Genomic DNA, 245003 nt, shown 5'->3' on the forward strand with positions numbered 1-245003 from the left:
ACTTAAGGACAGCTTCAGTCCTCATTTGAAATAAAAGCAATACAATATACAGGTATTGCGCAACAGATACTGAAAGCATCAGAGGCTCAAGGTAGTTTTTTGCTAAAAAATCACGATACGCAATACAATTGTTTAAAGCATCTTATTGATTGCTCATATAAAACTGCACTATTTCATTTTCAAGTAAAGGTATAATAAATATAACCATGTGCTGTTGTATACATATTAAAGTATCTTGACTAGAGCATAAAACACTCTTTGCTGGAAAACTTCAATGGCATTCCATTTGGATGTTATTTAAAAATGTAGCTTTCAGATAATATTGTAGCAAATATCAAATAAAATTATCAAACACAATGACTCAATTCTGGTCCTAAATTTTACAACACTTGTGTCAATAATTGTCACCAATTGTTACTGGTAAATTAGTAATCAGGACGAAAAGGGTGAAACGAAAATAAACAGAAACACAGGTGTGAGTAATTTTAATTGCCATCTCAAACAGCAATGGGAGAAGTCTCGACAACCTCATGTTTCCATCTCCACAGGTGTATGCAGTTTCTGTTCACCATCCTCTACACGCCTAGTTGTTAGAGCAGCATTTTCGAGAAGACGTCACCTTACAAACTGTGCGGCATCAGACTCGCATTGACCCCGAGCTGCTGTTATAGCACTCGCGAGGATAATGGAATTGAAGGGGACCCCGTCGGACGAGAGCCTGGACAAGGTGCGCCCCTCCAGTGTGGCCGTGTTCGTGGACAGCTGCACACTGCACGGGATCCGGCACATCTTCTCGCCGGGAGGGCTGTCCGTACGGCGCCTGCTGTGGCTGCTGGCGTTCCTAGGCTCGCTCTCCATCCTTGTGCTGCAGTCCCTCGACCGGGTGCAGTACTACCTGCGGTACCCATACGTCACAAAGCTGGACGAGGTGTCCACGCCGCTCATGGTCTTCCCCGCCGTCACCGTCTGCAACCTCAACGAGTTCCGCTTCTCGCGCATGACGCGCAATGACCTGTACCACGCCGGCGAGCTGCTGGCACTGCTCGACGAGCGCATGGAGATCGTGGAGCCTCGCTTCGTCGACGCTCAGGTCATGGTGCAGCTGAGGAAGCGCGCCGACTTTCGCGTCTACAAGCCGCGGCCATTCAGCATGCGGGAGTTTTACGAGCGGGCGGGCCACGAGCTCAGGGAGATGCTGCTCCACTGCAAGTTCCACGGCATAAACTGCACACCGCAGGACTTCCAAACAGTGAGTCTCCTACTTGGCATTGCGCCGGCAAAAGGCATGCTGAAACCTTGGAGATGTCGCTGTTCCCGAGCGCTCGTTCACTTACCACGTTCCTCCACTTCCCCCGGGTCTCGTACCTCAATCTGTGTGTAGTAGGTTCCAGGAGACTTGGACGACGTAGTTGGAGGCACACTTATTTATTAAGCACAAAATACATAACAGGCCGAGATGTACAACACTCGAAGGGGTATCGGCCCCTTCACCCGTCTAACAGGGAGATCAACAATCTATGTCACAGCTAGCCTACTCTGAGGTCCTCCACTACCGGGCTAGGGGAGGCTAGCTAACCCAGCCCTGGTTAAGCTGGGATTACGGCACCCTGAGTCCCCAGACCGGCTCTTACAAGAGCATCGGCTCTGGGCTCTTGGGGCCACCACACTGGCGTGCCCTGGTCGGTCCTGAGAAGGACAGCGATCCAGGGGAGTCCCAGGGCCTATCTAGCAGGTCTTCTTGCTTCACTGGTTAAGGCTGAACACTGAACCCCAAGCCCTCCGGCTCACCGCCTTATATAGCAACTCCGCCACTGAGGGGTGGGGCCGCGGGGGATCCCAGCGCCGTGTTAGCCCCCCAGGCTAAACGGTGCGGACGTGGATGTAAGCACCTCTCGGCGTACGGGCATAACCACGCCCAGTGTGTTTGTTTGCCCTCCGTAACACCTCTACATGTGCAACATCGATCACATACACAACGATTTCCTTATCCCAGTTGCTGCTGAGACCCTCATCCATGCCTTCCTCACATCTAGACTCGACTATATATGAAGCTCTCCTCAATTACCTCCACAAATTCCTCGTCTCCAAACCCTCACGTGATCCAAATGTATCTGTGTTGAACTTATTTCGCACCGTCCATAGCCAACCGTGCTAATCGGAAGTGCGGGGGAAAGGACAACAACCTAAACACAAGGAAACTAAACGTGAAATACTGCTGCCACATTTCTCACTCTCACTAGGAAACTTAACCACATCACTCAAATACTCTGATCCAAGCACTGGCTCCAAATACAATCCCAACTCAATTTCAACATGACACTGCCCCTATTTTTGCCCTATCATCTACTCCCCTCCATACACTCTCCTACCTTTCCCCTTTCACCTCACTCTACATCGCTCGACGCATTCTATTACCTTCCTTCCATCCACTCTCTGCTCCATCAACAAAATATTTACGTCAGCCACCAGTTAACCATCATTCCGTGGGAGGTAACTCGTTCTCCTCAGCTGCCTTAAAAGTTGGGAATTTCCTTGCTCTTGACGCCCTGCTTTTCTTGAATTCCAAGATCAAGATCTTCCTTTTTTCCTCTGCTTGTGACTAACCGCCTCTGCCTATAAATAAATATACGCTCATTGTTCTCTGTATTCTCTTGAGATGCATTTGTTAGAGATCGTATCAACAAAAATGTTATTGTCTATTGCATTTATCTATTCATTGTTATGCTTTATTACACTGTGCTAGAGGGAAAAGTCGCCTATTTTCCATATAGAAACATCTATTTTTTGAAAGTGTGACTGATGAATATATTTATGGTGTAACATAACTTTTATATTAATATTTTGCGTCGAGTGTATAGTTTGCTGTAAATGAGAGTAAAACATAATTTAGCCAGTAAAGCCTGAGTGCGTCTGAAGACTAATTTTCTGGAGGTTCTTACATGAGTATTTTTTTACTTTTTTAAATGCGTTTTTTGTTGTTGTTTTGTATAAGAGAACTTGCTTGCACAGATTAATGCTATGGGTAAGAGAGGATAACGCTCAAAGGCCGACAAATGGGCCATGAATATACAGCACTTTCTGTACTGCCATCTGTTGGTCACCTTACATATCAATGGATGTGGGTGTTTAACAATTCTATGTGATCGATCAATCCTTGCCTGCAAAGTTCTGCATAATAGGTGCGTGCCACCACCCACTGGGCCACGTGCATATGTATTTCAGTTATTTGAGCATACATTATATGATATGGAATATTTACTCTTGCTGTAGCTCAAGTTTTACTTTTACATAAGTCGAGGATAAGTTGTGGTCCCTGGTAACAATTTGCATTCTCTCACTATCATTCAATTATTAACCACATTGCAAAGGGATCTTTTTGAGAGATTCAGTTGCTGTAAAGGTCATGAGCTACATTTTGTTTGGACATTATTAAATGCATGTGTCTTGAAATGTCAAGGCAAAGTTGGAACTGTAATTGGAATTAACCCCTGTGTCTACCTGCTCCAATTTCTGTGTGGCTCAACTGCCAAGGCCTACATCTGTTGATAAGACCCTTTCCACCACGCGACACAGCCAAACAAATGAATTTTGATGTATCCACACGTTTACGCGATAATTATTTTAGTTTCAGCTCTCTAGTAATTTGCAGATCAATCCTCACAATTAAATATAACAATGAGATGTATCATAGCTCAATTTAGTTGTGAGCAATTAGATACATCTAAATACAAAATTTGGTTGTTAGGATTGCTCTTAGACCTACAAGGTGAACTGAAACAATAATAATTTGTACATTAAAGGCTTGTACACGTGACAATAACCATTTGTTTGGCTATGTTGGATGGTGGAGGTGCTTAATGACAGAGATTCGGCCAGATCATTAATTCCGTGACATTAAGACTCAACTTAGGTTACCCTCGGCTTAGACTACTATAGAATAAGCAAACAAGCTCGAAACCCATATTGGGACTAAAAATAATTGTGAACATACACATGTGTACAAGTATAATGGCTGTAAATGATTGGAGTACCATATATTTAAATAGTTTTTTACAAAGCAAATGCATTATTAGGCCTGTGTTAAAGACTCGTATATTTGTTATGCAAAAACATATGTTCATCCTTGTTAGGGGTTTACAATCTTTTAGAGCAAAGATCGGTGAGCGTATTTTTAAAAGCCCTTTTTGCATAGAGTATACTTTGAAAGTATTACTGGAGTATGAAGACAATTTCTCAGTAGACAGTACAAATATTAATTATAGTCGGCAGTGAGAAGCCATGGTTTTTTTTGCTTAATAAAAATGAGCTTTGTAAACACAACATTCCCCAGTACGAAAACATGATATCCAGGTTTGCTGCGCATTTGTTCCTGTGTATACCTCTCGAAGGACTGTAAGGTTGGGTTCTTGGGAATAAAAAAAAGTGATTTGTTCAAGGCATTTCATAATTACAAAACAATGCACGCATGAATAAATAATCGCACGGGCCTGCATTGACTGAACACGGGCTAATTTCTATGCACCCCTGGCTGCATCAGTACGCGAGTACTGGGCACTTACACACACAATCTCTCCTCACTATTGCACTCGTACACACAGGCCCTATCTTATTCTAACACCGTCGTGAATAACCTAGGCCGATGGCTCCACATTACATTTCATAATCATCTGTTTTGCCATAATTTATCTCAAACTTTTCTCCAGTTCTTTCAATTATAATAAATGCAATTTAAAATAATGATTTCTCATTTTATGTGTTGAATTGCATTGTCATTACATTTTATAACGGAATGCGAACACTGCAATAAATGCACCTCAACGTTGACCCACGTTTAATTTTGTAATGATGAACTTTGAAAGGGTGTTGAGGTGTTGGAAAATATATAATTTTAAAAAGTGTGGGTGGCTTCACAATTTTCAGTAGACTCATTATTTTAAACAATTTGGCTGTAATAGAAAAAGTTGAAAGTACAACATACACTTGAAAAACAAATTTTGAGAAGGCACTTTGGGCCCAATTCATGTAGCATTATTGGAAATCATTTCACACCTTTTATGCGGAATGACAGCTGCTTTCGCATAAAATTGGATATAGTCTGCATTTTGGAATTCATGTGCATCTAATTCCATTTAACAACAAACATTTTCGGCAAGTGTGGGTGGTGATGGCAGAGCCAATGATGGAAAACAAAATGTATGCAAATGTGCAGAATGGGAGGGAGGTGCTCGTGCCGGGAGCATGGGGAGGGTGGCCCATTCCACTCCATTCCCACGAGTGTTTGTCACCTTATTTTCTAACTTTTGAATGGAAATTTTTAACCAAAGCTTTCAAGCACATTTTTTAAACTCTGATATCACTTTCCACGTATGGTAGGCGTGACCGGGAATCAAACTCAATTTGTTGGGTTTGTCGATGATTTCTCAAATGTTCTGTACACATCACATTACATACAAATACAAAGATCCCTCGTCATAGCTTTTAACAGACTGCATGGGCAAGTGCTGTTTGCGAGCAGCTATGAAGGCCAGGCACAGCACACGAAGGGGTGATGTGGCCAGCACCACGCCCAACTACAGTTGCCTCTCCAGTGCAAATGTGTAACACACCGCATACAGATACTGTACTCGTTTAAGGCTGAGTCGACCAAGTGGAGGCCCAGAACATGTTTAAATGTTTGGAAACATTACACGCATCTACACACACACAAGCATGCACATAAATGTACATGTATATACCTCTCTAACCGCTAGCTGGCCACCCAACAGGCCGCTGTTATTAATCTGGGTCACTACCAGTGGCCACGATCACCCCCTAAACTAGGAACTCTTTCCTGGGGCCAATAGCACCCAGTTCCGATCGATTCCAGTCAATATGTTGAAAATTACAATCAATTCTATCGATTCCAGATTAATTCATACAGTGAGGGAAAAAAGTATTTGATCCCCTGCTGATTTTGTACGTTTGCCCACTGACAAAGAAATGATCAGTCTATAATTTAAATGGTAGGTTTATTTGACCAGTCAGAGACAGAATAACAACAACAAAATCCAGAAAAACGCATGTCAAAAATGTTATAAATTGATTTGCATTTTAATGAGGGAAATAAGTATTTGACCCCCTCTCAATCAGAAAGATTTCTGGCTCCCAGGTGTCTTTTATACAGGTAACGAGCTGAGATTAGGAGCACACTCTTAAAGGGAGTGCTTCTAATCTCAGCTTGTTACCTCTATAAAAGACACCTGTTCACATAAGAAATCAATCAATCAGATTCCAACCTCTCCACCATGGCTAAGATCAAAGAGCTCTCCAAGGATGTCAGGGACAAGATTGTAGACCTACACAAGGCTGGAATGGGCTACAAGACCATCGCCAAGCAGCTTGGTGAGAAGGTGACAACAGTTGGTGCGATTATTCGCAAATGGAAGAAACACAAACGAACTGTCAATCTCCCTCGGCCTGGGGCTCCATGCAAGATCTCACCTCGTGGAGTTGCAATGATCATGAGAACGGTGAGGAATCAGCCCAGAACTACACGGGAGGATCTTGTCAATGATCTCAAGGCAGCTGGGACCATAGTCACCAAGAAAACAGTTGGTAACACACTACGCCGTGAAGGACTGAAATCCTGCAGCGCCCGCAAGGTCCCCCTGCTCAAGAAAGCACATATACATGCCCGTCTGACGTTTGCCAATGAACATTTGAATGATTCAGAGGAAAACTGGGTGAAAGTGTTGTGGTCAGATGAGACCAAAATGGAGCTCTTTGGCATCAACTCAACTCGCCGTGTTTGGAGGAGGAGGAATGCTGCCTATGACCCCAAGAACACCATCCCCACCATCAAACATGGAGGTGGAAACGTGCTTCGGGGGTGTTTTTCTGCTAAGGCGACAGGACAACTTCACCGCATCAAAGGGACGATGGACGGGGCCATGTACCGTCAAATCTTGGGTGAGAACCTCCTTCCCTCAGCCAGGGCATTGAAAATGGGTCGTGGATGGGTATTCCAGCATGACAATGACCCAAAGCACACGGCCAAGGCAACAAAGGAGTGGCTCAAGAAGAAGTACATTAAGGTCCTGGAGTAGCCTAGCCAGTCTCCAGACCTTAATCCCATAGAAAATTTGTGGAAGGAGCTGAAGGTTCGAGTTGCCAAACGTCAGCCTCGAAACCTTAATGACTTGGAGAAGATCTGCAAAGAGGAGTGAGACAAAATCCCTCCTGAGATGTGTGCAAACCTGGTGGCCAACCACAAGAAACGTCTGACCTCTGTGATTGCCAACAAGGGTTTTGCCACCAAATACTAAGTCATGTTTTGCAGAGGGGTCAAATACTTATTTCCCTCATTAAAATGCAAATCAATTTATAATATTTTTGACATGCGTTTTTCTGGATTTTGTTGTTGTTATTCTGTCTCTCACTGTTCAAATTAACCTACCATTAAAATTATAGACTGATCATTTCTCTGTCAGTGGGCAAACGTACAAAATCAGCAGGGGATCAAATACTTTTTTCCCTCACTGTAAAAGATAACGATGTTTCTCAATGCAATTTCATGGGGTGCCTCTGGAAATCTAATCTAATTCTAATCTAATCTATATTTGTCGAGCGCCTTCACTCAAGGCACTTGACATAGCTTACAAAATCGAGAAGAGGGGAGCTTTAAGAGAGGAATGGAAGGAGGTTAAGGAAGGGGACCGGTTAATGTACAGTGGAGGGGTGCAAGGAGGGAGAAGGACAAGAAACGGGATTTTACACAGGGAGAAGGAGAGAGAGAGACAGAGAAGATTGGGAATGAAGAGGACGAGAGGGGACATGGAAGAAGATGAAAAAGGCACGACATGTTTGTTTTATGCCATATGGCGTCAAAGCTCTGCTGCAATCCTTTAAAAAAACTAATTATTCTGACTGCAAGAGCCTGCATCAGTTTGCTAGCACAGCAAGGACTGTGTTGATTTTATACAAATATTAAATTCAGATTTAATATTTGCAGTTTAATATAACTTTAATACTCGGGAATAAAATAACCACATTTCGCATTAACTTTGAAAAGCCATTCTTCAAAACCACGTGCGAAATACACAGGAGTAATTTTATTTTCACATAAAATACATCTTTCATGGTATCTACATTGTGTCGGCTTCCTGTGTTTAAAATTATTACAATACGTATGTATTACAGTCCCTTTAAGAGTGTGCTCCTAATCTCAGCTCGTTACCTGTATAAAAGACACCTGGGAGCCAGAAATATTTCTGATTGAGAGGGGGTCAAATACTTATTTCCCTCATTAAAATGCAAATCAATGTATAACATTTTTGACATGCATTTTTCTGGATTTTTGTTGTTGTTATTCTGTCTCTCACTGTTCAAATAAACCTACCATTAAAATTATAGACTGATCATTTCTTTGTCAGTGGGCAAATGTACAAAATCAGCAGGGGATCAAATACTTCTTTCCTTCACTGTATTTATCTTTCAAACCCTCAAATATACATTTCTATCAGAATTATGATTCATTTCACATATCTTATTTTATTGTGCCCGATTACGTTCATACTGGGGTTTTTTTTTTAATTGGGACCAAACAAAGTACTTGTTTGCTTGCAAATGTGATACAAGATATTTGAAGCGAGCTTTCCCACAGATAAGCATTTTTATATTTTCGCTTTTTTTCAACGAATAATATGATTTGGAAAGTATGCCTTTGCATCAAGGCCACAATTGACATCTCACATGATATGCACCCTTTCCGTGGGGTCAGCCGCATAAATAAAGAGCAAGTACAAACACAATCTTAACAAGTAGCCTAGGTTCACCTCACCGACAGGGTTAGGGAATGCAATTTTCACTTGCACAGATGATCAGAGCAGTGGAAATAAAGTGTGCGACATCTCAACTGCCTTTTCGGTCAAAACTAGCTCATATGTAAGATGCGATTAGGAAGCATGCCCTTTATGAGGGCATGCAGCAGGGATTTTATATTATGCGCATCTTTGGACTTCACTTGGAGATGCTGCCTTTAAACATGACCCATAATGAATTAAGTAGCTCCAACTTTAAGGTGTACTATGCGGCAGTCTCCTGCAAAGGTTAGCATGTGGCATACAGGGTGTACTGTCCTGCGCGTAAATGTATAATTTTGTCTCCGAATATGTTTTAACCAAATGTCATTTTTTTTAACAATGTGAGATTATGGCCGGTTTACGACTTTGAGGAGGCATTATTGCGCCTTGTCAATGCACGTAAAAATATAAGAGACTTTTAAATATTGTATAAAAAAGATATTTGCCATAAATCTGAACAAGCAATTAAGATTAATTAAATATATATAAGTTTAATAATGTAATGGTAATAGATCACAGCCCTGAGCACAGCTTAAATGTCTACCACTGAACATGTTTTTAAAAAACAAGAAAAAAACACTTCGACAATGTGCAAAAATATCCTGTGGGGCTTCGTTATCTCACTTAAAAGCAGTTATACGTTATATGCATTTCTTTTTATTTTTTTTGCTATATTTTACATTAAATAACCTATTTGTAGGCTAACTTTAAATGAACTTAACTTTATATTAAAAAAAAGCATTCTGTTAATCACTGTGAGCCCTTAGCACCATGATGAGTATGTATTCTTAGACTACTTTCCTGTATACACTTGTCTCTACTGCACACGCATGCATTTATACATTTGTTCAGAAAGCGTTAGAATTGGAAGCATTCAAGCGCTGTGGGGGTGTTGAGGACCTGCGACATCAGTCATGGTGCCAGCATCAGGAAGACATTAATTGAACTCGGGTTCCTATTCCTAATGTGGTGACATACGACGTCACTACTGTGTCTGGACTATACGAGCGTAGGGACATATGACGTCACTACTGTGTTGGCTCGGTATGGGTGCTGTAGGCGGGTGTCTCGGGGGTCGTGTCAGGCCGTGACACTGCGTGAACCCAACAGGACATGTGACCCGATAAAGGAGTGGTAGGGGCCCCAGGGGAAAGCTTGGGGGTCACGTGGTTGGGGGCCCGGACCTTCTCGAAGGATCGAGAAGGTGGGCGTGGCCTGGGGCGGAGCCAGCCACGCCGCAGCGGTTATAAGCTGGGCGTGAACAGAGAGCGGGGTTGTTCGACCCTGGGATGACGATGCCATCAGCGGTCCTCGAGTCACCGATCGTCGTTTGTGACCAGGCAACCCGTCACCTGCCCTATATACAGAGTGGTCACCACCCTGTATATAATGTTCACGTTGGTTGTTATGCGTTAATAAATAGTGTTGCCTCCAAGTGGAGTGTGCGCCTCAATTGAACCCACTACACTAATATAACGTGAAAAATACGAGAAGAGTCTGAACAGCATTATGACAGACGTTTTCTTGTTGTGAACCAGACACACTGAAGAGTGTGTTTGCAAATTTAAAGAACTAATAGCAAGTAATTATTGCACACCATGTGAATCAATAAGCTATGATTAAATCTGCTGTAAGTCACAAAAGCATAACATTCCGAGCCCTTTTTTAAAATACTAAATGACTGTCATTGAGGCAAGTTTTGTCAAGGACTATAAGGGAAGTATTAAAAAATAATAGGTTTTACCATTTCTGGCAATAAAATAGGTGACTTAAAGCTTTCGTGACTGCAGGAATTCATATCCTTGGGTCTTTCGGTAAGACACGTAGATAGGTTGTTATTTTTGTTATTTTCTTTGAACCTATCTACGTGACTTTACCAAAAGACCCAAGAATAATAAAATAGGTATTAAGATGTTCAAACACCAAATAGAATCATTTTGCAAGAAATCAAGTCTGCATTAACCACACGTTCTTGTTGTGAGCATGCAAACAAAACATGCTCTGATAATATGTAAGAAAATATTGGGTAGACATTCAGGGAATGCGTGCTCCTGCATAGCACATGCGCTGATCGATGCTGAGCCTCTTTCTATTAAAGCCTTGTCACAAGTTGCAATGAGTCTGTAATGATAAGTTAGGTAAAACATATCTCAATAACAAGCTGATATGCTGATGGTTTGTGCTATGTTGCAAACTAACATAGGGAGAACATATTTGGATCTTTTGAAATGTTCGTGGTTTTAAAATCATATGTGATCCTGCCCTGCCCATGCTCTTCATTGGTAAAGTCAAATCATATTAGCCATATAAGACGAATCAAGATCAAGGTCTGGAGTGCTGAATAAAGAGTATTTTAGTTTCAAAGCACAGCTGGAGCTCTTGAGAAAACATTTTATTAAATCTGGATAGAACAGGCAATACCAGAGAAAAATGTGTTTAATGAGCACTTTGTACTTTAAGCAGATCAAAAACTGCAGAATGTGCAAGTCACCTTTGAATATTAAATATCTGTACGTATATACATATATACATACATTAGATAGCATACTGCATCTTAAAGATAATAGAATAATTTCTGAACTTAATTGGATGTATACATATTTAACGTGATGCTTCATTATTTATACTACTTAGTATGCTAATTCCTAAAAGCATGATTGTAATTCATCCATACAGTAATTGACTATGAAGTTTCATGAATTGACTTTTACTGGAAATAATTCCTCATCGTTTATTATAGATATGTTGCTTTGGCACTGCATCGAATTAGTCCCAGAGTTCACATCCAATTGGTACGGCCACCTCAAGTGGTAAACAAAGAGAGACACAAATGAAAGGCTCAGTTGCTGATATGAGGATACATGAATTACCCTAACATGATATAACTTGGGTATTGATGACTTAACACGTAGGTTTCCAAAGGCAATATTATGTATTCTTAGGTTTTTTCGGTAAAGTCACGTAGGTAAAACATCAAAATTAATGAAAATAAAATAAAAACAAAAATCACGACGTTTCGGATGCAACACAAGTCTCCGTCATCAGGTGGGACCGTCACAGCCGAATTAGCTGCAGCTAATTCGGCTAAGAATATGATTCCTTGCAGTCACGAAAGCTTCAAATCTAGGCAATATTATGATTCACAATAGATTTGTGTCGAAACAGCTTCCACTACCTGATACAGCCAAACAAACTATAATGTGTACAGACGTTTAACGTGCCAATTATTTTTGTTTCAGCTCACCAGGAAGTTGAATAATAATTCCCAAAGGCAATTTTAACAATTAGATTTGACGTTTCACTTGAAACTGCATCGGGAATCTTCAGTAAAATCCAGGATAAAATCTGACTCCATGGTATTTATTCTGACTTCCTGGATGTTGTCCTAAAGATGTTTGGCTAAGTTTTAAGTGAAACGTTGGATTTACGTGGCCTTACTAAAAAATCAATTATGACTCGTGAATCACCTTGCTGATTGGATGCCAAGTACAAAATCCAGCATAGTGGCTCAGTAGTCTTGAGAGCAGTTCATCATCACAAGTTAGGAGTTCAAATCCTGGTTTTGAGTTGTCTCTGCCCATCATCCCACTGGAGTCGATAAAATTAATACTACTTGGTGGTGACGTGAACATTGGTTGTCCTGCCCTGTCATAGGAATGTGGAATTTCCACGACTGGCTCAGAGATGTAAGCAGGAAATGAGCACCACCTCAATGCTCATTTGAGAAGGAATTCACATAGATTTTATTTTAGCCACAGCCTTTTGCAAACCATTAAAACACACGCCGGCCCTAGAGGGGCACGGCGTGCGATGTACTCACATCACGGACATCACGTATGTAGCGACATCGTTGATGTCACTGTGTAATGCCGGCTCTAGCGAGGCACGGCATGCGATGCATTGTTATCGCGGAAACCCCGTAGGTGCGTGTAATACCAGCCTTAAAGGGGACTTGGTAAGCGCTGGGATAGCGCAGTGGCACCACGCGTGGTGTGCAGTGCTGACTCCTACAGGAGGGAGCGTGAGAGTGTCAGCCATGGGATGAGGTTACCCTAGACCAGGGGTCTGCAACCTTTAAGACATAAAGAGCCACTTGGACCCGTTTCCGAAGGAAAAAATAAACTGGGAGCCGCAAAACCATTGCAACATTTAAAACAAATATAACACTGCATATATTGTTTCTTACCTTATTGCTATATACAGGATCGTGCAGTCAGCTGTCAATCTGAATAAAAAAAGGACTTTTTCACTTAACAATGTAAAATATATTTTTGCAAATTAATAGCTAAATTACCTGGTTAATGGGATTTTTGCTCCTGAACCTCAGTGCACAGTGTCTGCACATCAGGGCTGTAAGACGTCACCTTCATTTTCACACAGGCTTGCAAGCTGTCATCTGTGAGGCGTGATCGATGTTTGTTTTTAATATAGTTCATGTTGGAGAAGACCTGCTCACATACATATGTGGAGCCGAAGATCGACAGGACTCCAAATGCATACTTTTTCATATTTATATAAGTGTTGGGGATGGCATTCCATGTTTCGAATACAAGTTTGTCCTGTTTGGGAAGGTTTTCAATATCACTCCATTTATGATTCTGAGCCAGAATGGCCTTCTGACGGGCAACATCCTCAAGAGTAGCGGTCAAGCATTTGAACTTGGACACCCATATATCTTTGTCGGCTATATCGGCCAGTTCCATCTCAAGATCAGGTTGACTTACACCTGCAAATGCAGTCATATTCAATAGGGATGGATCGATCGCCAGGGGAGTGACAGGGAAGGATAATGTCGTTTTTTCCTCTCTGAACTCACAGAATCGTTTCCCAAACGAACTTTGCATTGTGGTGATTGCAGACTTGAAATATTCCAAATTTATCGTATCATGACTTTGTTTGAACTCTCTCAAAGAGGGAAAGTGAGACAGTGTACCTCTCTGTAAATCTTTGACAAACACTGTCAACTTGCGCTCGAATGCCAAAACCTCCTCCAGCATGTGCAGGGATGTGCCTCCTTTCCCCTGAAGGGTTGTATTTAGCGTGTTTAGATGTGCTGTCATGTCTACCATAAAATGTAATTTTTCCAGCCACTCTGGCTGTTCCAGCTCAGCAAAGGTGAGCTCTTTGCTGCCCAGGAAGGTTTTTACTTCTTCCAAACATGTGACAAAGCAACGGCAACGTTATTGCCTGTCACCGGGCGGGCAGTGTGGAGCGGAGCGGCGACCTGTCAGCAGCGGCAACGCCAGAGCAGGTGTCACAGTGCGCCTCCTCCCCTCGCTAGCATCCGCCCCGGAGCCGCGGTCAAGGTTCAAAAGAGCCGCATGCGGCTCCGGAGCCGCAGGTTGCCGACCCCTGCCCTAGACCATGGCACTCTGGTTAACCCTGGAAGGCACGTAACCAGTAAGATCTACACAAGGGCCCCGGTGTGGGCTTGGGGGTGGTCACGTGTCAGAGTGAGATCCTACGGGAAGTGTCGAGAAACGACAAGAGGTTTCTCGAAGGTGGTCGTTGGTCAAGAGCGGGGCCAACCACGACCCGGGAGCATATAAACCAGGTCCGCACAGGGACCGGGGTTCAGTGTTGCTGTCGACATCTGAAGATCTACGATCTACGTTCTACATCCAAGAAGAAGTCACCAACACGTGGACGAGGACCCAAGCCAGGGTCCTGTCCATTGTAGCTACTCCCAGTAACTAGCGTAGTTAGCCTGGTAGTCCACCACCATAGGTTATCTGGTAAAGGGGCAGTAACCCATTTGTGTTAATGTGTTGGTGTTAATAAACGTGTTACCTCCAAGAAGTGAATCCACTACATGTGTATAAATGAATGTCCATTCGATAACGGCATTATAAAGATAATTTTGTACAAAGACCTGCTCTCTGAGAACTAGGGAAAAGTGTGCAACTGTTGGGTCCGCTGGTCCCCGAAGTCCCTCCCTGCTCCCTGCCTATGGCAGGGGCTCCGCCGTTCGCCGACCCCTCGCTACTCTGCGAGCAGCTGCTGCCGTCGCTGGGCTCATCGCCCGACGGCTCCCCTCCCAGGTCCGTCCCTCCGCGAGCTCGTGTGAGAGGCATAGCTCGTCGCACGCTCTCGTTCACCTGCAAACGCTGCGTTGCATCTCCACGAATCACGCGCTATTAAACGGGGGTCAGGGGTCGGAGGGCGAATGACGCTGCCCTCACACTGCGCGAGTCCCTGCGGCGATAGACGGAGTGGGGACCTGCGGACGCACCGACCCCTTCCCCCACACTCCGAGCGCACACACCTGCACACACGCGACACCCACTCGTGCGCCGCTCTACGCAGCGCTCCCACGTGATGAGCCGCTGTGCACACAGCACCACACGCGTTCCCACTTCTCCGCGAGATCACACGGAGACACGGTCAGCTATTAATAATTTATTGTCTGCTACCTGCGAATTGATGTTAAATCAGTGAGTCGACGAGGCTGGCCTATTCAACTACCCCTGTACCTATTTCCTATTTATCGGCTATGATCCTACTTCCCCTCTTTACTTACTGTTAGGTGCCCACGGCGGTTCGTTGAGCCCGTACTCGCAGCGTACCTCGATGCGTCTCACGGACGTTCGGGTCGCTGGGCTGGAGCTGCGTCTTGTCGCCTGGCGCTGGAGGAAGAGAGCGATTTCCCCTTTGCGCCCCCTATTTATCCTCCCTACATCAAAGGGATGCGGCTCTGAGTTTTTCCTTAACAATTGGCTCGCGCCCCCTAGCACGCGCACGGCGGTTCCGGGCGCTTTTGATATGCTAATCAATGTGCGGCGTGCGCGGCGTAAATCCTAATTAATCCCTTACCCTCCCTAACAATGGTGCCTGCGCGCTCAAGCGTAATTATCCCAACCCTCCGTGACTATGCGCAAGAGCCCCTGCGGTCCCGCTATTCATGCTGTCCCGTCCCTCCCCAGCGCCGCAGTGCAAAGTAGTGTCGGGGGAGGTCGTCCAATTCCCTGATCGCCGGAAACCGTGAGAGTTAATCCCGATAAGGGTTTCTCGGATAAAACCCGGTCGATCAGGTGACCTTCCCTTCCAGCTCTATGGGGGGGGGGGGGAATGCGTGCGGGTGTGTTCATGTGAGGTGAGGTGAGGGGGACGAGGGGTTGGCTCCGTTGCTTGGTGGTGGCGAGGTCGGGGGTGGGGCGCCTGCCGAACGGCTTCGTGCCGGCGGCATCACACAACAATGGTGATGGCCAACGACCACACAGTTCATCACGGAGCACCATGTTCCTAACAGTTGCCTGAAAGGAACAGATCTGTAACATCTACATAACTCTGGACTGTGGTAAAACCATGCTTAAAACGTGTAATATCTAACTTCATAAGATATGCGTAAAACAAAGTTTAAACTGTTTTGTTTGTACAAGAAAACATTAAACACAGGAGCCACCCTTTTGTCATCTGGCAGGCTGAATACCTATATCCAAAACATTCTTGCTAAACAGAAGAACACTGAAAACAGAATGAACAGTAATCCTCAAAGGGTAGAATAATCAAACCCTTACATAACATAACGTTGACTCAATAACTACAAATACAAATAGTTGCACAATTGCTGCTAATCTTTTCAAAAACCTGTGCCACCTACAGCATATAAATTATAACATGTGCAGACATATTACACAGTGGAATATTGGACAGTCACGGGGCTGGCGTTGTCAGAATACAAAGTACATCTGTGCTTCTGTCCTAATGGAGAAGGAAAACCCTGCGATTGATGGGGAATGTAATAACGTGAGACAGCATAAAATCACTGCGTGGTGCTCTGACCTGGACCATACTTTTTTGGTACTTTTAACCCTTTCCCCCCAAACCAGTGCTGCCCATTATGAATGTGTCTTTGAAGGCAGAGTAAGGAACCAATCAATGGCTCTCAAACTGAATATGTAAATGTGTTAAAAGACTCCTCTCTGCTGCCATACAAAGTTGTGTCATGGCAACTGAGAAAATTAAAATATTGTAAGTATGACAGGTAGTAAATGTACCTGTCAACAACAATGGTGTGTTCATTATAACCAAACGCACAGGGTTTCTAAGATGTAATCTTATACACAATGTATTTTCACTAATGCCCTGTTACATGATGTAAGAGAAGCCTGAGGCCAACGGGTCACATGAAAAGCCTCTTGCTGTGATGTGTTTCTCTGTTTTGAGTTTCTCATTCATGTGTGTTGTGTTCAAATAAGCTGTTGGTAAAAAAAAGAATATTATTTTAATTGTTTTACAGTGCCGAGAAAAAGTTTGTGAGCCCCTTAGGATGTTCACATATTTTCCAAATTTAAAACCTAAAATTTTATTAGATCTTAATCTAAGTCATAATACTCCATAAAGATAACCTTATAATTTAAAAAAAAGAAACATGATACTCTTTCAACATTTCTTCATCCTCAAAATATTCTACATTCAATGCCCATGTGTGAAAGAGTATGTGAACTTTTATATTCAATAACTGGTGACACCCGCTTGAGCTGCAATGATTGCACCTAAGCATTTCCTGTAACTGTTGGTCAGTCTCTCACATCGGATTTGAGAAATTTTGGCCCAATCCTCCTTACAGAATTCATTCAACTCAGGGACAGTTGAGGGTTGCCTTGCATGGACAGCTCACTTCAGGTCCTGCCACAACATTTAGATGGGGTTTAGGGCCGGACTGTGACGAGGCTATTGTAAAATTTGGAATTTCTTCTTCTGCAGTCATTTTTTTGTAGATCTGCTTGTATGTTTAGGATCATTATATTGCTGCAAGACCCACTTTCGGTTCAGCTCATGGATGGTTGGCCTGACATTCTCCTCTATAATCTTCTGATATAAATGCAGACGTCATGGTTGTGTCAATGATGACAAGCCGTCCAGTTCCTGAGGCAGCAAAGCAGTCCCAAATCATCACATTCCTACCACCATGCTTGACGGTTGTGATGAGGTTCTTCTGTTTGAAAGCAGTGTTTGGTTTTTGCCAAACGTAACGTTTCTCATTGCGGCCAAAAAGTTCTACCTTAGACTCGTCTGTCCAGAGAACATTGTTCCAGAAGTTTTGTGGATCATATAATGTGCTCTTTGACGAACTTTGACGGGCAGCAATGTTTTGTAGTTTTCTCCTTGGTATCCTTCCATGATCACCATTTTTGTTTAGTCTTCTCCTGATAGTTGAGTCATGTATACTCACATTATCCAAGGCGAGAGTGACCTGCAGATCCTTGGATGTTTTTCTGGGGTTCTTTGTGACTTCCTTGATGATTTTCCAGTTTGTTCTTGGAGAGATTTTTGTAGGACGACCAATCCTGAGTAGTGTGACTGTGTTCTTGAACTTTCTCGATTTGCAGACTATCTGTCTGACAGTAGATTGGTGTAGCCCTAAATCCTTGGAAATGTATTCTTTGGGTATTTCGGTAAAGCCATGTAGATAATTAATTAATAAATATTGCTTTCTTAATAATTATTTTTTTATAATATTCCTTAGAAATGGTTTTGTAACCCTTTCCGGACTGATGAGCATCAATAACTCTTTTTATGAGATCCTCAGATTTATTTTGATCGTGGCATGACTTGTTTCCATACACCCGTAAGGTGAAGACCAAACTCACATAGTTTCAGATCTTTATGTAGGACGGGGCCTCCCAAACTCACCCCTGAAGTTCGACCTAATTATTTAAACACCTAATTATCCCCTTGAGCTAATGAAACCAGCGGTTTTCTTACTTTTTCACATACCCTGAAGCTTAATTACTTATTATGTTTTTTATTCATACGTCAATTTAGTTCAAAATACGTGGAATTGGTTAATATAAACCTTATTGGGTATTTATGAAAATACCGGTTTTGATTCAAGAAGGATATCATGGTAAAACTATGGAATTTCCATAATTATCATTGGGGTTCACACACTTTTTTCGGAACTGTACTTGGCAGCAAATACAAGTCATGAAATCTAAGACATTTTCTTGGCCAAGCACGTATTTACTCTTGCTAAATGTCGTATATAAAAATGTGTTTATCTCAAGATTATAAAACAATCTTCATATCAATCCACTTACTAATGCTCTCTGAAATTAACTGTAGCTACCATTACCATACAATTTTATGACTAAAACAGTTACATACCAGTTCTCATGACTATAACAATGCTGTAATAATGTAAATTACAAGGAACAAAACAAATAATACCGATAAAAAATAAACTGCCAAATATTATTGTTCATGGGTAGACCAGCATCCCACACATCCTTTGGGGCTGTTCATCCATCTGTCCGTGCCTGCCTTCCTGCCAACCAGCCAACAAAACTTAAAAAATATATACATGTATGTGTTTGCATGTGTGATACTCGTATGTGTTTTGCTTGTAATACTGTGTATATACGGCATATATTGTATATAATTAGAAGACATTTCAAAATAGGATTTGGAGTACAATTTGGTAAATACATTTAAAATTAAACTCACTAATATATTTCGCAGGCTGACTTGTCAACCGTTGTAGAACATTCACATTTCTGTTGTGCTGCCGACGAATCATACACAGTGGCACGTATTTTGTACTTAGCAGAGCAACCTCGGTATCTAAAGTAAGAGTCGTTAGTGAATGGGACATCGTCACTGCGTGTGCTACGAATTTCACATTGCCACAATGCGGCACGTTTGATGTTGTTTTTAAAATGTCTGCATTGCTCACAATCAACTACAGTAATGTGCTACAAAAGCTGACCCAATATGGGAGCTGTAATTTTAAAGCAAGACAAATTAAAAGACGGTTGATGTAAAAGAACTATCCACATTCTGTTCCCTTTGATTTGGAAAGCCTGATATGGTTTACTTAACTGTTTAATCATATCTTTTCCCCAAATCAATATCTGCCATTGCTTTAATCTTTCAATGTTTTTTTTATTTCTCTCTTTTTCGAACAAACATATTCCAAATGTTTTAGCTGCAAAGCTTGAGGTTATACACATATATTGTGCTAGTTCTGATTGCCTCCCCAAATCTGTTTTTGAGAGGTAATACTGATATGATTATTTTTATTCATAAATTATGCTCAAGATGCCTTCAAACTTTAGTGAGATATGCACTGTGCTCCTCTCGATTGGCATGTCTGAGCTTGTGGTCCACGTTCCACCTCGTGCCAGGATTCAGGCTCAGCATTGGGCGGCCACCACTTACTGGCCAATACTGCAGTGATACTCATTTTATCTACCCAACGGGCAAGGTGGGCTGATTAAACCTCTCAAGTGGGATTTAACTCCAAACTTGATATTGAATCACATCCTCTGCCCTGGCTTGGTCATGTCTTCATCCAGCAATGAATTGATCGTGGCTGGCGATGATGGCTGTACCCCAGCACCACATGTGCAGATCGTTGTTCACGTGTGCACGTGCAGTGTAATAGATCTGGCTGGTGGACAGCAACAGCAACTGTGGTGGACAGACGGTACACACGCCGGTGAGGGCATGCACGGTGTGTTGGCAGAGCGGAGGAACTAGAGCGAGGCTCACGGAGCACACCATCTGGAGGCCCCTGGAACCTGCTAGTGGGTTCGAGAAGGGAGGCGCGGTCAGGGCGGAGCCAGGCCGCGCTGGTAGTGTAGTAAGTATTCAGGAGGCTTGACGACGGGATCGGAGGCACACTTATTTATTAACACCAACTTGTGTACAGTAGCGGGTACACACAGTACTTAAGGGGTTAACGTCCCCTTTACTCAACTAACAGGGAGACACAACATCTAACCCCGCTAACCTAAGCCCAAGTCCTCCACTATGGAGCTAAGAGAGGCTACCTATCCCAGCCCTGGTCAAGCTGGGATCCTGGCACCCTGAGTCTGGGCTCTCGGGGCCACGCCACCGGCTTGCCCTGGTCGGCCCTGACAAGGACAGCGAGCCAGGGGAGCTCCGGGGCCTATGCTAGCTGGTCTTCAGTCTTCGCTGGTTAAAGCTGATACTCCGACCTCGAGCACTCCGGCTCACCACCTTTTATAGTACTCGGCCCCCGGGAGGGGCCCGTGGGGGATGCAGGTGCGGACGTCGGTGTGAGCACCTCCTCTGTGTACGGCCCTAACCACGCCCCTTGTGTTTGTTAGCCATCCGCGCCCATACACAATTACACCTCTACATCACCCCCCCCTGTACAGCTCGCAGCCGTCCCCGGCTGCAACAAAATCAGAATAAAGGTGCATCCCTCCCCAAAACCGTGTGTGCCTCGCGTAATTTTAACAAGAACAATGACAACCATAACAACAACAACAACAGGAAACAGGTAGAAGAAGAAAGAGAAAGAAAAAAAAATAACCCGGCGCACCCCCCCGAATAAATACCCCATTCCGCAAAACCAACATATATACACGCTCTCCGGACGCCTCCCCCCCTCGTCCGCAAAGGCCCCCCAACGGCCGACCTCACAATAGTCTGCGCGTTTTGGCGCGCGTTCTCGCGGCGGGCCCGTCACAAGGGCCCGTCCCGGCATGCTCAGTGGCGGTTGTTGACGGTCCGGGTGCGAGAGAGTCTGGTTTCGCTGCCGAGTGACCCCTGACCCCCCCGGGGGGGGTTGGCGGTCGTGGACCCGTCACTCCAGTTGCACCTGGAGATGGAACAGTTGATGTCAGGTTAGGCGAGAGCAGCGACGTCGGGGAGTCGGCGGACCCCTCACACGTTTGGCCATGCGTGTGTGTGTGCGAACCACGGGGCGGCGCAATGAACGGTTTCAACCTTGAGGGGTGCACGTACCACCGACGCCTCCCCCATTTGACGCGTACACATTGCGGCCGCAAGACCTGTACGACCTCCACGGGCCCCCGCCACGGCCGTACCAACTTTGACGAGGTCGCCAGCGGCACCTGGGGACAGTGCAACCATGCCCTGTCCCCTGGTTTCCATTTGAACACATGTACCCACCCCAGCCGAAGCCTCTCGTTCGCCTTCTGGCGGAGTTCAGAATTTTGCACGGCCGCTTCCCGCGCCTCAGTTGCCGATGTTAAATTTAACGTGTTCGGACAATGTAGACTTCGCCTGAGGCGCCGAGAGCTTCAGCTGGGTCGTCACAGGGGGGTTAGCCTCGCGGCCATGCATTAAAAAAAAAGGGGAAAATCCGGTGGCTGCATGGGGAGCCATCCTGTAGGCTTGCAACACACCGGCAATGCGAAGGTCCCAATCTGTCTGGGATTCCGATACCTGCTGGGACAGCATGGACGTGATGGTCCGATGCAGCCGTTCCACCATCCCGTCAGTTTGTGGGTGATACGGGGAGGTCCGAATTTTCTCCGTACCCAAGAAGTCGAACACCTCGCGGAGGAGTTTCCCCCGAAAAATTCTTACCCTGGTCAGTCAGCAGCCGTTCCGGAGCACCTTTGTCGAGGACATAGCCCTGGACAAAGGCCTCCGCGATGGCTGCTGCCGACTGGTTGGCCAGGGGCCAGGCCATAGGCCATCTCGTGAAGTATTCGACCCCTGTCAACAAATACCTATTTCCCCTGGGTGTAGCGGGAAATGGACCGAGAATATCTAGAGCAACGAGCTCGTTAACCCGGGAAACCTTTATGGACTGCAGCGGAGGGTTGGACCCCCTTGCTGGTGGCTTCCGCTGCGCGCATTGCGTGCACGACCCCAGGAGATCTCCCACGTCCTTTGCCATGCCCGGCCAGACGAAATCGAGCTGGAGCGTGGCAAAGGTCTTGTGAACACCCAAGTGCAGGAGCCGCTCATGAGCAGCCCATACTACCTTACCCCTTAATGCTGCAGGCACCACGAGCCGTTGGCGGCGGGATTTTCCGTCCCAGTGCATTAAAAGACCCTGGAACAACCCCCACGAGTCAACGTTCGCCACCCCCTGACCAACCCCCCCGGTGCGACGGCGCAGAGCGAGGAGGGAGGTGTCCTCCATTTGGAGGCGTCCCCACTCCGCGACCGACAACCCCAGCAACGAATCCCTCCCTTCTTGCTCGATAGGACCCGAAGCCGAAGGCGCATCGGCGGCGGCCACGAGGACCGAATCGGTGGTGACGTTCGGGGGCCTACAACGCCCCGAACCCAAGAGGCAAGCGCACTCCGAAGTGGGTAGCAACCACGACAGGGCGTCAGCGTTCGTGTGGCGGACGCCCTTACGATATGTGGTGACAAAGTCGTAGTCCTGGAGAATCTCCAACCATTGAGACAACTGGCCCGATGGTTGTTGAACCCGCAGGGCGTACTGTAGAGCCGCATGGTCTGTACGGACAGTGAAACGCCGACCGTACAGATACGGGCGGTACTGCTGAATGAAATAAACAATTGCCAATAATTCCCGACGGGTAACGCAGTACCGTTGTTCCGCTGGAGACAGTACCCGACTACCGTAAGCCACCACATGCTCTACGCCCCCAATGAGCTGGGACAGCACGCCCCCAATGCCCGTGTTACTTGCGTCTGTATCGAGCAAGAAGGGTTGTGAGAAATCGGGGTAATTCAACGGCGGTGCCCTGTTGTATGTGTCGGGTTATGAAATTTTGATGAAAATAATAAAAATTAATAATTTTCCGAAAAATGCGCAAATCGCATTATGTTAATGTGTGTATTAACATGCATAAATTATGATAATGTGTGTAATTATATGCATAAATTATGATAATCGCGGAGATAAGCGTAGTAATTTATGCGGATGCTTGCGATTATGTTACTGTGAGCAGTTATGATAATTAGGCTTAGCTTCGTTTATCCATTGTTATATCAATCAGGATAATACGATTATCATCGATTAAACGTTTACCGATTATCTTAGTGTGTGTTATGATATTTTAGGTCTCCATTTTCATATCTCATCGCAGGATACAGTTATCAAGAATAAGATAGTTTTGCATGGACTTGGAAAGAAGCACTCGAACAGTTGGTGTTAAGCAATTTTATTCTAAACAAGCACATGACACTCTCTTATCCGAAAGCAAGTATACGTCAATAAATTCATGGACAAGATTATGCAGTAACGAAAATGAATGACTAAAAATACTTCTTCATTGGCGTGATTATGCAGTTAACGAAAATGAATGACTAAAACATTTCTTATTCATGTAACTCGACGACAGCAACTGCTTTGCACGATCCGTTGATATTGAACGCACCACCTCGAAATGGCAACCCTTTTTGAAACGCAATGACAATTTTTTCTTATTCGTGTGCGTGCTGTGTGTGCGTTGTCCCCTTGTAATATTAATTAATTCTTAGAGCCGGGAGTTGTGTCGTTAGCTTGTGTGGTGTGGGAGGATACGAACAGCGGCCAGAATTTTTCTCTGGGTTGGGCGTGGCCGCCGCTCTGCTCCTGCTGCTCCCTCGCTCGGCGTGTCTCGGCTTGTGCGCTCTCTCTCTCTCCACTGCTGGACGACGAGTTGGCATGACGCTCGGTGACGCCCGGTGACGTCCGAGTCGTGCTGCTCTTGCGCTCTCTCTCCCTCTACTGCTAGATGACGAGTTGGCACGACGCTCGGTGACGCCCGGTGACGTCCGAGTCGTGCTGCTCTTGCGCTCTCTCTCCCTCTACTGCTAGATGACGAGTTGGCACGATGCTGTCCTTGAAGATGCTCGGTCGCTCGTGGCGCTCGGTGGCGCTCGGTGGCGCTCGGTGGCGCTCGGTGGCGCTCGGTGGCGCCCGGTGGCACTCGGTGGCGCCCGGTGGCGCCCGATGGCGCTCGGTGGCGCTCGGTGGCGCCCGGTGGCGCCCGGTGGCGCTCGGTGGCGCTCGGTGGCGCTCGGTGGCGCCCGGTGGCGCTCGGTGGCGCTCGGTGGCGCTCGGTGGCGCTCGGTGGCGCTCGGTGGCGCTCGTTCGGAAGACTTTGACTCTCTTTCTCCACTGCGGGATGACGAGTCGGTTTTGGTTGATGCTGGTTGATCTGGGTGTGTATTAGACACACGGCGCATTCGATGGCGCTGTCCTCTTCCTCACAGCCGTTTGACCAGGCTTTCTCCACTGCTTCGCGCTCTCTGCTTTGCTCGCTTGGTCGACGCTTGGCGATCTCCGCCCTTTTACAGGTTGATTGCTTGTCGTCGCTCGTCACTCTCTCTGCTCCGTGTTTCCCTTGTTCGTGCAGCTGCCAGCTTTACTCGCACTTAACTTCGTTCTGCGAGAAGCGACACCTGCTATCGGCATCGGTGTTTCGTTTCCTCACGACGCTCCGCAAGCCGGAGCACGGCTGAAACCCAGCCCCGACCCAGGTTGAACTCAGACTTCTGCGACTCGAACGACCCCTCCTCGTTCCATCACTTCTCGAGGCACGATCTGCCCCCGCTCTCTTGCGAGCCCTGTCGCAACGCTGCGTCGCAAGCCGAGTTGCGAGACCGAGCACGACTCGACCCAGACTGACTGTTCGCTGTCTGCGCCCGTGCCTAACTCAAAACCTGACTCCCCTCTACGCATTCCTTGCGAGCGGGCAACAAAAAACACAAACAGAGCGAGAAGAAGCAGACACCCCCGCGACTCCTCCTCGCGACCTTTCCTAACCCTCCAAGCATTCATGGGCCATCTGTTTGTGCTGCGGGGAGACAAAGACGGCCGTGTTTAACTCAAAACGTGAGCACCCTCTCCTCTCTCCGCGTCTCTTGCGAGAGAAAACAAACAATGTCAGCACAAACCCCCCCCCCCTTGTGACCTTTTTGCTCCCTCCTTGCTTGCCAGACCCCGCTGGAAGACAAAGGTGGCTGAGGAGATGTTTGTAATATATTTATGTGGTCCTGTCTGTTACATTTATTCTTGAATTATATTTTATGAGTTCCTTCGGTCTTAGTATCGTGGTTATCATTCGTCTATGTTTAATGAATATTCGTAATGATCCTCATCACATTATTATTTTGGGGCTTCGCCAAGTTTAGTTCTCCAGAGATTGGTGTTTTATTCTGAGTTATATTTTAATGTCCTGAGGTTAAGTGTAACTATTTTTCCACTTAAGATTTCTGGAATTCGTACTCTTTAGTTTTTAGGAAGGTCGTGTAGGTAGGAAACATATACTAATAATAAAAATATTATTGTTTGTTGGTTAACCATCTTTGTCAAGTTTCTACTTTTCGGTAAGGAAAACGTTAAGAAAACGCGAAGTCTCAACCGCTATTTACTCTGCACCTTATCTGTACATCTCCAGATGTCTTGGGAGGCCAGTCCATACATCTTTTTGTCCATCTGGATGTCTATGACCTTTCTGTGACCGACCTCCCAACATTTTAACCGCCCTCCATGTTTCATGGATTCCTGGTGTGCTTGTGAGGAGAAGTGAGTTGTTTTCATTGTTTAATAAAAAAAAAATATATATATAGATATAATAAAAAATAAAAAAATTCTTAATTATTCTTAATATTAATAACGGAAAACAGGGCATAGATACAACAATCCGCCCTTTTAAAAATTATCAGTGGTTGATTCGGCCACTGGCGAATTTTTAAACAAAGTAAATGCCCTGTTTTTTTTCGTTATAAATCCATCAGCCGCCCTCACTCTCGGCGGTTATTTCTCACAACGCGCGCGTATGTATCACAATCTTAACATGGTTACATTTGAAATAAGCAAAGAAATAAAACACAACGTTAAACATCGGTACTAATCCATAACGCATTCCTTCCAAAGCGCGCGCATATGTATCACAATCTTAACATGGTTACATTTGAAATAAGCAAGGAAAATACAACAAAACTTTAAACATCGATATTGCGTTACATCGGTTCTCATACATCATAACTCCGACGAATATTCATTTTTGTTTTTGCTTAACATGGTTACATTTGAATTAAGCAAAGAAAATAACAACACGTTAAACATCGATATCCCCAATTACATAGGTTCTCATATATCATAACTCCGACGAATATTCATTTTTGTTTTTGTTAAATCCTGGGAAACGCTAGGTAGCGGTTTCGAACGCATTTATGCGTTACCTTCCTCATGTTGCCTGGTTTACCACTTATCACTTTGATCATTCGATCATGGTTTTAGGGTTCGTTTTTGTAGTTTCCTCTCTCACTCTCTCGCGTCGTGGGAGTGTGTGGTGAAAAATTGTGCTGCACATAATCAGAATTCGCGCACACAACCCACTTTGACACTTGGTTCATGGCATTCGCTCTCTCTGCGATTACATGCACATTTGCCGAGTCAGTGTGTCGATTTAATTCTGTGCCTCGTAATGTTGTCCTCTTTGTTTTTACGAGTGTGTTAGATTTCAACACCATTCCCGATACGTCATGGACATTCGTCTCCATTTCAGCACTCCGATCCACATTAATTTTTGTTTCATTTGGATATTTTCCATTCAGAGGCTCACGCCTGTACTTCCCAGGGTGGGTCTCTGTGTTCCCTCTCCCTGCACTATTATCGCTCTCTTTTGCGACGCGTGGCACTGTTTTCCCTGTGCGCTCTGGTTTTCCTCTCTGTCTCTGCTGTCTGTTATCTACTGTCCGATCACACTTCAATTTAGCCCTGTCCTTGCATTCGATTTGCGCGTCATTTACGGGAACACTGTCCGCGTTTCTTACCGCATCGTATGCATTTGATGTTTCCCGGTTGTGGTGGTATTTGCCCACCCTTTCACTTGCAGCCTGCTTGTATTTCCCATTGAGCTCAGGGTTTAACAAAACTTCAGCGTGCGTGGCGCGTATGGGCTGCTCGCTCTCAATCACTGTGGGTGGTTCATCACGTATTTGGACCGCATTCTGTGTTATTCCTCTATTCCCTCCTGGTATAGCCGGTGGAGGAATTGGTCGGAATTGGACCGATTGTGTTTGACCTCCCATCCTGCGATTCTCGTACATTTTTGGCCCAGTGTTACTCCCATTTGGGTGCCAAATTTTTCCTGGATCGTTACTTTGCCATTTTTGTGGGTAATTTTGACCTTGCGTATGTCGGGGCATGGGGTGTTGATATGATTCTGCCCTTGGTCTCCACATTCTGCGATTCTCCTGAATGTTCGCCTCCGTACATCCGTAGTCTGTGTACCACCTTCTCGCTAGATGGTTATCTCGCCATCCTTGTGTGTAATTTCGACCTTGCGTGTGTCGTGGCATGGGGTGTTGATATGGTTCTGCTCTGAACCTCTCCCTCCTGCGATTCTCGTACATTTTTGGCCCAGTGTTTCTCCCATTTGGGTGCCAAATTTTTTCTGGATCGTTACTTTGCCATTTTTGTGGGTAATTTTGACCTTGCGTATGTCGGGGCATGGGGTGTTGATATGATTCTGCCCTTGGCCTCCACATTCTGCGATTCTCCTGAATATTCGGCTTTGTGCCGCTCTCATTCTCGTGCCAACCTCTCTCTGGTTTATTTTGCCCCAGGTGCGTGCGTGTTTGCTCCTCCCTGCATTGTGGGACTGCTCGTTGAATTTTATTTCTCTCTGAGAGGCTGGGTTCCTTATCCCTCTCCCTGTGTTCTGGATCCGAATTATGATTCTTAGCTCTGTATAACCATGTCATGTACGCCTTGCTCTCTATGCGGCGTAAGGATGCGGTTTCTGGATTCAAAACCATTCTCACCCTTTCTGTAATCTCTGGGCTCAAGGATTCAAAAAACATAATTTTGAACATTTTATCTCCTTCGTGGTATTGATTCACATCGCCTGCGTAATACGCTCTTTTAAATTGTACGAGGTAGTCACGTGGATCTTGGTCCAGGCCCTGGGTCATCGATTTTACAGCATAAAACCCTTCAGTGAGTGTCGAATATTCTCCAAACTTCCGAATCACTGCCAGGCTCAGTTGTTTAAAATCATTTCTAACCTTGTGTGGTAGTGAATTTACCCATGGTATAGATTCTTTATGTAAGCTTCGTTTCAACAAACTCGCTTTTTCATCCCGTCTCATCAGCCCTCTAATCATTGCCTCTTCTACTGTTGTGATATGTGTGTGTATATCCATAGTCTGATTGTGTGGGTCAAAATCGGGAATTCTGACTAGAGCCTTGTCTATCAATTTAAGGGTTTTACTGTTGAATAAGTATTCCGAAAGTTGATCGCCGTCAGCGTCATCATAAAACAAGTTATCATCAGGCAATCTGTCACTTTAGTCTGTGCTGTGTCGCTCTTGTTGCCATTTCCCTTCAGTTTTTGCCTCCGCCCTTAGTGAAGCATGTCCAGTCGACTTTACATTTTGCCTCCCTCTATCTGTGAAGTTGTCAGTCTCACATGTTTTTGTTTGCATATGTATCTCTCCCTCCCTTCTCTCGAATTGTGAGGGTTTCCCTTTGTCAAGGATTTTTTGTTCGATATCCATAATTTTTTTTCGATCAGTCCCTGGACTCTGTCCACGTACCCAAGAGTGTGATTTACTGTTACTTCCATATTTATTCTGTGGATCAACGTCTGTGAGTTTCGCTGGTGTCGCGAGCACTGATTTCTCCTCCCTTACGATGGTGTGAGGACATTTTTCCTCGTTTATTAGAGACGATTTCTCTCCTGTTTCCTTTCCGAATTTTTCTTCATTCCACAATCCCTGTCTGTATGCCTGTGTGAAAAGGAATGAGTCCTGTCCTGCCTTCTCTGCAGCTTTTGCATCGTGTTCGCCTTCGTTACATTTTATCCAGTCAATTAGTTTCCCTCGAGGTGTGTTCGTGTTATCGATACAGCTCCCTTCCCATATGTCTCTCTGACTGTACTGCTTTGTAACAGATCGGTTGGTACGTTTTAATACGAGCTCCCAGTATTCCGTAATCCCTTCAAAAATTATTCTTAATCCTATCATCTCAAGTGGCAGGAGTTACTTTGACCTTTCCTTTCAGAGTGCATATAAAACAATTATCTCACAGAGTGTGGTCAGTTTGACTCGAGCTATTCTGTAATTTTCCGATTCAGTGTGCGTACCTCTAACACCATTTATCACAGGATGCAATTGGTTCGATACGATATTATCTTAATTCCACTCTTTGTTTCAACCTGCTATTCTGGGTTTTAACCTCAGAGGGCGTTTTTTTTTGTTTTACGCCCGTTTACAATCACAATGCAATGTTTGGTCACGATATTCTGGTTAACACGAAGTGATTAATTCCTTCATCCATGCAAAACACTGTCTGCGAGAGATCCCGGACGAGCCACCCATTATGTTGTATGTGTCGGGTTATGAAATTTTGATGAAAATAATAAAAATTAATAATTTTCCGAAAAATGCGCAAATCGCATTAATTATGTTAATGTGTGTATTAACATGCATAAATTATGATAATGTGTGTAATTATATGCATAAATGATGATAATCGCGGAGATAAACGTAGTAATTTATGCGGATGCTTGCGATTATGTTACTGTGAGCAGTTATGATAATTAGGCTTAGCTTCGTTTATCCATTGTTATATCAATCAGGATAATACGATTATCATCGATTAAACGTTTACCGATTATCTTAGTGTGTGTTATGATATTTTAGGTCTCCATTTTCATATCTCATCGCAGGATACAGTTATCAATAATAAGATAGTTTTGCATGGACTTGGAAAGAAGCACTCGAACAGTTGGTGTTAAGCAATTTTATTCTAAACAAGCACATGACACTCTCTTATCCGAAAGCAAGTATACGTCAATAAATTCATGGACAAGATTATGCAGTAACGAAAATGAATGACTAAAAATACTTCTTCATTGGCGTGATTATGCAGTTAACGAAAATGAATGACTAAAACATTTCTTATTCATGTAACTCGACGACAGCAACTGCTTTGCACGAACCGTTGATATTGAACGCACCACCTCGAAATGGCAACCCTTTTTGAAACGCAATGACAATTTTTTCTTATTCGTGTGCGTGCTGTGTGTGCGTTGTCCCCTTGTAATATTAATTAATTCTTAGAGCCGGGAGTTGTGTCGTTAGCTTGTGTGGTGTGGGAGGATACGAACAGCGGCCAGAAGTTTTCTCTGGGTTGGGCGTGGCCGCCGCTCTGCTCCTGCTGCTCCCTCGCTCGGCGTGTCTCGGCTTGTGCGCTCTCTCTCTCTCCACTGCTGGACGACGAGTTGGCACGACGCTCGGTGACGCCCGGTGACGTCCGAGTCGTGCTGCTCTTGCGCTCTCTCTCCCTCTACTGCTAGATGACGAGTTGGCACGACGCTCGGTGACGCCCGGTGACATCCGAGTCGTGCTGCTCTTGCGCTCTCTCTCCCTCTACTGCTAGATGACGAGTTGGCACGATGCTGTCCTTGAAGATGCTCAGTCGCTCGTGGCGCTCGGTGGCGCTCGGTAGCGCCCGGTGGCGCCCGGTGGCGCTCGGTGGCGCTCGGTGGCGCTCGGTGGCGCCCGGTGGCGCTCGGTGGCGCTCGGTGGCGCTCGGTGGCGCTCGGTGGCGCTCGTTCGGAAGACTTTGACTCTCTTTCTCCACTGCGGGATGACGAGTCGGTTTTGGTTGATGCTGGTTGATCTGGGTGTGTATTAGACACACGGCGCATTCGATGGCGCTGTCCTCTTCCTCACAGCCGTTTGACCAGGCTTTCTCCACTGCTTCAGGCTCTCTGCTTTGCTCGCTTGGTCGACGCTTGGCGATCTCCGCCCTTTTACAGGTTGATTGCTTGTCGTCGCTCGTCACTCTCTCTGCTCCGTGCTTCCCTTGTTCGTGCAGCTGCCAGCTTCACTCGCACTTAGCTTCGTTCTGCGAGAAGCGACACCTGCTATCGGCATCGGTGTTTCGTTTCCTCATGACGCTCCGCCAGCCGGAGCACGGCTGAAACCCAGCCCCGACCCAGGTTGAACTCAGACTTCTGCGACTCGAACGACCCCTCCTCGTTCCATCACTTCTCGAGGCACGATCTGCCCCCGCTCTCTTGCGAGCCCTGTCGCAACGCTGCGTCGCAAGCCGAGTTGCGAGACCGAGCACGACTCGACCCAGACTGACTGTTCGCTGTCTGCGCCCGTGCCTAACTCAAAACCTGACTCCCCTCTACGCATTCCTTGCGAGCGGGCAACAAAAAACACAAACAGAGCGAGAAAAAGCAGACACCCCCGCGACTCCTCCTCGCGACCTTTCCTAACCCTCCAAGCATTCATGGGCCATCTGTTTGTGCTGCGGGGAGACAAAGACGGCCGTGTTTAACTCAAAACGTGAGCACCCTCTCCTCTCTCCGCGTCTCTTGCGAGAGAAAACAAACAATGTCAGCACAAACCCACCCCCCCCTTGTGACCTTTTTGCTCCCTCCTTGCTTGCCAGACCCCGCTGGAAGACAAAGGTGGCTGAGGAGATGTTTGTAATACATTTATGTGGTCCTGTGTGTTACATTTATTCTTGAATTATATTTTATGAGTTCCTTCGGTCTTAGTATCGTGGTTATCATTCGTCTATGTTTAATGAATATTCGTAATGATCCTCATCACATTATTATTTTGGGGCTTCGCCAAGTTTAGTTCTCCAGAGATTGGTGTTTTATTCTGAGTTATATTTTAATGTCCTGAGGTTAAGTGTAACTATTTTTCCACTTAAGATTTCTGGAATTCGTACTCTTTAGTTTTTAGGAAGGTCGTGTAGGTAGGAAACATATACTAATAATAAAAATATTATTGTTTGTTGGTTAACCATCTTTGTCAAGTTTCTACTTTTCGGTAAGGAAAACGTTAAGAAAACGCGAAGTCTCAACCGCTATTTACTCTGCACCTTATCTGTACATCTCCAGATGTCTTGGGAGGCCAGTCCATACATCTTTTTGTCCATCTGGATGTCTATGACCTTTCTGTGACCGACCTCCCAACATTTTAACCGCCCTCCATGTTTCATGGATTCCTGGTGTGCTTGTGAGGAGAAGTGAGTTGCTTTCATTGTTTAATAAAAAAAAAAAATATATATATAGATATAATAAAAAAATAAAAAAAATTCTTAATTATTCTTAATATTAATAACGGAAAACAGGGCATAGATACAACAGCCCCCACCAGGGCATTCCGGAGGGCGCGAAAAGCAGCCTCCTCCTCCGGCCCCCAATGAAACCTGACTCCTTTGGACGTCAACGCATGCAATGGTTTCGCGATCGTAGCGAAGTCAGCCACAAACCGTCGGTAGTACGACGCGAACCCAATGAAACTCCTGACCTCTCCCACCGAGGTGGGAGTCGGCCAGGAGCTGACGCATTCCATTTTGGCGGGATCAGTGGATATCCCCGAGCGCCCAACAATGTGACCCAAATACCGCACCGATTCGCGGAGCAAATGGCACTTCTGCGGTTTAAATTTCAAACTGGCAGCCCGCATTTTGAGAAAAACAGCACGCAACCGCTGGAGGTGTTCCTCGAAGGATTTGCTAAAGACGATGACATCGTCCAAGTAAATTAAACACGAATCCCATTGCAAGCCTGCCAAGACCAGTTCCATTAACCGCTTAAAAGTTGCCGGCGCAGAATGTAAGCCCATCGGCAAGCGGTTAAATTGGAAGAGACCTTGCGGTGTACGAAAAGCAGTCTTAGATTTTGATTCGTCATCCAGAGGAAGCTGCCAGAATCCAGAAAGTAAATCGAGGGTGGAAAAGAATCGCGCCCCCGCCAAGGCATTGAGCGACTCATCCATTCGAGGAAGCGGGTACGCATCTGCCACAGAAATTTTGTTCAATCGCCGAAAGTCGACACAAAACCGCAGTGAGCCGTCGTGTTTTTTCACCAAAACGATCGGCGCGCCCCACGGGCTGAAGGGGAAATGATATCGGCGGCTAGCATGTCATCAACGGCCGATTTGACATGATCCTTGTCGGCGGGACTCAGCCGAAAGGGATTTTGGCGGATTGGCGCGCTGTCACCCGTGTCAATATGGTGTCGCAGCAATTTAGTACAACCAATATCAAATTTGTGTTGACTAAAAACGTCGGCAAATTCTTTCAGGAGAACTCGCAGCTGCGCACGCTGCGAGTCGGACAGGTCCACTGATCCCGCGCAAAGTGCATCCAGCCATCCGTCATCACAGTCCGAATGCGGTCGCGACGGAGGATCGGTGGTTACCTGACCCACGAGTGGTTCCTCATAGGGTGCCGGCGTTGCGTGTGCAAGCACGGTCCCTTGAGGAACCACGGCCGTTCGCGATCCTACATTAAGGACTGCAATGAAGGGGTCCCCATCCCCTTTCACCATGGTCTGAGCCGCTAGCAAATCGGGGCCATTGACCCCGGCCCGAGATGGTCCCAACAAGACCCCCCGATCCGCAACCCCCTCAGCAAATGGCTGACGCAACCTAAGAGGGACGAGTATCTGAGCCCCCGGGGGTACGCGCACAGTTTTTGCCACGAGCGCCTGCACGGTTGCAAACGCCCGACGCCCCGTGGCGGGGGAAGACAAAACGTTACGCGCCGACCCGACGGGAGCTCGATGCACCCCTGGTCAATCAAGATACGAATGGGCATTTTGGCCAAGAAATCCGTCCCCAACAGGCACGGAACCGCCAGTGAGGAGGAAACCAAAACAGGGCCGGATAATTTAATGTCTCCAATGCAAATTTTGGCGCGGATTTGGCCAATGATGCCTAGCGAGCCCCCGTTAGCAGCATAGCATGGCACGTCAACGGGGAGCAAGGGACGACTTTGAACGGGAAGAATGTTATAGATCAAATCAGATATAATGGTCGCCGACGCTCCTGTGTCAATAAAATCCGCACCTCTACCCCATCAATATGACCGACCACAACCGACGATCCCGCCGACGCTGCAACGACACGATGGGCGAGCTCCGACCACTGACCCGGTTGGAGTGCTCGCCGCATTTCAGAACAATCGGGCGCAACGGCCGTCGATTTGCGAGCCCTGTTCGGTTGAGCGCGTGAGTGTGTGTCGGATGTGTGCATGGACCAAACGTGTGAGGTGCCACGACTCGCCGTATTTCTCTGCTGGAGCTTGGGTGGAGACGGCGCGGCGTCCTGACGAGGTGTCGCCCCGCGCTGGCGGGGAGCCCGGCACCCTGAAGCAACGTGGCCTTGAAGGCCACAGTTGTAGCAGCGTGTGAGCGCCCGAGATGGCCTGGGCTGCTCCTGGCGGCTCGGTCCATTCCGAGCCTGTGGTGCCGCCGATCTCCATTCCCCCCGCCGCTCCACCCCGCAGACCTCCTCCGATGTGAGGGTGGTGGCCACCATGGCATGGCCGGCCACCCCCTTGGCGGCCTTGCGACGCAGGGACCGCAAGCCCCCGTGGATGTGGCGCGCGACCAGCAAGGACGACATCTCTGCGTCGTCTTGAGCCAAGACGGCGACGTCCAGCTCATCCGCGAGTAGCAGCAGCTTTTCAGCCACCATAGCGTCCACTCCCTCCTCGTCCATCCGCGGGAAAGCTGCCTTCGCCAGGGCCAGGAGAGCCGTCCGGAAGGCCAGGGGCGATTCGTTGGCGCCCTGATGCCGATCGTGGAACAGCTGCCTGCAGTCCGAAGGCGGGCCATAGACAGCTGACAACAGCTGCAGCGCCAAGTGCAGCGTGGCGCGCTTTTCCTTAGGCGCCGAGGTGAGAGTAGCCAGGGCGTCGTTGTCCAGCATCGCCGGCAGCGCGCGTAGTGCTTCGGCGTCCGTCCAGTTCGCCATCTCTTGATGAGCGATGAACCGCCTTTTGAAGCCGCCCCAGTCTCCGTCCGCGCCCACGAATTCTTTGAGAGGCGGCAGTCGCTGCTGTAACGCGACGTCCATGGCTGCGGATCGCGCTCCGTCGTTCCCAGCAGACGTTACAGTGTGGGCGGGCTGCGAGCATGGCATCGCCGGTCGCTCTGTTGTTGACGCGCTGGCCGGTGTTGATGATGTCACGGCTCGTGCTTGGCCCTCAGCAGTCACCTGACGCGGGCCGGCCCCGCCCTCTGCTCGCACTGTAGTGACGGCGGGAAATTTAACCGCGAGCCGCGTCGGGGTGGCGGGAACTGTCGCCGCGCGTCGGCTGCTGTCGTCGTCCCGCGCAGCCCCTCCAGCCCCCAGCCGCGTGATCTCTTCCAACGTGGCGGCCGCAGCGTAGAGCAGCTCCGCCAGGCGGGAGTGAGCCAGCCGAAGTCCCACGGCCGACGCATCCCCCCCTTCCTGTCGTAGCAGCGCGGGTGTACTCGGCCCCGGCTGCTCCGATCCGACCTCGGCCATCTCTGGTGGCGATTCGGCCGCGGTGTCCTCCATCTCCGACTCCCTGGTACGTGTCGTCCCTCGTGTGTCCATCGTTGAACGTTTTACTTCTGACACCAGATGTAGTAAGTATTCAGGAGGCTTGACGACGGGATCGGAGGCACACTTATTTATTAACACCAACTTGTGTACAGTAGCGGGTACACACAGTACTTAAGGGGTTAACGTCCCCTTTACTCAACTAACAGGGAGACACAACATCTAACCCCGCTAACCTAAGCCCAAGTCCTCCACTACGGAGCTAAGGGAGGCTACCTATCCCAGCCCTGGTCAAGCTGGGATCCCGGCACCCTGAGTCTGGGCTCTCGGGGCCACGCCACCGGCTTGCCCTGGTCGGCCCTGACAAGGACAGCGAGCCAGGGGAGCTCTGGGGCCTATGCTAGCTGGTCTTCAGTCTTCGCTGGTTAAAGCTGATACTCCGACCTCGAGCACTCCGGCTCACCACCTTTTATAGTACTCGGCCCCCGGGAGGGGCCCGTGGGGGATGCAGATGCGGACGTCGGTGTGAGCACCTCCTCTGTGTAAGGCCCTAACCACGCCCCTTGTGTTTGTTAGCCATCCGCGCCCATACACAATTACACCTCTACAGTAGCATAAAATAAGCCGAGAGCGGGAGCTCGAAGCTGCCGGTTCTGGGAGTGGACTCGTCTCGTCGTTGCTGTTGTCTCGTCGCCGTCGTCACTGCCGTCTCCGCTAGATATTGCACTACAAGCTAGTAGTTGGCTATCTCAGTCAGCGCTGTCAGTGTTAGACGGCTAGTGTTGTGTACAGGCTAGGCTAAGCTACTGTGGAGAGTTTGTGGTCGAGACCGTGAACATTGTTTAATAAAGAAGGTGCCTCATTAAAACCTTGTCTCCGAATCACTGACACTACACACGCATGGGGAGCGGCGGCATCGCGCTTGGTGCATGGTGGTGTCATCTAAGCAGCTTGAGTTGTAGTCAGACCCACACAGACCAGGGGATATCAGATCTGAATCAGGGCTTGGGCCTTCCACCACTCAGGAGTGTGGGCAACCATGCAAAAGTACACAGGTTTGTAACCCTTTCCGGACTGATGAGCATCAACAACTATTTTCCTGAGATCCTCCGAGATTTCGTTTGATCGTGACTTGACTTGTTTCCACACATTTGGATGGTAATGACAAAACTCACAGATTTTATGATCGTTATAGGGTGGGGCCTCAAAAACACACCCCTGAAAATCTACCTAATTATTTAAACACCTGATTCTAATTATTCCTTTAATTGAGCTTATGAAACCAGGGGTTCACTTATCTTTTCACATACCCTGAACCTTAATAACTTCTTGTTTAATTCATACATCATTTTGTTTCTAAAAACATGGAATTGGGTAATACTGTATAAACCCAATTGGATATTTTTAAAAAGAGCGATTTTGATTGAAGAAGGCTATCATGGTAAAACTATGGTATTTTCATAATTATCATTGAGGTTCACAAACTTTGTCTCAGAACTGTATGTGACCTCAGTTTGTTAATGTGTTTGATAAGGATTTGATAACTGTCTTTATAATGCTATTCCCACGTGATACAATACATTTTACATTTGGCATTAGAATGGCACGAACAAATCCCCATTTATGGAAGAAGTTAATTACATAATTTCCTAATATTACGTGTTTCACTATTCTGAATTAATTGCATCTTAAAGAGGTAAGGTCATCACAAATATTGGTTCTATTAAAGGGATATAAGAGATTTTCTCCAGCTGCCTTCGGGCTGCGGATTTAATAATAATCGCCCTTTCAGCCTGTAACGATACATAGCACATGTGACACAAAGTATTAGTGGAGTTGGTGACACGGTACTTAGTGCACTACTCAATAAACGCAGCAAGTTGAGGTTGATTCCCAGCCAAAGATAATCTGATTCTTAAGTGATATTTGTACCGGTTGTGGATCCCCCCTTCACCAAACCCGACTAATGACCAGGGTGGTGAAGGATAGTTCAAAATCCCACATGACTGACAAGGCATAGGGTGGGCTTCATCCAGCAGTGAATTGGCAAATGACTGCAGATAAAAGCCAAAAGAGAGATATTTTAAGGTTATTACAGATAAAATGTAATTGTAATCAAGGTGCATGTCAGACACCTTGAGCATTTCTGCTGTGAGAATGTTCTCACGTGCTTTAGAAACATGTGGCAACTTAAGTGATAAGGATAGATGCTGGCATATTTGTGGTACTATCATAATTGAATGTGACAAGAAATACACTCATGCAGTAATTACAAATTTTATTTGAATTTTTCATTTATATCAGAATTAGAGACCAAATGAGCAGCACTGCTCAATTGACATTTATCAAACTCTTGCCAACTTAATAATTAATTTAATTCCCAACATCATGTTGCATACATGTTGTCTGGATATTCTATCGTTCATATGTGATTTTTATTTTAAAAGATTTATGTACATATTTTCAATTTTCAAAGTGCATATATGCCAGCGGGGGGCTGGGATGAGAGGCGTAGCGGGGGACGCCACCTGATTAATTAGAGATTAATTGGCTTGGGGATAAAGAGAGGGGGTTTTGAAGGAGACGGGAGTTCGCGCCTGGGAGAAGAAGAATGTTGGAGCCGAAGCAGCGGAGCCAGAAGCAGTGGAGAATTATAGGGTAGCAGTGGAGAAGTATAGGGTAGCAGTGGAGAAGTATAAGGCAGCAGTGGAGAAGCCAGCAGAAAGCGGCTGGAGTGTGACGGTGAAGCCCGCAGAGAGCGGCTGGAGTGTGGCGATGAAGCCAATAGAGACACGGCTGAGTGTGATGGAGAAACCGATAAAGAGCGGCTGAACTGTGAGGGAGAGAGTGGAGAGGAGAGTCGACTGAGTGAGAAACGTGGAGCGAGTGAGGCCGGCGGAACGTGGCGAGCGAGCGGAGAGCGCGCTGGAGGAATGTTGATTGGTGTTAGCAGAAGGAATGTTGATGGCTATTAGCGAAATAAAGTGAGAGAGAAAAGCAAGAAGCTGTCGTGTCAAGTTCAGCAATACAAATGTGAAAAATACAAGTGTTGTTATGCAACCGATGAGCCTCCTCCAAATCGTCTCAGAGCACAATAATAGCATGAAGTTTTGGATGTCAGACGTTATATAGAATCTCCCAACTGTATTCCACCAGACAGTGGGGTCTGTAAAGACAAGAGCCATCAAAATGGATTTGGATAGCTCACAATCCCACACAGGCATGAAATTATATTTTAATTGGACAACACACACATGGAATGAGGAAATTTCATGTTATTTTCAATACATAACCGGTACCTACTGTAATCACCCAAGAATGTCTATCCTTAACGCTCGTGACGTCACTCCACATCGACCAGCCCCCCTCATTAATATTCATGAGCAGGTGACGTCCTCCAAATGGACACCCCCCCACCCCTCATTAATAATCATGAGCATGATGACGTCACTCCACATCGGACAGCCCCCCTCATTAATAATCATGAGCAGGTGACGTCCTCCAAATGGACACCCTTCCTGCCCCATTATTATTATTACCTACTATAATAAGCCAAGAATGTCTGTGTGCAACGCTCGTGACATCACTCCAGAGTCGACCAGCCCCCCTCATTAATAATCATGAATAGGTTACGTCCTCCACATGGACCCCCCTCATTAACAATCATGAGCAGGTGACGTCACTCCACATAGAGCACTCTCCCCCCTCATTAATAATCATGAGCAGGTAACGTCACTCCACATCGAACAGCCCCCCTCATTAACAATCATTATAAGGTGACGTCCTCCAAATGGACATCCCTCCCCCCATTCATAATCATTTGCGGCTGACGTCACTCCACATGGGGGGCCGAGGCGCCTCTTCCCCCCCTCCCCGGCGCCAACTTACAACCCTCACTACAAAGGCAGAACCCTCACGACACGCCATCTCCGTAACGCTATTCAGACATCAAAGTAAAAAAGGACGTCATGATGAACAAGGGATTATAACCTGAAAATCAAATAGGTCTGTATCACCGCGCCCTTACAAATTGCACACGCATTAATGCAATGAATATCACGTCGTGGTCTGCGTTTCGCTTGCAAGTTTCAGATTTACTGCAATACACCCTTCCTTGGCTAGTATCAAATATATAGGTAATGAAATCACCGTGATCTAATTTATGTGATTTGGCTAGTATAGCTACAGTGAGGGAAAAAAGTATTTGATCCCCTGCTGATTTTGTACGTTTGCCCACTGACAAAGAAATGATCAGTCTATAATTTTAATGGTAGGTTTATTTGGACAGTGAGAGACAGAATAACAACAACAAAATCCAGAAAAACGCATGTCAAAAATGTTATAAATTGATTTGCATTTTAATGAGGGAAATAAATATTTGACCCCCTCTTAATCAGAAAGATTTCTGGCTCCCAGGTGTCTTTTATGCAGGTAACGAGCTGAGATTAGGAGCACACTCTTAATGGGAGTGCTCCAAATCTCAGCTTTGTTACCTGTATAAAAGACACCTGTTCACAGAAGCAATCAATCAGATTCAAAACTTTCCACCATGGCCAAGACCAAAGAGCTCTCCAAGGTTGTCAGGGACAAGATTGTAGACCTGCACAAGGCTGGAATTGGCTACAAGACCATCGCCAAGCACCTTGGTGAGAAGGTGACAACAGTTGGTGCGATTATTCGCAAATGGAAGAAACACAAAATAACTGTCAATCTCCCTCGGCCTGGGGCTCCATGCAAGGTCTCACCTCGTGGAGTTGCAATGATCATGAGAACGGTGAGGAATCAGCCCAGAACTACACGGGAGGATCTTGTCAATGATCTCAAGGCAGCTGGGACCATAGTCACCAAGAAAACAGTTGGTAACACACTACGCCGTAAAGAACTGAAATCCTGCAGCGCCCGCAAGGTCCCCCTGCTCAAGAAAGCACATATACATGCCCGTCTGAAGTTTGCCAATGAACATCTAAATGATTCAGAGGACAACTGGGTGAAAGTGTTGTGGTCAAATGAGACCAAAATGGAGCTCTTTGGCATCAACTCAACTCGCCGTGTTTGGAGGAGGAGGAATGCTGCCTATGACCCTAAGAACACCATCCCCACCGTCAAACATGGAGGTGGAAACATTATGCTTTGGGGGTGTTTGTTTGCTAAGGGGACAGGACAACTTCACCACATCAAAGGGATAATGGACGGGGCCATGTAACGTCAAATCTTGGGTGAGAACCTCCTTCCCTCAGCCAGGGCATTGAGAATGGGTCGTGGATGGGTATTCCAGCATAACAAACGTCAGCCTCGAAACCTTAATGACATGGAGAAGATCTGCAAAGAGGAGTGGGACAAAATCCCTCCTGAGATGTGTGCAAACCTGGTGGCCAACTACAAGAAACGTCTGACCTCTGTGATTGCCAACAAGGGTTTTGCCACCAAGTACTAAGTCATGTTTTGCAGGGGGGTCAAATACTTATTTCCCTCGTTAAAATGCAAATAAACCTACCATTAAAATTAACCTACCATTACAATTATAGACTGAGAATTTCTTTGTCAGTGGGCAAACGTACAAAATCAGCAGGGGATCAAATACTTTTTTCCCTAACTGTACAAATTTTGAAGCGGTTAACTAATATTTAACGAGAGGTGACAGTGAGTTTAACCATAATTGTCTTTCAACATTTTCACATAGAGCTCCTCCTTGACCTTTTCAATCGGGGGCCTGACACGTCTAACTGCTTTGATGTCATTTGCATGTTAGATGTCCGCAGTGCAGACCAGTTGCAGAGTTTTAGTGCAAGTTCTATTTTTAAAGTCAGGATTTACTGTATGCCCATAACAGTTAATTTGACACTTTGCGGTTGTTGATGTGAGAGTTTCCTCATTTAAATATATATAGTATATGCAATGCACTGTCATACTGATAGTCCGTACAAGCCTTGATTTTTTCAAAGCACCATTATCACTGTTTTTACAGGTGTAGACGAAAGCAAATATTTAAAGATTATTTTTAGTTCAACCTGAATCCTGAGGTGTTTCTGTGTGAGCATTATCCATTTATTTTTACACGTTTGATTTCTTAAAATTATAATCAGAGGAATTTTCTAAACACATTGGTATTTTTCATAATAAATGGCAGCAGTTGCTTTATCTTGAAGCTGACAGGTTGTACTCATTTTACAAATATTAACTGAAATGTAGCAGCAGAAAATATATAAATTACATATCTGTGAACAAAATTATTTTGTGTCACATAAACAAACCATGGTGTGAACAGATATATTTTTCACAGCTTGAGGCTTTAAAGGATCCTTATTTTTTACAGACTTTTACAGAATTCAGGTGTTGCCAACATTGATTTTTATTTTCCGCATTTGTCTTCTCTTATTCTGTGTTAAGGAAAAAGTTGGAGTATTATTGTTTTGTTCTTGTATAAAGTTGCATCATAAATCCAGAGACTACATTAAATTACAGGTGAATGTGTTTTGATATTTGAAAGTTAGATTTGTAATTAAAGGAAGGACTTCAGTGTTTTATATTTCCATAACAGCATATCCCATTATTAAAGAGCACATTTATAACACTATGTAACACAATTTTTGTTCCTGGGTAATAAGTGTTATTTCGTAATTGCTTATGCTTAAAAAGTATAGAAAATGGCTATTATTCCCCACAAACGTTGCTTTCGTGACCAGGACAGTGATATTTAGAAATTCACATATTATAATTAGAAAACGGGGAAATTTTTATTTTCCTTCACATAAAGTCAGAAAAAAACCATATGAATCAAAATTAACATGTATTAATACTAAAGTAATACAAAAATGACGACAAAAGATTTAGAAGTGAATCGTTTTTCGAGATTGTTTCTCCCCACAGAGAACTCGGTCCGCTGCGGCCTGTCCCGCCTGTGGTAGTGCACCTTGGTGTCTAAATATTTTATAGTAATTTTTGTATTACTTTAGTATAAATACATGGTAATTTTGAGTCATATGTTGTTTTTTCTGACTTCATGTGAACGAAGAGACAAATTTGCCCGTTTTCTCATTGAAAATTGGTAAATTTCAAAATATCACTGTCCTGGTCACGAAAGGAGAGTTTGTGGGGATTAATAGCCCTTTTCTGTACGTTTGAGGCATAAGCTATTAGGAAATAACACTTACTACCCAGGAAGAAATGTTTTTGTTACACAGTGTAATCTGCCTATGCAACGTGTCCTGCTAGCTCAGCTAGATTTCCGTGCCAATTGGCTCTGTGGCAGGTGATGTAAAATTTAAGAGTGAGCAACAGTGAAGCTTGCTACCCACTGGGCCTACAAGACTTCCGTCTGGTTTACAGTTTAACCAACAGTGTCTTTCCAGCTGCTGTCGTCTCATTCTCATGTTGTTTACAAGCCAAGTGACAGGCCCTTCAGGAGCACGTGCAATTAGGGAAGATGAATCATTTTTCAAAAGAGGAAAATCCTTTCAGCAGTCAATTTATATAATGAGATGTGCTTTCACTGACGTGCTCAAAAAATCACTAGATAGATGTATAATTGAACAGCTAAGTGAATAGACAATGTAGGGCACAAACACCTAATTTATTCCAAAGTGAGAAACCTTAGCAGAACATACGTGGAGACCCGTGTTTTGAATTATATAAAACAAGTAAATATTGTGATGATGTGTGTGCATATATTAATAAATATTTACCATCGAAAGCTGCCTTCCTTCATTAAGATAAGACAGTCAGAAAGTCTGGAATAGCATTGCAGTGTTTTACTTTGATCCTCCAATAATTACTGGTCCTTCTGTCTCCCCACCACCTGCCCTTGACTTTCTTCAACTTGTCATCGTAAACAATGTCACTGAATTCATCTCCAACAAAAAAGAGTCTTCTTCCATCCTTGATCTACTGCTCACCAAACTCATCCCTCACTGCCTGCCCAGCCTGGCCCCGATACATTACCAGCTTTTTCAGTGCCACCATTTAATGCGGCACGATACCTTTATCTCAAGACTGATGCTATAATTACCATTCTGAAAGAATAAAACCCCATATTTAAGCCGAACATCACTGCGATACTTCCATTAAATATAAAAACCTCTCTTTCCTTGGAAAAGTCCTTTATAGGGATATCCTCCCTCACATCTCCAAACACCTCTCCCCAGAGTTTCCATTACCCAGTACAAACTGGATTCCACCAAGGCCATTCTATTGAAACAGCTCTCCTACATGTGGAAAAGTATATTCTTCTCTCCTCAGACCAGGAGTTACTCTCACTCCAAGTTCCCATAAACCTCTCGTCTGCTTTTGACACCAAATACCTCGAGTCTCCATGACTATGTGGGTGTCTTCGGCACACCTCTCTCCTTGCTCCACTCTTACCTCTCAAAACTGCTCCTTCTGTCTTTTCAAATCAGGACTCCTTCCTCTATGAATTCATTGTACTATGGTGTCCCACTCAGCTCAATCCTTGATCTCCTGCTCTTTTCAATAAATATCTATCCACTTGGCAAAATTATTTACATTTTCAATGTCGACCATCAACTTCGACGCTTTTGACACCTGCACGACATCACCACTGACACTACGAAACCGAACCTCACTATTCACTGTCACATCCTGCCCCTGATGCAGTCTCATCTTGGGTCGGTTCTAACTTCCTCCAACTAAATTTGTCCAAAGCTGATATATTCTTCATTACCACGAAAGGCCACACTCTATAAATACCCCAGTTTGAGCATGACACTGTCCTCCATCAAAGAACACAGGCTGATCAATGGCCCAATGATCATAGCACTTGGGCATTCTTGTCGAGACTCTGCGCACGCCACTGGGACATGCCTGAGCATGACTGCGGTTTTGTGGAAATAACTTTAATACAAAGGTGCACAGGTCCTGTCTGTTGGAAAACAAGGCGTATTGGTATTAATGTACAAGCAAACGCAAACCATATTGCAATTGGCAAAACAAAATAAGTAAATGTTCCACATCATCTTCATGACTATCATCGGCATCACCATTGCCATCACCGTCGTCATTGTTTATAATTAGCGCAAAGCCCTGTATGGCTTCAGGCTACAATTCCGCTTCTCGGTGGAGGAACTTTGAGATGCACCGTCCTCAGTGTGTGTTCATATTCTTTTGTTCTTTCGGTAAAGTCACGTAGGGAGAAATAAAATCAAACAAATCACAACGTTTCAATCGCAACACAAACAATCTTCATCAGGTGGGACAACCATAGCAAGAAAATGCTGAAGTCGGCGGGAGAGCTGCCGTAGAAAGAGGTTATATAGGTAAGAGAGGGGGGGAGGAGGCAAGGGGGGTGAGAGAGAGAGGGGGGTGGGTTAGGGGGAGGGGGGGCTGCGTGAGCGCTAGGGGAACAGGACGGGAGGCTTGGGGGGGAATGTGGGCGGGGCTAGAAGTGGGAAGGTGGTGGAAGAACAGATAGATGACGTGAAGCTGGGGAGAGGGAGGACGTGGGCGGGGCTAGCAGTAAACCGGCAGGTAATGATGAAAACAACAAAAACAAGTTAAGGCATTACCTGGTTCATAACATCCTTCCAATGATTGCTTAATTTGTATCCATCTTCTCGGTTGAAGTTATGTCTATGTTTATATATCTGGATGGTTTCATGAACAAACCTTTGATAGTAGCCCGAAGGTTTGCAGAGCACCTTGGTCTTGGAAAAAAACACAAAATCATGAGTTTAGCATGTAGGCTTTCGTGACCAATATTATTCATAATCAACGTTTTTGGGTTAGATCGCGTTGTTTATAAATGTGGGCTAAAGTAGTGAACTATTTGTATTTTGTCAACGTGACATTTTTTTTCTGATTGGCCATGTCGGGTGGTGGAGGGTTACGACACATTTATAAATAACGCGATCTAACCCAAACACGTTGATTATGAATATCATGAGAGCCCACCGTGTTATAGCAATGGTCAGCCACGGCGGAGGTATTCGTTCTGCCGTGTTTCAGATCTGCCTTGTGCTCGCGAACACGGTCCGAGACATGAAGTTTCGTTTTTCTAATGTAACAATCACCACAGGTGCAACGTAGTTTGTAGACTCCCGGATGTTGCATGTCAGGAATGACATCCTTCACAGATGGGATTAGATCACAGATGTTGTGTACTTTACTGAATCGGTCCTGGATCTTGTGTTTGTTTAAGATTTTGGCAATCTTTTTGGTAACGCCTATGTATGGTAACGTGATAGTTTTGATCGGCGTCTCAGCAGGTTGTTTCTCCATGGTTGGAGTAACCGCTTTGCGGATAATGCGGTCCGAATATCCATTCATCCTAAGGGCCTGGTGTATGTGTTCCAGTTTACTGGCTAGGTGGTGTTGGTCAGAAATGCAGTGGGCCCTATGGTGTAGTGTTTTGATGAGGGAATTCTTCTGTGCCAGATGGTAGTGGGAATCAGGTTTCAGATAGGAATATGTGTGGGTGGCTTTCCTGTAGAAAGAGTGTCCCAAAGAGCCATCAGGTTTCTTCTCAAACAAAACATCCAGTAATGGTAGCTTACCATCCTTCTCCACTTCCATGGTGAATTTGATGGATGGGTGTATGGAATTAATGTGGTTGAGAAATTGGTTCAATGCTGGCAGGCCATGTGGCCAAATGACGAAAGTGTCATCCACATATCTCTTCCACAAGGAAGGACGTAGGGTGGATGTCTGGATGGCATCTGTTGCAAATTTCTCCATGAAAACATTCGCTATCACTGGTGATAAGGGGGGACCCATGGGGGTACCTTCATTTTGTTTGTAGAAAGTACCATTCCATGTGAAATAAGTGTTGGTAAGGCAGTGCCTAACCAGAGTAGGAACATCAGGGTGCAGTCCATGTTGGACTAAATCTTAAATTATTGCTAAGGTGTCAGGCACTGGAACCTTGGTGAACAGAGAAACCACATCAACGCTGACGAGAAGATCATCTGGGGACAGTGAAATGCCCTTGATTAGAGAGACCAAGTGAGCTGAATTATGTACTGCTGAGGTAGTCTTGCCAGTGAATGGAAGCAAGGTATCAGACAAAAAACGGGCCAGCTTGTAGGTAGGTGAGTTGATAGTGGAAACGATATGGATCTTAGGAAGACCAAATAATCTGGTTAGTCTAGAAGCAGAAGGTTTTAGGGAGAGCTGTTTGACTGGTTCGATAAGAATGAACTGTATAATGCCAAATGGACAGAAGGTTTATAGACAGTGGCTACTTACCCTCAACAGGTTGTGTGTATTGTTTTGCATGCAAACTGTTCTCCAGTAAACTCGGTAGCTTAAGTCAGGGGTTTAGTGACTGGAAGCACTCTGAAAGAATAGGGGAACACGAAAAGAACGCAGAACACAGATCATGCATGCTTGCCTTGCACTAGCGGACAAAGGGCAGTGCTATAGATGCAGATCCGATGCAGCAACTTGATGGGAAACGTAAATATTGGAGGGACATTTTGAAAAGAGTTGTAGCAGTGATCAAGTTCTTGGGTGAAAGAGGACTTGCGTTTAGGGGAGATAATGAACGGTTTGGGTCAACCCATAACGGTAATTTCCTTGGCATCCTAGAATTGCTATCACAATTTGACCCATTCTTAGCTGAACATATTAAAAAGTTTGGCGGAAAAGGAAGAGGCACAGTGTCCTATTTGTCATCGACAATATGTGAAGATCTAGATTTAATATGTGAAGAACTCATTGAGCTAATGGGTCAGAAAACTCGCCAAACAATAGCAAACAAGATTCGGGATGCCAAATATTTTTCAATAATTGTTGACTCGACCCCAGACCTGTCACATGTGGACCAATTCACGTTTATATTCTGGTTTGTTAACAGGAGTGGAAATGTGGTGGAGCGATTCCTGGGCTTTGAGCGATTTGAGAGCCACACTGGTAAAAGTTTATCAGACTGTGTGACTTTGATGGTGGAGGGCCTTGGGTTGGACCTCTCAAACTGTAGAGGTCAGTCATATAACAATGCAAGCAACATGTCAGGAAATACAATGGGCTACAGGCCCACGTGAAAGAAAAATAAACTCTCATAGTGTATGTGCCTTGCGCAGCGCATTCACTTAATTTTGTTGGTGATAACAACTTAGACGGCAGTCGCCCAGAGGCTAACGAGTTGAGGGATTTTGTGGCGGGATAGCGAGACCAATTTGAGGCTTTTGAAAGGGAAGCCTTAAATTTGACAGGTGCCTCTCAGTCATATAAGTACGATCTTCAGCGAAAGAGCAAACGCAAAAAATGTGCAGATGAGAGCTCAGAGCCAGGTGTGACACTTGAGGGGAGGGAGAAGTTCAAAATATAAACATTTTATGTGGTCATTGATAAGCTAGTGGCATGCCTTGAACATTGCTTGGATGCTTACAAGCGTTGGACCAGTCTCTTTGGAGTTCTGTTTATGTCAGATCAGGTGTCTAAGAGTAATGGCATAGTAGAAAATGTAAATGCACTCTCTGCTGCATATCCATCAGAACTGGACATGAACTTTGCCAAAGAACTCATCCAATTCAAGTCTTTCATGTCTGACTCTGAAGGTGAGAAGTGCCCAACTAAATTGCTTGAGACTTTGCAGGCACCTAATCTGCAGTCAGTGTTCTCCAATGTTTTCGTGGCACTTCGGATTTTTCTAACTTAGCCAGTGACAAATTGCCAGGGTGAGCGGGCATTTTCCCTTTTAGGCAGAATAAAAAAATGAGCTGCGGAGTAGCATGTGCCAAACACGTCTCAGCTCATTGTCACGTATGTCAATAGAGTCAGACCTTGTGGATGATTTTGCGAGGAGGAAGGCAAGAAATACACCAATATAGGAAAGCGGTGGGGGGAGGAGCCTCCAAAAGACATGTGCGCAGGGGCCTCACGGGACCATGATCCGGCCCTGTCTGGTTCACACTATTTTACGTCAATATGGAATTAATATATGCTCAATAACAACCTAACATTTTTAAACTTCTATTTTTGCATATACTGTAAAGTATAGACATGGTATGCAATTGAGTCACGATGACATACAGTATATTATAAATTTAAAATAGGAATTCAATACATTACCTCAATTGCTCAAGAAGTCAATTGACATGTTCTGAATGTTTACATGCCACTTTTGTCTCATCTATGGAGTTTCAAACAAAGGTTATTTCATGATGTTCGTTGTTAAAATATGGATGAAATAACACTGTGTAACACATTTTTATATTTGTTTTGTTCCTGGGTAGTAAGTGTTATTTCCTAATTGCTTATGCCTCAAAAGTACAGAAAATGGTTATTATTCCCCACAAACATTGCTTTGTGACCAGGACAGTGATATTTAAAAATTAACCTATTTTTCAGAACATCCAGATAGATTCAGTGCTGAGTAAACTTGGAGTAACTTCTAGAACATTCTATAACTTTCCAATAATATAAATAGGAGTATAAATACAGGGGCCTTAAGCCCAACAGTTCAGTTTAGTTCCAGCTGCCTAAGTAGATACTGTACATATCTGCACTTTTCTGAGATGGCATCAAGAGACTGCAAGCATCTGGCAGACGCATTTTGCTATGTCTGTGGCAAATTTATCAAGACACAAGCGAAAAAGCACTCTGTGGAAGCATCTGCTAAGATGTATGAGGCCTACAAGGCATATTTCAGCATGCCTGTCAGGGATCAAGACAAACCCTGGGCAACTCATTTCACCTGCGAGCAATGCAAAAAAACTCTGGAAGGTAAGATGGACAATTGTTGCTCGGAATTTTACGTCATGAAATTTGTTAAAATGTTTTAAATTTAATGTTTTACAATTTTAAATGTTATTGAAAAAATATATCATATATGAAAAATGTTACGAGAATTTCTTACACGTGAGTCATGGGTGAAATAAATGTATTTTTGGATGGTACAGAGGGGAAAAGAGAGCCATGACGTTCGCTATCCCAAGAATGTGGCGGGAATCCACTGACCACTCAAGCAACTGCTACTTCTGCATGTTTGATCCTTTCAAACGTCGGACTGGCAAGAATGCACCTGCTATCACGTATCCGGACCTTCCTTCATCCATCGCCCCGGTGCCACACTGCCATGAGCTCCCCGTACCCACTCCTCCAGAAAGAGAGCAGCCGTCTTTAGAAGAAAGCAGCAAGTCAGAGAGTGAGGAAGACGTTGTAGATCCAGATGACAATTCAGAGGCGGAGTTGAGAGAAACCCATACTACCCCAACCAAAAATACCTCAACGACTTCATCAGAGATCCTGGTCTCACCAAGTCCAATGCCGAGCTTTTGATGTCTTGGCTCAAGCAATGGAACTTCTTCACCCGTCAAGATGGGCTTTGCTTCTGCCACAACAACAATAATACCTTGCTGGATGCCTTGAAGTATGATGAGTACGGCTGGGAGGTCATCGGAGACTAAAACATGGTGGCATTCCTGATGAGTCTCCAAGGTGGTTTTACCAAGTTTCCCTGCTATCTTTGCCTTTGGGACAGCAGGGACACCAAGGTGCACTACCATAGGCGGGACTGGCCACAGCGGACCAAGTTCTCTGTGGGGAGGAACAACATCGAATTGGGCCTTATGAAACAATTTGTCAGAGCTGTAGATAAGGAGTCAGCAGCATTCAAGTACCTTTAAGACTTCTTCCCTAAGCTGTCTGAGGCAAAGGTCAAAGCCGGTGTCTTCATCGGACCACAGATAAACAAGATCCTGGAGTGCAATGAGTTCTCCAAGAAGCTCACTAGTAAGGAGAAAGCGGCTTGGAACAGCTTTGTCGCAGTGGTTCGTGGCTTACTGGGCAATCACAAGGTCTAAAACTATGTAGAGCTGGTTGAGACTCTGGTGAAGAACTATGGCATAATGGGCTTGTAGGATGTCCCTCAAAGTCCATATCCTTGATGCTCATCTTGATAAATTCAAGGAGAACATGGGAGCATACTCAGATGAGCAAGGCGAGCGCTTCCACCAGGATATACTGGACTTTGAACGCCACTACCAAGGACAGTATAACGAGAACATGATGGGAGACCTCATTTGCGGGCTGATTCGTGAAAGTGATTTACAGTATAATCGGAAATCTCGAAAAACTACTCACTTCTAAATACTTTGTAGTCATTTTTGTATTACTTTAGTATAAATACATGTTAATTTTTATTCATATTTGTTTTTTTCTGACTTTATGTGAACGAAAAGACACAAATTCGGCCGTTTTCTCATTGAAAATAGGAAAATTTCAAAATATCACTGTCCTGGTCACAAAAGCAAAGTTTGTGGGGAATAATAGCCATTTTCTATACGTTTTAGGGAAAAGCAATGTGGAAATAACACTTACTACCCAGGAATAAAATTTGTGTTACATAGTGTAATCAATCGCTCTTCTACTTTTGGCATCACTACAGTAAGTATTTATATATTATAGGAATTAGATGGTAAGAAAAAATCAGAGGCCAACAGATATTTGAAACACCAGCATTGGAATATAGGACTCTTTTCCAGTTATAAAAAACAGCGACACCCATCAGTGTGAGCATGAAAATGAAAGACCCTTGTGTTTTAGCAAGGCACTGCATTTGCTATAAATTGGCCAAATACAGGGACTGGCACCTGGCTGTAAAATATCACGGAGCATGGCTGGCAATGAGATCACGAGAGGTGGTATCCATTGATTTAAAATGGAAGATCAAAATATCCAAGCGACTTCGTGCTCGCCTGCACCATGCCCTGTGGCAGATACACCTCCACTCTGTGGTGTCCCGTGCCCCCCTGCCTCTGATGTACAAACAGCGAATCGTGCGCTAACAACCTCTTATATGCAGATCATGTCCCTTATTCTAGTTGCCATCAACCAATTTTCTGCCGTGCTAGTGTTATGCATATTGACTCTAAACGCAGCACGCATGTCCTATTAAGCAGAATATTCACTGCATTGCCTGGTTTTTCAAACATTTTATAACAAGCGTAAAACATGAACCACAAACAAAAATTAAAATGCAGTGGTGTGCAACATTACAATGCAGATTAAATATCGGTTTAATTTGCACACACATCAGTAACGATCATGCATTTTCTCCAGCACATTCTTTGCTCCTACATAAATGCATAACACGTCCACATACAACACCCAGAGGGAACATTTTACTCAGTATTCAAGATTAAAAATATATATAGGATATTAATTTTATTAACTATGTGGAAGACATTCACAAATAAATCAAACATGTTTCCATTTCATTCTGGCTGTTTTTCATTTTAAAAAATCCCTTAAAGTGCAGATTCTTTTTTATTTCGTCTTCCCACGGAAGTCTTAGAGATGTATTGAAAAAGGAAAGTAGATACACGCTCACACCACAGCCTCTGTGGGAACAGATTTGCAGGTGTGCATTGACCCACACGCACGCACATTCCTTATCAGCTACAAGCAGCTGCCTGATTTGAAAAACGCCATTTTGTTTTTGAAACAATCACTGATTTCAAGATGTATCTCTACAGAGCTCCCTCACTTGGAATGATCAGACTGCCACTGCTCACCTCACACAATAAAATAAATTGATTAACTGTGGGCGGAAAATTAATTAACGAGTAAACCAATAGACAATGTTGGTTAATGTCCATTAAATACATTGTAGATAGATTACCACACCTTAGTAATTAGCTGGGTTTTTTACCTGATCCTCACAAAACTGTCACTTTTCCAAATGTGTTGAATACTGAGGTTTTTTTTTATTGCAAAGCTGTGCTTGTTTCTCAGAATTTCCCGACATGTAACTATTGTATACATCTTTGTGTCGAGTTTTAGATCTACGGTGAATGTGATTGTGACGTATTTATGCTGCTGAAATGTAAACTCATTGTTGTGGGTTAACAAAAAAAATAATTCTGCTGCATGAAAATGTACATGTGCTACTTCACACATGGGTCTCGTTAAATACACGAGTTATGTGATGGTGTAGGGCACTTCGGAAGCCTCTGCTGGAGCTATGCTTTCCAGCACTGTCAGGCTCCATCGTCAATCATTGTTATAAGTGTTGGCTGCCAGGTCATGATCCATACACGTGGGCTGCAGTGTTCTCCCTCGGTTTGGGCCAAATGAGAACCCAGTCCCGCCGCTTAGTATGCAGCTCTATTGACTGATTCAGTGCGTCTGCTGCTTTTAGACATGGCCTGGAGCAGCCTGCGAGCTGCAGCTTAGATTATGGCGGTGTCCATCCACCTCCGTTGACGAGCGGGAGCTTACTCAGGGCAGTGCAGTGGCCTGTGCCTGATGGTGTGGGCTGGGCATGCATCACACGCAAGCCTGAGCAATAAGGAAGCTGAAAATATGTGCTGGCACAGATTCGAATATTTTAATAGCATGCCCTTTAGTTTAGTGCCCGTTTGAAAAATATTGTAATTTTAATAATATGCCCATTCGTCACCCATACACTGCTGGTTGTGGATTTGAATCAATTTTGGGAAGACATCTTTGGGTGTGTTGCACTATTGTAGCATGGCATCATTGAGCTGTATATTTAAAAGCTTTTCAATTATATCACGTTTCCTCTCCGGTCTTGTTTTTTTCCTAACGGTGCTCATCTTCGCATTGACTGTAGAATTTTATAAACTGTTAATGACACTGCGGCTCTTGTGGATTCACTTGCATGTCCTTGCAAATGTGTCAATAACTACAAGTGTTTCCCTGTGCCAATGCACTAACCTGAGTTTCTACATTGTAAATAAATTATCAGCATTTTTCTACGATACTGGAGTGGTGTAAATGTATTCAGGTAGTGGTGCTGGTAAAGATGGGACGTTGATTAGTCCTATTATTGAGACACACTGCCCATTTGAGTAAAATGATGAAACCTAGCGTTTTCACAAAAACAAGCATTACTAACCTTACCTAACATCAATGCCACTGCAGGGCTCGTAAGCAAAGACTGTTATGATCTAGTTAGAATAGCTTTTTATGTTCTGCAAAAACAGCAAAGAAAAATATGAAATATAAATCTGATGTTTGAAGCGAGTGTATTATGTGTGCCCTTATGAAAAAAAACACAGAGGCCCTTTTTTATCGACAAGACTCTATCAGAAATAATGTTTTATTGGTAGATTAAACAAATCTTGAAAATAGTTCTTGCAGTCAGCACAATAAAAGTCTGGAAACAATAAAACTCCACAAATCAGTACTGTCAGACCCAATGGTCTGAGTCTGTATATGAACAAACACTTGTTTATTTGACCACACGAGCTGATAGTGCAATAAAAAATGTTTTTATAATGTCTGTTTCACATTCAGCACAATGCTTTTGCATGCACACTTGAAAGTGTTGTTACACCAACACGAGTATACTTGGAAAAAGGTGGGGAGGGGGGGGGAAGATGCCTCCTTTTTTGTGCATTGTTTAATTAAAATGGTTGAGTTATCCTTACACATGACACACTCTCGTTGAGTTTCATAATTAGAATAGTTTGTCCAATTGTAAGCATTCGTTCAACATTTAACATGTCTGCTCATTATTTCCATGCGGTTCCTAATATCATTTGAAATGCCCACTTCGGGGTTGTCATTTTGATAAAATGGCTCCCACAATAAGGTTATTGTAAAACCTCCACTCGCCCCTCGCGGGTGACAATTAGAGATAAACACCAGTCCATGCTCACATACGCAGGCACGCAGGTTGACTTGGCTATGAATATTGAGCCACATGAGCATTGCGTGCCATCTCCGTGGCGGTCATCCTCTCAGTCGTGTTTTCTCTGTTTGGCTGCCATTCTACACCCAATCTCATCCAAAATCCATGAGGCACGGATCAACTACTACATGCATTCCGAGGGATTGTGTGGAGAGGTCATTGCGTCTTCCCAAAATTTTTTTTTTATCATATCCAGAACTCACGTGGCAGGATACTACAGTGCTGACACTATAGCCACACTGTGTCGTAAACACAATTATTCCTGCTGTGCCCCACAACCTCATGTCTGTGGTTTACAAGCAGCGAAGTCTGTTCCAGAGACCGTTTACATGCAACGTACGCCCCCTGCTGTGTGTGAGTGTCATGAGCTCACCTTGTGCGATGCTGATATATTTCACTGGAAAAATCAGTTCATTGTACGTAGCTACTAAAAAAAAATGTTCCTTGAAAAAAAAACACAGGATTGGTATGTGTCGATGTGTGCATATTAAGCCAATGTTGTTCCTTCCCCTATGAGTCTATTCGTTAAATAGTATCACTCTAACACGGCTCTTACAAAGTAACACCTATCCAAATCAGACAACTGCCTGAACATCATGCAGAGCCTGGCACGCGTATATTGCGAGTTTGCACGCGTTGTAAGAGATAGATTCGTGCAGCGCTTCTCAACCCGTGGGCAGGGGGGGGCATGGATACCGTGTATGAGAAATGTTGAATGGACACGGCGAGCTTGGGAAACGTCAGTAAAAGCCGTACAAATAACCACGCGATCTGTGTGGCGGTAATAATCGTGGACTGGCATGCTCCCGGCTTCAAAGCGCCGCTTTATTTCTTGACAACAACAGCAAGCGGTGTTTTTGCTCTTTCCCACAAATATGTAAGGGATGTCAGGGGAAGGATCCCACCAAAAGGAGAGGGAGTGGGACCGTGACAGGGGAAGGGGGAGGACCGGAGGAGCAAGCGAGGAGATATAAGAGAGAGAACGGACGGGAAGAAGGGGGATCTTGGCGGGAACGAGATTTAGAAGAAAAGAATAAAAGACGAACCCCATGCCACTTTGTGTCGGCTCTCCTTTACAAAGACATGCGGGTTTCAATGTCGTTCCACCGCTTTGCCACAAGAGGTCACCAGGTTATTGCTTTGTGTTGCCTGTTTTAACAAGCGCCGTGATGTTCGTTATCTTCATTCAGCTATGGCCTCTCCGCTGTTGGATGAAAGCCTCCAGCCATTATCACTGTCCCCCGCGGTCCTGTGATAATGGCATAATCCATCTTGTTCCTGCGCAGAATGTGGTTCCATCACTTGTCTTCAGGTGAGGTTCGTTCACAAGGGGCGTTGAGGCCCCGCCCCACCAAGCAGCTGGAGAGAAATTGTTTTTTTTAATAAAAAAATACTCTTCATTAAATAGTTTTGTTGTGTTAAAATTTTTTAAATATAATGATTATTTCAACGTGAATTGTCGAATGAAGATAACATTTTAAGTTGTTCATATTAGAAACCACTGCAACACGACAGTCTGATTTGTGCCTCAGGGAGGTCTTGGGGCGATTGTGAAGACGTGCGAGTGAGATATGTCCCCCTTCATTCATTGCGATCAGCTTCGCATTTTAGCCACACCGTTGAGACCCATTGAGGGCGGTGAAAAAGGCGCCCATGGCTGTAATGAGACGATGTCACAACGCGAGGTTGCGCTGTGCCGATATAGCAGGTCACGGTCTACATGCTCTAGGAGGAAACAGCAATAGCGATGGCAGCAGGTGCAGCAAACGAAGAATTAACACTGTGGAGTCACTCCTAAATATTCAATTTTAAAGGATTTGTTGAGTTGTGTCAGCTGATTTTAATTGTTATTTAGGCTTTTGGCAGTGTCAAAGGGGTGGTGTAGTGTGGACTTGAGGGTCATGGGGAAGTATTTGAGTGCTTTGTTGTTTTGTTTCGTATTGTTTATGGATGCCTATTGTTGGGAGATAAGACAATTGTGGTGATGAACCATGTCGTGTCATGGGATGATCTTAAACTTCAATTTTTGCATAGATTTGCTGGCCCTGATTTCCAAAAAGCCCAAAGACGACTATAGCAAGCACTTTTACAAGAAGCAGGCGAACCTATAGACCGATTCTATGAAAGGTTGAGCACCCTGCGTCGGCGCTCGGAAATAAATGTCTGAAATAGATATTATTGATGCATTGGAGGAAAATATGTTACCACACTTGCCGCTTGCTATGGGAGTTCCATGGCCTAATACTTTACAAGAAACGCTATAAAAACTCCGTTAAACAGAACAAAATTTGTGGTTAGTGCGGTCTAGTCATGAAACTCCTGGCCCAGAAACTCAGTGGACAAGTTCTCCATCGAGATCTACGCTCTCCAATTCAATAGGCCCATCGGTCTCACAATTAAGCCTGACTTCCTAGGTTTCTGCAGGAGGGAGCGTCCGCCCAAGACGAGATTTCAATGTTTCCGTTGCGGAGAGAAGGGCCATATTGCATCGCACTGTTCGTCAGCATTGCAAACGAAGCCTGTCAGATCTGCTTCGGGGAGTGAGAGGCTGACTGCTGACAGGCCTGCTTTGACGAGTGGTACTGGTTCTGGTTCTCAAGGCCCACTCGGATTGGGTCCAGGCAATTCTGCTCGTTTGTGTGGGATCAGAGTGACAGAGGCGCCTGATGATGATTTGCCTTACTTTCTTGTACGGTGGGTAGCCTGCTGGTGTCAGCACTATTGGACTTGGGCTGTTCAAGATGCATGATCAGTCCTGCATTGATAACTCAATTGGGTTTGCGTGAACACATTTCTGTGGAAGGGACTTTGACAGTCACGTTGGCAGATGATTCAGTATTGCAAGTTCAAGGGCAAGTCCCTCTCCGTATAAGTGCGGGGGGCAAAAATGTTGTGTGTGACTTTCTGGTGTCTCAGGTTTATCATTGGACATGGTTCTTGGAGTAGACTTTTTCCATACTACGCGCCATGTTGTTGATGTGGCAAGATGATTGTTGGTTTCGCCGTTGGGCGTTACTTTTCTATTGCTGAAATATGGAGACACCCCATTGTTGGTTGCTCCTCCTTAAAATCTTGACCAGGTCTGGATTGAAATTGCGTGTGAAGAAAACAAATATGCCTTTTTGGGATTGCTAGGGCGTTTCCCAGATGTATTTTGTGAGCGGACAGGGAAGACAGCAACCCTGTGTCACACAATTGAACAGACAGATAAAACCCCTATAAGGTCCCGCCCATACCCATATTCTGCGCAAAAGAGATAATTCATGAGAGGAAATATCAAAGATGATAATAGAAGGGTTTATTGAGCCAAGTTGTTCCCCATGGGCTTCTCCTGTCGTTTTGACACCGAATAAAGATGGGTCTTGGCGCTTTAGTGTGGATTATAGGAAAGTAAATGCAGTCACTGTGCCAGATTCCTATCTGGATTCCTATCTGGCACAGTGACTTGGGAGGGGCTACAGGGTTCTCGATGCTCGACTTGCGTCAAGGTTTTTGGCAGATCCCTTTAGATTCAAAGAGCCAAGCCCACTCCGCTTTTATCACTCAAGAAGGTTTGTAACAATTCAAGGTCATGTCTTTTGGATTACGAAATGCTCCTACGACGTTCCAAAGACTGATGAACGAGGTACTTCGGGGTCTGATTGTATTGTGTTGCTATGTGTACATCGATGATATAATATTCTCAAAGTCTTTTGGTCAACACTTGGAACACCTGCAATTAGTTTTTGACAGGTTAAGTCAATATGGATTAACTTGTAAGCTAGAAAAATGCTCCTTCTTGACGAAAGAAGTTGAATACGTGGACCATATCTTGACCCCACAAGGAATCCATACCGATCCTGCGAAGGTTCAGGGGGTGCAAGACTTCCAAAGGCCTACGAATCCAGAAGAATTGCAGAGATTTGAAGAGTTGTGCCAATGGTATGCCCGTTTTGTGCTGCACTTTGCCCATATCTGTGCCCGGATGAATGTGTTTGCACAAGAAAGGCGCCAAATGGATTTGGACGGAGGAGTGCGAGCATGCATTTGTCCAGGCTAAGCAGGAGATGTGGGAGCACACAGACCTGCACTGCCCTCGGCCAGGAATTCAACTAGTTGTGCAAACGGATGCTAGTCATATTGGTCTGGGTGCCATGCTCTATCAGGAGGAAGGGCCCGACCCAGGAGTGATAACGTTTGCCAGTTGCTCTGTCAATTATACAGAGCGACAGTATCATATGAACGAGTTGGAATGTCTCTGAAAAATATGGGCCCTACGCAAGTTTAGGGGTTATTTGGAGGGCCAACCCTTCAAATTGCGAATAGACAGCAGGGCTTTGCAATGGCTGCACACAATGAAAAAACGTGCTGCAAAACTGCTATGCTGGTCGTTGGAGTTGAAAAGTTTAACTTTTTACATGGAACATATATCAGGGAAACAAAATGATTTTGTAGATTGCCTGTCAAGGGCAACATCGAACTCACCCGTTGAGATCCTGAGCGATCGGGAGGAAGTACTGTTGCACGGCCCTGTGAGCTCACGAGAAATTGTTGTAGTCCATGAAAATAACTCACTTGTGCCTTCACCGGTGCTACAGATTAGTGACATGGGCCCTGAACATGACCACTCAGAGTTGCAGGTTGTGACTGCTCACGCTAATCAGGCACGTGGGTGTTTGCCTTGAAATAATGCTGAGGAGTTGGGCAAACTTCAGTCGGCTGCCACATTGTCTAGCTTTGGGAGATGAGACAGTTCAGAAAAATAGTGGTGTGGTGGAGTTGCTGGTGGTGAGGTCGGGGCAACGACAATGGTGCGCTTGGGTGCCCACAAATCTGAGGGATCAGGTAATGGATTATTACCATGACCAACCACACAGTAGACATTTTGGAGTCCGAAAAACATGGGCTAGAACTAAACAAAGATTTACATGGAAGGGGATGAATGCGGATGTGAAGAAATACATAAAAGCTTGTGAATGTTGTCAACGAATGAAATCCAGTAATTTAGCACCGACTGGGAAAATTAAGTCCATCCCGGTGTCCAGAACTTGGCACCGAATCTATTTGGATTTAAAGGGCCCTTTGCCAAGGAGCGCGCAAGGATTTGAATATTTGTTGGTCATTGTTGACTAAGTGGTGTTGAATTTTTCCGACGCGCCAAATTTTCTCTCGCGCTATTCAAGCAGTTCTGGAAAAAGAAATCCTCTGGTGGTGGGGCACTGCCACCTTCCTCCATACAGATAATGGCAGAGGTGGGACAAAGTCATTGTTATGCAAGTCCAAGTCGAGTCGCAAGTCATCAAATTCATGACTCGAGTCTGACTCGAGTCCAAGTCACATGACTCGAGTCCACATCTCATAGGTGGGACAAAGTCATTGTTATGCAAGTCCAAGTCGAGTCGCAAGTCATCAAATTCATGACTCGAGTCTGACTCGAGTCCAAGTCACATGACTCGAGTCCACACCTCTGGATAATGGGCCTCAATTCACCAGTGCTAGTTGGTCCGAATGGTGTGGATACCATGGCATTCAACATGTCAGGATGCAACCGTACCATCAGCAAGCAAATTGTACATGAAAAAATAAATCCGGACATTAGTGGCTTTTTGAAGATGTATTGCCATGAGCATCGGAAGAGATGGGAGAAATGTATCCCTAAACTTGCATGGTCCTTTGCGGACAGCCGTTAAGGAAACTACTAACTATTCTGTGTACCAAATTGTCATTGGCCAGGACCCAATCCCTGGTGAACATGGGAAGCATCAGGCCATTTGTAAAAAGGTTAAATTGAAGGTGACCGAACAACAAAAATCTAGATATGATGACAAACACAGATAATTTTCCTACAAAGTGAGGGCTAGAGTTATTTTGAGGATGGCTCCAGGGAAAGGAAAAGTGGGTGGACATCTATTTTCTGGGCCTTTAGAAGTAACTGAAACTCGCACACAAGAAAGCTGCAGGTTGGTTGAAATAGGCTCGGGCCGTAATATAGGAGTCCAACACACTCCCTCTTCCTCCCGAGAGGAAGAGATAGTATGGCCTCAAGGCATGCTATGGGAAAATGATGAGGGTTATCTGTTCAATTTGGGGGTAGGGGAAACGTTTTTCAGCCACCTTTGGAACAAAGGCCTCAACATACCAAAGTGAATTGTGATTCGCAGGGCAATGAGGAATCAAGCACTCTGGTGGAAGAGGAAAACATTGCCTGAGATTGCGAGGAAAGCTATTGTAGTAAGGGTAGAGATAGCCCCATCAGAACGAACACCTAATAGGTGTGGGGAAAAGCTGCCAGTGCACATGACCTGTGCTAATGACGATGAGGCACAAATAAAATATCTGGAAGGAATCAGGAAAGTCATTATGAATGAGGGAACAATATAATATTTTACCCAAGAAAATGGGCCTAGCATTTCACTGATAGGGCCTGTGAATGTTGTCTCGTGTACCAAATATCCCGTTCAAAGGACTGGAGAGTCGGATGGTGTTCAGAGTGGGGTGGTGCTATTGCCAAATAAAGCTGATGCGATAACACCGCCTGTCGACGTAATGAAGCAATCTGCCACTTGCAAGAAAAGGAAAGGGGTTTTGATTGACAGGGGTTTTGATTGACAGGAGTGGGTCGTGCTTGGGTAAGCGGAACCAGGTGACAGGGGAGGAACGAGAGGGAGGAGGAGCGAGGGACGCGCGGGGCGGCCATGCAACGTCGTGAGTACGAGTTAAAACATTTGGTTTGCTGTAGTGAGGGCCATTGGGGCCTGCAATAAGTTAGTAGTGACAGATGAACATTTCGGGAGTGGAGCATAGTGTCAGGTGGAAAAAAAACATAGCGTAGGGTGTCAGATATTCAAACCGCATCGTGGCCGTGGTGTGCCGAGTGTATTGGTGAGGTGGCCATTTTGTCTTGAAGGTGAATTTTCACTGTCATTTTTTGGACGAGGCGGCCATCTTCAAGAGGACAGTCTGACGTTGGAGCCAGGAGTGGTGGTGACAACAACGTTCTGGCCTGTGAGCACGATCGACTGGGGTTCTGCTGTTGACTGCTAGTCTGCTCACCAGTGTGTCATCCCAGCAACCATAATCTTGGAGCCAGGAGTGTTGGTGATGGTAGATTGCTGCCTTGCGAGCGCAACCACCTGGAGTCTCACTGTGGATAGTGGAATCTGTTCACCTGTCCACCACCCAGGAGTGGATTGTCACAGGAAACCACCCGCCACTGCCGTGAAAGTACCCCTCCCGAATGCTGAAGACTGTGGGGCTTCGGCAGCTGGGACACTCGCGGGGAAGAAGGGAGGTGACCACCTGAGGGCTGTGAAGTTGTCATTGGAACGTTTTATTTAATCTGTTCAAGAACTGGGGAAACACTTATTACATACCCTGGATGGTTGCTCCGCAGTTGTCACCTGTCAGCGTTCATATTTGAAGAAATTCGTGAAACCGGTATTGTCGGGTTGTATGATTGTGTTGTTGCTGTTATTATGGTGATTTGGGTTGCTATAATTGTTGGTGATATTTTCACTCCCCGGAGAAGTAGCAAACATGTTACCACTAATCAATTGAATAACTATAAAAAAAATTAATTCAAAATAAACGCCATTATTTTGCAGTATACTGGCAGTGATCCTTGTTATACTCCACATACAGTCATTGGGTGCGTCGCGTGAAACAGGGGTCCCACCATAAACTAAAGCACAGCGGTGCGAGTCCTGAGAGCTAGGGTTTCGGTTATGTACCGAAACCTCCAAAAGCTCATGTCGCAAAAGGACGCACCATTACAGTGTTCACCTCATCTTTATGTAAAGGTTGTGACCACGTAATTCATGAAACAATGTGTTTTCAAGTGCATTGTCTTGCTTGGGAAATATACATGCGATATAATGGAAATAGTTAATACTTCTGGTCGCCACATTTAGCAGCCCTGTCTGGTATCATTATGAGTTATACCCGCGTTAATTATTCATGCTGGAGCCGAAATTGGTTTACGACCGTTTGTGATGAAGGGTAATTCAGAACATTAACTTTTTTCTTCTATCTTATTAACATGCGCTGAACCTGGAGGAACCTGTACCTAATTGCCTTGCAGGAAAAAAAAACTCTCACAAAGCAATTAATGGAAATCATTAATGGAATGACATTACCATCACTTGCTGTGGCATTATATTAAAGCATTGTGCTCAGAGCAAGAGCAGGTGAATTGAACATCTGGACTCTTTTGCCTTTGGCAGTAATGCATTGCGATCGTTAAAATTCACCATCATTCGAGTTGCTTTAATGAAACAGTGCTGCCTGTGACAATTTAATCATCATTATGTCCAATTGCCACGAGCACAATTGATAAAAGAGGTGGATTTTGCTGCAGCAGTGTTCTGCCTGCGGGAAACGTTTGGCTACAGTGAATGTTTTGTGTTCGAGCCATGTGTGAGTCGTGCACTGCAATCAGCACCGTATAGTCGAACACTTTCACAGAATCCTCCATATCCAGATCTCTATATGTCTGTGTGCGTGTCTGTACGTCTGTGGGAGAGCGGTGGCGCAGTGGTTAGTGCACTATGCTACGAACCCAGCGACCAAAGTTAGATTTGCATTCACGGCTAACATCAGTGGCGAATGTCTGAAATGGTCAGCAACCTTCGCCATAGGTCAACACAACCTAAAATTAATTCCTGGTACAGTGGTGTAAGCACTCCTGTTTGTGATTTTCATGGACAAGGATATCAAGGCGTAACCAAGGTATGGCGAGTATCCAGTTCATGGGGCATGCAGGTGGCGTCGCTGCTTTTTGCAGATGACGTTGTCCTCTTGGCCTCGTCAGTCTGTGACCTCCAGCATGCACTTGAATCGTTTGATGCCGAGTGTGAAGCAGCTGGGATGAGGATCAGCATCTCCAAATCTGAGGTCATGGTTCACTCCTGGGAGACGGTGGATTGTTCTCTCCAGGTAAGGGGGGACCAGCTGCCCTTAGTGGAGGAGTTTAAGTACCTCGGAGTCTCTTTCGCGAGTGATGGTAAGTGGGAGCGGGAGGTACGGCGTCCGCAGTATTGCGGGCACTGTACCGTTCCGAGGTAGTGAAGCGGGATCTGAGTTCTTGAACAAAGCTCTCGGTTTACAGGTCTTCATTCCCACCGAAAGCTATGGCCATGAGCTTTGGGTAATGACCAAAAAGATGAGATCGCGGCTACAAATGGCCGAAATGAGGTTTCTCCGCAGGGTTGCTGGGCTCACTCTCCTTAATAGGGTGAGGAGCTCGGTAATCCGGGAGAGCCTCGGAGTCGAGCCGCTGCTCCTTCGGATCGAGAGGAGCCAGTTGGGATAGTTTGGGCACCTGGTAAGGATGCCTCCGGGTAGACTCCCCCAGGAATTCTACCGGGCACGTCCGACTGGGCGAAAACCCCGGGGTCGGCCCAGGACACGTTGGCAGTACTATGTCGCTCGGCAGGCCTGGGGAACGCCTGGGAATTCCCCAGGAAGAGCTAGAGTCTGTCGCTAAGGAAAGGGAGGTCTGGACCGCCCTACTCAACATGCTACTGCCGTGACCCTCAACAGGACAAGCGGGCTGAGAAACGAATGAACAAAACGAATGCGTGAGCTAGCGTTTGGCAGAATGACGGTCAGAGCTCCTACGCAAATAGCGCCCCAGGTGAGATTCAACGAGTCTTCGTGAAGCGATCATTATGTCAACTGCAGTCTTCATTTACGTCAATTATACCCGCCCCTAGTATGGTGAATAAATTAAACACGGGGTTTACTGCCACTCCCTGTCTAAGAGAACAAGAACCTCATCTCTGCGTGATGTCCTGGTTTTCAACACATCATTGAGGTGAAACCATACAGATGTAATGTTGTACATTTTAAAAACAGGATTTACCGACATACATTGAAGCTTTAACTAAAGCAGCCCATCGTCCGTATCACTACCGATAGAACATGGAAACACTTGAAAGTTATACTGTATTTTATACCTACGTGACTTTACCGAAAGAACTAAAGAGTATATGTATATATATGTTTTTTAAGCTTAAATTCTTATCTAAAGAGCATATTTTAAAAATACCTTATCACCATTAATAACCATCATATATCCACTGCTGGATGAAGGCTTCCCCAAGCCATCACCATCTTGCACGGTCTTGTGATGCAACAGACCATCTAGCACCTGCACACGTGATTTGATCGCTCCATCTCCTGTGCCCCCATCGGCCATCATCCCTTTTAGTGGCATGTCCTGCCCAAACCCAGTAAATATGTCTCACGTAGGATCTTATCTAATTCACATAATAGCTTATCTAATTCACTTATTTCCCTTCCAGTCTCTCAGTGTAATTCCAGGAATCCATCTCTCCATGCTTCTTTGGCGATTTTTCAGCTTTATTGCAATTTCTTTGTCAATGTCTTTTTTGTAATCCATACCATAGCAGGAAATTTACACGAATTCATCATTTAATTTGGAGGCACATTGGTATAATGCATAGTTTTTTTATATATACAATGCAAATGTATTTTTTAAATAAATACATTGAAATAACATCAGGTAAATTAAGACAAAGTAAAATCTAAGTCAAGTGTAGACTGTGGTGTATTCAAAACCGGCCCTAGACCTTTGGGGGCCCTAAGCAAAATTTGGTTGGAGGCCCCTTTGATGTATGATTTTTTTCACCCACTAGCTAGCAGTGACTCTAGGGGGCCCTCTGCTGGCCACGGGGCCCTTTGCAATTGCAAGGGTCGCTTAGTCGCTGGGCCGGCTCTGGGTGTATTCATTCCTTAATATTTTAGTGCATGCACCCATCTTCCCCGCACCTCCGATTAGCACGATTGACTACGTATGGTGCGAAATAGGCTCAACAACATAAATTTGCGTACTTCCTTCCATGGCACTGATCTCCATCAGCAGCCCATAGGAAAGTGGCAATCCACATTCCTGTGATTAGAGCCAGGCTGTCCAATAGTACATCCACACAGTGATAGTCATTATATCGACCATAGAAATTGCAGAGAGGCGATGGGCTGAGTAACCATCAACCAGGATTTAAAGTTTCAGCCTTGCAATTTTGAGTCAAGTGTAAGTCTGCACAACCAGATGGTTGTGTCACAGCGTGGTTATTTTTTATCCTTGGCCGTTACTGAGCAATCTCTTGTTTTTTATTCACACAATTTAGTCGCATACCAGGCACCTTGCATAACATTTAGAACGTTTGTAAAGGACAGCAGATGGTTGACATTTTAATAAGACCAGGTGGACCACAGCTCTTGTCTGACGAGAGGCATAAGATGTTCTTGTATTGCTCATGACATACCACCCATTAGTATGGTGTTCTACAGTGTGTACGGCAATTGACAATGTTCATCAGTAGAATGAGTGTGGTGTTGTTGGGTATGAAGCAGATGGTGCTGATGTTGCACATCTTCTTTACTTACTGTCACACACAACCATCCATATGTCAGATTTTCTGTCCTGTTTGTCGGCATGCAAGTGTAGGGCTTGAGTATAGCGCGCCACGCATCCCCCGCCTCTGTTGCTATGCAAGCAGGCACAGTACAGTGGGGTGATGTGAGGTAATGGTTGTTGTTGTGACTTTAGGCGAAGTGGGTCGTTAAGGGTTGAAACAGGTGTCAGGGTAGCCGGGAGGACACAGGCTAGTGATTGGCTGGAAAGGTAATTGGGCATTAGCTGGCGTCGCTCCGGCGGCGAAAACAAGGCCACGTGACACGGGGGCCAAGGGGCGAGCGATAAGCGGGGGGTAGAGATAATTAGGGAGATTAATTGGTGTGGGGATATAAGCCAGAGCGCAACGGAGAGAAGGTAGTTCTGTACGAGTCGGCGTCGTGGATGGAGCTGCAGTAACGGTGCCCGGAGAGTCGCAGAGCAAGTGATATTAGAGTAAAGCGTAGAGAGACAGTGTTAGTAGAGTAAAGCACGGAGAGACAGTGGTAGCGAGAACGCAGTGAGGAACCAGGGTAGCCATGCATCGGAAGGATGCAGAGTAGGAGAAACCGTAGAGACGACAAGCATAGCGATTGAGGTAGAGAGACGCGGAGCGATGCGGAGCGGAGTGAGGGCATGGAGAGACGCGGAGCGGTGACGCAGCAGAGAGACGCGGAGCGGAGCGAGGCCGCGCCGAGACGCGGAGCGGTGGCGCGGCGAAGGTGGACTCTTAAGGGGAAAATAAAGAGGAGAGAAAGACAACCCTTGTACGAGTCCTACACAAGTATGTCTGCTAAACGAGTTTGCATTACATCCACTTTTGGGCCATGGATAATTTCATATGGATATAAAATGTATGGACATTCTGTATTAGGTTTATGGCATAAATAAGGATGATTCTTTGGTTCTTTTCGGTTAAGTCACGTCTAAAAATAAAATAATAAATTAAAATAACATATTACGACGTTTCGATTGCAATACAAGCAATCATCATCAGGTATAAAAGAAATAGCAACAACAATCTAACTAGAAAACTATAGACAGACATACAAGCAGACAGACATCACAACGGCACACAGAGAGAGGACACACATCGGCACAAAGAGAGGGGTTGTCTCTATGACGGTCCCTTAAATATAGAGAGGGGGGGCGAGAACGGAGAGAGGGAGGGGGCAGAGAGAATTAGCATATCAATGAGTGTACGCCAACGTACTGCTGCTGCTGCAAGTAAGATGACAATGTGGAACGCGCACGCAAAATTGAAAACTAGGAGACAGGCACACGAAAATTAAATAACCCAGCAAAATATCGAAATGTGATGTAATACAACACAGAGTCGTGTGCCTGTCTCCTAGTTTTCAATTTTGCAAGTAACATTGTCATCTTACTTGCAGCAGCAGCAGTACGTTGGCGTACACTCATTGATATGCTAATTCTCTCTGCCCCCTCCCTCTCTCCGTTCTCGCCCCCCCTCTCTATATTTAAGGGACCGTCATAGAGACAACCCCTCTCTTTGTGCCGATGTGTGTCCTCTCTCTGTGTGCCGTTGTGATGTCTGTCTGCTTGTATGTCTGTCTATAGTTTTCTAGTTAGATTGTTGTTGCTATTTATTTTATACCTGATGATGATTGCTTGTGTTGCAATCGAAACGTCGTAATATGTTATTTTAATTTATTATTTTATTTTTAGACGTGACTTAACCGAAAAGAACCAAAGAATAATTCCTGCAGTCACGAAAGCTCCTAAATTAAGATTGAACCACTTCTACGGGGAAGTTTTAAGCTTATCCTTTTTCTTTCTGGCTATTTGTTCTCTCTGCCTGTGTCCTCTCTTTGGAATTTTCACACTTAAAATTCTAACTTAGCAAATTTTGAAACACGTAATCAACCAGGCTATGCGTTAATTGTGTGTTAACCGACTCTCTGTGTTGTATTACATCACATTTCGATATTTTGCTGGGTTATTTAATTTTCGTGTGCTTGTCTCCTAGTTTTCAATTTTGCGTGCGCGTTCCACATTGTCATCTTACTTGCAGCAGCAGCAGTACGTTGGCGTACACTCATTGATATGCTAATTCTCTCTGCCCCCTCCCTCTCTCCGTTCTCGCCCCCCCTCTCTATATTTAAGGGACCGTCATAGAGACAACCCCTCTCTTTGTGCCGATGTGTGTCCTCTCTCTGTGTGCCGTTGTGATGTCTGTCTGCTTGTATGTCTGTCTATAGTTTTCTAGTTAGATTGTTGTTGCTATTTCTTTTATACCTGATGATGATTGCTTGTGTTGCAATCGAAACGTCGTAATATGTTATTTTAATTTATTATTTTATTTTTAGACGTGACTTAACCGAAAAGAACCAAAGAATAATTCCTGCAGTCACGAAAGCTCCTAAATTAATAAGGATGATGATAATTACAAAGCTGCTGCTGCTGTTGATGACCATGTTTGAGGATGATGATAAGTAGGCTCCTGTCAGCCATCCTGTAACTAGCCATGCAGAAAAATCTAATCTTGTGCTGTTAAGTGGGTAAATAACACTGGTCTCCAATTTTTTAGACATCGTCTGCTACAGAGATGAAATGTGCTGTTTATTATGGATTTTGATGTGCTGAATTCACATGACAATTAAAACAACTGATTGGCTACTGTTCTCAAGATATTTAAGTTTTTACATTTTACGTCTATGTATATTGTGTAGCTATTAGAGTTTTACTCATAAATTGTAAACCTAGGTCTTTTCATGTGTTTATGGTTGCTTTACATGATATGTCATCTGTCCTGTTCATGTCACACTTTAAAAATCAGCAAAAGGGTTATAGAAATAAAATGTATTATGAAACAAAAGACAAAGAAATATTATAAATGATAACATAGTTTACTCCTTATTCAGTGTCTACTCGGCACTTCTTGGCTAGTCTCTTGTATTCATTAAATGGAGCATCTCTTGTCACTGTCCAGCAATAGTCTGCAAGCATTGATGGGCTCCATTTGTCCTGATAGCGTTTCTCCATTGTTGCAATGTCCTGGTAAAATCGCTCGCGATGCTCGTCACTCACTGCTCCGCAGTTCGGTGGGAAAAAAATCTAAACGAGAGTGCAAAAAATGTATCTTTAGTGACATGTTGCAACCAAAGCTTTTGTATGCCTTGAGGTTTCCACCAACTCACTGTAGTTGTCTGCCTTGTTGTTTCCGAGAAAATGTGTTGCCACTAACTGGAAGGTTTTCCATGCCGTCTTTTCCTTGCCACGCAGTGGACTGTCAAATGCATAATCTCGAAGAAGTTCACTAATCTGAGGACCAACAAAGACACGTTCTTTTATCTTAGCTTCACTTAACCTTGGACATTTTCCACGGAGGTACTTTGAAAGCTGCTTGTGTTTGGTCCATGACAAAGTTCTTCATCAGACCCAGCTTGATGTGTAAGGGTGGTAACAAAATCTTCCTTGATTCAACAAGTGGTGGATGCTGAACACGTTTCCTCCCAGGCTCCAATGACTGTCAGAGTGGCCACTCTATCTTGATGTAGTGGGAATCTCTCGCATGACTATCCTATTCACAGAGAAACAGCAGTACTCTATTTGTGTCATTGATATGCAGCCTCATTGAATCGGCTCACCTGCTGCTTTCTGTATTTAACCAGCTTCTTGTTAGTGCTATACAGATGGCTCTGTCTCCCATGTGTTTAGCAGTCCCACTGCAGAAAGTGGTTCATGCTCTGTAGCTTGTGTCCAGTGGACAGGGCTCTAGGAATGTGTGGGGCTCGGCATGTTATGGACCCCACTGATTGGTCTCCTGAGTGCCGTGGCCGTAGCATCTGCCCGTAGCATTCTCTGCCAGAATAATGCACCCAGGCTACGGCAAATTCCTAGGTTTGTGAGCAGGTGATGATGCAAATATGTGCGTGATGTTTCAACAACTCGTGAAAAGGGTTGTTTTAATCCCAATCGGTGTATTATCCATTGTAAGCACCTAATCATTAATGCAATGCCAGTCAATGCTTTGGATAATAATGTGTCGTGTCATTTGGTGTGAATACTGGTAAGCCCAAAAGTGACCGTTTTTATATACTGTAGGTGCACATTACGTGAATGTATCATTCTGTTACTAAATGATGACGATAATGATAGGCGAATGATAACGATAGGCGAATGCTTATCACAATTGATATATTTGAGAATGGGTTCGTTTGTCCTGTGTATTGGAATTAAATTCATCACATCACCACTATATCTGGTTGGGAAAATGCTGTCCCTTGCTCACAGTTACGCTTTACACTCCAGAGAAATTCGGATCACTGTACAGTAATAATATTAACTGCATCGGCAAGTGTGAGTCATTATTTAAGAGCGAGCTAACGGTTTGCTATGCACAGGCACACATTACACATGGCAGCTGGCGGCATCTCATACTCTTTTCTGGCACTTCGTCATTACTTTATCTAAGCCTTGGGCTTGCTCATTATTAAGATTGTTTTATGAGCTATTGGTTCCACTATTATCTGTTAAAGGCGGTGCAGATCTTTCAGACTAGAACTCAACATCCATTGCTTATGTGTTTGTGTTTTTAATGATCTCATTAACCTGCAGTCTCTTCATGTGTCTCTCTCTTCGTTTATATCCGTGCTACACTTAATTGTGGATAATTATATGAAGCTGTGTGACAGGAGACGTCATTTTTACAGTAAAATAAATTGTCCATAGTCAGAGCTAACAAAGGTTTCCTTGTATACTCTAAAAATGCATTTGTAAGTAGACATTTTTGTAGTTTAACGTAAACAATAATAACAACTATTGTTGGTGTGAAATATATTGCAAATATAATTGTTTTCAAAAGGCAAATGAAAGGCAAAAAGGGTGTAAAATAAATGCATCCAGTTGATTCAAAAATATACAATTGCGTACGCCTCCTGTTTTATAAAAAAAAAATGAATAACAATATCCATGGATTACAGCCAGGCTAGACTTGTTTGGTGGAGGATATGTAGGCGTGGACAAAGTTTGGTGTCAACGGGCAACAGAAGTCTAAGGTGACTAACAAAGCAAACTCACGATGGAGAAACTTATCTCTGTTCCCTTTAGCTATGTGGACCTCTGAAGCATTCTGAGATTGTTGAATGTCCGTATATGCAAGGTTGGGGTGAATTGTTTGCAGACACTGAGAAATATAGCATACTGTAGTTTTGTTATGGATTATTTGTTTAGGTTTTTATCTGACTTGCACAAAGCAAACTTATTGCTTATAAAATGTGTTTTGAGGAGGGTAGGATGAGTTTTGAACTAATCTCTTTTAATCGGGCACTATCTTTTCTATAAGTTATCTCGTTTGTATGTGTACATTATTTATATTAAATATTACGATAATTTGAAAACGTGTTGTTTGTAAATATAACCACTGAAGCTATGGTTATATAATTGTATAATGTTCATGGGTGCGTGTGGTTGTGTTATATATTTGTAATTCATAACATAATTAATCAACATTTTTAGTCACTCCCAAATAATATCCGATAACATTTTGTTATTACAACGAAACAGCTATTATATCATAATTTTACAGGCATGCACGTATGTATGTGTGTATGCTGTTTATTTCACTGTGGCGCAATAGCCATCTTTTTACAAACTGGTTGTTTGTAATGCAATAAATTACAGGCTCTAATTTTATGTGAAAATGTATGTAACAAATCACTTTGTGAGCAACCTTAGTTAATTGCTTGTGTCGCAATCGAAACGTCGTATGCTATTATTTAATTTATTATTTTATCTTTATACGTGACTTTGCCGAAAGAACCAAAGAGTAATTCCTGTAGTCACGAAAGCTCCAAATTAAGATTGAACCACTTCTACGGGGAAGTTTCAAGTTTATCTTTTTCTCTCTGGGTTTTTTGTTTTCTCTCTCTGCCTGTGTATTTAGTGTACTTTTTCTGTCTCCACTCGTTTTTTGTCGTTCTTATGTTTTGCTCTGTCTGTGTGTCTCCGTTCCTCTTGTTTTATGTTTTGTCTCTCTTTGGAATTTTCACACTTAAATTCTAACTTAGCATTCTTAGAAATACGTAATCGACCAGGCTATGCGTTAATTGTGTGTTGACCGACTCTCTGTGTTGTATTACATAACATTTCGATATTTTGCTAGGTTATTTAATTTAGTGTGTTCTTTCTCCCTCTCCTAATGTTGAAGCTTGCGTAATTTACCACGCGTCGCCGTACTCATTGACATGTTATTTTTTTCTCTAACCCCTCCCTCTCTCCGCCCCCGCCCTCCTCTGTCTATTTAAGGCCTCACCACAGAGACGATCTCCCTCTCTGTGCGTATGTGTTACTCTCTCTATGTATCTTGGTGATATCTGTCTGCTTATATGTCTGTCTATAGTTTTCTGGTTAGATTTTTGTTGCTATTTCATTTATACCTGATGATGATTGCTTGTGTTGCAATCGAAACGTCGCATGCTATTATTTAATTTATTATTTTATATTTATACGTGACTTTACCGAAAGAACCATAGAGTAATTCCTGCAGTCACGAAAGCTCCAAATTAACACTGTGGCTTTCTTCAGTCTTTAGCCTCGACAATCTGTGATGAAGTATCACTCCACGCTAGTGAATCACTTTGTTCGTGAAGATTAATAGAGACAAAATCCCACTTGCGGTCAGATGAAATGCAATGTATGATCATTTGGGATATATTTTGCTGTTTGGCTAAAGTTGCAAAAACGACACTTGCAAAAAAATGTGTTTAATTTAATCTATATATATGAAAATGGGAAATTTGTGAATGTGTGTCTGTTCAAAATGTTTAGCATACTTCCCAACATGCAACAAACTTGAAATTTGGCATGTGGGTAGCTTCTAGACTGTACACAATGCAAAATGTATAAAAATAGACTTTAGTTTTTTTGGGGAGGGGGGGGGGCGCAATAATGCATATATTTTGCAGTGAGCGGTGACATCTGTGATGTCACCCGCATGTCACGCAGTGTGCCTGCTGACGTCACGCATCCCCCACCCTCCGCGTAGGCCGTGAATTAATGCAAGACAAGAATCCAAGTCTCAGGCGAAGCCAGGTAGTAATGCTAGTCATCAATATAACGTGACAACCCACATGTTTTAATGCATTCTCACTGACCAGTTTACGAAAGGTAGTTCTCAAACAACACAAATTGCGGGAGGAATGTGCAATCCATTTCAAAGCGTTTATAATTGTGCAATGTTCGTTGATGTCAGATCCAGTGTTGTGTAGGCGTTTACGTTGGCTCTCATGTGGCTGCCCTTTAAAACATGTGCACACGTTTACTTTTGATTACGCTGCAAGCCGCCCATGACTGAGATAAGAGGCTCCTAGGATAATGACCTAACCGTGTCTGATTGCATGCCGAGCTTGCTCGCCACACCAACCAATAAAACTGCAGGCGTGCAGTTGAGATCCTGGGAGGAAGGTTTGAAAAGTTCTTTAGCGAGGTGAGGAGAGGGGGAAGATGGCTTAGGTGGGTGTTGGGAGGTGGTAATTGAGAGCTGGAGGGGGAACAGCCCGAAGGGGGGTGGATGGAGGGGTGTACGCTAAGTTGATATTCAGCCTTCCACACACCAAATTCAATTTAATCCTCAATATATTGCACACCCACCGCTTCTGTACAGCGTGTGTACGCTCTGCTTCGTGCGAGTCCATCGCCCCCATGTAATTCCCACATGTCTCTCCCCCATCCCCTACTGAGTTGGCCTCTGCACAGAAAATGAGATTATCTGACCAATACAACATAAATGCGATTGCCCAAACCCTTTGCTGTAATGTTTTGTTTACTGACAACACCGTGATTATATTGGATATTGTGCCTTAAAATGGTCGCTTCATTTTATACATGCACTTTTTCGAATATTTGTATTTACTTAAACAACGGGACAGATTAATGTCATTGTTAATACAGCAAGACAGCAAATCACTGCACAGCAACAATATTTTGCGTTGAATTGCACACCTCGGTGCAGCCTACAATAATGAGTGCTGATGGCTCGTATCGCAAGGGGTTAATATGAGTAACCTTTCAGACGGACGGCCGATGTGCGTTTAGGTGTTAACATGTTTAAGCCCCCAATGTGTGCTCTGTTTGAGTGAGAACCACGCGCCGAGCCGGAGAGCAGCGGTGTTGGTCGCAGTCACAGCGGAGCGGCAAATGAGCCGAACGTGCAGAGAACGTTAAATTTGGCAGTGAAGCAGTCGGCTTCCAGCGTTCCTCGTGCTATGCGTGGAAATTCCTTGCTCTTGCATGTGACATCCTTGATCCCTCGCTCAGCCGGAGTGACAGCGAAGACTGCCCTGGGCTGCCTACAACTCTGCTCTACTCCACAGCGTAAATTTCTGGAGGATTCTTTCTCGTACATAGATATGTTTAACAAGTCGCGTCTGTTGAATTTGCTGTATACGTGTAAAGCCACCGATGGAATGCAGAATTTCAACCGCTAGCCTGGGGCTGCCAACATAGATCAGCGAAAGTTGATGTTCGTTTTATTGCGCAGAGCACTCTTTGCTGTGAGTGTTAATGCCGTACAAGACGTTTTAAAATAGCGCGCTTATTATCTGCCTGGAGTAAAATGCATTCGGACAAAGTAACGTTGCCAAAGCTGTAACCTGGACACGTCGATTAGCAATTTTTGGCAATGCTCTGTTGAAACTGGATGTTACTTAGGATTTGTCAATAATCCTTGCTCCCAGGATCGTGTTGTGTTTCTTGCCAATTGCGTGACCAAAAACTGTTACATAACTTCAGCGTGCATTTATGATGCACCACGCGACTCTGTGCTATATTTTTCTTCGATCTATGTGTAGAGCTGCCCATTATTAAATCTATATTTTGTTAGGTATAAATGTTATGCATTTGTTTTATGTAGCTATTTATTTTCTCAGTTTTTTACCATCAGCTGGTGATGCAGTTGATGCATGGTGCACTAGTAAATGTAGCCTTTGTGCTGTGGTTGTTGGTTACAGGAAAGATCACGTAAAAAAAAGAGTTTGTAAATAATTACACTTTACATTGCGCATCTTATGAGATGCAGCACCTTGAGAAACCACTGCATTTCCACACGAAATAAATCCTAAATGTTTTGCATAATGTGTTTTGACATTAGTGTAGCCAAAGTTGCTGCAGTGTGATCTGTGGATATGACGAGGAAGTGTAACGTTTCAAAATACAACTGTGCATGTCTTAATTGCTGTGAAGAAAACGTGAAAAGAGCCAGGACAACATTCCAAGGAATGTGCTCACCCAAGAGTATCCTTGTCTTTTTCAAAAGCAGATCTCTTTTTGTGCCCTCATTCACACGGGGTGGTGGAGCTAGCTAATTGGACGGTCCTGTGATAGATTTGCGGCTGTGGCTAGCCATGCTCGACCGTTTATCCTGGTTTGGCTGCAGCGCCGCTGCTCCAGTGAGGCAAACTGTGGGCTGCTCCCTCGTGCTGGGAGAGCGTGGGGCAATGGAGTGAGGTTAACAACTGCTGATGTACGTGCTCGGAATAAACCGCTTTATAGGAATCGGGAGTTTTGCGCAGCTAATAAAAATGGATGATTTTAAGAAGACCTGCCACTTCAGGTAGCGTTAGGAGTGGGAAGGAAGCCTTTTTGGAAGGCAGTGGAACATTGTTGGTGACTTCAAAATATTTTTATGAGAAAGTACTTTTTTATTGTTATAATTGTACATCATGTTGGGCGATGTGTTCAGTTTTCTTTTGTATACATTTATTTGTTTGTTGTTCGTGAGAAAGAACGGTGAATTCAACAATGGGAGTTAAAAGATGTTGCCTTGAACATTATTGACAGGTTAAAGCATTTGGTTTAGATCACAGAAAATGAAGTCAAAATACACAGAGGAAGGGAACTTCATCCTCCGAGCGCTGTAAGGGGTTCGTGCTGTCTCTGAGCTTCCTTTGGGTTTCATCTGAAAGAAAACCATACTGGTGTTAAAAAGAGCACGAATTTGAAAGAGCAATAGATAATGGGGGAAAAATCTCCAACATGGAATGAGGAAACGCCAGGTGGTAAATGAGGATGACAAATAGAAATTGTTGGCATCTTTCGTTTAGATGCATGTGCAGATATTTCTGGCTTATCTGGCTGCTACTGCTGCTGCTTATTTCTCACTGAGAGCTTCGTACGGGCAGAGAGCATGGCCACCAGCTGTGCAGCTGAGGATTGCGGAGAGAGCACAGAGCCACTCATGGAGAGGCCCACGGAGCCAGAGCCCGAAAACGAAGTTGGAGAGATATCCAGCTGCGAAGGCCAAGAGGGCCGCTCGCCCTCACTGCTGCTCCGCCTGGCAGTGAAGGTCGCCGCGGCACCGTTTGCAAGCCGCACGGGACTGCACGGCGTGCGGCACGTCCTGGCCGCGCGACACACACTGGCATATCGCCTCCTCTGGCTGCTGGCCTGTGTGGGGGCCCTGGCCCTCCTGCTGGCCTCATCGGCCGACCGTGTTCACCACCTGCTGTCGCGGCCCTCAAACAGCAAAGTGAGCACGGTGTGGCCGCGTGGACTCACCTTCCCGGCCATCACGCTCTGCAACAACAACCTCGTGCGCTTCTCGCGCCTCACCCGCACCGACTTACACGCCCTGGGCATCTGGCTCGGCCTTCTCACGCGCTTGGCTAACGGGCCGGCGACTATTGTTAACCTCACGGCCGACCCCGACGTGTTGGCCTCGCTTGCTGAATCGCAGCGACAATGGTTTCTGCGACTCTCTAACTTCTCGACATTCCTGCCTCCCCGTGACCCTGCTGGACTGAGTCGCACCCTCCTGGAGCGGCTGGGCCACCCGCTCGGCGAGATGATGCTCACGTGCCGCTTTGGGGGTCAACAATGCGGTCCCGACGACTTCGCCGTTGTAAGTCTGGCACCTCTGCTCTCTTTCGATATTGTTGTTTCAATTCAAGTGACTCTGCCGCCTATTAAACACTCGATCCAATTCGTTTGTGAACCCGGCATTTATGTGCACACGCACGAGCTTGTGTTTTTCAAGTAAAAAAAAGTCACCAACTGGAGGGGACTAACGATACAAACAGCACTTGCTCTGATACTTTGTGGAGCATAGGGCAATCCTTGTTTTTATTTTAAGTGAAAAGTAAAAAAAAAGAAACACCGAAGCTTACATTTGTCATAACACTCTTGATTCATTATGCTGAAATTACCATGCATGTTTGTAAGCCTAATTTAGGGGTGATGTTTTCTCACTTCCACTTTCGTTTATGAATTGCGTTCACTTTCAGCACGATAAGCAGTTAAAGGGCTATTCAATGGATAATGTTTTTTCAGTGGTTGCATGAAGTGTGCACAGCATTTCTCTGCGTATGTTTGGTTGCATTACAGTATTGCTGCTCCGTAATTCATACAGTGGCTTAACCTCATGTATAATGCATAAATGAGAAGCCACATCTGCGCCGGAGTTTTGCTGATATAAAAATATACATTACAGCTCACATTGTGAGATTGCGAGTCAGAAATGTAAAGCTGTTCAAATATGTATGTTTTGGGGTAGACTGGCTACATCATGTACTGCAGAAATAATTGCTTATTTTGCACTACATCTTGAACATAATTAAAATATATATATATATATACGAACAGCTATATATGATTACCTTTTACCCAGTGTATGAACGTAGGTTGTACGTTCTGCATGCAGGTAAATTGTGTTATGTGTTATTACTGAGAACGCAGGGCACAATCCATCATTTGAATTCAGCATCGTTGGTTCGCTGGTATGTCAGGGACCTATTGTGCAGCCAAAGAATTGACCAAATCCCCGAAGCAGTGATTACATTGCACCTAAAAATAATAGACCAATTATATGTTGAAAAATAAAACGAGTCCTTGAGTCATCTTTTCTATCCCCGAAATGGGCAGTTACATGTACTATTGGCGTTAAGTGATATTTGATTAATTCCAAGATAAGAGTCACAATCATCTCTGAAATGTAAATACCCCCACGTGGTATTACATGTGCATTTTTAGTACAATCTTGCATTAGGACTATACTGTACATGTGCTGGATCTTAATAAGGATACCGATTGAATGTGAAAAGTGTGCTTCATCTGCAATCCCCAGGGTAAATGTAATGTTTTATTGTGTCTGAGCACAATGTCACACTTCTCAACCTGCCCGCAGTTGTCTGTTGAGCTCAAAATGTGATTTTGAAAAGTATGATTTTTTTTTTATTGCCAGTGTTTTAAATTTCTTGTACAAATTCCCTTCACTGCATCTTCTTAGGTTTTTTCGGTAAAGTCACGTAGAAAGTAAAATAAAAACAAAAATCACGACGTTTCGGAGGCAACACAAGTCTCCGTCATCAGGTGGGACCGTCACAGCCAGATTAGCTGTATCAAGTGAGGCAATGATTCAAGATGTAATCCCTTAAAAGCGAGTTGAGGGGGGGAGGGAGAGGGAGTGGGGAGCTCATCAGACTATGGTAGCCAATGAAAGGAACGTATCGGGAGGGAGGGGGGGCGAGGCCAAAAGGGTGGGCGATGGACGTGGAAGCGCTTGTGCGCAAGCGGCCAATTACTGCACACGCCAACACAATGGAACGATTGTGCGCAAGCGACCAGCCACTGCACCCGCCAACACAATGGGCAGAGAGGAGGAGGGGAGGTCTAATACACATGATAGACAAAAGAACGAAAATGATGATGGGTACAAACTTAGGGGGAGCTCATCAGACTATGGTAGCCAATGAATGGAACGTATCGGGAGGGAGGGGGGGGCCGGGGGGGGGGCGAGGCCAAAAGGGTGGGCGACGGACGTGGAAGCGCTTGTGCGCAAGCGGCCAATTACTGCACACGCCAACACAATGGAGAGAGAGGGGGAGGTGGGGGTCTGATACACATGATAGACAAAAGAACGAAAATGCCCATGTTTATACCAATGCTGGCTGAACAATGAAGAGAGTACTGTTAAAATAACTGGGGATGTTAACACTCGGTAAAGTACAGTAAAATAGTGCCTGTCAGATAAGATGGTCCAAAAAATTTGTGATTAAGTCTTTTTTGCGTGGTTGATAACATCTTTCCAATGATTACTAAGTTTGTACCCATCATCACGGTTGAAATTATGTCTGTGTTTTGTATATTTGTATGGCTTCGTGTACAAACCTTTGATGGTAGCCGGGAGGTTTGCAGAGAACCTTGGTCTCGGAAAAGACAATTTCATGAGAGCCCACCGAGTTGTAGCAATGATCGGCCACGGCAGAAGAATCAGTTCTGCCGTGTTTCAGATCTGACTTGTGCTCGCGGACACGATCAGAAACATGACGTTTCGTTTCTCCAATGTAGCAATCACCACAAATGCAACTCAATTTGTAGACTCCAGGATACTGTAAGTCAGGAACGACATCCTTCACAGATGGAATCAGATCACGGATTTTATGCACTGTACTGAATCGGACTTGGATCTTATGTTTGTTTAGAATTTTGGAGATCTTTTTGGTCACGCCAGCTATGTATGGTAACGTAATGGTTTTGGTCGGAGTTTCATGTGGCTGTTTCTGTGTGGTGGGAGAGACAGCTTGGCGGATAGTACGGTCAGAGTATCCGTTCATCCTGAGGGCCTGATGTACATGTCTTAATTCACCGGTCAGGTGGTGTTTGTCAGAAATGCCATGTGCTCTGTGGTATAGCGTTTTGATGAGAGAGTTCTTTTGAGATGGGTGGTGGTGGGAATCCGGTTTCAAGTAGGAGTCTGTGTGGGTGGCTTTTCTGTAGACAGAATGTCCCAAGGAACCGTCAGGACTCCTCTCAAACAGAATATCCAAGAATGGTAGTTTACCGTCTTTCTCCACTTCCATGGTGAATCTGATGGATGGGTGTCTAGAATTGATGTGGTCCAAGAAGTGGTTCAATGCTGGGAGGCCATGTGGCCAGATGACGAAAGTGTCATCCACATATCTCTTCCACAGGGAAGGACGCAGGGTGGATGTCTGGATGGCGTCTGATTCAAACTTTTCCATGAATATGTTGGCTATAACTGGTGACAAAGGGGAGCCCATAGGGGTACCCTCATTCTGTTTGTAGAAGGTGCCATTCCAGGTAAAATAGGTGTTGGTGAGGCAATGCCTAACCAGCGCAGGTGCATCAGAATTCAATCCATGTTGGACTAAGTCCTCAATTATTGTTAGGGTGTCCGGTACTGGGACTTTGGTAAACAAAGATACTACATCAAAGCTGACGAGGATGTCATCAGGAGATAGTACCATGTCCTTAACCATAGAGACTAATTGGGTTGAGTTGAGTACTGCTGAAGAGGTCTTGCCTGTGAAAGGGAGCAGAGTATCTGATAGAAAACGGGCTAGTTTGTACGTAGGAGAGTTGATCGTCGACACAATGGGTCGTAGCGGGGTGCCTTCCTTATGGATTTTGGGAAGACCATAGAGTCTGGGAGGTCTTGCCGCCGATGGTTTTAGAGAGGGACGTTTGCTTGGTTCGATTAGGGAAGTCGAACTCGTGATGATACTGTTGGTTTTCGTCGTTAGCCTTTTAGTGGGATCGTTTTTAATGTTGGAGTAACTCCCATCATTAAGAAGGTCCAGGATTTTGTTGTTGTATGAATCTTTATCCATGATGACCGTGGCATTGCCCTTGTCTGCCGAGAGGATGACTATATCATCTCTCTTTTTTAGGTCCGCGAGTTCAGAGCGTTCGTTTTTGCTGATGTTACTAGTGGGTTTCTTAGCATTCTTAAGAATAGTAGCTATTTCAGCTCTTGCTACATCCGCATGGATGTGTCCTATGCCTCTGAGGGCTACATCAATCTGGGAAATCATATCCTCTACTGGTATATATTTAGGGGTGACGGCGAAATTTAGTCCTTTGGCCAGTACCGTTTTTAGAGTGTCAGAAATTGGGATGTTACTCTGATTAATCACGGTCTTGTTAACATCCAGCTTTGCGATGTGTGGCTCTGGTTTCTTCTTAGATAGGTTGAATTTAGGAATCAGGTTAGCTTTGCATTTGGCTGACAGTGAGTCAGCAGAAGCAGAAGTCATGTTATCAACGTGGTTCCAATCAGAAGGTGACATTTTTTGTGTTAACATTAAATGTTTTTGTAAGAGAGTCTTGTCTAAATTATCGAGTTCAGATCGGAGTAACCTTATTCTCTCCGAGATTAGTGATAGGCTGGCTTTAAATAAGATCTGTTTGGAGTTCGGTGAGGACACAGCAGCGGATGTGAGTGTGAAAGCGATGGGTATTACCTTGTTATCTCGGCATCTCTTGAGGAAGGCCAGCGGCTCGAGAAGCTGTGACTTCTTGTCTCTTTGTCTGTTAAAAACTCTAACAGATAGGTGGAATTCCTCCCCGTAGAGGGCATTAATTCTAGATTTGAAGCTTTTGTGACTGCAAGGAATCATCTTCTTAGGTTTTTTCGGTAAAGTCACGTAGAAAGTAAAATAAAATAAAAACAAAAATCACGACGTTTCGGAGACAACACAAGTCTCCGTCATCAGGTGGGACCTGATGTCTATCATGTGTATCAGACCCCCCCCTCCCCCTCTCTCTCCATTGTGTTGGCGTGTGCAGTAATTGGCCGCTTGCGCACAAGCGCTTCCACGTCCGTCGCCCACCCTTTTGGCCTCGCCCCCCCCCGGCCCCCCCCCTCCCTCCCGATACGTTCCATTCATTGGCTACCATAGTCTGATGAGCTCCCCCTAAGTTTGTACCCATCATCATTTTCGTTCTTTTGTCTATCATGTGTATTAGACCTCCCCTCCTCCTCTCTGCCCATTGTGTTGGCGGGTGCAGTGGCTGGCCGCTTGCGCACAATCGCTCCATTGTGTTGGCGTGTGCAGTAATTGGCCGCTTGCGCACAAGCGCTTCCACGTCCATCGCCCACCCTTTTGGCCTCGCCCCCCCTCCCTCCCGATACGTTCCTTTCATTGGCTACCATAGTCTGATGAGCTCCCCACTCACTCTCCCTCCCCCCTCAACTCGCTTTTAAGGGATTACATCTTGAATCATTGCCTCACTTGATACAGCTAATCTGGCTGTGACGGTCCCACCTGATGACGGAGACTTGTGTTGCCTCCGAAACGTCGTGATTTTTGTTTTTATTTTACTTTCTACGTGACTTTACCGAAAAAACCTAAGAAGATGATTCCTTGCAGTCACGAAAGCTTCAAATCTAGAATCCCTTCACTGCATCTTATCTCCTGTGGAAACCTTTTTCTATCACAACAGCTTTACATTTCCTCTTAGGGCTCTGCAGGACTTGAGTATGTTAGCCTTGTCACTTTGCATATTTTTAAGTGTTGAGGTGGAATGGGTATGGAAAAGTGTTGTGCAATGGCTGCACTGAATATATATTCAGAGCAACCCTGTAGCACTGTGAAATTGTCAGAGACCAGTCTAATGTGCATTTTAAACAAATGTAAAAAGGAAATGTGAAAACATTTTATTTGTAAGATGTGAATTTTGTTAAGGTGGTAATGAGTTTGTCAAGTATTTATTTTTGAAATTCTCATTTCCCCAAATTGTGTTTCCTGTTCACATTGTTAACACATAGCTTCAGTTTAAGGAGACAGCTTTCATATAGAGTTCTGTTGGGTTAGCTCATGCATGCATTAGATACACTTATGTATTGCAAAGGATGACATCAATGAAAACCATGCAGCTTTCCAGGTCAAATAGTCTGAGAGTCTGGGACTGGTGTGTAATTACACATTTTCTTCTGCAATTGAGCTTTAGAATGTCTCTTGTGCACGTAACGTCCAAGTGAAATTCACGAGATGGCATTGCGCCTTCCTAAATCTGTAATTACGAGACTCCACTCATTCAGTATTCCTGATTACAACTCTTTCGACTCACATTTCTGAATCTAACCTAGTGGCTAAATCAGAGTTATGAAGATAATATCTATAACTTTTAGGAATTAATTTAAGTTGAAAGAAGTTCAATATACATACCATACCAGGGTCAAATAGGGTTTACAGGTGTGCCTGCCAAACCTTTCCACATTAGTTTTAAATGCTGGAATTACCTTATCGAGAATGCTGTAGTAACCTTCGAGGTTTTGAAAACTCTTACTTCTAAGTATTTTTTTATTTAGAGAAATGTTGTTTGGAATGATAATCACGTGTTATTTTCATTGATGATGTACAAACAGCCAAAATGATTAATGCATTCAACCAATCAACAAGTTAGATGCACTCACACTGCTGTATTTTGCTCACAGTACTGGTGATGTGCTTACATCAAGAGAAAGGAGTATGGGGACATCTTGTCAGGCATTAGTGCTAATTATGATTCAATTAAGCTATTTATTTATTTGAACCTAGTTGATTGGGATTCCAGACAAGATGTTATTTCATTTGAGGGATGGGGGGGGTATCCCTGACTCGGCTTTTTGATATCCCCAGGACTGCACTTTCAGTTGTCATCCCTTTTGGGGATGAATTTATCCCTCCAGATGAAATATTTGTTACATTCAAAATACCAGAGTTGAGATTGGTTAGTTTTTGAATTGGAGATTGCTTGTAAATATATGGTGCTGTAGGTTTTGGGCTTGCTGCGAGATGGTCAGAAGAGAGAAGCATGGCGATGGATTCTTGAACCTCTCTATATGGAGCTTTGAGTGTCACCCCTTCCGATGTGTCGTGGGGTTTCTCCGGGTATGCCAGTTTCCTTGGGTTGTACCCATCTAAAACCTTTATAACCTATGGCTGCAGTAGCTCTCTCGCTATATTCTTCCTGCCTACTGTATTTTTTAACCTGAAGACGATTTCTTGTGTTGCGATCGAAACGTCGTGATTTTGTATTACTTTATTATTTTTCTATCTACGTGACTTTACCAAAAGACCAAAAGAGTATGAATTCCTGCAGTCACGAAAGCTTTAAGTCAAGATTTATGGCAGTTTCCTTCCACAAATAGCCAAACTCTCATTATTGTAATTGGCCAAACATCCAAATGTATCCGAAACCCCGATTAAAGAGTCTTGTAATGCCGTGAGGCTTCCCTGTGGTATTCATGATTATTTCAAAGTGCATAAAACAAATTCAGCCAATATATCCTGTTATCCTATTATGTGTTAAACTATTATTTTTATTTTCAGGTAACTGTGAACCTAATATACGGAAACGTCTTCACACTGTGCCGGTAATGGAGGCTATTTAACCATACTCAATTCATAAGAATAGGTTTTACCCTTTCTGGCAATAAAACAGGTGTAAACACATACAAACACCAAACAGAACCCTTTTGCAAGGAATCATGTCTGCATTAAACACACGTACTTGTGGTGAACATGCAAACAAAAACATGCTCGGGTAAGAAATGCATTGTCTTTGAAACTGATTGGTCTACACCAGAGGCAGCCTTCTTTAGGGCCGAGTCTCAACCAGTGTTAGACCAGAGAATGCCAAAAGGCATTTTATTCCCACTCCCTGCACCCCCCGCCCCACGGACATATGACAAACATCCTGTTTAAAGATTATTCGTTTCGGCTCTGTCTAAAATCACAGAGATGGAGACACATTGGTAAGCCATTGTCTACACGTAGTCTTGAGCATGCATATGGAAACATTAAATTGATGCATTTATATGCTTCCAGTAGGATACAAAGTAAGGTATAGAGTTGTGGAAGAGCGCAGATGGGATCAATCATCAGACTTCCTGCTGTAAGCGTCACGCACTCTTCAGTGAGTGGAAGGTTTCGAGGCATGTGTGCAAGAAGGGAGTTATGCACAGGCTACAAGGCATGGCATAGGGAGACCCAAGAGTGGATCGGCAAAAAATGGCCGTCCCTGGTCCATGCCTGCTGGTTGCTTTTCATTATTCCTTTTTTTTACATGTATTTTAACGTAAAATATATGAATGAATACTGCTTCTATCTAGGTATAAGATAACTCTGGGCACATAATGACACTTTTATATAATGCAGCAGGGCCTGTGATTTTAATCGGACAACAAATGACCCCAAATGGTGTCTATATATTTTCTCAATCAAACATCTGCTTTACTGATTTATGCATTTCCACCAGTCAATTCCATTTCTGTACTCTGATAAAAATCAAAGGTGACCTTTAGTTTCGAGCATATATTTGTTTTATGTCCATACATTCAGTGGTTACTCGGCGATGATCTGTGATTTACACTCTTGGAATTCATTCGGATATGAAAAGCCTAGGAAAATGCACGGATATTCCACCATGCTGTCTAAAATCACACTAAGGTCACTATTTGCATGATCCAGCCAGTCACCTCCAGTTTTTTCTTTCCATAAAATAAATATTTTCATTATTCAAAAGTCACATTTTAAAATCAGTTGTGTGTGGATGGCATTCGATTTTCTAAAAAATGTTGATTTGAAATGTAAGCATTGGTCTTTTGGAATATACAAATCCTGTTTATAACCCATGCGATATATATATCAGTCCTTGATGCACAAATAATTATTTCGCACTGTTTTACAACAAGTTTGACAGCATTGAAATAACGCATGGGTTTATTTTGTGTGCATGATTTAAATCAACTTGAAAGTCAAGGTTGAAACATTTTCAAATTGCCATATCTAATTTTTTACAGCATTGCTTTTTTTTTATTGTCAAGCGGTGACCAAAACCTAATAGAACACTGAATAACAGCGGTTTCGTCTAAGGTAGAATTTTTATTTCAAAAAGAGCCAGCGATGGTCTTCTCACGTATACTTTGTGGGTAGTAAACATTTTAACTTAATTTTTTCCGTGATATTTGGAAAATAAACCTGATTCACTCAGTCATAATGGTTATTTTGACATTCATAGCCTCGTTCAAAATATGACACTTTATAGAGAAGAACATTCAAAAGATGCTCTAGGAATATGCTATTTGTACTTACTGAATTAACAATGTAACAGTATTCATTTACCACTTTCCAGTATGTATTTGTATGTTTATGGGAAACCGCATGCCTTCAGTTTACCATAGTAGGCAATGTGTCGTGAACACACCGTTTGTCTGCCTGCCTCATGTCAATTATGAGCCTGGGTGGTCCATTCGGCCAACTCATTTCACAGTTACCATCCATTCGCATCATGCGGTGTGTGCTATTTACAGTTACACGAATGGTGTGCACTGTAATAACATGCTCCAATATTCTGATTGTACTCCTGATAGGTGGACAATATTCCGTCTCTGACATTCAGAATGTTTATACTCTTTGGTTCTTTTGGTAAAGTCACGTAGGTATAAAATAAAATAGTTCACGACGTTTCCATCGCAACACAAGCAGTCGTCATCAGACAGAAAAAATATAATCCAGCAGTGGGACTGCTGAACTAGCGAGAGAGCAGTTACAACAAGGTTATATATGTATGCGATCGGTATTACCTTGTTATCGTGGCATCTCTTGAGAAAAGTTTAGCGACTCAATCAGGTGAGCCTTCTTGTATCGCAGTCTGTTAAAAGCTCTAACAGATGTGTGAAAACCCTCCCCATATACCTACGTGACTTTACTGAAAGAACCAAAGAGTATGGATTCCTGCAGTCACGAAAGCTTCAAATTAAGATTGAACCGCCTCTAAGGGAAGGGTTTTCATACATTTGATACGAAACCAAAATTGGTTCAACATTACAGAAGACAAAACTGTCCATAAATGAAGAATGCTGTCATTGAACAAAATTTCATGGAATTTCCAAAGCTTATCCCATTGTACTATACATGTCAAATTCTTAAATGAAATATCTACATCGTTTCGTGGCTGAAATAGATTGTGGTCTTTGTCACAAACGTGTCAACTAAAACACAGTCGATGAGATGTGCGTGCCAGTGGTTGGTCTTGTAAGCCTGGCAAGCGCTCTGCCAGTGTTGTTGCCTCGTTATCTCTGCTAAGACGGAGGAAACCATTACATGGCCCTCCACCAACATGTGAATCACACCCTTACTTTCGTCTCCTTAATAGATTTAAAAGTAATTATTTGTTAATTGGTAATAACCAAAGAGGTATTTCGTGCTACTCTCGATAGTGAAATATCTTTTGTATTCTGATATAGATGGTCTTTTTTCCATAATTCAATTAAAATGCTTTGTGGTTTGTATTGTAAATATCCTCCTGTGGCATATCTATCTTCTACATATATCTACATCTACATATATATAAAAGTCAAAAGTTGTGTGTGGGTTTGTGGCAGGGTTTGTGTGTGGCGGGGTTTGTCTGTAGTCGTGCACTTGGCTCTCCAACGGTGGGTTTTACGTAAAAAAAATAGCCAGGTACCATGCTGTAAGCCCCGCCGTGAGCCAGCGCTATTCCTTTTTCACATCCGTCAACTTTAAATTAGTTTAATTAGCGATTTAGTGCGATTTCTGCACGCTTTCGTCATATTTATTTATTTATTTATGACGCATGCACGACCATACCAACTCACGTGCCTTTGGTGGGTAGGACGGCCCATGCCAAGTCGCACGCCTTTGGTGGGAGTGGGGGGGACATTTTCTTTCGCGTTAAAAATTCTATAAAATACACTTAACGCTCGGGTAAATTCTTCACTGTGTGATGCCCCCCCCCACCCCGATGCGTGCAGTTATTACTACTATACAGTCGGTAGATGCTACCACTATAGGACGTATATATTACTGCAGAGTGGCCGGGGACATCGTGCCTGGGGGGGGGGGGGGGCTGAGGGTTAGGTGTAGGAGCCTAGCCCCAGCCGGCCAAGGTGCCACCTCGGCCGGCTGGACAATCTAGGCGAGGCCGGAGACTCTGCACGGGACTAGGCCTCACCACGCCACTCTGTCAGGTGATAACTTTGTGCTATAGAGTCGATAAATACTGCTATAGAGTCAGCATGTCCTACTGTATTGATAGCAGGTACCACCACAGTTGGTATGCACTGCTGTAATCATACCAGGTACCACCACAGTCAGTATGCACTGCTGTAATCATAGCACGTACCACCACAGTCAGTACGCACTACTGTTAGATTTTAAGAGTAGTTTTGAAATATTTTTAAGACCCGGGCAATGCCGGGTACTTCCCGCTAGTATAGGATAAATGTATAGCTTCCATTATTCTAGACAGAAGAATACAAAACGTGGTGTATTATGCAATCTGCATAGTTGACAAAAGTTTCAAAATTGTACTGGGTACCAATTTGTGTCAGTCGTGGTTGTCCTGTGAAGTAATGTGGCCCCTGGCATTTTTTTTCATTTTACCAGGTAAGCCTCACTGAGCTATATAGCTCTTTTTCAGAAGTCACCTGACCACAAATGAAAATTCAACAAAGTGGTTTTTCATTTGGAAATGTATAGCAGCCAAATACTCCAAATTAATGTTTCTAAATGCATATGGGAAAACCGTAGGACCCGGAAAAAAATCCACATGACCCCGGGGAAAACATGCAAACTCCAAATATACAGGAATCAGGGTGGAGATCGAACACACGACCTATATACCAGGCGAGGTAGTTAACATTTTGCCATCGAGGCATAGAGGAAAGTGAAATGTTTACCCCTGTCAACCCCACCCCATGCTCATTTGAGACGTAGACTTAGATGTATTTTGAACTTTTTTTCGCACGGCATGTAGTCAACTGTGCTAATCAGAGTCGCGGGAAACGACAACAAACTAAACACTAAATATTCAGGCTTCAGGGTGTTTTAGTTGAAACGCTTATAACAATACACACCTAAAAATCCAGCACAAAATACATCTTCCTTCTCGGAGTTATTCGAAAAAAGTTTTGAGAATAGTTTGAATCAATAACACACCAGCTGTATCAACAAACCATTATCACTTTCAGGAGTGAGGATATATTCTTAATTTTAGATGAGTTCTATATATTTAAGTCAATAGACTTGATTTGATATTTAGTTTAAAGCGTCACATCTGTTGCACAGCTTAGGGTCGAGCTCAAATTAATATTCGGTTACAAAATTCCTTTTCAAATGTAACTTAAGCATCAATACAATTTTAAGTTTTATTACACGCAATTATTTGCAATGAGCAGTGCAGAACGACATTATTTATGTGAACTGATGAGGTAGCTGTGTTATTCCAGCAAAGTCCGCCTATATTTTCATGACAATCACAGCAATTTAGCAGATGTGCTGTGTGCATGCCATCTGTTCAGTGTTCTGCTTATCCCTTGCAGAAAAAATGTACATCGCCAAGAATTGAAGATTTCACACTTTCCATAGTTGGTGTCATGGTTATTCCTTCTGCACGTCTAATAATTATCCAAATGCACAAGGTCAATGTGGGGAATTGCTTCAAGTATGCCACATAACTGTATACAAATCATGTTCATAATTGGCAAATTTTATGTAAAATTTAATTGCCATGTAGGAATGCAAAAAAATATTACGCTTAACTTGTGCTTTGTACTGGATGTCAAACATAAAGTGATGTTTGCCCATTGCTTTGAGAAAAGCACTTGAATTGATTTTCTGTTTATCCATGGTGCAAAGATGCATTATCATTCCTCATGATGGCCAGGATGATCACAGTCAGTTTGTCGTACGTGCATATAAAAGGGAGCAATGGCCTCTGTGCTAAAGAAGCAATTCAATGTGAACTCTGCTTTAGCGCACACATTTGATCAGTTCCTTACCTCAAAATTAAACACCCCTCTTAACCTCAATATCTTAAGCACGCATTGCATTGGCAAACGTTGCGAAGTTATATTTCATTTTGTATTTTGCGAGCGATTAAGTAACAGTTGGGATGTTGAGAGTACACAATAACATGCATGATAATAAATCTCGTTTTGTGATAAACCTTACCAACAAGAAAGCAAGCGGATGGCCTGAGAGGCCTTGCCTGCTGACAGCAAGGCTCGTAATCTGTGACCGCAATGATGAATGGAAAAGCAATTGTAGAGAGCGCTGGACGTCAACAGAGAACGTGAATCTCAGCAGATTCTCACATTGGTGAATACATGGCATTACATGTTATCAAATACATCGCAGTGGATTCTGCCATAGCTTGACAAAAGTAACTGAAATTTACTGTAGATAATGAGTGTCAATTGGCATTCAACATATAGTTGTCGTGCTATGGGTTCTAGCCTACTTCTCAAGGCTCAACTTTATGCCTGTCAATAGTGTGGGTCGAGTCTAGTGAGTGTAATGGATACCAAAACTGAGGCGATTTAAGAGTGTTGGTTTATCATTAATTTGTAGAAAAGCTCCCCCTGCCTGCTCTTACACCATAGTGTATATCTGGACAACACGGTGTGTTTACAGTATACCCCAGGATAACCCCTTTTGTCCCCACACTCACACCTGAGGCTACGCGTTCCCAAACACACACACCCTTAAGGCACGTTTAGCCTTGGATAGCATTTACCACCCACTTTTGTTCTACATTCGAAAGAGCCGACTTCGAGGTAATGCTCGATGTCGCTTGCCGTGGGCCACGGTCGGCCTGCCACCGTCGTCTGAGGAGGAAGAGAGCCGGTGCCTGCTGGCTCCTCTCCACAATAGGGGAGCGTCAGAGGCAGCCTCCATGTTAGTCCATGGGCCCAGACCAAGAAAAATACTTATTGGTACCACCTGAGGTGACAAAGTCTAGTAATGATTTTTGTAATCTTCCATGTGTGTGAGACATGTTCTGACATGATAACTTTGCGGAGTGGCAGCTTAGTTGTAGTTACCATGACTTTTATACAACAACAACCGCCATTCGCCACTCAGTGGTGGTGACGTGACCATGACGCTTTTGCCAGGCTATGTACACCTTGAGGCCACATGAAGTGTCGAACGCCCGCTGGCAGAAGGTCATGGGGCAGACCCAGATGCCACAGGTCGACTGACTGAGATGACTGGCTGATGCACCACCTGTGCCCCCCACTGTGCCAACTTGCTGTGCTTTAGCCACCCGGCGCTCCGCTTGTTGTTGTGAGCGTCACTGCTCCGCCCTCCGTTGTTGCTGCCTCCAACTGCCCAGTAGCATCCTTCATGAGCCTCCTCCACAGATGCCGATCTTGACACCGCTGGTACCAGTCATCGGCAAGTCTACTCAGCTCTACATCCTCCTGTACCACATCACTTCATCTCTTTAGCCCGTGCCGCGCCTGGTTAGCCCCCTTCTCTCTGGCCGAACAAAAGCTGTTTAGGTATGCGGTGGCTGGGCATGCGGGCTACATGGCCCAGCCAACGCAGCCTTGCCTGCCGGAGGAGCTCACCAATGGGACTTTGATCTTTCAATAGATTTGTGAGATCCTCACAATCCAGCCTGGTTAACCCAGGATGGATCGTAGGCAGGCCAGCCTAAATGTTTCTAACCGGCGAAGATGTTCCATTAGGGGGGTCCACGTTTCGCAAGCGTAGAGAAGGGAGGGAATGACTATGGCCAAAAAGACCTTAAGCTTTGTGCGGAGCAACAGAAAAGGTAGCTTCCACACAGCGTTACACAACCGATGAAAAGATAATGCCGCTCGACTGATTCGGAGTGAGACCTCTGCTGTTAAACCGGAGTCGGTCATGAGCACACTGCCCAAGTATGGGATACTCTCCACTCTCTCCGCAACTGCCCTATTGGGAGTTGTGGGGGTGGAGTGTCCGATGGTACAAAATACCCAGGCAGGTGCTTAGTTTTGATGGGGCTGATGGTAAGGCCCCACCTCTTAGTGGCAAGCTCCCGGTTCAGCAGCTGCGCCTCCAACTCCTCTTTTGAGTGAGCAGCACTTACCGGATCATCGGCATACATAACATGGTTGAGCAATAGGGAGCCATCCCTTGACCGCACCTGAGCATCGATCAGCTTCCCATTGTATCTTTACCAGATGGAAATTCCTCCGGTACAGTTATTGAAGGCTTCACGAACTACGTGGGAGAAATAGATGTTTATGAATGTTGGAGCCAGAGGACATCCCTGTCGCACCCCAAGGTGTATAGGTAATGGCTCTGACTCCCGGCCACGTAGTTTTACCCGGGCCCGCTCACCATCATGAAGATCCTTAATGATCATGAGCAGAGGGTCAGGGACTCCGAAAGCGCGAAGAACAAGCCAGAGCCCAGGCCTACTGATGGTATCATAGGCCTTGACCAGGTCAATAAAGCAGAGATGTAGGTCTTGTTGGAATTCCCTACACCTCTGCTGTAGCAGACAGACAGAAAATATGGCATCTGTGCAGGACCGCCTTTTCCTGAAACTGCATTGGGGCTCCGCAAGCCACTCCTCAGCGTGCATAGCAAGGCGGTGTTGAATAATCATTGCCAGGACCTTTCCCGGCATACTGAGGTGTGAGATGCCGCTGTACTTGTTACAGTTTGTGTGGTCCCCCTTCTTAAAGAGGGGGACCACCAGGGCATCCTTCCAATCCTGCAGAGCCCGTCCAGTGGTCCAGACTGTTGTTATCATGTCATGTAGGGCAGTCTGTGCACAAACGCCACCCTCCCTCAGCATTTCGCTTGGGAGATCACCTCTGCCCGGTGCCTTTCCTCGTCTAAGACTCTGGATCGCCTTCAGTACTTCCTCAACAGATGGCACCTCAGCCAGCCACTCACAGGGGGTTACTACTTCTTCCAATTTTTGAGGCACCATAACCCCGGCAGGGTCATCCCCACTTTGTCTCACGTTGTTTTCAAGGCGGAGGGATTTCCCCTCCCCCAGGACCTCACAGAAATGCTCAGGAAATCTGCAAACCTGTTGCTGGGGGTTGGAGATTGGATCACCGTTTTTTCCCCTAATGATGGTAATAGGTGTGGCGCTGCAGGTTACTTTTTCGATGGCATTATAGAGCGGTTTGTGATCGCGGGCCATTGAGGAAGACTCCATCTCCCCAGCAACCCGCGACCACCGCCCATCCTTGCAGTGCCTCACGGCTCTCTGAACCTCCGAGCAAAGGCTGCGGTAAGCCTCCTCATTCTCTGACGTGGGATGCTGTAGCCGATGAGAGTGGGCCTGTCGCTTTTTCTCAGCTAGCTTGAACACCTCCTCTGTCAGTCAGGGTCTCTGGGGAGGTCTGGACCGTGTACACAAAGCAGCCATTGCAGCTGCATGAGCCACATTCCTAAATCTTGCCCATTTCCTCTCGACATCAGGAGGAGGGGGGGACGATGCCAACCCCAGCCGCAAGCCATGATGAAATTCTCACTTGCAACTTTCATCAGCTAGTTGAGACCATGGCACTAAGGGTTTGAATGGGGTCCTGGGTATACACCCACCACTGGAGTGGACTAATGGCAGGCACATCTTACAGATAACCGTTATACACGGGATTATATCACCTAACTCACTTCAGACGGGGCTATATACACGTATCCTCTCCCTGCTGGATAACTATCTCTGGTCAGAGCAGCCCTCATGCTGTTGACCCACGATGTCGAGAGCACGGCCCCAGGCGATGAGCAGGATTCTTCTATCCACCTAACAGCCTCGAACCTCGCTCAAGGCTTTCCTTATATCTTCTATCCCCCGCTGCCCCCCCCGATCCTCCCACGGCCGCCCCTCCCCTCGGCCCGTCCGGCCAATTCCAGTTCCATTGCACCTGTTCGCCCATCCTGTCACGTGCTTAACCCGAGCTGGGGTGACTTGTCCTCATGTGCCCCTATACCTCACCCCGGCCTGTCACGTGCATGGTACTGTACCCTGCTAGTTATCTCCACAACACACAGCGCAAAGCACCGTAGTGATCCGTTTGACGTCACTAACACATGTAATCTCATATATATCGTTAGTGATGGGTATATGTGAAGAAGGTTACTGTCTCGGCCTCGCTGTGCGCTGCGTTGCACCACTATCCGAGTAGTCAACCTCGCATTCAATAAATCTTCAGAGCCTGGGTGAACATCCAACTCCAAACGTATTTAATGAATTGAACGAGGTAAAACTGATGGAAAAACACAGCACGTCTGTTAATACTTGGAATATCAATACAATTGTAGTGACTGTGATTGTCACTGTGTGGTGCCGGGCTTACGAAGCCACGGCGGATAGTGTGCTGACATGTGTAGCCCGCGAATGGGGCGTAGTACCAGCCCTAGCGGGGCTTCGGTGAGCGCTGGTCAGCACGGAGGCACCACGAGCAGTGTGCGGTGCGGGCTCCCGGTGAGGGAGCGAGAGGGAGCGTCAGCCAGCCAGGGTGACGTTGGGGCATGATACGCTGGTTGACCTGCTAACACGTGATATTGGAGGGGGGCCACCGGTGGACGGGGGCCGCTGGGCAGTCACGTGGTCTAAAAGAGCTCTTGGGAGCCTTCGGGAAAGAGCTCGAGAGATCTGGAAGATGGGCGGGGCAAAGGGCAGAGCCAGCCCAGGGGGATATAACCGGGGCCCCGTGAGGCGCTCGGGGTTCTTCGTGTGCTGGTGTGAAGAAGATCCACGTCGGGGAGAAGAAGCCTCTAGCCACGCGGTCCGGGACCAAGCTTGTGGTCCAGGCCGGGATAGCGAACCGTGTCTAGTTCTGCCGTATCGTGGTTAGATGGGCATTCAAGACCCGAGTGTATATTGTGTGATGTTGTGTTAAAGTTGCGTAATAAATAGTGTTGCTCCCAAGATAACGTCTGCGACTCCGTTGAACTCACTACACAATGAACACTGCAGCATCATAACATTGTCTTAAATTACATGAAACTCCACAATAGGTCCTGGATGGACCAGGCACCTAAATTAGCACTGAATAACTAAACAAGAGAATAAGCTACTGCGTTGAATAAGGTCACTTCGTTCAATCACCATACTGCAGCCTAAATGTACGGCGCTGCATATAACACTGAACTGTGGATGAGATACTTCTTAATCCTTGCTCTCAAGATCGCATTAAAGTTACATGGATAAAGTCTGACTCGACTTATTAAATTACAAGTAACATTCACAATAATGCAGGTGGCAGGCTTCGTTGTTAACTATGCCTCATTTTACAATAACAATTTAACAGCATTATAATGGAATTTACAGCATTATAACGACAAACTTAACATTATAACAGCATTCCCAGTTTTGATTTAAAGCTTTCGTGACTGCAGGGATTCATCTTCTTGGTTCTTTCGGTAAAGTCACGTAGAAGGGAAGTAATAAAATAATAAAAATAAAACATAAAATAAAATAATTCTCACGACATTTCGGCTACAACGCAAGCAGCCGTCTTCAGGTGAAGAATGAGACACTGCCAAGCTAGGAGCTTATATATAAGCTGGGTTGGAGGTGGAAGAAGAGCGCCTTAACAAAAAGAATGTGCATATCAAGAGGAATTTAGCATATTCATGGGAAATGCGAAGGAGGTGGGCGGGGGGGATTCTTTGCTCCGCTGCAAATTTTCCCACCACGACTCACCCATTGACACGACGGTCAATGGTACAGTGTATAATAACAAATAGTATAACATTTATATGCTTAATACAATGTACAAAGTAATATATAGTATCGTAATTGTATAGTAAACATATAGCAGTGTGATACACATTAGGGTGGGTAGAATAATACATAGTGTTATAGCAATACAGTATATAATTTAATGTTGGGTTTGTCTATGGCAGTATATAGTACGGTGTATTCTCGTGTGATGTAAGAGAATAAAGTTTAGATGGAAGCATATTATATAATTTTTACGACGTAGAATTGTAATGTATTACTTGCTGTTAGTAACTCAGCTTATTGTAGAGTATAGTAAGTATACTGATGATGCTATGCAGTTTATACTTTAGTTTTTTATGTAGTTTATACTTTAGTTTTCTACGTGGTTGTTTAGTAACTGCAGCTACATACTATTAACATTCCTTTCCTTTGTTAATGCTACTCCCTGCACCCTCCCTTGGTGCTGCTGATCCTGCATAATGCATGGGCATAATATGACTTTGAAACCCCCCCGCCCACCTCCTACGCATTTCCCATGAATATGCTAAATTCCTCTTGATATGCACATTCTTTTTGTTAAGGCGCTCTTCTTCCACCTCCAACCCAGCTTATATATAAGCTCCTAGCTTGGCAGTGTCTCATTCTTCACCTGAAGACGGCTGCTTGCGTTGTAGCCGAAACGTCGTGAGAATTATTTTATTTTATTATGTTTTATTTTTATTATTTTATTACTTCCCTTCTACGTGACTTTACCGAAAGAACCAACAAGAGCATTCCCAGTATTATAAGAACATACGAACTTACAGACAATGCTTCTTAAAGTCCCACAATGAACAGATGCACCTGTCTTCACTGATATGCTATTTGTGCCTCCATTTTGTACTCTGTGTAATTGCTGATACCCTGCATCATGGCTTAGAGAATGTCAAATCGTAACTTCCTGGTCACGTGACCAAACTCAACATCATATCAGAAAATTCCTGTGTACGCACACCCCCACACCTGCCGTGAGGCAGAACAGTTACATTATTATTATCAAGCTCTGTGTGGACTTAGATGGTGTTAACAAGGGTAACCAAGTCCAGAATCACCACACTGTGCATCAATGTATACTACTATTACCACAGTAATACCATCAGAATCACCACCCTGTGTCACTGATCAAACTGTTCGTCTATCTTGTCATCTGACTCTTCGAGTTCTGGATCATCCTGCAGTTTTTGGTTACTGCAGGTCTGTAACCTGCACATGTCTGTGCATGTCAGTCCATTTGACAGGCACGTGCAGCTTGGCATTTTGCATGAACGCACACACTTGCATGCTAGCAGTTCCAAGACCACATCTGGTGTGGGTGGGGAGCGCATCCAGTAAATGGCCAGCTTGCCATCATCGCCTGTCCATCCATACTCAGTAGGGCTTGGCACCACAGGGTTAGCCTGCAGACAGCACTTCCAAATTGCTGCCTGATAGTTGGCTCGTTGAACATGCATGAAGAGACAGTCTCTACATGGTGGCAGCTGGCTAACCAGTGCTGCTATCTTATACATAAACGTCTCGCTTTATCTGTGAATAACGCTGCACTTCCCGTCGTTTTCATGCAGGGGGCGCGTAGGTTTGAACGACGGAGGCGCATGGACAGACGTTCGATTATATTTGAATTGATCTGCATAACGAAGCGATTCTGTGTTGATTCCCAGAATCGACTTTTCCCCCACCGACACGATTTTTCCAGATATGAAGCTTTCGTGACTACAAGGATTCATACTCTTAGGTTTTTTTCGGTAAATTCACGAAGGTAAAAAATTATAATGAATGAAAATAACTCAATTAAATCACGACGTTTCAGAGGCAATACAAGTCTCTGTCTTCAGGTGGGACCATCACAGCCAAATTTACTGTATCAAGTGAAGATAAATCCAGGAGACAGGATCTTAAATACTGCTTAATAATTGAAGACTTGGTCCAACATGGACTGAACTCGGATGTACCTGCGCTGGTTAGGCATTGCCTCACCAACACTTACTTTACCTGGAATGGCACCTTCTACAAACATAATGAGGGTACCCCTATGGGCTCAGAGGCGTAGCTAGGGGGGGGCACGGGGGTACATATGTCCCTGGGCGCCAAGGTAAAGGGGCGCCAAAATGAGGCTTACAACGTTACATTATAACTTATTGCGGCGGGCGCGGCAGCCTGAAACTACTGCACAAATCTACACCTCAACCTAAAAGTTTATGTATCCCGCCACACACAGCCTACATGTCATGGAATTACATTTTGGTACGCGCGCCTATTAAGAACTTACATGGAAGAACGTCCCAAACAACAGACAGGCGCAGTCTTTCAGCCTTAGTCACTGGCCTGTTTTTTGGTAGCGGAAACTACAACGCGTTATGAAGAGCGTATTTTATCGACTTCAACAGGAGATGTCAACACGGTTTTTACGACTAAAAGACTTGAACACAATTTGGATTTCTGCTGGACGTCAAAACTCTTCTATCCGACACAGATGTCGATGCAATTCGTCGAAATTGCATAGATTTTGGAAATTTCTATGACACCGACATCAATGCCCACGAACTTTTCACAGAAATTGGAGATTGCAAAATGCTGCTCAGTAACCGGAATGAAGTTCTACCAGAAACTCCTTTGGATCTTCTTGGTTTTATTGTGTTTTATGGAGACGACATATTTCCGAATTTGCGAATTTCACTGCAAATTTTATTAACAATAGCAGTTTCAATTGCAAGCTGGGAGCGGTCGTTCAGAAAATTTTAACTTATTTTGTCGTATTTGCGTGCTGAAAGAGAAACATTGGAAAAAACTGATTTTGATTACGTGATTGACCAGTTTGCGACAGTGAAATCAAGAAAAATTAATCTTTTGTAGACTGTCAACCAGTCTACGACAGTGACTGAGTGAGCCATGTAATATAATTTCTATAAATTTGCTTCTTTAAATACAATGTTTCATTAAAATGTTAATTGTTATTCCTTATTCGATGTAATAGTAAAATGTGATTAAACGGGGGGGAGGGGGGCTCCAATTTTATAGTTCGTCTCCGAGTGCAAAATATCCAAGCTACGCCTCTGTATGGGCTCCCCCTTGTCACCAGTGATAGCCAATGTTTTCATGGAAAAGTTTGAGTCAGACGCCATCCAGACGTCCACCCTGCGTCCTTCCCTGTGGAAGAGATATGTGGATGACACTTTCGTCATTTGGCCACATGGCCTCCCAGCATTGAACCATTTCCTGGACCACATCAATTCCAGACACCCATCCATCAGATTCACCATGGAAGTGGAGAAAGATGGTAAACTACCATTCTTGGATGTTCTGTTTGAAAGGAGACCTGATGGCTCCTTGGGATATTCTGTTTACAGGAAGGCACCCACACAGATTCCTACTTGAAACCTGATTCCCACCACCACCCGGCTTAAAATAATTATCTCATCAAAACACTATACCACAGAGCTCATTGCATCTCTGACCAACACCACCTGGCCAGTGAATTAAAACATGTACATCTGGCCCTCAAGAGGAACGGATACTCTGACCGTACTATCCGCCAAGCTGTTTCTCCCACCATACAGAATCAACCACCTGAAACTCGGATCAAAACCATCACGTTGCCATACATAGCAGGCGTGACCAAAAAGATCTCCAAAATTCTAAACAAACATGAGATCCAAGTCCGATTCTGTACAGTACATAAAATCCGTGATGTAATCCCATCTGTGAAATATGTCATTCCTGACGTGCAATACCCTGGAGTCTATAAACTGAGTTGCATCTGTGGTGATTGTTACATTGGGGAAACGAAACGTCATGTCTTTGATCGTGTCCGCGAGCACAAGTCAGATCTGAAACACGGCAAAACTGATTCTTCCGCCGTTGCTGATCATTGTTACAACGCTATGGGCTCTCATGATATTGTCTTTTCCGAGACCAAGGTGCTCTGCAAACCTTCTGGCTACCATCAAAGGTTGTTCACGAAGCCATCCAGATATACAAACAGACATAACTTCAATCGTGATGATGGGTACAAATTGAGCAATAATTGGAAAGATGTTATTAGCCATGTAAAACAGATTTAACTATGCATATTTATACCATCTTATTTGACAGGCACTAGTATATTTTACCGAGTTGTTGACATCCCCAGCGTTTAACAGTGCTGCTATTTTGGTTTTGGCAGCCAACATCGGCCGTCATTCTTGCCGAGGTGTATCAGCTGTACCTTCCCTTCTAGCCCCGCCCACTCCCCCCACCCTCCGTCCCTAGCTGCCATATTGAGATAAGCTCCTCCCCCCTCCCCTTAACCAGTATTTAAGATCTTGTCTCCTGGATTTCTCTTCACTTGATACAGTAAATTTGTCTGTGACGGTCCCACCTGAAGACGGAGACTTGTGTTGCCTCCGAAACGTCGTGATTTAATTGAGTTATTTTCATTTATTATTTTACCTACGTGACTTTACCGAAAAAACCTAAGAGTACGATTTTTCCATTTGTTTGGCGACAATTTCCCATTCTCCCCGCATACGCTAACACAATCAACAGGTCGCAGGAACAGACGTTTGATAACGTTGGTAAGCACACACCTTTATCTGTCTATGATGAACATGATGAACGCTTGAGAGAAACCGAGGCGATTCGGTCTTGATTCCCAGAATTGATTCCCAGATTCGACTTGGCCCCCACCGACACGACTTTGCCATTCGTTTTGCCACCACGACAATTTCCCATTCTCCCCGCATACGCTATCAGAATCAACAAGTCGCAGGGACATACGTTCGATTACGCTGGTAAGCGCACTACTTTATCTATTTGTGTATGATGCATATGATGAACGCTTTCGCGCGAGAGAGTGAGGAGAGGCCAAGGAGAGGCAACCCACTCTTCTCTATTTGCCTTCATAATGTTCCTTAAAGATTTGTTCACTTCCAGTAACAAATTATGGACGAGGACGAATATCCCCTCGCAAAAAAAGTGTCGAAAGGCTAACGAACGAAAGCAAAGATGGTTGGCCAAGCAAAGTCAGGAGTCGCTCGAGATAATTCGTGCAGCACATTGTCAATCTCAACAATGTTACATCAATCGACAAACTGCTGAGCAATCCCAGTCGCGGCGTGAAGCAGATGCCACAGCCCATCGACTTCGAATCGCGGCTGAAACTCATGAACAATAGCAGTCGCGGCGTGCAGCGGTCGTTCAGAGTCAGCGCTTAGTTACAGAGCGTCAGAGACAAGCGTTCCGCAATGAAGCCATACATTTCGACGACACTCGAGTAGAGGCGCACAATTTCAGGCCAATGAACATCATCTGCCAGTCCTGCGGCTCGAGGAACTTCATCTCAGAACTCCCTGTTGATCGAAAATTCACTTTGTGCTGCCGTAAGGGCAAATTAAAGTGGCCAAAGCAAAAGGACATCAATGGAGTTGAGCTGGAATATCCTGAGTTTCTCTACACATTGCTGACTGACCCAACTCATCCGAATCACGCTCACTTCCGCGATCACATACGATCCTACAACAGCGCGGTCTCTTTCGCGTCGATGGGAGCGAAGATCGTCCATTTGCCAGGACGAGGCCCATATGTCTTTATGGTCCACGGCCAGACATATCACCGCACATCTCACATGCATCCGCTTGACAATCAAGCACCGCAGTAGGTGCAGCTGTACGTGCTTGACAGCACACAAGCAACGGAGATCCGTCAACAGCACACCGCGAATGCTCAGTGTCGTCAACCTATCCTGGACGACATTGATCGCCGGCACAACAGATTCGCCAACAACTACCAGTTTGTGAGGGGGTGCCATAGGCGCCCCTGAACAACTAGTTAGCAATATACATGCGACAGATGAACTGCTCAATTTTTAGGAACAGCTCATCACTCACATTCCATGACTGCCCCAGTCGACTAAAAGTCTCTTGGCAGGAAGTGTCCTTTCTCACCATCTTCAGGGCATTCAACTTCCCTCGACCGGCGAATGCACTGACAGTGTCGCAGCTTGTGAAGGCGTGTATGCCAATTAGGCTGTCACATGCTGTCTCCGAGTGACCTTTCCAGTTTGCTGATATCGACAAACCGTAAGCTGTTCTGTGTCCCACACTTCTGGTAGATGGGACAGGTGATGTCCTTCTGGAAGCCAAGACAAAGCACCATGACATCAGTGTCCTCAGCTGTGATGATAACTGCCTTTCAGCCCACATTTGCTGCATGCAATGCATGCAGGAGCAGACGGGTGTCAGCTTCTTCATGTGTATAGTGCAACTTTGCTACTTCCTCACACTCATCTTGTCAACTTGTAGCAGGTTTCCTCACAGGTCATGTACAACATCTTGCCATGCAGCATCTCTCTGTATCGTGGGAGTTTCCACTTTTCCAACAGAAACTTGATGAGACTGGTCTTGTTGGAGGGACTGCATAGGAATGTTTCCAACTGCTGGTCGTGGTGTCCCCCTGAAAGGTTCTTGTACTGGAGAGTGGTGTCTGCACCCCGGTTCAGTCGTTCGGCATATTTGATCGAAGTCTGTCGGTAGACATCAAAAACAACATCAATCCTCTCACTCTGTGCCCCCTCATGGAGGACTTGGGTCAAGGCTGACTCTGCCACCTGTGCAAAGGTTTTGTTGTTGCCATTTTTTGGACCAGGCTTATCCCATCAATGATGGAAGTAGATGGGGTTGGGATGTATTCTGCAGGAGACACATTATTTTCAAGTTCTCTGGCAAGTGCAGCCTTGTTTGTTTTTCGTAGGGACCCAACAGCATTTGCCAGTGCACATGGCAGTGGGCCCAGTGGGTGGGCAAGGACATCCTTCATATTCACCTTCCTGCTTTCAGCCACCAGGATCATGTGGCTGAACAGGTTTCTATCTGCCTTCGGAACCACATCCTGTGCTTTCTTTTCATGTGCTGTTTTTGTGCTGATATTGGAGAATGTCTTCAGACTTTGCTTGGTCTCTTGTGGTAGAATTTCACAGATGGTAGGTCCTCAGCTAACCTTGTTTGCTTGAATACCTGGTAGGCCTCTTCTCCTATCTCAAGAGCTCTCAAGAGATCCCTGGTCACATCAAGTGGATCCATGGTGCCAGTGGAGAGGCTAACCAGATCTGTCTCATCAGGAGACATAGGATTGATCCAATTATTCTCCATAAGGTCAATGAAAGACTGGATATCTGCTTCATCTCCCTTAATCTTTCGACCCTGTAGATCTGGATGGGACAGTTTGGACCTGGCTTGACCTATCAGGTCTCTCAGCTGTTTGAGGTACATGCTTCTGTACTCAGCTGTTAGGTAATATTTTGTCACGGCTCCTGGCTTCAAGCTGAATCCCTTTGTCCCTCCAGCTGTCTGGGTGTCTTTGTTCACTGTTTCTTCTATAGATTGGTCAACAGGGATTCGGCCAAAGGGATTGGTGGAGCCCAGTTGAACTGAGAAACCTCCTTCAATTATCTTCTTGGTTCTTTCGGTAAAGTCACGTAGAAGGGAAGTAATAAAATAATAAAAATAAAACATAATAAAACAATTCTCACGACGTTTCGGCCACAACGCAAGTAGCCGTCCTCAGGCGAAGAATGAAACACCACCAAGCTTGGAGCGTATATTTAAGCTGGGTTAGAGGGGGGGAGGTGGGAAGAAGAGCGCCTAGACAAAATAATTTGCATATCAAGAGGAATTCAGCATATGGAAAATGCGTAGGAGGTGGGCGGGGGGGGGTTCCAAATCAATACTATGCCCGTGCATTATGCAGGATTAGCAGCATCAAAGGGGGGGGGAGGGGGTAGCATTAACAAAGGAAAGGAATGTTAATAGTATGTAGCTGCAGTTACTAAACAACCACGTAAAAAACTAAAGTAAAAACTGCATAACAAACTAAAGTATAAACTACATAGCATCATCAGTGTACTTACTATACTCTACAATAAGCTGAGTTACTAACAGTAAGTAATACATAAACAATTCTACGTTGTAAAAAATTATATAATATGCTTCCATCTAAACTTTATTCTCTTACATCACACGCGTCTATACCGTACTATATACTGCCATAGACAAACCCAACATTAAATTACATACTGTATTGCTATAAACCACCTGTTGAGGAGCCTTTCAAGACCATCACCTTACCCTACATTGCTGGGGTCACAAAAAAGATCTCCAAAATCCTGATTAAACACAAGATCCAGGTCCGATTCAACACAGTACATAAAATCCGCGATCTGGTACCGTCTGTAAAAGATGTGGTTCCAGACATACAGTACCCTGGTGTCTACAAACTAAGTTGCCTCTGTGGTAGCAGTTACATTGGGGAAACCAAACGACATGTCTCGGACCGCATCCGTGAACATAAAGCTGACCTGAAACACGGTAGGACAAACACCTCAGCCGTGGCAGATCACTGTTACAACTCAGTGGGCTCACATGACATTGACTTCTCCAAGACAGAGGTTCTCTGCAAGCCATCTGGCTATCATGATAGATTCGTTCATGAGGCGATCCACATATACAAACACAGAGACAATTTTAACCGAGAAGATGGATTCTGGCTTAGCAATCACTGGAAGGACGTAATAAACCATTTCGATACACATTAGGGTGGGTAGAATAATACAAAGTGTTACATTAAAATGTATAAGGTATAGGGTGGTTTATAGCAATACAGTATGTAATTTAATGTTGGGTTTGTCTATGGCAGTATATAGTACGGTATAGACGCGTGTGATGTAAGAGAATAAAGTTTAGATGGAAGCATATTATATAATTTTTTACAACGTAGAATTTTTTATGTATTACTTACTGTTAGTAACTCAGCTTATTGTAGAGTATAGTAAGTACACTGATGATGCTATGTAGTTTATACTTTAGTTTGTTATGCAGTTTTTACTTTAGTTTTTTACGTGGTTGTTTAGTAACTGCAGCTACATACTATTAACATTCCTTTCCTTTGTTAATGCTACCCCCCTCCCCCCCCCCTTTGATGCTGCTAATCCTGCATAATGCACGGGCATAGTATTGATTTGGAACTCCCCCCCGCCCACCTCCTACGCATTTTCCATATGCTGAATTCCTCTTGATATGCAAATTATGTTGTCTAGGCGCTCTTCTTCCCACCTCCCCCCCTCTAACCCAGCTTAAATATACGCTCCAAGCTTGGTGGTGTTTCATTCTTCGCCTGAGGACGGCTACTTGCGTTGTGGCCGAAACGTCGTGAGAATTGTTTTATTATGTTTTATTTTTATTATTTTATTACTTCCCTTCTACGTGACTTTACCGAAAGAACCAAGAAGATGAATCCCTGCAGTCACGAAAGCTTTAAATCGAAACTCCTTCAATTAATTCCGTGTACACATCTGGGTGTGCGATGGGCAGCTGAGACATCTGGGTGTAGTAGTAGCAAGTCCTCGACGCCAGTCCATCCATGGGGGCAATCTTAGCATTCTTCACAGGGGATGTGGGCTCGAACAGAAGACCCGGAGAAGTTAGTTCCATCCTCGGCTTCATAGGTGACATTGGCCGGGTCGCAGCCGGCGGCCCCTCGCATTTGGTGAGACCTCGTGATCCGCCAACCTTCAGGGGCTCGGAAACTGTGGGTGGCAGAACACAATCCTTCTGATTCACGCTCTCCGTGGCCGCTTAGCCTGGCTCGTCGGACACATCAGACATCGGCCGTACAAAACTTGGAGATGAAGTGTCAGTTTGGGGAGGAACATAAGGCTTCAACCGCGACGTATGGACAAACCAACGGCGACGGCCCATCCGTATATGCATGCACTGTGGCCGTTTTACCTCCACCACTTCCACGGGACCTTGCCACGGCCGATGCAATTTAGGGGACGTTCCCAACGGCACCTGCGGGCAGTGCAACCATGCTCGGTCCTCTATGGCCCATGGCAGTACATGGTCATGCCACCCTGCATTCCTTTCATTAGCCGCCTGCGCTTTGGCGGTGTTTGCTTTGGCCGCTTCGCGTGCTGCCGAAACGCACTTTAGCGTAATATGCAGGGGCGTAGGCAAGATCGTTTTACCCTTGTTTTTTGACAGACCCAATTGAACCTCCATGGAAGGTTCATTTTCTCTTTCATACATGAGAAAAAATGTCGAAAATACGGTGGAAGCATGGGGAGCCATCCTGTATGCTGCCAGGACTCCCTAAACATGCAGATCCCAATCAGTTTGAGCCGCACTAACTGCCTGACAGAGCATGGATGTCAGGCTTCTTTGCAGGCGTTCCACCATCCGGTCCGTCTGGGGATGGTACGGCAACGTTCTAATCTTCCTAATGCCCAGCGCATCACAAACTTGGCGCAGCAGCTTTGATGAAAAATTCCCCCCTGATCTATGAGAAGCTGCTCGGGGGGCCCCTTTATCCATTATTTATCCATGCAAAAACACCTCGGCAATAGAAGCTGCCGACTGGTCGGGCAACGGCCAGGCCATCGGCCACTGCAAAAAATATTCAACACCAACCAGGAGAAACTTATTCCTCCTCGCGTGGCCAGAAAGGGTCCTAGAATGTCGAGCGCGACCAACTCGTTAATCCGCGATACTGAGATTAACTGTAGCGGAGGCTGGGACTTCCTTAGTGGCAGTTTTCTGCGCACGCAGTTTGTACAACCCTTAATCAACTGGTGCACGTTGATCGACATTCCCGGCCAATAAAAGTCGTGCTGCAAAGTTAACAACGTCTTCCGCACCCTGAAATGCAACAATTTGTCCAGAAGGGCAGTGTGAACCACAAAATGCGAAGACGGTGCAGCCCTTAATCCCCCAACATCAAACGGCCGTCCCGAAGAACTGGTCATGGGGCATCAGAGGGAGTAGCCTCTTTGTGCCCAAATTCAGCACGATGCCACAACACCATAAGGGTCACATCCTCCATCTGCAACTGCCCCCACTCAGCACACATAAGGTGCAAAATGCTGTCACCCGGCACGACCCCCTCGGCGGGCTCCCCTTCATCAAGCGCTGCTACGATGGCCACAGGTCCCACCGCCGGGGGTTTACAATGACCCGTGCCAGACGAACACGCACAGCCCGCCCCTTGGGGCAGGCGGGATAATGCGTCAGCGTTGCAATGCCGCACCTCTTTACGATATATCACCCGGAACAAATACTCCTGGAGAATTTCCAGCCAGCATGAGAGCTGGTTGGAAGGTTGGTTCACTTGCAGGGAGCACTGAAGGGGTTTACAATGACCCGTGCCAGACGAACACGCACAGCCCGCCCCTTGGGGCAGGCGGGATAATGCGTCAGCGTTGCAATGCCGCACCTCTTTACGATATATCACCCGGAACAAATACTCCTGGAGAATTTCCAGCCAGCATGAGAGCTGGTTGGAAGGTTGGTTCACTTGCAGGGAGCACTGAAGGGCCGCGTGATCCGTGCGAACAATAAATTATCTGCCGTAGAGATAAGGCCTATACTGTTATACAAAGTACACCATGGCCAACAGTTCCCTGCAGGTAACACAGTAGCGCTGTTCCACAGTGGACAAGACGCGGCTGCCATACGTGACTCTCTACTCTGTTTTTAACCTGGAACAGGACAGCTCCTATACCCGTGTCACTAGCGTCCGTGTCGAGAACAAACGGCAGGAAGAAATCAGGATAGACGAGCGGGGGCACTTTGGATAGGTGCTCACGACGGGCTACAAATGCAGCCTGCTTCTCCACCCCCCACTTGAATCTCTGGTTCTTCGCAGTCAGAGCATGTAGAGGCTTAGCCACCATGGCAAACTGTGGCATGAATCTGTGATAGTATAACGCAAACCCAACGAAGCTGTGCATCTCACCCACGGACTTGGGGTCGGCCAATCTTGCACGCACGCCATTTTCTAAGGGTCCGTGCCTATTTCATTGGAACTAACGATGTGACCCAAGTAACACACGGAGGTTTGCAGCAAATGACATTTAGCGGGCTTCAATTTCAGATTAGCCAATCACATTCTAATGAACACGGATCGCAACCACTGGAGGTGTTCTTAAAAAGTGCGGCTGACCACGATAATATAATCTTAAGTAGATGAGGCAGGATTCCCACTGCAGGCCAGCCAAAACGAGTTCCATAAGCCGCTGAAAGGTGGCCGGGGCCGAATGCGATCCCATCGGGAGACAATTAAACTGGTAGAGTTCCTGGGGCATGTGGAACGCAGTTTTAGGCTTCGACTCCCCAAGGGGAAGTTGCTAAACCTCTGATAACAAGTCAATCGTAGAAAACAATGTACACAGTACAATGCGTCCAGGGGAGTCATCCATGCGTGGGAGCAGATACGCGTTGGCCACCGAGACCTTATTTAATTCACGAAAATCTACACAGAATCTAAGACTGCTATGTTTCTTAACCAGCACCATGGGCACTCCCCAAGGGCTGGTAGAAGGAGAAATGATATTGGCGGCTGACATCTCATCCACCGCCTGTTGCACATGCTCTCTCTCCAGTGGACTCAACCGATACGAGTTCTGACTAATCGGGCCGGCCACCCCGATATCAATGCAGTGTTGCAACAAGGAGGTACGGCCGATATCAAACTTAATTTTACTAAATACATCCAAAAACTCGCGCATCAGCAACCGTAATTCTCCTCGCTGCACCTAGGACAACTGCGGATTTTCCTGACACAACGCCTCTGCCCACGTCTCGTCCGATCCTACACCCTGTTCCACCGCACCAACAATCCCGTTGTGCGCAATCCCGGCACCCTCGCAACATGCGGCCGTTGCATGGGCCAGCATTGAGTACCTGTAAGAATGGCTCCTGGTTCAGGCAAAGGATCGTCTGTGCGCCGACCAGCGCTAGGCCACGGGTCATTGTATTGAAAGGAGTCATAAGGACGCCCGCCTCCGGGTCAGTACTTCGCAATCGCTTGTGGTAGCGCAATGGTATCAACATCTGCGAGCCTGGCAGGATTTCCATCGAGTCCCTGTTAAGGGCCTGGACCGTGACACACGCCACCACACATTTGCGTGGAGACTGCAAGAAAAACAGTCTATGGCCCGACGGCATCTCCACACATCCCTGATTAATCAGGATTATGAGGGGCATCTTGCTCAAAAAATATGTTTCCAAAAGGCAGGGCACCCGCCAGCGTCCTTGTAATCAACACAGGTCCAACCACCGCAATCTCGCCAATTTCGACGCGGGCCTCTATCTGCCCTATGATACCCATACTCCCTCCGTTCGCTGCGACGCATGCTTAACATGCTGGTTCCTCAGCGGCAACAAATTAAAAGTCACGTCCAATATAATGGTGGCGGAAGCACCTGTGTCCACCAGTACACGTACCTCGATCCCCTGGATGGAGCCCGACACCGCCGAGGAACCCGATGCGGCCGCGATCACCCGGTGCGCCAACTTCCTCCACTGTGTACCTGAGCTAGGCCACCCTTGTGCAGCTAGCCCCTGCCACCCGGTGGCACTATCAGTGCAATGCGGGGTGGAGATGACCCGTGGAACCCCAGATGCCTGAGATGGTAAAATGGGCCGGGTGTCTGGTGTGTCGCGACTCGCCTGTCAGAGTTAAGATGCGGCCGTCGGCAGAGCTGAGGGCGCCAGAGCCGTCGTCGGGGGCCAAGGTTGGTTTTGACACCCCTGTGCGACATGCCACGGCTGGCCGCAACGGAAGCAGGTAACAACGAACGGGCCTCCGCAGCAGGCGATCCCCCTCCTCGCGTAGTCTCCAGCTCCTCGGACGTCGCGTGGCCTCCTCTCGACTCCGACTCCACACTAGGACCGCGGCCGCAACATCTCCGTCCGGCAGCAGGTCCACGGCTGGCTGTCCCCCGACACATCGCGGCGACCAGCCATCCGACTCGCCATCTCGGACGGGTTCCCCCGTCCACGCCACCATCTGGCACCACAGGTGCAAGTTCTCATGGGTCTGCAGACATCTGGCGGCCCAACGGGATATCTGCTCATTTTCATCAACCACCGGCAGGACGACTCCAATCTCCCGCGCCAGCACCAACATGCTCTCCATAACGAGCGAGTTGAGGGTCTTCGGGTCCACTGCGAAGTACGCCACCTCTCCCAGCACCAACAACGCACTGCAGTAGGCGAGAGGCGTCTCGCCCTCCCCTCACCTCCGCTGCACAAACTTCTTGCATGTGTCGGAAAGTGGCTCATACACCTCTGACATCTTGGCATATGCCCCTTGAAGAGTAGCCTTCTTCTCCGCGGGGATGGCCCGGAACGCCATGAGGGCTTCGTCATCTAACGCTGTTGGCAGAGTCCTCAGTGCCTCCTCCTCGGTCCAGTTCACCGACCGGAAAGCCGCTTCAAAACGCCAGGTGAAGGCACTCCAATCACCCCCTGTGGCGGCGAATTCCCTGACAGGAGGTAATCGGCGGGTCCAATCGGTCCCTTTTTCACATTTTTCTGAAGCGGGCGTCACTTCTGGCGATTCACGCCCATGTCGAAAATGGCGGCCTCCGGCCATGTTTTTCCCGTGCGTTGCGTAATGGCGGCCACAGACCGCTTGTTCCCTGCGCCACGTGTAATGGCGGCCGCCGGACCCATGGACGTTCCCGCCGGAATGCCGATCAACAGCGCCTATTCCCTTCTCTCCGGCGTGGTCGGTGCAGCCCGACCCGCCGTTGCAGTCACCGTCATGAGCGTTACAAGCTGCGAGACCGTCAGCCGCAGGAGCTCAAGCTGCGCCATCATCATGCGCCATCCGTCTTTGGGCTGCGGCTGCGGGGAGAGTTGACGGAAAATACAGCGACGACAGCCAGGACCTGGACCCCACGACAGCCCCTAACCTTCGGTCACGTACCCCTTATATACCCCCCGGCGTGGCCAGGCCCAGCCTCCAACCACGCCTCCTAGAACCTTTGAGCAGGAGCTTCCTTTGCTGACCCTGCCTTTTACCTTTACCCCAGTTACGCCCCCCTTCTAGTATATAACACACCCATACTCATGATTATCCCTCCTGGTCAACAGATGGCACCCTGTCATTACATATGTATGTATGTTGAGCTTCTTTCACACCATACGTAGCCAACCCTGCTAATCGGAGGGCTGTGCTTATCTCTCACGCTCTGGCCCTCCCTTTGGGTTGAGGCAGCCGTCCGCTGATAATCTCACCTGTGCCCAACCCAACCTCTCCCTGGTCCTCCCAACTGCTTCCCTCACACTCAATTTTATTTTTGTCTATGACCTCATTTTATTTGCATTCCCCTCACCCCCATGTTTCTCTCCCTGTTCCCACTGCCCCCTCATTTCACCTCTTGCCCTAATGTTTAGGATGTAAATTGAAGTTGTGATATGAGCTACAATTTGTTTATTTCCAATAATCAACCTGTTTACTGATTTGATGCTCCCATTGTTCTCTGTGGCATTTCCTTATTCTATTCCTAATAATGTTTCAGAGTTCTGTATATACAATATTTGTTTTAGCATCTCGCCTCTTTTTCACTTGTTTGTAGTTTTAGTTAATTTTTTCTGTGACAGCAGAAATTCAATCATCCATTCTGATATGGGAGATGTCACAGATCCTGTAATCCACCACAAAGGTTAGACTTATAATCTGGAAAAAATTGCGCCGATGCGGTGTGTTGTGGATTACAGGAGGAATTAGCATCACATCTGCATCAGATACGTTTATTTCCATTTAATGTTTAATTTTTGGATAAGCCCGATGTATATTTGTTCTACGTATGAACAACAATTTCTATTTCCGGTTTTGTATATAACTACTGTATACAATCACATCATTCCCACATATACAAAATAAAAATAACACTGCCTTAAATATATAAGTATATATCGCTCTGTTGTAAATGTTCCTCCTGAGGCAGCGTTATTGAATGTCGAGTTTCCTTGTTAATTGTGCACCACTGCCAACTAAGCATCACCACATAATTTGTTCACATAATCGTGCACATCGCATAGTCACTGAAGAATGCAACTGTGGTTTCTTTTTATGTACCCAGTGTTTATTCGTGCAGGGTTGATGCTCAGTTTCTGGCTTTGCAGAAATAACACATAAAGACCCAATAACTGTTTCACCGTTCCTTTGTTCTCTACGTTTGTATTTGATCCAGTGCAAAGCGAGCTTTCGTTGGTCTCTGTGGGTTTTCTTGGTAGGGGGCTCTTGTAATTTATTTAATGGGGTTAACCAATGTAAAACAAGTTAATATTTTACTGTCAACAAACAACCAAACACCAATTTTTCGTGGAATATGAAACGACAAAAAAATTGAGCTTCTGCATTTTCCAGTCGTACCATATTTTCTTCTCACATCCGTTTGTTTAACCCTTTCGTGTGCTTCAATGTGGGTTTTTTAACGGCTACCATTAGTGTTTGATATCTGTCACTGCAGCATGTGGCTCTTCGGATAGCTGCGTGATGATAAGGATCACGTGTTTTCATTTTCTATGCTTGGCATGTAATTTGTCAGCCCGGGGTGCTTCAAGCATCCTTTATGCACACTCTAGGTACAGGTGACATGTGCCGAGTGGATTCGGTGCATTCCATAGCCGTGTTCCATAGTTCATTACCATCAACTGGCTTCCCAAAGCCAAGGCACGAGACCCAATCGCCTTCTGCCAGTTATTTTTTTCAAGGTCACCTGTAAGAGAAATCGGAATATATACATAAAAAATACACTCCTTCCATCTCTTCATATTGTCTGAAATACCTAATTTGTCCTTTTGTTTTGCTTTTTAACATGGACCATAAACCCTTATGCAAAAGAAAAGTCATAACGCTGCCCATCATTAGCAAGGTTTTGAATACCATATTTTGTTCACATCAGTGCTCCAGATGGAAATGTTGAAGACCCCAGTAAGAAACTGATTCGTCCTGCAGCCGACATTAACTGCCGTTTGCCCTCTGCGGAAACACCGGAGTGTATGAATAGGATCCGTTCTGAAAAGTAACAAGACAGTATATGTTCTTAGTGTTGAGTGCCGGTATGGAGTACCGTTTAATTTTGACCAATTTCGACCACTGGTTAATGTGAAAACCATACTGTATTTGTTATTTTCTGTGCGTGTGTGCATGAGCAAGGTATACACCCGCTACGGAAAGTGCTACACTTTTAATTCGGGCAAGGATGGGCGTCCACTCCTCACCAGCATGAAGGGTGGCATGGGCAACGGGCTGGAGATGATGCTGGACATTCAGCAGGACGAGTACCTGCCCGTGTGGGGCGAGACCGGTGAGTGGGCATGCACACTTGCCAATGCATCGACTCTGTGGCTGCTGCGGTTATGTGAGCGCCATGTATTCCCGTGCCCTGATCCCCCATTTGCTTTCAGACGAGACATCGTTCGAGGCCGGGATTAAGGTGCAGATCCACAGTCAGGATGAGCCACCTTTCATCGACCAACTGGGCTTTGGCGTGGCCCCGGGTTTCCAAACCTTCGTGTCCTGCCAAGAGCAGCGGGTGAGTGTTAACTTTGTGCAGGCTGCTTCAAGTCAGTTTAAGAGAAATAATTTCTTGGTTATGTCCAAATACAAATATTAGGTAAAATATGAAGTCTGTCGTGAAAACATGAGTTCAAGAATATCAATATTACAAATATACAGAGGCTGAATGTCATTCACTCATGAGGACTTGGAGTGCAATGGTGAATCCGATGTATTATTTTGTGCCCCTTGCACTCCACTTGGTTATTTTGTACACGTTGCAAACTGCCCACTTGCCGAGTCGAATTCAATTTATAAAATTCAAAGGCGGCCAGGTGAAGTGCTGGCCACCCACCCCCGTGCCAGTCCTCATAGGTGCTCGTTAACAACACTTGCCCCACAAGTCTGTTACGGCTATATGGGGAATCTTTGCCTTTGTCATGCTATATTAAACCTTCAGTTCGATCTGATGTGCCAATTTTCATTAAATTACAATTCATAAATTTATGTTTTGATAATATTCGCGAGACGATGTAAGTATTTGAAATTGTGCTGACATGCGTTCAAATGGTGTTCCCGTTACTTGCTCATAAATATACGGATAATTCGGTGCACTTTTCACACCTTTTAAAGGTAATTGACATGTATCTAAAATCAAGTAAAAGAAACTGACCTTGCAAATAAATGTGCATGTAATTAATTGCTTTTGCAATACCTGTAAAATATGTAGCACTTGCACAAAGTTGCAAAGCAATAATTACTATTGTAGTTCTTTTCGTTATGATAACATGACAAACATTTAATTCCTTGAAACACTAAAAGAATGTAAAAAAGTATTGTCCAACTCCCGCCCAGCCTTTTTTGCATGGCACACTAGTTGACAAACATAACATCTAAATGTTTGCAACCAAATATAGGCACAAATGAAAGAATACAAAGAAATATATTTCACTCACGATAAATCTCATGAGGTAGGCAAATATATAAACAAGGCATTTTTTAAAATGTACAATATGCATTGCCATGAATACAGACTAAAGTTTCGTGTGTCCTAATATGAGCTTATTTGTGCCAGAACACACTCTAATCTCCATTCTGCATTCAAGAGTTTTGTTATCAAAAGATTATTGTCCTCACTGTTCATCGCATTATCATGTTTAGAGCATATTCACGTAGTGTTGATGGTTTAAACTGTTCCAAAGGGAAACCTCTCCACCTTCAATCATGGCAATAATCCACATAGCCTTTCATAAAAAGGAACATTTGCATATAAATCGAAATTGTAATTTGTGGCCGACCCCATGCAGTGTCACATCTAGAGTTTGCTAATATTAGCATTCCGCCGTGGCCCACAGGCAGAGAGGGGGCAGCAGGCATAGAGACATCCTTAAGACACTCGATTAAGACTACTGTCAGCATTACTACATCGCTGACTAATATTTATTCTGATGAGCCATAGGTTTTAAGTATATATTTTATCGAGTGCTGCACATAAGCTGAACCTAAGCTGTTTGAGGGTAGTCGTTTTCAGCAGATATTGGCAATGATGGAGCTGCTGCTGATGGTGCTGCTGCTGATGTTGATGATGACCATGTGGGTGATGGTGATGACACCTTCTGTCGACTTGCCCAGCTCATCTACCTGCCTTACCCATGGGGGGACTGCAAGGACACGCCACCCGAGTCAGAATTCTTCGACACGTACAGCATCGCGGCATGCCAGATCGACTGCGAGACTCGCTACTTGGTGGAGAACTGCAACTGCCGCATGGTGCACATGCCTGGTGGGTATTATGTATGTTGAACTTCTTTCACACTCTACGTAACCAACCGTCTTGGAAGGACAACACAATTAACACTAAAAGCAGTTTTACACAGTTCTCCGTACAGCCATACAGACTCTCAGGGAAAATGTTGTCGGCGAGCAACTATTAAGGGCGGCACAATGATCAAGAAGGTGGCATTACCAACACAACGCTCAGTCACCTTTGTCTCCCCAGTACTGATATTTATTCACTGCACCAGCCACTCACTTAAGGCTGAGTCGACCTAGGGGAGGCCCATAATTGGTTCAAATATACATCACCGATATTGGCCGTGCAGTGTACCAGCCACTACACTACCAGGGTGTGGGGGGGGGCAAGTGCTGTTTGCGAGCGCCCATGAAGGCCGGACGGCACATGAGGGAGTGGGTGGCCAGAACTACTCCCGGCCGCCTTTGTCTCACTAGTGACAATATTTACACACCGCACCAGGTCCTCATTTGAGGCTGAGTCGACCTAGAGGAGGCTCATGACTGGTCACTCGTGTTGGCCGTGAGCGGGAATCGAACTTGGGTTGCCAGGTTCATCGAAGAACATGCTAACCGCTGTACTACTGCTCCCCAAAGTTGTTACACCCACATACTTGCACGCACAGTCCCACAACACAACAATTCCAATCACCCAAATTCAAGTCTGGCCATATACACTCTTGCTAATTGGTATCTGAGGATATCCTGAACCTCTCCTAGATCAACACAGCCTATATGACTTATTGCATTTTCATATTCTTTGGGTCTTTCGGTAAAGTCACATAGATAGGTTCAAAGAAAATAACAAAAACTATAACGTTTCGATTGCAACACAAGTGGTCGTCATCAGGAAAAAAGAAAAATATAAAAATGCTGGGGAGACAAAGACGGCCAGGTGTGATTCTGGTGACACCACCCACTGGTATCTTACGCTGGCTCAAGTTAGTTCTCCGTAAGTTGAATTTTCATCAGCCGCCGAAAAGGGTTACATGTGTAGTGAGTCCAACTAAGTCGCGGACGTTATCTTGGGAGCAACACTTTATTCCGCATTAACACGCAACACAACACGATCTAGACTCGGGTCTCGAATGCCCATCCAATCACGCTACGGCAGAACTAGATGCGGTTCGCTATCCCGGTCCGGACCACAAACGGGGCCCTGGACCGCGTGGCTAGAGGCTTCTTCTCCCTGACGTGGATCTTCGTAACACCAGCACACGAAGAACCCCGAGCTCCTCACGGGGCGCTCGTTATATGCCCCCGGGCTGGGGCTGGCTCCGCCCTTCACCTCGCCCACCTTCCAGGTTTCTTGAGCTCCTTCTCGAAGGTTCCCGAGAGCTCCTTTGGACCACGTGACCGCCCCACGGCCCCCATCCACCGGTGGCCCCCTTCCAATATCATCCGGTCACGTGACAGCAGGTCAACCAGCGTATCATGCCCCAAGGTAACCCTGGCTGGCTGACGCTCCCTCTCGCTCCCTCACCGGGAGCCCGAACCGCACACTGCTCGTGGTGCCTCCGCGCTAACCAGCACTCACCCAAGCCCTGCTAGGACTGGTACTACATCCCGTAACCCGGGCTGCCCGTAATGACAACACATTACCGTCCATGGCTTCGCAAGCCCCGGTACCATACAGTGACAAGCACAGTCACTACATCACCCCTCCCCCTTCATAGCTTCCAGTTGTCCTGGCTGTCAACTCCCCCCAAAGTAAGAAACCGACATATAGTTAAAAGAACAAAACAAGAAGTGTGCTCCAACAACATAACAAAGCAATAAATAACCCAACCCAACTGGACAATATATACACAAAGACAAATAAAACGACCGGTCGAACCGACATTCGCGGCGCACGAGATCCCCACAAATAACATCTCCCACCCACAATGTGTAACAACACCCGTGAGCTCGATGGCGAGCAGGATCAGCCAAATACTCGCCACGACTCCGCGAGCGCGACAGCCCATGACGGTGTGGGAGTGTGCAATGCGCGGGGATCACGCAAATCGAGTCTTTGAACGAGTCCGTGATGCCGGTCCTCCAGACGGATTGGGCTCGACCCAACTTGGGAGGGCCGTGGGGGGCATTAAATCGACCCGACAAAGCCGGTTCCTCACGAACAGCAGTAGGCTGGGTTGTCGGGTCCTCAGCATTCCGAGCATGTGAGGCCGACACGAGCGGCCGTGAGCGAGGCATCAGTCGCGCGGCACCTGGGGGCAGAACAGAAACACTCCTGAGGACCCGCGTCAGCAGACGCACGCCCCAGCTCGTTGGCCACACCCGACACTCGGCCCCTTCGATATGGAAATGAAAAAAACTCACACAGCATGATGAACAGTTTCAGTCGAGAGGGGTGCAAAAACCAGCTCCGCTTACCAAACCGAACCTGGACACACTGTGGCCGCACGACCTGAACCACATCAACCGGCCCTCTCCAAGGTTGCAGCAATTTAGGTGATGTGCCCACTGGCACCTGCGGTCAATGCAACCAGGCCCTGTCCCCCGACAACCAATCGCACAGGGAAACATGGGCACCTTTGAGCCGCTCGTTGGCCAGCTGCCTGGCCCGAGATTTAACACTGGCGGCCTCCCATGCCTCAGAAAGTTTCCCCATCATGAACGGAATCGTATCAGAAATTTTGGACACCTTCGGTGCGGGCGCATCCTGCAACTGGACATCGATGGGAGGATCATACTGTCTCCCATACATCATAAAGAAGGGAGAGTAGCCGGTGGACATGTGAGGGGTCATCCAATAAGCGGCAAGAACCGCGGGGATATGCAAATCCCAATCGACCTTTGACTTGCTGACCAAGTGACTCAACATAGAGGTCAGAGGCCGGTGTAGGCATTCGACCATGCCATCCGTTTGCGGGTGGTACGGTGACGTGCGTACATTTTTTTGTTCCCAGAAGTTCACAAACCTCATGCAGCAGCTTGGAGTAAAAGATTTTGGCCCGATCTATCGAGAGGCACTCAGGAGTCCCCTTATCCAGAACATAGCCATTAAGGAACGCCTCGGTGATGGCCACAACCGATTTGATTAGGGAGCGGCCAAGCCATAGGCCAGCGTGAGAAATACTCAACGCCCACGAGTAAGTATTTGTTGCCACGTGCCGAAGCGGGAAACGGCCCGAGAATATCGAGGGCAACAATTTCATTTACTCGTGACATCTGGATGGATTGCAGCAGAGGACAACAGGATCTCGCCAGCGGCTTCCGCCGGGCACATTGCCCGCAGCCTTTCAGCAGATTCTCAACGTCGGAGGCCATGGCCGGCCAATAAAAATCCAATTTAAGCGCGGCCAGCATCTTCTGCACTCCGAGGTGCAACAGCCATTTATGCACAGCCCACACAACCTCGCCCCGCAGGGTGGTAGGGACAATAGCATAATGGCGCAATCCTCCATCCCAATAGATGAGCAATCCTCCCCGCAGCACAAACGAGTTAACATCCCGTAGAGCCGTACCATCGGCGGTCACCCTAACACGCCGGGGCAACTTAAGGAGGGACGCATCTTCTGCCTGTCGACGTCCCCATACCTCATAGTCTAGACCCAAAGTTGCATCTCGCGCAACAGGGACGTCGCCCGTCCCCCCTATCACGTTTACGGCAGACGCAACGAGAGGGGAGGGGGAGGTCGAGCCGCACGGTTGATAACGACCCGAACCAGAAAAACACGCGCACTCTCCAGGCGCTGGCAATCGTGATAGGGCATCAACCCGTACGATAAATGACATTGAATGAAAAATCCTGCAGGATTTCAAGCCAGCGTGACAATTGACCGGAGGGGTGGTCCACATGCAAAGCGTATTGGAGCGCCGCGTGATCGGAGCACACTTTGAAGTGTCACCCGTACAAATATGGCCAATATTGCTGCACAAAAACCACAATGGCCAACAGTTCCCGGCGTGTAACGCAGTCCCGCTGCTCCGCCGGGGACAGCACCCTGCTTCCATACGCAACCACGTGCTCTACACCATTTACGACGTGGGATAACACGGCACTAATGCCGGTATTACTGGTGTCCGTGTCCAAAATGAATGGCAACGAAAAGTCGGGATAACGCAGGGGAGGGGCGTTAACAAGCCCATCGCGAATAGAGCAGAACATAGTCTCCTACAACTCCCCCCAATGAAATAGTCTCCCTTAGCCATCAGGGCATGGAGAGGTTGAGCAATGGATGCGAACTTTGCAACAAATCGGCGATAATAAGAGGCGAAGCCGATTTTAAAACTGCGCACCTTGCTGGCCGAGGTGGAGGTCGGCCACGTCCGAATGCAAGCAGTTTTCTCAGGGTCCGTCGCGATACCCAATTCTCCGACTATGTAGCCCAAGTATCAAACAGATTTTTGGAGCAGATGACATTTTCGGAGCTTGAATTTCAAGTTGGCCGCACGCACCTTAACGAAAACAGCCCACAGGCCATCCAAATGCTCATCAAACGTGCGGCCAAAAACGATGACATCTTCCAAGTAGATTAAGCACGAATCCCACTGGAGGCCCGCCAAAACCAATTCCATCAGCCTCTAAAAAGTGGTCGGCTTGGAATGGAGCCCCATCGGAATCCGATTAAACTCGAACAGCCCTTGGGGTGTCCAAAAATCCATCTTTGGCCTTGAGACCTCGTCAAGCGGCAACTGCCAAAAACCCAACAAAAAGTCAAAGGTTGAAAAGAAGCGCGCGCCTGCCAGAGCGTCCAATGAATCGTCCATGCAAGGCAGGGGGTAGGCATCCGCGACCGACACAAACGCAGACTGCCGTCGTGCTTCTTAACAAGGACGATTGAAGCACCCTATGGACTGGTGGATGGCGAAATGATATCCGTGGCCAACATTTCATCTACCACCGCATGAACATGTTCATTTTCAGCCAGACTCAGGCGGTAAAGATTCTGCCGAATGGGGGCGGCATTTCCCGTGTCAATATGGTGGCTCAATAGAGACGTCCGACCGATATCAAATTTAGACTAAAAATGTCAGAACTCCCGTTGGAGCACTCTCAGCTTCTCCATTTTTCCCACGGACAAATCGCCGCATTTCGAGCACAGTTTATCTATCGATGCCTCATCAACAACCGGAGGTCGTGAGATTGAATGCTGACCCCGACATTGCCCACGACATCCGCTTTCGGACACCGTGGAAGAACAACGAATACCAACAATAAACAGTAACAAGGAAAATGTGACGGCGTGAACAAACCTCCTATTAACGAAAAGTGACGCATAGCGAGCGAGTGGGTTGCGGCAGGACCGTCCCAGGGGGTAGAGACGATTTTGCAAAGGCATGAAGAGTGATCACCCTCAGGAGTCCTCAATGTTCCGTCCATGGACGTTAGGCGCTCTGGTCCTGTAGGCGGTACAGAACAATCCCCCTCACATCCTGTTTCCTCAGGCATGGCAGTCGGCGCACTGGACACATCAGATATTGGCCACAAGGGATGTGGGGATGAATCGACAGGATCGGGCGAGACATAGCTCTTTAACCGCGATGGATGCATGAACCAGCACCGCCGGCCCAACCGAATACATACACACTGCGGCTGCCGGACCTCAATAACCTCGACTGGTCCTTGCCAAGAACAGTACAGTTGTGGGGACGTGCCTACGGGCACTTGAGGGTAATGCAAGCACACCATGTCCCTCTTTTTCCAAGGCACTCCCTGCCCTCCCTCTCCTCGCAGGCGCTCGTTCCCGGGCTGCCTGCGGGCCGAATTGCTCCAAGCAAGCTCACGGGCCAACTGCAGCTGCTCAGGCGTTTGTGACATGGGGTTCAGCACCACCGACCCCTTCCGAGGAAGGTTCAATCCCAACTGAACTTGCACCAGGGGTTCGTGCTCCCTCTCATACATCAAATAAAACCACGAGAATCCCGTCGAGGCATGAGGAGCTAGTCTGTAAGCAGTGAGGACCCCTGAAATGTGTAGCTCCCAGTCCGACTGGCCGATGGTCACTTGCTGGCATAGCATGACAGTGAGGGTCCTGTGCAACCACTCAACCATCCCATCCGTTTGTGGATGATACGGTGAGGTACGATTCTTCCGCGTGCCCAGAGAATCGCACACCTCTTGGAGCAACTTGGAGGAGAAATTCCTGCCCTGATCTGTGAGGAGCTGCTTATCAAGAGCATAGCCATATAAAAAGGCGTTTTCTATAGACGCAGCCGATTGGTCAACCAGAGGCCAGGCCATAGGCCAACAGGTTAGATATTCAACCCCAACGAGGAGGTACTTGTGTCCTTTCTGGGAGACCAGAAAGGGCCCCAAAATGTGAAGGGCCACCAATTCATTCACCTGTAATACAACGATGGACTGTAATGGGATCTGCGGTCGCAGGGCACGAGATTTCCAAAGCTCACAATTGGCACAACCTTAATCAGGATGCGTACATCGGTTTCCATGCCTATCCAGTAAAACTCCTTTTTCAGCGTCGCCAACATTTTATGAACACGCCGATGCATCAATTTCTCGTGTATGGCTTTAGTAAGTTTTACCCTTAAGGAACGTAGGTACAACCAAAGAATAATGCTGGGACTCCCCTTCCCACCGCATGAGGAGTCCCTCACACAGCACAATGGATGGGCGACCTGCGGGCCCCGGCCCACGAGAAGCACAACGGCGCAACGTCAAGAGTGAGGCGTCATCAACCTGTAGCTTAGCCCACACATCATGGTCAAGATTCAGGACAGAATCGCGTGGTGACTGAGTGCCTTCATCCCACTTTGTCCCGGCTGCCGCCAGCACTGCGGGCGCACCCTCTTGCGAGGGCTTACATCTCGACGCCCCCGAGGCACACAGGCACTCTGAGTGCCTTTCCTGTGCACCACTGTGAATGAAAATCCCTGGAGTATTTCGAGCCATCGAGACAAGTGCCCGGATGGCTGGTCGATGCGCAGGGAGTACTGGAGGGCCACATGATCCGTGCGGACAACAAAGTTCCGTCCATACAAATATAGACGATAGAGCTGGATGAAATGGACCGTGGTCAGTAACTCCCTGCACGTGATGCAATAGCGCTGTTCAGCAGGAGACAGGACTCGACTGCCATAAGCCACTACCCTCTCTGTGCCCTGGACAAGCTGGGAAAGAACTGCCCCGATGCCCATATCGCTGGCGTCCGTGTCCAATATGAAGGCTTCATAAAATCGAGATATGTGAGCGGGGGGGGGGGGTGGGGGGCATCGTAAAGGGCGGCGCGGAGGGCGAAGAAGGAATTCTCCTCAGCCTTATCCCACCGAAATCTCTGGCCCTTGACCGTGAGGGCGTGTAGTGGTTTAGCATGGTGGCAAAATCCCTAAAAATAAGGTTTGTTCATGAAGCCATCCAGGTATATAAACATAGACGTAACTTAAACCTATAAGATAGATCAAAATTGAACAATCATTGGAAGGATGTTATTAACTAGGTAATGCCTTAACTGGTTGTGGTTGTTTCCATCTTACCTGCCGTTTACTAGTAGATTTGTATTCCCTCCCCCCCCCCCCCCGTGTCCCACACTAGGCCTCGGCAAGGTAAGGTAATTTACCCTTTTTACCGGGTAAAAGGGTAAAGGTAAAGGGTAAAGGTGTCGACAATGCCAAGGGGTAAAGTAAAGGGTAGGGTAAAGGTAGCTCGGAAGAATTACCCGGTAGGGTAAAGGTGGCGCGAAGTATTACCCGGTAAAAAGCTCTGTGGCGCAGTCCATGGCCTCCATTTAATAAGTAATATTTAAATAAAACTTTTTTTTAAATGCGCTTTTATTAAATGTACTAGTAATGGCAGAACTCCACGACTCCAGGAAGTGGCCCGAAGCTTGCCACAACGTCAGGGACCATGGTGATTTACAGCCAACGTCAGTTGAGCGTGGACAATTAGAGCCAAGCTGAAACATAACATGTAAAAAGGATTGTTTAAAAATATTTTTATGATAGAATATAGTATTGTCATCAGTTTGACATAAGTATACCAAGTGTGCAGTCGATACCACATTGGGAAGTGGGTTAAAATTGAGTTACAAGATTTGAGGATACAACAGCGACGACAACGATGACAACGACAACAACGACAACAACGACAACAACAACGACAACAACGACAACAACAAGCGTGTAAAATTGGAATCATTGAGAGTATTATATATGATTAAAGCGCTCTACCTAGCATTTACCGTTATAAACCTTTTTCATGTGTAGTACCCTAGTAATTACCCTGTAATCGGGTAATTTCTATGGGGTAAGGGTAAAAGGTAGGGTAAAAGGTAGGCTCGTTGCTTTTTACCTTTTACCTTACCTGCTAAAGGGTAAACGGTAAGGGTAGAGTGATTGTATTGTGGTAAGGTAAAAGGTAGGGTAAAGGTAGGCTCGTAGTTTTTACCTTTTAACTTTTACCTTACCGAGGCCTATCCCACACTCCGCTTCCCACTTCTAGCCCCGCCCACTTCCCCCACCCAGCCTCACGTCCTCTTCCCCTAGCGCTCACGCAGCCCCCCCCCTCTCTCTCCCCCCTTGCCTCCCCCTTTTTTACCTATATAACCTCTTGCCACGGCATCTCTCTCGCCTACTTCAGAATGTTCTTGCTGTGGTTGTTCCACCTGATGAAGATTGCTTGTGTTGCGATCGAAATGTCGTGATTTGTTTTATTTATTTTTTATTTCGACCTACGTGACTTTACCGAAAGAACCAAAGAGTATATTTTTCTCTTTGGTTCTTTTGGTAAAGTGGAACTGCTGGATTATTTTTTTCCGCCTGAGGACGACCGCTTGTGTTGCGATCGAAACGTCATGATATAATATTTTTTATTTTGTTGTATTTTTATACCTATGTGACTTTACTGAAAGAACCAAAGAGTATGGATTCCTGCAGTCATGAAAGCTTCAAATCAATAAGTATATGTAATTTTGTATCATTTTAAAGGCTTTTTGCATCAAATATGTATCATTTGAACTCCAGAGAAACGGTATAATGTTTGACCTAAGAATGCTTACATAGGTTTAATTGCGTCGGTATGATTATCATATTCAACATTCTTAATTCTATTTTCGCACACTGTGTGGATAAAGCCTCTGCCATTTTGTTCATTTTAGAGACATTCTCTAGCGAAGTGGTAATAATCCTGTGTCATGCATTTTAGAAATTTAACACCTGACATCTACGTTATTTTTTTCACATCCGCTGTTGGTAAATGTGTGAACTTTTTGAGAATTTCGAATTTTCACGTGTTTGTAATTTCATTAAATCGTGCAATGTTCCTATAAACTTTTTTCTGATTATCATTTGCTGTAGTAGAGCACTCAATTCAAAACATAATTGTGTTAGTTGTTATACTGGTTGAGATATGAGAGCTCATCATCCCTCCATGGGTTTATAAAATTACTACCATTTATGGGAGAGTTTCAGTGGTTGTCATTGGAAAATTAAACAGATTTAGTCCAACAGTTGAGCACTACTCAGTGATTTGAAACGTTGATTGAAACTATTATACATACAGGAATGTAATTACTTTAGACTTAATTGATGTATATGAATTGACACCGAAAACTCTACTAGGAGCCTCTTTATTTTATACACAACTAGCTTTGCTACCTGGCTTCGCCCGAGACTTGGATTCTTGTCTTGGATTAATACACAGCCTACGCGGAGGGTTTGGGGGCGGGGTGCGTGACATCAGCAGGCACACCGCATAACACTTCCGCATGCGGGTGACATCACAAATGTGACGTCACCGCTCACTTGCCGTGCAAAATATATCCATTATTGCGCCCCAAGAACAGGAACTCTGGCCGGTGAAAGCAGCGGTCCAGCAGGGGGCGACACCACTGGCTTCAGCACAGGTGGACCAGATGAAACAGCGTTCTCCTCCCCTCCCGTCGTGTCGATCAGGGGCACTGTGGGTGGTAAAGAAACAGACTCTGGAAGATCACCCTGCACAGGAGCAGCATGCCTGTTGGCCACTATTGTATTTATGCCCCTTTTTCCAAATTCATATTAAAAATAATTCGGCCAATATATATTTTTAATAATAATAGATATATATATAAAAACAGATACCCCAAAACTCTCAACTCTACCCCTCACAAGCCACACCAAGCATCTGGAGGTCGTAAAAAATTCCATTAAGCAACAAACTTCGGGGCAAAGAGACGTTAGAGACTATCTGTAAATCTCCAGATTGACAAAGGGCCTATGACCCGATCTTCGCAAAACATTCTGGACGATTCACAATAAATATGCAGGGCCAGAGAAAACACACACGCTCAGAGCAGAGACAAACAACCTTAATTCTAGATTTGAAGCTTTCGTGACTGCAAGGATTCACACTCTTAGTTATTTCGGTAAAGTCACGTAGGTAAAAAATGAAATTAAAATTAATAAAAATAAAACAATAAAAATCACGATGTTTCGGAGGCAACACAAGCTTCCGTCTTCAGGTGAAACCGTCACAGCAAAATATCTGTACCTTATATAGTGGTTAAGGGGGGAGGAGCCAGGAAGGGCAGCGGGGGAGGAGGAGTTGTGAAGTGGTGAATTACTGCTTTTGTTATACTGCTGGGTGGGTAAATGAATTAGATACGATTAAGCCGCTCTTTGTTATGCTGTTTGTGCGCAAGTCACTGTGGGATGAATGGACTCGTGGTCAGGGACGTGTTGCGCAAGTAACTGTGGATGTACATAATAGAAAAGGAGCGGAAATGCCCATGTTTATACCAGTGTTGGCTGACAATAAAGAGTACTGTTAAACGTTAGGGATGTTAACACTCGGTGAAGTAAAATAGTGCCTGTCAGATAAGATGGTCCAAAAGTGTGTAATTAAATCTTTTTTGCATGGTTGATAACATCTTGCCAATGATTACTAAGTTTGTACCCATCATCACGGTTGAAATTATGTCTGTGTTTGTATATCTGAATGGCTTCGTGTACAAACCTTTGATGGTAGCCAGAAGGCTTGCAGAGCACCTTAGTCTCGGAGAAAACAATCTCATGACAGCCCACCGAGTTGTAGCAATGATCGGCAACGGCGGACGACTCAATTTTGCCGTGTTTCAAATCTGACTTGTGCTCGCGGACACGATCAGAGACATGACGTTTAGTTTCCCCAATGTAACAGTCACCACAGCTGCAACTCAGTTTATAGACTCCAGGGTATTGCAAGTCAGGGATGACATCCTTCACAGATGGAATTAGATCACGGATTTTATGTACTGTACTGAATCGGACTTGGATCTTATGTTTGTTTAGAATTTTGGAGATCGTTTTGGTCACGCCTGCTATGTATGGTAACGTGACAGTTTTGATCGGAGTTTCAACAGCCGCTTGCGTAACAGTCACCACAGCTGCAACTCAGTTTATAGACTCCAGGGTATTGCACGTCAGGGATGACATCCTTCACAGATGGAATTAGATCACGGATTTTATGTACTGTACTGAATCGGACTTGGATCTTATGTTTGTTTAGAATTTTGGAGATCTTTTTCAACAGCCACAAGCGGCTGTTGAAACTCCAATCAAAACTGTCACGTTACCATACATAGCAGGCGTGACCAAAAATATCTCCAAAATTCTAAACAAACATAAGATCCAAGTCCGATTCAGTACAGTACATAAAATACGTGATCTAATTCCATCTGTGAAGGATGTCATCCCTGACTTGCAATACCCTGGAGTCTATAAACTGAGTTGCAGCTGTGGTGACTGTTACATTGGGGAAACAAAACGTCATGTCTCTGATCGTGTCCGCGAGCACAAGTCAGATTTGAAACACGGCAAAATTGAGTCGTCCGCCGTTGCCGATCATTGCTACAACTCGGTGGGCTCTCATGAGATTGTTTTCTCCGAGACTAAGGTGCTCTGCAGGCCTTCTGGCTTCCATCAAAGGTTTGTACACGAAGCCATTCAGATATACAAACACAGACATAATTTCAACCGTGATGATGGGTACAAACTTAGTAATCATTGGAAAGATGTTATCAACCATGCAAAAAAGATTTAATTACACACTTTTGGACCATCTTATCTGCCAGGCACTATTTTACTTCACCGAGTGTTAACATCCCTAACGTTTAACAGTACTCTTTATTGTCAGCCAACACTGGTATAAACATGGGCATTTCCGCTCCTTTTCTATTATGTACATCCACAGTTACTTGCGCAACACGTCCCTGACCACGAGTCCATTCATCCCACAGTGACTTGCGCACAAACAGCATAACAAAGAGCGGCTTAATCGTATCTAATTCATTTACCCACCCAGCAGTATAACAAAAGCAGTAATTGACCACTTCACAACTCCTCCTCCCCCGCTGCCCTTCCTGGCTCCTCCCCCCTTAACCACTATATAAGGTACAGATATTTTGCTGTGACGGTTTCACCTGAAGACGGAAGCTTGTGTTGCCTCGGAAACGTCGTGATTTTTATTGTTTTCTTTTTATTAATTTTAATTTCATTTTTTACCTACGTGACTTTACCGAAAGAACTAAGAGTACAAACAACCTTACAACTCGCATCTTCTTTAACGGTAAAAGTTTGAAACTCAGCAAAAAGAACAAATCAACGTGATAAGACTGCAGTCTACAATAGTGGCTTTATTATTAATTCCCTTATTTTACTCGTATTCACCACATATATATTATTTTATATTGTATCTTTCTATCTATGTAACTTCACCAAATGAACCAAATACATGAACCCCTGCCATCACGAAAAACTTAAGTCCAAACTAAAACTATTCCCCAGCATCGAAATATAACTCAAAATAAAACACCAATCCCTGGAGACAGACTCATAACGAAGCTTTGCAAATCCCTCAAAAAAATGACATAACGAGGAGCATTACGAATATTGATTATACATGAACGGAATAATAACCACGATATATATTAAGACCAGGGGTAACTCATAAGAGATGCAAGGAATACATCTAACACACAGGACCACGTAATATGTATCCCATAGAACCAAAACCTCCTGGCCACCTTTGTCTTCCAACGGTTCGGCACAAAAACATGCCAGCCATAAATCCGTATGAAGGGGTCTGGCCACGGGGAGAGGCCGCGGATGGCATCTTTTTTTTTTCTCTCTCGCAAGAGACGCACAGAGAGGGGAGGGGGTTTCACGTTTTTGGTTTAAGCACAAACACACATTACGCTGTTCAATCTGGTTTGAGTCTTGCTCAGTCTTGTGACTCAGCTTGCGATGCAGTTTTTGCGAGGGAGGCTCGCGAGGGAGTTGGGGCGAAGGCTTGCCGGCAGGCACCGACACCAACCATAGGTGTCGTGCCTCGAGAAGAGAAGGGACGAGGGGTCGTTAGGGGCTGAGTTCGGTATGAGCCGACAGAGTTGCGCTGACGAGCAATCAGCCGCGAGGAAGGGTAGAAACGCAAGAGTGCCACCGAGTGCCACCGAGCACCACCGAGTGCCACCGGGGGCCACCGGGTGCCACCGACCAAAGGGTGTCAGCCATCAGCGGACAAGTGGCGAGCGTCTTGTCGACTCGTCATCCAACAGGGGAAAGAGCCTGACCGGCCGCCCGTGAGGAAGAGCAGACCAGCACCAGCTGGGAACCAAGACATCCAGCAGCGGATGAGCTGCACGCGCTATCTGACAACGGAATCATCGCGCACCACGACGGCGAGCGTCGTGCCGACTCGTCATCCAGCAGCGGACAAACAGCTGCAAACGGCCACAGAGCACGGGAGCCAGCGTGCCAGCGCACGAGTGAACGAGCGCCGCCAAGCACCGGGCACCACCGGGGGCCACCGGGCACCACCGAGCGCCAAGCGACCGAGCCTCTTCAAGGACAACCTCGTGCCGACACCGCTCAATCTAGCTGCGGAGAGAGAAAGCAGGCAGCTCACTGCAGACGACCGACTGAACACAATGATTTTGTCCAAATAAATGAGACAAGTGTCCCATTGGAGCCCAGCCAAGACAAGTTCCATCAGTCTCTGGAACGTGGCAGGAGCGGCATTCAATCCCATGGGCAAACAGTTAAATTCAAAAGGACCCTGCGGGGTACGGAACGCGGTCTTCTGCCTCAAAGACTCATCGAGGGGCAATTACCAAAACCCAGAAGAGAGGTCCAGGGTAGAGAAGAACCGCACTCCGGACAAAGCATCTAAGGAATCGTCCACCCGATGCAAAGGAATAGGCGTCTGCCATGGAGACCTTATTAAGGCGGCGAAAATCCACGCAAAACCGGAGGTTGCCATCCTTTTTCTTAACCAAAACTACCGGGGTGCCCCATGGGCTAGTGGATGGCGAAATAATATCAGCGGCCAACATGTCATCAACGGCATGCCGATGTGGGTTCATCCGAATGGGGCTAGCATCACCCGTCTCAATACGATGGGACAACAAGGACGTCCGACCCAAGTCGAAGTCGTTTTTGCTGAATACATCAGAAAATTCGGACAACAACATACGCAACGCCTCGCGCTGAGCAATTTGGCGATCCATCGATCATCAGCCGGACATTTATTCCCGACAGCGCAGACAGCCTGCTCAGGCGTATGTTCCACACGTTCGGTAAATGCGGTGGTAGCGTGGACGAGAACAGTACCCGCGGGCACGATAACATCACCAAGGCCCCCATTCAAAACCTGCAAAAACGGGGCCTGACCCGTTCTGAGAATGGTTTGAGCACAAACCAACTTCAGCCCTCGTGTAACAGTATTCGAAGGCATCAATAAAATCCCATTCACCCCGACGTCACAATCGATTTTCTTGCTATAACGGAGCAGAATCAACACTTGGGATCCCAACGGAACCGTAACGGTGGCATCAACCAAAGCCTGAACCATATCCGAGGAGGCCGGTCGTGGAAGCGGCGATGGCAAAAAGCACAATTTACGACCCGACGGCAATTCGAGACATCCATGATCCACAATAATCTTAAGCGGCATTCTCGACAAAAAGTCAGTGCCTAGCAAACATGGCACGGCCAACGTACGCGAAATCAGAACGGGTCCCAATGCACGAATATCCCCAATGGTGATGCACACGTCCACCTGGCCAATGATGCCCATACTACCCCCGTTAGCAGCAACACACACATCGTGCACCGGCCGAACACACGAAGCAGGGATCGATAACAAATGAAAAATAACATCTGAAATGATAGTGGCAGACGCCCCCGTATCAACCAAAACACGGACATCAACCCCCTGAACAGTGGCCGCCACCGTCGACGATCCTACCGCCGCGGCAACCACCCGTCGAGCCAATATTTTCTACTGCGTCTGCGAAACCGGCCAGCCCTTAGCAATGGTACGTGAACACGAACAATTTAACTAATTGTCCCGATGCGATGCACCCGTCTCGGTGGCATGAGATGAATGAGATGGCGAACGTGCCTGGGTGCCCAATGTGTGCCATCTCGCCTGTATGGAGGGACGTGAAGGCGGATGGTCGGCTGCAGGAGACGCGGTTGGCGATCCGGACGGCGACGCAGAATGAACGCGGCACTCCCGAGAGTAATGGCCCACACAGCCACATCTGTAGCACGTGACGGGAGCCTGCTAGGGGAGCAGATCGTCGTCCTGTTGTGGTCGGTAGATGTTTTGGCGACATCGACCATCTTTAGGGCGCCGATTCCAGCGAGGGACAGCCGCTGCAACGTCGCCCGTCGACGGCGCCTCCTCGGGAATGACGACCACTTTCGATGGAGACCAGCCGATGGGCTGACCATCCTTAGCTGGATCCCCCGTCCACGCCGCCATCTGCGCCCAGCGCTTCAAATTTTCATATGTGTTGAGGCAACGCGCGGCCCACAAGAATGTCTTTTCGTGGTCGCACGTGGGAAGAACAACATCTATCTCCCTAGCCAATGCCAACATGCATTCCATCACCAGGGGATCTAACAGTTCCTGTGTTACATCGGGGTATGCATCAACTGCCAAGGCCATCAAGGCGCTTCTGTAGGCGAGATGCTGACATTTTCTTGTTTTGTCGTCTGGCAGCTCGTAGACCTCCACCATCTCCATTTCCTGAAAGGCTTGTGTAAGCGTCTTCTTCTTTTCGGTGGGAATGGAGCGAAACACAGCCAACGCATCGTCGTCCAGCATGGTGGGCAAGGCAATGAGCGCCTCTTCCTCTGACAATCGGACGGATTTGTAGGCGGCCTTGAAGTGCCAGCGAAAGGCACTCCAATCACCGCCAGCAGCCACGAACTCGTGCTTGTGGGTCAGGCGTCGGCCCCGGTCGGCACTCTCCTTCGCAGCGGGCGTCGCGATAGACGGCGAAACTTCACGCGGCAGCGACAAACTAGCAGCCGACGCACCGCTCTCCGCAGTGGTGGTCAAACTGACGGCTGTGACACGCAAACTTGGCGGGAACTGCGAAATGGTGGCCGTCTCCACCCCTGACCAAAGGGGGGACCCTTTGAGGCACCGTCACCGGCCCTCTGCACGTCCACCTCCGGACGGTCCACCACCGGACTACCTCCAGCGGCGATCGGCGTGACAAGCACAACAAGGCGGAGGAGTGCTGTTGTGCTCGTCAGGGCGAAGCTGTTCAACCGGCTCCGCCGCGCCGTTCGCCGCAGGTGCGACATCGGCACCTGTCGTGGGCTCCATCACCGGGGCCATGGCACCCGGGGTCGGCAGGAGCTGAGTCGCCGTCTCATCGTCATTGGAGGACACTGCAGATGGATTCTTCTTTTTCTGATGTTTAGACATCGTGTCTTGCATAGAACTCTATCAGAAAAAGTCCACTTCTTGACACCGACGTAATAAGTGGCTCCGACACGGTAAGAACTTGAAGTCGTTTATTAATAAATCTTCGGTACAGCTTGGTTGTCTCTTGTCTCACTCTCACTACGGAATATTCGCCGCCCAGGCGGCTGCGCTGCCCCGCGCCACGTGGTGCTCACCCGCTCGCCGACACGCCGCTGGCTGACGGCGCGCTGGGGAGCAGCTGAGCGGCTGAAGGTCGAGCCGCCACGTGGCTGATGGAGATGGCGGGGCAGCAGCAACGGGGAGCTTCTCTTGATCTTGAACACTGATCCCGCACCTTGCTCCGGCCCCGGTTTATATGCGCTCCCCGGCGACTAAGCCCTGCCTCTGGCCACGCCCCTCTTGGAACCTTCGGGAACGCTCCAGAGGCTTCCCGGGTGGCTCCGCGACCTCACCTTTGCTCTAGATATAACCCCTACCACAGATAAACCATAACTGCATAATAAGTAACGCCCCACATTAAACATGAGTTGGCGCTCTCATTACATATATATAGACAACAACACTAGGCCCAGGCTTTGTTCTTGATCTTAAAGCTCGTCCCTTCCCTCAAACGTCCCCTCTCATCGTGCTCTCCCCTTTTATCCTTTTTAAGCCCCCTTTCTCTAACTTTCCCTCATTGTTTGTACCACAGACAATCGTCTGTCCTTCTCCAACGGTTCCCAACCATCGCCTCCGAGTTCCCTGCATATTGCCACAAATAAGAATATCCATTTTTTAAAACATTTATTGCCATGTACAAAACATACAAATAATGAATTGCGACTTTTAAGGGAAGGGTTTTGTTCATAACATGTCCATCATGAAATTGCCTCATGCACGAAGATAAGTTTTAATTCAATTCTAACAATGCATTAGTGCTAGGACGTTGCCTTCAAGATCAACAAAGCACACACCTGAATAATACAGATAATATTGAAAAATTGATTAAACTATCTGCATGCAGAACGTGCTTGCAGCTTAGTTTATTCCCAGTTATTTGTATTTTTGTAAAGTATGTTACACAAATTTACACTCAAGCGTGTGACACTTTAAGGAAGTTTAAAAGTCCTCTCTTGCTGAGTAGTTGTATTAAATGGGCATTTGATTGAAAAAACATGACTCCATAATATAATCAGTCAAGCTTCTCTGTTGCAGCGAGTTCTCATTTTTCGGTAATATTTTCTATCTTTGAAAAACTTCCTGCCAAATGTGAATGTTTAATGAAATGCATGTCAACAGCAGCAAAATTCACAATTGTTTGACTTCCTCTTTTACTTACTTTTGTGCTTTCGGAGAAATGAGATTAAACACTTTAAGAGTTTGAATGATTTGTGAAAGTTAATAACATTTGGTTGGCAAAGTTTACAGTTGTCGACATGAAACTGATACATTTGGTTCGTGTAAGTGCAAATTATTGTTAACAAAGTTATTGACTACAGAAAGTTGTTATATTGTAACAAATATATTTAAATCATACATTATGTGCAAATAATGCGCTTTCAATACTCGTTTACTGTTCTTGGCAGAATCTAAGTTATGGCTTTATGTTTCTTTCTGTAATGAGATTACTACAATAACATACACAAAACTACATCTAAATACCACGTTGGCATCAGTGTGCTAATGTGGTTTCAATGTTGTCCTGCTCCTGAAAACCAATAACACTACTATAGGGAACCTTTTGCCATTAAGCAGACATGAATAACGAATGGCTGAAATACCGCAGCTGCGTATCATTTAAGAGCACCGGACCGGTTTGGTGTGCGTCGTTAGTGCAGTGATGCGTATGTGCAAGCTTGTGTGATTGCTTGTGTGTTTTTATCCACTCTGAGCAGGAGACGCTCCTTACTGCACTCCGGAACAGTACAAAGAATGTGCAAACCCTGCCTTGAGTGAGTGTTCACCCTCCAGTATCTCCGCACGAACACTCCACTGCACCAGCACACCCCACTACACCATTACACGCCATGCCACTATCACACCTTCAGGGGCACGAGTCAGGCTGTGCTGGGTGGTACTCATCACCATGGTACGTAGACACATTTTCTCTGCAGGGAGACCACTTTTTGGCTACTTGTACGAGGTTAAGGAACCTCACCAGGTCGTACTCATTTTATGTACTCCAAAAAGATGATAGGCTGTTTCAGAGCACAATGTAAAGGCATTGGAGTTTTACATTTGTAATGACAGTATCTCCACCACTAGGGGGTTAGAGCGCTGTTGCCACCCACATGGGTACGGCACACCAGCGGCCCTAGGGGGCGTGATTCGGGTGGTCAAGGGAGCGAGCCTTCTGGGAGGTGCGTAGCCAGAGGGTGGGGCAAGGCCACGCTGAACAATTCTAGATCTGAAGCTTTCGTGACTGCAAGGATTCATATTCTTAGGTTTTTTCGGTAATGTCACGTAGGTAAAAAATTAAAATTAATAAAAATAAAATAAAAAAATTCACGACGTTTCGGAGGCAACACAAGCTTCCGTCTTCAGGTGGAAACGTCACAGCCCGACATCTGTATCAAGTAAATGAGAGATTACAAGAGATACTACTTCGTATATATAATGGTTGAGGGGGGGGGGCCAGGAACGGCCCACTTTTTATTATTATGGTAAGGTGCGGCTTGAGACTACGAATAGACTACATAACAAATGACTGAGCCTTTATTATGGAGAGGTGCGGTTTGTGACTACGCCTAGCCTACATAACAAAATGCTGCAAATGAGAGCGAGCCTCTGCCATGTAGATGGTAATAGACTACATAACAAATGACTGAGCCTTTATTATGGAGAGGTGCGGTTTGTGACTACGCCTAGCCTACATAACAAAATGCTGCAAATGAGACCGAGCCTCTGCCATGTAGATGGTAATAGACTACATAACAAATGACTGAGCCTTAATTATGGAGAGGTTCGGTTTGTGACTACGCCTAGCCTACATAACAAAAGTGTGAAAAAAGAAGCTAAACCTGGTAAAACAAAACTGGCTGTCTATCAGTAACCTGTAATAGTTGTCTGTCAAATAAGTGGTCCAAATAAGTGTAGTTAAATCTTTTTTGCATGGTTAATCACATCTTTCCAATGATTACTCAGTTTGTAACCATCATCACGGTTGAAATTGCTACAACTCTGTGGGCTCTCATGAAATTGTCTTTTCCGAGACCAAGGTGCTCTGCAAACCTCCTGGCTACCATCAAAGGTTTGTACACGAAGCCATACAAATATACAAACACAGACATAATTTCAACCGTGATGATGGTTACAAACTGAGTAATCATTGGAAAGATGTGATTAACCATGCAAAAAAGATTTAACTACACTTATTTGGACCATCTTATTTGACAGACAACTATTGCAGGTTACTGATAGACAGCCAGTTTTGTTTTACCAGGTTTAGCTTATTTTTTCACACTATTGTTATGTAGGCTAGGCGTAGTCACAAACCGAACCTCTCCATAATTAAGGCTCAGTCATTTGTTATGTAGTCTATTCGTAGTCTCAAGCCGCACCTTACCATAATAATAAAAAGTGGGCCGTTCCTGGCCCTTCCCCCCCCCCCCCCTCAACCATTATATATACGGAGTAGTATCTCTTGTAATCTCTCATTTACTTGATACAGCTGTCGGGCTGTGACGGTTCCACCTGAAGACGGAAGCTTGTGTTGCCTCCGAAACGTCGTGATTTTTTTTATTTTACTTTTATTAATTTAAATTTTAATTTTTTACCTACGTGACTTTACCGAAAAAACCTAAGAACACGCTGAACAAGATAAAAGGGAAGCGCCGAAAGCATCGAGGGTCGATTCAGAGGGTAGCGTTCATCGGGTCGTGGATCTTCAATAGCCTCGTGTATAAGTGGTTACCTAGTGATAGATACGTCTACACCAATTATATAACCAGTTCCGATATAAGGAAGTGTTAATAAACAGGTTGCCTCCAACCACGTAGTGTGTGTCTCCATTTATCAGCACTACACATTTAAGAAAGGCCATTTGATGATTTTAAATTGGCATACAATGTAAAAAATATGATCTTGTACTCGGTTTTAAAATAACTGCTGGTTATATATATTTGAAGTTAGATTACAGCCCTTGATTGTTTAACGAGTGCGTAATTTAATGTTTTGAAAAAGTGCAGCTGCATATATTCTCCAGTGTTCTTGGTGGAGAAAGACGACGACTACTGTAAGTGCGAGATGCCGTGCAACATCAAACGCTTTGCAAAGGAGCTGTCAATGGTGAAGATTCCCAGCCAGGCCTCTGCCAAGTACCTGGCCAAAAAGTTCAACAAGACAGAGGCATACATTGCGTGAGTAGTGTTAGCACCTGCCAACCTATTCTTTAGCACACAAATCTGAGGGCCTCTCGTACAGGGAGAAATGGCGTTACCACTTTTCCTGTATTGCTACCTTTTAAAGAAGCCCACCAGGTCAGTGGTCCCATCTGTGATGATGTCAGGTAAAAAATATTGTGATGCTCAAGTGAACGTCAGGCAGTGCTTATTATTGGTAGAAATTCTACGCATAAATACATGGGGGACCGTCTTTTCACAGGATACCCACTTTTGATTTCCCAGAAATTATTACTCATTTAATGGATAATGAGTGGGATGATGGGCTGAGTCGACCCCAGATTTGACCTTGAAACCTTTCAAGCACATTGGAAAACAGAGATGTGCGTAGTCGCCATCCTCTATCCTCATTGGTTCATAAACTAGAATTCGCCATGGTTTAAGAGTGCACAGTGAAGTCATTTTGCACGAATCTGCAACACATGGGTAATGCACATTTCGACATACTAATTTGCACATTTTTGTTAAAAATGCATCTATTTTTGTTACAAACATTTCAATAAATTGAATAACTAAACAATGTGGCTGTATTTGTAAACTAAAGTCAATACTTCCAGATTTTTAAACAATATATATAAACCCAACAACATGAAATGATCATACCATACTCTCATTATGCAAATATACTCTTGAAGTTGCACAGTGGCTCGCTGAGTACGTGGTGATGCTGCCCTTTGTAGGGAGAACGTTCTGGTGCTTGACATCTTCTTTGAAGCTCTCAACTACGAGACCATTGAGCAGAAGAGGGCCTATGAGGTGGCTGGCCTGCTTGGTGAGTGTGGTCGTGGCCACCAGCTCTTCAGCCTCCTGGCTGTATAAATATGCACAACATGCATTGCATTGCTATGACGCTATAATAGCCTTATGGCAAGATTAACGGTTGCATGTACTGTATGTATGTTGAACTTCTTTCGACCATACGTAGCCAACCATGCTAATCGGAGGTGCGCTTGCCTAGCTTGTCTGACAATATCCTCCTGTTTGAAGGTGATATCGGTGGCCATATGGGACTGTTCATTGGTGCCAGCATCCTTACCATCCTGGAGATCTTTGATTACCTATACGAGGTAAGACATAGCCCTCATAAACAACTCCAGCCCGACAGCAAGATTGCTGCTTGCAGGCTTGATAGGTGTCCCTGTTGTACGCACTCCGCAATCGACAGCCTCAAATTGCCCTTACGCTGTAATGCAGCAATGCAATGCCATTACCCCAGCAGTTTCCAAGATAATGGCTGAATGCAAGTGTAGTAGATATGGAAAGTAGCTTTGGGAATTGAGTCTAAAACGTTGCAAAGTTCATCACGACTGCAGTAGACTTGTGTCATGGATTGTGCCATGGACCCTGGCACTCTTGATTTATATAGCTCAATTTCAGTGTATAGTATATGTTCACCAATGTACCTGTACTTGACACCATTACAATCATTGAAGACTTGTTCCAACAAGGACTGAATCCAGATGTACCAACTTTGGTAAGGCACTGTCTTACCAACACATACTTCACCTGAAATGGTACATTCTAGCCAGTGAGTTGGAGCATGTACGCCAAGCCCTCAGGATGAACGGATACTCGGACCGTACAATCCGCAAAGCTGTCTCCCCAGCCATGCGGAGACAACCTTCTGAGGATCCAACCAAAACCATCACTTTACCATACATAGCAGGGGTTACCAAAAATATTTCCAAAATCTTAAACAAACACAAGATCCAGGTTCGTTTCAACACAGTACACAAAATCTGTGATTTAATCCCATCGGTAAAGGATGTGATTCCTGACATGCAATACCCTGGTGTCTACAAACCAAGTTGTGGTTGCGGCAGCAGTAATATTGGGAAAAACCAAACGAAATGTCTCGGACCGCGTTCGTGAACACAAGGCAGATCTGAAACACGGTAGGACTAATACCTCTGCCATTGCTGATCATTGTTTTAACGCTGTGGGCTCACGAAATAGATTTTTCCAAGACGGAGGTACTCTGCAAACCTACCGGCTACCTTCAGAGATTTGTTCATGAAGCCATCCAGATATATAAACACAGACACAACTTCAACCGAGAGGATGGGTACAAACTGAGCAATCATTGGAAGGACGTTATTAACCAGGTAAAGTCTTAACTGACTGTGATGTTTCCATCCTACCTGCCTATGTCAGCTGTTATTTCCGACTCTCTGTGTCTCTCTCTTTATGCCTCTCTCTTAGATCTCTCATGCTCACATGTCCTTTGCATTGCACTCTCATGCCTTTGGATTACACTCTCATGCTCACATGTCCTTTGTATTGCACTCTCATACTCACAGGCTCTTTGGATTGCACCCGTTGGGTTGCACTCCCTCGTCGAGGAGGTCGCTCTCCTCCTATCTTACAATTACATGCTCATTTCTCACATTAACATCACTAGCCCCGGCCACTTCTTTATGACCCTTGGGCTACAACAATTTCAAACCTTTTAAAAAGAGTCTGCCTCAGCAGCAGACCATGCTTTCCCACCTGATGACGGATGCTTGTGTTGTGCCCGAAACGTCGTGATTTATTTTATTTTATACCTACGTGACATTACCAAAAGAACCAAAGAGTATAGTATATGTAGTTTTGGCTTTTCATGTGAAAATTGTGATTTATTTTTTTACAGATTACTACAAATAAAAATTACCTTACATTTATGTTCAAATAATCTAAATGCATAATTAGCTTTTCAGTCCTCGTTATTAAAGTTATCTTATATTTCCATACTAAAATGTTTAATCAAATCTACAATTTATTTGTGTAATTTGCAAACATGTAGCAGTTGCAATTGTGAACCAAGAATACCACAATCTCGAAAAAAAACGTCGGTGTCTTCCTCTAGTTGCGTTTAAAGGCAAGCAATTGACATCTGACGAAACCGCATAAATGCACTAATTTTCTATGGGGTTGATCATTCCTTCTTGGCTATTTCACTCTATGTAGAAGCATGGGATGCATACTTTTTCCTCTGCGTTTCTGTCTTTAAACATAGAAAAATTTGTAACTGTCATTGGTAAACACTGATTTTTTTTTATGTATGTGTGCACCTCCCAACAGATAATCAAGTACAGAATACTCTACTACTTCTGCCGTAATAAGAAGCAGAGAAATATCAACGACAACTCCGTTCCAATGACCGTAAGTTCTGCCAGGCAGAAAACATTCACAGCACACAGCACTATTTTACCACAATCTCAAAGTCGGCATGGACTCACCTAAATATCTGAAAAGAGCACATAGCTCATAACAGCTCAAAATTTATATGGATTTGTTTTTAATGTGAACCATAACATTTGAATGAGCATGCATCGTCCTTTTTAGCAGCAGATGGCCATAGCATCTGCTCACATGTTGGTGTGTTTGTGTGCACGTGCATGTGTGTGCGTCCGTTGCAGAGCTCGTACGCGGCACCCCAGGGCCATACACAGGCCGCCATCCACCCACACGGAGCCCACGCCAAGTACGAGGACTTCACCTGCTAGGCGTGCAGGGTGCGGCTAGACCCTACCCACGGGCACCACGGGCACCACGAGCGACGCGCGTCGCTCCACACCGGCACAGACGGAGGACGCCGGGAGAGGCAGAAATTCCCTTGTCTCTTCCCAAAAGCATTACCAGAGATTGGTTTTAAATTGACTTTCAAGCTTTGTAAATGCTAAACAAAGTGATTTAAAACAGAAGATTTTTTATAGAACTTCTGGTTGAAATTATAAGGTTGTTTTAAATACACAGAAAAATGCCTTGTTGGTAGCGAATGACGGTTTGTATTAAAATAGTATGGAGAGGAATTAAAACTCACTCTTCAATTACTTTTCTAAATTAGTTTTATAAATATTGTAATTGGAGATCCAACATTCGATGTTGATTCTGGATATTGAAATTTATGGTGTTGATTGCACAAGAGTATTCCCAGACTCTAATTACGAATTTAACCGGTATATTTTTTACTACAACTTTGAGGTTGTTGCCATTTAATATATCATTTATACTGCATAGACACAAATACCCCTATTATATTCTAACAATAGAGCAATGATACAAATGAGGAAAATAACAGCAAAGTGTTGTTTAATACAGAATATCGGATCATATATAACCAGTATCCTTTATAACTGATCAGTATACATTTGTCTGTATTAAGGGACACAGTCGTGTGCAGTACATGAGAGTTACAGGGGTATTTGAATTAACTATTTTAAGTGTCTAAGATATTAAAATGTATTTTTTGCATGGCAAAGCCTGCCAAAACTAACATTGATAGTATCAATGTGTTTTTTTACTCTGAGTAGTGCCATAGATAAACAATAAGAAATATGTATTTGTATACAGACTCTCCGAGAATAAAACATTGAGGTTTGGGATTCAGGAGGCACATTGGATAGAGTTTCCCAACTAACATCCAGACTCTGGAACCACTTATCGTTAAAAATCATTCAAATTCTGTATATACCCCAACAACAATCAATGAAAATGTAAAAGAAACCGAATGCATTATGATATTAACTAACTTCTAATTAAACGTGGTGACTGGTAAGTTTGGCATTGTGACGAATGAGAGAGTGGAACGACTATTTGAGTTCAGAATCACCAAGGGCATAAAGATCACAACACCTTTTCCAAACAGATGGAATCTCGGATATGGAATAATTCAGCTAGAAAAAAAGAAAGCTGAAATTTTAAAGTAAAAACCTCAGATTAGTAGAAATGTGTCTGTTCTTGGAAGATTCAACACAGGAAGTTATGACATAATATGATGAAAGCTACACTTAAACATACCCAGTGAGGACAAATCAATACAGTACAGAAAATTCAAGAAAGTCAACATATAACAGGAAATAGTATCTTGACTTAAAACTTTCGTGACTGCAGGAATTAATATGTTGGGTCTTTCGGTAAAGTCACGTAGATAGGTTCAAAGAAAATAACAAACTTCGACGTTTCGATTGCAACTTAAGCGGTCGTCATCAGGATCGAAACGTCGTAGTTTTTATGCTCTTTGGTTATTTCCGTAAAGTCATGTAGATCGAAAAAATGATGAATAAATAATGACGTTTCGATAGCAACACACGCCATCGTTTCAGGTGAAACTATAGCAGGCGGACTGCTGAGGAGAAAATGTAGTGAGAGAGCTACAGCAACCAAAGGTGAAATACGTTTGTGGTGGGTACAACCCAAGGGTAAGTGGGCGGGACTAGGGATGGAATTTGCAAGTAAATGTAATCGCAGAGAGGGTAGGGTGGGTCACCTCTCCCCTCCTCGGATCTTAGAGGCAACACATTCACAATACACGGCAATACAGCCCCGGCTCACTCAGGGCAACGGCCGTTCGATACCCACTGCCTGGGGAGGTATTGCCTCCGGGCTAACGTGCCCTAAGACGGGACCACAACTCTGGGTCCTCCGGCTACGGGTGCCTCGGGGAGGCTACTCTAACCCGACCAAGCCAGAGTGTGGGTTCCGACCACTGGCCCACTCGGACACGGCCCTCACAAGGACGTTGGGCCGGAGGTTCCCAGGGTCTTGCCACTGAGCCACATGGAGTCCCGGCCCTTACAAGGGCAGCGGGGCTAGGGGTCCCAGGGTCCTATTTAGCTGGTCTTCTGGCTTCTGTCTTGGACTGGCCCCAGACCCTTCCAGGGGTCCGGCTTTTATACCCAGCACTGGTACGTCAGCCCTGGCTCCGCCTACCTTCTAGAGAGTTCCAGAGGGGGCTCCGGGCAATCCCAGGACACCCCGCAGCCCTCTCCTACTGGGAGGGGTCCCGGGGGATCCTAGGACACCCCACAGCCCCCTACTGCTCCGGGGCTAGGGATATTGCGTCTGCCCCTACAGGTAAGTGTACATAGCCCGTTTACGTCGCTACACATAGCCCATTCACGCCGCTACAGAAGGACGTTGATCAACCAGGTATAGTGTTAACTTTTGTGTTGGCCGACTCTCTAAGTTTGCATAGTTTGATATCTTTTATCTTTTTTCTCTCTATCACCTTTTTCCCTCTGTAAATTTCACCCCCACCCTCTCGCCCGTTGCGGCAGCCCTCCCTCCCCCTCCTCGGATTAGCCGAGGTCACCCACCCCTACCCTCTCTGCGTTTACATTTACTTGCAAATTCCATCCCTAGTCCCGCCCACTTACCCTTGGGTTGTACCCACCACAAACGTATTTCACCTTTGGTTGCAGTAGCTCTCTCACTACATTTTCTCCTCAGCAGTCCGCCTTGCTGTATTGTTTCACCTGAAACGATTGCTTGTGTTGCTATCGAAACGTCGTGATTTATGCGTTATTTTTTCGATCTACATGACTTTACGGAAATAACCAAAGAGTATGAATTCCTGTTGTCACGAAAGCTTCTAATCAATTCGTAGTTTTTGTTATTTTCTTTGAACCTATCTACGTGACTTTACTGAAAGACCCAAAGAATAGGAAATAGTATATTTAGACTAACTCTAAATAACCCATTTATATCCGTGAAGAAGTAAAATTATGTTTTCTTTATAAAACCCACTTTAACAATTGTCAATCTGATGAAGTTTGATGGGTTCAGGAATAATGGAGCAGTGTTAGTAAACTTGCATTGACATGTTCCTCCACTCCACCTGAACACCTTGTCGTTTGCTTTTCCCAATGAACAGACATTTTAAGTTACGTCAGCTGGGTCCGGTGGCACACATCTGTTATCGAGCACTTCGGAGGTAAGGGTTGGTGACTCGTGCAAATATGAGACTCTGCTGGGCTATAATGTTGTCAGAGGAAGGGAGTATAGCAAGTACAATAGAAACATGACTTTGCGCAAACCATTTGAGTGTTATCCTCTATTCTGTATGGTTTTTTTCTCCGCGTAAACCAGCTTCCTCCTACGTGCAAACACTCTTCAAATAGGAATTGGCAAAATATCCCCATGCAGGACCCTCCTGAAACAAGTTTTGATGCTTGGTGAGGCTTTCCTGGAAAGATAAATGATATTAAATTCACATTATGCATTCATGACCAACTGTTTTCCATTATCAGTCAGGCAAAGAGAAAGGTTGATATTTCTATCACGTTATGCAAATGTAAAACAAACATAAAAGGTAAAACAAGCATAGAAGGTGGAGTCTTCTCGTTCGGGTTATTTTGCCAGCAACCGCAATCCAGTGCACCTTCACACTGTGTTTAATCGTTCTTTACTGTAAAGGACAGTAAAGCTGGGTCAGGTCAAATCAAATGGAGGAAAACATTTTATTTGTTGTTGTTGTGAAGTAATTGACCACTGAGTTGAGACTTACGGTTTTATCTGATATGAGAGCCGAGGATTTAAGGTCAGGTGCTGGTGGTTTTGGCTTAAAGCTCCTGTCATCATTCGACCTGTGAACCACCAAGCCACATCAGTATTGAGATAAACTTTCATTAAAAGCTTACACAAACAGGACTGTACAGATGTATACATGTGCCACATGCATGCAGAACGGAATTGGTGAGAGCTTTAGATTCCGTGGCTACGCCGTATTTGCTCGGTACTTGGTGCACAGTGTGGGAATGTAGCTCACCTTCTTTGGTCGCATTTGCTTGGTTTAATGTAATGATCGTCCACTGGCACAGTCGGATCTCTTGACCCCCATGACCTGCAGCCTGTTGCCTCCAAGATACTGTGACTGATTGCCTCCTCACCCTGTTAAAATTTGCATTTTTGCATTTTTAATTTAGTGTATTTTTATTCTGTTGAGAATACATAGCTCCGCTTTACTGTGTTTGACGTTCTAAATTCAGTAAGTCATTTCATCAGGAGAGCGTGTTTTTATTTGGACAACAGTACATTATATGCCATAACGTCACGGATAGGTTATTTCCATTAAATGGGTTTTGGAGGCAATTTGATATCTCCGTATTTTTTAACGGTTTACTGGTAAAACGTTTATGTGTACTGGGTGAATTTTTTTAGCATACTTAAGAAATACAGCCTAATATTGTACGAGTTTATTCAGTGCTTGAATTTTGCTGTGATGGAGGGTATTGTATATGGAAAAACATTTTTTTTACAAAAATACTTATTTAAAAAAAAAAACTAAAACTGGAAAATAGAAAAAGGCATTTCCATAATTTAGTTTTTTGCTGAAAATGGCACAGAATTTTGGCAAAACGCTCGATTTAAAAACATACATATTTGAAAACACAATTTTGGTGCTAAATGCAATTCTGTGGGCTGTCTAGAGTCATGAACATCTGCACCAATTTAATTCGCAATGTTTTCAATCCAACCATATGACATTTTTGTCAAAATGCTAATCATTCAATCAGTTGGTGGCATCCACCATTTATTCATACGTGGCTGTAGTGTCAAGATTTAACAATTGTCCAAACTCCAACACCAAAAAGGACACCTGCCAAATCATTCATTTATATTCAAAGTCTACAAGGAAAGCCTTTGTTGAGCCACGTTTATTTGTTGTTATGTGTTTGTGTGTCTTGTACCCTGGAAAAATAATTTTAAAAAAATTACAATGAAGTCCAATGTTTTTTTTCATGAATATTCTCAATGTTCTATCACAGTGACAAACTTGAACTTTTAATGACAGATTGATATCTCTTCTGATTTAAGAAAATACACTAATTGATATCGCTTCTCATATTAAGTATTGCTGGCAGGTTTCAAAAAACAGTGGTTATAAAGCAAAACGTAGAATATTAAAAGAAATACATGGGTGTGAGTTTTTACTTTATTTGGCTCCTCATTTACTAAAAGAATGAATCTGGAATCGTTATATTCAAAAACAGATTTACATTCCCCAAGATTAACAGGTACACACACTTAGATGGCACTAAATCGTTCTATGGCATGTTCCGTGTGTGTTTAATGGTATAACCCGTGTGTGTTTTACAGGTGAGTAAAGTGGATATAGTCACTCAGTAATTTCCGAGACATACATTTTGTAAACCGTAATTAATTTGAGTGAAATCACTGAATGAAAAAAAATTCCCCCCAAAATCAGACTTGGTTTCTCCAACACCAACACAACCATGTGATGTATATTAAAGAGCACCCATTATGTTTAATACTGTACTATTTAGGAACGACAATGTGACATTTTACAAACACTTCACTTTGGTGTTTAATGTATGAGTTGCATTCGGTGTACAGTATTTATCAATGTTGTTCTAGACCCTGATCCCTTGATCCAGAAATGTTGTAATAGGACGAGCTGCACTCAGGCCTCAGATATTGAGGTAAACTCTGCTGTGGATATGCTCACCTCGTCATGGCATGCAGAAATGTTCCTCCGTAGTTATGTGATGCACTTCGTTATACCGGAGGTTTTGATGAAAAAATCATGTTATACAGTACAATGTTTTATTATGTATTCTTTTGAGCAACTAATCCCTATTAGTTTTTTTAACAGAGCAGGTGCAGCCATTCCCATCACGAATGGTCGAATTGTGAATTAAGTCAAATCTGTTCATTACACAACCAAGCACTGCCCACTTTACACTTACACATGAGGTACGAACGTTATATATATATCTCAAGCAGCTCTTGAAACCATAGAATGGATCACCAAGAGTCAACGTAGTCATAATGTTTCGTCAGTTGCTTTTCAGATGCCATATGAGACCGAGAGATGAATCATCAGTGTGAAAGGGGAATGGAATCGTTTCTGTGCATTATAATGAGCGACTGTTGTGATTTTCATCAGTTATGGCCTCGTTTTATTCCTGGTGTGAATATTTTTTTGGGATATTTGATTAACTTTGTGGTGCATGCATTGTAAAACATAAGAAACATTATTAAGCCCATTAGTGGCAGTGCAAAGCCATTGGTATTACAAGTGCATAGATATGGAGCTTCAGCAGATTGTGTGGCCACAGCAGCGAAGCCGCTGTGCCGGCGTCGCGCCTACGATGCCACCACAACAAAGCAGCCTAGCCGACGCTGTTTTCCCCTCACCACCCCCCACATGAACACACACCCCCCACGTAGGACCTCGGGGGAAAGTCACCTGGCCTCCAGGTTTTCATCCGGGAGCCCTCGTGGGAACATTCTCCACGGTTTCCTGGGGCCAGGGAATTGGCCGATTTTCCCCCAGGTCAAATTGCACCTGCGGCGCCGTGAATTGACTTGAAATTACATGGTCACGGCGGGGCCGTTCAGCCACCGCGGTTAGGACACACAGCACAACGGGTTAGCAGGCAGGTAGGGGGCGGGGCCACGAACGGCGGGACGAGGGCAGGCACTCTGATTGGTTGGGGGATTAGCGGCGAACCCTGTGATGTGGAAAGGGGGAAGCGGACGTCGCTGAGAGCACCGGTACGAATGTGGTGACGTCACAAGCAAGCAATCTGATTGGCCGGGAAGGCCGGCGGATCAGAGAACAATAAAAGGCGTTAGTTCGTGTTCTTTTCAAGCCAGCGATCGGGACAGTCGACTTTCCAGCCACTCGAACATCCGTGAGACGAGTCGCAGTGCAGCCAGGATTCGCTCCTAGGAGCTCCGTACGAGTCGAACCGTGAGTACGGGAGAGAGAGATAGAGACCAGCGTGAGAACTCCTCGAGAGAGTAATTCGAAATAGGCGGGGCGGATTGGGTTTTAGACCATCGGGAGACAGCGCAGTTCTTCACTCATTTCGGCGCTGAGTGCCATAGGGGTGGAGTTCAGACCGCCGGGAATAGGTTAGTTATCCCACTAATATCGCCTCCGGGCTCCGTAATATTTAGTATCAGACTCGCTGAGAATAAACCGTTAGTGATCAATTACAGTTTCGTGTGGTTTCTTCGAGCGTGGGGAGAGCGCGTGGTGGTGTGAGTCTGCTCGTCATAACGCGGAGATTGGCGCGTGCATAACTATATCGGTGCGACCATTGTGCAAGAGTCCTACACGTGCATTCGGTCGAGTACCGTGGTCATTGTGCCCGAGTCTGGTGCGCGAATCCTGTCGCAAGTTATTCATCATTGCGCAGAGGAGCCGGAGGACGATTAAAGCATTTCTTTAATTCCCCAGGGCACCGTAACACTCATCCCAAAACCAATCCCGAATACCCGCCCCACAGCCCTTTCAATCATCTCCATTACACACGTGCGGTGGCAACGCGTGTGCGAGTGACGTCACTGCCCTTTGACCCCTGACCCCCCCCACCCCCGTTCTGCGCGTACGATTGGTGCGCGGCGCCGTGAGAGTGGCGACGTCGGATTTCAGTGGCTGCGTGTGCGCGAGTGTGAGCAACTACGTGCGGGGAGTCTCCTACTAACGTTTGTAGGAGTGGACGTGGGGGGAGAGTGCGAGGGATTAATTCCAGGTGGCCGAACGCCAGCCACGAGTTATGCCTCACAGGGAGGATACGGAGGGGGCGGGCCGTGGAGGAGGGAAGTCGGGGAGCAGCAGCCCCCCCCCCCCCCCGAGGTCAACCCTCCCACGAGGGAGGAGCCGGAGGTCAGCAGCCCTCACAAGTTCAAGTTCATTTATTAGGTATAGCCATGTGAGCCATTCGGCTCTTGAATCGGGTGCAACCGCAACAAACAAAAACATGAACAAAAAACATCTTAAAGTGAATATGTGACTAAGTGCAAACAGAAAATCCAAGAAAAGACAGCAAAATATTGCAGAAAAAACACCGTACACCAACGCTGTGTGCAAAAATCCCAGTGGGATGCAAGTCAAACAACAACAACCACAAGACAACTTAGATTAAGGCCATCAGTCTAACTCTGTACTACAACAAACAGACATGGCTAAACCAATACACTTTTCGAAATCACCAAAATAAAGCCATGAAAGCAATGAAAAGGCAATCATAGGAACTGTGACGGAATTTTCACAATAAGTGGCATAAACAACATGTACTACCAAAACCCTGCAGCCATAGATCCCTTTTAGAGGTTATGGGTACCACATTGTGCAAGTGGTGGCAGGGTACATCGAGAATGACTAAGGGGCCGTCCATAAATGACGTCACGCACCTGGGGGGGGGGGGTCAGACATTTGTGACGATGTGTGACGAGGAGTGGGGGGGGGGGGGGTTTGAGAAATGTGACGTCACATCAAAATGCGCAACTTTAAATAAATATAGACAACACGTTCTACTTAATGAAATAGACTTGTAATAAAATATTTATCCGACAACAGAGTGCAGCGCCACATTAAATACGCACTACAATGACAATTATTTGAAGCATGTTTTATTTTAGGGGGGGGGGCAGAGCTTTGTGACGTCATATTTGAGGGGGAGTGACTTTTTGTGACGCCGTGTGACGAAGGGGGGGTGTCAAAAATCGTCCAAAATCGCGTGACGTCATTTATGGACGGCCCCTAAAACAAAAACAGAGCACACCAAGCATAAGTTAGGATTTAAAAAAAGACATTTTAACCATAATACTCTATGTTGAACTACTCCTAGGTGTCCACTCTGGTTTTGTAAAGTTAAGTCTTCAAGAATTATTTGGGGAATTATATAACCACTCATTAAATTGTATGTCTTTTCAACTTGTAAAGCATGTGAAATTGGCCTTCATAGCAAACCCCCCGAGTGTAAAGTGGCAGTTGAAAATACAGATTTTTGAGGTTTAAAGCTTTTGTGACTGCAAGGATTCATACTCTTAGGTTTTTTCGGTAAAGTCACGTAGGTAAAAAATAAAAAAAATAATTTTAAAATAATAGAAATAAAATTATTTTATTTCTATTATTATTTCTATAAATTTTATTATTTTTTACCTACGTGACTTTACCGAAATAACCTAAGAGTATAGATTTTTGAGGTTTTACATGCTCGGCAGGTGTTACTTGGAATCGTTGCCATCGCCTCAGGTGCGCACGAATGGCAGTTGAAATGCGCATTCAGTTGACTTTTTGTCCAGTCCTGCTCATTGGCTAGAATCGCCAAATTTGGCAGATAGTGCTAACATTAACAGCACTTGAAAACAAAATTACGACCATAAAACCACCCATGAATATTGTAGTAATCTTTTACAATTAAAAGTGCTGACAGTTGGTTATAATTCACAAATGAGCACGAAAAGTATAATTAAATGGTTTACTATAATTTAAAACTACATTTATCAAATATACACATTTATTTTATACAAGAGGAAATGTAAATGTCACCAGGAATGTAGTGGTATATGTGTGCAGTGTACATCTATTTTTTACCTAAGTCAGTAATATTTAAATAAAAATGTCAAAGGCATTAATTGTAGTGTCAAATGTTGGATTTCTCAAGGGAGAACTGGAAGACACGTATGATTTCCCTAGTTAAACAGAAAATGCAATCATATTTAAAAGGCGGTAATTTATTGTCGATCCTGTTTTAACTCCTGTGGATGTTTTAATTAATGTCATTTAATAACCTGTAAAAATTAACAGTTTTTACTCACGACAAAATACAGCAGCAAAGACGATAAATAATGCTGTTTTATATATGATCTTCTATTCAGGAAACTTGGTCATACTAGACTGCTGCTGCGTTACCGAGGTTCCTAGAAACATGAAAATATCAAACAATTGATGCGCGCGTTAAACATGGGAGGCCAGACTGCATAGCGCTGGGCAGCCCACGCAAGAGCATTCTCGAGACTCAAAGGAGACCTGAACTCACTTCACCGCCTTCATTATTACCACGGTGCTTGCACCGACATAAAATCCTCCAAACCGAATATGTGCCACAGAATTCCACTATAAGGTGCCGAGAATGAATACCGTATGTGGCAATAACTCCATTAATCCATTACTCGTCACGTATTTGTTACAACACGAGTTGAATTAATTGTGATCATTGCTTCTATCTCGGTTGATTGCTACTATCTCATTCAATTTCATGTCAGTATTTTAGCAATTGTTAATCGCTTTGATATGCTTACGAGTCTGGCTTTATGATATCTGCATTTAATATGCATTACTGTGCAATTATCTTTAAACGAGTAAACTAAATATCTTTTTTCATCTTTAATTTAGCAGGTAAGGTCCACTGGGCTATTTAGGTCTTTTTTTATAAGCGACCTGGCCACAAATAATAGCCCAACGAAGTGGCGTACCGTGTGGAAATGTATAGCAGTCAAATACTCAATACGCATATTTTTATTCTTGTACCTGCCAGGACCTGATTCAAGAGACTTTTAACCTTGGTGGGTTTTCATCATCTGGTTGAAAATAAAAAATAAAACTCTATGTAGGTGTTAAACAAAGCTCATTTGACAAAATTTTAGCAGGGTCATCAATGTAATTCTCCAGGAACTGTGGATGACCTGTATTGACGAGCTCTGGAAAGAAACATTGGAACGTAAAAATTTGCACTATTTACTTCGGATTTTAGGTTCGTTTAACGTGTAATAAATATAAAAATTCAATTAATGGATTTAAATATTGGCATCATTAATCTTGAGTAAATCATAAATTGTATAATATGGAGTAGCATCATAAGTCACAGCTTTCATAAAAATTGTGTTTCTTGCGTGCAATATTAGAATCCATAAATGTTTTGGGCATTAACCACAAATAACCAGATGCAATGCAGCTCTTAATGGAATGGCCTTTCTTTGCAAAAAGGAATAGTGCTTAAATTATTGATTTTGCTTATCACACACGGTGATTTATATCATCAAATCAGCTAGTGTGCAGTTGCTGGGTGGATTGTTGCATTGCAAGATCGTCTGAGATGGTGGTGGCTTGGGGCAGCCTTCATCCAGCAGTGGATTATGGCTGATTAGTATTTCTATACTGTAGTATATCAGACCATCTAAAACTAAGAAGACGACGAGTTCTCATAGCAACACAATCATACCAGTGTGTGTAATGTTTTTATGCATTGCAATGACCCATTTAAGTGTATAATCATGCATTATACTTGCATGTAATTATGTTTGAATTGTACGTGTGTTTTACCAGCCTGCATGCTTGACAACATGTAATCCCATGCTTGCATTTGGAATATCTGTCACATTTTATATTCACGGATTGTTTTTTCCCAATAAATGTAAAGGTTAATTAAGATTATACAATATCTTCTACAGCATGACCTCATTACAGATAACCCTCCAGATGGAATTAACTACCATCTATGATTCAGCGTATTATTGATGGTCTGTCAGAATATCCCCATTCGCCTTAAATCACAACATATTCATCACTAATTTCCTCGTATCTAATGCGTTAGCGTTTTAAACAGTTGGTCCACAGCACTGTGCAGTAAATGTTATTTAGTCACTAGTTTTTTTCATAAAGAAAAGGTAGATTTTTTTAATGCTCACATTAATTATACCTTCCACAATATTTTTTTATGAACACAACACGTGAAATCACAGTAACAGTTGTGTATTTAAAACAAAAGTATGAATGTTGTTAAGTCAACAATAGAGTACCTGAAAATCTGACATGTAAATGCATGTATTACACAGTTTGGCTCAAAAGAAGATATCAGCTGGTGAATACCCGTGTCACCACGTGCAAAAGGCAGGTAAACCATGCCTAGTAACTCTAATGAACATAATAAATGTGTCCAACCACTGAGATGCACAGATGTCAGGATTCTATCCCCGAGTAGAGCATGTGGACTCCACATGTTCAGTTTCCCAACGTGATGCCAACATGTATAATTGAAGAGCTGCACTTTATTACAGAATTAAAAGATCTCTGCTTCATAGATTAAACATTGTCTTTAATAATAGACGAGAATGCTTTTGGTAATTGCACTCTAAAAAAGCATGTCCACCAAGTAATTTTTAAACTTTATTCGGGTTTTACTACGTGTGACTTCGTCACCAGTTGTTTAAGTCGACCACAAATGGAATGTAAAATTACGGTAAATGTCACCACCAGGGGGTACTGGTGCAATGTTCACAGATTGCGACTCTGTACCAACCACTTGCTGCATTATGGCTCGTGTAGCAGCAGCACCAAACATGCAACACCGGCACGCATGTTAACACCGGCAACAGCAAAATTGCACAGTAACAGCAGCAGTCTGCTTTCAGAAGCTATACCTGACATCAGAGATATACCTAATGTGATTCAGGCTTCTTCAAGCCTTAGGGGGGTTTGTTGATGATCGGGGACTTAAATATGACATGAGCATTACTTTTATCAATAATTATACAATCCAATTATTGGAAAATATCTTCAAGTGTAGCATTATATAATGTAATTAATTCACTAAAACATTTACAGATGCATTATATAAGTTCCAATATTAACGTATTATATAAATGCAACATTTTTCTATCTAGATGTATGCAATGTGGGATCTCACCATAATACATAATTGTATATGGTAATTATGTAACAAACTAAAATCTATTGATAAGCAGGTTTTGTGGCTTCAGGTCTGTGTAGGGCAAGAACTTTAGCAAATGTTATATTGAAGACTAAAACATGGGTTATATATAAATTCCATTCCAAAACAAGCCACATTTTATATATTGCACAATGCCATAGTTGTTTCCAATGGTGATTTAATGTTTTATAAACTACCCAGGGAAAATGCTATATACAAGCAGTACAATAACCAATATCTTAAACACAGGGACTGTTAATTCAGTGCTCTGAAATGTGATTTGGCATTTCATGACAAATTACTAATTAACACAGAAATGTAGAATTGGTGTAATGCTGCTCACCTGATTCAACGGTCAATGTCACAATTACGGCTATAAAATATTTAAAGGTAATTAAGCTCGTTCATTTTTTCTACTCATAATTTAGTAATGTTTTAAATGTTCCAGACTTATATGGTAAAACCTCATCTTTGTCAACCAAGCATTAATTTAACATCATATTAGTGCAAAAAGACAAGTCTTATGAAATACGTATACAAAAATATTGTACAAAATATATTGTGCGTTCACAATTGGAACCTCCTTTGCCAGTAGCAAAATATGATACTTGTTTTTTTTACCCTTTTATCTGGCAACAAAACTGACACCTTTTTTTACGAGGTGTCATGTTTGCATTGACCATAAATACCTGCGGTCGGAATGCAAACAAAAAACACAATGTATACACTGTCATATTCTTAGGTTTTTTCGGTAAAGTCACGTAGGTAAAACATTAAAATTAATAAAAGTAAAATAAAATAAAAACATCACGACGTTTCGGAGGCAACACAAGCTTCCGTCTTCAGGTGGAACCGTCACAGCCACGACAGCTGTATCAAGTAAATGAGAGATTACAAGAGCTACCACTCCGTATATATAATGGTTGGAGAGGGGGGAAGGGCCAAGTACGGCACACTTTTTATTAATATGGTAAGGTGAGGCTTAAGAGGCTGAGCCTTTGTTATAGAGAGGTACGGTTTGTGACTAAGCCTGCCCCACATAACAATAGTGTGAAAAAAGAAACAACTAAACATGGTAAAACAATTTCGATTTAAAGCTTTCGTGACTGCAGGGATTCATCTTCTTGGTTCTTTCGGTAAAGTCACGTAGAAGGGAAGTAATACAATAATAAAAATAAAACATAATAAAACAATTCTCACGACGTTTCGGCCACAACGCAAGCAGCCGTCCTCAGGCGAAGAATGAGAACATTATCAAGCTAGGAGCTTATATAGGTGTAGCGAGGAGGAGCGCCTTAACAAAAGAATGTGCATATGAAGGGGAATTTAGCATACCAATGGGCAATGCATAGGAGGTGGGCGGAGGGGTTTCAAAGTCGCATTATGCCCATGCATTATGCAGGATCAACAGCACCACGGGGGGGCGCAAGGAACAGCGTTAATAAAGGAAAGGAATGTTAGTGATATGTAGCTGCATTTGCCAAACAACCACGTAGAAAACCAAAGTGAAAACTACATAAAAAACTAAAATATAAACTGATACTTACTATACTCTACAATAAGCTGAGTTACTAACAACAAATAATAAATTACAATTCTACGTCGTAAGAAGTATATAATATACTTCCATCTAAACTTTATTCTCTTAGCATATACAGTACTATATACTGCCATAGATAAACCCAACATTAAATTATATACTGTATTGCTGTAAACCACCCTATACTTTATACATTTTAATATAACACTGTATTATTTAACTCACCCTAATGTGTATCGAAATGGTTTATTACGTCCTTCCAATGATTGCTAAGCCTGAATCCATCTTCTCGGTTAAAATTGTCTCTGTGTTTGTATATGTGGATCGCCTCATGAACGAATCTCTCATGATAGCCAGATGGCTTGCAGAGAACCTCCGTCTTGGAGAAGTCAATGTCATGTGAGCCCACTGAGTTGTAACAGTGGTCTGCCACGGCTGAGGTGTTTGTCCTACCGTGTTTTAGATCAGCTTTATGTTCACGAATGCGGTCTGAGACGTGTCGTTTGGTTTCCCCAATGTAACTGCTACCACAGAGGCAACTTAGTTTGTAGACGCCAGGGTACTGTATGTCTGGAATCACATCTTTTACAGACGGTACCAGATCACGGATTTTATGTACTGTGTTGAATCGGACCTGGATCTTGTGTTTAATCAGGATTTTGGAGATCTTTTTTGTGACCCCAGCAATGTAGGGTAAGGTGATGGTCTTGAAAGGCTCCTCAACAGGATCTTTCTTGATGGTTGGAGTGATGGCTTTGCGGATTGTGTAGTCGGAGTAACCATTAGCTTTAAGAGCTTGGCGTACGTGTTTGAGTTCACTGGAAATGTGTTCATGGTCGGAGATGCATTGGGCTCTATGATATAGAGTCTTGATGAGGGAATTCTTCTGGGATGGATGGTGGTGGGAATCCGGTTTTAGATAAGCATCCGTGTGGGTGGCTTTCCTGTAGACAGAGTGGCTCATTGAACCATCAGGTCTCCTTTTGATTAGGACATCCAAAAAGGGTAGCTTGCCATCATTTTCGACTTCCATGGTGAATCTGATGGCTGGGTGTATGGAATTGATGTGGTCGAGAAATTGGTCTAGAGCAGGCCGGCCATGTGGCCAGATGACAAAAGTGTCGTCTACGTATCTCTTCCATAAGGTCGGGCGTAGAGTGGCAGTCTGGATGGCGTCCGTCTCAAATTTCTCCATGAAGATGTTGGCTACAACCGGAGATAGGGGGGAGCCCATTGGGGTGCCCTCAATTTGCTTGTAGAAGGTTCCATTCCAGGTGAAGTATGTATTGGTTAAGCAGTGTCTCACCAGGGGGGGTACCCCAGCATTTAGTCCTTGATGAACCAAGTCTTCAATGATTGCGATGGTGTCAGGCACAGGCACCTTGGTGAACAAGGAAACCACATCAAAACTGACAAGCAGGTCGTCTGGGGACAGGGCAATCCCCTTGATTGTCGATACCAGGTCAGTAGAGTTTAGTACTGCAGAGGTGGTTTTTCCAGTGAAAGGCCGTAGGATTTCGGACAAAAAACGAGCCAGTTTGTAAGTGGGGGAGTTGATAGTAGAGACAATGGGACGAAGAGGTGTATCTTCTTTATGTATCTTTGGCAAGCCGTACAATCTTGGTGGCCTGGCTGCAGAAGGTTTCAACGAGAACTGTTTGGTCTGATCAATTAATGCGGTTGAAGCAGAGATGATGTTGTTGGTTTTGGAGACGAGGCTGTTGGTGGGGTCTCTTTTTATTTTTGTATAGCTGCCATCGTTGAGTAGTTCTTGAATTTTGTTGTTGTATTCTATTTTGTCCATGATGACAGTGGCATTGCCTTTGTCGGCTGAGAGGATGACAATGTCATCCCTCTTTTTTAATTGAGCTAATTCAAAACGCTCATCTTTGCAAATGTTGCTAGCTGGCATCTTAGCGTTTTTGAGGGTTACAGAGATTTCAGATCTTGCTACGTCTGCAGCGATGTGACTCAAGCCCTTGAGAGCTACATCTACTCGAGCAATTATATCATTAACTGGTATGTGTCTAGGTGTGACTGCAAAGTTTAGTCCTTTAGCTAAAACGGATTTCAAACCTTCAGAAATAGGACTGTTACTGCGATTAATTACGACTTTGTTAACATCTAGCTTTTCAATGTGTGGGTCCGGTTTCTTGTTTGAGAGGCGGTTGAATTTGGAAATCAAGTTGTCCTTACATTTAGTCGACATAGCCGCAGCTGAAGAGGCAGTCATTTTTTCCACGTGTTCCCAATCCGATGTGGACATTGTTGCACTCAAAGATAAGTGTGATTTGTAGAGTGTCTTGTCTAACTGATCTAGTTCGGTGCGCGTAAGTCTGATTTTCTCTGAGATAAGAGCTAAGCTAGTTCTAGACAGAATTCGTTTCGCATTAGAAGAAGTTACAGCAGCAGATGTTAGTGTAAATGCGTTTGGTATTACCTTAGAGTCGCGGCATCTCTTCAGAAAGGTGAGAGACTCGATTAGCTGAGCCTTCTTATCCCGGAGCTTGTTGAAGGATCTCAAAGTTATGTGGAAACCCTCCCCGTAGAGGCGGTTAAATTTCGATTTAAAGCTTTCGTGACTGCAGGGATTCATCTTCTTGGTTCTTTCGGTAAAGTCACGTAGAAGGGAAGTAATACAATAATAAAAATAAAACATAATAAAACAATTCTCACGACGTTTCGGCCACAACGCAAGCAGCCGTCCTCAGGCGAAGAATGAGAACATTATCAAGCTAGGAGCTTATATAGGTGTAGCGAGGAGGAGCGCCTTAACAAAAGAATGTGCATATGAAGGGGAATTTAGCATACCAATGGGCAATGCATAGGAGGTGGGCGGAGGGGTTTCAAAGTCGCATTATGCCCATGCATTATGCAGGATCAACAGCACCACGGGGGGGCGCAAGGAACAGCGTTAATAAAGGAAAGGAATGTTAGTGATATGTAGCTGCATTTGCCAAACAACCACGTAGAAAACCAAAGTGAAAACTACATAAAAAACTAAAATATAAACTGATACTTACTATACTCTACAATAAGCTGAGTTACTAACAACAAATAATAAATTACAATTCTACGTCGTAAGAAGTATATAATATACTTCCATCTAAACTTTATTCTCTTAGCATATACAGTACTATATACTGCCATAGATAAACCCAACATTAAATTATATACTGTATTGCTGTAAACCACCCTATACTTTATACATTTTAATATAACACTGTATTATTTAACTCACCCTAATGTGTATCGAAATGGTTTATTACGTCCTTCCAATGATTGCTAAGCCTGAATCCATCTTCTCGGTTAAAATTGTCTCTGTGTTTGTATATGTGGATCGCCTCATGAACGAATCTCTCATGATAGCCAGATGGCTTGCAGAGAACCTCCGTCTTGGAGAAGTCAATGTCATGTGAGCCCACTGAGTTGTAACAGTGGTCTGCCACGGCTGAGGTGTTTGTCCTACCGTGTTTTAGATCAGCTTTATGTTCACGAATGCGGTCTGAGACGTGTCGTTTGGTTTCCCCAATGTAACTGCTACCACAGAGGCAACTTAGTTTGTAGACGCCAGGGTACTGTATGTCTGGAATCACATCTTTTACAGACGGTACCAGATCACGGATTTTATGTACTGTGTTGAATCGGACCTGGATCTTGTGTTTAATCAGGATTTTGGAGATCTTTTTTGTGACCCCAGCAATGTAGGGTAAGGTGATGGTCTTGAAAGGCTCCTCAACAGGATCTTTCTTGATGGTTGGAGTGATGGCTTTGCGGATTGTGTAGTCGGAGTAACCATTAGCTTTAAGAGCTTGGCGTACGTGTTTGAGTTCACTGGAAATGTGTTCATGGTCGGAGATGCATTGGGCTCTATGATATAGAGTCTTGATGAGGGAATTCTTCTGGGATGGATGGTGGTGGGAATCCGGTTTTAGATAAGCATCCGTGTGGGTGGCTTTCCTGTAGACAGAGTGGCTCATTGAACCATCAGGTCTCCTTTTGATTAGGACATCCAAAAAGGGTAGCTTGCCATCATTTTCGACTTCCATGGTGAATCTGATGGCTGGGTGTATGGAATTGATGTGGTCGAGAAATTGGTCTAGAGCAGGCCGGCCATGTGGCCAGATGACAAAAGTGTCGTCTACGTATCTCTTCCATAAGGTCGGGCGTAGAGTGGCAGTCTGGATGGCGTCCGTCTCAAATTTCTCCATGAAGATGTTGGCTACAACCGGAGATAGGGGGGAGCCCATTGGGGTGCCCTCAATTTGCTTGTAGAAGGTTCCATTCCAGGTGAAGTATGTATTGGTTAAGCAGTGTCTCACCAGGGGGGGTACCCCAGCATTTAGTCCTTGATGAACCAAGTCTTCAATGATTGCGATGGTGTCAGGCACAGGCACCTTGGTGAACAAGGAAACCACATCAAAACTGACAAGCAGGTCGTCTGGGGACAGGGCAATCCCCTTGATTGTCGATACCAGGTCAGTAGAGTTTAGTACTGCAGAGGTGGTTTTTCCAGTGAAAGGCCGTAGGATTTCGGACAAAAAACGAGCCAGTTTGTAAGTGGGGGAGTTGATAGTAGAGACAATGGGACGAAGAGGTGTATCTTCTTTATGTATCTTTGGCAAGCCGTACAATCTTGGTGGCCTGGCTGCAGAAGGTTTCAACGAGAACTGTTTGGTCTGATCAATTAATGCGGTTGAAGCAGAGATGATGTTGTTGGTTTTGGAGACGAGGCTGTTGGTGGGGTCTCTTTTTATTTTTGTATAGCTGCCATCGTTGAGTAGTTCTTGAATTTTGTTGTTGTATTCTATTTTGTCCATGATGACAGTGGCATTGCCTTTGTCGGCTGAGAGGATGACAATGTCATCCCTCTTTTTTAATTGAGCTAATTCAAAACGCTCATCTTTGCAAATGTTGCTAGCTGGCATCTTAGCGTTTTTGAGGGTTACAGAGATTTCAGATCTTGCTACGTCTGCAGCGATGTGACTCAAGCCCTTGAGAGCTACATCTACTCGAGCAATTATATCATTAACTGGTATGTGTCTAGGTGTGACTGCAAAGTTTAGTCCTTTAGCTAAAACGGATTTCAAACCTTCAGAAATAGGACTGTTACTGCGATTAATTACGACTTTGTTAACATCTAGCTTTTCAATGTGTGGGTCCGGTTTCTTGTTTGAGAGGCGGTTGAATTTGGAAATCAAGTTGTCCTTACATTTAGTCGACATAGCCGCAGCTGAAGAGGCAGTCATTTTTTCCACGTGTTCCCAATCCGATGTGGACATTGTTGCACTCAAAGATAAGTGTGATTTGTAGAGTGTCTTGTATGGAATTGATGTGGTCGAGAAATTTCTCGACCACATCAATTCCATACACCCAGCCATCAGATTCACCATGGAAGTCGAAAATGATGGCAAGCTACCCTTTTTGGATGTCCTAATCAAAAGGAGACCTGATGGTTCAATGAGCCACTCTGTCTACAGGAAAGCCACCCACACGGATGCTTATCTAAAACCGGATTCCCACCACCATCCATCCCAGAAGAATTCCCTCATCAAGACTCTATATCATAGAGCCCAATGCATCTCCGACCATGAACACATTTCCAGTGAACTCAAACACGTACGCCAAGCTCTTAAAGCTAATGGTTACTCCGACTACACAATCCGCAAAGCCATCACTCCAACCATCAAGAAAGATCCTGTTGAGGAGCCTTTCAAGACCATCACCTTACCCTACATTGCTGGGGTCACAAAAAAGATCTCCAAAATCCTGATTAAACACAAGATCCAGGTCCGATTCAACACAGTACATAAAATCCGTGATCTGGTACCGTCTGTAAAAGATGTGATTCCAGACATACAGTACCCTGGCGTCTACAAACTAAGTTGCCTCTGTGGTAGCAGTTACATTGGGGAAACCAAACGACACGTCTCAGACCGCATTCGTGAACATAAAGCTGATCTAAAACACGGTAGGACAAACACCTCAGCCGTGGCAGACCACTGTTACAACTCAGTGGGCTCACATGACATTGACTTCTCCAAGACGGAGGTTCTCTGCAAGCCATCTGGCTATCATGAGAGATTCGTTCATGAGGCGATCCACATATACAAACACAGAGACAATTTTAACCGAGAAGATGGATTCAGGCTTAGCAATCATTGGAAGGACGTAATAAACCATTTCGATACACATTAGGGTGAGTTAAATAATACAGTGTTATATTAAAATGTATAAAGTATAGGGTGGTTTACAGCAATACAGTATATAATTTAATGTTGGGTTTATCTATGGCAGTATATAGTACTGTATATGCTAAGAGAATAAAGTTTAGATGGAAGTATATTATATACTTCTTACGACGTAGAATTGTAATTTATTATTTGTTGTTAGTAACTCAGCTTATTGTAGAGTATAGTAAGTATCAGTTTATATTTTAGTTTTTTATGTAGTTTTCACTTTGGTTTTCTACGTGGTTGTTTGGCAAATGCAGCTACATATCACTAACATTCCTTTCCTTTATTAACGCTGTTCCTTGCGCCCCCCCGTGGTGCTGTTGATCCTGCATAATGCATGGGCATAATGCGACTTTGAAACCCCTCCGCCCACCTCCTATGCATTGCCCATTGGTATGCTAAATTCCCCTTCATATGCACATTCTTTTGTTAAGGCGCTCCTCCTCGCTACACCTATATAAGCTCCTAGCTTGATAATGTTCTCATTCTTCGCCTGAGGACGGCTGCTTGCGTTGTGGCCGAAACGTCGTGAGAATTGTTTTATTATGTTTTATTTTTATTATTGTATTACTTCCCTTCTACGTGACTTTACCGAAAGAACCAAGAAGATGAATCCCTGCAGTCACGAAAGCTTTAAATCGAAATTTAACCGCCTCTACGGGGAGGGTTTCCACATAACTTTGAGATCCTTCAACAAGCTCCGGGATAAGAAGGCTCAGCTAATCGAGTCTCTCACCTTTCTGAAGAGATGCCGCGACTCTAAGGTAATACCAAACGCATTTACACTAACATCTGCTGCTGTAACTTCTTCTAATGCGAAACGAATTCTGTCTAGAACTAGCTTAGCTCTTATCTCAGAGAAAATCAGACTTACGCGCACCGAACTAGATCAGTTAGACAAGACACTCTACAAATCACACTTATCTTTGAGTGCAACAATGTCCACATCGGATTGGGAACACGTGGAAAAAATGACTGCCTCTTCAGCTGCGGCTATGTCGACTAAATGTAAGGACAACTTGATTTCCAAATTCAACCGCCTCTCAAACAAGAAACCGGACCCACACATTGAAAAGCTAGATGTTAACAAAGTCGTAATTAATCGCAGTAACAGTCCTATTTCTGAAGGTTTGAAATCCGTTTTAGCTAAAGGACTAAACTTTGCAGTCACACCTAGACACATACCAGTTAATGATATAATTGCTCGAGTAGATGTAGCTCTCAAGGGCTTGAGTCACATCGCTGCAGACGTAGCAAGATCTGAAATCTCTGTAACCCTCAAAAACGCTAAGATGCCAGCTAGCAACATTTGCAAAGATGAGCGTTTTGAATTAGCTCAATTAAAAAAGAGGGATGACATTGTCATCCTCTCAGCCGACAAAGGCAATGCCACTGTCATCATGGACAAAATAGAATACAACAACAAAATTCAAGAACTACTCAACGATGGCAGCTATACAAAAATAAAAAGAGACCCCACCAACAGCCTCGTCTCCAAAACCAACAACATCATCTCTGCTTCAACCGCATTAATTGATCAGACCAAACAGTTCTCGTTGAAACCTTCTGCAGCCAGGCCACCAAGATTGTACGGCTTGCCAAAGATACATAAAGAAGATACACCTCTTCGTCCCATTGTCTCTACTATCAACTCCCCCACTTACAAACTGGCTCGTTTTTTGTCCGAAATCCTACGGCCTTTCACTGGAAAAACCACCTCTGCAGTACTAAACTCTACTGACCTGGTATCGACAATCAAGGGGATTGCCCTGTCCCCAGACGACCTGCTTGTCAGTTTTGATGTGGTTTCCTTGTTCACCAAGGTGCCTGTGCCTGACACCATCGCAATCATTGAAGACTTGGTTCATCAAGGACTAAATGCTGGGGTACCCCCCCTGGTGAGACACTGCTTAACCAATACATACTTCACCTGGAATGGAACCTTCTACAAGCAAATTGAGGGCACCCCAATGGGCTCCCCCCTATCTCCGGTTGTAGCCAACATCTTCATGGAGAAATTTGAGACGGACGCCATCCAGACTGCCACTCTACGCCCGACCTTATGGAAGAGATACGTAGACGACACTTTTGTCATCTGGCCACATGGCCGGCCTGCTCTAGACCAATTTCTCGACCACATCAATTCCATACACCCAGCCATCAGATTCACCATGGAAGTCGAAAATGATGGCAAGCTACCCTTTTTGGATGTCCTAATCAAAAGGAGACCTGATGGTTCAATGAGCCACTCTGTCTACAGGAAAGCCACCCACACGGATGCTTATCTAAAACCGGATTCCCACCACCATCCATCCCAGAAGAATTCCCTCATCAAGACTCTATATCATAGAGCCCAATGCATCTCCGACCATGAACACATTTCCAGTGAACTCAAACACGTACGCCAAGCTCTTAAAGCTAATGGTTACTCCGACTACACAATCCGCAAAGCCATCACTCCAACCATCAAGAAAGATCCTGTTGAGGAGCCTTTCAAGACCATCACCTTACCCTACATTGCTGGGGTCACAAAAAAGATCTCCAAAATCCTGATTAAACACAAGATCCAGGTCCGATTCAACACAGTACATAAAATCCGTGATCTGGTACCGTCTGTAAAAGATGTGATTCCAGACATACAGTACCCTGGCGTCTACAAACTAAGTTGCCTCTGTGGTAGCAGTTACATTGGGGAAACCAAACGACACGTCTCAGACCGCATTCGTGAACATAAAGCTGATCTAAAACACGGTAGGACAAACACCTCAGCCGTGGCAGACCACTGTTACAACTCAGTGGGCTCACATGACATTGACTTCTCCAAGACGGAGGTTCTCTGCAAGCCATCTGGCTATCATGAGAGATTCGTTCATGAGGCGATCCACATATACAAACACAGAGACAATTTTAACCGAGAAGATGGATTCAGGCTTAGCAATCATTGGAAGGACGTAATAAACCATTTCGATACACATTAGGGTGAGTTAAATAATACAGTGTTATATTAAAATGTATAAAGTATAGGGTGGTTTACAGCAATACAGTATATAATTTAATGTTGGGTTTATCTATGGCAGTATATAGTACTGTATATGCTAAGAGAATAAAGTTTAGATGGAAGTATATTATATACTTCTTACGACGTAGAATTGTAATTTATTATTTGTTGTTAGTAACTCAGCTTATTGTAGAGTATAGTAAGTATCAGTTTATATTTTAGTTTTTTATGTAGTTTTCACTTTGGTTTTCTACGTGGTTGTTTGGCAAATGCAGCTACATATCACTAACATTCCTTTCCTTTATTAACGCTGTTCCTTGCGCCCCCCCGTGGTGCTGTTGATCCTGCATAATGCATGGGCATAATGCGACTTTGAAACCCCTCCGCCCACCTCCTATGCATTGCCCATTGGTATGCTAAATTCCCCTTCATATGCACATTCTTTTGTTAAGGCGCTCCTCCTCGCTACACCTATATAAGCTCCTAGCTTGATAATGTTCTCATTCTTCGCCTGAGGACGGCTGCTTGCGTTGTGGCCGAAACGTCGTGAGAATTGTTTTATTATGTTTTATTTTTATTATTGTATTACTTCCCTTCTACGTGACTTTACCGAAAGAACCAAGAAGATGAATCCCTGCAGTCACGAAAGCTTTAAATCGAAATTTAACCGCCTCTACGGGGAGGGTTTCCACATAACTTTGAGATCCTTCAACAAGCTCCGGGATAAGAAGGCTCAGCTAATCGAGTCTCTCACCTTTCTGAAGAGATGCCGCGACTCTAAGGTAATACCAAACGCATTTACACTAACATCTGCTGCTGTAACTTCTTCTAATGCGAAACGAATTCTGTCTAGAACTAGCTTAGCTCTTATCTCAGAGAAAATCAGACTTACGCGCACCGAACTAGATCAGTTAGACAAGACACTCTACAAATCACACTTATCTTTGAGTGCAACAATGTCCACATCGGATTGGGAACACGTGGAAAAAATGACTGCCTCTTCAGCTGCGGCTATGTCGACTAAATGTAAGGACAACTTGATTTCCAAATTCAACCGCCTCTCAAACAAGAAACCGGACCCACACATTGAAAAGCTAGATGTTAACAAAGTCGTAATTAATCGCAGTAACAGTCCTATTTCTGAAGGTTTGAAATCCGTTTTAGCTAAAGGACTAAACTTTGCAGTCACACCTAGACACATACCAGTTAATGATATAATTGCTCGAGTAGATGTAGCTCTCAAGGGCTTGAGTCACATCGCTGCAGACGTAGCAAGATCTGAAATCTCTGTAACCCTCAAAAACGCTAAGATGCCAGCTAGCAACATTTGCAAAGATGAGCGTTTTGAATTAGCTCAATTAAAAAAGAGGGATGACATTGTCATCCTCTCAGCCGACAAAGGCAATGCCACTGTCATCATGGACAAAATAGAATACAACAACAAAATTCAAGAACTACTCAACGATGGCAGCTATACAAAAATAAAAAGAGACCCCACCAACAGCCTCGTCTCCAAAACCAACAACATCATCTCTGCTTCAACCGCATTAATTGATCAGACCAAACAGTTCTCGTTGAAACCTTCTGCAGCCAGGCCACCAAGATTGTACGGCTTGCCAAAGATACATAAAGAAGATACACCTCTTCGTCCCATTGTCTCTACTATCAACTCCCCCACTTACAAACTGGCTCGTTTTTTGTCCGAAATCCTACGGCCTTTCACTGGAAAAACCACCTCTGCAGTACTAAACTCTACTGACCTGGTATCGACAATCAAGGGGATTGCCCTGTCCCCAGACGACCTGCTTGTCAGTTTTGATGTGGTTTCCTTGTTCACCAAGGTGCCTGTGCCTGACACCATCGCAATCATTGAAGACTTGGTTCATCAAGGACTAAATGCTGGGGTACCCCCCCTGGTGAGACACTGCTTAACCAATACATACTTCACCTGGAATGGAACCTTCTACAAGCAAATTGAGGGCACCCCAATGGGCTCCCCCCTATCTCCGGTTGTAGCCAACATCTTCATGGAGAAATTTGAGACGGACGCCATCCAGACTGCCACTCTACGCCCGACCTTATGGAAGAGATACGTAGACGACACTTTTGTCATCTGGCCACATGGCCGGCCTGCTCTAGACCAATTTCTCGACCACATCAATTCCATACACCCAGCCATCAGATTCACCATGGAAGTCGAAAATGATGGCAAGCTACCCTTTTTGGATGTCCTAATCAAAAGGAGACCTGATGGTTCAATGAGCCACTCTGTCTACAGGAAAGCCACCCACACGGATGCTTATCTAAAACCGGATTCCCACCACCATCCATCCCAGAAGAATTCCCTCATCAAGACTCTATATCATAGAGCCCAATGCATCTCCGACCATGAACACATTTCCAGTGAACTCAAACACGTACGCCAAGCTCTTAAAGCTAATGGTTACTCCGACTACACAATCCGCAAAGCCATCACTCCAACCATCAAGAAAGATCCTGTTGAGGAGCCTTTCAAGACCATCACCTTACCCTACATTGCTGGGGTCACAAAAAAGATCTCCAAAATCCTGATTAAACACAAGATCCAGGTCCGATTCAACACAGTACATAAAATCCGTGATCTGGTACCGTCTGTAAAAGATGTGATTCCAGACATACAGTACCCTGGCGTCTACAAACTAAGTTGCCTCTGTGGTAGCAGTTACATTGGGGAAACCAAACGACACGTCTCAGACCGCATTCGTGAACATAAAGCTGATCTAAAACACGGTAGGACAAACACCTCAGCCGTGGCAGACCACTGTTACAACTCAGTGGGCTCACATGACATTGACTTCTCCAAGACGGAGGTTCTCTGCAAGCCATCTGGCTATCATGAGAGATTCGTTCATGAGGCGATCCACATATACAAACACAGAGACAATTTTAACCGAGAAGATGGATTCAGGCTTAGCAATCATTGGAAGGACGTAATAAACCATTTCGATACACATTAGGGTGAGTTAAATAATACAGTGTTATATTAAAATGTATAAAGTATAGGGTGGTTTACAGCAATACAGTATATAATTTAATGTTGGGTTTATCTATGGCAGTATATAGTACTGTATATGCTAAGAGAATAAAGTTTAGATGGAAGTATATTATATACTTCTTACGACGTAGAATTGTAATTTATTATTTGTTGTTAGTAACTCAGCTTATTGTAGAGTATAGTAAGTATCAGTTTATATTTTAGTTTTTTATGTAGTTTTCACTTTGGTTTTCTACGTGGTTGTTTGGCAAATGCAGCTACATATCACTAACATTCCTTTCCTTTATTAACGCTGTTCCTTGCGCCCCCCCGTGGTGCTGTTGATCCTGCATAATGCATGGGCATAATGCGACTTTGAAACCCCTCCGCCCACCTCCTATGCATTGCCCATTGGTATGCTAAATTCCCCTTCATATGCACATTCTTTTGTTAAGGCGCTCCTCCTCGCTACACCTATATAAGCTCCTAGCTTGATAATGTTCTCATTCTTCGCCTGAGGACGGCTGCTTGCGTTGTGGCCGAAACGTCGTGAGAATTGTTTTATTATGTTTTATTTTTATTATTGTATTACTTCCCTTCTACGTGACTTTACCGAAAGAACCAAGAAGATGAATCCCTGCAGTCACGAAAGCTTTAAATCGAAATTTAACAGCCTCTACGGGGAGGGTTTCCACATAACTTTGAGATCCTTCAACAAGCTCCGGGATAAGAAGGCTCAGCTAATCGAGTCTCTCACCTTTCTGAAGAGATGCCGCGACTCTAAGGTAATACCAAACGCATTTACACTAACATCTGCTGCTGTAACTTCTTCTAATGCGAAACGAATTCTGTCTAGAACTAGCTTAGCTCTTATCTCAGAGAAAATCAGACTTACGCGCACCGAACTAGATCAGTTAGACAAGACACTCTACAAATCACACTTATCTTTGAGTGCAACAATGTCCACATCGGATTGGGAACACGTGGAAAAAATGACTGCCTCTTCAGCTGCGGCTATGTCGACTAAATGTAAGGACAACTTGATTTCCAAATTCAACCGCCTCTCAAACAAGAAACCGGACCCACACATTGAAAAGCTAGATGTTAACAAAGTCGTAATTAATCGCAGTAACAGTCCTATTTCTGAAGGTTTGAAATCCGTTTTAGCTAAAGGACTAAACTTTGCAGTCACACCTAGACACATACCAGTTAATGATATAATTGCTCGAGTAGATGTAGCTCTCAAGGGCTTGAGTCACATCGCTGCAGACGTAGCAAGATCTGAAATCTCTGTAACCCTCAAAAACGCTAAGATGCCAGCTAGCAACATTTGCAAAGATGAGCGTTTTGAATTAGCTCAATTAAAAAAGAGGGATGACATTGTCATCCTCTCAGCCGACAAAGGCAATGCCACTGTCATCATGGACAAAATAGAATACAACAACAAAATTCAAGAACTACTCAACGATGGCAGCTATACAAAAATAAAAAGAGACCCCACCAACAGCCTCGTCTCCAAAACCAACAACATCATCTCTGCTTCAACCGCATTAATTGATCAGACCAAACAGTTCTCGTTGAAACCTTCTGCAGCCAGGCCACCAAGATTGTACGGCTTGCCAAAGATACATAAAGAAGATACACCTCTTCGTCCCATTGTCTCTACTATCAACTCCCCCACTTACAAACTGGCTCGTTTTTTGTCCGAAATCCTACGGCCTTTCACTGGAAAAACCACCTCTGCAGTACTAAACTCTACTGACCTGGTATCGACAATCAAGGGGATTGCCCTGTCCCCAGACGACCTGCTTGTCAGTTTTGATGTGGTTTCCTTGTTCACCAAGGTGCCTGTGCCTGACACCATCGCAATCATTGAAGACTTGGTTCATCAAGGACTAAATGCTGGGGTACCCCCCCTGGTGAGACACTGCTTAACCAATACATACTTCACCTGGAATGGAACCTTCTACAAGCAAATTGAGGGCACCCCAATGGGCTCCCCCCTATCTCCGGTTGTAGCCAACATCTTCATGGAGAAATTTGAGACGGACGCCATCCAGACTGCCACTCTACGCCCGACCTTATGGAAGAGATACGTAGACGACACTTTTGTCATCTGGCCACATGGCCGGCCTGCTCTAGACCAATTTCTCGACCACATCAATTCCATACACCCAGCCATCAGATTCACCATGGAAGTCGAAAATGATGGCAAGCTACCCTTTTTGGATGTCCTAATCAAAAGGAGACCTGATGGTTCAATGAGCCACTCTGTCTACAGGAAAGCCACCCACACGGATGCTTATCTAAAACCGGATTCCCACCACCATCCATCCCAGAAGAATTCCCTCATCAAGACTCTATATCATAGAGCCCAATGCATCTCCGACCATGAACACATTTCCAGTGAACTCAAACACGTACGCCAAGCTCTTAAAGCTAATGGTTACTCCGACTACACAATCCGCAAAGCCATCACTCCAACCATCAAGAAAGATCCTGTTGAGGAGCCTTTCAAGACCATCACCTTACCCTACATTGCTGGGGTCACAAAAAAGATCTCCAAAATCCTGATTAAACACAAGATCCAGGTCCGATTCAACACAGTACATAAAATCCGTGATCTGGTACCGTCTGTAAAAGATGTGATTCCAGACATACAGTACCCTGGCGTCTACAAACTAAGTTGCCTCTGTGGTAGCAGTTACATTGGGGAAACCAAACGACACGTCTCAGACCGCATTCGTGAACATAAAGCTGATCTAAAACACGGTAGGACAAACACCTCAGCCGTGGCAGACCACTGTTACAACTCAGTGGGCTCACATGACATTGACTTCTCCAAGACGGAGGTTCTCTGCAAGCCATCTGGCTATCATGAGAGATTCGTTCATGAGGCGATCCACATATACAAACACAGAGACAATTTTAACCGAGAAGATGGATTCAGGCTTAGCAATCATTGGAAGGACGTAATAAACCATTTCGATACACATTAGGGTGAGTTAAATAATACAGTGTTATATTAAAATGTATAAAGTATAGGGTGGTTTACAGCAATACAGTATATAATTTAATGTTGGGTTTATCTATGGCAGTATATAGTACTGTATATGCTAAGAGAATAAAGTTTAGATGGAAGTATATTATATACTTCTTACGACGTAGAATTGTAATTTATTATTTGTTGTTAGTAACTCAGCTTATTGTAGAGTATAGTAAGTATCAGTTTATATTTTAGTTTTTTATGTAGTTTTCACTTTGGTTTTCTACGTGGTTGTTTGGCAAATGCAGCTACATATCACTAACATTCCTTTCCTTTATTAACGCTGTTCCTTGCGCCCCCCCCGTGGTGCTGTTGATCCTGCATAATGCATGGGCATAATGCGACTTTGAAACCCCTCCGCCCACCTCCTATGCATTGCCCATTGGTATGCTAAATTCCCCTTCATATGCACATTCTTTTGTTAAGGCGCTCCTCCTCGCTACACCTATATAAGCTCCTAGCTTGATAATGTTCTCATTCTTCGCCTGAGGACGGCTGCTTGCGTTGTGGCCGAAACGTCGTGAGAATTGTTTTATTATGTTTTATTTTTATTATTGTATTACTTCCCTTCTACGTGACTTTACCGAAAGAACCAAGAAGATGGTAAAACAAGCCTGGCTGTCTATCAATAACCTGTAATAGTTGTCTGTCAAATAAGATAGTCCAAATAAGTGTAGTTAAATCTTTTTTGCATGGTTAATCACATCTTTCCAATGATTACTCAGTTTGTAACCATCATCACGGTTGAAATTATGTCTGTGTTTGTATATTTGTATGGCTTCGTGTACGAACCTTTGATGGTAGCCAGGAGGTTTGCAGAGGACCTTGGTCTCGGAAAAGACAATTTAATGAGAGCCCACCGAGTTGTAGCAATGATCGGCAACGGCCGAAGAATCAGTTCTGCCATGTTTCAGATCTGACTTGTGCTCGCGGACACGATCAGAAACATGACGTTTCGTTTCTCCAATGTAGCAATCACCACAACTGCAACTCAATTTGTAGACTCCAGGATACTGTAAGTCAGGAACGACATCCTTCACAGATGGAATCAGATCACAAATTTTATGCACTGTACTGAATCGGACTTGGATCTTATGTTTGTTTAGAATTTTGGAGATCTTTTTGGTCACGCCTGCTATGTATGGTAACGTGATAGTTTTGGTCGGAGTTTCATGTGGCTGTTTCTGTGTGGTGGGAGAAACAGCTTGGCGGATAGTGCGGTCAGAGTATCCGTTCATCCTGAGGGCCCGATGTACATGTCTTAATTCACCGGCCAGGTGGTGTTGGTCAGAAATGCCATGGGCTCTGTGGTATAGCGTTTTGATGAGAGAATTCTTTTGAGATGGGTGGTGGTGGGAATCCGATTTCAAGTAGGAATCTGTGTGGGTGGCTTTCCTGTAGACAGAATGTCCCAAGGATCCGTCAGGACTTCTCTCAAACAGAATATCCAAGAATGGTAGTTTACCATATTTCTCCACTTCTATGGTGAATCTGATGGATGGGTGTCTAGAATTGATGTGGTCCAAGAAGTGGTTCAATGCTGGGAGGCCATGTGGCCAGATGACGAAAGTGTCATCCACATACCTCTTCCACAGGGAAGGACGCAGGGTGGATGTCTGGATGGCGTCTGATTCAAACTTTTCCATGAACATGTTGGCTATAACTGGTGACAAGGGGGAGCCCATAGGGGTACCCTCATTCTGTTTGTAGAAGGTGCCATTCCAGGTAAAATAGGTGTTGGTGAGGCAATGCCTAACCAGCGCAGGTACATCAGAATTCAATCCATGTTGGACGAAGTCCTCAATTATTGTTAGGGTGTCCGGTACTGGGACTTTGGTAAACACAGATACTACATCAAAACTGACGAGGATGTCATCAGGAGATAGTACCATGTCCTTAACCATAGAGACTAATTGGGTTGAGTTGAGTACTGCTGAAGAGGTCTTGCCTGTGAAGGGAAGCAGAGTATCTGATATAAAACGGGCTAGTTTGTACGTAGGAGAGTTTATCGTCGACACGATGGGTTGTAGCGGGGTGCCTTCTTTATGGATCTTGGGAAGACCATAGAGTCTGGGAGGTCTAGCCGCCGATGGTTTTAGAGAGGGACGTTTGCTTGGTTCGATTAGGGAAGTCAAACTCGTGATGATACTGTTGGTTTTTGTCGTTAGGCTTTTAGTGGGATCGTTTTTAATTTTGGAGTAACTCCCATCATTAAGAAGGTCCAGGATTTTGTTGTTGTATGAATCTTTATCCATGATGACCGTGGCATTGCCCTTGTCTGCCGAGAGGATGACTATATCATCTCTCTTTTTTAGGTCCGCGAGTTCAGAGCGTTCGTTTTTGCTGTTACTAGTGGGTTTCTTCGCATTCTTAAGAATAGTAGCTATTTCAGCTCTTGCTACATCCGCATGGATGTGTCCTATGCCTCTGAGGGCTACATCAATCTGAGAAATCATATCCTCTACTGGTATATATTGAGGGGTGACGGCGAAATTTAGACCTTTCGCCGTCTCCCCTAAATATATACCAGTAGAGGATATGATTTCTCAGATTGATGTAGCCCTCAGAGGCATAGGACACATCCATGCGGATGTAGCAAGAGCTGAAATAGCTACTATTCTTAAGAATGCTAAGAAACCCACTAGTAACATCAGCAAAAACGAACGCTCTGAACTCGCGGACCTAAAAAAGAGAGATGATATAGTCATCCTCTCGGCAAACAAGGGCAATGCCACGGTCATCATGGATAAAGATTCATACAACAACAAAATCCTGGACCTTCTTAATGATGGGAGTTACTCCAAAATTAAAAACGATCCCACTAAAAGCCTAACGACAAAAACCAACAGTATCATCACGAGTTCGACTTCCATAATCGAACCAAGCAAACGTCCCACTCTAAAACCATCGGCGGCTAGACCTCCCAGACTCTATGGTCTTCCCAAGATCCATAAAGAAGGCACCCCGCTACGACCCATCGTGTCGACAATAAACTCTCCTACGTACAAACTAGCCCGTTTTCTATCAGATACTCTGCTTCCCTTCACAGGCAAGACCTCTTCGGCAGTCCTCAACTCAACCCAATTAGTCTCTATGGTTAAGGACATGGTACTATCTCCTGATGACATCCTCGTCAGTTTCGATGTAGTATCTTTGTTTACCAAAGTCCCAGTACCAGACACCCTAACAATAATTGAGGACTTAGTCCAACATGGATTGAATTCTGATGTACCTGCGCTGGTTAGGCATTGCCTCACCAACACCTATTTTACCTGGAATGGCACCTTCTACAAACAGAATGAGGGTACCCCTATGGGCTCCCCCTTGTCACCAGTTATAGCCAACATGTTCATGGAAAAGTTTGAATCAGACGCCATCCAGACATCCACCCTGTGTCCTTCCCTGTGGAAGAGGTATGTGGATGACACTTTCGTCATCTGGCCACATGGCCTCCCAGCATTGAACCACTTCTTGGACCACATCAATTCTAGACACCCATCCATCAGATTCACCATGGAAGTGGAGAAAGATGGTAAACTACCATTCTTGGATATTCTGTTTGAGAGGAGTCCTGACGGATCCTTGGGACATTCTGTCTACAGGAAAGCCACCCACACAGATTCCTACTTGAAACCAGATTCCCACCACCACCCATCTCAAAAGAATTCTCTCATCAAAACGCTATACCACAGAGCCCATGGCATTTCTGACCAACACCACCTGGCCGGTGAATTAAGACATGTACATCGGGCCCTCAGGATGAATGGATACTCTGACCGCACTATCCGCCAAGCTGTTTCTCCCACCACACAGAAACAGCCACATGAAACTCCGACCAAAACTATCACGTTACTATACATAGCAGGCGTGACCAAAAAGATCTCCAAAATTCTAAACAAACATAAGATCCACGTCCGATTCAGTACAGTGCATAAAATCCGTGATCTAATTCCATCTGTGAAGGATGTCGTTCCTAACTTACAGTATCCTGGAGTCTACAAATTGAGTTGCAGTTGTGGTGATTGCTACATTGGAGAAACGAAACGTCATGTTTCTGATCGTGTCCGCGAGCACAAGTCAGATCTGAAACACGGCAGAACTGATTCTTCGGCCGTTGCCGATCATTGCTACAACTCGGTGGGCTCTCATGAAATTGTCTTTTCCGAGACCAAGGTCCTCTGCAAACCTCCTGGCTACCATCAAAGGTTTGTACACGAAGCCATACAAATATACAAACACAGACATAATTTCAACCGTGATGGTTACAAACTGAGTAATCATTGGAAAGATGTGATTAACCATGCAAAACAGATTTAACTACACTTATTTGGACCATCTTATTTGACAGACAACTATTACAGGTTATTGATAAGACAGCCAGGCTTGTTTTACCATGTTTAGTTGTTTCTTTTTTCACACTATTGTTATGTAGGCCAGGCTTAGTCACAAACCGTACCTCTCCATAACAAAGGCTCAGCCTCTTAAGCCTCACCTTACCATATTAATAAAAGGTGTGCCGTACTTGGCCCTTCCCCCCTCTCCAACCATTATATATACGGAGTGGTAGCTCTTGTAATCTCTCATTTACTTGATACAGCTGTCGTGGCTGTGACGGTTCCACCTGAAGACGGAAGCTTGTGTTGCCTCCGAAACGTCGTGATTTTAATTTTATTTTACTTTTATTAATTTTAATGTTTTACCTACGTGACTTTACTGAAAAAAACCTAAGAATATGAATCCTTGCAGTCACGAATGCTTCAAATCTAGTATACACTGTGCTTGAAATTTCAAGGACCGCAGGTATTGTGGTCAATGCAAACATGAAATTTCAAGGACAGTGCATACATTACCAGTTGTGTTTTTTTGTTTGCATTCCGACCGCAGGTATTGTGGACAATGCAAACATGACTCCTTGTAAAAAAAGGTGTCAGTTTTGCTGCCAGATAAAAGGGTAAAAAAGAACAATTATCATATTGTGCGTTGTTTTGGTCAATTGTCGGTAATGCAAAACATGCATTAACAGGCATGGTTCTGGCGCCCCCAATAAAATCTGACTTAGGTTTACGAACCTACGAGTGTTTTCAGCAGCATTTGTTTAATTCAGTAAACTCTGGTCCAGTTTTGAAAGTCTCAAAGGTGCGCCTATTAAAATAGTTGCTGTTGGAAAACACCCAACCAAGGGCGAATGGACCAATATCTGATTTCACTTCAAATCCTTTCATGTAATTATTTATGATTTTATTATCCACTATCTCAAAATAAAGTGTGTATAGGTATTGTACTCTGCCAAATGGCTCCCATGGCGCAAATGTGAAACGTACCAACTGGTTAGTCCAGATGGTAAGATGACGAATCATGAGCGTGTGCTATTGATCCATTTGTTGAGTGAGCGTAGCTGAATGCTTTAGAAGTGGTTCTTAACCTTTACTGCAGCATTGCACCTCCTTTGGTTCTCAATCGTTAAAAAATGTATGTTAATACACAGGTTTGATGAAACAAAGTCGTTGTACTTACGTGCCCGTGCTTAATGTGTTTCGATGATTTACCTTAAAAAAAAAATCTGCCATGTCTCGCACCCCCAAGGGGTGCGTGCACCCAAGGTTGAGAACCACTGCTTTAGAATATGGTGTTTGCAAGCAAGCATAAGAAAAAAAAATGGAACTAGAAGTGGAGAGTTATGGTTCCTGAATCGTGCATGTGATCACAAGAATAGTCATACATGGTCACATAAGCAATGCATGAGACGTAGCAGCCCTTAATTGGTCTCAGCTCAGCTCAGGTTGTCACTAATGGGACGTGTCCAGCTACTGGCTACGAAAATGATAAAGTAATTAGCTCAGAATTTAAAAAAATTCGTTTTCCATTATGGCAGTGGACAGATAACCTTTCTGTAATTGTATTATTTAATGCATTTTAGTGGCAGATTAGTATTGGGGTGAGTGCATAATATTAAGCAGTTGATTTTTTTAAAAGTACAGCAGCCATGACATGGAAAATCGTGTTACATTTACTTAATCATAGTTGTAGACATTTAAATGTCATACAATTTGACTCAATGATGACCCCCACCCTGCCCCCACCCAAGCAGTCACCATCCTTCACGGTCTCATGATGCAAGAATCCATCTCGCGCTTGCTCGCAAGCCTTTCATCGCTCCATTTCTGCAGTCCTCTTCAGCTTGTTCCCCCCTGTAGGGGTCACTCCATAGTTGTCCAATGTCTTACTGATCCAAGACAAAGCTTTGGATCAATAATTATGGCACACTGCTACGTAGTTTCAATCCACGCCTGTCACCATACTGTGCACCGTAACCAATTTCTTGGCACACAAGTCCTACCCATGCTTCAATGGCAAGCATGAACATGTTTCCGAAGCCCATAAGCCTAATAGTAATTGTTTTTAAAAAATATTTTACAAAGATGACAAATTTTATTCATTAAACATGAGTGGTCATTAAACATGTTAAGGAGATTGTAATTAATTCTACAGAATTTTGGTAATCTGGCATGCGTGATTTTAACTTAAAATGTGTTTTGAAAAGTGACAGGCATGGTTCATGTTACATTTGTTTTCACACACACTTCATGAAATGTAAGTTCCTTGACTTAAAGCTTTCGTGACTGCAGGAATTCATAGTCTTTGGGTCTTTCGGTAAAGTCACGTAGATGGGTTCAAAAAAACTACGACGTAATTTTTAACCGATCTTCGTGACTTTACCGAAAGTCCCAAAGAATATGTAAGTTCCTCTTTGATAAACTACAATGAATCATTCAACACAATTTTTCATTATTTTGCATGACAAGATTTGAACATTTAATTTAAATCAGATACCTCCACAAAAGACAGTACCACTTTTTATCCAGATATAAATTTTTCAGTTTAAGATACTTTATCAAACATTAAGTTTATTAAAACCCATACAATCAGCAAATCATCGCATTTGTGTAACTGCAAATTAAATATTGCACAAGTTGACTAAACTCACTAACAACCTAACTTACCCAATTAGTTTGTAAATCCCACTTTCACTGCCAATGTTTGCACGAGCTCCCACATTCCATCTGCCAGACTTGGGAAACAACTCGCAGCAGTGGGGGTGCAGATTGAAAATCTTTTGCTGCTTACAGAACCAGTGATTCTCAAATATTGTCCTTAAGTTAAATTTCTCTATTGGTCACTTTTGAGGACCAATGGCCTAAACTACTGTCTCCGTAACATTGGGTACACGCATGAAGATAATATAAAGACAATGAGCACTTTATACATATTTCGAATGAAACATGAGTTTTGTATTCACATTTCAATTTTAGGATAAGCACATTTAGATTTAAGCTCAAAGGAAACACCAATTGATAAAAATACAGCACCCTCCTTTGCATACAAAAAAAATAAATGTACCATATGAAAAGCAATAATTGCATATATATGCTTTCACATAACTATGACAAAAAAACTTAACTTTCTTATACAAATGGTGACAATATCAGCCCAAAAATATTTGAGTTTACATGATGGGTTTCAACACTTGTAAAAACAGCAGTAATCACTTAATATGTTAAATAATAAAGATCCCGAGCAAAAAATATGTTGCACCTATATAATAAAAAGCTGTCAATTACAAAGGCAATTTGATCGACAAGTGTCCTGTTATACAACATATCAAGAATCTGTAGCAATGTCTGACAGTGGGAGGAATGTAAAAATGAGCAAGCTTCAATGTGCTGTCCATATAAACCCTATATGTAATGTGATGCCTACAGTGTTTCTGGAAGAGAGTCAAACCGTCATGTGCTATTAGATTGCTCCTGCTGAAAGAGCAATGAGGCAAGCTGTGAGCGCGACGCCAGGCTCTCCAAGTCGCTTTGGTGGCAGCGGTGATACACGCCCTCGCTTAGCCGGGGGTTACACGCCCTCCGCAGGTGAGTGTGGCGCAGCGCAGGCTCCGCTCCGCGGAACACATGCAGTGAGGAGTGGCGCACAAAGAGGCCATATAGGTCGTCGTCGTCGTCCTCAGATGCGTCCTGCGCCATGGGGTCCTGGGCGGGGGGGCCCTCTGCCACCATGCGGGAGCGCGCTGCCATGTAGTCCGAGTTGTAGAAACAAGCCTCGTCAAAGGCAGCACGGTCAAAGTGGCCGGTCTCACGCGAAATATCTTGTGACGTCGTCGGCTGACGCTCTGGGTCTCGGTATACCAATTGCGGATCATATTCCTGCAAGGATGAGAATGGATTGGATTAGCTACAAAACCGGAGACTGGGGAGAATTTTTTTTTCCCAATAAAACATGTGTAATTGTGGTGAACGCAATGCCTACCTGGAAGTGTATGGGGAAGAACACCTGCCAGCCAGCGATGGCATTCATGCGGCAGCGGTTGAGGAAATCTATGGTGAGCTGTGAGCCCACAGAGGCCACCAAGAAGAGCGTATCGACTGGATGCTTTTTAGACAAGATGTCGATCAGCTTCAGTTGGGATGGCACATCTGTCTTCACACTGATCCATGGAAACTTCACCTCGGGGTACCGACGCTCGTAATCACCCACTTCTGCTTTCACTCCAGCAAATATATCATCTTCGTTAACCTGTGAACACATATTAGGAGTACGTATCATCAGCCTTGGTAAATCAACTGCTGCATGAAGGCCTACCTCAGCCACTGCCTTCTCTCACGATCCCGAGATGTAGAATGTATTGCACAATAACGAGCATAGACTTGCCTTCTGTGCATCAAATGGATCGTAGACGAAGAGGAGCGTGAGCACGGCATTTTCATGCGTCTCCAGCACCTGGTTGGCGTACGATGCTAGGAAGCCAGACACGTGCTCGCGCTCGTGCACCGTGAGAGGCAGCACAACGTGCACACGCGTCGCCTCTGTAACATAGGGCATGGGGATGATCTCCACCGTTCCCAGGGGTCGCACTAAGTGCACTCGTTTCACCAGGGTGCGGCTGTTTCCACGCTGCGTCGAAACCTGCACATTACATTAGAACACAATGGGAGCAAAATGACAAGAAATTCATAATTAAGATGTAATCATGGCCAAAGCCCTTGATGTCACCACACCTCACCAATGTGGTATACCTTCTACCAGATCCAGCAGCTGTTACACAGTATACATGTGATCTCCAAGATGTTGCCTTAAGAGTATCACGCTAACCAGTCTTGGGTCTTCCCCTTGGTCGTTGGACTCGTAAAAGATCACTCAAATGCCTGTCCTGGTAACCTGCCTTCCTCCTTCACACAAGTCCTACCTAGTGCAATCGTTTTTGCTCAATAATATGTACAACATTCACCTGGCATGTATGGTATTCAACTAGATAGTATTCTATACTCTTTGGTTCTTTCGGTAAAGTCCCGTAGGTATAAAATAAAATACTGATTTGTTTTATACCTACGTGACTTTACCGAAAGAACCAAAGAGTATGGATTCCTGCAGTCACAAAAGCTTCAAATCAAGATTAGATAGTATTCTACTCTAGACATGCAATCAATAGTTGTTCACATTCACCCACCTCCAGTGAGAGATCAAGGGTGTACTCCATGCCACGAGTGGGGTCAAAGCGGCGGTAGCCGTTGACGAGCGCCAGTTTGCGAAAGCGAAGTATTGGGCCATAGCGAGCATTCAGCTGCTCCACAGCTGTCTCCACGATGTCGGTCGCATCCATGCGGTCGGCCCCTCCTAAGGAGCACTTGGGGGAGCCGTCGATGCAGGAGAAGCTATACTCCTCATTGAAGTGCTCCCAGGAAAGTACTTCGAAGCGTGAGCGTGGCTGATATGGAGCATTCACACCAAGAGGCCAAGTTGCACCCTTCTCTCCTTCTGGAGTATCCACACTGACATTCTTGATCTCTGCCTGCAAAAATTGGTCAAAACCACCATTAACTTTTTCATTCAACATTTCAAGATAATAATATTCTCTGCTTCATAAGTGTAACGTGTTTATTTGATTACGCATCATTTTCCAATGTGGACATCTTGCAAACCTGGAGGAGCTTTATTTCATGATAGGTTCTCTCCAGCTCGATTTCAGTGAAGCGCTTGTGGAGGCGGTACATCAGCACGGGCTCGGTCACAGGCCACACAGTGTAGGCATTCTCAAACTCGGGCCCTTCCTCTCGCTCAGGATCCACATTCTTTCCCAGCTCAAATGTGCGGTATCTTTGCTCCTGGAAATTATAAATGTACAGAGCAAAGTTGTGATCTCACGCTCCTTTCAACCAATACAGAAACCATGGACGTTCCTCAAAAAATGTTGTTTCCTACCTGTTGCTTGTTGGAGCACGACAGGTGAAGTGTATCGATAAGGCAGCGACCAAGCCACTCATCTGCCCTAGAGCTCAAGATGTCATCCCGACAGCTCTCCAAGTGAGGGTTCAAGTCCAACAAGGCCTTGCGGGACAGCACGAATCCGTAGCCCCCGTGGCAGTAGTGCCCTTGGCTGCCCCCACCCATGGCTCCATCCACATCTCCAACATTCATGATGAACTCCTCCGGGTGGCCTAGATAAACCTTTGCATCGATGCTCAAGTGCCCAACGAGTTCTTTCACACGCTCTGCCTGCAAACAAGTGAAGAGTTTGTGTCGGTGCTTGTAACTTGACAACAAAAAAGCTGCAAACTTCCACCTTTCTGAAACACACCCAAGCAAAAATTGGCATCTACCACCGATACCAAATTTTAGAATCAATGGAAACTTGCGTTATTATGATACCTGCATGTAGGAGTCGTCCTGCGCGAAAAAGAACCAGTCGTAGTCTGCGCCATGGTGGTCGTGCACGTAGCGCAGCGTGTGGTACATGTTCCACACGGGCCGCTCGTCCCCATGCGTCACCACGTTCATGCCCTGAGGACCGCGGCTGGGTGAGCGCTGCCCCGTGAAGAAGAGAGTGCGTGGCAGGTGGTGCCCCGCCGTGCGGTTCACGGCCACGGCCAGCGTGGGCAGCGTGAGCCGCGACGTGAGGACACCAACCAGCAGCCGCTCCCGTAAGCCCAGCTCCGTGCTGATGTAGCGTGGCCTGGGGGTGGGGATCGCCACGCGTGTTGGCGTTCAGACCTTGCAATGCAACACGGAAGCCGATTTGATACACGGCCCATAAATGTTGTTTTTTTAAGAGTGGGAAATGTCAATAAAAAACGTCGACTTACACATACTATAATGTCAAACTGCTGCGTAAAGGAGCAAAAATGTTCTTATATATTTTACTCTAAAACCTCAAAGTCGGCCAACTTGGCCTGTAATGTTTGTTCGGGTTACCCACAGATGCGCTTCACCCACAACCTGTATGGGTCTTGATTTAAAGCTTTCGTGACTGCAGGGATTCATATTCTTGGTTCTTTCGGTAAAGTCACGTAGAAGGGAAATAATAAAATATTAATGTAAAACAATTGTTTTATATTAATATTATTTTATTATTTGGTTTATATTAATATTATTTTATTATTTCCTTTCTACGTGACTTTACCGAAAGAACCAAGAATATGAACCTGTATGGGGTTTGGTTCGGGGTGAACTGTGTTGAGGACACAAACAAGTGGTTACCAGATTTCGTCAAATATATTTTTGTTTTAATTTATACAACATCTGACACTTCTCAGGAGGGTTCTACTGATCTACCCATCACGGGTACGAGTGAATAACCCATCACGAGTACGAGTGGATAGCGATAAATCCCATTAGCACAGGCGGATTAAAGGAACATCCACACTCGGTGTACTGGCACCTGGGCCACCACGTAGCACAGCGGCTGCCAAATATTCACATTTCATAGCACCACCGATGCCCCCAAATCATCACCACCACAGATGCCCCCAAAGCCTCCGTGCCCCGCGAGAAAGCCTAAACAACGGCGTCATCATCCATCATCATCATGTTCATCATCATCATCACGCTCACCGGATCATCTTGGCCTTGCGGGGCTGGTCTGCGGGCCGCGTGTAAGGCACGATACGTGGCTGGTAGTCCTCGCCCTCCACGTTGCCGACGATCGAGTTGGGTCTCCGCACGCTGCTGCTGCCACCGCCGCCGCCTCCTCCACCTGCAGAGTCCTGGCCGAGGTTGTCCGTGGGCCCCCCCCCGCCGTGTCCGCTCATCTCCTCCCCGTGCCTCCCCGCTGGGCCACGAGGGCCACACGTCTCCTCCATCCACGTGAGGCCGAGCAGAGAGAGCGTGAAGCCCAGCGAGAGGCCCAGCAGCACGGGCACCAGGGGACGCACGGCCGACAGCAGCGTCCGGTAGCGCATGGTGGTTGGCGGCGGTCGATGGGAGGGAGGCCTTGGGGAGTTGATGGAGGTGCTGATGATGAAGGCTGTTGGCGTAGACGAGGCGTTGACGACGGAGGGTTAACTAGGAAGCAGCTCGCGTCAGAGCCCCACTGCTCGGGGCGCCATCATGGAGCATGTGAGGGGCGGGGCTACTGACAACGATCGACCGGCGTCGACGCCCCCGGCCACGCCCCCCGCCTCGGCTCTTTCGTCGTCGCCAAACGCCCTGGGGGCTGACGCGGCCCTCACGAGGCCGCGGCGGCGCGGCGCAGCGTTGACCCCGGGGCGGTTTTGCGTCTTCAGAGCGTCGCGAGCCGCCGGTCTCCGGCACCACGAAGACGACGCGGGGCAAAGGCGGCGGCAGTCGAGCGTCGAGTCCAGCGACCGCGGTGGGGTTGTGATGAAGGCGGAGCCCAGCAGCCGACGCCACAAGAGGGAGCCCTAGAGCAGTTGTTCATCACTCATCTTCAGAGGGAGTTTGGGGGGGGGGCACTTTCGCTGAGAAGACATTATCAGTGTGAGGCCCTGCCCCCCTCCCCCAACCTTTGCGATTTCCTAATCGCATTGTTTGCGATTTAGATTTGAAATAGATTAATCGTTCGGCCCTACTCCCAACCCTACCACCACATTTGAAACCATTCAGGTTTGTGACAGCATGATTGGGGGTGTTTTCACATTTGTGTAGTCGGGGAACAGCTCTCAAGGCCACCAGGGGCCTCCAGGGGCCACCAGTGGCCACCGGTGGCCACCAGGGGCCACCAGAGGCCACCAGGGGCCCGCGGGCCTTGCAATGAGGAACCCTGGAATAGGGGAAGGAGGGGAATCCATCGTGCTGAGCTTACGGAGTGAAACGCAGCCATGAGTGGTGGACAAACCACTCGGCGCCCGGAGAGGAGCGCCGAGCGCGTGCTGTCTTGGAAAGGCTTTCACTTCCCATCATCACGCGAGGCTTGAGTTAAATCCCCAGTCATTTCACACTGATCCCAGTTAAAATCAACAATGCCCCCCACCTCCCACAAGTCACATCGGCCTTGGCCAGTTTCCTTTACAACACAAGCCGATCTGAAAGCTCACTGGAAGCCTTTTAGCTTCCCCCAATTAAACACAATGCACTCCCCGTTGAGTGAAACTGTGGAGCGAGCCTACCTACACAGTGAAGTTAATCTGAGGTGGCGCATTCCCGCACCTCCGATTAGCACGTAAATTCAACATACGCTAAAGCTAGACAATTAAATACAATCAATCCCTTAGTTGCTGCTCTAAACTCGCCAGCCAGCCACAAGTCACGTTCCCTGTTAATCTCCAGCAACCTTTATTGACACCACTTCACACTGCCCTGTCCACACTACATGTGCTACAAGCATCGACGCAAAATGTGCAGATATTGGGACATCTTTGGTCATCACCCATCCAAGCCACCCAACATTGGCTCATTGCAGCAATGTTAAAACGGGAAATTATTTTCAATTCCGTGGATTTAACTCGGTGCATACACTAGTAATTTAACTCTAAGTGGAGATCAGGATGTTGGTCTCCGGATAAAAAGGCTGCTTTGAGATTATCCGGATAAAAAGGCTGCTTTGAGATTATTTTCACAAAGTTGGCGAAATCTGATTGAGCAATCACTTGGTGAATGTGCCCCAACACAGGATCTGTTTTAAATTTCACAATTAACAATCACGAATAAGATCAATGGTTCACTGCTTTATAGCACTCTTGTCAAGTTGTATACTATGTTGGCTACCTTAATCTCATATTAATAATACTGTTTACTGCATAATGGATGCTGTGATGTGTTTAGTAGGCTATATCCTGGGGATGTCAGCTTTGCATCGTACAGTGAAGCCTGTACCTCATACGTCCTGACTTTTCCAGTGTTCTGCTGTTCTCACAAATAGGATTATGACTGTATAAAGGTCATGAGCATCTGAATAATGGCATACAGAAAGGGGACCATTATAAACATAACATTTACTGTTTTACTCTTACATAGTATCGTACCACAACTTGCTCAAGAAGCACTTCCTAATAACTGTAATCTTGGTTTTGTTCGAATGTAATTAAAATGAACAGAAGTTTTCTGGTAAATTTTCTAAAAACAATTGCAGTGCTGTATATTATAAATTGTATAATTCAAAGGTAACATACGTACCTTTTTTTCCAGAAAGCATTAGCAAAACTATAATCACCTACGACTGTGTGCAAAGTCAGTTGCATTTCTCTCCTAGACTGGGCTCCACGATAGAAATGTAGAATTTCCACCAATGGTTCAAGGCCACCAACAAAGAAGAACATGAATTCTAGATTTGAAGCTTTCGTGACTGCAAGGAATCATCTTCTTAGGTTTTTTCGGTAAAGTCACGTAGGTCAAAATTAATGAATTTTGTACACCGGGCCCTCAGGATGAACGGATACTCTGACCGTACTATCCGCCAAGCTGTTTCTCCCACCACACAGAAACAGCCACATGAAACTCCGACCAAAACCATCACGTTACCATACATAGCTGGCGTGACCAAAAAGATCTCCAAAATTCTAAACAAACATAAGATCCAAGTCCGATTCAGTACAGTGCATAAAATCCGTGATCTGATTCCATCTGTGAAGGATGTCGTTCCTGACTTACAGTATCCTGGAGTCTACAAATTGAGTTGCATTTGTGGTGATTGCTACATTGGAGAAACGAAACGTCATGTTTCTGATCGTGTCCGCGAGCACAAGTCAGATCTGAAACACGGCAGAACTGATTCTTCTGCCGTTGCCGATCATTGCTACAACTCGGTGGGCTCTCATGAAATTGTCTTTTCCGAGACCAAGGTTCTCTGCAAACCTCCCGGCTACCATCAAAGGTTTGTACACGAAGCCATACAAATATACAAACACAGACATAATTTCAACCGCGATGATGGGTACAAACTTAGTAATCATTGGAAAGATGTTATCAACCACGCAAAAAAGACTTAATTACAAATTTTTTGGACCATCTTATCTGACAGGCACTATTTTACTTTACTTTACCGAGTGTTAATATCCCCAGTTATTTTTATTTTTTAACAGTACTCTCTTCATTGTTCAGCCAGCATTGGTTAAACATGGGCATCTTCGTTCTATCAGACCTCCCCTCCCCCTCTCTGTCCATTGTGTTGGCGTGTGCTGTAATTGGCCGCTTGCGCACAATCGCTTCCACGCCGTCGCTCACCCCCCCTCCCTCCCGATACGTTCCATTCATTGGCTACCATAGTCTGATGAGCTCCCCCCTCCCTCTCCTCCCCCCCTCAACTCGCTTTTAAGGGATTACATCTTGAATCATTGCCTCACTTGATGCAGCTAATCTGGCTGTGACGGTCCCACCTGATGACGGAGACTTGTGTTGCCTCCGAAACGTCGTGATTTTTGTTTTTTATTTTATTTTCATTAATTTTGACCTACGTGACTTTACCGAAAAAACCTAAGAAAAAAGAAGAACATGCTTGAACAGGGAGACACTGATTTCTCTGACTTTACGTTGCTAAACGAAAATACATCTTTTTATCTCTAGATATAGACTAATTCATTAAATAAAAACAATTGTTTTACTGAATTAACAAAACATTTATTTGGACAACTTATCATCTGAATGTTCCATTAAGGATGGGCCTGTCCAGAAACTGCACGAGGTAGCTGCATCCAGCAGACTCGTGGCCCAAGCAGGACACTCCCTCCAGCTCCAGCACGGTCACATTGTTGGGCTGCGATGCGGAGATCACGCTGGCGGGCACATAGAGGGTCATCTGGGGCCCTTGTCTTGGCCAGTATCGACCCAGGTTAAAGCCATTCAGCCACACCTGGCCCTGCCAACCGAAGTGAAATTATTCGTGAATATCGAGAACAGTTTACATCAGTGATTACAAAAAAAGACGACATCTTACCGTGCTCCCATGTGTCTATAATTTACTGAATGTCCTGATGACATCTGTCCTCATGACAACTCATGCACAAATCGCAAGTCATTTCTGTGCATTTACAAATATGATCCCTAAAATATTATACATAAACTTAGAATATTTTTTTGGTTAACGTATAGCTGATGATTATATGTTTATACTTAAATGTTCTACCTTTGTCCATCCATACATCTTGAGAAAGGTGTCCCAGGGAAAGCTAGGGATATCAGGTGGGATTGAGAAGGAGCCGTGGTAAAACGTTGGAGCAGCCATTCCTGCTTGGTCCAGTCGTTTCATCTTAACAGAAGAGTGGAAACTCGAGGGCAGTAAACCCTCTGCTATCACCGAATCAATGTCCAGAGAGTAGATCATCCAGTCAGTCAAGACTTCACCATCAAGGATCAAACCAGAGAGAAGGCCCTGCAGAGAACACCTCTTGGTTAGGATTAATGCTGAAGTGCATAGTAAAAGGCAACACATTATAAATAGTAAAACCCAGAAAAACTGCACTATTAGGTCCAATAATTACAAACATCCCACGTAAGATTTCAACAGTATCTTGAAAGATTGAGTAATCATTCTGTGGTTTCCAGCATTAGATACATAAAACAACTATCACCTACTTCTAATCTGATGTCAATGCCAAAAAATGTTTGACCATATGAACTTTCCTGAAGATGTACTGTAAATTGGTCGTCCTTTATAAATTGTTCTGAGAGATATGTGTGCTGATTGATTTAATTTCAGAAGTACACTCATAGATATAATCTAATAAATGTGCTCCCTTTAAAAACATAGAAAAACTAAATGCATGGTTTACCTCTCAAGTGAGTGAACTTGAGCAAAGTATGGGCTGTGGTTAACAAAAAGTTAAAAGCCGCATTTAGTCAACTATCTAGTTATACACATCGGTCATCTGTCTACTTATACTCTTAGAACAATTATATTCAAGTAAAGTGCGTACTTTTCTTTCACCAAGGTGTTTTCCAAAACTGATTCTGCCCATGTTCTCCACCAGGACATCCAGCCATTCTCCAACATTGCCCTCTATAGACACAGACCTCCTCCTATCCCGGTCCAGCACCCCCTGCACCACCTGGAAGAGACAGCCCAGTCTACAGCTCCACAGCTGGTTTGTTTAAACATACACTTGTATGGTGCACTTTTGAAAGCATAATACTGGCTTTGCTTTAGAGCCAGGTTTTAATACAATGTATTTTTTTCTTGCCATAAACACGTTGCCAGCTCAAAAGCGATATCCATAAAACATAATCATAATATTTTTCGATTTAAAGCTTTCGTGACTGCAGGGATTCATCTTCTTGGTTATTTCGGTAAAGTCACGTAGAAGGGAAGTAATAAAATAATAAAAGTAAAACATAATAAAATAATTCTCACGACGTTTCGGCTACAACGCAAGCAGCCATCTTCAGGTGAAGAAGATAATCATAAGTCACTAAATAGTATGAATTGCATTACAAACCCCATTTATGGAGACATATGCACGGTCATTTAGCCCGTTTGGTGGAGGACGGAGCTGTGCTGGATTAGAATAGTTTTTTGGAAGCTTGGTTCTGTAAAGCATGAATCCATGGTGCTGCATATATTCATTCACAATAAACACACAACCACACTGATGTCAGGAATATCATAAACAGCTGGAAATTAAGCAACTATAATCAGAACGTTTTTTTTCACTATCCTAGTATATGACAAATAGATTTTAAATGTACATAAAAATGTAAACACTGTTCCTTTTGCCTATTTAGAAATGCAATTGAACATAAAGCAGGCATTCCCCAGCCAGTCATTAAAATGCCTACCACATTTGCACGATCTGTACATGTGGAAATTGCAGAAGGCTTTTTTTTGTAATTAAAATACTGTCACTGCCTGTGTGAAATACATGAAAAAGCTGGTATGAGTCAAACAAATATGAATCTATAGGTTAGTGGTCCAGAGCTTAACAGATTTGTCTACCTGTTTCATCTCCTCGAAGCTCAGGGGGTGCTTGCTCTTGACGGGCCCATAAGGGGCTAAAATTTCCAGCAACTCTGTAAGTTTCTTATACTGGGCAGGAAAGAAACATTCACAAGTCTTATAAATGCATACATATCGCAATTTAAAGCATAATCATATACTGTGTCAAAAAATGTGTTCTTCACATGTTGTTGATATTTCTTGAATATCATACTGTTAGCCATGTACATTGTTGTCCATGTATATAAATATAAGTAAATATATTGTTCAATCAGACTATCGTAAATAAAGTACCGGGGTCATGTGCACATATCCATATGCATATTTTGGCGTTGGTGGTGGCATCGGACCCGCCGGTATATCTGCATACTGCACACACAGACAAGTAACAACGCATCTTCATTGCAGTGAAGTTATGAAGTTATGTTACATCTATCAAGTGATTTCAGAGGAGTCACTGACTACAGTGCTATTTAAATTACTTTAAACAGGTGCCATTCATTAAATAAATAAAGAATACACAAAAATTGACACAGACATAACTAGAATATGATCAAACACTCGCAGAGTTAAGGAGTGAGTAGATGGGAGAATGGTGTTTTTCAAATATTTGCATGCTTTGGCTGAATGTTTTTTTTCTGGCAGCCAGCCTACCATAATCGCAATCTGATACGAGTGTTGCAACCAGTTTGTTGCTCACAAAATCCTTTTCCGTTCTTTGCTAGTTTACAATGTTAATTGAATCTACCTCTGAGTTGTAGCTATTATGTGATTGGTTTCATGACTACGTTTGAGTTAATATTGGGTTTTGTGAAATGTGAAGTTGGGTCAGAGCCCACCCATTGTCTACCTTGCGTATAACATCACGGATTTTGTAAAGCTTCTCCGTGGGGTCTCCAGCCTCCGAGAGTGGCGCATCATAATCATAACTCGTCGGGACGGGCAGGAACGATACGTTAAAGTCCCCACCTGCAAGGGAATGACGTTAGGTCCCCGATTACAACACAACATTTATTCTCTGTGCAATGCACATCTTATCAATATAAAAATTTAATCATGGGACAGGTATGTTTTTTGATAAGTGTATATCAGTATTCTAGTTGATGATTTAATATAACCTCTGGTTGAATCTCTGAAGCTGTCTTGGTTGCTTACCATGTGGTTCAAATTACATTAATTCCTTCCTGTTTAATACTCACCACTCCAATAGCCAAAATTTGTGCCTCCTTCAAACATATACCTGATGGAAGAGAGAGGGTTATGGCTTTTTCTAATTTATTTCGGCATACAATTCTATTGCGAATAATTGCAATCAACTATGATATTTCACATATCACATATGAAATACATACATTGTATTTTGCATAAAGTTTATCCATATGTTTCTAGTCGGGTAAAGTACATGTTTATTCTAAATTCCTAATTCCTGCATGAGCAAATGTTGACATCAGTGAACAACAAAGTTTCATTTTATTTAACAAACACCTTGAATTTGTAGCTTTAAAATATATGAATTAGACATTAGAAACTAACCCCAGGAGTAGTGCACGCGATGTGCATGAAGGGTGCAGTGATTCGCAGTGTGTGTGATGCGTCCTCACATGTTAACGCTCGCCCCCAGGGACAACATCTGGTCCAGTGCTGATGCCACCAGGCTGCTGTCTCTGGTGGAATGCGCGTATCCCCAGTAGTCCAGCCAGCCAGTGTAAAATTCCGAGTTCACCTTTTTGTTTTGAAAATCATGTACAGATTTGTAAGGGCTTATTACAGTAATTTAATGAATTACGTACATTTGCAACAAATGTAAAGCTATGTTAATGTGCTCTACAACAAACAAGTTTCAGCTTTAAGTTTATAAATATAAGCAGGGCTTGGAGGATATTTTTATGCTGGGATTCAAAGTTAAAGTCAAAAGATGTCTTCATTCAGGTGAGCAGAGCGTCGTGCTGATTTCCATCTACAGAGTCAGGAGTGGAACTTCCACACTAATATGATGGGAGCCAGTCGCTCCATAGAATGCTGGGAATAATAATCGTGTACAGTAATATATGCCTTTGTAGTGATGTAGCTATGGTAATTCGACAGTAATTAAGATGTGTGCTTCCTACCCACCTTGCAGTTGTGGTCCTGAGCACATGTTATAGTTAAGCTAAGCTGTCCGTTGTAAACTCCAGCCTTTATCCATTAACATGTGAATTGGTTGGATTAGCACACCCAAATAAGTTACTTTCTTTCAAATCAAGATAGAAGGTAAGCTGTTACGTCCAAAGCAATCAGGCGTCCGTAAACAATATAGCACAAAGTCCACTTTTATGGACACCCTAAATTTAGTTTTCAATAATCTGAAAAGAAAAAAATACTGCGCCTGCATATTCCTAGATCTATCCAAAACATTTGATCCAGTAGAACATATCATTTTATTAAATACTTCAAACCCTACGATTTTCCGATTATAGAGTTGACTGGTTGAAAAGCTAACCTTCGGGTCATCATAAACTCAAAACTTATTTTCAAGGATCACATTGACCACACTGGGAGAAATGCAAAACAAAACTGGCTTTTTTATAGACACATCAACTGTTTCCCAGCTAAGCTTCATCTAGGGTTGATTCAGGCTACCATACTGTACTCTTTGGTTCTTTCGGTAAAGACACGTAGGTAGAAAAAAAATTAACCCGTAAAAACAAAGTTTTTCACTATAAATCCTTTATATGCGTGGCATCGGTTTTATTTTATTATTCATTTGTGTTTTTCTTGAGTAAGAGTTTCATTTTTATCACATTGGTATTTTAAATTAAATATGAATTTTTTTTTTCCTAAAAAGTGAAAACATTTTCACGAAAATAAATTGTCACGCACAACGAGTCTGTGTGCAAAATGTCAGCTCGATTTGATCACGGGAAGTGGGTTAAAAAACGACCGAAAGATTTGCACGGTCGTAAGCGCGCAAGCAAGTGAACTTAATATAAAGGATTTAATAATAAAATAAAATAAATCACGTTTCCATCGCAACACAAGCGGTCGTCCTCAGGCAGAAAAAAATAATATGTGGCGACATAAATAACCTCTTGTTGTAACAGCTCTCTCGCTGGTTCAGCAGTTCCACTGCTGGATTATTTTTTTCGCCTGAGGACGACCGCTTGTCTTGCGATCGAAACGTCGTGATATATAATTTTTTGTTTTATTTTATTTTATTATTTTTCTACCTAAGTGACTTTACCGAAAGAGCCAAAGAGTATGGATTCCTGCAGTCACGAAAGCTTCAAATCAAGATTCTACCATACTGTGTTTATTTAATTACTGCGACGTTGTTTACCATTCTGCTTCCAGTTCAACGTTAAACAAGCTTAACCCTATATATCATTCTGCTCTAAGATTTGCTCTAGATGCACCCTATAAGACCCATCATTGCGACCTGTATAAACAGCTCATCTAACATCCATCCATGACAGCAGAACGATTCACCAGGCCGTGTTTATATCTTTAGTGGCAAATCAGCACAATATTTGTTGGATCTGTTGACACCGCGGCAAGGCAGATCAAACCTAAGGAGTTCATTATTCTTTCTGTTGAATGTTCCGAGATGTAGATCAAGTTTCGGTGAATGGGCTTTAACAGCAACTGTCCCTTGTTTTTTTAATAATATTGCCACAAGATTAGATCTACATTCACTACCATCATCGAGTCACTTTAAATCACTAATTTCCAGTGAATTCCTGCATTGCTGCCACTGTATAAATAACTAGACGATGTGTGGACATCGTTTGCTTGTGACCTTTGTCTTGTGCCTTGTCAGCACTACTCTTTTTTAATGATGCTGTGTTTTGCTCGGTGAAATGTCATTGTTGATTGATGGCGCATTTATATATTTTTTTATTGGAAACGGTGTGTTTTACCACTGGCACTTTTTATGTCTAATCGTGCACGTTTTTATTCCTTCATTGGCTAAAACTTTAAAAATATAATTTTTTACATTTAAAATATTATTTCTTAAATTTGTGTTATTCATTTGCATTATTCATTTATTTTTTTCTTATGTGTTATGTCTGTCACAACAACGTTTTTTATTGATGAAACCCGACTTCAAAATAAACTGAACTGAACCATGATCACATGGCTATTGTTATGCTTCACAGCTTGAAAGCATTAATTACATAATTTGGTAACACAATCGTAAGGATGTGGCAGTAATAGCTTAGGGTGATATAGTATAATACTCATTTCCAAATGATTAGCGATGACACGATGCCTTCAACTACACCCAGTTCCTCGCAAATTACACGAATGCATTTTGTTGCTTATGAAATTGATCATAAACATGGACGCTGACAAGTAAGTTATAAAAAAAATTAAAATATGCAACGAGACATGGACATCGGCATAGCTAGGAATTACACTGAGACAAAAGATGGCACGTGGATCAGTTTGATCCGTGTTGAACCGGTCGGAACCGGTTTGAACCAGTTAGATCCGGTTAGAACTTGGCTGATGGATAGGACTGATATGGGATGGCTGCTAATATAGATTATATGCTCATGAGGATGACCACCATTGGCAAAATATAATCTTGTCTAAATAAAAATAAGTTGTTCTTTGAAAATAATTTGGATTTTATTTGAATTAATTACTTTTTACGCATTTTATTTGGACCTTTTAAATATTTATACTTACCAAAGGACCATTGGGTTCAAACTTCCGTTGCATTTCAAATGCCTGGGTTATGTTGGTTTCTGTTGATACACAAAACATATATAGTACTCTCGTGACTACCGAAAAAAACAAATAGTACTCTCATGGTTTGTGATACATTTCACCACAAATATGTGATTTTCACAGGGTCTTATGAGCCAACAATACCATATTAACTCCTACATTACAGACTCTAGAATGGTATAGATCCAGCAATCAACTATATTGTCTCTGCCAGGTGCAGTAAACATTGCAACCGAACCTGGAGATATATATTCGATTATACATGCAATCACATTTCAGACAAGATTCGGTTACAATGATTTTGAAACAGCATTTAATAAACACAAATTTTTACAACTAATTTAAAACATCTGTTGCAGCATCTTGTGATGTGTATCCACAGGGCACATCTGAAGTGTCGGGCTACCTGCATGCCACATACCGATGCCAAAGTCAATGGTGCTATAGAGGTCTTGGAGGGAGCCACATGACTGCGAGTGTAGCGAGGGTTCGTCCGTGGTGAAGAGCACAACGTCCCTGCCCAGTTTAGAGCGGAACACCTCTGTGAGGTGCCGCATGTACTCCATGTCGCAACCAAATGACCCATACTCATTCTCCACCTGTCATGTCAAACACGAACAGTTCAGACCGTATTCCGATTTTAGACAGCAACGTGTATATTACGACAGGTTGATTGTACCTGAATAGTGATGATTGGTCCTCCATTCTGGTAAAGCCATGACTTTACTTTGGGCAACAGGACACTCATCCAGCTATCCACGGCCTTGAGGTATTCTGTGATAAAACATTTCATTTGAAAAATAGACGTTAGCAGGAGTTCATGAAAAACAATGTTAAATACATATACAGTACTGAGCAGAGATCTTAAAGCACATGTGCAGGCTTTGATAGATCACCTTTGTCAGAGGAGCGTAGAACAATGCCTCGTTTCTGTATAAGCCAGGCTGGCAGGCCACCCTGAATAAGTGACACGTTTGCAAAGATTCAGGAACACAATCCTGCCATTTAATTAAATTACTAACTCCGCATTGGTTTTCATTTAAAAGTATGTTTGCACAGGTTACATTTTTCATGTACACAATAGCTTATTTATTAGTAAACTATTTTCCTCCCCTCCATAGGACGGAAATTATGGTTAATATTACACGTAACACATTGAACTGGATTTAAAATAAATCTAGCAGGAACAACGACCGGTGGGAAAATAGAACCCAGGATTGTGATGTAGCACATAGACATGCCACACACCATGTCCCACTCAGCGCAGATATATGGCCCTGGTCGCAGGATGAGTAGCAGTCCGGTCTCTTTCACTGTCCGGATGAATGCCTCCAGGTCCTTCTCTCCGGAGAACTCAAACACGCCAGGCTTGGTCTCATGGTAGTTCCACGGCACATACCTGTGTCGTGCTCAGGATGGCAGTGTTGGCACAGACACCGCACTGTGTGTTGACTTGACCATGTATCGTTCGGTCTCTTGTGTTTTCTGTAACACGGTATACTTTCTCGTTGTTGAGTACAGTACGAGAGCAGATGTGGATTACATTTTTTGTGGCAGTGGAGCAGTTTAGATATATATTTTTAACACGAAACATGGACTGCATTAGTCGCGCATGCAACCACTCCTCGGTTACATCTGTTGCTCGCATTAAACTTTCTTAATTGTAAAAAGGCCTATTTCAGATAAACGTACTGCTATATCAGTGGAGCACACGTCTAGCTAACATTTCTAAGAGTAAATAGGATGGTGAAGGATTGTCTTCAATTCTGTGACAATGCGTTTAACCCATTTTTTCACCAAAAAACCAAACTCCGTTATGGAATAACGAAAGCGAAACTAACGTTTGGACAGCATTGAGGCCAGTTGTATACATCTTGAGCAAGCGGTCCTTCCAGTAGACGCGGGGCACCCGGGAATAGTGCAGGCTGCCGGCAATGTAGCGAAAGGGTTCTCCATCCTTGACGAAGCAGTCTCTGCCACGGTCGATCCCAAACGACTGTCGATGGGCACACGTGGCCTGCTTGGCAGCAGCAGCAGAAACAACAATTCACGGCGTTTAACACGAAATCCGTGTCCTGTCGTTCAGTGGAGACGCACTCTGTTGTTGGGAATGATTACTGGTATCTGTCCTCCGATGTACATTTATCTATATTCACGTTCTGCGTTGGTTAATACAATCAACACAAACCGCAGACAGCATTATTAACAGCGTGAATTGTTTGCTTGTAAAGTCAGCATTGGCCACGGTACAATATGCGTGGTGTCACCGTGCCCACGGCTCTTGCTCACCCACAGCAACTTGTGACTTGTCACGGGGATTTAAATGCGCGTTGTCGTCGTGTGTGGTGGGTTCAAGGCATGTCGCGCGTTCGATTTGTGTCATTTATGCCGGTGAAGGCGTAAAGAGGGCATCGTTTCAGACCTACCTTCGGCGAAAGGCAAATCATTAATAACAGGAGATGGTGAAGAGTGCGACCCTTTCGTTGCGCCGCCGCTGCCATCCTCCTGGCTTTTGTAAAACGCCCTCCTCTGTAACGTGGTTTATGGCAGTCGGAGTTGCGCTTCGTCGTGCCCAGACTTGAACGAGTCCGTCGGTAGGGGGCAGCAAAGGGCGGCCGAGGAGGCTGTGGGGAAGGGCCAAGTTTACCAAAGAAGGCCTTTTTTTATACAGGTAGGAACAACAGGTTCCACACTGCCCACCAGGGATTATTTGTCTGTGTGACTGAATGTCGTGCATAAATAAATATATAATACAAACAGCTCTCTGATTGGTGGAGACCTACTGCCGGGTACGGAGAGGGGAGGTGCCTAAGGGAGGAGGGTCAGGGGAGGGGCCTAAGGATATAAGGGGGTGGTCAGGGGAGGGGCCTAAGGGAGGGGGGTCAGCGGAGGGGCTTGAGGGGGGGGGGTCAGGGGAGGGGCCTAAAGATATAAGCGGGTGGTCAGGGGAGGGGCCTAAGGGAGGGGGGTCAGCGGAGGGGCTTGAGGGGGGGGGGGGTCAGGGGAGGGGCCTAAGGATAAGAGGGGGGGTGGTCAGGGGAGGGGCCTAAGGGAAGGGGGGTCAGGGGAAGGGCCTAAGGATATGGGGGGTAGTCAGGGAAGGGGCCTAAGGATATAAGGGGGTGGTCAGGGGAGGGGCCTAAGGGAGGGGGGTCAGCGGAGGGGCTTGAGGGGGGGGGGGGTCAGGGGAGGGGCCTAAGGATATGAGGGGGGGTGGTCAGGGGAGGGGCCTAAGGGAAGGGGGGTCAGGGGGAAGGGCCTAAGGATATGGGTGGTGGTCAGGGGAGGGGCCTAAGGATATAAGGGGCTGGTCAGGGGAGGGGCCTAAGGGAGGGGGGTCAGCGGAGGGGCTTGAGGGAGGGAGGGAGGGGGGTCAGGGGAGGGGCCTAAGGGAGGGGGGTAAGGGGAGGGGCCTAAGCAAGGGGGAGGGGCCGACAGTTAAGGGGGCTGGCTACCTCAAGTCAAGTTATCTTTTATACAGGTAGGAACAACAGGTTCCACACTGCCCACCAGGGATTATTTGTCTGTCGTGCATATTTGTCTGTCGTGCACGAATGCGCTGTCCAACCAAGTTCCTACCTGCCCACTCCGAAGGAACCTGTTTTTTTACACGCTTTTATTTACACGCTTTTATTTAACTCACTTCGTCTGTTGTATCCTCAAAAAATAAATATTGCAACTCAATTTTTACACACTTCCCAATGTGCTATCGACTGCAAACTTCGTATAGGTATGTCATACTGATGACAACACGATATTCTATTATAAAAAAAAAATCCAAAACATATATTTTTTAACTTTTAACACGCTTTTATTTAACCTACTGTATGTGTTGTATCCAAAAATCTTGTAACTCAATTTCAACCGTATTCCCAATGTCGTATCGACTGCAAACTTCGTATAGCTATGTCATACTGATGACAATACTATATTCTGTCATTGAAAATGTAAAAAAAATATTTTTAAACGATCTTTTTTACGTCTCTAATTGTCGACGCTCAACTCACGTTGCCTGTAAATCACCACGGTCTCTGACGTCACGGCAAGCCTCGGGAGCCACGCCCAGGGGCGGGGGATGTGGAAGGAGAGGAGGGGCGATAGGGGAAAAGGGGGGGCAGCTCGGGCAGTACATTTCATTAAAGCGTGTTTAAAAAAATATATTTTTAAATATTTTAGTTTGTTTTACACAACGCAGCGCGAGCACAGGCAAAGCGATTTCACGTTGTATTATTATGCCTGTTAATCGCAGCGGTATACGACGACTCGTCCGTGACACTCGAGCGAACATCCAGGACGTTGGGTAATTGTCTAATAATTAAAAATATAAAATATTTATTTAAAAAAACGTTGCATTGGCCGGGAATCGAACCCGGGCCTCCCGCGTGGCAGGCGAGAATTCTACCACTGAACCACCAATGCATAGACACGGGGAGGGGGTGCCTGGACCTAGATGCCTATTGAGTTGGCGTATTCGTTCACAGCCAGAAGGCATTGATCACTGACATTTTGGTCATTCAATTGCTCGACATTAATGCGGCAAGGCGTAAAATGACCCCGAGAATTCTACCACTGAACCACCAATGCATAGACACGGGGGGGGGGGGGGGGCTAGACCTAGATGCCTATTGCAGTTGGCGTATTCGTTCACGGCCAGAAGGCATTGGTCATTGACATTTTGATCATTCGATTGCTCGACATTAATGCGGCAAGGCGTAAAATGACCCCAGGAACTCAAACCTAAATTGTGTCGCTTAATTGAGGTACTGCTGTGTGTTATCTCGTTGAGGGGCTGGGACTGTGCTGTTGTTGTTTTAACTGCCTTGCCCAATCTTAATCGGACTTATATAATCAACTAATTATGTTAGTTTAACACGTAGGCTTTTGCAACCAATATTATTCATAATCAACGTTTTTGGGTTAGATCGCGTTATTTATAAATGTGTTGTAACCCTCCACCACCCGACACGGCCAATCAGCAAAAAAGTGTCACGTTGACAAAAGACAAATAGTTCACTGATTGTAAATGTTGTGGTTTCACGCTTCAACACACCGGTGGGCTAAAACAGTGAACTATTTGTCTTTTGTCAAAGTGATACTTTTTTGCTGATTGGCCGTGTCGTGTGGTGGAGGATTACGACACATTTATAAATAACAGATCTAACCCAAAAACGTTGATTATGAACTAATTATGTTTACTGATTTGCTTACCATTTTCTCTCTTTTGAATTCCTTTTGTGTTTGCTGTTGTACCTTTGCTGACCAGCCCATACAGGACATCCGTGAAAAAGAGCTTCATATCTCATCGGATTCCTTCTCCGATCAAATGTTTTTTAGTTGTTGAACAATCTAATTCTGACATCGGTGGCAGCAAATATCCGGGCAGTTGAGGGTGAGAGGTTGTGGGTGTTGAGGAGTGGGTGGGGGACCTCTGGGAATTGAGGTCGGATTCACGGCAGCGTGGGGAATGTGGCAGGGAATTTGCGTTGGGATCCAGCCACTTGGGAGGCGCGGTTGAGACACTTTAATTGTTGTTACCAGACCTGGGGCAAAAATGTTGCCTTTAAATCGGTGTTATCTTCATTGCAATGCCCACGGGCGACTTGGCGGCCCCCTGGTGGCCTTTGGTTGAGCACCAGACGTGCTCCCCCCCCCCCCCCCCGACAATACACAAATGTCAAAACACCCCCCATCATATGAAAAAATAAGAGGTTTTACTATTTCTGAAAATAAACAGGTGTTAAGATGTTCAAACACCAAATAGAAGCCTTTTGCAAGGAATAATGTCTGCATTACATTGTCTTTCAAACTGATTGGCCTACACCAGAGACACCTTTATTTAGGGCCTCGTTTCACCAGTATCAGACCAGAGAACGCCAAAAGGCGAACAATCCACTATCATGGGTGAGCAGCTACCCCCCCCTCACCATCGTGCTGTCACAAACCCAATGGTTCAAATGTGTGACGGCCCTCAACACTGATGATGTCTTATCGGCGAAAGTAACCCCACCACCTCTGACAATTAGTGAACACTGCTTTAAATTATATGAAGAGAACGTGTCAAGTTAACAATTTTACCCGTGTACATATATATGTACACACAAGCAGCATACAAGGGATAGGTTGCTCCCCAGCCTCATGCTTGACATGTTTAATTTAAATGGCTGAATATATTCAAATCAATGTTGCCATTGCCTCTACCTATCGTACATAACTCGTCGGGACGGGCAAGGATTACAATTGAAATTTTACAACAAATAGTGCTAAATATTAAAGCTGAATATTAAATAAAAAAAACTCTTAAATGACTCAAATGCAACGCGATCTCAAGCGGAGAGAATCCATGTAAATGACCTTACTCTCAATTTAAACGAAAAAAAAAATACACAGACTTTCAATATTTAGAGTTAAAATCATCTCGTGTGGAAACCCTGCAATAACACTTTGCTCTGGGGTGGGGTTTATCCACAGAGGGGTGGTGCTAACAGTAAAAGGAGTAGTCTTGGCCACCACTCACAACGCTGAACTGCACGGCCATGGGACAGCCCGTGGTGAAAAGTGTGAGTGTGAGGCCCTCCCCGCTCGGTGAGTTGACACTCGGCGTGCCTGCTCGATTGGGCACCAGCAAGTCAAGGTGGAGGGCACCCCACCTCCTTGCAAGGCCGGGCAATTGTACGATACGTGGAAAATAATGGGGACATTGGAGGGGGCGAGGAAATAAAATTCAGGAGGGAGGATGAGGATTCACTCAATAGCTTAATTATCCATTATCACATGGGCAAATTCATTTATTTGCATCCTCACGCGTCGGGGTGAGCAAGAGACACCGGGGGTTAAAGGTGAGAGGGAATTTCGCACCGACAAGTGCCACCCTGCGGATGCAAGGTAATGATGATGAGTGGTGGGGGAGGGACAGGTGCAGGTGTGGTCACCCGGCCCTCCGTGCGCCTGCTGCGGCTGCCAGAGTGGTGAGAGGGGTGCCCCGTGGCTCCACGGCTCGAGCCATCCGTCTCCTGAGCGTGAGACGCGAGTGCTTTGTGCGTGGATTGTACAGGTAAACATGTTCACAGAGTCGGTTAGTATAATTGGGCACTTTCATTATGACAACAGATATGGTTTGTAGCGCGTTGGCTTGTGACTTGAAAAGTTAACGTTATTACAATATAGTGTCGTATTGTTATACTCTGCTTGTCAAACGGTACCGTACGTTTTGAGATACAGTATTTCAAATAAGTACATTTCAACCTGAAAGGCACTACAGTATATGTATTGATCTTGTTCAAACCAATGTGGTTAGCGTTGAAGTTGTTTAATAATTTTGCATGAAAGGTTTCATAACGTCGTTCTATACCCAACAACATTTGTTGTTTCCAGGGCTCCGTTCTAAAATACACATCCTCTCAACGGGTTTCACTTGGATCGAAGAAATATAGCTAACCCTATTAAGCAATTATATCCATACCCCAGTTCAAGGTTGTGGACTAAATTCTGCCAGGGACAATTAGTGGTGGGTCCTTGTGTCGTAAAACAGATGCGCTGTTTGGCCACGCTGCTTCAGCAAAAAGCCATAGGTGGCAGTATTCACATTTACCTTTCCCCATCCCGTTGTAATGTGTTTGGGTATTAACGCCGTCTGATGGTACACTATTTAATCTAACTTTTTAGTTTGTTAACATCAAACCTTACAAAACCAAAAGCTTATCTTTTACATTTGAAACAGATGAGCAAACGGGTGTACTGTACATATACTTGTGTACACATCATATGGAGAGAATTCAAATTGGCAAGCGGCTTGTTATATGGAATGCGACACCAAAGGCAACAGATGTATTTACTTTAGTCCTGTTTGCTTGCCACCTCTTAAATCATCGTAGCAACTGGAGAGCAGTGCATCAGATCACGGGACATATACAATTGCTCGGAGTTTGCTACTAATATTTGAATTTGGTGATCAGGTTTGGAGAAAAACAGGATAGGTACATTTCAAACATCCTTAGGGCTTTGCTGTGCCAAAATGGCCACTCGATAATTGAATGTCCAGTAAGCACATGGGGAAGTATGGCATATTGGGCTTCTGGATTACACATACATAAATTTTTTTATAAAATAGAATGGAAATGTCACAGCGTGATATAATTGTGGTGTTTGTGCAGCCACACTCACTGTAAATGGAAGGGCACTTTTTAAAAAATATATATTGTTGAGACCAGTATTTAAAAGATGCTGTCATGTTTGAGCCGCAAAGGGTTGGTTTGAATTATTTATCAATTCTAACCAATTTATAAACATGAACTGTAGTGATATGGTGCATCTGTGAACCTCGTCACGGCTACGGACAGAACTAAAAGAAAATATTTTAAAATAATATTCTATGCGCTGATCAATATCACTCTGTATTTTAGGGGCGTTTGGAAGAGGGGATCCGGTGACAGTCGTCTTCAGTAGATTGCACTTAATTTCAGAAACATCTCACTTTACATTTCAAAAACATGGCATAAACATGTATTTTATCCTTGTCTAATAGCTTTATTTAAAACAATACAAGTACGACTCATCACCATCATTAGTCCGGTTCAATCCACTGCTGGGTGAGGTCCACTCTAAGCCATCAGTATCTCTCATTCTCCTACAATTTTTGTAATTCAGCTAGCACCTGCACACGAGCTAATTTAATCACTCCATATGCTCGGTGGACAACCTCTCGGACGTGTTCCTTTCTCTGGCTGCCACTCCATCATTATTGTAAATTCTGGCCATCATCCCTTGTAGAGACGTGTCCTGCCCAAGCCAACCTACTTTTCTTAATGTAATTCCAAGTATGCGTCTCTTCATGCATATCTGAGCACTCTTCAGGTGTGTTAGATGTTTTTTATATATCAATGCCCATGTTTCTGAACAATGTAAAAAGCAAACTTTAATCTTTAGGCAGATTGATATGTTACTATTCATGATCAATTTCAGTTTAAAAATTAAAGTAGTTACAATATTTACTCAAGCAAGATACATCACTGCGTTGTGTAGCTTCACAAATTTAAATGTTTCAGCTTTTTAGAATGGGTTCTTCCAAACAAAAGCTTTAAAATTGGTACAAAGCACGTAGCATGGAGATCTGTGTTATTCATACAAACAGGAAAGGCTCCATAAAGGCTTTTATAAACGAACAGATAGGCTTTGATGTTATGTCACACTTGCAATGCAGTTTTCTTGCACTGCCAGAGATAATGTCAGTTCTAGTGATCACGCCTGCTGAGCTTAACTTTTCTGTTGAGTGTACTTGATTCAAAAACTCAGCTGGGCATTTTTTAGCCTACTGCCTGCCGGTAGCATCACAGTAAATGATCTATAGCCAAAGTGAGTATATGTGTGCGTGTATGCAGTTGTTATAGTTATAGCAAAGAGCACATGTTCATTGAATTACTATGTGTGCTGTGTTGCACTTTTACCTTTGTAGTGCACACAATTATGAAGGCGGGTTGTTAAACATTAAGTCGTCATGCTATATTGTTCCAATTCATGTACGTAATCTCTGTCCAGAACTATGTATTGGTGAAAATCAATTATTGACCTAAAATAGTTATGCACTGAATTGCTCCTTACAGAGACTTTAAAAAGTGCCTAAAATTAGCTTAATGTATATTTTTTTACAACTTCAGCATAACTCATAACTGCATGAGTACACAAAATAAATGTGTTGTGCATTTTAGCACACATTTTGATTCATTGCGAGATTCGTGAATAGATATATATCAGTAAAATATGTGATGCATGCAGTGATGAAAACAGAATTCTGGTAAGCTTCAGCATGTGAGTGAGCGCTAGCCAGATGGATGCCTGTGAGAGGAACCAACTATTTTGGGGGGAAATAAACTCTGCTTGTATGCTACAGATAGACAGTCAACTGGGTCTCATCATTCTAGTTGAGTTAGCGAGTGGTGGTGCTTAAAAGTGACGGTGTTATTTAAGAGGGGATATTGTGCGGTGGTCACTGGCCACATTTTTCAGATTAAAACATCTTTAACAGCCCATTTGGCAATTTTGCATATATATTTTGTATTAGTGCAATAAAAACAAACCAATTAAAAATTATGAAAAATGTCCGCCAACATTTCACGAGAGCCAGATAGAGCAGACAATACATTGACCCTGCTTGATGTTGCCATAATTCGCCGTTTTCATTAGACTTCTCCCAGTAAATAATTATTTACAGCTTCTCTGAGAACATTGAAGAGTACTGCGAGGTTCCGACTTGCAGTTTCTAAGTCATGAGTTTGATTTTGCAGCTGGGATTCTTTATTGAACATCTTCATTCAGGATGATGATTGAATGTACATATCAAAGGTTTAAAATTATTTTAAGTAAAAATTCTCGATCATAATTTGATATACAATTTAATGGAATGATCGTTACATTCAGAAATAGTTAGTTACTTTTATAATGCTTTTGTGATATACAAGGCTAAATTATTTGCACAATCATAAATGATCTATGACGATACATGCACAATAATACATTTTCATAAAATAAATTAAATAACCCGAGAATGTTTGTTGCGCAGTTCACATTTTCTCAACTCTTTAAGTGCTTATTTAATTGCCACTCCCATGTTACAGGCTTTATTTCTGTCCCTCTTTTTAAATACCCTCTGCTCACTCGATATCTGCACAGTCAGCTCCCAGCCAGCGATCCCATCCAATGCAGAACTGGGCCAAGTGAATAAAATAATTATAGTATTAATTGCTGCTGAAGTAACATCACTGCAACCTGCAAATGAATTGTCCAGCACATGCTGGTGCCATTTCATAGATGTCAGACCAATAATTATTTACTGACCATTTCATCGTGGCATGGTGCCAGTCCAGTATTTTTGTTTTAATATGTAAAGTCTTAACAGGACATGTAATTTACTGCAAGTAAGGCTTACTAGTTCTTGGAAATATGGATTAAAAAATGTTAGCCCAGGGGTATGATTGGAGCCTTAAAATTAAGCAGATGTTATTTCCCTCTGTTGATGGTGTCACAGCACTTGCTGTTTACATTTGTTGGGTAATTTTTGGTTGTGTATACAATTGTTTTGGCTTGAAGGATGCACTTCTCTACACATGTTAATCTTCTCATAACATACACTCGTTTTAAATGTTATTAATTTAGCTTAATACGTATCAATATGCCTTACAAACCACTATAGTGTTCAAGTGTTCATGATCAAAGCAATGCAATGTAAAAAAAAATATGTTATCAACAGCGATGATCTCATCCACTGCTGGATAAAGGCCTTCTGACATTGTCACGTCCATAATGGTATTCGCGATGCAACCATTCATCTCGCTCCTGCACGTCATCTCATCACTCCATCTCCATGGTGACCATTCTCTCAGGTGTGCTGTCTACTTTGGCTGCCATACGGTCACCATCACCCTCGTGTAGCGACGTGTGCTACCTAAACCCCACTGCCTTTTCTTAACAGTGAATATGATATCTCTAACTTGTATATGCTCTCTGATTGATGTGTTTCTATATTTGTTTCTCGGTATAATTTAAAGCATACATCTCTCTGTGCTATTTTCTGTACTTTTAAGTCTTTATGTTTTCTCCTATGTCAATGTTTATAACATGTTTTCAATATATTCATGTGTTTAATGCACTTATTATGCCTAACTCGTAATACTGCAGTATAAACTACAAACACAGCTATTAAAGCAAATATCTACTGGCGTAAAATCGCAATAAAGTATAGAATGTTGTCATTGCAATATATTTGAAAGAAACTCTAATCACAATCCATTTTGATAGTTTTTTCTACCTTTACATTTTTAACCTACTCAGATTGAAATGTGACCATATATTTATTTGTTAAACGTTCGTATCAAAGGTAAATTGTGTAAAAATGTATGAATATTTAGAAATTAATCTCAACCTATTGTTTTCAGGGATTGATGGTATGGGCTCACCCTGCTGCTACATCAACAGAAATCGACAACAATAATGCTACAGAAGACGATAGAGCCAGCGCGATGTCATTTGAAGCAATCTGAGATGTGGAGCAGAAAAACAAACCTTGTTACAAATACACTGGCCTCTGGAGGTCACGTGAGCAGCACACTGAGTGAGATTACTATGGACAAAGGTTCTGCAGTCGCACACTGTCTCACAAAAGCTGTTCAAACAGCTTGTGCAGAGATAAATTGCCCAGGTGGAAATCGTTCAGGGAAAATGAATGTGCTTTCAATTGTAGAGGAGCACAGTAGTAATTTTCAGAGTCCAGCAAACGGAGAAGAGAGTGTGACTTTACGAAGCAAAGGTGGTTACATGCGAATGGGTAAGAAGGACATCTACAGGTGTCTGGAATATGATAAATGTGAGGACAGCAGTCCATGTTTGATGAGACCCAGAATTGAAGAGAATATTCCTTTAACGTCATCAACGAATACACATCTATCATTGTCCAATGGGAATATAACACAAAAGGAAACACATACTCACAACGTGGAAAGCATTCAGCTTCTTCTTCACAATGAAATACATAGCACTGGCACAATGGACGCTGAGCATGTGGTACAACATTTCAGTGGACATTTTAGAAAGACATGGCAAGGTCAAGACAGTCTAATTGTGGATAACTTGAGCCGTAATTTTGAATTGATACCATGTCATGAAGGGATCTCGAATTATTCAGGGTGTGATGTTAACACAACTCAATCCATAGCTGGCATGGTTGAGGAAGACACTAATTTTAACACTTTCACTGTGAAGGGCATTCCCATACCACTCTTGCCTGTGCATGACACTCCTCTAGCTTTTGAGATCAAGAGCACTGATAGTGTCAAGCTGATCACCGAGAATAGGTTTTGTGCCTTAAATAAGCAAACAAGTGAAAAGGCTCAATTGAGAAAAATAAATGACCCCGTTGAGGCAATGGATGATCTGTCACAGCTGGAGCAGGTCAACGAGGAAGCCATTCTGCAGGTCCTGCACTCTCGCTATAAGCACGATATTATATATGTGAGTATGATCCACTCAGTGATGCATTTATTGGTCAAAATAACAGATTATTTTGTTGCATTTATTTAATACCGTTAAATCATGTGAAAAATAGACATGAGCATCAAATGTAAATATTCATGCAATTTTTGCAACATATCACCCGTGGGAATTTGTACCTTTCTTAATAATAGAGACGGTAATGACAGTTTAATATTAATTCATAAATAAACATATGCTTACACTTGTATTGTTCCCACTGTATCTCACTGAAGTTTTCCCTCGTTTAAAACCACAGGTATTGATTGTGCGTTAGACTCGACATGATATAATCACTCATTACAACATACCAATTTGTATTCCCTAAACCCTGTAGACGTACATTGGACCTGTACTAGTGGCCGTGAACCCATACAAAAGCATCCCAGGTCTGTACGGTGCCACTCCGCTCTGCCACTACCTCCACCACCGGCTTGGAGAGTTGCCCTCCCACATCTATGCCATGGCCAGTGAACTCTACCGGGGGTTGTGGAGTCGCACCCGTGGCCAGTGTGTGCTCATCAGGTGGGTATCTCACCTTTGTGTGCCTTGTCCAGCAGATTGTGTGGACACAAGTGGCAATCTGGTTAACAGAGCATTGTCCAGTGTTGGACGTTTTCAAGCTCCGTGTTTATATTATACAGTAATTACTGTGAGTGTAACAATCATGCCCCCCTCCCTCGCGTTTTTCGATGAATTACCATGATTCAGGATTGTGATTCAATTAAACATAATATCTCGGTAAATCTAGCCACCTTTAGCATTTGCAGGAGTCATGTGAACCCACTATGTACAACATACCGCAATAAAAACATAGATTCTTACACAATGCAATGCATGTATCATGCACTTATTAATTGATATTAATCGATGTGTAATTGCACTTCTAGTAATCATTTAATTGTGTTAATTAATAGTTTATTAAATGGTGATGATTGAATATTAAAAAACTAAGCAATAAAGGTTATTTTGTTTATTTTAATATCTTGTTTTGACTGCCACCACCACATGCTGATGTGTACATCTGTGGGATCTGATGGAAGCATGTATTTGTCCAGGTTTTTAATGATTAGGGTAACAGCTAGTCAGATATAGTCTAGTCAGATATAGTGTGTTATACATTACTTGACAGTGCATCTTAAATTATCCTCATGCTTTGTTTAGAAACACTAACTCGGTGGTATTGCTGGGTACCCTCACTGGACAGGCAGGCACACCTTATTATGCATACTTTATTATTGACTTTACCTAAAGGTTACACAAAAAAAGTGGCTATAAATAATGTATAGTTTCAGTGCCATTGGGCTAATTATAATCAATATTGGGAATTCGTTGTCAAAAGAGGGCACGGCACAATGGGTGTCCAATGTGCACAGGTGCAGCAAACAAGTAGGGCCAATATTTCTGCCATGGTAATTATAGCCATGTGTTGTTGTCGGGGAAGGGCTCTTTAATCATTGATAAGTGTGCTTGCATTTAAAACACCGCACTGCACACGACAACAGAAACTACACTTTCTATTCCATTGTGAGACAGGTTTTGAAATGCAACGCCTTCCTCTTTAAATAATTTATATGTATATTATGGCCATTCAAGCACCACAGATAGGATATGGATGTGTATGGACATGGTAACTTTTTTCAATAGTAAACGTTTATTTAGATTGTTTTTCTTTCTGCTATTATTTTTAATTACAACTCTGCGTCAATGTTTTATGTAAATGTAAAATGTATCTAGCAAGTAAGCCAACGATTTAAATTGAATTCTTTAATTTTTCAGCGAACGGTTGTGAGCAGTGCACTGAGAAGCTAGGCATTCTTCATACTTGTCAACCTGATCAAACCGTTTAAAACTTGGTATGCAAGTAAAAGAAAACATACATAAACATGAGTCACATTGGTTCTCACTTTGACCAAGGTCCCCCAGTCTGGCCACGTAGTGAGGCCGAGCATTGCTAGAATTTTTCAGCACGCAGTAGGTGGTGATAAAAGAAACGCTTCGTTGCCCAAACATCGGAGCAACTCCCTCGTTGCACATTGTGTCCCTTTAATTCTCAGTACACATGGTACACACGTGCTAGGGGAATGTATAGGCAGCTTTCAACATTGTTCGCTAGCTTATTCGAGGGGCATTATGTTTAGTATACTGATGAGTGCGAAAATATGCAGTATAAGTCATGAAAGATTGTACATTTGTCAATGCTTCAGCACGCACTAAGAGTACTGCATACATATGCGGAACAAACTCAATAATACACAGGAAATACAATTAAAAAAATGCAATGTTTTTTACTATATCCAAGCACACAGCAAATGTTATCTATTAGGCATTTTGATTATAAACCATATCATGTATACACATTGTTAAAGGATCACTAAGCTTCTAGGTTAATGCTTGGATTTTATTACAAAATACTTACCCAATAGCATTTACTTGTGTAGTAAATAAGAATTTTCACACTTTGGGCCAACGTGAGTTTGACTGGCCAATTTGAGCAAAATACAGCTGATGCTGCAAAGGGAACCGATTGTGGTTTGGAAAGCAGTCACGTTCCTCGTTAGCATCGTTTTGGAGATTCTTCTGAACAAATTCCCATTAACCTTCGACCCTCCCCCCCCATGTCGCTTGCAAACCTCATTAGTCCGCTATCCCTGCCTGTCGCCTCGTGATATGCCTGAAACCCTCTGTGGCACTCTAAGGGGTTTAAAATGCCACCATCAGTGAATGTGAGCCTTTCTCTTTGTTCTCATGGCTCCTTGCACTGGTGGAGACCTTACAGCCGTCCAGGGCAAACAGATAATATTGGCTTCACCTGCCAAGCTGAGCAAACATACTGGGTGCATTCACGTTAGTCCAAGGGGAACACAAGTAGCCTTGTACAAGCAAAGCTTTTGAGCAAATCTGCAGCCTGTTTTGTGTCTCTTGCATTGTGCTTACAATGTGTAATTTATTCAAGTATTTATAGTAATGTGTGTCTACATTTTAAACTTAGAAACTTTAAATGTTCACTAATGTAGAAAACACCGTTCATGCAAGTTTAATTAATCCTATTTTCTGCAGATTCTGATGTGAATCTTCTTATAATGTTTGAGGCTTAATGCTTAAACGAAAAACCGCAGTGGTGATGAATATAATGTTTTCAGCAGTACAGTAAATTCATCTTCCCGACTCTGCTCCTAACACTCCTAGCAATAACTGTATACCATTCGGTGGGAAGTGCAAAAAAGTAGAATTCGCGCTTAATACCTACTAAATGTTAGTCTACGCCGACAAATGAGAGCACCGCTAATTAATGGCAGCCATGCCGTTGACTGCCTTGCTGTGATTTTCTCCGTGGCCTCCCTGCAGTGGAGAGAGCGGCGCCGGAAAGACCGAGAGTGCAAAGCTCCTCCTGGGCTACCTCACAGCCGCCACCCGATGCTGTCCTGCGCTGGGCCGGGGAGAAGGAGGTTGCGGGCCAGGGCTGCCAGCTGCCAGAGGTCAGAGGGTCACTGCAGTCCAGCAGGCCCTCGTAGAGTGCGGGTATGGAGATGCCTTGGCTTACGCCACCACACACAGCAATACCGATAACTGCTTAAACCTTATACGCACCCCAGAAAAATATAACAATGCAGTGTATACAGTGTATGTACATTTACGCGATATTCGTGTATATATATGGTAGATGTAACATTCACATTAAAATGTCAATCAGTAAAATGGTTTTGATTACTGGCCATGCACAGCACCATTCGTGACTGGAACCTAGCCGAGGCCTTCTGTAGGTGGACTTATTCTAAAATAAGTACCTTCTTTGGTGTGCGCAAAATTAGCATTTGGGAGACAAACATATCAAAGTGTAGTGTTGCTCACACTACCTCATCATGTGTCATTTTGACTGAAATCGGTGCTCATTAACAGGCTAAAAGAAACCATGGCCTGACAGTTTTTTCCAGTCTAAATCTGGCATCTTTGGTGTATTATCTAATTCTGTCACCTGTAATTGTGTTTGGAAGTTAAAGCCTTCACGTTAATAGAACACTTTGGGAAGTGTATTGCTGGTGACGCTCCCTGCCTTTATCTGTGACTGTGCAGGCTGGTATTGGAGGCCTTTGGGAATGCACGCACAGCTCACAACGACAACTCGAGCCGCGTGGGGAAGCTTGTCCAGCTGCACTTCTCACGTGCGGGTTTCATACAGGGTGGCGTCGTGCTCGACTGTATCCTCCTCCGTCACTACAAGAGACTTAGATTAGCATAGCCAGGCCCTGCGATTGACAAGACCGTAGCTTGGGCTCAGTCGAGATGAGGGCTTAATTTCTCATTGAATATTTTCCAGGTCACTGGTAAAATTAAGTAGGCACATGACTAGTAACCACGGCCATAGCGAGCGGTATACCAGATGTTGTGTGCCGTGTGCGGATATATTTCCGGGTTGTCGACCCTGACGCACTGAGCTGAAAGTAAGCGCTGATGACTGTGCAGCAGTGTGAGTAGACATATTTAACTGGGAGCTGTCACAGGCAAAAGTGGTAGGTATGGTTGCCAGACCACCAAGTCTAAATATTGACCTCTGGTGGCCAAATGTTTTTTAAATTATTGTTTACTCTGTAAAGTAACAACTTAAAGGTACCGCTTATTGCATAATTTTACATCTTTTTATCCAAAACAACGTTGTAGCATTTCAACTTTTATTGTTAAAATCATAATGTTTTTAGGCATGGATGTATACAGTGACATGATTAAATGCTGACTTTAATTTCTTAATGGCTGAGTTTGACATTTTCATAGTATTTACCCATATCCTGCAAAAGCAGGAAATCGCTTTAAGATGGTTGAGTAGTAACACTGCATTGCATGGCTCTGTAAGGCATTGATGTGGTTTACTTTGAGTATTTCTTAACCATATACATTTACCACTGCTCAGATCTACTAGAAAAGGTAAGTGAACATTCTTTTGTGTATAAATAAAGCATGCTAAATGTTTGGTATGTCATTGACTATTTAGGTTTAGTCTATTGGATATAAGACATTTCATGATATTTTTTATTGAGAAAATTCAACCATAATAGAGGTTTTTTTGGGTTAGATCGTGGAAATATATCAATGTGTCGTTAAAACCCACCACCACCCGACACAGCCAACTAGTAAGGGTTGTCACGTAAACAGGAACATGCCAATTCGTTACTAGTACAGCACACCGATATGTTGGAGAGCCAAGCCACAACATTTACAATCTACGACGTTTCGCCAGTAATTACAACTAGCTTCATCAGGTGACAGCCATATTTGTGGAGAAGTCTAACTGTTTCTATATAAGGAATGAAACAAGTCTAACTGTTTCGTTCCTTACATAGAGGTGTATAGAGTCGTAGAAAATTTTACTTGCTAGCATTATAAGTCAAGTCAATTTATTTTTGGTTATAAGTTGTTTTGCTCGTGATTTCAGAAATATCATTCACATATATTTTCAATTTAAATACTTTACATATGTAAGTTTACAATGGTCCTGGGTGTTGATAATCAGTGTGTATACTTTACACAGTGCTTGTGGCAGTTATTGAATTTTAAGAGCCTCTTGATACCTGGTCTCTCACTCTTGTTATTCCTAGACTCGTGTGGTCCAGCAGAACCCAGGAGACAGGAACTTTCACATCTTTTATGCTCTTCTGGCTGGAGCCTCAAGGCAACAGATGGGTGAGTGGGTGGTTACTTCACTTCCCTAACAGGAGACAATTTGTCCCTTTTAAAGTTAATGGGAAGTGTGCACAGACTGCTTACAGACAGAGCTTTAGTGAACAGAATACATCGGCTGTGTATAATGACGATAGCTGAGAGCACAGCCATTGGTGATGATGTGGTGAATTACAGGAAATATTTAGTTTCCTTATTTAAGTAAAGGTTGGATAATGGTTTACAAGTAGTTTTTGTTTGGTAAAAAAATCAGTCACGATGTGTGTGGATAACCTGCCTCTGCCAGTGCATTTTAGCGATGATTCATCTTCTGTGCTGTTGTTTTTATGCGGAATTACTTTAAACTAGCTTGGGACCTGGTAGATGCAAGTTCGTTGTTAGAATTCTGGTGTACAACTGCATGGTTATTCATCAGCAAAGAGCAAATACATTTTAGACCACACAAATGATACATGGATTGGGGGATAAAGTACATTAATTTTGACATACAAGCTCCTACAAAATTAAATCTGTATCAAAGCATGATTTGTTGTCACCCAACACGTGTGAAACATTGCTTTCAAGTCAACCACGTTTTTTCCCCCCCACTCTTATTTACCTTCACTCTGATGGTACCACTATTCCAGTTTTGGAGTTATAACTCTGCTCACAAAGTACATGCACCATTTTTCACACATGTTCAGTCCGTGACTGATAGTTCATACAACCTGTTTTCAGAGCGGCTATACTTTTCGGATGTTGGTTGCCATCGCTATCTCAACCAGCAGGACTGCATTCTTTCCGATAAGGACACATTCAACAGAGTCTCGGTATGAACGTTAATTCCATTGCTTGTGAGGTGAAATGTTGAGGCTGTGTATGTTTGCTTTTTTTCTCCTAAGTTTTTGCTGAAAACACAATGTCTGAACATGCCATTGCCTGTGTCATTAAATCCGTGCATCACACACACAAGGTGGAGTTGCATCCCATATTACAAGGTGTGCATCAAGTCACCAATATGATGCAGTATCTTCATTCTTGGTGTTACATACTTTTAAATTGCTACACCTTATATTTATGAAAAGTGTTGCATTCTTCCATGCTGTAGTGTCCATGTCGAACATTCCATTGTCTCTCCGCTGTGCTACCGTGACTGTTGTGTGACGGTTGCATGGCGCACATTTATGCGTGCGTCACTGCGAGCAGTCGTCCCTGCATGCGCTCGGCCTCCAAGAGGGCCAGGTGGACGAGCTGTGGAAGCTCATGGCCGGGATCATACACCTGGGGAACATGACCTTCACCAACGTGGGGGGCGCGCAACTCGACCCCCGCAACCCGGGTGGGTCCTTGGGGTCATATCCCTACATTGGGGGGGGAGGTCGTACGGGTCTCCACCTACTCGAGCCAACTTTGCCCGATCCAACGTTACCCGCACAATCTGCATTGCAACTTGGGTCATCGCCTGACAAAATAGGCGTGCGATTTGAGGTATATTTCGTGGAAACTGAGCACGTGTGCGAGGAGTTGAACTTGATTTAGGTGCAACGGGCACCAGGATCTGCTGTTCGTTCAGCCTTTTTTGGTGAACTTGGACCTGAACCTTTCTCACTGTTCAGAAAAGTATTTTAAGACATTTGAAATTAACAAATATCACTTGACTGTTATGAGTAAAGCCGCCATACTACATGTAAAACATGTTTTAGTTATGTACCGAAATATTTGCTTTGGTTATGTTATATTAACTATAGCTGAGCATCTAACACGATATCTTATTTTAGGAGTTAGTTCCATATGCCTTAATAAATAGCTTCTTCTGCCCTAACATAAAATTGCCTTCAACAGCCTAAAGTCAACTTGAAATGCGTGACTTTTCCTACTCTTGCAATCTAGTTTATTTTAGCGCAAAAACTGTCTTAAACCCTTATTTTTTCAATCTCATTTCCATGAAAATAAATAACAGCAAGTTGCCTCGTGTGATGCCAGTCATGCTGTCAATGATATGTTTTGTATCAGCAGTTTGAATAAACAGATTTATAGTTCACCATTGAAGCATAAGTCTGGCTCAGAAGAGACAGGGTGGTTCTGTTATGCTAAATTGTAAGTCTCACCCATGACATATTTTTCAGCTAAAAATAATGAAAATAGACCTTTTGAATTTCAATCTCCCATTACAAAGTGGAGTATTGTTACTAAACTGATGCTAATCCGAGAGTAAAGTGAGGACTATAATCATTTGAATATGACTTGTATATTGATAGGCGCTGAATGTAGAGTATTGATGGCGGATTAGGATCATGGGAACATTTAAATGACCTATTTCTCATGCCCACTTAACCACACACAGTTCTGCTGTAAGCATGCTCCTGCTCCTTAAAGGTCTCTTTTCGATTTGATTTTGCTGATTCACGGCCCTGTGGGTCCATTGTGTGCGTGTCTTGGACTGGTGTGCTGCTTGGACTGGTGCCAGCTAGGCCTTTGCGGAGGCATTCGGGAGCCCGCCCCTGGGATTACCTTGCATACGCCTGGTCCCATGCCAGCTCTCCAGCCCAGACAGTCTTTCCCCGACAATCGAAAAGACATTTGTGTGGCCGGGACAAAGTCTGAATCTTTTTCCTACTCTGCCGTTATGTGTGCTTCCTTGAGGGGGTGCACTTCTTATAGTTTGCTACCCAAACGCTTAGAAATTCAAAGTCCGTGAAGGTCACCTCGACTCATCGTTCCTTTGTATTTATAAATACCTGCCTCTGCAAAGGAAATTAGAAATTTTCACGACTTCAGGCCATCATCAGAGATGAATGTCGTGTAACACTCATTCAAGAAGAAGAAACAATTCTAATTTGACATTTAATCTCCTGTCATGTAAAAAATTCCAGCGAGATTGGATTAATTACAATAGTCACCACCGCAGTCGGCAGACATAGTCGTTTTTGCCGAGTATTTATCTTAAACTGATGCCACCCTGCATCATATGAAGTGTGAATTGTAGTACACGTGGCCACCCCCAGTACATTTTCGAGCTCTCTCCCTCTCCCCACCCCCGAATTTGCAGAGCTGGGACGCGTGGCGGAGCTTCTTCATGTGGAACCCACGTTGGTGGTTGAGGTCCTTACACGTCGCTCCATCATCCTACGTGGAGAGGACATTCGCACGCGACTTTCAGTGCAACAGGTGAACTATGTTGGCGTCTCGGCGAGCGGCTCAGTGCCTGGGCAGGAAGCCCATTCGTCCTGAATGCCACGCTCTTTATTAACGTTCTCTTTGAAATCCATTAGCTGATATGAAAGTCTTAACCTTTTCCATAAATTGAAATATATTTCGTAGCTTCACAATTCAAATTAATGTTACTTTAAATGCTATTTATCATCTACAGAGTGCACATTATGTTATGGTAATCTTACAATATGTTTATTTCGGATGTTCCATTATCAACTACATGTGCAGCGGGTATGCAACCGTGTTCCTCTTACACGACAGTCCTGTAAACCAGCTGTTGGATGCCATTTAATCCTAAATAAAAATGAAATAATAATTAAATACAATTGCTTTGGTCTCTGAAAGAAGTTATAAACACTGGCCTAAATTTGGCATTGGTACTATTAGCCTACTGATTTTCATTGTCCTAAACATCCCTGTTTACATTGGTGAGTGTGTGACATATTTTATCTATGGACAATTTAGTAGTAACTAACTTGATCATGTGTGTCAAACATTCATCTCACCTCATACATCTTGCATGATCCTGGCATATTGAGATTAGCAAGAACTACATTTGTTTGCCAGCATTTTCCTCCCACAAAATGATTCATGAGAGTGCGTGGCAGGTATAACGGCAATTCACAGTGCTGTCATAACTCAAAATGGATTTTTGACATCACAAAGTTTGGCTTTAGACATTCTTCTTTCACCTCCTAACTATGTTCGTGCTCCTTACAACTCCCACTCTCCCTTGTGCCAAAATCACCTCTGCTTAGCCTCGGTATGGAACCAGAAATAACCAGCACAAGCCAGGGATTTTAAGCAGCATTAATCTGCACCATTACACAGCACAACATGTAGCCACTAAAATTTTAGGTGAATATAAATGTATAACTTCTGTAGAGTTGAACATTAGCAACTGTACAACATTGCATGGTTCATGAGTCCTTGGTGTTTGCAAATAAAAAGCCATTAAAGTTTTCTATTGCAAAATATTTTTGGATTATACCAATCAGTCCTCCCTTGATGAATAGAAGGAAATTGCTTTCCATTTGTGGTGGATGTGCGTGTTAAACTTTAAACCAATCAAAACATGCATATGGCTTTGATGTGTGTTTACATAAGAACTGTGTGTAATACTATCCTCACCATCCTTTTAGTCATTTTCCTTTCCAAAGTCATTCTCATTGCCATCTTGGTTATACATAGCGTCCATGTTATCTCCCTCCTCAGAATTCCACGTGTAATTTGTGCATTAACTCGGAAAGAAAAAAAAGTGAAGGGACAGAAGATAAATGGTGACATTCATGAGATAAATTATATAAAAACATAAACATGTCCTTTACAAAAGTGAGCACAGTGATTAATGCTCACAATGGAAAAAAAATCGCAGTGGAAATTCATGAGAAGTTTATGTGCTGGGTGCTTAAATAAAATGATGATGCATAGGAGGAATATAATACATTAATAAAACTAAATTAGCGATGATTTGCTGTACTGTAGTAAAAAGTGGTCTGTCCTTATAGTCGGTCACATGAACACCCAGGAGAGGGGGGGAGGTGAAGTGAGGTGGCGGTGTAAGCTGGCACTGTGCAGATGTAGCACCAAGTGATAGAGTGCAAGGAGAGTCCAGGATGTGGGACGAGGTGTACGTGCGTAGGGGGTGGAGAGCCGAGATAACCAGAGGAGGTGACAGGTTAAATCACCGGTCACACTGCTGCCCATGGCACGACAATCGTTAGCGCTCCCATTACATAGACCCCTTGGGAAAATGTTCTGTTTCTTCAGGTTTAACAAGTGGCAGTATCCAGCATCCCTTTTCCAGTCCCGTGTCTGTAATAGGCATGTGGTTACAGTAATTATCGCTCAAACGTTCACAGGTTGTAAGCTAACAAGTGATGCCTCAGAATTTCACCTGCTGTGCAATTCTATAGAGTTCACCGACTTGCCATACTCCTCTAGTATATGTATATCTGATCAAATAATGTAAATGTATTTTTTGTAATCATAATGTATATTTTTTCTCTTGATGAATACTTTTCTTTTTTCATGAACAGTTGCTGTTCTCTGCAGGAATGTAATGAAATTAAGAATAGCATGGCCTTGCACATTCACCTCTGAATCTTGACATTTCGGTTATGATTCATAAAGGGATCTGTCACGAGGCAACCTAGAAGCGTCACTGGGTTATTCACATGAGCACAGATGCTTCATCTCAAGTAGGCCCATACTGTGTATGGTACGGAGGAGTACAGACTATGGCCGTACTGAGATTTTACTTCAGGACAAAACTTCAGAGTCAATTTAAATAAATGCAATTTCATTCATTTTATTCAACAGAACTGTAGGGATGACTTTGTCAGTTAGAACATATTGATACGACCCCCACCCCAATTCTCATTAACACTAGGAAAAATATATTGCAGGTGAATGTTTCGGAAAATTGACTTTGCCAAAACACTATCTAACTAAATATATTAATGGGGCAACAACCATCGCAGAGATTTAACTAAATGTGCACGTTTTCTTTTATAGGGCAGTATTTGTAAAGGTGGGAGTCTGGGTGTTTTTTTTATTCATGGCCATCTGCATAACTTTTTGTGGATAAATACATATTTCACAAAAAGAGGTGTACAGTATATCTAAGGTTGGTTTTGTACGCACCTCCAATTCGCACGATTGGCTACGTATGGTGCAAAAAAAGTTATACATACATACAAGGTGAATACAGTGCTCTTAAACGTATCCCTTTACTGATTTATGGTGAATCTGCTATCCAGACTCTGCTTGAAATCGCTGTGCTTTAGTTGACACTCATTTTTGGGCGTAGATTCGACACATTCTCCCTCCCAGCCATAAAACAGTTGCACTTAAACGTCACTAGTAGTTACTAGTAGTGTGACCACCGCATTGGTCACAATTGAACACTGCACGCAGGATCCCCTATCCATTCGGTACATTAGTTCACATGATCAGCTTAAGATTGATACAATTGGAATTAATTGAAATAAAAATTTGATTGTAAGAAAATAGTTGCAATGGATTACATTGGATTAATTTATGATTAAGGAAAATAAGCAGACAATACCTCTCCTTCCAATAGCTGTATCTCCATGTTAAATAATAACATACTTTATACACATCTTATCAGTCAATAGGCCTTCTGGGAGTGGCTGAACCACAAGCAAATTCTGCACCAGTTTTAATATTAGTTATCTCCTGAGCACAATCAGGTTTACTTGAACCAATGCTAGGCAAGGACGATTTTTGTTAGGTATGCATTCTAGTTCTATGCCAAACAACAATACATTACACGAAATAATATTATTTTATATAGTTTTACAGAACTTCACAGCGGTCAATCCCTAGTTTCCTCGACAGACCACACTGTGAAAGACATGGGCACAACCTACATAAGACAGCTTCAGGCCTTCATGTGGATTGTAGTGCTTGCGAAGAAGACCCTGCCCGGCAGTACTGAGCCCATTCTTGACTCTATCGCACTCGCGTTACGTCGCGTGTGTCTCTTGCAGGCTGAGGAGTACCGGGACTCGCTGGCCATGGCCTTGTACTCACGCTGCTTCTCATGGCTCCTGGGCCACGTAAACAATCAAATCCATGGCCCGCGTGACTTCCATTCCATTGGCATCCTCGATATCTTCGGGTTCGAGAACCTTAAGGCAAGAATTATTTGGCCAGGTTGACATCGAGGATGGAAGACCTGGCAGATGCACTCACATAGAAAGGGCTTTTGCGAATACCCAAATCACATTTGTAGTGACTGTGCTTGTCACTGTATGGTGCCGGGGCTTGCGAAGCCACGGCCAGTAATGTATTGTCATTACGGGCAGCCCGGGTTACGGGATGTAGTTCCAGCCCTAGCTGGGCTTGGGTGAGCACTGGTTAGCGCGGAGGCACCGCGAGCAGTGTGCGGTTCGGGCTCCCGGTGAGGGAGCGAGAGGGAGCGTCAGCCAGCCAGGGTTACCTTGGGGCATTATACGCTGGTTGACTTGCTGACACGTGATCGGACGATATTGGAGGGGGGCCACCGGTGGACGGGGCCGTGGGGCGGTCACGTGGTCCAAAGGAGCTCTCGGGAACCTTCGAGAAGGAGCTCGAGAGACCTGGAAGGTGGGCGGGGTGAAGCGCGGAGCCAGCTCCAGCCCGGGGGCATATAACGAGGGCTCCGTGAGGAGCTCGGGGTTCTTCGTGTGCTGATGTTACAAAGATCCACATCGGGGAGAAGAAGCCTCTAGCCACGCCATCCGGGACCCTGTTTGTGGTCCGGACCGGGATAGCAAACCGTGTCTAGTTCTGCCGTAGCGTGGTTAGATGGGCATTCGAGACCCGTGTGTAGATCGTGTTGTGTTGCGTGTTAATGCGGAATAAATAGGGTTGCTCCCAAGATAACGTCTGCGACTCAGTTGGACACACTACACATTTATATTCGTACAAACTTACAATAAGGCAAATATTGTACAATACAATTCTGGTTTATCTAGAATATAAATGTAAATCTAGATACTTTCATGTTTGCATGTATTTCATGTGTTATTATACGTAAAACAGCTATATCCAGAGTACATATGACATAAACCCGTTTTAAAAGATACAAATGTACATATTTAAATGGCATAGTTATTTATGTTATATAAGCAGCACATATAATTAATTGTCATGAACAGCAGTGAGGATTATTTGTGACATTAATTGCTGTTGCAGGTCAACCGCTTTGAACAGTTTAACATAAATTATGCAAACGAGAAACTGCAAGGATACTTCAACAAGCATATGTTTTCTGTGGAGGAGCAAGAGTACAAACGGTGATGACTCATCCACATGAGGCTGCATTCCCATTCACAATATCACGAACACATTATAGGATTCAATGCAATGTATCAAGCCAAACCGTTGCATCACCACTGTTTATGCTTTGCATTAGGGTATTAAAAGCACTAATAATAGATGCCGTGTACCATTACATTTCTTTCAACTGTACTCTTCCGATGAAGTAATCTGCTTATTTTCGGGGGGTTGAGTGTTAAGGACTGCACTACACTCCATTACATCACCAGCATGGCTGTCTGTGTTTAGCGGGACCTTGTCAACGCTTGCGCAAGGATGTAAAAGCCCCCTCGGTGCTGAATGATGCATCAAATGCGCTGAAGCTATATTCACATCCACCTCCTCCTCCCCACCTTTTTCTATTTTTTTCTCCTCTCGCTCGACCCAACCACAAACGTGTGTGTTTCACGTACGCACCCGCTGCAGACCTGTGGGAAAGCAATCACAAGGACACACCTAGTCTTAGTCGTGGCTGAGGGATGTGCAGTGGGTTATGCCATTTCTTCACCCTTGTACAACAGCTTGCACAGTGTGGAAATCATCCTAAGTTTGCACAATTTGTTGTATTTTCATCTGTGCTGCTTCTAATAGCATTTTCCACGCAAAGCTTATGGTGTGCACAGGTCGTTCCCTATTCATACTCTTCGCGAGATGAAATTATTACTTCTGTGCATGTTTTTCTTTTCTGAGTTGTATTGCATGTGCACCAGTGTTTACCTGACAATATAACTGCGGCAATAATACACGTGATTTATGTTGTGTGTACTTGAAAAAAACAAATCAAAGACACCTTACATTCATCGGATACATTTCACACCATGTTCAACTCCTAATCATTCAAATTCACGAAGATGATAGATGTACTTGTATCACTAACACACTCACTCCTTTAAACCCCTGTTCGGTTTTTAAAATGTATGTACTTAAAATAAACAATTACATTTTATTATCTGACTGGAGGTAGATATGGGATTTCAAATGCGTGACCAAACGTGTAATGGAAAAATGATTTTATAATGTTGGAGCAAAAATAGCTGTTGTTTTGTATGTGTGCTGGAAGGAAAATTAATAATTCAGCTGAAAAGTACATATTGTACGTGTGAAGCATCTGTTGTGCAGATGATGGTTGGCTTGAGAGAAGGCAAGCCATCATTGCTGCAATAACAAAACGAATCCTCGTCGATTGCAACGAGTCACATGAACTGGGGAACTTAAGTCTGATGTATATTGTGGTCACTAGCAAACATTGAATCAGAGACAGCACTGAAGTCCCAAATGTAATATAGCGCACAGTGATATTTCCTATATCTTTGTTATTGGTCTTCCTCGTGGTTAGGTGCAGTGTGCATTGTTCATGAGTGCATTCCGCTTCTGGGCATAACCAGGATTTTTTTTTAAGGTAGGGGTCGCTTGATGTTAGTTAAATGTCACCAGATTTCCATATGAAAAAAATATGAAACCGGCCTGCCATATGCTCCCCAGATGAGCTCACCAATTTTTGTGCTTTTGTGCAAGCGAAATGCCGGGTAATATTCTGACCACCTTGATTTTTATGGAAGAATGCATGTAAAAGTATATGTCCATGTATAAGAGACCATGGCTTTTATCACTTTATTATATGTGCACAATTGGTAGCCACCTGTAACACAATTAGGTCATGTTGCATCTGAAAAACATATTTGTTTAATGTGTTGTTTTGTATGTCTTCATTAAACAATAGGGAAGGTATTGAGTGGAAAGAAATACCATGGATGGATAACAAGGATTGTCTCGATTTGATTGAAGAGGTTTGTATTGAATTATAATCTAACCTTTGTGTATTGAAAAAAGTTTTTTTTTTATTAATTACAGCCCTCTTTCAATCCACTGCTGGAATCAGACTTCCCCATTGTTTCACCAAACTTCACATGGTTGGTCAATGCCTGTTGATGAAGGGGATACTTAGGACCAGTTCAAACACCACTCACCATTGATATTGGCTATGGCTGGGAGTTGAACTCAGATGTTTGAGTTAATGACCACAATTCACTAATTACTGTGCGACCGCTTCTCCCAAAAACAATGTCTTTAATGATTTCGAAAAATAAAACAACATCCAAGCAAGAACAACTTTTTTTTAATTCGTGCTCTCCTCCACTGTCACTATACACATAAAATTATTTTAGCGTGTTTTGTATGATATGTTAAAACCCTTGGACCCATGTTATAGCCTGACTACGTGCTGTCCTGCTTTCTTTTGTAAGTGAAAGTGAAGAGGATGTGTGTGCACGTACATATTTTCTCATATTCACATATAGAGTTGTATGCGTATTTCCTCAAAGGTGTGCACGCATTTCTATACGTTGTCACATCCGCGTGATTGCTCATGCACACATCTACATCGAGTGTATTTACACATCTCCATTTATTGCATGTATGTGGACAGAAGTTGGGAGTTTTGGCCCTCATTAATGAAGAAAGCTTGTTCCCTCGCGGGACTGATAACACTCTTCTGAACAAACTCCACCACCACCACTCAGTGAGTCTGCCGCACAGCAGTGCATGGTGTTAAGGCTTTGTGATATACCCCCACCCATGACCATTTTCTCTCATAAATCTCTCCGCACTCATCGTACCTGTCATAAACTATCCCAATGTAAATCTATACGCACACCACATTCGAATGCCCTATTTTTATTGCATTCGTGTTGTTATATAAAACAAACAGCTGATGCAATTATTTGCCATTTTCGTTTTATTTAAATGGCAGCATTCATAGACTAAGCTTTAAAAAAAAAGTACAACACTTTTATGAGGATTTAAGTTATCGGTGAAGTACTTTTATCTATTAAAACCGTTGTTATCCTGGTCTATGTTTTAAACAAAACATTAAATGAAAGATTACAAGAACATTGCGAAGTGCGCTGACGTAAGGTTCTGTTTCTTGCCGAGCTGCGCGCGAGCACTCCGCGACACACAAGCACGGCATCTCAGTGCTTCTTCGCTGTTCTTGCCCTGTCCTTTGGTGCAGATGAACTCGTGCTACATCAAGCCTCGTATGGAGAGCCGGAGCTTCGGTATCCGACACTACGCAGGAGAGGTGCCTCCTCTACACTTTTGACAAAGTAGCAGGGCTCTTATTAACGGGGGATCAAGATGGCTATTGGTGATAGTTGACAGTGACCCATGATATCGACTGTCGTTGCCCAGGTGCTATATGACATGCAGGGCTTTGTGGAGAAGAACCGAGATGATTTTCAGGAGAGCGTCCTGAACCTTCTTCTTCAGAGCCGGTGAGGCCTAGGCCATGCAGTACACCTTAGACATGCGAGCAAGATGCTGAGGCAACTTGCCTCTCAGACAAATACACTATACCGAGCCATACCATGCATAACTAATGAAGACACCATTCTGTCTGCACAAGGAGAACCGCAGTATTCACCAAATAAAGCACCACCTCCTACCCCATGGTTGGGGCACAATTTCTACCGTGATCTGATTGCAACTGCCGACGGTACTTTGGGGCTGCCGAGCGGTGGGCAAGTCCAGGAATTCCAATGCTCGACCACGGACCGTGGGCATTGCTCTGCACCAGGAGGGATTACGAATGAATGGTGCTGCATTAACACAACAGCACTGTCAGTACAAGAGAACATTTTATTTTAATAGATGCTTAATCATTCCCTAACTTTCTATTGCAATGTATGCAATGTGGTTTTTTGTGTTAGGAAGGTAGGATAGATGCATGATGTGAGGACTTGGTCGACTTGTGCCTGACAGATGAAGTAGCACAGGAGTGGGTTCTCCACACACCATGTATTAGTGCATCATGCTGCTTTAAAAAAATAATTAACTTGCATCACCAATTCATCAGGATGCATCATTTTACATCACAAAATACGGTACTCCCTATTGCTGATTTACACAAAAAAATTGTTTTGGTGGGTTTTTTAAGTCCCCAGCGATAAATAATGAATTTTTGTCCCAATACCAAGTGTCCATAAATTCCACAAAACAATCCACAATAGTGTGCTACTGCAGGATTGTGTTGCACGTGTGCATGGCTGCATCTGAAACAGTGGAGAGAGCCATAACCAGATATCGCAAAGCCCACCAAATCAGCAGCCCCTTCCCTCTGCAGCCACAAACAGCCACCACAGATTCCTGCAGCAGTAATATTAGTTGGCAATTTCCTCGTTAGAAAATCCACACAATGTCATGCAGGCCAAGTCGCCGTCTTGGGACGACCACGTAGGCAGCCCATTTCAAGGATAAATTATTTATAAGGAGGTGAGAGCTGTGGACATTCCCAGGGCGGATCTGCCCCCAGTATCGATGTTTGGTGGAATCGTGTGCCGGCACAGGCTCGTCCTGCGTACACTCTAGATTGTGCCGCTCTGACTCAGCAATAGTACCTGGATGAGTCGCAGGCTTCATCAACTGGAAACGAAGACACTGCTCAGTGAAGGAGATCCAACAATATATTCGTAGCCCACAATGACTGGATATTTGGAGTGTACTGAGGTTTTATAACGTGAAAGGTTTTCAATTAAAATGTGATCTTTTCAAAACAATTTCCCACTGCTCTAGGGAACAATTTTGAATACATCCTTCCAGGCACACTTGAAATGGAATGGCAATCTGCAGTCGGTATTTAAATTCTCAAATCAAGAGGACCCAAAATAAATGGGTAGGAATCCCTGCGTATATATTCGTGTCCTGTCAGTGTTAATAATGGTATATTATGGGCAGCAAGGCTATTTATGTATGCCTAGCATGGTGGAAAAATTGCTAACCTACAATAACAAGCGCAATCACTTCAGCTCTGATACCTGCCTCATATTCCAGTGCTAAGAGCAACGTGTTGATCCTTAGAGTTACAAAACGAGTCACCTGGAGGTCTTACATAAAATAAGGATTGAAATTAATATAATGATCATATACATTCGTAGGCTTAGAGCCTTATTGATTTTACATTGGATGCTTAACATCAGTTACACATGGATGGGATTTATGATTAATGATATGCTTGCTGAGGAAGCAGTGGAGCTGCAATGGTAAACAGTGCTTTATAAAGCTGGAAATCTGAGTTAACCAACCAGTGGTAAGTGATTTCTGAACCTAGAATAATAGGTTTTCCCCTTTGCATTCTGACCACAAGTATTGTGATTAATGCAGATATAATTCCTTGTAAAAGGTTTCGGTTTGGTGTTTTCACATCTTAACACCTGTTTTGTTGCCAGAAAAAAGGGGAAACCCTATTCTCAATATACATTTATTTCCACAGATCTATTCGTTTAGCTCTGACATGTCTCTCAAATGTACTAAAAAGATATACACGTTCCCGTTTATATACTTAATATTAGTAAACCTACATATTCCTACACACATGCAAACATGTAGATGGACACACACAAACAGACATCTATGTAGATATACACTGACGTGTAGTAAAAATAATATCGCACCTTGAGATATGATGTGCATCAAAGTCAAGCACCTCTGTATTTAAAACATGTGGGAATATATTGAACTGGAGCAAAGCAGCTTTCTGAGCTGAGCCCTCCCTGTGAGCCACATGTCGGAAACACCAGGGCTGATCCACTCTGAATGGCATGGCGTCACATGGTCTGGCCCTGGGATTTATACATGTGTAAATTGGGAGAGGGCAGCCTGAGACGGTCCAACACCAATGTGTCTGGCTGAATAGTGCCCTCTCATGCTCTGTTTACGTGGCCCATGTGAGGTCTCAGCCTAAGTCTTCTGCGTTTAGTCTCTTGGATTATCTTTAATAAATGTAATACTGTACTTTAATTAAAACATTGTTGCTACAAAGACTTCAAATATATGGCTTTGAATAATTGTCAACTTGAAAATATGCTTCTTAACAATTGGGCTCTTACTGGCTCAGTTGCCAGTACTGTTTGTTACGTTGAGTTAATATTAGAAATGAGAGCTCAAACAAAACTAACAAATAGTTCAACTTATAAAAAATTAATGGATTATGGCTATACAAAAATAAAATGTCAGACTGATGTCTAAGATAATACATTTTGATTCTGTTTCTTAAATGTATATTTACTGATTGTCACAAAAAAAAATCCTGTGCATTGAGGGTTAGAGACCTGATTTAGTTTTGAAAGGCTGTGGTGCGACATAAACAGATTGTATTGCCCCAGTGTGGTGTTTACATGCCACGGGATACTGGCGTGGTTCGTAAAAAACAAAAATTCCTCCCAAAATGAATGCGCTCACTTTAGAACTGTCTGGGCGCCAGCTTCCTTTTTTTATACTCCGGGTGCGTGCCACCAAACACTGTGGCTGAAGTAGAGGTCATCAACCCTTTGAGACGAAGGCACTGTGCCACATAGACTCGTCACGAACAAAATAAAAAAGTGTACAATATTTAAACATAGATTTTTGAATAGACATTCATTTTTTGGGGGGTATTTCATTACTGACTTTGACAAATTTACCATTTCAGAATAATAATATTTTACAGCCCATTGTCAGTTCACTCAGATTGGTTAGAGAGTAAACAAGTATAAATATAGTACATTCTACAGAAAGTGATACATATTCTCTTTAATACTAATGTTGAAGATTGTCGGACGACTTGGAGGCAAGTTTTCCAGTAAGGGCTTACGCCGTGTTTTATTAAGGGCTTATGTCAACTTAACACTAAGGGTGTAACACTTTCCCAGGGGTTAGGGATCCTAGGCTGGGTCCTCTACTCCGACCTTCCCCACGGTCTGTTCCTTGGCTCAGCTGGCTGTCTGGGCTGCCTTCTCCACGCCGGCCGAGGGCTGATCCAACTTCGGCCGGCCGAGGATTGAAGCCACTCCTAGCGCTTATGCTGGCCCTTCTCCAGACCCTTCTCCTCACCCCTGGTCCTAACACCCACCCTTCACGTTTCCCGTTCCTCGCTACGACCCCTCTTACGTCACGGGCTCTCCCTAAAATATCCCCCAGGGACATGACGTAATCCCGCTGGCCGGCGCGCATGACGCCACTTCCCATGACGTCACCGCCCCAGCCAGCGAGCGTGACGCCATGCCCCCCAACTAGTCCGCTAGTTGGGGGGTAAGCTCCGCTTACGTAAGCGGAGCCCGATTCCGGACGGAAGGCCTAACAACCAAACAAACGCATGTGCCCGAAGGCAAAACCGGCCACTAGAAAAGGAACCCAACATTAGGGCAGCACAGCACAACAACAACAACCCAAAAAAAAAAGTCCGAAGGTCTCTTCTGCACGGCAGCGCCAAACTGGCGCCGGGCCCGGGGCCCGATGAACGGCTATCAATGCCATCACCGGAGCCGCATCCCCCTCGAGCGGGTATGAGCTGCCGGCCCACTCCCTCATGTGGCGTCGGCCGCCAATGCAGGTGGCTCATCAGCGGGCGACAAGCTCCCCTTCGTGGCCTCCGGTGGCCGAGGAGCCTTTGCAGGCGTCACTTTGGAGGGCTCTGGGGGTACACACACAGGGCGGACATCGCCTCCGTCATCAAGACCCGGCCGATCAGGCACGTCGGATGCATCACCCACCGGCTGCTCCGGGAGTGGGGATGGATCCACCGGGGTAGATGGCAAATAACGCTTGAGCCGGGACGGGTGCACTCTATCTATCTATCGCCGGCGACCGAACCGAATCCGAACGCACTGCGGCTGTCGGACCTCCACAACCTGTAATTTGGGAGATATGCCAACGTGAACCTGGGGACAATGCAGCCACGCCTTTTGGCCCGCTACCCACGGGAGGCCAGTCGCCTGGTGTTTGGGCAGGCGCTCGTTAGCCGCCTGCCGGCTGGCGGGATTCTCGACAGCGGCCTGCCGTGCCTCGCGCAACCGTTCGAGCGCGACCTTCAAGGGGACCGGCACCACCGACCCCTTCCCAGAGGACCCGACGTCCATCTGGACGTGCATCGGGGGCTCCAGTTCCCTACTGTACATAAAATAAAAAGGCGAGAACCCCGTTGAGGCATGAGGAGCCAACCGATATGCCGCCAAGACCACCGGAACGAACAGGTGCCAGTCTGACTGGGGCGTGTTCACGTGGTGGCACAGCATGGACGTGAGGGTGCGGTTCAACCACTGTACCATCCTGTCCGATTGGGGGTGATAGGGCGAGGTGCGGATCTTCTTGGTGCCAAGGAGGTCGCACACCTCCTTGAGTAACCTAGACGAGAAATTTCGCCCCTGGTCAGTTAGCAATTGTTCCGGCGCGTCCTTGTCCAACACGTACCCCTGGACGAATGCCTCGGTGATAGAACAGGCCGACTGGTCCACCAAAGGCCACGCCACATGGCAACGTGTGAGGTACTCGACGCCCACCAAGAGGTATTTATGGCCCCGTTGGCATGCGGAGAATGGGCCCAAAATGTCGAGCGCTACGAGCTCATTAACGGGAGAAACCCAGATGGACTGCAGCGGGGCCCGGTCCTGGCCAACTGGGGCCTTCCTCCGTGCACAGTCGTGGCAACCCTTCAAAATCAGCACCACGTCACCCTCTACACCCGGCCAATAATAGTCCCGTTTAAGGGTCAACAAGGTCTTGTGGTAGCCAAGGTGCATAACCTTCTCGTAAATGGCTCTGGTTAATTTACCTCGCAGGCTAGTGGGCATAACAATGCAATAGCGTTCCAATTGGGCATCCCAATGCATGAGGAGACCGTCATGCACAGCGATCACCGGGGCAGCCGACAAAACTGAGCTCCTGGCCTTATGCCCAACGCGGCGTCGTAGCTTCAGCAGAGAGGAATCCTCCATCTGCAAGCTAGACCATACCTCTCAGGGGAGTCCCAGGCCAAAATCCACAGGCAACGCCTCACCTGGAGGGGTGGCCGCATCGGCCGGAGCAACCAACTGGGCCATGGTGTCCCCTGGGGCCTTGCAACGGCTAGAGCCCAGGGCACAAACACACCTGCCGGCAATCTGGAGAAACCGTCCGCATTCCCATCCTGTGCCCCCTTTTTGTGGATTATGTCAAAGGGGTATTGCTGGAGCACCTCGAGCCAGCGGGACAGTTGACCCGAGGGCTGGCCAATCTGCAGCGAGTATTGCAAGTCCGTATGGTCGGTTCGGACCGTAAACCGTCTGCCGTACAAGTAGGGCCTATACAACTGCACAAAAAACACGATGGCAAGCAGTTCCCTCCGGGACACACAAAAACGCTGTTCCGTCGGGAACAGAAGGCGACTACCATAGGCCACCACTCTCTCCACCCCGTCGACCACCTGGGCCAGGACTGCCCCAGTGCCCATGTCGCTGGCATCGGTGTCGAGGAGGAACGGTTTTGTAAAATCCGGGTACCCCAAGGGCGGCGCATCCGTCAAGGCCGTGCGAAGCGCCGCAAAAGCGGCCTCCTCCTCCACGCCCCAGTAAAACTTTTGGCCTTTGGTGGAGAGCGCGTGCAGCGAAGCGGTACCTGAGGGCCCCCCGGCAGGCGCGATGTGTTGCGGAGCCGTGGCGTCGCAGGCGGCCAACCCCGCAGGCGCGGCGAGGTGCGGAGCCGCGGCAGTGATGTACGGAGCAGCGGCAGCCCCCGCGGCAAGCACCGGCGGCGCAGCGAGGTGCGGAAATGCGGCAATGCCTGCGGTGTAGAGCGGTGTCACGGCGGCAACAATGGTAACCGCCAGCGGCGTAACAGCCAAAATGGCCACTGCTGGCGGCATCACAGCCAAAATGGCGGCTATCTCCCGTGGCACATCAGTTGGGAAGATGGCGCCAGTTTCAAAAGTGGCGGGAGGTGGATTTGCGGGAATCCGCCGCTCCCATCCCGAGTGTGGGCCGGGTGACTGCAACTGCGCACCCACCTCAGTAATTGTGGTGGAGAGCTGCGTCATCACCTGCAGGAGCAGCTGTAGCTGCCCTGCGAAGGCGCTACCCGCCTCCGGCGGCGGCGCGCTGGCACCCCCGTCCGTCGTCTCCTCCTGTTCCATCCGAGTCTTCTCTCCGGGAGCCATCTCCGGAGCCCTGGACTCTGGGGTCGCTGCCAGAGCCTCCTCCATGCAGTCTTCACTCTCTAAGCGCCCCGTCGGTAGGTTCTTACACCGATTTTTAGGCACATTGGTATTTTCAGAATGGAACCCTGAATTAATTCATAGTGGCGTGATTGTTTATGTATGAATATATCTACGTGAGTGGAGCAGGTGTATTGTACAAAAAGTATGGTACAATGTTGATTATGGTAAGCATGATGTGTAATATTGTGGATGTACCGTAGTTAGATTATTTAGCACATCTGTAGCAACATAAATGGTCTCACTATGGTGTAGCGACAGTACCGGGTGAAGCGTGGTACTGTATGTGCAAAGCCTGTCTCTAGCACTACATGGAGTATGCCATGGAAGGGCTCGAGGCAGGTCATGGTCCCGGTGGCAGTGAGAGAGAGAGGCCGGGTGAGGACATAACAGTCTGGGTGAACCCGAGAGGGTACGTGACCGGACAAGGTGGTAAAGAGGATCAAAGAGGAGGTGAGAGGGACACGTGATGTGGGCCCCGAGTCTCCGAGAAGGATCTGCAAGGGGGCGTTGCCAAGAGTGGAGCCTGGCCACGCCGCAAACCAGCCCCGATCACTCCCGAGCGTGATCGGGGCTGTTCATCTCTGGGAAGGAATCCTCCATCCGGTCTTCGCGCACGTGGACCAGGCAGCGTGTTAGCTATCCTGGTCTGATTAGTAGTTATCCCGTCCAATATGTATATAGTCAGCCGTGGTGGTCACCACCCTAAGTCATTATCCTGCTAAACAGTTACCCTGTGGTATTAGTTAATAAACGTGTTGCCTCCAAGATCAAGTGTGCACCTCAATTGAACCCACTACACATGTACAACGTTATGAGAATATTTGAAATAAAACAGTCACAATTATTTTACATTTGCCTCTTTACCTCTACATCAGGGGTCGGCAACCAACAGCTCCAGAGCTGTATACAGCTCTTTAAGGATTGCATTGCAGCTTTTGAAATATTTAGGGTTTTTTACCGAATTCAAATAAATGGCTCTTCTTGTTATTTTGGTTTCCGACCCCTGCTTTACATGTGTAGTGAGTCACTCAGAGACACTAGTCGTAGGAGGCACTCTATTTATTATAGCCTTCACAGGTACAAGGAGTAACTACACTATGGTCATGACAGATAACAGGCTGCCTGACTAATAACGCCGAGGAGGTGAAGACGAAGACTCCAGCAGCACGACGAGTTCCACTACAAACAGCCCCGAATCTTCAATCGGGGTCCCCTTTCATCCACCCAGCGCGGCCTCGCTCCTCCTTCGGCCACGCCCCCCTTCTAAAACCCACTAGAGGTTTCCGGGCTTTACCTCACATACCCCCTCTATCACCTTTGCCCCACATCCCTTTCTCCGGCTTATCACATGACCTGTTGGCAGACAGGGCTGCTACAACTGCAGATCCCCTTCTCTGCCAGCAACCAGTGCTACGCACCATAGTGACCCATTCCATTTCACTACTCATGCACCCTGCCATTTTCATGGGTTTCCTGTGCTTGCCATGGAAAGTGTGAAGTTACTGCTCTTCTTAATTTATTCTAGACTCTGTACCTTTCTGAGACCGATTGACCACTCTAGTGTAATAGAGATCACCTGATCCTCAATTCGTTGACGTTACTTGCAGCTATGCCAGACATCCTTCTGCTTAAAAGACGCAAAAAGTTGGTTTGATAAATCCTGGGCACTGTTAGACCTCGGCAAGGTAAGGTGATTTACCCTTTTTACCGGGTAAAAGGGTAAAGGTGTCGACATGCCAAGGGGTAAGGTAAAGGGTAGGGTAAAGGTAGCTCGGAAGAATTACCCGGTAGGGTAAAGGTAGCGCAAAGTATTACCTGGTAAATACCAGAGGTGGGACAAAGTCATTGTTATGCAAGTCCAAGTCGAGTCGCAAGTCATCAAATTCATGACTCGAGTCTGACTCGAGTCCAAGTCACATGACTCGAGTCCACATCTCATAGGTGGGACAAAGTCATTGTTATGCAAGTCCAAGTCGAGTCGCAAGTCATCAAATTCATGACTCGAGTCTGACTCGAGTCCAAGTCACATGACTCGAGTCCACACCTCTGGTAAATACGGTACCTTGTTTACCGCTAAAAGCTCCGTGGTGCAGTCCGTGGCTTCCATTTAATAAGTAATATTAAAAAAAACTTTTTTTTAAACACGCTTTTATTAAATGTACGAGTAATGGCAGAACTCCACGACTCCAGGAAGTGGCCCCGAAGCTTGCCATAACGTAAGGGACCGTGGTCAATTACAGCCAACGTCAGTTAAGCGTGGACAATTAGACCCAAGCCGAAACATAATATATAAAAAAAAGAATGTTAAAAAATATATATTTGTTATTTTGTATGATAGAATATAGCATTGTCATCAGTATGACATAAGTAAACCAAGTTTGCAGTCAATACCACATTGGGAAGTGGGTAAAAATTGAGTTGCAAGATTTGAGGATACAACAACGACAACAACAATCGTGTAAAATTGGATTCATCAAGAGTATTCTATATGAGTAAAGCACTCTACCTAGCATTTACCGTTATAAACTTTTTTCATGTGTAGTACCCCAGTAATTACCCTGTAATCGGGTAATTTGTATGGGGTAAGGGTAAAAGGTAGGGTAAAGGTAGGCTCGTTGCTTTTTACCTTACCTTGCTAAAGGGTAAAAGGTAGGGTAGAGTGATTGTATTGTGGTAAGTAAAAGGTAGGGTAAAGGTAGGCTCGTTGTGTTTACCTTTTACCTTACCTTGCCGAGGCCTAGCACTGTTTACGTCAAAACAGGCAGGAAATCTGTTTAGATGCTTTTGAGAACCCCTTCGAGCAGCATCTGGTAGCTTCATTGAAGAGCCGATGATCTGGCGGTGTGCCAAGCTTGCTGGCACCATGCCCAGATCTGCCCTCACAGGAAACACTATACAGTATTAGGGTTTGCGTGACAGTGTTGTAGCAAGTGCCCCTCCCCTCACACTCCACCCACAACCCATCGCAATGTTCCCTTACACCCTGCTCCCAAACTAAAATTAGAAAAATGTGCAGGACTTCTACTTTATCCAGTACACGGGCAGGCAGGATGCTGCCTGGTACCAGCAGTGATTCAGTCTATTGGTTATGCGTGCGGCTGCAATTCAGATCTTCTATGATTTCACGTGATTGATACATTCTGATCTGTTCACCTCGGGTTAGCAGGAGTTGAAATCCATATTTAATGGCCTTGTCGTGTAACTGAGTCGGTGTGCTTCGAAATGCTCAGGCAGCTGCATATTTGTACGTGCAGTGAACACGTGCTTCTGTAACATACACAGAAATAACAAGATAACATTTCCCTGCCCGACGCATGTCCACTCAGATAATTCACGGCCAAGTTGTTTGACCTTGCCAAGGGGAGGGCGCCACTGAAGGATTTTTTTTCCGTGTGTATATGACTTGCATCCTTGTGCATAATTGCATGTAAACATGTTGGCTGCAAATACACGATTGGTTACTCGTTGCTTCAAACAGCCTGTTGAGTGAAAGCATGTGAATTGTTGCTTAGATCTGGGTTTGTTTGGGAGCTGTTTGGAGACAAAGCATCCGGCAGAGGGGAGACCCTGAGGCCATCTCAACGCAAGCCCACCCTCCTCTCTCAATTCAAGGTACACAGCAGAAAAGTGCATGCACACATCCGTCCTCGTACACACACGTAGGCAAACAATAATTCATAAAACTTGCACTCCGTTCCCATTTACAATAACCAGCCAGTATTAGCATGCACAACAACTCATAAAATGCAAACAATTTAACTATAAATAAATAAAAAGTCCTTGCTGTTTTCGACGCTTAAAACATTTGGCCCTCTATTACAGTATGTGACGGTCACCTCAAAGTCTCCACAGACACGTACAAACCACTTGTACAGTTATATAACCACAGGCCTGCCTTTTCATCTCTAAAGTGGCAGTGATGTCTGTTACATGGACTGGTATGGTCTGTTGCATACCAGTAGGCACTTGCACCCGCCATCAGTGCAGGCACGCACACACTAATAATGTCCACTTACGAAACAGTGACGCGCGTCATTGGCTGCCTAGTGGATGGAACACCCTCACGAGTCCCGGGACATACCAGCTATGGTAATTCAGGCCCGTTCTCTGGCTCCCTTATACTTCAAAATATAGGGTGCTTAAAACATTTTTTACACTTCTGAGAATTTGCAACAATACCACAAGAAATGTGCATCCGGGCTTACTTGGAGAAGATTCCAGGCATGTGTTGACAATAATGGCGAACAAGTGGAGACTCTTTGACTTTTTGAAGCTATTAATAAACATTTGTTATCATGTTACAGTGTATTATCCGTTATTTTTCCATAAAAAATGATAGTCCCATATAAGTGTTAACATAAGGGGTGTCAAAGCCCTCTGCTCTGATTGAGGAATTACCACATCTCTCCAATGGGGCCCAAGGGTATAGTGCACCCCCAATCCAACCATGCCAACACCATCCAGCACCTCCTGGCACAATACCATGGCAATACCACCCAATATATCAACTCCATCATACATTTCTATTACCACACACAGCATCACATACTTGAGCCTACATCCCATCACCAATATGCCACCATCTCAAACTTACTACCCACTCCCCATATCAACCACGAACACAAGGCACGCCCACTGGCTCCGAGGTCAGAATCGCTGTGCCTGCATCAATAAGATCACCACAACAACATCTCTTTTAATTCTCTTCCCACATATTTGAAATCTGGAGGGTCTCATACTTACATCTTTGAAACATTTTCCACATCGGCCATTTCCTTACCTCATTTGCTGCTTAGGCACATATCCATACCTTCATCACATCCCAGTTTGACTATGGCAACTCTCTCCTAAACAACCTACATAAATTTCTCACCTCCAAACTCCATATGATTCAAAATGCTATTGCCAATACTGTACTCTTATCTTTTCCCGGCTCCCATTATTATCCCAGATCAACTTCAAGATTTCTCTCACCCTCTTCAAGATCTGCAATTGACTCACCCCTGCCTACCGCTCCCATCTCATCTCACTCTACTTCCCTCCACACACTTTTCACTCCAGCTGCCAAGGCTTTCTTCGCTGAGTGAGAGTTTACTCTTTCTCCTCTGCTGCCCCCATTTTCTGGAACTCCCTTACCCCAGTCATCCGATTTAAAATTAATATGAAAATAAATAAACACATTCCCTTTTTCTCAATGTTTGGTTCCCTAAGATGTGGTTGCATTTAGATGCTCTCTAAATACTAATTATATAGTAAAGGTGAGAACATGGTCCAGTGGTAGCATGTTAGTTACTTGCTGCAGTGGTTCATGGTTGAAATCCAGTCGCCACCCTGATTAATATTGTGGGTATGTAAATCATCTGTCAGTGGACACTAGCGATTCCGTGATGTCAATCGCAAGAGTAGGTCATTGTGTGCTGGCATCATGGTCCAAATGTTGACAATTTCAAAGAATACCTGCAAATTACTCAATTGGAATATACATAGCATTCATCACCACCCTCCTGGAAAATAGTCGTGAGGCTCAGAGAGGCTTTCCTAGGTAAACAAGCATAATAATAATAATACAAAATAAAAATTATTACTGTTTTTAATTCATACCATAATATATTTCATAAGTGAAGACTGGTAAAGGGGAACATGTTTATATTGAAACAGCATTACGAACCCCCAGTGGACAGATGATCAGTGTCTGTGCTGCAATTAAGCAACAAAATTCAGTTTGTTTGCTTTGAGTGCATTAGTTATTCTTGGTATTTTGTTATTTAAAAAAAAATATCTTTGATTTGGGCCAACATTTTTTGTGAAAGCATCTGTTGCAAATGTGTATTCAAAATAGAAGTATAACATTCCGCAGCACGTATTAATTTGGTTAAATGGGCTTTTATAGCATGAAAAAGAGCATAGTGTCTTCTTTACATAGATTCTCTATTGTGTTATGGGCAACACACACTAGTGTGTGTTTATTTTGTATACACCATATTTGTTGTTATAAGGTCAACTTCTAAGCAATAATAACTGTCCAATAATTGTCCCAAAGGTATGCATAACTACACTCGTACCAATGTTGAAGGCACATGCAGAACATATTTTTAGCATTCTTGCAATTTAGCGTCGTGTTTACGATAAGCAGCAGCTCAAGAACCATTGTTTACAGGGTGGTGACTGTGCTGCTGTTGTTGTTGCTGTCTGTGCCCACAGGATTCTCTGCGTGCCCTCATGGTCATGCTCAGCTCTGTGCACCCATTCTTTATACGATGCATCAAGCCCAACCGCCACAAGGCAAGTACTTAAGCCTTGCGCCAGACATGATACACCATTTTCCTTTGAAAATTATATCATCAAGCATGTTCTGTGCACTGCTACATGAAGGCCTCTCCACACAATTACCATTCTCCATGCTCAACGAGGCCACACTCCATCTCACTATTTAACTCGATATGATCTCATCACCCTGTCTCTTTAGCCGTTTTCTCTCAGGCACGTTCCCTCCTTTTTGCTGCCATTCTCTCAAAAATCTTGTCCATCAACCATCATCTCTTCCAATGATATGTCATGCCCAAGCCCACTTATTTTCCATGACAGTTAAGTCTCTCATTTGTGTTTGTTCCCTGGTCAGTGTTCCTAAGTTTGCTTCTCAGTGCAATTCCCAAAATACATCTCTCCATACTATACACACTTTTCAGATTTTGTTCCATTTTCTTTGTCAGAGTCCATGTTTCTGAACCATATGTGTTAGCAGGTAATATGCACTAATGCCAGATGTCACTCCTAAATAGAGGAAACCACTGGCCTAAATGGAAAAACAGTGGCTATACTGTATTATTATATAAAAAAACAAAGCGGGACCAGCTGTTGGATCAAAATTTGTGAACCTATTTATTAAATGTGTATTCAAAATGGCAGAAATAAATGATGTGAAGAATTAAAGACCCGTTAGTCTCTTGTCACACATATATGTCAATGGTTCATGAACATTGTAGAGAATAAAATAATGGACAATCTAAAGTCTAAATAAGATTCTCTGAAAGTCAAATTTACGTAAAATGCCATTATGAATATCTGATATAAGCTATGGAACAGCTCCACTGAGATTAGATTATGTGCAAAGAGTAACAAAACATAAATCAAAAGAGGAGCCAGCCAATTATTTCTGCTTTCATTTCGCAATCTCACTGGCTATCAACAAAGATTCGTTCATGAAGCCATCCATATATCCAGACATAGACACAATTTCAACCGAGAGGCAGTGGCGGCTCCTGCAAAATCTCTCAGGGGGGGCAAATGTCTGGATGATTGATAAGGATAAGGTCCACCCATGCAATGGATAAATTAACAGCTTGAGCATGTAAAGGCAACTTCACTTCTTTAATATTAATGAAAAATAAAGTGACTCTTACAATACATCTTGTTTGTTTCTATACTCACTATTAAAACAAACCACTCAAGTTTCTTTTATTAAAGATTCCACTAGGTGGCGACAAATTATATTGTTGGATGAAACGTGCTTACGTATGATGACGTAAGCACGTATGATGACGTAAGCACGTTAGGGCGAGCCCTCCCGGAAGCCATAGAGAATGCATTGCAGCGCCCCCGTTCGAAAAAAAACATCTTTGAATGTAAGTCTATGGGACCACTCGGGGCGATTCTCAGCTGGAGGGAAATCGCCCAAAAAGAGGCGGTACTCCACAGAACGTAGCATGACGCTGATTGGACTATATCCAGAGGCACAGTGACGGCTAGCGTGACTCTGTGGTTGAATGACATTGGTGGTGCGTCGCCCAATCGCCCTAATGAAGAAACCGCCCCTGCCGAGAGGATTGGTATAAACTCAGCAATCACTGAAAGGATGTTATCAACCAGTTTAAGTCATAACTGGCTGTAATGTTTCCATTTTAGCACTGCACGCTGCTCACCAGTTTTTTAACCCCTCACATCAACGTAACCTTCTCCGCCCTACATGCGGAGGCACATCGTTTTTTAATCCCTCACATTAACATAAGCTCCTTCGCCCATGCTGCTGACACTTGAGCTACGCCCTTACATTAACATAAGCTCCTCCGCCCATGCTGCTAACACTGGAGCTACACCCATTTTAAATCTTTACAAACATAGTAGTTGGTTTTTACCCTTTTAAACTGGTACAAAACTGACACCTTTGTACCAGTTTAAAAGGGTAAAAACCTACTACTATATTTTGCCACTGGTAAAAGAGATTCTCATAGTGTAAATCTTTACAAATAGTTTGCCTTTAGAGGCTGACCCCTCTTTTTTCTCCTGATGACGACTGCTTGTGTTGCGATCGAAATGTCGTAGAATTTTTGTTACATATATATTTTGTAACCTATCTACGTGACTTTACCGAAAGACCCAAAGAATATTAATTCCTGCAGTCATGAAAGCTTTAAGTCAAGGTTTAATGATATATAAAGATGATAGAAGATGCATTGTATGGCTGATGTTTGTCATGATTGTGGTATTTTCTGGAAACAGTTCTCAATTGTTTGTTGCCAAGTTCCATGAAGCTACGAATACTATTTTTGCCAACTTCAAGAACATGCCTTTGTAATAAGTTTAGTGCTCCATAATACAGATTTTTTTTGGGTTAGATCGCGTAAATATATAAAAGTGTCATTGAAACCCGCTACCAACAAGTAAGGGGTTGTCACGTAAACAGAACATGCCAATTCGTCACTAGTACAGCACACCGGTGTGTTGGAGAGCCAAGCCACAACATTTAACAATCTGGGTACGACGTTTCGCCAGTAATTACAACTAGCTTCATCAGGCGACAGCCAAATTTGACTAGAAGTCCACCTGTTTCGTTCCTTATATAGAGGCGTAGATGTGGTGACCATGCTTCTGCGCTCTTGCGCCAAGTGTGGGGGGGGGGGATTACTGAGTTAGTGGACATGCATGTGCATGATGCGAGCCCTTTGAACTTGTCCTTCCTGTCTATTGTGTGTTAAAATAGCCATACCAACGGTAATCCCTATTGAAGTATGATGTCCTTTATAGGCATGCATTTAAATAATGTATTATTTGATGATTCGCTTCCACGCAGCACTAAGGATATAGCTATCCGAACGGTTAAAATTTGTTTTATTTCTTTCAATTTCGATAGATTCTCTAATTAGTATTGGCCAGTAGTAGCTAATTTTGCGCAGAACTTCAACATTATCAACATCAATTGAGTGTCCTTGTTGGCATGCGTGTTCTGCTACTGCTGATAGTTGTATTTGGAAGAATTTAATATTTCTCTGATGTTATTTTAGTCTCGTGCTGATCATTCGTCCTGTTTGCCCAACATAACATTTACCACACGTGAAATTAATCCTGTACACACCTTCTCTTGAAAGCTTCGGAAATACATCTTTGTACCAGATATTAATTTCTGTATTTTATGTACCGTGCCAAATCTGACTCGGATGTTTTGTTTTTCCAAACATCTGGCTAGTTTATCAGTTACTCCCGCAATGTACTGTATTTTGTTCATTTGAATTGCTTGGGCAGTTCCAATGCTCGTGTTATTTGATTTGTTTTTGGCATTCAATGCCCTGTTGATTTGTGCATCATTGTAACCGTTCATTTGTAGTGCTTCTTTAACATGTTGAATTTCACTTCTCAGACTGTCACCATCTGACACTTTCTTAGCTCGATGAATGAGCGTCTTGATAAGAGCAGATTTTTGTATGGGGTGATGGTGTGACTGCATTCAGATAGGCGTCAGTATGTGTTTTCTTTCGGTAAACACTGTGTTATTTTTCCATTTCGACCCCGTCCGAGCAGAATATCCAGAAATGGTAGAGTTATGTCAGCTTCCACTTCCATGGTGAACTGGATTGATGAGTTTTGCTCGTTGAGATGATTTAGAAAAGTGTTCAGTGTATCTTTATTTTGTGGCCAGACCACCAATGTGTTATCCACATATCTAAACCAAGCAGATGGTTTTAGTGTGCTTGAAGCTATTCCTTTTGGTTCAAAATCTTCCATGTACAAATTTGCTATCACAGGAGACAAAGGAGAGTCCATTGCTGCTCCTTCCTTTTGTTTATAGAAGTGACCTTGTCTCAAGAAGCGGTGTTCTTTAGACAGTGTTCAGCTAGTCTTGGGATATCTTTGGCTAAACCTTTGTTCGTTATCAGTGTCGAGTAATTTAATTGACTCATTGACCGGAACCCTCGTGAACAGAGAAGTCACATCAAAACTTACGAGAATATCGTTAGGGCTAAGCTTAATATCTTTCATAATATTTACGAGATGTTCAGAGTTTTTGATAAACGAAGAGGTCCTACCGATGTAGGGCTGTATTTGTTTCATTACATATTGTGCTAATTTGTACGTGGCAGAGCCTATTGTACTAACTATGGGTTCTTAATGGGACATTAGGTTAGTGAAATTTTGGTAGCCCATAAAGTATTGGTGGTTTTGATGCCCTTTGTTTGATCAGGTATTGCTCTTCCTTGGGAATTGATGACTTGGCAATGATTGCCGTTGTTTTATGTTCCAAGGTGCTGGTTGGGTCTCGTTTAATTTTAAGGTCGGTACCTTCATCGAGTAAATCTTTGATTTTATTATCATAGTCCTCACGGGGCATCACAACAGTCGATCGGCCCATATCAGCAGCAATAATTTGGATATATTTATTTGCTCTCAATTCTCTTAAGGCTTTTGCTTCACTGAAGTTAATATTTGTTTTTGGCAATTTGCTATTCTCAATAATTTTGGCAACCTCATGCCTAGTCATCTCAGCTTGATTATGGGGGAGATGTCTAACTGCTGATTCCACTTCAGCAATTATCTCTTCGACAGGGATTGTACGTGGGGCAACAGCAAATGGGTTTTGTGCTGAACTCCACACTGCAGTGAATACACACGTTCTAATGCAATCCACAAAAAGTGAATGGGTCTTCTAACAGTCACAAAGGAGATAAAAGGGAGTTCATATATCCAATACATGGAACTGGGCAGTGATCGGCCTCGGCTTAAACTCAGGCCCAGTCTTCACTGCCAAATGCTAACACGGTGGTTAACTCCTAATCTCCTAATGGCTCAATGTCAGTCATGGCATGTTGCAGGTGGTATGTGTCCTGAATTTCATGGAAGTGGCCAATGCATATGTTGCGTTTCTACTGCAGCTCCTTTTGCCACATATGCTGCTATCTGCTGTTGCATCATTTAGATCATTGTTGTATTTTTTAAAATATGCAGTATAATATATTTACATTCAGCCTGCGTTTAAAAATAGAGCACAGTAGTTCGAAAGTATGCATTAAATATGTTTCTAGCTTGCATAATTTTGGTGCAAGCTGAAAAAACAAAGTACCCTGCACTAAGATCAGTGTCTCAGCAGTGCTTAGAGCTATGAATGCATGAGAAATCGGGGACGCCCACTTTCTACTGGTGGTGACAAGGCTCATCTTTGTGTCTTGTTGTGGTGCCTCCGGAGTGCCCACTGCAGCACGACTGTAAACCCACGCACAGTCTCGTTCCCAGCGGCAAGCAGAATGTGGCACATTGTATGCTCGCCTTCGCGCATTGTAAATAGAGCTGGAAGTGTCTGGGCAGGTGACCTTTTTAATTCTGGGAATCTGCCCACGCACTTGCTTTAGTAGTCAGGCCCCTGGTTAAATGCCTGTAGCCTATTTTAACCGAGTTTATATGAAGCATTGTGCCCCTACATCTCTCTGTCAGCAATTTGGCTATGAACGCACATTCCATGATTATTGAAAATTTCTGTGAGTGTTCTTGAATCTTCACTGATGGATGCACTTAAGGTAGAGAGGCAGTTGAGTCATGTGTTTATGCTCGAAGTCTTTTTGATGAGTAATTTTAATATTGTGCTAAAATGTTATACTATATTTATCAAGTTCTATGTTTATTGTCAACAAGAGGTGGCATCAAATAAATATAAGTTAGAATTTTTGAATATAAGCAGTGTGATAAATAACATTAGCTGATGGAACGAATCAAGTTCGTAGCCATCAACAAAAATCTAAGAGTAAAATTTCCCTCCGAGATTGTGAGTGCTTCTGAATTTTGCTTGATTATGTTGTCATGAGCAATTGACCAAATGTTCAGTCACGCTTACGGTTGATGCTGGAGGCATTGGCTTTAGTTGAACTTGGCACAGCATCGATCACACCCCAGCGTCCCATCTTGCATGCATGCAGAGAGGCCCCTCCGGAGAGGGCAGCTGTCATTACGGGTGCAGCCCAGTGTAGGGCCTGCGGGGATTACGCATGGACTTTGCACCATTGTGCTCCTAATGGGCCCGTGCAACTTGCTGTTTAAAGCCTCCGATTACACCTCATGCAGCCATATCTACATATTGAAAATGTAGGCAACGCCTTTCAGCATTACCCCTTAATATTTACTAGTCCCTGAAAACACTGTTGGCAGAGCCATGCACCACTGTCATTGTCTGCGTGGTAGCCAGTGTGCTTACTAGTAATGAGAGGCGTCTCTTTCTAGGCTGCAAGCAGTCACGCTAGCAAGCATACTTTACCTGCCTGCCTCTGTTTGCACTGGACAGACGAGTCCCCTTCTCCAACACGATGTCTAATCCGACTGAGCTTTGTTTAATTCTGCATTAAAGTCACCATGCCAGGTTTATGGAAAGTGTGCTTGTAAATGTAAGAGCAGTATCAGCTTTTGTATTGCAGTTTCCTTGAATGTATTCGGGCATTGATGGCCATGACGAGTATACTAAATGTATGGGATGTCTTTTGAATAAAAAAAAATACTAAATTGTTATATGATTATTTAATGTATCTGTATTGTCATTTATTAAATATACAGTATTTATAGCAATTTAAAGGTTGATTTAACCACTTTACGTGGTCTCGTATGACAGTTTATTATTATCATTTTAAAAGCATATACAGTAATATAGCGTTCATGATTACTTAAAGATGCTTCCAGCTGTCTTATAACGTCTGTCGGCATGGCAACGCATTTGTATGCATGGAAATAACAAGATCACGACAAGGCGCTGTCAGTTAATCATTTTTTTGAGCGCGTCTTGAGATATGAATGAGATGATATTTATATAAATTGAGAGAGTTGTTGTAGGCACCACCTACATTTTCTACGAACATATATTGTCAAATAGCACGGCAGACGTGTCACTGGTCCCAACAGACTAGGGCAACAGACAGGGCAACAGACATGCACACTGAATGTTTTAATGGCTTACAAGAAGTTACACAAAGCAGAATAATCAGGTTATTGAGGTGTAAACGTGTTGGCCTGTGTTTATGTAACCCTGGTGCTGGCATGAAGCCAGGTCCACTGTTCATGATGATGTTCATGGCTCACATAAGATAATAGTATCTCAGAAATGCTACATGATCCTGACAGTCACAAGTTTTTTTTTAAAATGTTGTATAATGTTTAAATGCAACACATGGGGTGAGTTGGTAGTATACTCTCTGTAATGGTTATTTTTTCGTAGAAAATGCCTGAGTGATATATTGTTTAAATAGATACACATGAATGCAGATACTGATGCCCCACATTCATTGAGGTCATGGACTCAGTGATTATTGCATAAGCATCATTCATTGACGGCAGTGACATGGTCTAATGGGTGCACGTTCGCCATTTGTTGTAGAGGTTCACGGTTTGACACCAGCTGCCACCCTGATACATGCTGCAGGTGTATATTCCATTTTAAAAAATGTGTGCTGTCTGGCTGCACAGTTTTTTGTTAAAAATCCTGTGATGTCATTCTCAAAATTTGATTCACCATTGTGTGCCAATTTCATGGTCTAAATTTGCCAAATCTGAAAAATAATCCTCAAATTACTCAATAGGAATATACCGTACATGGCAACCATCGCCCCCCTTCTGTGAAAACTTGACAGGACCCTCATGAAGAAAGTGTCAAGACTTAGTGAGGGTTTCCTGAGCAAACAAGTGCAATAATAGTTAATAACAATTGAGCTTCAGCACAAGGTATTATTTATATATAGAAAAGGGAAATTTGTGATTATTTGTGTCTGTTCAAAATGTTTAGCGTACTTCCCGACATGCAACAAACTTGAAATTTGCCATGTGGGTACTTTCCAGACTGTACACCATGGAAAATGATTTTAAAAATACTTTTTTAGGGAAGAGGGGGGTGCAATAATGAATATATTTTACACGGCAAGTGAGCTGTGACGTCACATCTCACCTTATTTAATAAGCACTAGAGCATGATCATGAAGCTGCCTTTCAAATAATGTAATAGAATATACTTGAATAAGCTTTAATTGCTCAATATAGTTTTGTGAAGTCCGCATCGCAATGATAGTTTTGTGACACTCAATTTGACTTAATTTTCAACAGCCTTATTAGCTGTACCCTTCTGTACATTGGTCCATCTTTATGTTGATATTTACCAATCAATATGTGTAATGTATAATATGTTTTTAAATTGACATTTACAAAGAAACATTTATTTGAACATGGCAAGATGGTGTGTTGGAGATACGAGGGTTGAAATTTAAGAAATTCCCTTACAAAGCTATAAATATTAAACTTAAAATGATTGCCATTATACTTTGTATGACTTAATAACAGTGCATCTATCCTATATAATTAATTTTTTGTCTGTCCGTCCGTCTGCGTACGCTCCCTTGCGGGGGATGTAACTCTCGGACCGTGGGGTTCGGCGAGATTAAATTTTGCAGGTGGGCACGCCCCCGGCCCCGCGGTAAACTTAGGCATTTCCGATTTTTCGTCTCTAAACTTTAAATCGGACCGATTATCGATTTAGTGCGATTTATATTTATTTATTTAACGCTTTATTTATTTATTTACTATCGCCGGCCGGCGCGGACCACGGCGGTTGCCCCTGGTAACGGGTAGCAACGCGTTCGCTGCGGGGTGGACGCCATTTTGAATTCCCGTTAAAAATATGCGCACGCATTAACACGCGATTCTGAGGTAAATTCATCAAAGTTTCACGTCCTCTTCACTCCTCCCCACCCCAATGTGTGCAATTACTATTATAGGGTCGGTAGATAATAAAATTATAGCGATTAGACAGTATTATTGTAGCGCGGGGGGGGTTAACGACCCCAGCACCCAGCCTCAGCCGGGTGGGCAATCTAGGCGAGGCCGGAGGCTCTGCACGGTACTAGGCCTCGACACGCAACTCTGTCAGGCGTCGACTTTGTGGTATAAACTCGATATACCCAGCGTTGCCCGGGGGAAAAATACATTTAAAATCTTCTGAAAACTTTAAAACATAACATTCCAATGAAAATGCAACTGTGTAATTAAAACTCTAAACCCGACCGCGCCAAGAATCGATTCTCTGAATCGCGAAAAGGAATCGAAGGTTGTAGATTCATTTAGAATCGCCTTATTTCAGTTTAATATTAGTTGGTTATAGAGTTGATATAAACTGCTACGAATGGGAAATATCCGGCGTTGACCGGGGCTAAAATATTATTAAAAACTCCTGAAAACTTTAAAACATAACATACGAATGAAAATAAAACTCTGTAATTAAAAATAGAAACCTCCTATGCGCCAGGAATCGATTCTTTGAATCGCGCAGAGGAATAATCGAAGGTTGTAGATTCCTTTAGGATCGCCCTTAACATGTGGTGAGGGAGGGAGAGTGGTGAGTGAGGGAGAGTGGTGAGTGAGGGAGAGTGGTGAGTGAGGGAGAGTGGTGAGTGAGGGAGAGTGGTGAGCGAGGGAGAGTGGTGAGCGAGGGAGAGTGGTGAGCGAGGGAGAGTGGTGAGCGAGGGAGAGTGGTGAGCGAGGGAGAGTGGTGAGCGAGGGAGAGTGGTGAGCGAGGGAGAGTGGTGAGCGAGGGAGAGTGGTGAGCGAGGGTGAGCGAGGGTGAGCGAGGGTGAGCGAGGGAGAGTGGTGAGCGAGGGTGAGCGAGGGTGAGCGAGGGTGAGCGAGGGAGAGTGGTGAGTGAGGGAGAGTGGTGAGTGAGGGAGAGTGGTGAGCGAGGGAGAGTGGTGAGCGAGGGAGAGTGGTGAGCGAGGGAGAGTGGTGAGCGAGGGAGAGTGGTGAGCGAGGTAGAGTGGTGAGCGAGGGAGAGTGGTGAGCGAGGGAGAGTGGTGAGCGAGGGAGAGTGGTGAGCGAGGGAGAGTGGTGAGCGAGGGAGAGTGGTGAGCGAGGGAGAGTGGTGAGCGAGGGAGAGTGGTGAGCGAGGGAGAGTGGTGAGCGAGGGAGAGTGGTGAGCGAGGGAGAGTGGTGAGCGAGGGAGAGAGTGAGTGAGTGGTGATTGGTGAGGGTGAGGTTGAGTGGGGAGGGTGAGTGGCGGTTGTTAGTGGTGATTAGTGAGGGGTGAGTGGTGAGGGTGAGCGTGAGTGGTGAGCGTGAGGTTGAGTGGTGAGCAGTGAGGGTGAGTGGTGAGGGTGTAATTGGTGAGGATGAGTGGTGAGGGTGAGTAGTGAGGGTGAGTGGTTGTTGTGAGGGTGAGTGGTTGTTGTTAGGGTGAGTGGTGAGGGTGAGTGGTGAGAGTGAGTGGTGAGGGTGAGTGACGGTTGTGAGAGGTGATTAGTGAGTGGTGAGGGTGAGTGGTGAGGGTTAGTGGTGAGCATGAGTGGTGAGGGTGAGTGTTGAGCGTGAGTGGTGAGGGTGAGTGGTGATTGTTGAGGGTGTGATTGGTGAGGATGAGTGGTGAGTAGTGAGGGTGAGTGGTGAGGGTGAGTGGTGAGGGTGAGTGGCGGTTGTGAGTGGTGATTAGTGAGGGGTGAGTGGTGAGGGTGAGCGTGAGTGGTTAGGGTGAGTGGTGAGGGTGAGCGGTGAGGGTGAGCAGTGAGGGTGAGTGGTGATTGGTGAGGGTGTGATTGGTGAGGATAAGTGGTGAGTGGTCAGGGTGAATGGTGAGGGTGAGTGGTGAGCGGTGAGGGTGAGTGTTGAGGGTGAGTGGTGAGTGGTTAGGGTGAGTAGTGAGGGTGAGTGGTGAGCGTGAGTGGTGAGTGGTGAGGCAGAGTGGTGAGGTAGAGTGGTGAGGGAGAGTGGTGAGGGAGAGTAGTGAGTGGTGAGGGTGAGTGGTAAGTGGTGAGGGTGAGTGGTGATTGGTGAGGGAGAGTGGTGAGGGAGAGTGGTGAGGGAGAGTGGTGAGGGAGAGTGGTGAGGGTGAGTAGT

At 44.3% G+C, this 245003-nt stretch overlaps 5 protein-coding genes and 1 non-coding gene across 7 annotated transcripts; 3 read left to right on the forward strand and 3 right to left on the reverse strand.

Moving 5' to 3' along the window:
- The first annotated feature begins 685 nt into the window (after positions 1 to 685).
- On the forward strand, positions 686 to 139785 carry LOC144718129 (acid-sensing ion channel 1-like). The gene is made up of 10 exons (XM_078593889.1): positions 686 to 1249; positions 112091 to 112241; positions 112342 to 112469; positions 114065 to 114215; positions 132743 to 132799; positions 135052 to 135205; positions 135928 to 136019; positions 136235 to 136314; positions 138311 to 138391; positions 138649 to 139785. The coding sequence occupies exons 1-10, from the start codon at positions 686 to 688 to the stop codon at positions 138733 to 138735; spliced, it is 1545 nt and encodes a 514-aa protein (XP_078450015.1). The 3' UTR covers positions 138736 to 139785.
- Positions 139786 to 175091: 35306 nt separating this feature from the next.
- LOC144718146 (chondroitin sulfate glucuronyltransferase-like) lies at positions 175092 to 180683 on the reverse strand. The gene is made up of 8 exons (XM_078593890.1): positions 180205 to 180683; positions 179023 to 179326; positions 178576 to 178869; positions 178296 to 178478; positions 177824 to 178165; positions 177028 to 177282; positions 176626 to 176892; positions 175092 to 176522 (listed from the first exon to the last, which is right to left on the reverse strand). Exons 1-8 carry the CDS (start codon positions 180549 to 180551, stop codon positions 176097 to 176099), a joined length of 2418 nt encoding a protein of 805 aa, XP_078450016.1. The 5' UTR covers positions 180552 to 180683; the 3' UTR covers positions 175092 to 176096.
- Positions 180684 to 183956: 3273 nt separating this feature from the next.
- LOC144718162 (beta-galactosidase-like) lies at positions 183957 to 193908 on the reverse strand. The gene is made up of 16 exons (XM_078593891.1): positions 193615 to 193908; positions 193030 to 193205; positions 192437 to 192587; positions 192085 to 192145; positions 191868 to 191962; positions 191610 to 191787; positions 191147 to 191205; positions 188077 to 188198; positions 187675 to 187715; positions 187326 to 187444; positions 186770 to 186844; positions 186476 to 186565; positions 185979 to 186092; positions 185460 to 185591; positions 184670 to 184915; positions 183957 to 184402 (listed from the first exon to the last, which is right to left on the reverse strand). The coding sequence occupies exons 1-16, from the start codon at positions 193687 to 193689 to the stop codon at positions 184181 to 184183; spliced, it is 1956 nt and encodes a 651-aa protein (XP_078450017.1). The 5' UTR covers positions 193690 to 193908; the 3' UTR covers positions 183957 to 184180.
- A 1628-nt stretch (positions 193909 to 195536) lies between these two features.
- TRNAG-GCC (transfer RNA glycine (anticodon GCC)) lies at positions 195537 to 195607 on the reverse strand. Its single transcript has one exon. It is a non-coding gene; the product is annotated as a tRNA-Gly (tRNA).
- Positions 195608 to 197672: 2065 nt separating this feature from the next.
- LOC144718194 (unconventional myosin-X-like) lies at positions 197673 to 217458 on the forward strand. Of its 2 annotated transcripts, XM_078593894.1 has the most exons (12): positions 197673 to 197770; positions 202428 to 202560; positions 203113 to 204184; positions 204540 to 204727; positions 207551 to 207724; positions 208277 to 208401; positions 209109 to 209122; positions 209794 to 209878; positions 210593 to 210684; positions 211061 to 211193; positions 212904 to 213022; positions 216583 to 217458. In XM_078593894.1, the coding sequence occupies exons 3-12, from the start codon at positions 203168 to 203170 to the stop codon at positions 216751 to 216753; spliced, it is 2118 nt and encodes a 705-aa protein (XP_078450020.1). In that variant the 5' UTR covers positions 197673 to 197770; positions 202428 to 202560; positions 203113 to 203167; the 3' UTR covers positions 216754 to 217458. The 2 variants fall into 2 exon arrangements, with proteins under 2 accessions (XP_078450020.1, XP_078450021.1); XM_078593895.1 differs by lacking the exons at positions 197673 to 197770; positions 202428 to 202560; positions 203113 to 204184 and having other exon boundaries at positions 204201 to 204727; positions 216583 to 217453.
- A 291-nt stretch (positions 217459 to 217749) lies between these two features.
- LOC144718257 (unconventional myosin-X-like) lies at positions 217750 to 235982 on the forward strand. Its single transcript, XM_078593899.1, has 7 exons — positions 217750 to 217872; positions 219615 to 219681; positions 220320 to 220412; positions 220905 to 220973; positions 221084 to 221166; positions 231407 to 231506; positions 234096 to 235982. Exons 1-7 carry the CDS (start codon positions 217841 to 217843, stop codon positions 234186 to 234188), a joined length of 537 nt encoding a protein of 178 aa, XP_078450025.1. The 5' UTR covers positions 217750 to 217840; the 3' UTR covers positions 234189 to 235982.
- Positions 235983 to 245003: the final 9021 nt, after the last annotated feature.

Source organism: Lampetra planeri, chromosome 1 (genome assembly GCF_965212315.1).
Source record: "Lampetra planeri chromosome 1, kcLamPlan1.2.h2, whole genome shotgun sequence".
Lineage (NCBI taxonomy): Eukaryota > Metazoa > Chordata > Hyperoartia > Petromyzontiformes > Petromyzontidae > Lampetra > Lampetra planeri.

Bases quoted from the DNA above. Each gene is read 5' to 3' on its own strand.
- LOC144718129 (XM_078593889.1), top strand. From the start codon at position 686: ATGGAATTGAAGGGGACCCCGTCGGACGAGAGCCTGGACAAGGTGCGC. The intron at 1,250-112,090 runs GTGAGTCTCCTA...TGCATGAGCAAG, and splicing joins CACCGCAGGACTTCCAAACA to GTATACACCCGCTACGGAAA. The intron at 112,470-114,064 runs GTGAGTGTTAAC...CGACTTGCCCAG, and splicing joins TGTCCTGCCAAGAGCAGCGG to CTCATCTACCTGCCTTACCC.
- LOC144718162 (XM_078593891.1), bottom strand. From the start codon at position 193,689: ATGGCAGCGGCGGCGCAACGAAAGGGTCGCACTCTTCACCATCTCCTG. The intron at 191,788-191,867 runs GTACAATCAACC...TTGACATGACAG, and splicing joins GACCAATCATCACTATTCAG to GTGGAGAATGAGTATGGGTC. The intron at 185,592-185,978 runs GTTTGTAATGCA...TGTCTCTTCCAG, and splicing joins CATATGTCTCCATAAATGGG to GTGGTGCAGGGGGTGCTGGA.
- LOC144718194 (XM_078593894.1), top strand. From the start codon at position 203,168: ATGCTACAGAAGACGATAGAGCCAGCGCGATGTCATTTGAAGCAATCT. The intron at 204,185-204,539 runs GTGAGTATGATC...TAAACCCTGTAG, and splicing joins ATAAGCACGATATTATATAT to ACGTACATTGGACCTGTACT. The intron at 204,728-207,550 runs GTGGGTATCTCA...GCCTCCCTGCAG, and splicing joins GGCCAGTGTGTGCTCATCAG to TGGAGAGAGCGGCGCCGGAA.
- LOC144718146 (XM_078593890.1), bottom strand. From the start codon at position 180,551: ATGCGCTACCGGACGCTGCTGTCGGCCGTGCGTCCCCTGGTGCCCGTG. The intron at 178,479-178,575 runs GTAGGAAACAAC...TATAATTTCCAG, and splicing joins CGTGCTCCAACAAGCAACAG to GAGCAAAGATACCGCACATT. The intron at 176,523-176,625 runs GTAGGCATTGCG...TCATCCTTGCAG, and splicing joins TCTTCCCCATACACTTCCAG to GAATATGATCCGCAATTGGT.
- LOC144718257 (XM_078593899.1), top strand. From the start codon at position 217,841: ATGTTTTCTGTGGAGGAGCAAGAGTACAAACG. The intron at 219,682-220,319 runs GTTTGTATTGAA...GTATGTGGACAG, and splicing joins GTCTCGATTTGATTGAAGAG to AAGTTGGGAGTTTTGGCCCT. The intron at 231,507-234,095 runs GTACACAGCAGA...CTGTGCCCACAG, and splicing joins CCCTCCTCTCTCAATTCAAG to GATTCTCTGCGTGCCCTCAT.